The sequence below is a fragment of the Vicugna pacos genome, chromosome 5, assembly GCF_048564905.1.
Source record: "Vicugna pacos chromosome 5, VicPac4, whole genome shotgun sequence".
In the NCBI taxonomy this organism is placed as follows: Eukaryota; Metazoa; Chordata; class Mammalia; order Artiodactyla; family Camelidae; genus Vicugna; species Vicugna pacos.
The window spans coordinates 35,494,857-35,773,431 of NC_132991.1; the positions used below are offsets into that span (position 1 = coordinate 35,494,857).

General features: G+C 39.0%; 1 protein-coding gene and 2 long non-coding RNA genes across 15 annotated transcripts; 2 read left to right on the forward strand and 1 right to left on the reverse strand.

Annotated features, from left to right (window-relative positions):
- Positions 1-29,222: 29,222 nt before the first annotated feature.
- RBMS1 (RNA binding motif single stranded interacting protein 1) lies at positions 29,223-232,966 on the reverse strand. Of its 12 annotated transcripts, XM_072961056.1 has the most exons (16): positions 159,823-159,837; positions 158,293-158,364; positions 117,981-118,156; positions 71,525-71,583; positions 66,435-66,526; positions 57,868-58,025; positions 55,803-55,882; positions 40,384-40,499; positions 39,484-39,533; positions 39,265-39,358; positions 36,778-36,825; positions 35,864-35,914; positions 33,126-33,236; positions 32,142-32,222; positions 30,816-30,900; positions 29,223-30,035 (listed from the first exon to the last, which is right to left on the reverse strand). In XM_072961056.1, the coding sequence occupies exons 3-15, from the start codon at positions 118,130-118,132 to the stop codon at positions 30,823-30,825; spliced, it is 1,170 nt and encodes a 389-aa protein (XP_072817157.1). In that variant the 5' UTR covers positions 118,133-118,156; positions 158,293-158,364; positions 159,823-159,837; the 3' UTR covers positions 29,223-30,035; positions 30,816-30,822. The 12 variants fall into 12 exon arrangements, with proteins under 12 accessions (XP_072817157.1, XP_072817147.1, XP_072817146.1 ...); XM_072961046.1 differs by lacking the exons at positions 158,293-158,364; positions 159,823-159,837 and adding an exon at positions 232,451-232,966 and having other exon boundaries at positions 117,981-118,153; XM_072961045.1 differs by lacking the exons at positions 158,293-158,364; positions 159,823-159,837 and adding an exon at positions 232,451-232,966.
- On the forward strand, positions 77,833-100,005 carry LOC116280625 (uncharacterized). The gene is made up of 4 exons (XR_004190059.2): positions 77,833-77,966; positions 79,119-79,310; positions 94,800-94,914; positions 99,801-100,005. It is a non-coding gene; the product is annotated as an uncharacterized lncRNA (long non-coding RNA).
- LOC140696598 (uncharacterized) lies at positions 159,947-186,957 on the forward strand. Of its 2 annotated transcripts, XR_012073094.1 has the most exons (6): positions 159,947-160,108; positions 170,459-170,585; positions 183,138-183,284; positions 185,514-185,652; positions 185,856-185,920; positions 186,809-186,957. It is a non-coding gene; the product is annotated as an uncharacterized lncRNA (long non-coding RNA). The 2 variants fall into 2 exon arrangements; XR_012073095.1 differs by lacking the exon at positions 185,856-185,920.
- Positions 232,967-278,575: the final 45,609 nt, after the last annotated feature.

Below are 278,575 nucleotides of genomic sequence, written 5' to 3' on the forward strand. Positions count from 1 at the left end.
GTATGAGCTGTTCCTTTTTCTTTCTCAAGAGTCTAGATGAAGTACTGTTGTTTCCTTTGGCTGCCAAACGTTAATAATTAAAACAAACCGTATGATCAGAGTTAAATATTACTTCAGGTGTTTCTTTCTTTCCCAAAGGTTTCTGAAAGAAGCAGCTAGGGTGGGACTGGCCAAGAATGATGCTTCTTTCATGGGAGAGGGATTGGTTTGAGCCTCCAGGGATCACAGCTTTTCCATAGAGTGGGAGGTCTTTAGAGTTATTATGCAGCAGAAATTATGCAGGGAGAGAGGTACCCTTTGTGTAATAGGCACCCGAGGAGGAGGCAAATCTGCTGGGGACACAGGACTGGGGACAAAACAGGAGCCTTAGGCAGGGAGTTGCAGTGGAGTCCACGTCTTTGGATTGTAGCCATCTCTATGGATTGTTTCCAAGTCCCCTGGTCCCCTCCTCATTCATGTTTTCCCAACAATAGGGCCATAATAGATTCCTACGTTAGATTCTTTACATCAGAAATGCCTACTGAGTCCTGCTTGTGTCTGTAACTTGCCAGGGGTTAGGTGAATCCAGCAGGGGTTGCCGCCTAGACAGATGAGGGCCCTCTGAAGTGGGTGCATCCACCTTCTATGACCTACTGAATTTGTGCCTCTTCTTAGTTCAGTCCTTAGCTCCGAGGGGCTGACCTCAGAGGGAAACATGTCTGCATTCAGTTAACAAATCAGCGGGTGCTAGGTTGAGTGCTGGGTCATGAAACACATGTTCTAGGCTTGATTCTGCAGCTGCTAGTTGAGTGACTTTAGCCATCCATATCCCTGCACCACAGTTTCTAACTCTACTTTCCTAATAGTTAAAAAAATGTTTTTCTCATTTATTCCTTTGAATAACTCTGTCTCTTAATTTTAGAGACAAAAAAGGAAAGGCCCAGAGAAGTCACAGTACTTGCCTAAGATCTCACTGTTACTAAGAGGTAGAACCAAAAAAATTAAAAACAGAACTACCATATGATCCAGCAATCCCACTTCTGCATATTTATCCAAAGAAAGTGAAAATAGGACATTGAAGATATCTACACCCCCATGTTCACGGCAGCATTATTCACAACAGCCAAGATGTGGAAACAACCAAAGTGTCTATCGATGGATAAATGGACAAAGAAGATGTGCTGTAAACAATGGAGTATCATTCAGCCACTGGGAAGAAAGAAATCTTGCCATTGGCCACACCGTGAATGGATCTTGGGGGTATTATGCTAAGTGAAAAAAGCCAGACAGAGAAAGACAAATAAATACTGCAAGATATCTCTTATATATGGAATCTTAAAAAAAAAAAAGTCAAACTCATAGAAACAGAGAGTAGAAAGTGGCTGCCAAGGGCTTAGGGGGCGGTGGGCAGGGTTGGGGAGGAGGGAAGCAGGGAGAGACTAGTTTAAAAAAAAAGAAGAAGAAGGGTCACGCCCTGAACACTCCCTGCAAATCGAGTTTCTATTCTTAATGCCTTTCAGGTCAGAAAAAAAACACCCAACCTTTTTCCTCTTGGAGTTACAAATAAAACTGTTCTTATGAATATAAAGGGATTTACCAATCTAAAGTAAATTATTATTGAAGTGGCCTCTCAAATTTAGAGGATGCTCAGAGGTCAGATCTGAGAATCTGAACTAAGTCATATGGGGGTAAAAGTATGAATTGTTGTGTTTTTTAGATATTCTAAATTCAAATTCCAAGGCTGACATTTAGAGCATCCCTTCAAAGCCAAGTTTGGCAGAGCGCTGTTTCCAAATAGCAAAATTGACCTTCCCTTTTAGACGCATATTCTAAATTATTCTGAAGATTCCTTCTCCTAGACTGCTCTTGACAACCAACCTGAAGCAGCCTCCAGGACACTCTTGCTGATTTACGACCGCAATCTTGCTAAAAGGAATGGGGAAAAGCCAAGATGAGTTTCTGTTAGACAGAATTACTGGCATGAAATACTAACATCGCTACAACGTGGCATATAACTGACTGGCCAACTGCATGGCCACCTTCCCTTTCTTATTTCACTGAAATAGGTCATTTGTTACAAAACCGAGGGAGCCTTGTTCCTCAGCCCCCAGCCCGCGAAGGATGAAGGGACAAGGCTGCTTATAGTGCTTCGGGGTATGTGCCTGCATGTGGCTCCTGAAAGCCAACGCTGGGCCAGCGAGCCTGTTCTTCTTAAGCTCCCATGTCAGTGGTTTGCTTTTGATGAATGTCTGTGACTACTGTGTGCAGAGCCCTTCTGTTTCCTGCCTTTACTGAAGGAGTGAAGACTGGGTAGGATGCAAGCAGTAAGCTCCAGCTGTCCCCGTTTAAAATCCAATGATGAGATAGGAATTGGCCATTTGGGTTTGACTGAATATGATCTAAATGAGGAAGTGGGTATCTGGCTCCCATATTAATTCTTTCCCAGAAACTTGACTCAACCTGTCAAGTAGTCTATCAAATATTTATTGGCAGCACTCACCACCCATTCCTCCCTCCATTTGGTACAAAGGGTGAGGTACAGCAAGAGGTAAAACCTTACAAGTTATTAAAGACTTGGCTGGGAAGAGTGGAAAACTCAAATGAGAAAAGGGCCAGGGGCAACAGGAATAAACGAGTGAATGAATGAAGCTGTTTCATAATAGCATCTTAAGATACCTTTCTTTTTTTTTTACACACGTATATTTTCCTTGTATATTTAATACACAAGAATATTTTCCCCTATAAGACCCCCTGTTGGGCTATCTTCAGTTTTCACATTTTTGATAGTGACAAGGGTATCTTCCTCAACCCCTCTAAGTCTGCAATGGAATAGATGCCAGTCAAATGGCAGCCGACAGCAGGTTCAGGGTTGAGACAACTTGGAGGTTGTGTGAGGGCTGTGTCTGGTTAGAGTTTGTGGGTTATCACCAGGGACCAGCTGCTTTCTCAGTGCCCTGTTGCCTCACTGCTGAGTGAAAATGGGAGCCCAGAATAGATCTTCAGATTCTTCTAAAACACTCCTCTTCCCCATACACAACATGGAGCCTGCTGCCATTTCACTCCCTTGGATTTCTTTAGGCTGATCGTGTCCTTCCATCCCTCCCAAGTGGACGGGAGTCTCCTCGGTGAAGGCGGAGGGGTTTCCCTCTTTGCTCGCAGGAATAATCTGAGCTCTTTGCACTAAAGAAACTGTGAGATAATAAATGTTTGTTGTTTTAAGCCCCTCAGTTTGGGCATGATTTGCTGTGGAGAAGAGGTAACTAACACATCTTGATTCTGTGGTTGAACAGCATTCTTACCCAGCCAGCTTCATGTAGTCCACACAAGGAGGAAGCGTGTGCTTTCTACATATCTCAGAACCTCCAACTAGTACAAATTATAAGTATGACAGAGTCCTCAGAGGTACTTCTAGAAGCCTCCTTAAGATCAGCATTGTTTCTCTACACAGTATCCTTAGGTATGGTCCTTCAACCCGATCATAATCCACTTTGCTGTAAGAGAGAGACAACACCAGACATTGGTAGGAAGACTTGAATGGAGCCTTGATGGATTATAAGGATTCAGACAAGCCCAGAGGGATGGCAGGGGAGCATATTTGATGCAAATAGGCAGAGTCCTACATAAAGGCCTGAATCAAGGGACAATGGAGAGATGGCAGGATGGCAAGGTTTTTTGGGGGAAGGACCATATTTGTGTTGTTCACAGCTTCCATGCCAGATCTGGCAAATAAATGCTCACTGAGGTTTTTTAGTGAGATAATGGAAAAATAGAGAGTTTGTATAGATGAAGAGTCAGAAGAGTTTTGATATGGAGGCCAGCCAGATTGGAGAAGAACTTTGTGGTTGGATTATTTTTCTGGGAGTCAGTCTTTCACAACTGATGAGGGATCAACTCTGCCTGAGCTTTGAGCAAAATGTAAGTAGGGTTGATACTGGGCGTAATGAGGAAATGCAGGAAAGACTGAGAGTCATGAACTGTGGCTCCCAAATGTCACCACCACAGGCGTGATTAATTAAACCCTGGCAGCCTCTCCAAGAAATATGTCTTGGGAAAAACTGTGGAGTGGGGGGGAAGGGCTAACCTAGAAAGGCAAGGTAAAAACTAGCTGGTGATTGATCTTGAAGCCAAGGTTACCAGGTTAAACCTAAGATCCAAGCTGGGAGTTGCATTGATGAGCAGAGAGTGTGGAGCTGGAAGTGAGGAAGAGACCGCCTAGGGGCACACCACACCTGTCTCAATTCTAACAGCCTAACTTAGGTTCCTAAGACTTCCAGGACTGGGCTGTCCTCCTCAGTTGACAAACCCCAGCCGCACACATCCTTGCTTCTGCTTCTTTTTCTCTAACCTAATTCTCTGGCCCCCAAGACTTTTCTAAGTCATCTTTTGGCAGAAGCATCCATTTTCCTATAGTGCAGGTATGGGTCCTCAGACTACAACCCAACCTCAAACCTGGTAAGTCAAGAGTTCTGTTTAGTGAAGGGCATAGGTTAAGACAGGACTTGGATTCAGATACACTTTCTTGATGGCAAATGGCTGATTTGTTTATGAGATTTATATTTTCATTAATTAATACCACAAAATATATTTACTTCTTCAAATGCGGTATGGCTCTAAATGTTGGGAACACAAAAATCAATAATAAAAGTTTCCAACATTAAAAGCCTCATAGTTTAATTAGAGTCCAAAATGTGTGTGTGTGTGTGTGTATAAGCTGTGCGAGGAGCTTTGGGAAAGTGTCAGGGGAAGCTCCATCAAAAAAGTGCTGCTCAAACTGAATCTTGATGGAAGAAAAATAGAAAATCACCAGGCAGATAAGATCACTAGGGAGATCTGGAGACACAGAAGAGCATGGGGGGGGATTAGGGAACAGTAAATACTCAGCTTGGTCAAAGCATAGGGTATATTTACGTGATGTAAGGAGAGCTGAGAAGGTGGCAGGAGGGAATGATAAGAGATGAGCTGGAAAAGTAGGCAGGTGTCTCTGAATCTTGAATAATCTTGAATACTGGTCTAGGGAGTTTGAAATTCATCTTGCAGGTGATGAGGAAGTGTGGAAGAGTTTTAAACAGAAGAGTGATGCATTCTGATTTGTAATTTTGAAAGCTAACCAATGGTAGAACGTTGGTGAATTGGAGGCGAGGAGATTGGCTGGGAGGTTATTACAGAAGTTCAGGCAAACGGGGGTGAAATGAAATGACAGAAAACACAGAAGAGGAGAGGCCCGATCACAGAGCCTTAGGAATCTGGATGGCAGTGACTGGAGGCTGGTGGATGACTGCAGGGAATCAGGAGGCTAATAAGCCTGAGGTTTCCTGCTCAGGCACTTGGCTGAAGTAATTTAGTATCTAGTAGAGCTATATGTGTGGGTAAGCTTTGGGCTGCTAAGCAAAAGATCAGTGTTAATATTAAAATTTGACATCTCTATCGACCTGCTGTGGGGGGGTCTCAGAAGCGGCAGGATCTTGTGACGGAGAGGCGAGATCAGACTGTGGTTCAGAATGGTGAAGTCTAAGACCGGGCGCCGGCGGCATGAAGGACAGTCAAGGGCCTCCTTGTGGAAAGGCCAACTGGAAATAGCTCTCAGGGCTGGACCAGCCGAACTGGCAGGCCCCGTGCTTAGGCAAGGCATGGGTGCCATCCCTGTGAGCAGGGTGGGTCCCCAGATGACCCTGGCCTATAGTTAGCTCTCACAGTCTGCTGCGGCTGACTTCTCAAGTAGCAGCAAGAGCAGCTGACAGCTTTGGAAGTACACTTTCTTCTCTGTAAAGAAAAAGTCCTCCTGAGCAATCCATTTCCCCAGGAGCTACTCCTCCTGGTTTGACTATGGCTTCTGTGGTGGAAAACATGCCCATGGTTTCCATAAAGCCATTTTTAAAAAAATCAGTCATTTTTCTCTTGAGTCAAAATACCTTGAACCTCTTGGGTAACTTAGGAGAATTGAAAGTGTAAGTTCTACTCCTGGAAAATAGGTTGAAGTAATGCCTGCTTGTACGCTTCAGTTCATTACTGGATTTTTGCCTCCCCGTCCCCCCGCATATCGCAATAAAGGTAAATTAGAATATAAGGAGGCAAAGGCAGGGAAGGAATCCAACCCTAAGAGAAGAAGACAATGTTCCCTTTTGGGATCCGAAGTCGGAATACAAGACTTTAACTTTGAGACTCTCAGATTAAAACATTCTTGAAATCACTTAAAATTCCTGTCAAAACATCTGGTGGTAAATTTATGTTAATGTGTGGTAACTGGGGAAAGTATTGCAAGGCTGCAATAATGTTTTCTGTTTGTAAATTGAACTTTAGTTTCTGTATTTCATCCAGGAAACACTAGGGGGAGTAAGTCAGAGAGAGGAAAAAGTGAGAATGAACAGGAATGAAGAGCAGGAGGCTGAAGAGGGAGGCATTTCAACATTTCTCCAAGCACAGAATTAATTCAGGTAGACGCTGATCTTTATACTATCACCAAGTGACTTTATGTTCGAAACCCAGTCCAAAAAACTTTTAACTGTGATCTCCTGTCTCCTGAGTCTGTTCAGAATCCAAAACAGTAAGGAACAACCATTACTCTCTGACTAGAATCTGTATTTTGTCCATTTTATGCATTTTGAAAGCCACTATGATATAGCTCTATCTTTAATTTTAGAGGGTATATTATTTGGATGGATGACCTTTCACAGACATTGGATTTTTTTTACAGCACTGATACTTATGCTTCCAGTGCTCAGCGTGAATAGTAATGACACAGCAGTGAATAGTAAAGACACAGGCATTTGCCGACACCTTTAGGAATAAAATGTGCTCTTTGTAGTTATCCTAGATTGGAAGGTTTCCCCCTTTAATTTTCTCCGTGGTTCTCCTGAATTAGCTCTAAGATCTACAGTAAAATACCGTTTTACAATCCCAAAACACTGAATTTAACTGGCCCCATATAATGCACATGTCAGTGAGAATTGACATTTACTTTTCTTGTTTAAATTCCCAGCTCCTTAGTTCCTTGTGCCTCTTGTGGATGCCAAAAGAGCTAGCGAGGGCTAGAGTCAAATAACCTATTTTTTAAAAAAATGTTAAGAATTCATCACTCTCGTCAAAAACAGTTATCTTAAAAAGCTTCTTAAGAAACTAACCAATTGAATGCTAAAATATTTTAATGGATGATGAACTAATAATTCTATGAAATATTGTCCTTAAACCATAGCAGATTTTTGAAGACCAGCTGTTAAAAGCATATATGAATTCCAGTATCAGAAACATCACAATAAAACATGCTAATTAAGTCAATGAGGATCCACCCTTTTACAAACCCTGGGGTCAGCCTCACCTGGAAGTTAATACAAGAGAACAGAAATAACATTATGAACTTTCTAAGGCAGTATCAGCTGGAAATGATCAATTACACCGACAACGAAAACGCAGCTCTGAAATTTGGGTTTGCTTTTGTTAGTCATGCATTAAACTACTTACCTCTCAGGGCAGACCTTTAATTTCAGAAAGTGCTGAGATGCATTACTGCACCCGTTATCAAAAGTCTTTGGCAGAAATACCATTTATCCTTGTTGTGGTAATGAACAGATTTATAACATTCTGGTGTACCCTGAAAAGGCACATTCATTTGAATATTTCTTCCACAAACATAGTGGAATAGTTCATGAAGGAAGCCACATGGGTGTAGAACTCTATGGAAAGATATTGCTGGTGAATGACAGAACGTCTGGTTGATTTACACGCAACCCCAAGTGCTCGTATGAGAATAGGTCAGGTTTAGATTGACGAGCAAATGTGTAACCAGACTTCTGGCTGACAAATGGCGGAACTATGCCAGCGCGATCACTCCTCTGGAGAGAGACCAACAGTGAGGCGGGAGGATCAAGTTCATTCCATGGAAGACATTCAAATCTAATGGATGGCAGGGTGGCTGGGATATTAAGCACAATAGGTTTTAATACCTCAAAATAGTCCTGGGCAAATTTAGAGTTGAACTGATACCCAAACTCCTATCAAATTTTCCTGAATTATGTGTTTAAGCTGACATTCCTTTAGAAGAATCCTGGTAAGTGTTTTGAAGATACATCTATTTTATTGGCAGCCTTGGTGTAAAGTCACTAGAAAAATGGCTTGTTTGGGTAAACTCGAAAATGAAAATAAAAACTGACGAGATGAGTATCAAACATGGTACCAAGCACCAAATGGTCTAGATTGTGTTTGATTTATTCCAATTGGGCACAGAGGAGGACAGAGACAACCATACAGCTTTTGTGAGGAAGGATGAAGTGTTTGGACCACATCCTTCCCTCGCGGCTGAGCTGAATGTTCAGGGCTTTAGGTCTGCCTTCAAGGACAATGGTAGGACTGTAGCAACAGATACTGTTCAGGAGTTCCCGTGGTATGTCAGGTCCCTGCTCAGTGCTGGAGGTGCGTTATCTCATTTAATTCTGACCACCACACTGTGGGGCTGGATTTATGATTTTGCTTGAGAGATGAGCCTGACATTCAGAGAGACTTGTTCAAAGTCACACCCTAGTAAGTGACAGAGTTAAGATTTGAACTCGTCTGCTCCAAGGCACTTTCCACTGCACTACACTGCTTCTTGAAAGTCTGATGAATAGTCCTGGTGGTGGTTTGTCAGACTGCCAGCCCTGCAGAGTTTGAGAAGTACAGAAGCTAGAACAGCAGAGGGCCAGGAGTCTAGGGTGTGAATCCTGATTCTACCATTTCCTAACTGGCTGTGTGATCTCAGAAAAATCCCTAAGTTCTCTGAACTGTCTCCTCATCTATAAAAAATGTGTGTCTTGTGTGCAGTGGAGTATTAATACCATTCATTGCTAACTTTCTGTGATTCCATGAGCCTTCTGGAACTGAGGAGCATGCCTGTCCTTTTGCTATTTAGGTGAACCTAGATGTGAGGTAACACTTCTATTTGAAATTCAAGGATTGAGTTCATTTCTGCTCTAGAGGTATGATTCCTTCTCAGCAAAATTCATTTCCTGTGTGGGTTGCCCAATACAGGCTGTCTCCCATTTCCCGGGTGGACCACTTCATTGTGTGCTGAGCGTGGTTCCCAAGTGAGCCATAGAGAGGCCTGTAGGACGTGCTAGAAACACAAAATGGCACTTTATAATGTTATTACAAAAGAAAACCACTAAAGGTGGCTTTCAGCTGAAGGCAATAAATGGTACTTCCAGTGAGTTAGAGAACCAAATATTCATGTAGTTGCCTATTTTGGTTAGTTGGTTCTATTTCTGTAAATTAGTGAGGCTTTATTTATGGTATCCCCTCCTCGTGCATTACTCACTACAATATGCTGATGCGCCTTCTCCGCAAACGGCTGTCTACACTTAAAGCCTGCCTGTCCCGCCAACCACTTGTCAGGCTTGCACCCATTTTCCTGTTGATGGAAATGTACAGACTGGCTCCCCTGCCATGGGCAGTCATCGCCTGCTGCTCAATGCTCAGCATTCTTCAGGATCAAGTGACATGGGCCAGGCTGTATGTGGGGAATGATGGTGGAAAATTCCTTTGATGTCGTGCCTTGTGACACTCAATGACTAAATCCAAGCTTTTGCTATTTGACCAAATGCCAAATGTGCTAGTTCCTGAGTATTTGTGATCTGTAGCTGGATGAAAAAATAAGGATAAACCACCAGAAAAAAATATTTCAAAACTATTTTGCAGGGTGAACTAAGGTAAAGCCTTGATTAATTTGGAGTTAGTTGAACACAGTGTTCGAGTTAATTAGGAGCTAAGGTATAATACTTAAGAAAATTCAATGAATATACACAGCGTGTCATATATATATAAGGTATTAGGAAGGCAAAGAGAGGCAAACATTCATCTAGTGCTTTTATCTAAAGCACTTTCTGGAGTTTTTCTACCCATTATTGTTGGAAATTTTGTTCTATTTCCTTCCAGTCCTTTTTCATGCTTGTGTTTTCTTAGTACAAAGATGTGATCATACAGAATATGTATTTTGAATCCACTTTTATTTATTTGACACTATAAGATTTTAATCATCATCTAAGCATGTAATGATGTTCTTAAGCATTTCCTTATTTACTTAAAATTTAGGTTGTTTCCCATGACAAAAAATGCTATGAAGAAAAACTTTACAACATAGAAGTTTCCCTTTATAATTTTTTTTCATATTGCCAATGACAAATTCTCACATATGGAGTTATTGGATCCACGAAGACAATTTTACATATTCAGTGTTATCAATAAGCATTGTGCTTCTTTCCAAAGGAGCTCTACCGATTTATACCAGCACTACTACTGTTTAATTATATCTCTCCTTACTGTCTCCATAATTACTGGCCTTTTGTTTGTTTATTTACATTTTTTGCCTTTGTAACAGGCAAAATACTTTTGAATGAAAAAACAAATTTATCTATTGAGTTATTATTGAGTTATCTATTGAATTCTTACAATAACCTTGCAGAGTCAACAGTCTACAGATGAATAGATACTGGGAAAGATTAAGGGACTTGCCCAAGTCAGTACAACTATTATAAGAGCTGGAATTTGTTTCTTTTGAGGCCAGGCCTGTTGTGTGCTCCATTCTGCCCCTTAGATAGCCAGACGGGTCTAGGCTAATGAGCCCCCAAGTGAAGCTTGAAGAGGCTCGGTGATGGGTGTGTATAATGACAGAACTGATTAGCAGGACTGTTCAAATGGCTTTGTTCCCTTAAAAACCAAACATTTCCTCAAACAGACTGAATTTTTTATTAATTTACATGTGCTGGTTCACCCTCCCACGTGCACATTAAAGAGATTAAGCAACAAGAAGTTTTCTTAATGGCACCCAAGCCTTGGAGTATTTTAACTAAACTCAGACATACATGAGTAACCCCAGAGGAAGTTATTCATGCACATCTAAGGCAGAATGTGGCCTTTCGACTTTAGCCTATTAAACACAGGGAAAGGCATCATTAAAATTCCACTCTCAGCTCTCCAGCCAAGATGGGAATGGCCCTGGCCACAAAACATGAAGGACAAGGCTTCCACGAGACCCAGTAATCTACTGGCATCAGAGAGCAGGGCAGGCAAACCACAGGAAACCAAGGTCAGAACTCACCTTCATTCTTCAAAAAGCCGACTGGGTTAAAGTGTGTGCCTCACTCTGCAAGGTGAGAAGTCTGGCTTTGCCGGAGTGTGGTGTGTGGAGAAAACGACAAACGCCTCCAGGTAGGAGGGAGTTTGGAGGCCCCGGGTCTCCATTTGGAAGGTCATCTTGGAAAAAATATTTGGAACCATGTGGCCTTACTCTTCGCAGGAGTGACAAGAAGGGAATTCCAGTTGGAGTCGTGTAAAATGGGCGCGTCTGCCCGCTTCGGCTCCGCCGAGTGTGGCTGGGGGCAGAGCGCTTCGTGCGTCTCTTCAGCTGGAGGCTCTTGCGGTCTAGAAGGCCCCTGCGAGCTGAGCAGGAGGCTGAATAATGGGGTTTAGCAAAACTCAGGAATGAGCTCACCTCACCTGGACTCCAAAATCCCATTAATCTCTACTTAGACCTCCACTGAACAGACTTTAAAAACAAAACCACAGTGCGGCACCAGCATCGGTGTCACACACCCACGGCCCTGCACGTGGGTGGCAGAAAGAATGTCATGTTGACATCGCCCAACTCCTTTCGGATAATTGCAGATGAAGGATGGCTGCTTTGAGCATTCAGATAGTCTCTTCTAGAGGCTTCTCTAGGGAAACGAAACTGCTGCGGTGCATCCTTCAGTGCCGAGAAGGCGATTTGGATTCATCCGGCCTTTGAGAAGAAAAAGCTGGACACAGCAGGATGCTTTTGTAGGCCTGCAGAGAAATGAACAGCTCTCTGGGCCCCTAGTTCTGTATCCAGATTAAAAAAAAAAATTTGTTACGTTAGAAGCCCTTTATTCTATTCATTTTTTAAAATTGAAGCATAGTTGGTTTACAATGTTGTGTTAATTTCTGGTGTACAGCATAGCGATTGTTATACATATATATATTTTTTTTCTTACTCTTTGTCATTATAGGTTATTACAAGCTAGTGAATATAGTTCCCTGTGCTATACAGCAGGACCGTGTTGTTTAGCTATTTTGTATATAATAGTTTGTATCTGCAAATCCCTAACTCCTAATTTATCCCTCCTCCACAACCTTTCCCCTTTGGTAACCATAAGTTTGTTTTCTATGTCTGTGAGTCTGTTTCTGACTTGTAAATAAGTTCACTTGTGTCATTTTTTTTTTAAGATTCCACATATAAGTGATACCGTATCACAGAAAACTCCACTACAGATTTGAATTTTAATCAGTGAGGAATCCTGAAAAAACAGTAACAGAAAACAGCTGGGAAGCGGTGTTGATTTCAAAATCCCATAGTGAAATCTCCATTCCACCACTGTATTTTCATAGCCTTTTGCCTGAAAGGCCAGGCAGTAAATACCATTCCAGGCTCTGCCTGGAGCTGGGTTCCTGTTTTGCAGATGGCATGAGAGGGAAAGCCTGCTGAGCTGAGGGCCAGGGGCGTTTTCCTGTCTAGTTTAGCCCAAATGGCTCTTTTCTCTGACATGACCAGGGTGTTTTCTGCTTCTTCCGAACATTACACACTTTGAGAGCACCGATGTCCAAGGCTCCTACCCTGCGAGTCTCGGGAATGCTTGGAGATGAGGGTGGGGTTGGAGGAGAGGGCTGAACCTCCCTCCCAGGCCCGGTCAGGAGGCGGAGCTGGGGAGGAGCCCACCCTCATCCTGCCCACTGTTGCTTTTGGAAGGCTTTCCTGCGGGTTTTTACTGCTGGGTGGTCCCTCGGGTCTGCCACTACATTCCAAATATTTCCAAAACTTTTGGAGAGGTGGCGGTTCTACAACAGGAGTGGACTCCCTTGGCTCAGGCGGGAGGCTGCGAGCTAGAACTGAGTCAGTTCTAAGATTCTGGACACAGTGGATCTCCCTTCCTCCCATCCTTCCTCCGTACTGGGGACGGAACCCAGGACCTTGCGAGCATGCGCTCTCCCACTGAGCTATACCTGCCCCGCCACCCACCACCACCTCTGCCCCAGTGGATTTTTCTTTTGCAGCCTCTTGTGCTGAGTGGTCTCCAACTTTGTGGATGGCTCATCAGAATCAGTAAAAGATGTTAAGCAGATACTCCCAATACTGTTATTTATTTATAGAGACACACATACTATTGAACTAATATATTATTAGTTAAAAACACGCACAGAGAATACATTTTAAGAGGAGACAATATTGAGTTCTTTGTTTTCTCAATGGCACAAACCCCTTTTTGCTTTTACTAGGCTATAACGTTATATGCTTATTTTATATGTATGTCTTCCACTTGAAAAGCTTGCTATAATTACCACTTTGTAATATGATTCAAAAGTCTGATTCTAAGTGCAGTTTATTTTGATACCTGGCTTTAGTGATTATCGTGTCAAAAAACAATGCTGCAAAGATAATGGCAAGAAGTGCATTGTTGTCTGTAATGACTTCATTATGACATGTTTTTGGCCACATCCACCAGCAAGGCAAGGACTCTGCTGAAAGTTTATTAATAAATTTCCGTCTAGTATGATGTCAGCGTTTCCTGGGCTAGCCGGACGTGGTGTCTTGACTTACGCAGAGCTCACTGCTAGGTTGCATATTCCGAAAGCTTCTTGTCACCGTATGAAATTTCAGAAAATGTTTTTCGCACAGTAAGACGGCAGAAGGGTTCATCACACCTGATGAACTGTCCTGGTCTGTCTCTGCTGGGTAGGATTATATTTTAGGAACAACTCAGGCAAACTGTGAGGGAAACAAGTGGATCGGCCTAAGCTCCTGCCAGTAATACTGGTACACTCGAATGGGGTCATTGAAGAGAGTTTAATTAAGATAAGATAAGATAAAATAAGAGCAAAGGGAAACCAGCCGTGGTAGAGCAGCAATAGCAGGGAGCCCTTTCTTCCTTCCCCTAAGCCCGGAGGCTGGGCAGGGAGCAGTGACACAAGCCCGGGAGAGCTCTGGCTCCAGGCCAGGGAGCACTGTCAGCACCTGGGATTTGGGTAGAGGGACTTCCTTAGTTCGCCCAAAATGCCTAGCAAAGTACATGACTGGGTGCCTTACACAACGGAAATCTATTTTCTCACGATTCTGGCGGCGAGAAGTCCAAGATCAAGGTCCTGGCAGTGCTGGCTTCTTCTGAGGCCTCTCTCCTCGGTTCATGAGTGGCTGTCTTCTCCCCGTGTCTTCACACTTTCTTCCCTTTGTGCCTGTATCTGTGTCTAGATATCGTCTTTGTACAGGGACACCAGTTGTATTTGATTAGGGCCTCCCTGTTGACCTCATTTTAACTTAATTACTTCTTTAAAGGCCCTATTTCTAAATTCCGTTACATGCTGAGGTACTGGGGATCAGGCCCTCACATATGAATTTGGTGGGGGGCACAGTTCAACCCATGACAGGGACACTGCCAGCCCGGGGCCCACAGGGAGAGGCCTGGGCAATGAGCCTTGCCCAGTCTTCCTTCCAGCCCACTGGCTGCAGGTACCTCACAGTGGCCTGACCCAGACGGAAGCCTGAGGCAAGGGAGCCTGCTTGACGCTGCCCTGAGGTCAGTCTCGGGAGGCAGACAATTAAAAAGAGTCATCTGGAGAAGCAAACAGCTGATACCCAGCTCCCAGTGCTGAACTGAAAAACAGGGTTTTCATCACCCTCTACGGTTATAAGTAACTAAGAAAGAGGAGAAGCCAGATAAGCCAGGCTGTTTGGCTTTGTGAATGCCCAAAGAGTTGCTAGTTTCAGAGACTGCTGTTCCAAGGCTTGGCTTTGTAGGAACAGCTTAAAAATCTTCTTTTTCTCTGCTACTCAAACTTCCCCCTATTCCTTTTCCCACCTATGTCCCTTTCTCTCTGTTTTACTTTTCTCTTCTTTCTGTCCTCATCCCATGTCTCTTTTTACATCTCGCTTTTGGATTTTCCACTTCCACACCACTCTCGTTCTTCAGTTGTTTTCAAACCTCTATCATGCTCCATCTGGCGGTGAGAGGAAAGCGGACTTCGTGGGGCAGATTAATGGCACAACACAGAAGGCTCCCTTCCTTGGGAGAGCACTTACCCTGTAATGGCAGAATTATGCCTGTCTCACGACTTACGGTGACTTACGGTTCTATCTCCCTCTGGGCAGAGCAGGAGGACCAACTTCTGCATCACCCCAGACTCCCACACGGAGCAAGATGTGAGGGCCTGAGCAGGAAAGCAAAGCTGAGGTGTTCCACGGGCCAAGAGGGTGATGTCAGAGGTGGGAGGTTGGTCACATACAGGGGACTGAGTGAGCACACGTACCAAGGCTATTGGGAAGGAACCAGGTTCCTTGCTGCAAGAAAAGAGAATGACAGATAAGGGAAAAGAACCCTGTCTTGTTGGATTGGCCTTGGAGTATGGTGTGCAAACATGTTTTTCAGTATTTATAGATCACGTCGAAAATGCAGATGTGTGTGTGTGTCGCACACCCACACCCCTATCCATACACACTCCTTAACCCTATTCAGTGACAAGGCTTGGAAACAGTGACATGTCGGTAGCAAAGAGTACATCTGTAACCCAGCAGGACCCTATGGAGGCCTTCCCGGAACAGACCCCTTCCCCATATCCTCTGTTGTAGCTCCTTTCTGAAGTATTCAGATAATAATATCTCATGCATATTTCTCACATTTTTCAGAGGCTAAAGCCACCACCAAATGGAAGAAATTCACTATTTGATGATCTTAAGAACAGCCCCCGGACCTCTGGTACTTAAAGATTGATCACTATCAACCAATCAGAGAATTGTGCGCAGCTGATCCCAATCCTGGGCTGCCCCTCCCTCACCGAGCCTTTAAAAAGGCTCAGCTGAAACCTTTAAAGGAGTTCAGGGTTTCCGGGGCATGCGCCATCCTCTCTCCTTGCTTGGCCCAGCAGTAAATATTTCTTTGCTCCAAACTCAAGCGTTTTGGTATTTTTTAGGCCTCACTGTGTGTTAGGCACACAAACTTGCATTCAGTAACAATTTTGCTGAAGGCAGCCTAGGGGTCTGAGCCCGCGGCAGTTCAACCCTGGCCAGAGGCAGCAGCCCCTTCCCTGGGTCCCAGCAACCGCAAGAGCTCAGTTCATTCCAGGGAACTGGGAAAGACTCGCCCGGGCAGGCGCCGGCTGCCCCACGTACGAGGCTGTTTGGAACCAAGAAACTTCCAGCGCTACTGAGGGACCACGTTCCGAGTCACTGCGAGGTAAGTCGCTCCAGCTTGCACAGGCTGGGAATTCTCGTCTGACTCGTTCCCTTGTGGCTCACTGTGAGCCACTCTGGGTCCGTTTTCTCTCTCGAGCTGGGCGCATCCGTTTGGAGGCCTCCATCTGGGAATGGAAGTGAAATTCTTAGATTACACCTCCGCTGATTGTGCAACTGTAGTTTATTGTTTGTGTTTGTATGTGTATCATTTTACGGTGAGCCACTCTGGCTTGTGCAAGGTGGGAAAATTCTACCAGCTTCACCTGGGCTGGTTCTCTTCCAGGAAGTGAGGCATTCTGGGTGCACTGGGAGCCGCTCTGGGTCCATTCTGTTTCAGGAGCCAGGCTACTCTGGAAGCCTCCATGTGGGAGTGGGAGTGGAATTTTGGGGCTACACGTCATCTGATCTTTTTGTTTGTGGGACCATGTTTGCGGTTTGTATGTGTGTGCGCATCCGTCTTGCACTGGCTGGTTGTGACGTCTTTGGATAATGAGGCTCACGTGTGTCGACAGCAGCGCATTCTTCCCTGTTGCGTTGCCTTCGCCTGCGGCTTCTGGCCTCCACTCAGCTTCGCCTGTGGTGGGCCGTTGGTGGGGCTCTCCCCTTTTGGTCTGACGGGGCATTGGTTGGGAATCCCCTGTTTTGGGACTAGGGAACTGTGACCCTGAGAGTCCGTTTTGAATTGTTGTTTGCTTGCTATTTGATAAAATCGGCCATGAATAATTAAGTATGGGTGATCAAAGCTCTGTTCCATTTTATAGTTCCACTAGGGTTTATTTTGTAAAACTGAGAGATCTTCAGCTGTGCTTCCATAAATGAAAGAAAATGATATATTTTATTGTAACACTGGGCTCAGTAATTCCTGAGATCTGGGGAACAGTGGCCCCTAATGGCTCCACTATTGTATCAAAGTGGGCCTTCGGCAATTACTTCAGCTTTTATCTTGGGTATGTGTTTGTGTCTGGGTACATGAGTACAAATCCTGTTCTCTCTCCCTGGTTTTGCTGAAATGTGAATGTGAGCAAATAATATATATGTATAATTGTGCATATAATTGTAAATGAGCTCTACTTAATTGACTTAAGGGTTTACAAAGTAAATACTTCTAAGGATAAAAGATGCTAGACAGAACAAATTTAGGGTTCATGTGATCTGGGAAATAACTCAATATTGAATTGATATCTGATGTTAAAGCTAGCCTAAGTTTGTTAGTATAATCAATACAGACATGTCTTTTATTGTACCTTGATTAACTGAAAGCCAATAAGTTCATGTTGTTTCTGTCGCAGAGTTTGTCAGCAGGAATTAAAAAATAATTTGGTATGATGAAATTCTTATAAGTGAATTAAATGCAAATGAGTTAGGAGCTTTTGGGTGAACGCTTTAGAAATATGTTTTAGAAATGACTAAGAGTGGTCTCCCCAGATATTCGGTGGCTTAACATTTGAGAGTTTGCTAAATTAAGTTAAATAATGGGAGTTTACTAAATAGTTGGATAGCTAGGTCATTCTCAAACAAGACACTGAGACATTCACTAGAAATTAAGTTTTTTTTTTTTATCTTTTCCTCTTTTTATTCCCTTTTTGTCAATTGGTTATCAAGTCTTGTAGAAATTAAGACTTGAGAGTTGAGGATTCTAATTTAAAATATGTAATTGAAGTTACTAAAAATAATGGGGGAGGCATTTCAGCGTAGAGTAGGAAAGTAGGATGTATGTGTTGAGTTAAAGAAAAAAAGAGATGAGGAATGGAATTGCATTTTCTTAAGGGAAAAGAGTGATTTGGTCCTGGAGCTGGTTGTTTCTAGTCGGGCTGAGATTAGATTGGACTTGATAGGGTAAATGGATTTTGTTATTGAAAGTAGGCTGTGCAGGACTAAATCTGGTTCCTCTGTTAAGGGAACAGGTTTACTTAGAATGCTCTGATAACGGATTGTGTGAAACATGGTATTTTTGACAGACTTCCTGTTGAATTCTAATTGAAGTTCTTTTGATTTCAGCTAACTTTGGGATGCTTCAGAGGGTCCCTGAGACATCTCAGAGAAAAATATTAAGCTAATTAGGATTGGCTGGTATGTTGAAGTGCATGGGAAACATTGTCAAATGAGTGATAAGCCTCCTCAGCTTGTACAGTATGGATAAATGTTGGTATGGACATTCTAGAAATTACATGGAGTTTTTGAAATTTAGATATGCCCTGGTATGATGCTATCCGTCATGATTCTGGTTGTTATCTTGAGAAACTTTATGTTGCAGCAACTTGATTAAGCCTCTTGTCAGAAACATTGTAACTGGGTCTTTACCTTGACTTTTTCGGTCTTTTGTTATCCATAGAGAGTCAAACTGATGCTTTGCATAACTGCTTCATCTTCCAGACGACTTGTAAAGGGGACTTTTTGACAAGTACGGGTTCCTTTTAAATCATACTGCTGAATATACTGTATATATGTATTTACATGCAATATAATGTATTTGTGCAGTTGAACTAATAATTCTACATAATAAAACTGAAAAAGGAAAATAAATAACTCATACTGCTGAGCTGGGTGGGAAATTTAAGAAGTCAAATGAAAACTCTAATTTCATAAAACTATTAGTAAAAAGGGGTTGATTGCATAGGATTGAGTGAACTGGTGACTATGGTTAAAATTTTTTGGTTGTCTGAAGTATTACTGACTTTTAATCTATGTTTTCTAAATGAACTGTTTACCACGTGTTTGTCTCTCTATCAGTATTGCCCCCAATGTTTAGGAAAGAGAATTCTCTAATGGAATTGTCACAGAGTACAACTACTCATGATGTGTAACAATGCCTGCTGTAAGCCTGTTACTAAAAGCACATGTACGGTGCTTGTGTAACACCTGGGTGTAAGTGATAAAATGTATGGCCTGTAAAGTGCTTCCCCATTAACATACCTCTGAGCCCGTTCACGATGTCTGATTCGTTTTCCCCGCAACGTGGATAACCAGGCAAATATAAAGGAGGCCTAGCACCAGGGACATGATCTAAACCTGGGGCAGGAGCCACCACCCCAGCACAGAGGGACAGAGATTTTGATCATCAATGCTTTCTATTAAAAGACTTGTAATCCAAAGGGGAAATCTGCACCTACTGAGGTATGGGGAAGTCATTCTGGCTTATGCATGGTTTGACTTAAACTTTACTGACCAGTGATGCCTGTTTTAGGGCGTTTTGGACATGCATTATACATCTGCCTTGGCCTTGAGGAGGGGAATGCATTTGAAAGTCAAAATGGAGCAGCTGTGATTCAGACATCCAAGGTAAAGCTAGGTGGCCCTTGTGGCGGTGATTCCAGACATGTTCCCGCGTTGTTGAGAACGCTGACTTTCTGGGCTGCGTCATACTCGGGACGCTGCCAGCCATTCTCAAAGCCGCGTCTGCTGGCAGATGGCAGCTGCAACCTTATGACCTCAAGTTCTCCTCTTGTAACTATTTAATTTTTAGACAATAAAGTTGCTTTAGATCAGATGTTAGCAGAAAAAAGGAGATGTATGGTGACCAGTAGCTCTCGTTGTATACATGTTAATATCACATCAGAAGTTAAAAGCCCAAAAAGCAGATAGTTGGCCGCCTGGCTACAGGTCTCCCACAAAGTGCCAGGTCCAGACTGGTTTTCAGGCTTGTTCTCCTGAATTCCTCAGGGAAGGAGATCTTAACCATACAAGACTCAGATCCAGGACTTGGAACTCGGGAATATTTCCAACTCAGTGTCCATCTCCCAAATCGAGGTAGGACCATGCCCCATTTCAGCAGGAAGTGGTCAGCGTGGTCATTGCCCCATTCCCTAAAGGATTTGGGGAAGGATGAAACAGGGTTGGAGATTGAAACCCAGTTCCTCTGCTGAGTTTATGATTAACCTCTTCTTGTCCAGCACCTGTTCTCCTCAAGATTGAGGAGTATTCGAGAAAAGGGGGGAACTGTAACCCAGCAGGACCCAATGGGGCCTTCCCAGGACAGACCCCTCCCCCATATCCTCTGCTGTGGCTCCTCTCTGAAGCACCTAGATAATAGTATCTCACGCACATTTCCTGAGTTTTTCAAACGCGAAAAACCACCACCAAACGGAAGAAATTAACTACTTGATGATCATGAGCATGTAGCCCCCAGACATTCTGATGTTAAGGATTGAAAACAATTAACCACTGATCACCACCAACCAATTAGAGAACTGTGCACAGCTGATCGCATACCCTGAGATGTCCCGCCTTCAACTAGTTTTTAAAAGTGCTCAGATAAAATCCTTCAGGGAGTTTAGGGTTTTGGGGGCATGAACCATCCTCTCTCCTTGCTCAGCCAAGCAATAACACTTTCTCTGCTCCAGACTTAGACGTTTCGGTATTGTTTGGCCTCACTGGGCGTCGGGCATACACTTGCTTTCGGTAACACATCTGGTGCCCAAGTCTTACCTCCTGAAGACCATTCTCCACTAAAAGGAACCAGGACTCTTTGGAGAAATAGCTGAATCCAGGGCTGGAACAGAGAAGTGTAAGGTGAGCCTGGGACATCTGGTGATGCCTGCAAGCGAGGAAGTGCTTGAGGAGTAACAGGATCATGTCTAAAACCACAGAAGCTGGCTTGCAGAGGCTCCCAGCGGCCAAGGTAGGGACAGTCTGAGAATCAAAATAAGGATTGTAATTGTTTAGAACCCATTGAACAAAATAGGAAACCCTGAGCCCATACTCATATAAACAAGTAAATGAATAAATTCAGGTTTGAGGAAGTTGAGCATATTTACATGGTTCCAAAACTTATCTTCCCACAAAATACTTACTAACTGCAAAGTGGGAAAGAGTAATTTTGGGAGATGCCAGGCAGACACTAGCTTAATTAAGTGATCAAAAGGAACATCACTGATAATGAGACGAAATCACGCACCTCCCAATGGGATGCAGTGAGAACACAGCTCCACTTCAGTGATACTCCCGGCAAAGGTGTAGAACCACGTGGAAAAGTCAAACAAACCAATCTGAGGACCCTCTGCAAAATAACTAGCCTGGAATCTTCCACTGTGTCCCACTCACAAAAGTTAAGTAAAGACTGAGGTGATATTTCAGACTGTAGGAAACCAAAGGAACATGATGAAAAAATGCAGTGCATGATTTTGAACTGGATCTTTTTACTACAAAGGCATTGCTGGAGTAATTAGTGATGTATCAGCACTCCTTTCCCGATTTTGATAGTTACATTGTAGTCCTGTAGGAGAATTTCCTTGTTTGTAGAGGTCATGGAACATTGGATTGACAATCTGCTCTCAAATAAATCAGGATAAAATGTTTTTGTATTGCAACTTTTGTTTCAATTTTTTTTTTATTTTAAGAAATACATTTAATAGCACAACCACTTTGGGGGGAAAAGAGATGTTATAAACACAAGACTCCCATTGAGAAAACATGAAAAATTCTTTGTGTCTGGTGGACCATACAGGGCTGTGCCTCGACACCCCTGGGGTTCCCTATGCTCTCTCCTCAGCTCCCAAGGGTCACTTGATTGAAAAAAACAGAGAAGCATGATTAATTGTGAGAGTCTCTGGAAAGCCACAGCATCAGGTAATGGGAAGTCCTGTGATCCTATATCCCAGCTCCCAGGCCTTGGCGCAGGGGAGCGAGCACCTGCCCGGCCTGCCAGCCCGGCCGTGCCCCCGGCTGCTTCTAGAGAGTCCGAAGACCCAGGACAAGGGCCTTAGGCATCACTTGAAGTGCTCAGCGAGTGGCAGGACGACTTGGGGCTTGCTACTCTCTTCCCTTTGAGGGGCTGAATGTGGAAGTGAAAGGAAACCTAGAATGTCTGTGCTGTTGCGACACAGACTTGTGTTTCAGAATTGGAACCGTGGGCTTCGTGAGAGGGATGAAGGACATCTGAGAAGAGACTTAACTAAGAATGTCCATTATGAGTCTCTAGCCTCCCAGAATCACTTTTATGGAGTAGTGCTTTGACATGCTGTCCTTGGCTTTCCCTGAGGGGCCCTACCTGAAATCCCCTTGGGAAGGTGTGATTGTATCGGCAAAGAAATGTGGGAGACACTGCCGGGTGATTCCTGCAGGGGTCCCTATTTAAATTAGCAAATGCTATCTTTTTCCAGATCCTCTGGAAAAGTAAGTAAGAGCTCGCTTTGACAGTAAGAGCTATAGATGTGTGTACCTTTCTCCCTTTTCACCTTGGCTGCCAGAAAACTCAAAATCATTGAAGTTCAACTATAGGGATGGAGGAGGTTTTCTGGCTTGCAGAACTATGTCTGTGCTCTCCTTATCTCTCTTCATTGTTAACCTCTCCAGCTTTGATTTTTAAAATTTGTTTTATTGTGTTTCCTGAAGTTGCTTCAAACTTTTGTAAAATAAAGATTTATAAAACAGAAGAATCATTGGAAGAGTGAAATTAAGGGAATCAGAAAAATCTCTAAAACAGAGCTAAACATTAGGAAGAAAACCGTGCATGTAACAAGAACAGAAGTAGTTCCTTTAGTATTTCTTAAGAGAAAATAAGGGGCAAAGGAGCCAGGAATAGCATTCGTATTTTTCCTGCATATGTCAAAGCAATGTGTAACAAAGCGGATATGACGGGATTCTGGGCTAGACTTCTGTGAATACAGAGTAAGAGCTCTCAAGATATAGTGGTGGGGGTCAGAACACTGCACAGGTGTTTGCAAACCATAATCTCAGGCGTGCAGAACATCTGACCAAGGATAGGTAAAAAAAAAAAATGTCAAAATGACTTTATTAGGAATGTATCCTACACCCTGATTGGTTACAACAAAACAAAACAGGATGACACTTTCGTTGCACATTCCAATATTTTCAGAGCAGGAGTGACAAAAGAAGTCAAGTCTTTGGACATCTACTCCAGGTCTCACTCTGGTAAAGGCAGAGCTACCAAAGGCTTCCTTTGTCTGCCTGACAATTTCACTTGTCAGAAGGCAGAGGAACTAGTGAGGAAAACAGCTGCTTTGAAGTGAATTCTGATCAGTAAACTCACTGGTGGTGACACTTGTAGCTTTAACCATTCCTCACTTGTGAAAGTGGTAAGAATCTCAGGAGAGAGTGTTTATGTCATCTTGGCACCCATCACAGAACTCCCAAAGCTTTTTATTTAGATCACACTTTTGTTACTTCTCCAAATATTGTCATTTATATGCTGTCTCCTCACAAGAATGTCCCAAGAAGATGATGCAGGACAAGCAGATGTGGGGCGTGAGGAGGGCCGTGTCCCAGGCCTCGGCTGAGCCCCTGGGACGTGCCCCGCCAAGTGTGGGTACTTGGCTTCACACAGGAAAGAATTCAAGAGCGAGCCACAGTTGAGGAAAGGTAGATTTATTTAGGGATACATACTACACACAGTGAAGGCTGTTTCAAAAGGCAAGAGAAAGGCTGTGAGGTATTGGGGTTGGGTGCTCAGATTAGAGTAAAAGTAGGAACACACTCCATAGACAGAGCGTGGGCTGTCTCCAGAGAGGAGGGAGCAAGAAGGACCATATCGTGTTGTCTTTCTGTCTTCTGATGTAAGCACTTCTGGTGCAGTATCTTTTAAGTGTAAAAAATTAATCAAGTGTGCTCAATTGGAATATAATGAACATAGCAACTTGCATAATTTCACGATGATCTGACAACATTCTTTACGGTTTTTTTCTTGTTTATAAAATATTTTCATTGTAGACAACTAGAAAAATTTGGAAAAGTATAAATGAGAAAATACAAACTTTCCAAACTCCTTTCACCCACAGCTAAGCATTTTGAAGTACCTTCTCCTCCCCTTTTATACTCAAGTACTGCTTCATCATTAGGAGCACTCTGTAGCTACAGTTGTGTGCCTAATAGTTCCTGTTCACCTTCTATCTTGAGTATTTTTCATGCCATGAAAATGTCTTCATTTAAAAATGGCTGCATAATATTCCATTGCATGTCTTTATTATAATTAATCGTGTGACCAAAAAAAATGAAACGTAAGGATTTTAATTGGCTACAAGCTTTAAGAACTGAGAAGTCAAGAAGCAAACCATTTCACGTGCACTAGAAGGATGGGGCTGAGCCAGGGAGATCGGTGCAGCGCCGGGCTGCTCCTGGGGTTCTGGGTTTTATCCTGCGTCTCCTGTGGTGCATCTGGAGGATGAGCTGATAGTGCAGAGGAGAGTGGAGCCAGAGCTGATGAGGGACAGTTAAAGCTACAAGGAATTTTCAACCCAGAGACAATTTGTGGAACTATCAGCTTCCCACACACGAGGAATGACTGACTTGTCTCATTTTTTAAGAAAATTTTTGATAAATGGCCATACACTAAAAGACTTTTCTTGGTGTACAGTTCTATGAATTTTAGCACATATATAGATTTGTGTAACCACCACATTCAGGATATAGAAGTTCTGTCACTCCCCCAGACTCCCTCGCTCTATCCCTTTAGGGTCACATCCTCTGGTCCCCTTTAAATCACTGATACGGTGTCTGTCACTATGCTTTTGTCTTTTCAAAAATGGGAATGACTGACTTATTCTGTGGTCTCTCAATTGGCAGAACTAAAGCTGACAGGTAGAAATGACAAAGTTGCAAATTTGACTCCTTGAGCAAGTTTGAGAGCTTTCCAAAACGATATAGGATATGCAGAGAGGTGCGAAGTGCCCCGTCACTGGAGGTATTCAAGCAGAGGACATGGCTCCAAACCTGCAAGTCTCGTTTACGATCCATATCTTGTGTAAATGAGCAGTATAACCTAGTTCTAATCTCAGTGTCTCCAAGTCACATTAAAAAAAGAAAAAGGAACGATAGCATTAAAGTTTGTGTTTGATCCAAAGCCACCTGTTTTCAATTCTGAGCAGCCGAGAGAACTGCCAGCACTTTCTTGAGCTTCGAGTCACGAGGTCTGGCAAGGCTTTTGGCTTCCTCCCCTGCTCCTGGCTTCCTTGAGCTTTAAAAGTCACATACAAGTTACTCCCCAGTCTGAGCAACAATGCTCTTAGGAGGGAGCAGCCAGCATCCGGCAACGGGATTATCTGTGCGTTAGTTCTTACGATGAACCCCCAGTTCAAGAACCCTGTAATCCCCAGCGGTGTGCGCCTGGAAATAGGTGCTCAGTTTCCACCAGCAGCGCCCCTCCGAGGCCCTAACCTACACGCGCCCCGGCCTCGGCCCTGGAGCTCGCAGCTGCCGGTGAAGAGCGACAAAACCCTCCCTCTAGTGGCTCGAGGGAGAACACTCCCGGGCCCTGCCAAGACCCAGCTCGGTCGAAGACAGGAGACGCTCTGGAGCCATTCCGGCAGGCCCGAGATCCCATGGCCTGGCCGAGTTCATCCGCACGGACGGGCACCGGCACCGCCTCTCAGCCGTGCCGAGCCGGTGGGCAGCGCCCCGCAGCCCGCGCCTCTCCCGCCACGTGGCCTGGCTGCCCGCGGGGGCGCCCGCATTCTCGGCCAGACCACGACGGGAGGGGTGCTTATCTCATCACGATGCTATTTGAGGGAGGAAACTGCCCGGCTTTTCTTTAACCCCCAGGGGAGTTTTCCTCCCTCCTCACCCACTTGCCATCTTCGCAAGCTTTTTGTGCGTCGGGGAAGGGGTGGTGGTGACAGGCCTGTGACCTTTACCCCGAGGTCCCTGGATCTTTTCCTTTGTGGTCAGTCTGGTCTGAAAATTTGGGGGACTCCACTCAGGCTGGGAGGCACGCCTTTCTCCTAGTGAAGCATTTAGGAAATTTGAGGAGTGGAATTCAGGCTCCAGTGGATTCACCTCGCACCACTGCCCAAGGGTGAGGATGACAGGAAGAAAACGGGGCTCCACGTCCGCCCACCGCCCTCCCTCTGCCCTCCCTCACCCCAGCGGACAGACAGGGAAGCATGCAGGCCAGGGAGCAGCGGCCAGCCTCCTCCCTCCCTCCCTCCCTCCTTCCAAGGCAAGAATTTCACCCAGAGGCCAGGACCCAGCCCATCTCAGACAAAAGAGGAAGTTCTGGCTCTTACGCTGACTGACGAACCACAGCGGTTTGGCTAACTGGGGTTAATCCCAAAGGCGCTGCAGGTCCTGTGTGTGTCCTACTGGCTCAGTCCTGTTGCACAGATAGAAAGGGTGCTCTGAAAAGGTGTTTCTCAGTTTCCGTGTAAAGACAGCCACTGGATGTCCCGGGACTCATGACACAAGCTCTCTTAAAATATGAGAAGAAAAAGTTAACAAAACCTAAGGTGCTCAGTAGCCCAACAGTATATTCCTGCCCCTGGTGGTCAGTCATCTGAGAGAGCCTGGGGACAGCATGACACTGGGGCGGGACACGAGGCCACGCAGCTTATACTCTTAGCCGTCTGCATTCGTCTCCACGAGGCCACACTTCGCTCCTGTGCCAACACCTTCCTCTCTGAAGCACTGGTTATCATCAAAGGACCGGGGTTCCTTTTCTGAGTCAGTGTGCAGTGGGGCTTTCTCCACTCTGGCAAATTCAGTCCCCTAAGCCCCATGTGTCTAATTCATGTATCCTATGGCGCACGTTGCAGGGGAGGCAGACAGAAATGGAGGCTGTGGATGCTTTTCTTGCCCACTCGTTTCACAACAGCACCACAGGGCAGCAGAAAAAACCCTGTACAACTACGCTAAAACATCTCATTCACCTTGGGTAAAAGGAGTCAATTTCTCATTCTAAGAGCCTACCATAAAGCATGTCAGTGTGAGGGAGAGAGGTGTCATCTCTCCCCAGTGACTGCTGCACTCCCAGTCAATCCCAGCCTCCTACTGGGAACAGCCAAACAGTGTCACTAAAGGAGGCCCATGGTCATGAAGGCAGGGATAGGAGCATCTTGAAATCCTTACCCATGAGCTTGCTTACCAGAGATGGGACACTGCTTTTACTCTGTCCTCCTGGCTGGGCAATGATGGAGTGTGCCACAGTCAAAAGGCAACAGTCAGGGAGGAAGAAGGAGGGGGTGTCTGGCTCTTTAGTCTTTAAGAACAGACCAAAGGTGGACTCTGCTGAGAGGAAATGTGGGGAGCTGATAGTTGATGTCTCTGGTCCCTGTACAAGAATTGAAAAACTAAAAATGAAGGGGGTGGAAAGTTCCCCCCCCACCCAGTTCTTCCAAATGAAGTATATTCTTGAGTACACATTGCATCTGAAATAATTTTCAACTCACTTTTAAACTAATCCACTGAGCTGAAGGGAGGTCAGAAATGAAATGAAATTCTGATATACATTTAATCTAACCTAAAAGAAATTGACAGGAAAGATAAAATTTCAGATGTTTTTTATTCAAAGGTTCTCAAAAGAAATAAAACAGAAAAAGCTAACAATCTGATCAAATGTACAGTTCAAAAATGTCTTTTGGCGTTTAACAACAAGTCCTAGGAAAGAAAACTACAGAGTTATCTTGAACCGGACAAATAAGTTACCACTGGCAAGTTTGTGGCACTAGTAAAACAAAAATAAAAAATTAACTCTCTTGATCATATAGATATCTCTATGAAAATCTTTTTTTTCAATCTGTACAAAAGGTCTTTCTTCATAAATTAATTTTTTTTATAATTTAATGGCTGTCTACTATGTGATGTTTAACTGATTTTTTTTTTATGTACAGAGGTTATGTTTCCCAAATCTTACCCAGACGAGTATGGCACTTAGTTCAGACATTTCTAGCAGCAGATTTCCCCCTCCCCTCTAACTGAGCTATCAAATTTCTGTCTTAACTAATGCAAAAATATCAAGTAGTGAGAGACCCAGGTTTGTAATGTACTAGGTACAAGGAGGGTGCTGCGTTCGGTCTGGACTTTCACAAAGCAGTAATATTCCAGGGAGCATAGAACCAATAATACCACAACTTTAAAAAAGAAAACAAAAACAAAAACAAAAACACATTTCTCTTATGACTATGTAATTTTCACTAGAATCTACACTTCTCAGAGCAGCAAGGACTTTTGAAACTATGAAATGTCACCGACATCTATAATCAAATACAAGCATAAATTTTAAGAACTAAAAAATACTCGAAAGAAAGAACTGCTTCGCCCTAGCTCCTGAGCTAGGAAGGATTTGGTCTGTGGAAACAGGGAGGGCCAGCAACCTGTCCCAGCACAAAAGAAAATAGACTCTGAGGTAGATAACTGATCACACACAGTTGACCAGACAAGTACACAGTTTTGGAAGACAACTTAATTTACCATTGCTTTTCAAACGTATGCAATTGTCTTAATAAAAGAGCTTTAATAACAGTGAATTATCTTATAGGTACTAGAGTAGAAATAACTGTATTTATGAATCAGGAATTTCATAGTTTCAAAATTGGTTTTTCTTTACACTTAACACTTGTAGTGATGATGTAAAGTGTGGCACTGCTTGGATCCAAATCTTCCTTCATGCTTGTTTGTTTGTGTGTGTCCATACATCAATTAAAATTATAAAACCTAAATGCAAAGGTACAAAAAAGGCACATTCTCCTAACCGCAAACTGGTCCGGCAAAAATAAAGAGCACAGAAGATGTGATGCTGAGACAAGTTGGAGCTACTGGTTACTGGCTCTTCGGTCTTTGGTGAAGTTACCTTTAAAAGTGCCAAGTAATTTTTATTTCTCAGATTTACATAATAGAGAGAGCTAGTAGCCAATTGTTTTGCTTCTATTCATATCTCAGCTTATGTTTGAAGATAAATCCTTACTTTTAGCTTTTGCCATTTAGTTGCAATAGCAACATTTTTTTTCGGTTTGCCAGATCTCAGGCGTCATTCTCATTCTAAAGCACTATCATTAGTATAAAGGAAGGACAAAACATTCGGTGACTCCCCTCCCCCGCCCCCCACCCCCAGCCCCACGCTACCTACACTAAATCTAGAACATCAAGTTATTTTTTTTTCCTGAAAAAAGGCAAAAAAGACTTTACATTGCATCATACAGCAGATATCCTAAATCAGTCAAACTATCAGAGGAAACTGTTGGCGTACAGCCTTACAAACAATTTACCCTATTAAAAGTTCCCCAGTCAGAAAATGTGTTTCACACAAAACATTTTTCCCTTCTTGCATTTCACTACCTTACACATTATGTGAAAAATCATTAAAAACACCTACTACATATTTAAAAAAGCCAAAATTTCAGCAACTTTTATTGACTACCTTTTAAAAGCCCTATGCTGCTGTTTTACAAGGCATAATAGACCAGCCCATTTGGTCAAAGCATTCTACATCATTAGTTTGAACTAACTTTTACTGAAACAGCTACAGCATCAAAAGAGTTAAGGCAAATTGGAATTCATAGAAAAGGATAAGACACTTCACACTACGTTGAAAGGAAAACGGAGAGCTAAGAAGAGAGACACTGACGGCAACACGGAATTACGGCAACACTCGCATTGCAAGCACAGAACACCATGGGTGAAGTCGGACTATTGAAACTTCAGAAAGCCCATGTCATACAGCGGAAAAAACAAACGAAACACAAAATGAACAAAACGACAAAAATCCGGTCATGCACTTGGGTAAAGTCTTCATGGTCTTTGTGCAGACCCAGAAAATTGAAGTTTTCTTTCTTTTTTTTTTTTCTTTTTTCTTCTTTCTTTTTTTTTTTTTTGTTTTTGCATTGTAACATTTGATAAAAATCTTTTGTTTTTGTTTTTTGGGTTTTTTTTTTGTTTTTTTTGTTTTTTGTTTTTTGTTTTTTTTTTTACTAAAATAAACCTGTTCAGGGGAACAGCTACTAGATGAATTTAAGGGTTTTATGCACCTTATAGAACTTATAGCAAAAATAGTTTTAGTTGATTTCATTATAAATAACGTTTTCAAGAACCTGTGCAAAACTGTCAATAATTTCCTAAAGCACAATTGATCAGAAAAATCCATGATTGTTCAGCCTTCACACCCTTCTTCATGTAAGAACACCCTTCTGTACATCTGGAAGAGAAAAAGAAAAGACAAATGCTTTTGCAAGTTTGGTATAATATACCACAGAGCTTTGTCATCTCTTGTTTTGAAGATATGTGTGTTTTAGAAAGGCTGTGCTCATCGCTGACGGAAGACCAAAAATGCAAACTCTGGAACTGAGGGTCACTTTCTACACCCAGTCTACCTTTCAAATCTGGGACCTGCAGCATACTTCACCAGAGCAATCCAGAAACCCAGCTGTTCTAAGTTCCACACAGCTGTTTTCCTGCAACTGCAATATGCCTGGTCAAGTGACAAGTTTTGAGATCTGTGGTCTAAGTGAGAGCTGGGAAAGCAATCTCTCCATCTAAGGACGGTCACATTAGATTCACAGTCAAGACATCACTAATCTTGTAATGCTAGGTTATGCAAAATCTTACGCTATATTTCCTTCAGTTTGTGAGCATTAAAACAATATAAATATGGAATATACATATAAATGTACCATAGGACAAATTTGGTACCTGGTGTCATCTGATGTGTTACCAATTTTGGGGGGGGGGCAGGGTAGGGAAGGAGAGAGTAAATATACATTTGACTTCAATATAAGGCACTGTTCTTTTTGAACAGAATATTTGATCTACAAATCCACAAAATCACTGATTCTATTGTTTCAGTAACATTGGATCCCCTGGCCATGATTAAAGCAGTATGACCAAGCCTGAGTTGTTCTAAGTACCATTTTGATACAAGAAATCATAGACTTTCCTTGACTCGAGCCCTACAGTTACGGAGACCTTTCCCTCATACCTCACAGTTACTTATTGGGTTGAAAGGTATATGGAGAATGGTCATTAGACGTCTCTACAGCCACCTGCTGCTGACCACTCGCCTCCTACAACAAAGCAGAACACATGAGACATGTGAGCAATGAAATCCCCAGGTCTGAGTCCAACATCCTAAAACAAGCCCTCTTTAAAGGTGATTTTCTTAATGTCATATAGAGCTTTCAAGGTTAATTATTTCCCTAAGGAGTTAAAATGTCTGATAGACCCAAAAACCTCCCGCGACTTTTATGAGTTGTCTTTTCCTATCAACCTACAACTTATCAAACAAGTTTCTTATCCCCTGGGGCCAGATGTGACTTGGAATTCAGTATTTTCAGATTTTAGATTCTGAAATAATGCATATGCTGTATATCACAGAATATACCCAGGTGGTCTAGGTCTAATCAAACATGTGAACAGGTCTCTGCTGCAAGGTGTGAATGTGCGCAACAAGTGGGGTAAAGATCTTGTCTTGCATCAGTTCAGTTTGGGTTTTGCCACAGGTTGGTTTTTTGCTCAAGTAGTTATAATTTTTCTTTTCAGACTTGTTTCAGCATTGGAGATAAGGGATTGTGGATTCTGGTAACTGTGGGTGTCAATGACTGTGCAAATTTAAGTCATTTAGAAGCAAACAAAACCAAACAAACCCCACCTCCCCCCAAATCCAGCCACAGTCCTAAGGCTGTTTCTGGAATTGGAACCTATGGGATCTGCCTAGCAGGTTGGATCCACCGGGTTGATGAATTTCCTTGGAATTTCAAGAGTACTTTGCAGGAAAACACTGCTTCTTGCCCAACTTGAATTCAAATGTCAGCCTTCTTCAGTAGCAAGCGCTAAGAGTTATTTAGCTATACTGACAGCCTCTACAGAAACAGGTATGGTTTGTTCCTCATCTCTGTTACAGTTTTGAAAATCAGTTTTTTTAAGTATCTTATTTTTGTTTTTTTTTTGTAATTCTTATTATTGATATAATCTTTGGCACTAGGATTGCAAACTCCAGCTTTATCTTAATTTGCCTGTAAGGATCACTTTACAGGAGACAGGATAGAGACTTGAAGGGGAATGACATGTGCTACAAGCTTAGAAAATATTTCTGGGAACCTTGAGGGGTGTGGCCTGGATATTGCTACACTAATTTGTAAGCAGAGAATTACATTTCAAAGTTGGAAACAACTCTCGGTATATACTCCCCCTAAACTCAATTCTTCATGCAAATGTTTGATTTTTGATTGATTCTTGAGTTCTATCTATTTTACCCCCTTCTGAAACTACTCATTGCCAGAATGGCCACTGGATGGTCTGTACCAACCTCCACAGGAACCGTCGCCGTCTGCATGTGTGGGTACTGTGGCAAATAGGCCCCTTGCATAGCTGATGTGGCAGGCATGTACTGAAAAAAAGAACATGGGCAGGATGGGCAATGATAAGCCGTGGGTGAAGATCATTACAGTTTCTCATCCTCAATAATTCAGTATCATTAATGTGCTATTTTATTTTAGAAGATCTCTCCCTTAAAGGACCTCTTCATTTTCCAGCAGCTCCCTGACCCAGTGTCTAGAATTGTTTCCATAGGTGGAGACCCAAGAAATAAATGACTTATTAGATCTTTAACAGGCCACTGAAAAACAGGAAACAGACCCTTGCTTTCCCAATGTTGACAGTCATCTTTTCCCAAAGGGAGCAGAGGTTTCTAACTTGATCTCGCTGGCTGGATGTGGCCCTGGTTTAGCCTGGATGAGCTGCTGCTGCTGGCTGTGAATGTAAGTCAGGAAAACGCTGTGTTCTTCAATTAAAAGCCATTTTTAGCATCTTAACGCTACACGTATCAACTTTGGAAGTTAATTTGGCATCGGCTCGACCCAGTATCAAACCGAGTCCCCTGGACTTTGGGAAAACAGTATTAAGATTGTGATTCAGTGCCTCCGAAATACATACAAAAAATAGGTGAGGAAGAATCCCCTGCTTTTACTACCATGTATCACTTTCCTCTTTGGCTTCATGAGACCAGGTCTGGGTGTGAATGAATGACACCTGTTACTAGTGCTACAAGTGGTCCTGTGTGGATGTTAGAGTCAGATAAAGCAGAGAGGGACACCCAGGGGGCAGACTTTCAGCTCATCAATTAATCAAGGAATATCGGAGTGTTTACTGTGTGGGAGACAATGTGGGAGGTGCGAGGGTATCACATATAATCTTTGACACCACACAGCCTATAACTGACAAGGAGGACACAGGCTGCATGAATGTACCCTCCTCTGTTTGCCGAGACACATGATAGTAATTTGCCACCTACTGTTCCGGTGCTGCCTAGTGACAGATGACTCATCTGCTGGGCCAGAGGGCTGATCATAGATGCGGGCTGTAGTGACATGGTGTGCTCCATCGAGGGGGTTAATACGGCACCCTGGGGAGTCAGAGACAGAGCAAGTGAGACAAACTGAGGGAGGGAGTGAAGATACTGTAGCCACCTTCTACAAAGGAAATGCCTTAGTCTGCTGAGGAATATGAAGCAAAAATAACCTCTCCTCAACCTTGCAAATGATATCATAAATGATTTCTTAAAAATATTCTTCTAGATTGTGCTTCCCGAGACTTTTTAAAGAGCACTCACTTCACAGAAATCCCAGTGTTGAACACCTCTCCCTTCACCTTCACTTAACTGTAAACAAGCTAGGCCACAGGGGGCGCTGTGATAGGAAATGCAAACTATTTTTGATTGGCTAGGGTTACAGAATGCTTTCCTAATGTTTTTCTTTAACAGATGACAGTTGATGTTTTAGGCTGTCGCAAAACAATACACTATATTGAACGTTACAAATACAGTGTTTTGTTTAACAGTGTTAAAAAAGATAGTCATATGATTCAAGATCAGGCTGTTAGGGTCAAGAGCACATTCTTCACTCAGTGTTCCTCTGAACTCTTAACTACAATTTGGTACCAGGGGAGGGAAGCAGATTCAGATAAGATAAATAACCCGATTTCAAAGTCTTTCATTTCATTTGAAAACATGCTGGTCACTAAAAATAAAGTTAAACAGAGTTAAATACAGAGGAGGGGTGAAAAAAATCATCCATATAAACAGGCCTGTCTCTAATACAGCGCTGACAGCACCGTCAGGGGACCACTGCCCAGATTCTGGCCTCTGCATGTTTTTACAGAGCTGCAACCAGCACACACAATTTCATATCCTGGGCTTTGCTTTTAACTTAACATTCTATTACAAATATTTACCTAACTTATTGCCTAGCTGTCATTGTCATCATTTATAATGATGACATGATTGTACATTGATTGTATAAACCAAAATTTAATTAGTTCTGTTTCCAATTCTCCCATTTTCTCTAATTTATTGTATTATAATATCTTTATGGATTATAGCATTCCTCTTATTTTTGCAATCACCCAGTTGCCTGAGAATGCAATTATTCTGATATACCCTACAACTATCAATATTAGGTTTTGGTATCACTGTATCTGACTCATCCCTTAAGTACACTGTTATTTATTGGTAATCAGATACACATTTGAAGGCAGACTGGTGTGCAGGCACTTTAATTCTGGCTGCGTGCAGCCCAGATCTGGGTGGGGAAAGGGAAGGAGCCTTCTGCACACACCACTACTGTTCCAAAGTCATTAAACTGGGAGATGTACCACCTTTGTCTTTAAAATGTTGTCCCCCACACGACCCCCCCAAAGGGTATAGATTCATGTCCGAAATAGTTTCTCATTCATACATTTCACAAGACATTTTTTTGCCTTTTAAAAATTCTAATGTGCATCATCAAAAAGTGTGTGGTAACACGGAAATGATGGAGAAGCCCAGCATATGTGGAAAGAGTTTCCTGCTGCTTTTACTCAGTCCTCTGTAGGAGCTCCTGTACTCAGAAGCCCTCAAACGACAAGTGGGCTGCTTGCCAGCATTCCAAACCAGGGCGGCACAAAGGACCAGGGACGCAGACTGCCCTGGGCACTTGTGTATGTGTGACTTCGTGGGTATAAATATGCATGTATGTGTAAGTATGTGTGGCTGTACGTGCACATGTGCCTGTGTGTGCTGCAGCGTGTGTGTTTATACAGACACACAACACATATCGTCAGAGAGCTCTTCTCCTGTGTATGGACTACACGTTTTACCTGCTTCAAAGTCATCTCAGCAACTTCCTGTTCACAGCATGTCCCTAGACTGCTGTTTCACACACATGGTCTAACACTGCATCGTGTCCACTTTAGGAAGTTGTCCTGAGAGAAAGTCCTGTCTCATCTTATGGCCAAGAATAGTGTGGTTTTCCTAAGCAACTCATCTGTTTTTACGAGTACTGTGAACTATATTGCTTATCAGGATTCCCATTTTGCATCAGTTAGTAGAAAGCTTAGGGCCAAATTTGTGGCCACACCATGGCAAGCAAGTCGGTCACTCTGTGAGGCATTCTTAGCCTTTTTTATGATTTTGTTTTCCACCTTTATTTTTCAACTTTTTAAACCCATGTTTCAACTCAACAAACTGTATTTTACTTATCTTTGAAAAACACATGAAATATAATATCTAATGAGGTGAAATATATTAAAAAATCAATTAAAAAATATAAAGAAATGTTTATTATTTACTAAAGAAGCTGTTGCTACTTTAGTACTTACTTAGCCTCTCTCTGGAGATTGTAACACTGATGAAAAACTAGTTCAATTTTGAACACTTTATATTTGCATTAAACATAATATAAAAAAAGACAGCTATTTCATCCCAAGTACAGTTAAAATTTAGCAATGTTAAAACTTAAATGTAAGAAATCGTTCAATTGAATTTTAAAATTTTTAAGTTCTCACAGATTGCAAATTTAACTTAATGTCAACTACCAATTTAAGACAAGGGTGAGTGGAAATTTTATAATCAATTTGTACAGTCTTGTACTTTGTGCTTAGAATTTCCTAAATCCTACACCATCTTGAGGCAAATGGTTTTAACCCAGAGAATGGTTTTTAACATGTAACACAGTTCACTTGGAAACCACAAAGCCATTAAGATGACAAACTTACGGGGTGCTGTAGGATATATGGTTGAGGTTGCATCCAAGAAGGACTTTGCACCTGGAAAAGGAAGAATTTTGAAAGAAACATTGATTTCCACTGGAATGCTACCTATTTCTCTAGAACTCTTAATCATGTTAAAATCTACAGGAGGAAAACAAGGAATAATACTATCAATGATTAAAAAGATTAAGGCAGTTAGAGTTCTTGACAAACTGGCCATTCTGAATAGGTTGAAATGATTATGTAAAACCAAGTTCCATTTGTCCGCTCAAGAAGTATTTACTGAGTACCAAGCACCAAAGAGAAAAAGGCGAATAAGACATGGGCCCCACCCTCAAGAAATTTACTCTGTAAGCAAGGGAGATAAACAAGTGAAGTGTTACAATCAAGGCATGAACATAGGTGTTTTAGGGATACAGAGGAATGAGAATTAATTCCAGCACATCTTATCAGAAACTAATCCTTAAAGTATGTGCTTATTGTTTAAAAAGAATAACCAAATTCAATCCCTTTTTGTTACCCAGGACATTAAATTTCAGAAATCTTGCCTGGTGGTTGACAATTTCTAGTTAGTGTGAAACATTAAAATCTGAAATCCAGATTTAGGAAATTGAACCTCAGTAATCAGATGCTGACGTCTACGGTCAAAAGGGCATCTACCGCAGACCCTCTGGATTGAGAAGTGAGACATGAGAGTCGGGTTCTGTGGCAGGAAAGAAAGCGTGTGTAGTCTCAGCCACTCCAGAAGGAAAAAACAGTGGTCCATTTCTTGATGCCCAGAGCTTTCCTGAGACTATGTGATTTCAAAATAGGTTTCAGTCTCTAACTTTTCACAGTAAAACCCTCCTGTATCTTATCGCCTGCTGTTAACTTCAGAGGTGCTACAGAGAGGAGACGGGGAAGAAGGCGTTGTGATTTACCTTGATAGCAGAGCCCCGATACTTGTTTTCTCTGGTTTCCTTTGCCACCTAAGGCAGACCAAAGTTAAGTGCTTCTGCCTTGTTAACATTTCAGTTATCTGGACTGCAGCCTTTCCCCATTGGGATACTGGTGGTTTCTTTTAGATGCCAATTTCTCAAATCCAACTGTATAAGCATATGGTGGTTTAGTGGAGACAGGCCCACTCCAACCCGAGAGCAAGGCCTTCACTGAGTAAATCTCGGGGAGGCAAGCAGCTCCCCACAGACCCCAATTTGGGCCAAATGTGCTCATTTCTGGTATGCTTCAGTGGTTCTAATAATCTAATAGCGTACAGCATTACAGGGTTAGGGAGCCATGACATCTAATCCAATTTTCTTTCTTAAGCAGCTAATTAGCTGCTGTCAATTTCTATTCCTCAATTCTCCCTAACTATAAAATGGGAATAATAATCTATGTCCTATGATCTCTTTATTATTGATTCTTTACCCTCTTTTGTATCATCAATACCTTTGAAAATCTGATGAAGGATACAGATCTTTTTTCCCCCAACTAACTGCATACACACCAGAGACACTTTGCAAACAATTTAAGAGAATCACTGACCACTGAAAGCTCACTGGCTGACCCCACTGGGTCCCTGAACTTAAGGGCTTGAGAATCAGCCTTAGAGGTTATCGCACTGAGTGCTAGGCAAATGGAATGAAACTCCACATGTATCTTAGGGAAATGCGGAATGCCCAGAAGAAGAAATCAGGCCTTTGAAATGAAACGTTTTCCAGTTAGGTACATCTAATCTATTACCAACGCTGGTCTCCTAATTTTTTTTTTAATTCTATGAAATAATTCTGTGGCTAAAATGCTCATGACTTTTATAGTAAAGAGAGAAAAAAAGGTGATGGGGAGATGCAGTCATGGCTGTAAATATCTATAGCAGCATACGTTCAAATTAATATGCATACTCTTTCATTTGCGAGAATAAGCTTGCTTATTCCCTGTTTTTTCCAAGTGCAGATAGTTAAGAAGAAGATTAACTTTCAGTATCAGATATAGGAACGGTTAATTAAGAAAATGCACTAGAGGAGATCTCACTGATCTTATACAAGCAAGGAAAATGGAAATCCTAAGTTCAAAATCATTAGAGACAGTAAATAAGTGAATGCCATGCCCAGCAGATTGAAGCACCAGCATAAGTAACTGGACAACCCAGAGAGAGGAAAGGAAATGGGTGACCACTTGGGAAAAGAACCGAAGAGCTGAGGGAGGCTGAGTGCTACTTTAACACTTCGGCTTTAGTGCTTTTACTCACTTCTTTGTTATTCAAAGCTACTCTCATGCTTTTAGACAGAACCAGCTTTAGGATATTGCTTACACTGACTGATCTGTTATTTTTAGAAAGCAGAATGGATATACTCTTGTTAGCCAGTTAAACCTGGATGTAAACGATGAGGATAATCATAGCTAACATTTACTAGTGCTAATGATATGCCAAGTACCAAGCTGAGCTCTTTACATAGATAATCTCTTTTAGTTCTTAAGAGATAAGCCTATGAGAGAGAAACCATTATTATCCCCATTTTAAAGATGAGATAACTGAGGCTTAGAGAAGTAAACTAACATGGTCATTAGATGTTGTTGTCCCCACTACCCCAGAAATCAAGGCTACAACGTCTAGTTCAATTGTTTTAAAAACAAGAGTACACAAAAGTTTACTTTAGGCACACAGGATGGCAATAGTCAACAAAAGTCTACTCCCATGTCTGTAACTGAACTCTGTTGTATGTTCCTGTCTGGGCCAAGGCAGTAACCCAGGGAGAGGCACTCTGATGCAGGAGAAGAAATGCACGTGCACCACCGGGTTCATGGGGAAGAGGAGCTAACCCTGCAGTAACACCAGACCAATATTACAACTTGGTGCTTAATGAGATCTCCGTTCTAGGTTGGGAGTTGGAGGTAAAGCCTCTGCACAAAATAACCTGAACAGGGAGTCGCCTCCCCCTTTTTGGCCTCAAATCTCACTGCACTGCCCACCTGCTGTTACCTCACAGGGACAAGTCTTTATTTATTAGCACGTGTATTTGCTCTTTCGTCAGTTCCTGCTGGCAAATTAATGACGGCAAGGCCGCACACCTACTCTGTCTTGTACCTAATGGCAATTCTCTTTCGGTTTCAATTTCTGGGCAACATGTGTCCAACAGCAGGGCCTGTAGTAGAGGAAGCATTTGGGTTCATCCCAAATCTAAAATGTGATGATTTCAACGACTGATCACTGACAACTCTTTCCCCTTGTTTTACATTCTCCTAAACGTAAAACTAAATCATTGTGTCAAATAAAAAGCAGCTTCTTCGAAACTGGGTATCCAAGCTGCCTAACATTTGACTTAAATTTCATTACAAATGTTCAAAATTTTAAGACACATAAAAATGTAGCACTGATGCATGGTCAGCAAGTCGGCACAACACTCTTGATAAATCCTAAAGGTACAAACCTGGTAGGCGGATACAGGAGACGCAATATAGGGTGTAATAGAAGTTTGAGTGATCATTCGGTTTGTAGCAATACTGTATGGTGAAGGATAAAATCTAGAACAAACACAAAGCCTTTATTAAGTAATCCTTTAAGTAGAATAATTCATGGAACAAACATCTGATATTTTCCACCTTGACATTTTCCCGCAAGCCATTATGTATTTATCTTGATGACATACCCGTTCTGTATAGCAGCTGTGGTCGGGTCATAAGTCAGTGTCATTCCCGCCTATGGGAAAGAAAAAAAATTCATCTGCAAAGGCACAAATTACAAATTCCATTTCTCAGAGTCAGGGCAACAAAAAGTGACAGTTTCATAGTAGTTGATAAAATTGACAGTTTCTGTTAGACAAGCAGAATTATAAACTCAATACAAGAATTAAGCTCTAGCTCGCACTGTCCCATATGGGAGCTGTTAGTCACAGGCAGCTATTTAAAATTAAATGAAAGGTCGAGTCCCCCTACCCTACTAGCTACGTCTCAAGTGCCCAACAGCCATGTGTGGTTAGTGGTAATCACTGGAGGGTACAGATTCTGGAACATCTCTAGACATTCTTGAACCAGTATGTTACTTAAAACCAAAAGAACAATTCATTAAAAGCAAATATGGGAGAATGGAGGAGGGCCAACATTTTTATTAGGAAATTGAACTTTTCTTCCCCTAAAGAACATTTTTAAAAAGAATTAGGCAAAAAAAAAAAACCCTCAATGACACATATATTATTTATTTTAATAATATTTAAAATAAATTCTGAATAACTTTAAGTGTAAACCTAAGAAACCATGCCATTAAAAAGAAACCACTTGTGCAATTCTTACAGCAATTTAAAATGCTCTTTTACTTTATAAGGCAGGTGACTGGTGCATGGAGGTGTTTCCATTGTCTATCTGTCCATCCGGAGAGTCATCACTCTTAGCATCACATCCACTGGGGAGAGTTTCAGTGTGGTATCATCTGGATATAAAACTTGAATCCTGGCACCTATCCTAGCAGTGTGGTGGCCAAGTCAGGAGGCCGCTCATGTGACTCTAGCGTTGGTGACTCTACTCCCCAACTAAAGTTTCAGGAAAGGACTTACAAGTCTCACCTCTCCTTCTCTGTGCCATGGTCTTCCGTTAGGGATGTATTTGTTTGGGTTCTGTCTCTTCTTCTGTCCTCCATCCGCAAACTTACACAATAACGGTTCTGTAGGAGCTGAATAAATAGGTGAAAATAACATGAAACCAAAACTGTACGTGCGCATGAGTGATACAGCCTAATCGCCTTTCCTTTCTAACCGCAGCAGCGTTGGTGCTCTGAGGAATGGCTAGAACGTTTTAAGGAAAAAGTGTTCTCAGACCCGTATAAGACGATCCACTGGTGAAAAATGCAGTATAGAAAATACATTAGTTATTATTTTCCAACCAGAGCGTAACAAGGCACTTGAACAAGAGCTCTTCCGAGGAAGCAAAGGGACCTTTGGAGTCACTTCTGTTCTTCTTTAGGGGCAGATACTCTTCTTCGCATTCTGGGCCCTGGCCAACTCCACTTCTGTAAGCCTTCAGTGTAATCAGGAAGGTCTCACCCTCCTCCCCTTGCCTTAAAAATGCTCCCACAGCCCATTATAATTCCTCAGAGAGGCCCTCACTTTCTCCAGTAGGAAACAAGTTCCCCTTCATACTGCTCACATTGCAGTGCTGTTACTCAGAGCATTTATAACACCTTGCAAGTGCGGTGATCTGTTTGGTGTCTGTTTCCCTCCAGACTGCAAGCTTCACAGGGGCAGTGACAATGTTCTGTTCATCACTGTCCCTCCAGTGCCTCAGGGTCTGGCATTGCATAGGCACTTAGTATATATCTTGGCTGAATCAATGAATGAATACAAATAGGCCTTGTTTATTTTGAGGGGGGCTACAGCACTGAAGATGGCTGTTGTGAGAAAGCCGGAAACACCTGCCCAACGTATTGAAAAGTTTTTCTGGGCTTTGAATCATCCCACTCGATGCTGCTTTACTGTACATCCGCCTCATAAAATGATCCCAAGAAACTCACAAGGAAAAGCAAAAGATGCAGAGACCACCTTACGCGGATACATATTCATTAGTTAAAAAAAGAAAAAGGCGATGATACAGTAGGCCACTCATGACTTTTCCTTTACAAAATTTTTTTTTTCCACAATGGAAATAGCAGTGTATTCCTAAAAGTTGTGCATGTTTCTGTATGTTTCTAGTTAATGTAATGAAGACAATCACACCTTCCTGTCTGGCTCTCACAGTCCACCCTTTGAGCAGAACCATGATTACTACTTTCAAGTTCTGTTTCAAAGTTAAATAACCATGAAAAGAAAAATATTACTTGTGAAGAATTTACTCCTTTCTCCTTTGCCTCTTATTATCCTAATTCATCTCTTATTTTGTATCACTATTACCCACCCACTAATGACAGGGTCTCAGTGCTCCTCTGCCAAAAAAGCACAACACAACCAAAACCCAATGTAATTCCTCCTTGTGCGCCGTCGAGGCTGTTGTTTGGCAGTCCCTTCTCCCCTCGCGGCGGGGGAGCCTCTCCAGAGGGACAGGCTGGCAAGTGAGCTCACATCTCAATGGCAACTGTACTACTACGGGTGCCGGGAGGCGACAGCAAACCTGTCATGTGTCCGGTGAGACACCGTGGGCCCTGCCACTCACAAAAGGGTCCTGTGTTTCCCTCTGGCTCCAACACCTCCCTCCCCAGCCCACCTGTTTCCTGAGCAAGGAACTCCTGTTCTCCCATTTAAGGCAAACTGGGTGTGATGAAGACAGACAGGGGCCAAACCCTATATACCCCCCCCTTCTTTTTCCCTTACAGATTGCATCTTTTTATTTATTTATTTATTATTGAGTTATAGTCAGTTTACAATGTTGTGTCAATTTCTAGTGTGCAGCACAATTCTTCAGTCATACGTGAATATACATATATTCATTTTCATATTCTTTTTCTACTACAAGATCTTGTATATAGTTCCCTGTGCTATACAGTATAAACTTGTTTATCTAGTCTATATATACCTGTCAGTATCTACAAATCTCGAACTCCCAGTCTGTCCCTTCCCACCTCTCTCCTGCCCTGGCAACTACAAGTTTGTATTCTGTCTGTTAGTCTGTTTCTGTTTTATATTTAAGTTCATTTGTTCTCTCTCTTTTTTTTTTCTCTCCAGATTCCACATGAGTGATATTATATGTTATTTTTCTTTCTCTTTCTGGCTTACTTCACTTAGAATGACATTTCCAGGAACATCCATGTTGCTGCAAATGGCATTATGTTGTCATTTTAATGGCTGAATAGTATTCCACTGTATAAATATACCACCACGTCTTTATCCAGTCATCTGTCAATGGACATTTAGGTTGTTTCCACATCTTGGCTATTGTAAATAGTGCTGCTATGAACATTGGGGTGCAGCTGTCATCCTGAAGTAGGGTTCCTTCTGGATATATGCCCAGGAGTGGGTTTGCTGGGTCATATGGTAAGTCTACTGTTAGTCTTTTGAGGAATCACCATAGTGTTTTCCACAATGGCTGCACCAAACTACATTCCCACCAATAGTGTAGGAGGCTTCCCTCTTCCCCACACCCCCTCCAGCATTTATCATTTGTGGACTTTTGAATTCTGACTGGTGTGAGGTAATACCTCATTGTAGTTTTGATTTGCATTTCTCTGATAACTAGTGATATTGAACATTTTTTCATGTGCCTATTGATGATTTGTATGTCTCCATTGGAGAATTGCTTGTTTAGATCTTCTGCCCATTTTTGGATTGGGTTGTTTGGTTTTTTCTTATTAAGTCTTATGAGCTGTTTATATATCCTGGAGATCAAGCCTTTGTCAGTTCATCTTTTGCAAATATTTTCTCCCATTCTGTAAGTTGTTGGTTTGTTTTACTTATGGTTTCCTTTGCTGTGCAAAAGCTTATAAGTTTAATTAGGTCCCATTTGTTTATTTTTGCTTTTATTTCTATTTCTTGGGTAGACTGCCCTAGGAGAACATTGCTGAGATGTATGTGAGATAATGTTTTGCCTATGTTTTCTTCTAGGAGGTTTACTGTGTCTTGTCTTATGTTTAAGTCTTTAATCCATTGTGAGTTTATTTTTGCATGTGGTGTGAGGGAGTATTCTAGCTTCACTGATTACATGCTGCTGTCCAGTTTCCCCAGCACCATTTGCTGAAGAGACTGTCTTTATTCCATTGTATATTCTTGCCTCCTCTATGAAAGATTAATTGACCAAAAGTTTTTGGGTTCATTTCTGGGCTCTCTATTCTGTTCCATTGATCCACATGTCTGTTTTTGTCCCAATACCATGCTGTTGTGATTACTGTAGCTGTGTAGTATTGTCTGAAGTCTGGGAGGGTTATTCCTCCAGCCTCGTTCTTTTTCTTTAGTAATGCTTTGGCAATTCTGGGTCTTTTGTTATTCCATATAAATTTTATTATGATTTGTTTTAGTTCTGTGAAATATGTCCTGGGTAATTTGATAGGGATTGCATTAAGTCTGTAGATTGTCTTTTAACAATATTGATTCTTCCAATCCAGGAGCATGGGATATCTTTCCATTTTTTAAGTCTTCTTTAATTTCCTTTATCAATGTTTTATAGTTCTCCATGTATATAAGTCTTTCACTTCCTTGGTAAGATTTACTTCTAGGTATTTTATTGCTTTGGGTGCTATTTTAAAAGGGACTGTTTCTTTCTTTTCCTATTGATTCATCATTAGTGTAAAGAAATGCAACTGATTTTTGTACATTAATCTTGTATCCTGCTACCTTGCTGAATTCTTTTATTAGTTCTAGTGGTTTTTGTGTGGAACTTTTACAGTTTTCTATATATAGTATTGTCATCTGCATATAGTGACAATTTTGCCTCTTCTTTTCCAATTTGGATCCCTTTTCTTCTTCTTGCCTGATTGCTGTGGCTAGGACTTCCAAGATTATGTTAAGTAGGAGTGGTGAGAGTGGACAACCTTGTCTTCTCCCAGATTTTAGGAGGAAGGTTTTCAGGTTTTCACCATTGAGGTCTATGCTGGCTGTAGGTTTGTCATAAATAGCTTTTATTATGTTCAGATATGTTTCCTCTATACACACTTTGGTTAGAGTTTTTAACCATAAATGGATGCTGAATTTTATCAAATGCTTTTTCTGTATCTATTGAGATGATCATGTGGTCTTTGTCCTTTCTCTTGTTGATGTGGTATAATCACATTGATTGATTTGCATATGTTGAACCATCCTTGTGTCCCTGGGATGAACCCAACTTGATCATGGTATATGATCTTTTTATTTGCTGTTGGATTCTGTTTGCTAATATTTTGTTGAGGATTCTTACATCTATGTTCATCAGTGATACTGGTCTGTAATTTTCTTTTCTGGTAGTGTCTTTGTCTGGTTTTGGTATCAGATGATGGTGGCTTCATAGAATGAGTTTAGGAGTATTCCCTCCTTTTCAGTCTTCTGGAAGAGTTTGAGAAGGACCAGTAAGAGTTCTTCATATGTTTGGCAGAATTCCCCAGTGAAGCCATCTGGTCCTGGACTTTTATTTGTAGGGAAGTTTTTTATTGCTAATTGAATTTTATTTCTAGTGATGGTTTGTTCAAGATCGGTTTGATTCAATCTTGGTGGACTGTATGTTTCCAGAAACTTGTCCATTTCTTCTAGGCTATTCATTTTGTTTCCATATAGTTATTCATAGTATTCTCATATATTTTGTATTTCTGTGGTATTGGTTGTAATTTCTCCATTTTCCTCTCTTATTTTATTTGTGCTCTCTTTTCTCTTCTTCATGAGCTTGGCCAGAGGTCTGTCAATTTTGTTTACTCTTTCAAAAACCAGTTCTTGGTTTGATTTTTTTCCTATTTTTTAAAATCTCTATTTTACTTAGTTCCTCCCTGATCTTTATTATTTCCTTCCTTTTGCTGGCTTTTTGGGGTATTTTGCTCTTTTTCTAATTCTTTTAGCTGGTAGGTTAGATTGAGATTGTTCTTTTTTGAGGAAGGCCTGTATTGCTATAAACTTCCCTATTAGCACTGCCTTTGCTGCATCCCATAGATTCTGTGTGGTTGTGTTTTCATTGTCATTTGTCTCAAAGTATTTTTTAATTTCTTCTTTGATTTCAGCATTGACCCATTGGTTTTTTGTAACATGTGGTTTAATCCCCATGCTGTCATATTTTTCTCCTTTGTTTTTCTGTAGCTGACTTCTAGTTTCATGGCATTGTGGTCAGAAAAGATGCTTGAAATTATTTCTGTCTTCTTAAAATTGTTGAGACTTCTTTTGTGCCCAAGTACATGATCTATCCTAGAAAATGTTCCATGTGCACTTGAAAAGAACGTATATTCTACTTTTTGGGGATGTAATGTTCTGAAAATATCAACCAAATCTAGTTGTTTTATTGTATCATTTAATTTCTCTGTTGCCTTATTTATTTTCTGTCTGGGAGATCTGTCCAGTGATATTAATGGGGTGTGAAGGTCTCTGACAATGGCTGTATTCCCATCAATTTCTCCCTTTATATGTTAGTAATTGCTTTATGTACTTAGGTGCTCCTATATTGGGTTCATATATGTTAATGAGTAATATCCTCATATTGTGTTACTCCTTTAATCATTATAAAGTGTCCTTCTTTATCTTTCTTTATGGCCTTTGTCTTAAAGTCTATTTTGTCTGAAATCAGTATTGCTACTCCTGCTTTCTTGTCATTTCCATTTGTGTGGAATATCTTTTTCCATCCTGTCACTCTCAATCTATGTGTGTCCTTCTCCCTAAAGTGGGTATCTTATGTGCAGCACATTGATGGTTCTTGTTTCATTATCCAGTCTGCCACTCTGTGTCTTTTGATTGGAGCATTTAGTCCATTGACATTTACAGTAATCAATGATAGATGTGTGTTGACTGCCATTTTGAACTTAGTTTTGCAGTTGATTTGGTAATTCCTCTTTGTTCCTTTCTTTTTCCTTTTGTGGCTTGATACTTTTCCTTTGTATTATCTTGGATTTTTTTAGTTTTTGTGACTCTATTGTAAGTTTTGGCTCATGATTACCTTTTTTTGTATATATATTACCCATTACTATAACTGTTTGTTTTAAATAGGCAGTATAATATAAGCTCAAACCCATCCTATGAAGAACAAAAAATTTAAAAAAGAAAAAAACTCTGTATTTTCTTGCTCCCCTCTCCCACTCTTAATGATTTAGATGTCATCTTTTACAATTTTGTGTTTATTCTGTTGTAATTTGTGGTAGTTATCGCCTTTCCAATTATGGTTTTCTCCCTTCTGTAGCATCCTGCTTCTTTTCTAATTAGAATAGACCTTGCAATATGTCTTTTAGCATAGATTTAGTGTTGCTAAATTCTTTGTTTTCGCTTGTCCGTGAAGTTCTTTCTCCTTCCTTCTATTCTAAAGGACAGCCTTGCTGGATAAAGTATCCTAGGTTGCATCTTTTTTCATTCAGGACTTTGAATCTATCTGGCCTGTATTGTTTGTGTAGAGAAATCAGCTGAAAGCCTTATGGGGGTTCCCTTGTACTCTTTTTCTCTTGTTGCCTTTAGGATCATTTCTTTATCCTTAATCCTGGCCATCCTGATTATAATATGTCTTGGTGTGTGTCTGTTTGGGTTCTTCTTGTTTGGGACCCTCTATGCTTCCTGTACTGGGATATCTGATTCCTTCTTTAGGTTTGGGAAGTTTTCAGTCATGATTTCTTCAAATACCTTTTCAATCCCCTTTGCTCTTTCTTCTCCTTCTGGGACCCCTATTACGTGTAGGTTGGCATACTTTATATTATCCCATAGGTCCCTTATATTCAAACTCTACATTTCTAAATGATGTTCTGTCTTTTCTGAAAGACATATTTTTTGGAAATGTCTACCTTCAGCCACAGTCACAGAAGGTAAAGTAAATGGATGCAGTGAAGCAAGAAACTTCTCATCACTGATAATGCTTTTAATTCTACAGCCAGGCAATTCAGGGACAGATGGAAACCAGCGTCGAGAGAAGACAGCCTTCAAGGGGGGAGGAAGGAGAGTGTCTGCCTGCCGAGGCCAGGAATGCCTCACCCTTGACTTCTAAGGACAAACTGGGAACTTAAGAGATAAACAAGCTCTCTCTCTCCACAGATCTAGAATGGACCTGATGGCAACAAATGTTTTCCCCATGACACCTGAGGTTTTAGGATTTGCATCCTTATAACCTTTTAGAGCGAGAGACAGCATCAACTCTGTGGTGCTGGTACTTTGGGGAGCTGTTTTTATCTAGAGGCATTGTAAAGACTAGTTCCTAGATTGAAATTCAAATTTAAAAAAAGTTTACTTGGCACCCCGTGCAGTAATGCAAATGGACCATTTTCCTCCATTAAGCAGAGAAAGAAGCTGACCAGGTTGGACTCCTCCTGAAAGTTCCCTGGGTTGCCCAGGAGGTGGGCAGGCAGGAAAGGGAGCAGCTGGGCAGCTGTCCCTGGCGAGCGCCAAGGCTGCACATGTGCTGAGAGGCTAAGTGCACCTATCTGTGGGAAGGTGCTTCCAACACAGTTCCTTCATCTAGACTGAGCTCTGTCAAAGAAAAAGCAATTTCAGGCAACAATAAAGCCTGCTAAAAATGTATAATGATGAGGTAAACATCAAGTGAGTGATGGCATGTTTGCAAATATATCATTTAAAATGAAACAAATGCAACAGAATGTAGTTGAATCTTTCAAAAATGAATTACATTTGCTACATGATTTTGTGCTATCATTAAGATACTTCCCTTCCTCTAAAACCAAAAAGGTGAGTAGTTGAAACAGCTTGTCTACTGGCAGGTGTCCCATATCTTACAAAAACTAATCTCTTATTTTAAAGAATTATAACCAGTAGAAATGATACAGCTTTTAGACAGCTGTTGGTTCTCTGTTTCAGGCAAATAGGAATGCGCCAGAATTCTGTGTGAGGCAGTAGGAAATTCTAACAGATTCTTTCCTCTATTAAAATTTTCTCTGGTTTGTTTAACAGTTGAAGTTTTTACTGAATGCCTACTATGTGCAAGGTGTAGTATTAAAAGCTAGGGATACGGTGGGGGATAAAACAAGGTCTTACTTCATAGTTCTTGCAGTCTAATGGGGATGAGGGTGGCCCCAATCTTATAAAAACCCTTTCAGCCATTTATGGGACAGAGCACTATTTCCAGAGATTTTATTTAGTAAAAATGCCACCCAGAAGTGAAATTGTTCTGATACAGGAACAGCTGTACTTCTTTTACAGCTGCTGCTGAGACACAGCTTATGCCTAAACACTCTTGATAACCTATTTATTACAAAGATTATACCATGTGCTCCAGGAGAACAACTATGTGAAGATATCTTTTAAGACATTTAAGTTACTATTAAATTGAGCAAGAGTCGATTTCAGTTGGATTTTTGAATCAAAAAAACACACATCCAGATCTGTGTCATGACCCACTTATTTTTTAAGTGTGTGCAAGACTGTTACAAAATGAGTGGTCTTAATATGCTGTGGTTTATTCCAGGCAGGGGCAGGAACAGTCTCTAGTTTGTGTTTTGGAGCCTCGTACCTAGGTTCTAGGTTGAAGTATAGGGCTGCTGTGTGATGCCAGCTGCTTCTGCAGGACAGGTCCTTCAGGGGGCCTCCTGGATTGCTCTTTTTAAGAAGGAAGCTACTGAGGAGGCCTGACATGCAGGAAAGGAAGTGCCATGAACACCAGTACTATGGCTCTAATCAAGATAAGTCTGGGAATGTGAACTTAAAAAAACATTACTATGCAGCAGTCAACCTATATCCTCTATATGGTCAATTTTTTAGATTAGTAGCTCTTCATCTTACTGTACAAAATAAGAATATATATTAAATCACCAATTATTTGTTAGAACTCTCTGCAATTATTAAGTTGATATAAATGTTTCATAAATTACCCTATATCAGCTGATTTTGCCAAATATGCAGAGTATGTATGTCCAAAAGCTTAACTGCTAGGCTAGGACCTTCAGCAGGCAGCACTGCATGCAAGCACTGATCATCTTGTGGGGGAGATTTTAAGAGCCATGTAAGGTAACTGCATTATGAGATACTCCAACGTGCCCTCAACAGGGATGATGTACAAATGCTTCATCTGTGGCACTGACAATCCCTCCTAAGGGTCCGGGAGCCAGAGGGCGATGCCTCACTGCACAGCTCCACCAAGCTGTGTCCGTACCCATCTTCTGAAGCACAAACTCTGCAGCAATGCAGGCTCACAGGTCTTCCCTGGGTACCCACCCTGAGCATCACTTCTAGAACGCCTGCTTTGACTAAGCACTGGGGCTCATGATCAGACCTCCTGGACATCGTCCTCACTTATCCAACCCAACGGCTCAAAGGACCACGGGTTCTCTGTATTTGTGACAAAGCGGACATTTCCCTCACCGTGTTCTAACAGCTGGAGAAGCTGCTACATCCAGACTCCCATTTTTCTAGTTACACAGTATTTTATCCCAATCAACCACCTGTAAAACATAAACTGCCCTTGACAGAAGCTTTCTCTATCAGTTGTGGAAAACTAGCCACTCAGCAACTGTAATTAGCTTCCTTTCTTGATAATGTTGGCAACTTTCAAAATTCCTCAACTAACAACACGCAAGGAACTATCTGGGGCTTTTTTAAAAATTTCACCCTCAGGACCCAATAAACATCATCCCTTCTCCGTGTGCACGACATCATTTCCTGTTTCAGTCCCCTCTCTGTTTCTCACCAAACCCTGCTGTCCTCAAGCACAGGGCAGAGCTATGGCTTCTCTCCGCAGATGCCTGCCCTCCCCTACCGTAGGTCTGTCTCTCTTCCTTTCCTGACCCTTACAGACCGGGCCCATCTCCCGCCAGCTTTCCTTATCAGTAAAATAACAGTTACACAACATTCAAGTCAGGTTAAATAGAAAACAAAAAAGCAGTACTTCCCCATCAGTCCGACATAAATATTTTACTATTGTAAATTTACTACTTTTCTAAGTCTATATTTTTCATCTTTGCAATGATAGGGCCTTTTCTTCTACCAATTACATTGTGGACCTTTACCTTGTTACAGAATTAGTTTTTTTTTTTTAGTGGTTACATAATGTTCTATTTAAAAAGTGATTGTGTATAGTTTCTCTGTTATCATATCTAACAATGTATGAACATCTGTGTGTGTATCTTATGGCTTCAATCCATGGCCAATGCAATACTGGTGGTCAGGTTCCACTGTGGTTAGAACACTGGCTCTGGGTTAGCCTCCCTGAGTTTGAAATTTGGCTTTCCCATTTTCTAGTGAGTGACCCCAGGCATGTTTTTCAACGTCTCTAGCTTCATAAGAACTGTTACAATGAACGTATATAAAGTACCCAGAGCAGCTCGGCGTATTAGCTAGTGTCAGTACCACTATAACAATGGGAGGACCTCACATTTTTGAACTACGGCTCCTCCTCTTACCTTTGAATTAAGATAAATTCTTAGGACAGGAAATTCTGGTTCAGAAGTTATAAACATTGTTAGGGGCTGCCCTGTTTTCCATGGGATTTGATTCTACGAGATTTAACGACCTGGCTACGGTTGCTGCCTTGGCTTCACATAGATTAAAGAAATGTTTAAGTTGTAGTAAAGGATGGAGTTACTGGCAAATGCCTTTCAGAAAACTGTTTCATAGTAATACCTACATCTTCCACCCAAGATCTTTATGCTTTAATTAAATCTTACTCCACTAGTTACTGTTCCTCTTCAGCAGAACCTGACAGCGGGAGGTGTAACGCTGATGGGAGGGGCTGGGTGTGAGGGATGGTGGTTACAGCTGCCTGAGGGCAGCCCCAGCGTAAGCCTGGCAATGGCACCCAAAACATCTTCTGCTAAAACACCGGCCCCCTTCTAGTTGTGGTCCCTTGTCACTTGTTAAAAAGCAGACTTCCCCTCTTTGGTAGAGAATGAGTTTGAATTTTGGATCTGCAAGCCAGCCGTCACCCTGCTGGCCTCCCAGGCTGGTTCCAGCACTTTTACTTTCATGGCAATGATTTACTCGTAAGATTCCAGCTCATGGAGGGAACATCTCAACAACACGTGCATTCAGACTCTGCTCTCTTGTACATTCTGGGTGAGGAGACATGAACTGTAGGATCACACCGTCCTAAAGGGACCAAGAGCGTCACACATGTCTTCAAGGGTTTCTTGTGTCCTAGAGTTGCCAAAATTTTCTGTTTTTACAGAGTTAACAATGCTTAAGACAAACATTCAGGAAATGAAATGGGCCATAAGAACCCTTGAAAGGTCTCCAGCCTTTTTTTTTTTAAACTACATTCATAATTTTTCCTCTAAACATTATTACCTTTTCTGCCTCCTGGCACGGGACAAGGCCCTAATAACTTTACCTATAGACAGAGCAGAATGTGGGTAAAGAGCAGTTTCCAAGCCCTGCTGGGCACACACCCAATCTGAAAAGTCAAAGCGACACAGAAAGCAGATGTAAGACAAGCTGAGGTCTCTGGATGGAGCCGGCCAGCAGTCACACATGCACTCCACTGTAGCTGCTCCATGACACAGACGACGCTTTGGGTGATGGGGCAGAATGACGCCAGCACAATACTGGGAACCTAATTAGTGCTCACATATCCAGTGACCACTTTTCTCTTTAAAAAAACAAAAACCTCTCTGCCCTTAGCACACAAGACTTATTCAGGCGCCATTAATGTCATGGAGAGGTTCAGAAAGAGAAGTGATCGGACCGCCTCCTGCAGCACTGAACACACGTGCGGCCACCCTCTGTCCGGGGATGGGGGGTGTGTGCTGTGTGTCTCCCGCGGAGAAGGAAGGGCAAGCAGCCCTCGGGGAGTCCCTGCTAACACGCCGTGAGCGTTAGTCAGTCTTCGCAGAGACTGTGCTCACTTCCAGGAAGGTACTGGAAGAACATTTTTTGGGCAAATCCCTGAATTATGACCACGAGGGAGACTGTTTTTGCCTTGGGCACATCTCCGAATTTGGACATCATAACTAAAACTTCCCGTCTCTTATTTCGAACGTTCACCGTCTGGGAAACCATCACCCTATTTCTCCATAGTGGAGTTTTTATCAAAGCAGTTATGACGTGGTTATTTTAAACCTCTATGGAATTCACCGAGACTGTCTCACAAAGAAGTCATTGGTTCTTTTGCCCTTGTTGGGGGCCTTCCAAGCAAATCTGACTTACTGCCAACCAGATAGCACTCAAAACCAAGGTAAATCCAGATAATGGACAGTGATTCAACATTTCCAGGGGAAAATGCGACACTGAGTGGGGAAGAACAGAAGGAAAGCAATGACTGTTTTGCAACAGAAACTAACATACTCCTGAAGAATATGCCATAAGATAAAGCCTTTTGGAAAATATGGTAACATCAGACATAAAAGCACATGATCTTTAAAAAGTAATTTCAGAAAACAGATTGCATGAACAATTGTGATGTGGTACACTGGACTTTTATGGAACTAGAAACATGTACTACGTCCTGTACGCTGGCCCACACCACAGTGCAGTAAGCCTGGCATCGGGGAACCCAGCCACGTCACCTTGGTCTGAAGAGCGTGTGGATGGGTGGCATATGACAAGTGACAGCTCATGCACAGCTGACCTCCTTCTGCTTTGCCATCTAGAGATCTTCTTACGAGTGTCACGTGATGAGTTTACTGTTCACTTTGTTAATTTTCAGAAAGGGTCTTCTGGGGACTGTGTCTAAAGTGGGTTTCTTTTCTCTGCTTGGCTCCAATGTCACAGGCAAACTGCCAGTCGTGCAAGAATCTGAGTCCTCTGACACAAACCAGCCTGGATAATTCTGCCTCTGCCAGATAAACAACTTGCATCATTAAATAAACCATCCTCTGACTGTATTTATGAAATGTTATGTCTGCCTAGCAATGAGCCTACATTATTTAAACATTAAAGTGGAGGCTCATTCAATTTACCCTTGTCTAACAATATTTTTGTTTTTCATCTGGTTCTACTGGAAATAATCATATGCACCTCCACCGAGAAACCCATGTAACAGAGCAGCCATTCAAGTAATTGGAGGGGAGAGGGCAGCATCTAATAGACAGGTAGTCAAAGATAATTCCTGTATTATATGTAAAAAAAAAAAATCCAGAGAAGTTGAAAATGGCTTCAAATTCTGTTGTGGGCTCTCAAGTCCACTGGGGACTTGTTTTGGGGAAGGGTTGGGTTCACTGGAATACCATGCTTCCAAATCCTGAACTGTACATTTCAAACTCCTGCCTAAAAGCAGCACAACCTCACAGTCCAAAGGTATCCAAAAAGGCCCTCAAAATAGCCATGACTGTGGTGAGGAGCTCTATATGAAAATGTTCTTAGAAATCATTTGGTAACCTCCACTTGGTACAGGGCGATGCAAAGGCTTTCTGCACCTACCACAAAATTAAAAAATTAAACACCTCTCCTGCCACTAAAGAACTGCAGTCTAGTTAGAAACCAAAACTACTACACAGGAAAAGATCACCAAACATCAGAAAATGGCATCCAGTTCAGTTCTGGTTCAGAACAAAGAGAAGACCTGGCTGCACAGCTGCCCGCCCTGCAGTGATGCTCCCCATGGAGAAGGGGCCTGTCCACTGCTTATGCCCTGACACCTAGCACAACATGGAAGAAACCATTCTTTACTAGTTACAAAGGTACAGAGAGTCCTACAATCATCTCTGTGTGGTTTGGAAATCAAGGTCTTTTTTTTTTCCTGGAAAGGGTGTGACCAAGTCTTCAAACCTACTTCAAAGAAGACAGTTAAATGACACAACCGCCAAGTCCTTTGGAGAAAAAAGGAAACTGTCCAACTTCAGTTTGTGACACCCCGAGAGCTATTTCATTTAGGGAACTGGTAGATCTTAGACTGATAAAACATTAAAACAAACATATGCTGGGGTAGTTTTCCTTCTCAAGCTCTCCTCGTTGCATGTAGATGAGCTGAGAAAGTACAGAGGTCACAGTAGATGGATGAGCAGCCCTTTGGAGGGACTAATCCTCTGGGGTCCTGATACGCAGAGGATGGCACGGACGCAAGGAGAACCCAAGGTTCAGCTGTGCGAGTGCCAGACTCAGAAGGCCCTGCAGGGCAAGGCTGCCAGAAGGCTCCCACGCATGAAATTTCTCCCTTGTCTTCACTTAGCTGGAGGGTGAAAACATCCCCTTCTCATTTCTGTTTTTCAACTTAAGTGTTATTGATGGAGAAACAAAACTGACTTAAAAAACAAAAAAGGAAGCTCTTTCACAGGGCTGAGTTCCCTGGAAGAGTGTACTTCCAGGGGTTGTATTTTATGTTTCAAGCTCGTGCCGGTAGGCAGCTCAAGCTTACGTGCAGTCATGCAAATGTGATGCACCCTGCCAGGTTCCGGTGTTAAAGGATGAAGTCAGTCTGTGATATCACACATACTCACAGAGAGGTTCTCTATGAAGTGAGACTCACCTGGATACAGAAAATTAAAGTGAATCCCTAATCATAAACATCAGCCATCCAGTTAAAGATGGACCCTCGGAGCTACAGAAGAATAAAGACCGAACACTAGTTACACATGCACAAATGGAAATCTGGTTTGTGGGCAGCCACGAGGAGGCTGGCTGTGAGCAGTCAGTACGGGCTCGGTGAACGCTGAGTGCAATTTACACAAACCCAACAAATAGTGGTGCTTAGTTCAGTTCAAGTACTGAGCTGAGCATGAAAACAAAGAGAACAATTCTGCCTTCGAGGAGCTTAATTTTGTAGACTGACATGTGTAAACAGGTTAAATGCTGCTGTATAGCCGGGTGCTGTCAGGGCGCTGTGCAGAGAGTAACCCAATTGGAGCGGAGGAAGCTGTTGAAAGCAGGAGGCGAGCCTTGAACAGAATCTTGAGAGGGGAGGGGACAGCCAGGTTAAAGGGACTGCAGTGAAGTCATCTGCTTAGGATTAGGGGGTGGGGGTAGTTTATGGAGAGGCCAGAGCAGGCTGGTGAAACCTGAGAAGAATCACCGTTCAGTTCAGGGTGAGAAGCTGAGTGAGGACCAGGGATGCTGAGGGTCAGCCCAGTTTGAGGGGGAGTTAGAGTGAATGTGCTGTTGGAGTGAAAAGCTCTTGGGGGCGGTGTTCTTGGTGGAGACAAAGCAGGGCAGAGCAATGGGGGGGAAGTGGCTACAGCAGAGTGGACAGCAGGGCCACCGGAGCTGAGGTCCAGGCACCGTAAGTGGAGGGGGGGGGTGCCAGGGCCCTCATCGGATGTGACTGAGTGACAGCATATTTACAGAGAAAGGTGGGAAGATGTGTTAGAGGATGGCTTCTGCATCCCAGGAGGAGAGGCTTCTGCGTGCTTTACAGACAGCTCCTTTCCCCTGGGTCTGCTTCCACTCACATTAGTCAAGTCTTATTCCTAGATCCAAAGAAATAAAGAGCTAAATGAGGAGTTTTTTTGTTTTTGATATGAGTCACTACGTGCTAAAATTATACATACATTATAGAAAAAGACTACTAATAAAATTTTAGACAAACAACATACCAGAAACTCCAGGTGGTGTCTTAATGAATTTTCCATTAAAATGACCAATAACGGCTTCACACTTTTCTGTTGATTCCATCCTATTTATACATAAAAATAAAACATATAAACAGATACCTTAGTTTTCATTTTGTTCTGTGCACATGAATACATTCCTATTATAGGTTTACTGGATACAAATGAAATCTAACAATGTGAATAAGGAAAATTGTATTTATCCTATCTTTTATCTGACTATTGTTTGTATACTTCCCTAGTAAAATGAAAACTGATAACCACAGAATACATTCTGAATAACAAAATAAATTAATTATATAAAGTGTTTAATATCAAGATATAAATTGTGTAATTTTTCCTACTTGTTGAAAAATTGACAGCCAATACACAATAGCTTTGTTAGTCATGATTCTGAATTAAAAATAGAAATACTAGTTTAAAATAGTAGTGTATTTACCACTGCTAGAATATTGGTCATTTTAAAGATGGTCTTTCCTTTTACACATAAACAAAATGACAGACTTCAAAAGTCATAAGAATCGGCATCAATCAGAGGATATGTCTTATATGTTTTTCACATTAGCTTCAATTTTAAAATTAAATTAGTGAAGTCAATTATATACCTTCTTTGCCATCTTGGCTCTAGAGGAGTAATTAAAGGATGGAGCCGAACAACTATTTGACATCTGCAGGTGGCTAAGAACATCTGAGAAACATTTCAGGGGAATTAAGTTATTTTGACTTATTTTTCTTTAGTGGAAGAAACACTGAATAATCTACGCAAAACGCATTACACTCCTGGACTACTACCAAGAGTTGTACCTTGGTTTTAATGGGTGGTGATAGTTTTAAGAAGCAACAGAATTTAACTGGGTTGCATCTTCAGATACAGAAATCAAACTCCTTGATCTGCTGTCAAAAGAACACCCACAGAGGGACGATTTCAGGAGGCGCTGAGCCTTTTCATTGTTTCACTGGATCTTTTCAACCCATGAGGTGCACACTGGGGATGCTGGCCCTGGTGACTTTCTACCTGCAGAATATTTTAGTTTTATTATAAAATCCCCTGGCCTAACAGAAAGCACAATGGACTAAAATCCAAAAGAACCAAGTACTAGACCTTGCTTCATTGCTTGGCAGCCCCATGACAAGGGAAAAGTCCTTTCTTTTATTCAATTTTCGTGTATGTGAAAGACTGAACAATACTTGGCTTTGTTGATCTCACAGGCCCGTGGTAGATGTGATTGTCATCAAACAGGATAATGTATAGGAAAGTAAAATGTCAGCAATTTTCCCTTCGAAGTCAAAGTCAATACTTTAAAACGTGTACTCACGATTGGTCACTGCACAGTATTAATAGGTTATTAAATAACGTAAAAACAGTTTTAGTACTTCGGCTTTCAGATTAGAACTGTGTCAAAAACCAAAGCTTCTCCTATTTAAGGTTTTTCCTTTAAAAAGCAAATTTACCTCCACACTGAAGTGTCCTTTCTAGGGATGAAGGGATAAAAATGAGATGGAAGGAGTGAGGGGTACTTTATATATCTGCAACATTTTATTTCTTAAACAATCCGAAGCAAAATTGTAAAATGTTACATTTAGTGTAACAATCGGTGGTTTACAGAGGTGTCTTATCATTGGTGTACTTTTCTGCATGTCTGAAATAATTTCATTTAAAAATCTAATTCACTGACTATTGATAATGAACCAAAGTTACACCTAATGAGACAAAAATACCAATTTATTTATGAAATTTAGGAGCCTGAGATTGTCACTTTTAAGGAGTTTAGACATCCTGATCTAATTAATATTAAGGAAACATACTTGCAGAATTATTGCTAATGTGGTACTTCTTTGCCCTGAGCCATCAAATATTGTGTCCTCAGGTTCAAGAATCCTAATGAACTTCCAAAAGACTTGAGAAAATGCGAACTATGTTTTACACATAATTTAAGTTCATGGTACCTATAAACCCTGGCTTAAATTCTCTCTTCTTGCTCAACTGTTATTTTCCAGGAAACTTAGCAGAGATATTGTTGTTGACAAGAAGAAAGGGCAGTGTGCTTACCTAGCAAAGCCAACACCACGACTTGTCCCACTGGAATCACGTAGTATCCTTGTAGAAATAACTTGTCCAAATGGTTTTAGCATATTTTCAAGTTCTTGCTCATCCATGGACAGTGGCAAATTAGAAATATACAAGTTGGTAGGATCTTGTTCTTGTTGCTAAAACAGAACAGAGAATTGTCTGTTAATTTCCAATAGAAGGTGAGACAACTTACGTTAACACACCACCTCTTATGTAGCCAGTCTCTGCACTGAGGTCCTTTTAAAGTACTAGCAAGTGAGATCTTGGGAACTACAGAACACTCAAGTCACCTTGGACACTTGAAAACAGTGTCTGAGGCTTGGACAATCTGTGCAGGTCGGACATGATCCCACCAAACCACTCTTGGCAGGTCTGGAAGTGGAACGGCTGGCAGGCGCTGCTGAGCTGGAGAGGATGCCCTTGTGGGTGCACGACTCTCAGCTGTTTGCAGTGTTCTGCAAAATAACTAACCTCTCCTCCACTACTATTTTTAGGAGTCCATTTCAGGCACACTACTGCACAGTCAGCTATTACTGCTAATAATTCAATCCAGAAACACACAACGGATTCTGGACCAGGTCATCTGAAGTCCAGAGGGACTTTGCCCAAATCCTCTTCCTTTGCTCTATGGCAGTCCTTACTACTTTTGAGTTGTGATCATTGATGGGAAATAGAGAGCTACTACATGAACAAAAATCAAGAAAATACAAAGCCATACAAAATGATAAAGTTGAGGCAGAGCAAATTTTAGAAATTGGATAAAGTGACTCAAGTGTAGATGGGGGAAGGGAGTTTTGCTAAATCTTCACTACTCAAAGGGCAAGTTTAGTAGAAACAGACTCCCAGGCCCCACCCTAGACTTACAGAATCATAAGCTGCACTTTAACAAGATCTCCATCCAAGTGGTTCATGTGCATAGCATGTGAAAGTTCGAGAAACAACAACTAAATTATTTCCCACCCACCTTTCCATTGCTAAGGTAAAATCAGCTGAAACAAAAGACAGCATCTGGATTTTCTGAGAACCCGTAACTGCTATGTATATTTCCTAATAGTTTGGTATTAAACCAGGAAATAAGCTTATGTGACTACTGGAATATTTTCTGACCAAGTAAAAATTCACCTCAGCATTTGGGAGATTAGGAGGGTCTTAACTTTAAATTAGGCTTTCCTTAGATCTTACTAACCAACTGTATTTTTATACTGAACTATTATGCAAGTTTATAATTTTCTTTAATACGTACTGTTAGTAAAGTCATTAATTGATGTCTCAGCCTTAGGGAACAGAACAGCATACTCATTATATTTTAGATTTCCAAAATGCACAGCACTTTAAAGATCTATGTGAAGCACATGTACATCTGAATCTGCACAAAGTCTCTACTTTCAAATGTACCCTGGTATTAATTAAACTTGAAATAAAAACTTTCCTTTTAAATAATCTACGGGTAAAAGCGAGCAGTGATCTCTCATGCTATACTTACGTGGTAGGAGTTAAAACCACCATCTGGGGTCCTAGGGAATGGCAAATACCCTGGTTGTCCCAAGAATTAAAGTTATTCAAGACTGAGAAGTCGTGTGCAAAAACGACTGTCCCTGTGACTTCCTGGTGCTGACAGAAGACCGCAGCATGTAACCAGGCAGTCCCAAAGGTTTGGAGCAGAACCTTCCAGCCTGGGTGCCCCGGACTCTCAGGGGTGTGTCAGTGTGTGTGTGGGGGGGGGTGGGGGTTGTGGTGCAAGAAAAAAGTGAAAAAATTTTAAATGCTGAATAGTAAGCTGAAAACTTAACCATATTAACCCTTCACAGACTAAACAAAAATGGCAACTATCCTTGCTTTTAGCTGAAATTAGATAAAATCAGTGTGGTACCACTGATTATCTTATACTGAGAATACCCTCCTACTGACAATTACATAAAGTGTATCTTTAATGGATAAAATTATACAGTGATTTAATAGATGCATGACAATAATAGATAACATGTTTCAAAATAAAGGAAAAAACAAAATGATCTTAAGTATGAAAATTACTAAGGGGTCCTGCAGCCAAATACAGCCAAGTGCCATTTATAGTGCAGCTCGTGCGTCCCAGATGCTAATGCAGTCAAGACGACTCCAGCCTGTGTCCAGCAGTTTCCAGTTAAGTCGGGGAGATAAAAACACTTGTAACGAATGCTGTAACAGAGATGCGCACAAATCACAATGGGAGGACAGACAGGGGAGCTTATCTTATTAGGGAGCACTTTTCAGAGGGCATTGCACTGAGACTTGAGAAACAAGCAGAAGGCACAAGGCTGAAACCAGATTGTGAAAGGCTATCCAAGGAGTTTGATTTTATTTTGTCAGTCATCGCTGTTTCAACTTTTCCACTTAAGCAGTGCTACCAGCAAGGAGAATGACTATCTCCTGAAGACTGTGTGGGCAAAGGACAAGGCAGCCCTGCCAGACCTGCAAAATTCCTTGAAGTCCTATGCTTTACCTTAAAAAAAAGAAATCATGTGAATGTTGCAGTCTATTCCCTATTTGAGTTTGTTTCAATATAGAAACAATATTTCCGACCTAATACTTTCAAGTCATGCTGGTACTTCAGGGAGATAAGCCATGTTTATCCTGTGATTTCAGGTACTTTGGTGGGTGAGGAGGGAGTTGGAGGAAGGAGAGACTGCCGTCCAGGTACTGCAGCTAGAAAAACACACCCTGAAAAATGGGGAGCTTCTGGAGGCATGGAAACCAAGAGTGATGTGAGCAAACCTATCTTACTAGAAATAAGTCTGAATCATGCTTAGTCAGATTCAGAATAAAGCTGGGAACTCCCTAAAGAGTATTAAAACACTCTTTGGACAAAGATATGGCATAAAAATGTTATGTAAGAAACATATATCATAAATACTGTGAGCTTTCCTTTTAAGTTACAATTATTAAAATCTAAACTAATACTGAAGAATATTTTAAAATATTCATAGCATCTGTCATATGTGAAGCATTTTCAAAAGTGCTGACAAGGTAGGCACTAAGTACTTTGTAAATCTGTGTTTTAGTTGCTTCTATTGTTAAAATATTCATAAAATTACTCTTTAAAATCTCGATTCAACTTGAAAGTTGACCAATGAAGAAGAAAAAAATAATAAAAAGTGCTAAATCAGAATCCAGAAAGAAACTGATCTCTTAACCCACTCTGTGGTAAATAGTGAGATAAGGTAGACTAAATACAGGTATCTATTTCCTATGATTTTAATGCATTTGTATTCAATAGCAAGCTCAGTCATTTAGCTTTCTTCATGGGGAATGACCTCTAGGGCTAACGTTACTTATCTTTCTTTTTAAATGGTCAGCTTATCCTGCAAACATTACATACAACATTGCAAAAAAAAAAAAAAATCAAAAACGAAGTTGAGAAGCAACTCCAAGCTGGCAGCAATGGCTACAAAAATATCTAATCACTAAAGTGTCCCTGTATCCTAGTCACATACATTCATAGTAATCGAACACATAATACTCGTAGTAAGTGGGAGTGAGTTCTTGAATAAGGGTAATTTCACCTCTTTAAAATCAGTGACAACCATAACTCTGTTTTATTACATACAATGCTATGTCTGAAAAAACAATTACTCTGTAAATTATGGGTGGTCAAACATAAAAATGGGGCCAACGGGCCTCTTTATATCCCTAGGCATGGAAAGGGTTCAATGGCTTCTCTAACAAGTAGAAAACAAGATCCCACATTGGCCATGAGACAGATAAATGGCTACTAATGTTCACTTGAGTAGAAAAGCGGGGCTCGGAGGTCCCACGTGGTGTAAAGCACTCAGTCATCATCTGAAAGAAATTAACAAAAACCTCCCTGTGCGTGTGGAATGGTTCCTAAAATGCAAGAAAGGGACTTGGCAGGAAGACCAGACATCTGTTTTCTCTTGTACTGAATAGGTTCACCAACCAGCAGATAGCTGCTTACGGGCATGTGAATGCAAACTGCTTGAAGCATGGTAGACCTCTGTGTGGAAGGGCGATTACATTCCTGCTCCTTTGACTGCCTATTTACTGAAAAAAAACGGCAAGCATACCACTAGGAAAATCACAGATGACGGTGTGCTGACCCTCAGCAGGTCTTAAGAGGTCCTGCTCAAAGCTACAGAAGTCACTCTATTAACTGATACCACCAATGTTGATTTGAGTTTCATTTTTTAGCTTGTCATCTGAGGTTTTTTCCTACTTTTCATAAATTCTGAGTCTTTTATTTTGAAAAATGGACACATTTGAAACAAATGCCAAGTTTAACATAAGTAGAAATGACCTTGAGCCTTTTGGAAAACCTTCTGATAAGGATTACTTGATGTAACAAAGCCCAATAAATACAAATTTTAAATGTCCCATTCTTAATTCTTAATTTTAAATGTCCCAGATTAATTCTTAATCTGCCTGAGGTAGGAAGTTTTTCTCTTGTTTAATTGGCTTCTTTAATCAGCAACAAAACAAACATTTAATATCTACCATATGCCAGGTACCAAGCAAGACACTGAAATTAAAACATGAATGAGAAACAATCACTGTTGTCTAATGCTCTCCACTTGTAGTTTTTAAATTCAGTTCTGAGTATTTGTGGAGTCCTTTTCAATCCAGGTATGCAAAGTGTCAAACAGTATTATATTCTCCGTGACCCACCAGACTTCCCTAGTAGAATGCTCCTTAGTTTTTTTTCTGGTTTATATAAGCAAGCCTTTAATATGTGCCAATAAGAATTTTCCAAATTTTATAGCATCCAGATTAATTTACTAGAGAAAATTGGAGTGATGGGTCCTTTATCCCCTAAACATGGGAGCCAGACCTAAATTTATTTTAAAAATTGTCTCCTCTAAAAGTACAAGCCAGGTGCTCCTTTATTCAGACAGCATAAAGGGGCTAAGTCAACTCCAGATAAATTCCATGGTTCTATGGCATAGAACAATGGACCCTCTAGCATTTAAAATACCTTTTGTAACTTTAATGATATAATAAAGAAATCAGGTCAAGGAAACTCAGCCATTCTACAGAGACCTGAAGGAATTCATAATGTGCAGAATGCTGGCCCACTGCCAGCGTCTCTGAACCCGTGCACTGCTCCTTCCTGACAGATGACGGAGGAAGGGATCATATTTCCTGGCCAATTTACAGTCCCAGCCCGCCTAAGGAGGTCTTTGAACAGTGCTCATTATCAGTCCACGGGAAAGCTGGCATTCAAAGTGCACTGTTGACACGACATACCATGCCCATCTACACCCAGGCCTGTTCTAACTAAACGCACTATAAAGACTTCTTCAAACAGCACAGATTTAATACACCATGCACTTAATATCACTGGCACTGAAAAGATGCCTAGGTAAGTATGTGTTCGCAGGCTGCTCTAAATAAGGCCTCTGCATTATTTGAAGCAGGCTGTTAAAACAGCCTCTTTCTAACTTTGTTTCAGCAGAAACCACACATACACAGACAAATGGGTGTTGGGCACCCCCACATTCCAGAGTGAGAAACCAGACCACCTAAACAGACTCTGCGTAAGAGCTGGTTGAGAACTGGCTTGGGATGCTCAGTTGACCACCCACCTCCTGCCTGTCTATGAGAGACTGAGAGGCTGGGAACGAATACGCATGTGGAGAAAACCACTGATGTGTTCTGAGTCTCAACATGTGGGCTGCTTCCCCCATCACTGCCAGTCAAGCAAGAGCGGCTTCAACAGACCATTTGGGAGGCTTGATCTGTGTCCTGTGGAGCTTGATGGATACAATGAATCAATGTCTGACTCAAGCCTAAGGAATCTAAAAGGCAAAGGGCTGGCTGGAGAGGCCTTTAAGTGTGGCTCAAAGGTATCTGGTCTCCCACGGACGGCTGGCAAACAGATCAGATGTGGGTCATGCAAGGCAGAGCTGGCCCAGGATTGTGTTAGATCCTTCCAAGAAGGCTGTCTTGAAGGACAAGAAGGTCTCAGAAGAAAGGGGCTAAAAGCAGACCCTCAGATTCTCAGGAGCTGAGGCTAACAGCCTGAGGACATGTCTTCTCCAGCTTTAAGGAACCATAGGGGAAAGAGCAAAGCATTCTACAGGGGAAAGCGTCAGTTCTGCCTGACCAGAGAAATCAACACAGATTACATAACTGTCAGGTCAAGAAACTTTCCCATCCTTTACCAATGCTCCAGCCCTGGAAGGGTTAGAAAGCACAGCTAGCCAGCTGATGGAATAGTGGGAAAAACACAAGTTGGGGAAGCAGGAAAGAAACTATCCAAGCTCCCATCCCAAGACAGGCTTCCTACTCAGAGGAGACTTGAGTTGGGCGAGGGAAGGCACTTTAACACCATATGGCACTCAAAATTTTGTCAAATAAACAGGATTGGACATTTCAATTACAGGCATCACATACTTAGCATCGTATGTGATTGAAAAATCAAGACATTCAGCATCAGAATGTTAACCAGGAGCCTATTTCATCTTATTTTGAATAAGAAAAAAGGTGTAACGTACTATGATTAATCACAACCCCCAATTTCCTAAAATGTCACTAAATACACTTGTTATACATCTGTTATGTGTGTGTTTGTATACACATAATAGATCGTTATATTGGGATGTAAACTTTTAAAAAACATCCCTTTTTGGTCACTAAATTATCAACATGGTCATTAGAAGACAATTGCTTTGTAAGCTGTGATTTCTTTTAGTACCAGCAACATCCAAGATATATCCCTTTTGCTGACTCTCAGCAGAGTTTTCAAAACCTCTACATGATTCTGACATTTCACAAAGTGTATTAGGAATATAACTTAAGGCTTTCTCTTAAACATCCTGTTTAAAATATTGTACTAAGGTTGGTGTAAATATATATAAAAATGGCTGCAAATGTGCTGAAAGACAATTATGGTCCATGAAGTTTGGATATGAAAAAAAATCAAGGAGCGTTTTACTGAAAAAAAAAAAAAATCAACCAGAAAGACCTGAAATAAAAGAAGCAACTGAAGGGACTTTTCAAAATCATGAGAGTGGCCAGAAAAGTCATGGGACCTGCCCTGGATTTGATCCAGGAGAGGAAGAAACAGGGGCTTCACAGAGTAGAGGAAGGGGATCAGAGGGGAAAGCAGAACTCATTTCTGATTGTGCCTCAGAAGTCGCTGAGAAAATGTATAGTTACCCACTGTTTACAGAGGCATATTAAACCTTCTGTAAATCATCATACAACACAGCTATTGCATATTCACAATTAAATACGTTTAAGGCCTCATCATCACTGTCTTTCAACAATGCCACAGGAAATTGCTCTATTTTGTGGACAAGTAATCTAAAAATCATGGTTCTTAATATTTACAGTTTGTTTATTCTGACTTCTTAACTCTGGAGTTCAAAAAAACCTAAAGTAAGTTCAACTCAATCCAAAGGTTTAAAAATATTAAAAGCCAAGGATTACTTTAGAAAGGTGATCCCCTTCATTAATTCCTGAAATCCTTACTTATGTCGATTCTTTTAGTCAAGGTAAATCTCTTATCCCGGTAGCTGCTTACGTGTCCTTCCACAGCCTTATGGTCTTGGCAGGGAACTTATCTCCACCAGAGTCCTTTAACCTCCACAAATCTTCTCTCCTTATGGAAATGTGAGTGCTCCTCAGGGAATGGTCACATGCTACTGTTCAGAAGTAGCAGAGGACAGCACAAAATTACTTTCCTCTGTACTTCAAGAGATCAGATAATATAAAGTGATTGATCTTTTGAAAAGTACACACAAAATATCAAAGCGCCAAGTTTCAGACTTCAAAATATTTCCCATAGCAATTCAAGCACCACAAATGGAAAAAATATGTACATAATTCTGTGAGTATCTTAATAGGTGCACTGTAGGCACCAAGTATGATATGACCCAAGTTTACATTCAGACAATAAAGACTGGAGCACAGGTATCACTTCAATGACATTCTTCATCTGGAATGCTAAGAGTTCATTAGAACAAATCCTGAGTAAAGCCACTGTAGGACTACTAAAGAGTAGATTTATATTCCATTAATAACCAATCTAAAAATCTCTGACTTTTATACAGAAGACACAGCATCTGCAGCTTACCCAGCGTTAAAACGAATGTATTTGTATAGAGCATATGTATGTGATAAAGTCTGTTTGTTATTCTTTCAGAATATGACAGTCTATACACAATTACCTTCTGAAGTGTTTCTAAAATGTATCAATTCCTCAAGCATTGACATTTAAAATTTTTTAAAAACATAGTACAGATCGTCAGTCCACAAGTAGCTCATTACCTGAGGAAATCTGGTGCTATTTTTCCATTTATTTCTGAGGTTACATAACCTGCTATGTAAAATCATATAGTTATAAAATCCTTCTTCACACGTAAAGTTATGAGGAACATTCTTTGGCAAAACAGCTACTACTGCGGACATGATGGCCTGGGACAGGTGTCCACAGGTCACCATGGCTGTGGGATGGAGGGGAGAACTCAAATGGTGACAGGAAAAGCCACGTGTCTGGCGTCAGAACCAAAGTCAGAGACCAGAGCAGCGAGTGCCGGCTCTCAACTCACCTTTGCCATTTGAGCTTGAACGCCGTTCGCCTTCAGGGCAGACACAGCCTTCTGAGCTGCTGCAGGACTGTCAAAGTCGACAAAACCGTAACCTGAAATGCAAAACACACTTAGTGTTTAAGCCATTACTTTATGATTATGTAAAGAGGGAAAGGATGACTCCATCTGGTCTCTGATGCAGACAACAGAAATAAAAGCCCTGGCGTCCAGACAGCTCTCAAGCTTCTCAGCTGCAGACAGAGCAGCGTCCTCCTCCGGCTGCCCTTCCCTGTGTCTACCACGGGCCAGACAAATTTCCCTTCAGAGTTTTAAAAAAACTGTTTTTTTCCTTTTCTAGATCTTTTTCTCAGGTGTCCTGCGCTTACGGGGGTGGGAGGGAGGGAGGGAGGGAGGGGTCTAAGTTACTAACCAAGATTTAGGGGGAAAAACAAGGAAAAAAAATCAACTTTTGGGAAACAGCATTTTTAATAACTTGGTAAGAGATGGAACCATCCTACAAACACATGTTTATTCTGAAGATTACACTTTATTTTTCAAATAAATTAAGTATAGCCATTAGATACCCAAAGTATAAAATAATTAATTATTAGAACTTGGTGAAAATTATCATTACTTATTTACCTAAGATATGGCTCATAATCTCCCTTCAAAATAAAGGAAGGAGGGGAAATGGCTCCAGAAACCCAAGATAGTTGTTTCAGCAGTTCATGTCCTGAAGTCTAAAAGTAAAACAAATAAACAAATAACCTCCTGAGAGAGGCCCTCGTTCAAAACTTACTTACCCACTGCTTTTCAAACATTTTTAATAAGCTAGTCAGCTATTTACCCCGGTCACCACAAATCAAAAGCAGGAAATCAGGGGAAGAAGGGGTCGGGTTGAAGGTAAGACTGCTGCAAAATAATACGGATGGTATCTAGCAGTAAAAACTAACAGCAAAATGAAGGAGGAAAAATATAGAAAGAACAGGCCTCACGCAGCATGACAGCAACAGCTCCATGAATCTCAACCTCCCATAAGCATCACTGTATTAAAATAAGCAATCATTGATTTTTCACTGTGATAACTCTTAAGTTATTGAGAAAAGGTTAAATTATATTTAGCACATTGTTGAAAAGATCAGGGTACCAGGCAAAAACACCAACAGAGATTTCCTTGGGACTCAAACCTATCATAAAATTAATTTTAAATGAGTAAGGATATTTTGAAAAAGAAAAGCCCTGTTTGGAGGCTGCATAAAAGAGAGACCAGCCCTATCATTTATTTATAGATATGATAAAGCTACAGGAATTCAGACAGGAAGGAACTAGTGTCAAAATAGACAAATATACATATCAACAAGACCAAACAGAAACTTCGGAAGTAGTCCAAGGGTCAGTTGCAGTATTAGTACCAAAAATATTGCCTAGTAACAACATTAGTGGACTAGATTATTGATTACAGAAGAGTGTTGTAGGAGATTAGGGTTAAAGCTGAAACAGGAAGCAGTTTCCTTCTATGACTTGGACTTGGACTGGAATAGGACAACTTGATTTTGGTAGTGGAGAAAAAGCCAGACTGGAAAGAAAAAGAAGAGGCTGATCCAGGTAAAAGCAGAGAATGCTACTCAACAGCCAGGTTAGAAATCAGGTTAAACATAATTTGGAACTTTTTAGAAATTGGTTGTTAATGCTAACATGCAACTCACTATGAAGACACACACACAGGCACGCATATACTATCTCACTATGTATTTTAGTACCAAAGACAAATCAAGCAGGTCATAAATGAACATCCAACTTACACTGAAGAGATGTAACTTCTACTGATGACTATTTAAAACCCCTTCTTTAACTCCGCTGTTGTAAATAAATTACAATAAACAGAAGATCTCAAATTCGATGTTAATGTAGTTGATGTTTGTATCTATTCAGGTACTATTAGTATTATTTTATATTATTTTCTTATTAGGAAACATTCATATTGCTGCATTTTAGCTAACAGTTTTCATCCTCTTCTGGCTTTTTCCAATGCCTACCACGTAGCTGTTTCGTAACTATTTGCTGAAAACAATTATAACAGGTAAGCGTGCAACCGTGTGCTCTTTCATTTTCTCTATTCTATTACTTTCAAGAGTATATAAATGAGTTTCACAGGTTCCATGGCTTCATTATATAAATACATATACAGTTTTTTCTGAAGGTGGGACTCACTAAGTAACACAGCATTCTCTCACTGCATCCCCGAAGGATGCTTCTCAGGTCTCAGGATCAGGAACAGTCATGGACCTCCTGCTTCTTGGGTTTTCTTCCACACTGAGATTACTGAATCATGTAAATATGTATGTTTTCTATTTTTGCCTTGGCAACGAGGAAACACAGGGCCATTTCTCTAGTAAGTGGACGTGTCCTGCTCTTACCCCCTATTTCCCCTTTGATCTGACGGATCCTCACCCATATTACGCGCGCATAGGTTCTGGTCCTACATGCAACTCTGTAAGCATTAATGATTAATCTGTCAGTGTCGCAATCAAGCCTCTGTAAGCTTATTTATTTATTTATTTATTTGGTCTGAATTGTCGTACGTAACAGTGTTGGAAAACATTTAAATACCTTTTGTTAAAAACTGACAAAAATTTAAATGTAGAAGAGCAACTGAATAGTGAATTTTTAAATTTAACAACTACATTAACATGTTATTCAGAGCAATGTTTCCTTCAGCTTAATTTTGTCTTTTGGATAGAGGCTCCAAACCATGTTTTGTGACAAGAAATGTTCTATGACCTCTAATGTCTCTAACTTCCAGGTATAAAATTCTTTGATCTGTTCAATCTCAAAAAGTTAGTATAAAACACAAGCACTTTTCATTTACACTAATCTGTTAAGCGTTAACCTATATTCATACATCCACCTGCCTACCTTCTCAAGTCCTCTCTCATGTGGCTCACATGTAATCTGTCTTTATTATGAGGTGTGTTGTGTTATTTATTCTCATTTGTCCTAAAATTACTTTTTTTTTCAGGAGCGCTTTCATTCTCACTTTCAGAATTTTATAAACCCATTCTTGCTTACTTTCTCCCCTCACCCACTCACCCCCACACCAGGTATCTGTTGATATTTCCTCCTGAGGGGCCTGGGTGACCCCAAGAGCCTTACAAGGTTTTTTCCTTCTTTAATTTATTTATTTAATGATAGTACTACGAATTGAACCCAGGACCTCGTGCATGCTAAGCAGGTGCTCTACCACTGAGCTATACTCACTTCCTAGAAGGTTTCTATCATTGCCCCCCCAACACAAGGCCGTCTCTCCTGAGACTCAGTTCAGGAGAAAGTCTCCAGGAGACACGTATCCAAGAATTCTGAATTATTCCTCTCCTAATCTAGGGGTGCCACAAATCTCCCCACTTATCTTTGGACCCTTCCCAACTATCATGGGTTTGTATTATTACGATAAGACGTTAGGTTTGGCATTAGGATTTTTTTTTATCCATACCCTTTTCTAGATCATGCTGAGCATTTTGTGGAATTCTGGTTTCTAGACAATAGGGTCTCACTGGAGAAGAGTATGCAACAGTAGTTTTCAGTGTAGAGATGAGGGGGACTCAACAGGGAGGCCTCTGGGTCCATTCTCTCATTTAACTAGGGCAGCTCTGCTTTTTAACATGCTGATCTGCTGTGTGAGATTTCTTTTTGGGGGGGGAGGGGTGGGTGCAGTGAGGAGGAAGAAAGGTAGAGTGAAACTATAAAACCACTGTCTACTGTGATTTCTCTCTGTGTCTGAAACAAATGCTTGAGATCAGCTTCCTGTTTTATGCCTGCCAAGAGTCCATTTTTTGTTATCAAACCAAAAGATTTTTTTTTCTGTGTCCCTGCTCACCCAAATCATTTAAAAATATGTGAAACAAGACTAATCTGGTAACTAAGTAAACATTTCAGTGTACAATTGGACTCTCTCTAGTTTAATTCACTTAAAATATTGAGTACCACTCTCCATAAAGCATTGCTCTATTCCCTGTCCCAGGGCAAAACTGCCTTAATGTGCCATGTTGATTAAACATGGGCTTAGATATTTGCCACAATAGTGCCTTTAAATTCAGGAGCTTTGAAGAAGAGACAGAAATACAATGAATCACTTCAAGTCTAGATTAAAGGAAACTGCTGGCTTCTAAGGCGAGGCCCCACCATGCCATAGGGTTCATTTACGTTCTTTGCCTTTTTCAGACTGTGCTAAGCCTCAGCCGTCACCACTACTTGAAAAACTGGGGTCTAATTAATGAGGAGATTTGCCTTCTCTGCCTATTCCTGTCAACCTCATTTCAATTCATGGGGTCAGTAGTTAGACTCAAAGTCAGCTGACTCCATTCTTCCCTTTTCCTAGAAATCACATGCCTATTGTTAAGATGCTGGATCATTAAAAGTCAGAACCACGGCACATCAGTGCTGCTTTCTGTAGACGCCTCCTCATCCAGCTCGTGGAGCCGGATGAGCTCATCCTAATTACACGGAAAACTGAAGGTCAGTGCATCAAATTAATGCAGCAGCATATTTCAAAGGGGCGTATGACCTCCCCTCCCTGTTACAATTTGGTCAGTGAAAATGGTTCTCTCCTCCCTGCCGCCAATATTGTCAACAGGCATTCAAAAGAGAACAATTGGGAGTATTGAAACATGTAATTAAGTACTGCTTAAAACTACTCTATTCTAATTAATAGAGCCAATTTGCACAATATGTAATCTTTTCAGTTCTTTAGTACAGTCCAGTGGTCTTCAGTAAGCAGCTCTAATCTCCTCAGGCCCAGGAAAGAAAAGCTATTTTCTAACTCTACTCCCCCTTTAAAAGCAGGGGATAAATGCCAGCCAGTATTCTGCATGTTCACTCCACTGGCGTCAAATCTGGGACTCTGGCAAACTGCTAGCTGCTGCTGGGTTTCCAGCCAAAACTCAGCCAGGGACAGTCGTAAGCAATATGCTGACATTGTGCAAGACAGAAACTGGGTGACTTATAAGATTTGGTTTTTAATAAATGGAGGTAGTTTTGAAATCAAAGATCAGGTTTAAAATTCCACTGTTTCTCTAGAGCTATGATTGAGCAAATCATCAGCCAAGGAAACATACCTTTGCATTTGTTAGTTGTCTTATCCAAAATTGCCTTCGTGGAGACTATTTTCCCATATCTAAAAGGAAGAAAAAAAAGGGAAAAAAAAAGAAGTTATAATCGAGGAACCCTTATTAATGTCTAAGTACAGAGAACACACCCACTTATCAAACATCTGCATACTTTAAAGTACAAAATATTCTTTGCTAGGGTACATGAAATGAGAATTCTAAACACAAACTAAACAAATAAGGGGAATGGCTAGGCCTCTCATTTGAATCTTTGGATTACAGTTTGATAGGAAATCAGGTATTTAACTGATAATCTTGGGACCAAAAAAATGGAATGTGAGCTCTATTAAAAATATAGTTTGTCTTCTAGTAACACTACGTCTGTGGTAAAATACGAAGCCAGAGGCAAGACTACAGAATCGTTAACAAAACGTACTGTGATCCTAATCCTGGTGGAAGCTGCCCTAGCTACTCACTTTGCACCTGGAGGCAGCACTGCAGGGGTCTGGATTACTCCAGAAGGGTGCCTGTGCATATATCTTTAACACACTTGATGTGTTTAAATATTTTAAAATGTGATATTTAAAACAGGGCTTTTGTACTTAAGATTCTGATAACTGTTTATAAATACTTTTATTAACACCTTTTCTTTTTAAATGCTGTAATGCTATTGTACTCACTAATGTGTGCGTGCACATGTGTGCAGGAAACAGGCGATAAAGAATATAAAACAACGAACCAAGGATGATTAAGCGTTAATTTTGTGAAGCTTTGTATAAGAATGTGTTCAAATTCCTTAGCATACAATAGAAGTTGGGGTAAGAAGGAAAAACATTCAGAATATTAAAACTGAGTGCACTCACTGCTACTGAAAAGATAGGGGCAGAACAGTTTAAACATATGTATTAATCCTACATTCCTTCATAGTGACCAGACCATAATGTAAAGTACTGCTATCTATATCTGTCTTCTAAAAATTGAGAAAAATTTGAAAAATAATTTTTAAACATTTTTTATTGAGTTATAGTCATTTTACAACGTTGTGTCAAATTCCAGTGTAGAGCACAATTTTTCAGTTATACATGAACATATATTCATTGTCACATTTTTTTCACTGTGAGCTACAAGATCTTGTATATATTTCCCTGTGCTATATAGTATAATCTTGTTTATTTATTCTACATATGCCTGTCAGTATCTACAGATTTTGAAATCCCAGTCTATCCCTTCCTACCCTCCTCCCCCCCCTTGGCAACCACAAGTTTGTATTCTATGTCTATGAGTCTGTTTCTGTTTTGTATTTATTTTATTTTATTTTTTAGATTCCACATATGAGCAATCTCATATGGTATTTTTCTTTCTCTTTCTAGCTTACTTCACTTAGAACGACATTCTCCAGGGACATCCATGTTGCTGCAAATGGCATTATGTTGTCGTTTTTATGGCTGAATAGTATTCCATTGTATAAATATACCACATCTTCTTTATCCACTCATCTGTCGATAGACATTTATGCTGTTTCCATGTCTTGGCTATTGTAAATAGTGCTGCTATCAACACTGGGGTGCAGGTGTGTTTTTGAAGTAGGGTTCCTTCTGGATATATACCCAGGAGCAGGATTCCTGGGTCATACGGTAAGTCTATTCCTAGTCCTTTGAGGAATCTCCATAGTGTTTTCCACAGTGGCTGCACCAAACTGCATTCCCACCAGCAGTGTAGGAAGGTTCCCTTTTCTCCACAGCCTCTCCAGCATTTATCGTTTGTGGACTTTTGAACGATGGCCCTTCTGACTTGTGTGAGGTGATACCTCATTGTAGTTTTGATTTGCATTTCTCTGATAATTAGTGATATTGAGTATTTTTTTCATGTGCCTATTGATGATTTGTATGTCTCCATTGGAGAATTGCTTGTTTAGGTCTTCTGCCCATTTTTGGATTGGGATGTTTGTTTTTTTCTTATTAAGTCGTATGAGCTGCTTATATATTCTGGAGATCAAGCCTTTGTCAGTTTCGTTTGTGAAAATTTCCCCCCATTCTGTAGGCTGTCGTTTTGTTTTACTTAGGGTTTCCTTTGCTGTGCAGAAGCTTGTAAGTTTAATTAGGTCCCATTTGTTTATTCTTGTTTTTATTTCTATTGCTTGGGTAGACTGCCCTAGGAGAACATTTCTGAGATGTATGTCAGATAATGTTTTGCCTGTATTTTCTTCCAGGAGGTTTATTGTGTCTTCTCTTATGTTTAAGTCTTTGATCCATTTTGAGTTTATTTTTGTGTATGATATAAGGGGATGTTCTAGCTTCACTGATATACATGCTGCTGTCCAGTTTTCCCAACACCATTTGCTGAAGAGACTGTCTTTAATCCATTGTATATTCTTGCCTCCTCTGTCGAAGATTAGTTGACCAATGAAAAATAATTCTTAAAAAATTACTGGGTCTTTGGGAATTGCACATAACATACTTCACGCACCTGAGCCCTTTCCCTCATTTATACACGGCAAGTTCCAAAATTTTATTTTCCTATATACTGACTTTAAAAAATTTCACATTTTCTCTCATATTACTTCTTCTCATGATTGCTGCTGAGGACTAAAAAGAACCTTAAAAGTTTTAGGAAACGGAAGTATCTGCACAGCACTTTAAAACATTTTAAATGTTGCAGGTTTCTATTCTATGCATTGAACCAGCTGAAAGAGACTGATCTAGAAGAAACAAATGGCTTGGGCCACCTCTCTCCCTTGGTTAATTTTCACTCTGTGTAATCATGTAATCAAATGATTACTAACTGGGCATGAAAGTAAAGACAATTTAAGGTTCAAATGACAATTACATCCAAGAGGCATAATGCTGCACAAACACCTTCAATTCCCTGTAGAGTTTCTGAGTATTCGTAACAACCTTAACACAAGTCACTGAGCTTACAAAATAATAATGTAAAAAAAGTCTGCAAACCAGAAAAAAATAAGTGATTTAAAGACTACCTTTTAGCAACCATTTATCTACCTAGGTTATTTACATGCTTGATATTTCCCAGTGCTCTCACTTTTGCACAAGTTTTAGCTGAAAACGCTTTTAGATTGCATCCCTGCCTTAGTCCCTTCCAAAAGCAGAGAAGAAAATTGGTATGACTCCAAAGTAGGCTAAGGGGATTCAGAGTCACAGAGATTAAGAGACTTTGCTTGGGGTCGCAGAGTTCAGGGTCTTTTGTAAGCCACACAGAAGGAAGTAACTTTGGAGAAGGTCAGAGGCTGGCCTTCTACCCTTCTGGTTCTGCTCTCCACTTTAATAATGGGAAAGAAGACATGGAGAGATGCAGATGTGGGAGGCAGGAATGAGGAGAGGCTCTTGGTAGCACAGATAATCAATCCATGTAACACTCTTCCGGTTTGGTCTCTTTCATCTTTCCTCCTCACTTTTGACGTTACTCCTCACTTACACACCTATCCTCTAGGACCCTCTGCCAGGACCTCATTCCACCTTTCTGGGCACTCGTTCAGTGGTTTTTTGCCCATTCAGCTTCCCTGCTCCTTCCTTAACCAAGTACTTTTGTCACATTTAATAATCAGTCCTCAACCATTTCCTACAAAATTATTCCAATGCTATGGATTTAATTAATGCATCTTCTCTGATGATGCCAGTTTCTCCATCCTGGGTTTTTTTTTGTTTTGTTTTGTTTTGTTTTTTAAATCTCACCAAAACTTTAGTTTTTATCTTCCTCTTTTACTTAACTATCTTAGTGTTTTATTAAGATACCCAAATATCTAGTGAAATATTACCTATTTTCTAAGTCCTATCCCCAAAGAACCTCAAACACATCTTTCTCTGTCTCACAGTTCTTGCCTCCAGCCTCCGGTCCTTCCAACCCCATCTGCTGCATTAATCTGCCCTAAATATTACTTAAAATCTGGCTCTGTCATCTCTCCATTGCCCCTTCTATCCAGGCTTGAACTTAAAGAACCTGTTGGAACACTACCTTTTCCATGAAACCATCCCTAATCTCCTCAACCATTCAGTGGGCAATTTTATAAAAAAATCAGAAAGGGAATTACATTTACTCAGTTCCTACTTATGTTCTAGGCACTTTGTATATGATCTTATTTAACTAACTTCACAATTTTTATGAGGTAGGTGTTGTTATTCCCATTTTTGCAAATGGGAAAACAAAGGCTCATAGAAGTCTGAGCCTAAGATCTTGCCTAAAACACCAAAGCTAAAAAATAAAGTCCTCACTGTAATTTATCTGTGAAATAATTTTGAGAAGCAATGTTTCCTTTATATACTCAGAATATGAAACGAGAGGAACAAAATGAAAAACCTCTTCTATTAAGGTATTGGAACAGATTTATTTTTCAAGCCAAAGCAAGTTTTTTGTTTGTTTTAGACACAAGAAATAAACATGTGGCTCATGGCTGAAGAGGTGTGTGTAGGTTGGATGGGGGTGTGTGTGGGAGAAGAGACATTTGTCAAAGTGATCAGTTTTACTTTCTACTGTGGTTTTCACCATGATCTGTGGGTTCACACTGAAAGACCATGACTTCCCAGAAAGTCAGAACAGTTTTCACTGTCTGTGAGATGACTGCCCCCTGGCCTCCCTGAAATCCACAGGTCAGGAAGATGCTTTTCTGGAGTTACCTGAGGGGGCCTGAAGGGTTTTCCTCTCCTACGACATCTTCTTTTGTGAGCTGTCCACTCAGTTATGCCGCTCACGGCACAAGAGGCTCTCATTAAAACACAGACCCCTGACCTGGAAGGCAGAACACTTTAAACTACTCAGGCCCTGGCAAAGTTAGCTTCTCAGCGGCTGATGCAGCCACCACGTTGTGGGAATGGGGTGTTCTTCCGATGCCATGAGGAAGGAGCTCGAATATGGGGGGGGGGGGGCAGAGAATCTGTGCAATGGCACCTCGAGGAGGGAGAGGGGGCGACGGGCCAGAGTGGTCATGCTCCCCTGCTAGTTTTATCTGCAGTAAGGGATAAGGAGCGCGGTGGAGAGAAGTCATTACATATGATTAACATTTAGTCTAATTCTATTGTTGATCAGAAGTGCCTGCAAGAGTAACAGGCATCTGGGTAAAAATTCATAAAGCAACTAGGTTTTCACCTTCCCCTGGTTTCTATATGCAACTTGATTCATAGGGGAAAAAAATCATACAGTAACAGGGACTATGACGTATTGAGAGGAAACAGACCTCCTGACTGGCAAAATTCACGCTCTAAGAACACCAATGAGATGCATGCCCAAGAAAGCAAGCTGCAGAATTCGATGGGGAAAATGTGGATATGACGATTCTTTGGATTTTACCCAACTTCCAAGTAACAAGGCTCAGACCCCCAGCCCTGGCTACCCAGAATATAATATCCTTTGCCTGGAGTAGATAATCCACTCCAGCGGAAGCTCTGACTGTGGAAGGATAAGGAGTAATTAAGAGATGTGACTACAGAATAATCAGAATTTCAAAGGGTGAGGATAGCGAGTAAAAACTCACATTCAAACCTACTGGCCCAAGTGAACCTGGCTGATAAAACCTTTTGCTTAGACTCCACCACAGTTGCTTTTGTTTGCACCAAAGCTCTAGTCATTTCTCCCCCATTTCCATTTTCTTCTCTTCTTTCACCTGCTGTAATATGAAACTAAGTATATTTTAGTTTGTGCTTAGTAAAACAAAGCTTGATTTTCTCCTCTGCCCCCCATCACTTAGTCCCTCCTAAATTCTACCTTTTTGGTAGTTTACTATAGTTATAAAAGAAATGCATATTTGTTATAATTAGAAGACAGAAAAGTCAGTGGAAATATTAAAATCACCTCAAGTTCTGGATATGAATGTTAAACCACTGGATAAGAATGTTAAACAGATTGGTATGTATCTTTATAGACTCTGCCCATGTGTACACGTGTGTGCGTACATGGCACGCACATGTACACACACTCTCTCATCTACTAGAGAACTTACGGCTTTTGAACATTCCCCAGTTTCAAGTCAAGACTCTGGAGAACGGAGTCCATTCCCCTCACCACCAACAGATGGCGATAAGGTTGATGAGTTATTTTAATACTGGTGATTCCAGTTGTAAATTCACTTAAGGCACCAAGCAGTCATTGGTAGTGTTTGTGTTCATTTATTTTATGAACATTATGAAACCGAAGAAAAGCAGCTGAGCTTGTGGAAAACAACAGTAAGAAAAAGTGTACACTTACAATGTAAACAAAAACAGGTATTTTAAGTTTGAAAAAGGTATTGCTCAAGCATATAGGATGTTTGCTTTTGTTTAACAGCTGAACTGCCTCTGAGGAGCAAAGAGAAGCTTACGTATCCTATGAGAAATGCTATTCCCGTGTAAGTGACAATAATGAGCAAGGAGGCGGCACAGGGGACTGAACTGAGGGGAAAAAACCCTTACAACTTCTGACTGTGTGGCTATTGAGTCAACATCCACATTAGAAAGCTCATGCCCTGGTGAGTTAATTCAGGGGAATAACAAGGTAACAGCCTACATTTTTTATACCTATTTTATGCCAGGCACTGACTTAGGCCAATTATTTTAATCTTCACAACAACCTTGGAGTAGGTGAGGTTTTCTTCTCTGTGTAGATGTGAAACTGAGGAGCAGAGTGAGCAGGGGACCCACTGAAGGTTACCCAGCTGGTAAGCAGCAAAGAAGGGAGGCAGAAGTTTGCCCTGGCCAGCCATGTTTGACGCCTGGAAAAACTCTGGCCGCCGACCACAGAATGCTGCAGAGGTTGGGAGCAATTCCCAACTGTGAAAGTGCACAGCCCCAAACAAGTGATGAGGATGAGGGCAGGCTCTGTAACAACTAAAGCCTCTAAGACAGAGCTGATAGCACTCAAAGTTGCTACCTGACTTTCCGAGTAGACAACATTGTTCCATTTGGAGTAAGAGCCCCAAAGAACAAATGTATTGGGGAGGAGGAGGTATGTCTGGCTTTAAAGCTTAGGAGGAGTCACTCATGTTAACTCATGTAACTATTTGTTGGGAATGAGGGTGGGAATTAGGCGCCAGATCCCATTCACTACTGCAGACTCGTGGGAGAAGAGGGAAAAACCTTCGCATACTTACACTTCCACACAGACGATACTGTAGAGGCAGTGTTCCTACTTGCTTTTTTGCTGCTTTATCTTTTCAATGGCCTCCTAGAAAAAGGGGTTCTCCTAAAATTTGCTCTAGCTCTTCTAACAGTAGCTCAACAGGGGAAGGAAAAGAAAGTGTAAGTTACATTCATTTTGCTAATAGAAAAGTTTGTTGGACAATGAGGTCTAAAATTTGAAAGCAGAGGAGTCATTTATTTATGTTTGAATCTTCACTACCTGAAAAATTCAGCTGGTCCTGTTTTCTTTATTTACTTGGTACATGAAGTGGTGAGCACTTGAAGATGAGGTCCAAGACACGTGAAATTTTAAAATTATGCAATCAGTATCAGACAGATTTTTTTAAGACTTTATCATTTTGGCCTTGAAGATTTTCAGTGTTTCTATGAGACTTCTAAGCATACAAATATTAAAGGTATCGAAAGATATTCTATTTTAAAGTCTAGTCATTTTGGCTTAACTCTTACATTTGATAACTGCCCCTTCCATTTCGGTTGTACAGCTGGGTGTGCTTTGTGATTCCTGGTACGTGGGACAGAACAGGAAGCTACATCTGATGCGGCTAGCATCGGAGCCAGGGTCTGAAGGAGGAAAACATTTGGCAGGAGAAGCTGCTGAAGCCCAAAAGGTCAAAATCAAAACTGGAGCTGAAGGTGAACGGAACACAGGAAGGACAAGTACAGCTGAGAAGGAGGTCAGACCAAGAAATCAAGCCGCAGATATTTACAGCTTGTCTATAGCACGCCCTTTGCCACCTATGAAAAATACACAAGGTGCCATTCCTGCTAGCAAAGGGGACAGTGGGGGGGAGGCGCGGGAGGGATGTAAGAAATTTTTAATATTAAAAAATAACTAAGAATACTGAGATCCTCAATGATGAATGCCAAATAAAGGAGGGCATAAATATAGGATGAATCAAGTTTAGCAAGAAAAACTTTGGGGAAAACAGAAATTCAGGTAAGCCATAGAGGACAATAAACAGAAGAGTGTGTGTAACACAAGCTGTGTGGGGACTGACGGAAGCCAAGTCTGGAAAGGTCCTGTATGTAGGGCCTTGGGTTCTAGGAAAAGGGGTCAGGGAACAGAATATGGCTGGAGGTTTTGCAACTGTAGAATGATATGATGAAAGCAAGATTTTAGTAAGATTAATGAAAATCTTATGGCTAGGATTAGCAGAGAGAGATGCCACATTTTTGGTTTATTTTACTCCTTTTTTTGTTTTTTTCTTTTTGGCTCTTTGTACTTAAGCAATAACACTCAAATTCAAGAAGTTAAAATGGAGGGATGAGGAGAGCTAGGTGATACATGGAAAGGTTCTAAAGGACAAGAAAGTTTTAAGATAGAAGAATTCTTTTAACTAGACTCAGATGCTTTAAGTTAGCACCTGAGAAAAATAACCCATGTTATCTGTGCTATGGAAAGCCAATGGCTTGTGTCTGAATGCAGAGGAGAAAAGGAGTCAACCATGGTTCACTTTTCTCAACTATCCTGGAAAGGACAGTGAATTTCAGCCCCAGTCCCAGACCTGGAACTTGCAGATTAGAGATGATTTAGCAGAAGTGCACACCATCCTCAAGTGGTCCAACCCTTGGCTAGCCTGGCTGCTTTGCAACATGTGAGCTGTTGGAGAATAAACTACAGGAGCTTTGGGACAAAGCATCACAGTTTTGAAGAGAAAAAATATATATCTACATATCTAGTTTTTCATAACATTAAGATTTTAAGATAAATACATCTCTTCAGAATATAAATAAAATTGGTAAACTGCACCTAGATTTGGGATTAATATAACCTCTTTTGACTAAATGCAGAACCATTCCTGCTACTCTGCCTTTTCAAATTCCTTCTGGCACAGCTAATCTATTATAAATGCTACACAAAACTAACAATTGATGCTGTTTATTGCTTGTATGGTTTGAAGTAAATAATTCATATAGAATGAACATTAAAATACCTCCTTAGAAATGGTTAAGATGCATTTTATGAAAACCTTATACCTCTCTTCTAAATAAAAACCTCTTTTCTAAATAAAAAATACACTATAAAACATTTGATTCATTACAGATTTGCTGTTATAGCTCAGTATCCAGTCTATTATGATCTGCAATCAAAGTAACGTAGCTTTACACGATTTTATGGTTTTTTAAGAGCACACAGCAAAGGGTCACTGACACATCTTATGATAATATTTTTGCCACAAGTCACCATACCAGAGCACTTACGGATGCAGTCACAGATGGCCAGACCCAAACTGGTGCTCCCAAGTACTAATGTGTCAGAGGAAAAGAATACTTGCTGAAAATTTTGCAAGTAAAATATCTATCATAAAAACGAATCCCTTAAAGTCTCAAAACATTGATTACTGTGTGACTTTTAAAACAAAGGCAATTTGATTATAGAAAGCAGTCTTTTATTTCTGTTGAATTTATGAACTGGCAGTGATAGGGCACTTAAAAATTTTCTTCCTCTCCCACCAAAACCTGTAATGTATTTGCTTTGCTTTGACAATCTCACCTTCAAGTTGATGTGGTTACTTTGCTGTATCAGAAGGAACACAACATTATATTGGAAAGCACATGGAGAAGCCCAGAGAGAGACCTCTCCTCAAGTGCTCATTCAGCCAATGACCAGCTCTGCGACTCTGGTGTGGCTGTCTGGCCTCAGTGTCCCTGTCTCTGTAACACCTATGGCGTGACAGCATCGACCTAACAGCACTGTTGTTAAAGGGCTAGCACATAACAGATATCCAGTAACAAATAAATGTTATTAACCTTTTCTCCCACCCTGCTGGAATTATCTGAAATAATGGCACTTCTAACGCTTACCGTTTAAGAGCACTAAGCTAGATTACCCCTCTCATCTTCATAATGACGTTGTCTGAAGCTGCAAAATGTTGAGAAAATGCAGACCTTTCATTTTTATGTTTACTTTTCAGTACTGTTCTTTGCATAATGAAACCTCTCAATATATATTGGTTGAATGAATGAAACATAAGCATGTAATATAAATTCTTTCCCCTTAAAGTGTTTTGTGTGGGGAACTGAGGGAGGTTGGCAGTTGGAAGGAGAAGGGAGATACTATATCTTACCTTGGAAAATGAACATGGCCTTGTAGTTTATCCAATTTAAATTATAAAAACAAATAAAGGAACCGAGGTAATTAAGGAGTTTAACAGGGAATTAAAAAGTGCTACCAAAAAGAAAACTGTAAAAGGTTGTTGGGGGAAACAAATACAAAAAAAACAAGAAGAGTTTTGGTTCCTAGATTGCTTTGGAAGTGTCTCTAAATTTGCTGCTCCTTTTAAAAAGAAATCAAAACTAGAAATCTTTTACACACACACACCACCAGAGAACTGCGTCAGAGTCGGTAGAAATTGAATGCATTAAACTCTAACATTGAAAACCATAAATGCCTGCTTCATTCGAAACAAGAACAGCGTGACAGAGAGTAAAAGTAAACATGCTCTCTGAAGCCAAACAGAGTTATCTGAAACTATTAAGACAGAGTGTGCAAATTACCTAGAAATTTCTCTTGATTCAGACATGAGCTAAAAAAGGCAGGAGTCAAACTGGACATTTCCTAGACTGAACACTAATGTTGGCGTTGATCCAGAACACAGCACCAGTGTATTGATTTCCAAACCCCGTCAGGCTGTCCTTTTCTACAGTAATAAATCCTGACTGCCCCACGACCTTGAAAAGCCCGTCTGAAAGGGAAAATGATATCTATTTTACTCACTTCAGCTCTAAGAAATCTGGGGACATAATGTAAGTGTATCATTAGTGAAAAAACTCTTGGGCTGGGTAAGCAAGGAAATGCTGATGTAGCCTGCCAGCACCGTTGATGTTTCTAAACTTAGATATTTCGTTCAAGGGTCACTCGTGACAATGGTCATGTCTCTTAAGAGCGGATCTGATGGAAAATGATAAATAGGGCTCCCACACTGGTTTCCTACCGGTTTGTTTGCCTTCGAACAAGAATGTCCTTAGACACTGCAGATAAAGATCAGCAATCATTCCACAGAGTAGCACAGCTCAAAAAATTCATCATCTTAAAACTTATGAAAATCAGAGAGGAAGCATCTTTATGTGAAAGAATGGAACCAAAGAGAACCAAATGCTTGAGTTAACTTTAGTATCAGTTTCACAAAATTACCATATTTCAAATGAAGGCAGTACACCTCCCTTGTCTCAAGACAGCTTGGATTCACTGCATTTTCCAGAAGGTGCAAGTTAGGGGGCTGTGAATGGAGACTGGGGCTTAAAGTGCTTCTTACATTCATGACATACTCAGTAAGGACTTTCTAATCTTGTTTGTTCTGAGAAATCCTGCATAATGGGAGAGGTGCTGGTCGAATCCTTAAAAGAATAAAAAACTAGTTCCTAGAAAACAAAGGCAGGTAAGGCTAATGCTGATCTGAAGCGAAATTTCAGAACAGATGGTAAAGTAGAAGGTTAGAGAGACTGTTGAAAAGAACATGCCCCAGTGATGCCCTTCAGAGCCAGTTAGGCACACGAAATGTTGGCTCTTTCTACTCTGGAGGGTGGTGAGGAAGGCAGGGCTGCTCGGGAATGCTACGTGGTGTATTTTGATTTGAGCAAAACAAAAATCATTGCTTGCTCGTGGATCAGATGAGGGTATCTGGGAAGAGGAAGTCTGGTTTGGATAAACGGATAACTAGCTAAAGAAGTGACAGAGCTAGTCGGATGGTCAGGGTCACAGTCAGCATGGAGGAAGTGTCCAGTGATGTGCCACAAGGCTCTGTTCTTGGCCAGCACTTTTCAAGCACCTAAAAATGCCATAAATCAGGTCACTGATAGCGTACTTATTAAATATACACATATCCCAAAGCTGGGGAGGATGATGAATGTTAAGATGTCAGAATTAATACCTGGAAAGTATTTCAACAGGCTAGAATGAATTCTTGGCCAAAGCCAACACTATAATATTTAATAGGGAAAAATAAGTCTTACATATAAGTTCCAAGGGGGGGAAATCAACTGTATAAATTTAGCGAAAGCCTTGGCTTATTCACATGAAAATACCTGGGGTCTTGATTAGGAACAAATTCAAGTCTTCCAAATGAAACAGATTTAGACTGCACTGAGAAATACATGATCCGATCATGGAAAGAAATTATGTCTTTGAGCTGCTTTGTTCACCATTCCCTGAAACCCACCACTATGGGTTGAACTGTGTCCCCCTAAAACTATGTCCACAATCCTCAGCTCCAGTACCTCTGAATGTGATCTGATTTGGAACTAGGGTCTTTGCAGACATAATCAAATTAAGATAAGGCCCGCATCCAATGTGACAGGTGTCCTTATAAGAGGAAAATTTGGACACAGATAAGAGACCTGGGGAGAACACCACGTGATGACTGCGATGGAGATGGGGGATGCAGCCGTAAGCCAGGACACCAAGCAGCTGGCAAACCACCACGAGCTGGAAGAGGCAGCAAAGGATTCTCCCCTACAGCTTTCAGGAGGAACATGGTTCTGTGGACACCTTAATTTTGGATTTCCAGCCCCCACAACTGTGAAATACTAGCTTTGTTACTTTAAGCTACCCAGTTTGTGGTACTCTGTCCCAGCAACCCTAGGAAACTCACTGAGCCCAGGTGGCCTTCTATCCTATACAAGTCCCTGCGCCTGCCCTGCTCCATCTTAATTTCCTGACCTTCAAGATGTCACTTCACAGGGAAATTCAGTGTCATTCTGCAAGACTCAGTTTAATGGTCCTCTCCAGCAGCAGCAAGCCTTTTCTGACCTTCCCTGACCAAGCTACGTGCCGCCTCTGCACCTGCCCAGGGCTGTGTGTCCTCACTGCCTCTCGGTGCAGCCCTCACCTGCTGCCGCATCACCTCCCCATCTGCGTCCCCATTAAATGTGCGCCCCTGGACTGCTTTCCTCTTTGTCCATCAGGCCCCAGTACAGCACCTGGCAAACAATAAAGAGTCAAAATCCAGGAGAAAGGAGGGAATAAATGAATAACAATAGCCCACTTTCACTGAGTGCCTTCCACATTAAACACATTTGTTCTAAACATCTCCTTTTCCCTAGTCTGAGCTCTTTCAGAGAGGAGTGAGTACAGCAGACAAAGGTCTAGAAATCATGTCCTACGAGGAAGGAATGGCTGACAGCCTTGCAGATGCTTACCTGGAAAAGCAAAAAAAAACTATACAGCAGTCCTGTCTGAGAACAATCGCGGAGAGCTTGCCACCACTAGCAGTGTTCAAAGCAGGGCTGGGTGACCATGTTGGGGCAGGGACGCGGCTGCGGAGAAGGACTGCACAAACACTAACCCAGGGAGAGATGCTCGCCAGGTATAAACAGACAACAAAGTGCTGTGAATTGTTCAAACATTTAAACTTAACCTAAGTACTTCTCACACTGTTGATATGAAGTGGTGGTAGTAAATAAATAATGGTATTAAAAGAAAGAAACAGAAAAAGAAAGAAAAAAGCAAGCAAGCCCCTCTGGTATTTTTATGAACGTGATGAAAGATGGTGGTTATTTCATTCTGTCTCCTTTAAAAAAACAAGTAAGTCTATACTGGAGCCTTAACCCTAATAATTTTTGTTCAGTGTATTGGTTCTTAAAACTCCAGAATCTGGGGAACCACTAAACTATGGTGGGTTGGCAACTGGGAAGTTGGTATCTCTGCTTTGAAAAGAAGACTGGCCTGGATCATCAATCAGATTAATGTCAATAAGGATAATGGTTACATGGACAGAATCATTAGGTAAAAGAATAAAAGCAAAAATATCCTTTAAAAAAGCAATACCACACAGAATTCCATTTGTTTTAATTTCAAGTTATAAACTGGGATAAAAAGTAGCCCAATAAAATCCTGTAAAATCGTGTATGAATTGACTGTGCCCCCAACAAAAATACACATAAGAAAAAAATGAGAACAGGGAGGAGACTTCTGATTAGCTCCGCTCCCTCCAGGTCTCTTTAGGATTTGGCCGAAGTGGGCGTTGTCATCAGCAAGATGCTCCTTGCATTTCCTGTAACCATCCTGCTGAATGACCAGAACACAGCCCTGAGCTCCCCTGACTTCCTGCTTCCTTCAGGGCTTACTTAACCTTGTCTACTTAAACGGTCAAGGTAAAATGGGTCCTGAACAAAAATGCATCACTTTCTGGATCCTCAAAAGGGAGCTGAGATCCTAGCGATGCTAGGAAATCACTGAAGACATGGTGTTAAAGGAAGTAACCAGAGTTTCATCACACAACAGTTTTACATATATAAACACACACACATACACCAGAGTTCCTTCCAGGTAAGTGTACAGTTCTTTATACTTTCAAGAGTAAGTGTAGCTTCTCTGGCATTAAAATGAGATTCAAATATAAGGCAACCCAGGGGGAGGCGAACTCCCTCTTCCCAGACCCCATCCCAGGCACTGCTGGGGGGTGATGGGCGTGGGAAGGACGGGTAGGCTTTCTTTGAACTTGAGTTGAGAGTGAAAACAGGGAATGTGAGGAAGGTTAGGGATAGGACATGATTATCTCTCCTGTGCTTATCTGACAAATACAGACAATACATACAATCTCTATTAGGATCCTACTGATACAAATTTCCACTCTCTTGTAAGAAACATAGTACCTGTTTCAGAACACAGGTGAAATACGAAGTCCTAAGTAAACATTAAGTACCCTTTCCCACTACCTAACAGTCCAGAGCTTAGCTTATCAAAATATTTCTCTTTTACTTGGGTCTGCCCTCACCGGACCAGCGTCTGTTTCAAACTGTATCCAGAGGAAGGTGATAATTGCCCCCTTAACACCCAGGCCTACCCTGGACTCACTAATTGCTCCAAACCCTACCCCGTTTCCTCTTACACACACCCAAATGCGGAAAGAAAGCAGAGAATGGCCTGAAGCTGCAGCTCACTTCCTAGAACTGACTCCAGGCCCCTGCTGAGCTGGGCACCTCGTTTACAAAGGCAATGGGACGGAAACGCAGGGCCAGGGCAGTAGGGGGTGAGGGGTGGACAGGAATAAGCCCTTTTAGGTCCAGTAAATGAAAAATTAGATTTCCTTCTAGTGACTGGGCGGAAAATACAAGAGCTGCTCAATTAGACAAATCAGAGAAAACCTGCAATGGAAATTTCAGGAAATGATGACAAATCAGGATATTTACAACTGACAAATGAAGCCATGCAACTCTTGAGCATGAACCTTGAATGGTGAACCTTAAAGAAAACAGACAGAAAGTGCAATCATTTTAAACAGATGAAAACTTGAGGGGTACAGCACCCATTCTGGTACCATGTGTAATGAGATGCCCACATTTGTAAATCCATTGTGGCAGTGTTATTTTGAGGGCTCACTTCTATAAATGTTTTCATCCTTTTCAATGAGGAACCCTCCTTTACTACTCACAGAGCATTTATCTGGAGATTAACCTGGAGATTTCCATTTCTTTGACACACCATTTCGTAAGAAGGTTTTGCAGAAAAGGAAAGTAAGATGTAGTAACGTACTTTAGGTCCTCAACAAAATATTTGAGTAAACAGTGAGCTAATGAATAGGGAATCTGTATTTCTAAAGAGTGTATGACGAACACGTAGGCAGTTAAAGTAAGAGCCAGTAGAGAAGTTATGACAAGTGCTTGATTTCTAGGATAAACTTTTTAAAGAATTATCATATTTGGCATTTTCTAAGGGCTTTCACGCGAATGTCTCATCCAAGCTTCATGACAATCAGGCCAAGGAGATCAGTTGTGTCCTACAGAGGAAGGGAACTGAGACTGAGGGCAAAAGTGACTTATCTTTCTGCTGTGCTCCAGTGCAAAGGAATCAGAAAAGGGTCTTTGGTAGATGGTTGGTTACAAGAATGAATCTGAGTCAGGCTCCTCCCGCGGCTCGCTAAGTAGCCAGTTCCAGTGAAAACGTGTATTAAGGAAACTTGTTGGCTACAATGGGAAAAGGCCATTACTAAAGCCAAGTTTGGACCTGAGCCACGAGGAGTGTGCTGGGCCAAGGAAGCAATGCAGCACAAACTTCTTCTTTAAGGAAGCAAAAACATTTAAATCCAAAATCCATCCCTTTAGTCACCCTTCCAGGCTAAGTTTAAAGCACAAATTAAAAACTTATTCTAATAAAAGAAGAGACTCCAAATGAGAACATCACCTCTATGAACACTTATTTCTGTGATCATCTACAGGAACTACCTTCACTTATTCACTGAATGCTCAGTTATGTGCATTTATGCTATGAGTTGCACTACTATACGATTTCCATGGAAGGCATGGTATTATGTATGTTTTATATTCAGTGTAACATATGTATACTATTACATCAATACTGTAATACTTAAAGAAAAAAGTAGAAATGTGAGATGATGTAGGGGAAAACACAACTCCTAATTATAGTCTTTCACCCAATTGAAAAAGCTACAATGTATAGCTGAGACTTTATCTTGGAATGGGGAAAACAAAAATATTTATCTCGGGAAAAAAGAGCCAAAGCCCTTCAGCTGATCACGTAACAAAAAGCAAAGTAATGAGTATTAAATTCTATCCCAATCCACTAAGCAGGACGAAAAAGGAAGAAAAAGAAATGTCTAGAATCTAAAGAACATGATTTATACACATAAGCTCAGCAAGAGAAAGAAATGGTTTCTGGAGAAACGGCACATGACCTACGCATCACCCAAAAAGCGGCTGAAAGTACGCCTAAGACATTTGGTGGGGGGGATTTTTTTTTAGTGTAGGTATTTTATGTTACTAAACTAATCAACCAAGTGAAAAACAGCACAAAAGTATATGAGGCTTTGCAGTACCGTCAAGCTTTACTCAGAGTACCCAGGAGCAGGGAGAAAGAAGGCAGCACGAATGTCCAGAAGCATCCAATTCATCAAGTGGCTGAGCCTCTCTCATTGTTACAACCACGTAGCACACCTGAGACATGACAATTACAGGACAGCAGCCTCCTAGGGAACTGTTCAAATTGTTGCGTGTGAAAAATGGTAATGTGCCGCAGACAACAGCGACGATCAATTTCTTGACATAAACCGGTTCTACTCTTGCCAAATGAAAAGAAGGAAAGCTACAGTGTGTGTGTTCAGGGTTCCTTTTCATTTGTTCTCAAGTGGAGAAGGTAGAGGATGGATTTTTGTAAACTCCTGGCTAATTGGGCTTGCAATCCTGATGTAACTGTATCCCAGGTAGCCATGCCAATTAAAACCTTCCCAGTCAAGGAAGACTCTTTTCCCCAGGATCTTCATTATGCACTTGTATAGCTACACGTGCTGTTAACTGCTCTTGCTTTCCTTTCGTTTCTAGGGCAGACGTATGGGTTATTCATCCTGTCAGCTATTCCATGCCAGGTTCATTTATTTATTTCTTAGAGTCTTCATGGCTGGCAAAGAGGACAAGACAGTCATTAAAAACATAAGCTGCAATGGTCACCAAGTCTGATATTCTTCTGCAGGGACTAGAAATTAATTCAAACCCGACCCAAAGCAGGTTAGGATATGCTCTCACCTATCATTCTCTCCTGTTACTTTATACTGAGCAGCTCGTGTCAGAGTGTAAAATTTGGTTGTTTTTCCTTTTCTAATAGAGATAACACACTTCGTCTATCATACTGGCAAAGATGATAACCACAACAAAAAGAAAATCCCCAGGTTGAGAGAGAAATGGCCAAAGAGGCATACACCTCTGGTAAAAGCAAACTAGTCATACTTGGAGGGCAATGTGGAGCAAAAGCTAAAAATCATTTCTGCTCAGGAAATTATTAAGATGGTGTACAAAGATTCCATGACAAAGATTATACAGAATAACTGAATTATCTAAATACTAAGTAAACTACAGAATAGCCAAGGGATGGAAAAAAACACATAATCAATGATACTATATGTCCTTGATACAGAGACAGCCCATGCCTCTGGGACAGAGGGAACGAGATACTGTCTTTTGTGAGATACAGACTGAAGAAATCAGACACATCCTTCAACCTTCTTTACTCTTGAAATACCTAGACTGTCACTGTCCAACAGAAATACACGGGATGCAAACCACAGATATGACCCATACATGCACTTTTAACTTTTGTAGAAACCACAGTAAAAAGAAATACGAAATTAATTTTAATATTTTTTGACCTACATATCCAAAATATCATTGATTCAGCATAGAATCAATATACAAATAATGAAATGTTTAATATTTTTTCTCCTAAGCACCTGAAATCCCATGTATATCTTACACGTCCGCACATCTCAATCTGGACTAGCCACGTTTCCAGCACTCAGGAGGCACGTGGGCTGGTGGCCTTCGTGTTGTGTGTACAGATCTCAATGTTTATGGGCTGCTGGGTCTTTGGCAGTTTAACATGTCCCTTGCCATGGGACACAGGAGCCCAGCACCATGTAAATCATGGCTACTGCGATTGGCAACTACTATTTTAGATTGTTTATGGTAGTTGCTTTAGAATGGGGACAAATTACGGCAATCATCCAACTTCTGGAGTTATTTTTCTAACCTTGACTGTAAGGGAGGTAATAAGCATTCATCTTTTGGGGCTAATCTTTGAGAATATCTGAAGAGCAAGGTATACCTGGAAAGTCCTGACAGCACTGTCTTTTTGACTGACTTGGTTAAGATTTTACGGTTACTCTCATAGTATAAATTAAATCCTGTGGCACACACACCGCAGACCATTCTACAATTATTCCCTCATCTCCAACTGTCGAGGCTGTGAATGAGCTTTAATCATGTAGTCTGAGTGGAATGAATAGCATATAAGACAGGATCGCACGTCAGAATGGTACATTTGTCTGATGAGCCTCATTTCAAGAAAAAAATTTGGGGGGTACCACATATTTACTCCCTATCTAACAACAAGGAACTGATAAAATCTGAAGTCAGTCAGTCTTACTTTTCTCAAGTATCACATTTTATCACATTCGCTACCACATGAGGTTAGGGGAGCAACCAGGGAGCAGCTAGTCTTTAAGGTATTTTTCTTGTAAACTGAAAAAAGGTACCCTCCGTGGGAGGTATTTCCTATGCAGGTGACAATGTCTCCAATTGTACGGGGGTCCTGGGAAAAATTTCCCAGCTGGCACACTGCAGCACACGTGGGTAGCAAGCTCTGGGGAGAGCAATGAGCTCGATGGGTGGGTTGTATATTTCCTTCAGGCACGTCAGTGCCCAGAACAACTATCCTTATAAAATACTGCAAACTGGTGACAGCCTCCTCATGGACAGGTGAGGCAGAAAATAAGGAGCAGAAATCCAGATTTTCAAAAATTAAAACTGCTATTATACATATAACTTGGAAACTAAAGTTTCCAAGGTTAAGGCAGTTCTTAATATGAATGGATACATGGTAAATTTAATAAAAATGTTTTCCATAAATCTTTATATGGTACATAATAAGCAATTCTGAGAGAATCTATTTAATGATATAACTGGAACTGATTAATCACACACGTTTTCCTTCCTCCTCTGCTATAACTTGGCCATAACAGAATACAGAATACTCAATTTAAATTTTATGACTGTGCTATGAAAAATGTTACAGTACCTTCTACTGTCCATCTGAATAGGATCTAAATGAAAAAAATGTGCAATAGCTTCAAGCTAAACTCATCATCTCCCCAACCAAACCTGATGTTCCTTCTATGCTGGGAAAGCAGCCATGACATCCTGCTGTCTATCCATTAACTATCTGCCCACCCATGTATCTATTCACCTAGCTCTCTCTCCATCTATCCTTGTCTCTCCTAAGTTACATCTTGCTTAGGATAGGAACCATCCCTTATTCATTCACTTCTCCTATACATCTACCCACAATGCCTTTGGCACAGTGGGTCCTCAATAAACAGTGCTTGAACTAATTAATTTAAAATCAGGTAACTGTGAAAAGAAAAGAAAAGATGGTGGCCATAAGGCACAGACAACAGGGTGAGCACAAGGGAACATCCAATCACCACTCCACACTTAGAAGAGGAAAGGCGAGGGAAAGGAACCAAAGAAACCACATTTGTTCCATGCCCCATTTGTGCCAAGCCCTGGCGGAGGAACTTAGCATATGTTATCTCACTTAATGCCTCCACTTTATGACTGAGAACACTGAGGCCAGAAGGAAAGCAACCTGCCCAGGTTCATCCAGCTATTGCACAGGAAGCCAGGACTGAACTAGGCCTGCCTGTGCCCTCAACGCAAGGGCCTGTTAGAGAAAAGGCCACAAAGCCAGCTGTGCAGACTCTGGAGGAAAACCCCGTGCTACGTTACCCAAGTAGATAGCTATCCTTCCCCTGGTTCCTTTACCTGCCACACATCTCACTCTAGTCTACTTGAAGTAATAAGTCCACTTTCATTACGAATAGCATTACATTCTGAGCATAAATTCTACATCGATGACCAAGTTACTTTAATAATGTTCAATATAAAATTCCAGGAAAACAAATTATTTTGAGCCTTTGAAGTTTGTGGTAACAACGACTGTGTTAGCCACTGTTTTTCCTGTGTTTCTTATGTAGTTAGAAACAAACAGATGTCAAAGCTATGCTGGTGCTCTAAAATTATTTGTGGTGATTTAGAAGTTCTGGGAACCGCATCTGTAAATTAACTTTCCCCCCAGTGCCAGGAACTGAAACACAAGGGTGTTTTATTACATATTGTGGACTATCCTAAAATAAGTTTCTTAGTAAAGTGTCCAAAATAGCAAAATGAATATATGTATACGCCCAGTGTTTGCACACATCTTTACACATACCTTTGCATCTGTGTGTGATGCAACTAAAAAATGTGTGTATAATAGCCTTTGTGACTAAAGTAAACTGTAATAAAGTATAGTTTGTAAAAGTTAGACTAGTTCTTAGTTTATAGGTATTTTCTTATTACACAGGAATATATTTAAAGGTATTTATTTTATCCCTGGATTGGTGATGTCTGGTGCTCATCTGATGTTCACAACACTATTTAGGGTGCCAGGCAACCCCACTTCCTGTCCTTCAGAAGCCTGTATTGTTTACATTCTCATCTCTCAATCACTCTCTCCCTCCCCGCCCCCCTCACGTAAATCTGGTGCTCTGTTGTGCAGACCTTAATGAATCAGTTTAGGTTAACTGCATGTGCATATTCAAAGTATCAACCAATAAGCTGGCTGTGGAGACAGGTTCTTTAGTAGCGGAATTACTTTTGATTCTCAGTTTCTTCTCTAAATTTTGGTGTGCTTTTTCATTTCTTCATGAGCATATTATTTTTGAGAGAAAACACTAAAACATGCCATTTCCTTTGCTGTGGAATCCATTTTATTAATGGAGCAACACTATTCAAGGAATGTTAGCCAAAACAGTAAAATATCTGCAGGAGGCAGTCATCTGAAACCAGCTCCCATTCTGCTGAATCTCACTGACAGCTTTAAAAAGGGACACCTTTGGGCTATGTTGTTGTGAGAATGAGACTCTGGAAGACACTAGAAGTAAGAATTTCTCAAAATATTCTCCCGTGAGGCCCAACACTGGCTTTTGGTTCCTCCAGGAGTAATCAAGTAACAACAGAAACACACCAGCTGACCTCAGGGTACATAAGGGAAAAGGAAGAAAGAAAGGTCTCTAAGGAGACAATGACAGAAATGACATGAGGCATGAGAGTGGGAGGAATCAACTACTCTTGGAAAAGATCTGAAACAGGTGCAAATTCAGCAATAACTAAATGAAGATAACCAGAATTTTCTGATACAAGTTATAAAAATAGGTGAAGTGTTACTACTATTCAAGAAAAGAAAAGAAAAAAAAGCTACAACAGAGCTAAAGAAATTAGTAGTGTGTGTCCATCCTTTAATGAAGACAAAATTTCCAATTTGATCTTTTAGAAAACTGGGATATTCATAGCTAAGTTGGTAAATATACAGAATTTCTGTTTAAACTCTATTCTAAAACACACATAAGTGTGTTAGAGGAGTGGCTAAACTACCCAACTACTGTTACTGTCATACCCCAAATAATGATCCTTCATCCAACGGTTAAAAACACTTTCAGAGTATACTCTTATTCTCTTCTGCTGTTCACTTTTTTTTTTTTTGGTTACAAAATCGGAAGGCATTCTTATAAAACTGAAAAAGTTGTTAATTATCTTAAGAGTATAAAAATGTATGTATATGAGTGGCTGGATGGACAGCTAAAAATTTTTTTTTACCAAAATTCAGATCATGTTAATATGTAAGTAATTAAACTTTTTCATTTAATATATTGTGAAAATTTTGTGTATGTCATCAGATATTCTTCAAAAACAAGATCTGTAATGATTATACTGTGTTTTGATGGCTACACTATAAATTCATTATTTATGAGCATTTAGGTTGTTTCTGATTTTTTAATATTACAAATGGCACTGTGATAAATACCCTTTTACTAGTATCTTCAGCCCCATAAATGACCTTCCCTCTGCTCAGAACCAAGCCCCGAGTTCCAGTGCTCTGACACTGAAGCTGGTAACCTGGTATCACTGTCAAGAACAGAGTTTCCCTCTTGATACCCACAAAAGGGCAGGGAAACCCCAAGTTCATTATGAGATGGAAAGTGTTGAGGGTCGAGAAAGAAACCAGAAAAAAAACAAACCACAAACCATGAATCTAGTTACACTGCCACAAGAAGAGACATATTAGTTAGATAATACCTGAGAACATTTTTCCTGTACTCAAGGATACCTAGAAAAGATTCCCTAAATGCAGGGTGGGTAGGAAAGTTGAGCTGTACTGCCATCTGTTTTCTGTTTTAAATTAGACCAGTAAGATGCATTAAAATGTCCAAATAATTTTATCTCATCTCAATTTCTCTTCCATTCCAAATCTCATGATAAGTATCTGAGTGGACAGATGAATGTGAGCAAGATCTAAAATTCAACTTTATCTCCAATATAGTTTTATGTTTTCAGACATTTACAACTAAATTTAAATACTTAGCATGGTCCACTAATAATATCAAGAAAACTCAATGAAAAAACTTAACTGTCCAAAAGAGAAGCTTAGTAAACCTAGTGAGACCATTCTTAAATCATTTGCTTTATCTAGTAATAATAAGTTTCATTTCACAATCTTAATGTTTGATCTTGAACCTGATAAAATTGCTTCTGACAGCAAGTGACAGTAACATGTTGTGCAAAGGGTTAATTAAGATGCCCTGAGTTCTGAACAGCTGTTTTGTTATTGTCATTTACAGAAATCAGCCTTAAATATCTGACCATTTCTCCTTGAAGAAAATGACTTCTTTTAAGACTTGGAATAGTATCATGAAACTCTGGGAGATAAAATATTCTTCTGAAAGTGGTTAAAAGGTACAAATTTCCAGTTATGAGATAAATAAGTCCTGGGGATGTAATGTACAAATATATAATGGGGATGTAATGTACAAACATGGTGACTACAGTTAACAATATTATATATTTGAAAGTTCCTAAGAGAGTAGATCTTTCAAGTTCTCAGTCATAAGGAAAAAAATTTGTAACTATGTGTAGTGATGAATGTTTTTACTGTGGTAATCCTTTTGCAATATATACCTACATCAAATTGTCATCTTATGCCCTTAAAACTAACACAATGTTATATGTCATTTGTATCTCAATTTTTAAAAATCATCTGAGAGCTCCGTTACTATATATTTTTTAAACATCTAAATAGGCAGCCCTTATAGTTACTGAAAGACACAAAATACGTAATGCAAAGTTAAGAAAACCCAACCAAAGAGATTTTTAAACTCATTGCATTCATTTGTTAATAGTGTCAGTTGCCTATTTACTTCAGTGTTCACACAATAACATTTTCTCTTAAGATTGTTAAATCAGTATTAGAGCAGAAATAGAGCATATTCTCACAGGTCAAACATTCCTTCCACCTGGAAGCATCCATATCGTTTGCTCATACTAGAGTCCTTAAGAAGCAAAAGTATGAAGTTATGGGTATAGAAGGACACTTTTTTTTTTAAGGAAAAATTTAAACTTGTTATCATTCTATTACAATTCAAACTGAGACTCTTCAAATGATGTATGGAAAGATTATCTCCTAAGAACTGGAATAAGGGACCTAAGAAGCCATCATGGTGTGGAATACATGGAATACACTTCATGGAAACTTACTGAAGAACAAAACTATGATCCCAGGCGATTCTGTCATTACACATCATGTAAGGAAAAAGGCTATTATTGCCTGGGTTAAAAATGCTCACATCGATCAAATGCTATCACCAAGGAGGGACAAAGCATAGTTCTTACAGGGTTAGGAATTTCTCTTTTCATGGAATTTTAGGCAAGATAAACCCTGATTTCCAGTGAATAGTCTTAAAAGTCAAATCAAGATTTCACTACTGGTACCTTCAAAAATGGCTCTCTAGCATTTCAGAAGTTCTCTTTGAATGTCATACATTAAAAAGAAAAATGTAAAATCCACATTAAAATGACAAACTGACTTTAGTTAGCATTAGATCACATTTTATTGGCTTATTGTAGCCAAATCCTAGCAGTGGCTCTGTCCTAGGTCTACACATGGAAATGGAGCGAGTTCAGTGGGGCCTCCTGTTTCATTAGGAAGCCTATTGGATTACTGCTTCTAATTAAGGCTTCTGTTACTGGCTACCACACAGTAATTAATGTGCATTATTGCCATTATAGAAGTTCTGACCTCTGCTGTGTGTCACCTGGAGTAAAATTTAATTATCAACCAGAGAATATACAAGTAAGGATGACATAAAATGGCTTCTTATGAGGCATCTGTGATTGTAAAATACTATCTTACAGTTTTTGCTTTGACATTAGGAAAATAATTACAACTACGCCCCTCTCTAAAACCTAAAAATAGTTCATCCAGAAGGTGAGACGAACGTGTATCTGTTCTAATTTTCCCATGTGCTATTAATTCAGCAAATTCTTTATATATGTTTCAATGTTCAAGATGAGCTAGAAGACAATTGGGTTTACTGACTGAAATTAGACTGACACTTAAAACGGCATTATAGGACTCGCTGGGGGATGTTTCAAAACTCTGTATCAGTTTCCTATCCCATCCTTTGTTGGCCAAATGCTCCGAACAACTTGAAATTAAGGAAACAGTTGTTATGATTTGAATGCACCTTTCATTTTTTTTTTCAACGTGAAAGTTACATTTTTTAAAAAGTCAATGAAATCAGTAAAACTGACTTGTTTCTGGTAGTTTACTTACTAGTGATCTCACACAGTCCTCACAACAGCCAGTAAAGCAGGTGAAACAAGCAACTTGTAAGCAGCAACACTGGGTGGGGCAACAGATTACTAAGAAGGCAACAGTCTGTTCCTCTAAACTCACTCATTCACCTTAATTTTATACTCACTCACTTAATTTATACTCCTAACAATATATGGTGACACTGATGGGTACTAGGAAGATGTGACATGAGCTATTCAAAAGGAAAAGGTCAGATTTTAGTTTTTCTAGAGGCAAGTGCATGGGAATGGCAAAAAGTTTCACAGCTATGACATTTCACAATAGAGTGCCTACTGTGTGCTAGCACTCAGTCCAGATGCTAGACTAGAGGGGAAAGAAAAGAAAACCCAGTATTATAATAACACAGGTGAGTCCGTGTTTGGTGTAGTGGACTTAGCATTATCTCCGTGCCCTACATTTAGCACAGTGCCTGACACACAGCAGATGCTCAAATAAAACTTTATTAAAGTGAACCAACACACGAGGATTCCCTAGATTGGATAGGTGATGCATCATTGATCCCTACCTTACAAAATGATGACGATGATACTAATAGACACTTTCATTTGTGGGCGTCTGTGGATGAGATGGTCTGTCTATATGACAGCTAGGATATATCTACATCATTCCTAAAAATAACCTTAGAATGTTAGTTGTCTACCCTTGTATCACAAAAAAGGAGACTACGTTTCAAGCAAGTTCGTCCAAGATTTCAGAAGAACTGAACTTTCTCTTCCCATTGTAAAATTCACAAGGCTAAGTTGAGTAACCTATGGACATTCAGGTCCTACAAGCTAGTAAACAGAAACAAAAGACAGCAAGCAGCTCAGAAATGAGGGCTACACCAGACATTTTCACATCGGAGATGAACGGTTTATAGAGAGCAGATGAAAATACGGAGGAGGGAGGAAGAGTGAGTTATCAACATTTTAAGTCAGGAAGAGGAGCCCATATGGAGAAGCAGTCCTGTTTCAGGAAATGTGGAGACCTGAAACTGCTCATTCCTGAGGTAAGTTAGGAAACCTGGAGTAGGGGTTAGAAATTCACATTCCATATGACATCATTTCCATTTTAAAGGTGAAGAAACTGAAACTCAAATATTTAGTGCATTCCTAAGGGTTGACATATAACCAACTCTTGCTAGTTTCGGGTAGAACTAGGGCCTAAAATCAGGTCTTCTGCTTCTAAACTGACTCCAAATCATATGCTTTGTCTGTTACTTGTTCTTTGAGAAGACAGCCCAGATACACTATATCCTTAAAAATCCCCTTAGAAAATTAGAGAAGTTCCCCAAGGGTGGGCAGAAGGCAAACAAAACAGTTTGCCAGTGCTTATCCTGGTTAGAGTTTGCTCTAGTTGTTAAATATTTTGACTCTCACTCCAAAAGGTGGTGGGTGGTAGAAATAATCTTCCCTCACAATGCCATGTTTACAGCTTTAAAGATGGACATCACTTTAACAGTCCAGGCTATGTCAAGCACGGGGCCATAATTAGTATTCCAAGCAGGTAGTGTCTGTCAGAGTGAAGGACTGTGTTATGAACTTTACCTTGGATTTCCCAGAATCTAGCACAGTAAGCACTCTCAATAGATATTTGCTAAATTCCTTGATAAACAAACCTCTGCCAAATTTGGGAAGTCTTATCTAGTCTTTGGAGTCTTCTCAATTATGGAGTATCTCTCATGCCTGTCCATTCTGGAAAAGAAAACATTTAATAAGGGCTTCAGCTCTTGACCTCTTTTGGTGTGGGTCTTTACACTTCTTATCAGGGATTGGCTACAACATTATTCACCATCTGAATGTACTCTTTAACTCAGATAATACGCCAGCCCAGACGTGATGCTAAAAATATTTAACTCCCGATATGACAGAGGCACTGACCAATCGGAATGGGCAGCAACCAGTGGATCCTCCTGGTGCTGAATGCAAGCCCTGAGCTAGCCTGATCATCCTGCAGAATAGTGCTTTCCTAAGATGGATTTTGTTTGTCAAATACATAAAATGAGAATTAGACTGTATGCTTAAAATACAGACAGATCACAGAAAATATCCAGATCTCCTTCCTACTTCTAAATTTAACCCAAGTTGACCCGAGTTGCCATGTTGTGAAACTCGCTTGAGCTTCCATTCTTGGTCCCTTCGTCCTAAAGATATATTAACCGACACATGAATGGGGTTAGGGTGAAAGCAGCCAGCAAGCAAGAGATGTTACACATTAACTCTCTCAATGGTAAATGCTGAAAAAAAGTGAACCTTCCCTTGTTTTAAGCCATTCTTAAAAGTGAAGACTTCAAAGCCAAAACAATGCAATGGAAGGACCAAGGAACAGAAGTTAATGGTCATGTGTCCAATAACAAAATTCCCTGAACACTACAGAGTTCTGAACAAAATTTCTTAAAGCCACCTTCAAAAAAACACCAGAGAACTCATTTTTCATTTAGGTTCCTTAATCAATTTAAATTAAATGTAATTATTATACAGAAGTTTGTTTTTTTTTTTAAGCAAGCTTTGCAAGAGAATGGTTACAGAGGAAATTCATTGTTTCCTTTTCTAGAAGTACTATGAAAATGAGATCTTATCATCAGTGAAAAAATAAATGCAAGACCACTGTCAGAGAATGTCTGTGCTTTAACTTGAATCATGTAAGAAATGAGTATCAGAGAAAAAAAATGAATGTCTCTGAACTAGAGGAATAAAATCACTTTTAGTATTAATACCATGATGTCTTTTCCCGTTTAAGGCCCGGCAATTAACTGCTTAGCATACTAAAGCAATACTCTATTGCTTCTGTGGCTGTAATTAAATGGTTTAAAAACTCAATGAAAAACTCAGCATATTGCTCAAAAGGTATTTCCAATTACATAACCACCAAAACACAACGCTGCAAAACATGATTCTCAAACAATAATTTTCATATAATGGTTATAATACATGCTGTGCTTCTTTATTTCAACACCACTTTTAAACTTTATTTTAATCTCAATTTTTAGCATCCATGTGATATCTTGTGATAAAAGAGGACAGTGACAATAATGGACTTCGCTGATGCAAGAGACCAGGTTAGACTGTAGAATGGGACAATTATTTGGAACAGAATGGTGGTGAACACAAGACAGCAGGAGGACTAACCTGCTTCCTCCTTGGGGGCATCAAGTAATGGTATGAAGAATCAACCTTGAATACAATAGGTGAAACCACCACGAAGGTCTGTCCACTAATTTTGTACACAGAACACACAATTTTGAGAGTAACATTTTTATTGCTCTTTAACGCTGTATATGAGCACTTTCACATAAATTATCACGAGTCCCTGATCTGTTTGAATAGATTGTTTTATACTCCACAAAGTGCTTTCACATTCATTACCTTAATCTTAATTTAGGGTTTATTATTGAGAAAGGTTAAAATAAATGGTAACAAATTAGACACTGGCCACCGCAGAGGGAATAGTCAGGGGCAGTATTTCTGAGCTTTGACCATTTTAGAACAGAACAATGGCCTGCAGAGTCATTATTTCTAACTTTACTGCCTTAAACAAGTTTTCCTAATTGTGATCCAATTAAAGAATGCCATCGATTACACTCAAAATGTAATGTGAAAGGGAATCATTTTATAAATCTACCCCAAAATCAATATTAGGTATGTTTTTTCCTTCAAAATATGGTGTATATGCATTTGACACTCCAAATGTTCCCAGAAGACATTTTAAAAGGTGTCTCATTCAAAATATCTTCTTAGATAAGTAAAAAGATTTCTAGTTGACGTTTTTCATTATTTCACTCATGAAAGTAAAAATGACATTTATCCATCTATTTTCCATTCAAACATATAAGAAGCTTGTGTGCATGTATGTGTGTACATGTGTGGATATATAAACATATACACACAACATGTATGTATATGTACTGCTTGTCCTGTTCTAGAAAGGACTTACAGTAGATAATAAAAAATATACCTTGCAAGATAAAATAAAGGTAAAAATCAATGGCCAGGAGCATGGGACAAGGGGAAAATGAGGCAGGAGTGAAACTGCTTACTGACAGAGGTGAACTATTTCAAGTGCCCGACTTCTCATCGGTGGCTGAGCCTGCAGAGCTTGTCTAATGACTATCAACCAGCGCTGATCAAACACCGCGAATGACATGGAGATCAAGCACCTGACTGACAAGAAGTCTATCATAAGCAGCTCTTCAGCACAAGCATACTTCAATGGTAATTGGTCCTGATGATGAGTCTGAAATGCAAGTGTTAAGTGTAACCTGAATCATGATAAGAAAATCTATTTCTTTCATTGTATCCCTGTTGCTTTGAAAATTGACAATTCATAGAAAAAAATAAAACTCTATAATCAGAAAATTTAATTAATATAACTTATTTCCTGACTAAACTGGAAGACAGTCCAGTTATTGATCACTCAGAGATACAAGACCCTGGCTTATTAATGAGTTCAATGGAGGGATATTAAATACAAAACAAACAAAAAGCAAACAAAAAAACCCCCACACACATAAAAATGGAAACAAGCAAGATTCCAGGTCCTTAGAAAGACAAAGAGTGACCCTTGATTTCTCCCTTTCTTAGATCACAGAGCTGGAAGGAATCTGTTGAGGGTTTCAAATGGCTTTCATCTCACGTGCCAGCCCTGAAGAGCTGCTCGTGGTTGTGTTGTGCAGAGAAGGACTCTGAGGTCCGGCCAGGCCCAGCGGGAAAGGGTGTCCTCATCTATTTATTAGGAATTCTGCTGGGGAACAGAAGTGAGGCGGTGTGTTGCTGCTTGTTTACTCCTCATCTCAGTTCAATTTGCTGATGTTGCCAATGAGGAACTGGAGGCTTAAAGCTGTTGGCTATTTATTCACCATTTCTCTTTAGATTTGTGTGTAGCCTGCCTTATGATAAAAATTATTTGATGTGTTACAGAAACAGACATAATAACAATAAACAGATGTGAAAAACAGGATGAGAGATTAAAAAAAAATATACCTTGGGGGAGGATAAAGTTTGTTCTTGTGGCAAATTCTAAAGCCTTCATTTTCCAGCACTGGGTGATCCAGATGCACTGAGATTTTAGTTGCTCATCCCAGCGAGTGTGAGCAGGAGTGTTTGAGTGTGTGAACAACCAACAAGCAACTCAGGAATAAGTCCCAAGTCTGGCTCTCAAGAAAACAAGGCCTCTGCAATCAGAGATTTGGGTTCATACCTCAGCTTTCCTCGGTGCCACGTAAAGGAGCATTTTATTCATTCATTCGAAAATATTTACTGATATTTGCTCATAATTAATAAGTAAAAATAAGTGAACTAGACAGCATGTTGGAGAGTGGTATTATAACAGTTAGAACAAGGAAAGGGTCACTGAGATACAAAATGCCAAGGTGAAGTGGAGGCAGGTGACAGTTTTTAAAAAGGTGGCCATGGGAGGCTTGTTGGGAAGGTGACATCTGAGCAAAGTCTTGAAAAGGATGAAGGAGAGAGTCAGGGGGTCCCAGGGAGGAGCAATACAGTTATGTGTGGAGGGAAAACCAATGCAGGGCTGCAAGGCAGAAGCAGGCCTGGCAGGTTTTAGAAACACCACGGAGTCTACCATGGCTGGAGTCAAGCAGCGGAGGAGAACAGGAGATACGGTCAGAAAAATAATGGGGACGGGGCAGGTAAGAAAGGGTCTGTAGCCATCATAAGACCTATGAAGGACGAGGAAAATGCAAAAGACACTTGGGGTCAGCAAGCCAGGACCACTGAGTCCCTTGCCCCTGGAGACAGGGTCTACATGGATGTTTTGTGCAGATGTGGGCAACAGTCAGGTACACGGATCTTAGGAACCTGCCCAGAGATATTTATCTTTATGGCTCATATCAGTCCCTGACGTGAAAAGACATGCTTGGATTGTGACACATCCTGGCAACTGTGTCCGTGTGGCAGCAGTACTCCTGAGATGGGGTGCTGCGGAGGCTGAGAAAACAGCAGTGATCCGAGCAGAGAGGGCAGGGTGCCCGAGATCATTTATGGAGAATCACCTCCTTATTTCTCCTCAATATGGTATTCAAATGCTTCTTCCTCGGCGTTTGTTAGTGGTGGACCCACAGAGGAAACCTTGGTTTGGGAGAATCTTTAGAAAGAAAACCAGTGGATCTATATATAGACAGTCCCCAACTTAATAATGGTTCAACTTAGGATTTTGTGACTGGTACAGAAGGGGTGTGCCCTCAGCAGAAATTGTACTTCGAACTGTGATTTATGATCTTTTCCTGGCAAGCAGTGAGCGGTACGATCCTCTCTCGTGATGCTGGACCCGGCAGGGAGCCGCAGCGCCCAGTCAGCCTAGTGATCACAGAGGAAACAACCAGTACACTCACAACCATTCTGTCTTCCACTTCCAGAGAAGCGTTCAATACATTACATGAGATAATCAACACTTTATTACAAAACAGGCTTTGCGTTAAACGATTCTTGCCCGACTGTAGCCTGATGTAAGTGTTCTGAGCACATTTACGGTTGGCTGGGCTCAACTCTGATGTTCGGTAGGTTAGGTGTATTAAATGCATTTTTAACTTAGGATATTTTCAACTGACAACAGGTTTATCAGGACATAACCCCACTGTAAGTGGAGAAAGATTTATCCTAAGATTGTGGTATAAATGAATCCTATAAAGAAGTAAAACCAATCCTGAAAAACTCGTAACCGAGTTTATCATGACTAGCTAAATAAGCAAGGCCAGCAAAGACTGGTGCTGTCAGAACAGACATCCAAAAAGAGAGGACAGCAGGGGAGAGGGGAAGGGGAACTAACTGTGACACGATGGCCTACTTTCAAAAGAAGAATGTTCCTTCAAGACCAAGTCTGAGAATTTTTCAAAGACTATCAGGAACTTGTAGTAGACAGAGAATAAAGGAGATGCATAGCCCACAAGAGTTTTAGAAGCTAGAATCAAGTATTTCAAATTGTGATTTATTAAGCCACCAAAACACACCGGTGAAAAAAACCTCTACAGCTAAAACACATATACAAGCGAGCTGCCATTCCTTGTCTTCCAACATTAGAAAGACAGACAATTAATTCAAGGCCAAAGTGAACTCCACGTGAGAATGGGTATAAAGAAAGCACAATTTTAAAAAGCCATCCTTTTCCTAAAGATGTCAGTCAAGCTAGGAGTTGCTGGAAATCAGGATCTTGAGTATCTGCTGATTTGAATGTTTACTGACAGTCAGGGAACAGTTGAGCATCTACTTATATCTTTAAAGGGCCACGAAGAGATGTTCCTTTGCAATGGAAATGCCATTGGATATTCACAAATACCAGCATTCCCAAGACAGCCACTTTGATAAGAATGATCGCTGTACAGACAGACAAAAGAAGATGACCCAGCAAAGTTTCGTCTATGATTTTAAAAGGGGTAGTCAAATACAGAGCATGAGAAACACTTTATACTTCTTTCTATAAAAGCTTGAGACTGCTGGCAGAAATATAAGCAACACCACAAGATAGAAATAGATATGGAGTTTAAAGTGAAGGGAAAATAAACCCAGGAGTAGCGTTATTACACAGACATGCATACCAGAAAGTGAAGTCCCACAGAATTGTCAATGGTGGATGCAAATTTGGCCCAGAACTTCCTAGTGGTCAAAATAAGAAGGAAATACAGCAACTACGAAACTGGGTGTTCATCAGAGTGAAAGCAAGTTCAGGGCTCAGGAGAAGTCGCATTTGGCCCATGAGGTCAGAAGGAGCTTGCTCCTGTGGGTCTCCCTGAGGCCACAAGCTAGGCGCAACGCCAGGTCAGATGGCTGCTTGGGTGCCTGAGCGCCCCCGCGTCGTGTGGAATTCTACAAGGGCAAATGGCTCTGTGGTTACCATACTAGGCTCTCTGCTGACTTTGTAGCATCCAGGGATAAAATCCACACTCCCTGGAGCAGTGGTTATCAAGTTGGGCTCTAAAGAGAAGCTTTCGGAGTTCCCCCAATTTTCTCTTGGAATTTTAGTTCTTAGCCCTTGAACACAAAAACAAACAAACAGGAAATGTAGACAAATTTTAACACACTGGTAACACCTTCATATTAAGTCTCCTCAAGGGCAGGCGCTGGACCAATGTGTCTCCTGCCACCTCTTCTTGTACATTTGAACTTCTTAAAAATGAGTCACTGATTAGGAAAGTTGTAACTGCATTGGTATTCTGGAAATTCAAGCCTGTGCATGTCCATTCACATAAAACTGTACAAACAACCTACACACACACATCACGTTCAAACAAATGACAGGCCAGGAGCAGGCACAACTAGTTGGTGTACACCCTCACCGTGACCTAACAGCCAGCTATACGATAGTAAGCTGCCTACCACGCTGAGTCACAATTTCAGTAACATCAGGACTAGTACTGGCCGTAGATGTAGGTGCCTCTGGTCTGCCTTTGACATCTATCGTGAGGCACGCAAACAGCCCGTGTTATCAGGGCTCAATGTCAAGACAAGAAAACTTCTGGTTCTTTCTAGCTTTTGGATCAGATTAATTCAAGAAGACACTAAGAAAATAAAATGAGCTGTTAGAAAATTGCTACCTCCGCAACTATTTACAGAAGTGAGAAAGTATCTTCCCCTAATTCTGTACTACTGAAATGGAAGACAAAAATGACCTAGATTTTAGGTTACTGATACTGTTCTGTAACTCTCAGAAGTCCCAACTCAAATACTTGAGTTCACCAAAACTGCCTCACCCTTCTCCCTGATGAATTTATAAATGCTATACATTTGTATTTATAAAATATATACTAAAAAATACTAGTTTGAAATACCTGTATATGCAGTTCTGTTTAAGATTATTGGATGAAAGGACTTTTCTACTAAAAAATTTCTAACCCTCGCTGGCTGGGGTAGTTCTATTATAGATGTGGAGATACTGATTCCATCAACCTCGGAGACTGAGTGGGGCCTGTCACTTCCAGCACTGAGCAGCCTTGCCAACTGATGAATCTAATCTGATACCAACACAATCTACTAAAATCACCATCCTCTTCCACGTGCACCATGCAAGGCTGGAAGGCTCTGTGATAAACCAGGGAACTACAAATCCTTCAGGCAGTTTTTCAGAAGTCTGATTTCTTCCAACAGCTTTTGACAAAAGCTGCAGTGGAGAGGACAGAGTTAAGTTCTTTGGCAGGAAACTGAAGTGCAGATATTTCATACCCATGATTAAGAAGGGCAGAGTTGAGGACAGAGTTTCATTCACTCATGAAAAGGAAAGAGGCAAATCAAGATAGGCGGGTGTTTAGGGAGACAACGGGATGTAGTCCCAGGCCTGCCAGTTCCTAATTTTGACTCCAAGGAGGTCATTTAACCTTCTCTGAGCCTCAGCTTTCTCAATTATAACACAAAGGAATTAAGTCAGTAGATCTTAGTGGGGACTGAACATCAGAACCTCCTGGGAGCTTTAAAAAAATACACAATGATTGCAGTGACATTCATACATGCCAGGAAATGTTCTGAGCATGCTACGCACATTAACCCATTTAGTCCTGCAAGAACTCTGTGCTGTAGGTCCTGTCATCCTCCTGATTTTAAAGCTGCGGGAACGGGGGGCACAGAGAGGTTGCGAGATCTGCCCAGTCAAACGGCAGAGCCGGTTGGAAGGATCCAGAGCCTGGTCTTTAGGACAACTGCATGTTACACTGCCTCTCTCCATGTACATCTTCTGACTCAGAATCTACCAAGGTCCGGGCATGCAAATTTTAATTCTGGAGAACACTCCTTGTGCACAGCCACCTGAACTACAAGCAATGTAAAGTTCTGTGATTCAGCCTGGAGGTGAAAAAAGTGTCATCAACTTTTTAATTAAATAAATCCTCAAATTCTTTGGCCTCAAAAATCTCAGTCAAAATTAAATGGGCTTGGCTTTTAACAGCTAAATTAGTATAAGTGTCAAACAACAACAACAAAAGGTAAAGAATAAAGAGATTGCAGAAAAAAATTTAGCAAATAAAACCTTATCCAGCCAGCTAAGTACTTGGACTACACAGGGTTACTTAAGTAGATTAAGTAATGGAGCAAAATCTAAGCCTATAAATGGGCAGTAATAATATTACTTTCATAATTTTTGGCTTAGATCTGAGGGTGAAGATGAAACATTTTGGAAAAACCCTTGGAAAAGATGAGCACTCCCATCCAAATGGGCTAGTGGTCTATTTGTTTCCAGGATCACAAATAACTGCCTCTTTGTTTCATCTTTAGAGAAACAATGCTTATGCTACCAGAGGGTGGCCCTGGAAAGATGGAAATCTGAAACTATGCACATAAATGCTGACACTCCAAAAAATGCTGGTTTTTCATACAGATTCCCTCACTGGCATCTGACTAATAAGTCAGGAAGATGCTATGGCATAAAGAGAAAGTGAGGAAGACAAGCGATCCTGGTCCCATAAGCAAGGTTAGCCTATTTAGACAGGTTTAAGCCTGGTGTGGCCAGGTCGGTGAGTGCACAGACGGCCAAGAGAAGAAAGCGTCCATGTCCCCTGGCACAGCCATGAACTTGGTCAGGTTTATTTGTGTTATGAGTGTACTTCCTCTCTAATTCTAGATACCCCATTTAGGGAAACTCGTCCTCCTTTCCTCCCACTCAGTCCCATGGCTCTTACAAAATCTCTTCTCAAAAGTCTCCAGTCTGAAGCCAGATGATCCTATCAAGGCAGTTACACAGCACGTTATTAGACAAAAAGCAACTTTTAAAAAAGTTTAAGCCCCCAAAACTAAGCTATAAAAATTTACGAAAACAATGACATGTTGGAGACATGTTGACCATAAGAACTATACAAACTGAAAGCTCCTAATATACAGTATTCCAGCTGACAAATAAACAGGTTTAATTACTGGTCTCTCCTCTGTACTGAAGATTCATCGGTCTGGAGCTGACGTATTATTTCTTTCCATTTAATAGCCAAAAGCTTACAAACTCATAAAGCAAACAAGCACTCAATGTGAAGTTTCCCAAGAGTGGATGAGAATTTTCAGGCAAGAATAAAAGTAAGTTCTTCCTCCTGATCCTTGTATCTGTTAATGGTACCAAATTCCCAGTTTCCTAGACTCAAAATCTTATACTCATCTCAAATCATCTTCCTCCTTGGACCCAACATCTTTCACATGCCGTCAAGGGCAAATCCTTGAAGGTATCACCTACCTTTCCAGTGAAGTACAAGCCTTCTTCTGGCATTAAAATCCCCTGTGATATGCTCGTGGCGAAGACCAGACAAGGCAGGCAGCCAGGCTAGTACTGGCTTCAAACCTGGGCTTGAGCTTCTCACCCAGCCACGAAGACTCATTCGAATGCCAAGCTTTCCTTGATGTCCCCCGTCACATGCAATCACTCCCTATTTTGTAATCTTTGTAGCACTTTTCTACCTCTCACCTGACACATCACATTCTGGTCTACATTGTGTGTGAGGTTTATTTCCTATATAAGACAAGAATCTCCCTGAGGGCAGGAAATGTGCACAGTACCTAGCAAAATCAAAGGCATGATGCTTAATAAATAATGGAATTCACCACTTGCTTCTACTTGTTTAATTTCACCTCAGAAGAGGTTTGGCCTTATGTTTTACTCAGGTTTATACTTGCAGTAAAACGACAATGCTATGTCATGCCCACTATTTTCTAAAGCAATGTTGTTTGGATTTGTTAGTTGGTGATCCCTAAGAAGAATCTTTTTTTCTTTTTGTAAATGCACTAAGCCCCTCAGGCATCAAGCCAATGACAAATGACGTGCCTTCTCTGTGCAGTGTAATCTGGGGAAGCCGCACACTAGACACCTAACCAGGAGCTGAGTTGTGTATAACCACCACATTAAAAGGGATTACTTCGTTAGGTGTCAGGAAAGATGAGCTAGTTCCTCCTCCACCCTCTCGCCTTTACTTTGAGCTTTTGATTCTGGCTATTCAAGTGGACTTAAGGCAAGCTGATTTTTCTAACAAAAATCTTCTTAAATCTATCATGGCCGAGTGTTTCTTTTAGAATCCTGGAGAAATGAGTCTTCATATAGCTTGTGGTAAACGAGGAATGTGGACGCTAATGACGGGAGAATGAAGATAATGAACTGGCATTCAGAGTTTATTTGGGCAGGTAGAAAGCACAGTGCTTTGGAGTTTGCACTCTGGAGTCAGACTGTCCAAGCGCAAGTCCTGGCTCCACCATTATCAGCTGAATCATCCTGAGCAATGAGACAATGAAACCTCTCTCAACTCCATCTTTAAAAGATGGGAAACAATACTGCTCATAAAGTTGTTCTTAGGATTAAAAAATAAAACACATGGCATAGTTACTGGCACACAGTATCTGACAAAGGTCAGCTGCTGGCATTACTTAGGTGCCTACACATTACAGGAATTCTTCACATACATTTATTATAAAATGAAGTTGGGGAAAGATGAAGGGAGAGGTTGTAAACTTCCAACATTCACGCTAACCCAAGAAGGAAATTCTAAGTCAAACCACAACTGCCAAATGAAGACTTGAGGCTTTTATTCCTGATACTACCTTTACCTTCATATAAATAAAAAACACCCCCAAGCTGCTGCCACAGAAGTCTAAGGTTCACACAGAGGAACAGGGAATGGACATAAACTCCATCTGCTCTCACAGAGAAGGAGAGGATGCTCTTGGAAAAATTCCGTGGTTGTGGCTGTTATCTTCAGTGCTGGCTTCCCAACTAACTTCTGCTAAGGCTAATACTGAAATTGGTTTGTCAACAGCGTGTGCAGAATTTGGGCAATACAGGGGAGAAGGCTCTTAGTCATGTCTAGAAATAACAAAAAGAAATCCCAAAGAAAAAGATCAATTGACAATAAGGAAGGCTGGTGAAATCTCTAAATAGCCATGCTTACCAGCAGGTTTTACACTGAAGATGAATTAGAAAAGACATATAACTGAGACTTTTCTGCAAAAATATCAAATACATGCACACAGTAGGTACTTAGCAATAACTAACATTTGAGGTTTCAACTCCCTGTGATGATACGGAAATTCTCTGACCTACAGTAATTTTTAATTCCACTGCGGCATGTAACTGAATTGTGGGCGCTCTCAGACAGAGGGAAGTGAGTCATGTAGCCAGTGAAGAAGCATAGCCCATCACCCAGGGTCCATATTTCAAAAAGGTTTGCTCTAATTGTGTAGCAGTAACTCTCAAGAAGAGATCAAATACTGCGTTAATTTTTAAAAATTGCCCACTCCCTTAAAAAAATGCACAACTGATAGTTGTAATGATAAAAGTGAATAAAGAGCAAAGAGAGGTCTAAGAAAAGAGATGGTTCTCTACTGGAGAAAAGGTATTTGTGGGGAAATTTTTTTGATGCTGAAATTATTTCTTGTGAAATTCTGGGATTTCCCAAAGTCTTCAGACTGTTATCTTGGTTATGGCAAAGATCTACTGTACACAAAGTATTTCTTAAACAACCAGAATTCTTTCATACCAAGAAGGGAAATGAAGCAGTGGACATGAACAAGGGAATGATTCTATATGGCTTATCCAAAAGATGAACAGGGAGATTCAGTTAAATACACACTGTTGCTCCTAAAGTCTGAAATCTGCTTTGACTTCCATTAAAAAAAAAAGATGACAAATGTATTTTGCTCAGCGTCTAGTACACTGTTTTACTCTTCAACTATACAGCCTGTAACTGGAATATTGTTTGCAATGACAGAGTTAAATTACAACGAGTGACAACATTTTGACAAAATAGACTGGCACACCTTTTTAAAGGGATGAGACAAAGTCTAAAAACTTTAAATCTTAAATCATACTTTTCAGCAAAATGCCCGAGTTTCTTGGTTTAAGCCCTCACTGAGTTATTTATTATGTGTCATCTTATGCTAGCAATAATGAAAGAAGCCAAGTTCCAGAAACTATTGCTAGTAATGTTTTATGTACTGAGAAATTTCTAGATTGATGAAGAAAGAATTATTGAGAGGGAAAAAAATTAGCTGCTTTATAGAACAGAAACATTTGGAACTATTATTTACAATATAAAGAAAATCTGTACATGAGCAAGGAGCTATATAGCACACCACAAACAAAAATGGCATGCATTTTCTCTGATTGACTGTGGCAATTATCATCAAAACTCAATTTTGCTTTAGGGGAGAATTTTTCTTTAAAATATGCCAGTCAATAAAACTACACTTTTTAAAGACACACGCTTTACAAGAGAAGAACTATTTTTTCACTACTCTATGTTTCTGTTAACTTCTCTTTTTCTGGCTATCTTTCAAAGGAGTCTGAGGAATAAAAATCTGCAAGATACCATTTTCAGTACCTCTGTAAAATGCAATTTTAAAAAACCTAAAAATTCATATGGCTTTGGAATGAACACAGCTCAGAATGTCCAAATCTCAATTATCTGAGAGGAACTCGATACTGAAAAAAAAAATCTATCGGTCTTTCATTGTTGGTGTCTGTGAACTAAATGCACTATAGCCACCATCACCACCACCAAGACACTACTTCAACTTGCCTAGAAGACAACATTTGAAGGGTAAATTATGCCTCAAAGAGATATCAGCTTCTAACTTAACCCTCCATCAAGAGCTTTGGGTTTTGTAAGATTCACATGCCCGACTTTAGAGTGATAATGAATGTAGGAAATAAAATCTTCTGGTCTATGTCTTCATGACTCTATAGCTGTTTGACTACTCCAGCATAAATCCATGTGGCGTTTATGCATGAAAGAGAGACAGAGTGTGTGTTTCTTTTCTGAAATAAATGTACAGATAACTTGGGGTACATTCAGGCTTCTTGGACTGAGTCACTGGGGATACCTGAATGGCCTTGGGTTATCTGGCTCTAAATTTTCTCTTCAATTTCAAAGTGAGAATCAGATCGCTTTTGGGTGAAGTGACTTTTCCTACTTCATCACAGGATCAATTGTTTTGTTTTGAATTTCAGGTCCTCTCATTTCATGTAGTTTATATGAATTCCAAAGGACTCCCTATTTACCTGAGATTTCATAATACTGGCTCTCGCAGGACTACGGTTACTTTCAGAGTAAACACTGACGGTTTAACTTTGTATCAGGGTTAAAGACTGATTAATTAAGTATAAAAATTGTATTTAACATACTAGAATGCCTTCACTTTCAAATTTATCCTAAAAGTAGCCTCATCATTTTAAAATAAAAGGGATGCTCATTTTATTCCAGAGTACAGGAAAAACAACTTTCAGCACATAGATTGCTTACAAAATTTTAGAGCTGCAGAGAAAAACAGAAATATATAGAAAGGACTATTCCCTACCATTTCAAGGTGTCCATTTTCCTGATAGTTGCCCTGCTTTTCTTTTTTTTTTTACAATAGTCAGAACTTATTTTTTAAAAATCAGTGTTCAACAAATAAACTAGTGGTTTCAGAAAAGCATTTAGTTCAGCAGGCCCTGTTTGATGGTTGCACAAATGAATAAAAGCCTGACCACATTTGGGGAACACCAGAGAGGGTGGAATTTGGGGTCTGAGAGTCTGCCCCTTCCTGTGTGCTCGCTCTCAGTTAACGCAACTCACATTCTCCCTTCATTCAGAGCTAGCACCCCACAGTCGTTTTCATCATGCTGAAGTCCCAGTGCTCCTATCTCTGACACCCCTCAGCCGTCCCAGTGCCTCCCCCCTTCCATCTCCCGTCACTGCCCGGAGTCAAGGTCACGTCATCAGACTATGAGAGCCCCTTTTTCCAAGCCAACCTGCCTACTTTGGTCATAATTACCATTCCATAATTACCAATTATGAGAAAGAGAGAAAAAGAAAACACTGAATTATTCTTTTCTTCCACTCCAAGGGTCAATTTCTCCTCTTTACTAAAGAATAAACTCCAAACTTGTTAGCTTATTATTCAAAGTGCCAAGAATATGCTCCCAGCCTGCATCTCAGCCTCACCTTTCTCTGCAGCCACACTCTCCACTCAAGGCACCAGGAGCCCTCGCTACCAACAGCGGCTGACTGGCAGCTCCACCCCGCCGTACTCTGCACTTGCTTAAATGTCCAAGCACCCTCGTATCTCTTGGGCCCTTCTGGAGGCCTGGAGGACACTATGCTTTCCACCCTGCATGAAATCTTCTTGTCCTTTAAGGTCGAAATGTCACCTCCTCCCTGAAAGCTACCCTGATCCCATGGTATCAAGGTTAATGAAGCCTTCCTGTGACTCCTCCCTGAACACTGCACTGATTATAACATTTACTTTATTCTGTCTTAAATTAGGGTTGGTTGTTTACGTCTGCCTCTGTTGAACTGTCCTGCTTTTCTGCTTTGCCTTTTTAAGAGTTGCACTGTATTCAAAAGAATAAGAAAAACTTGCAGAGAACAGAAAACAAAGGGCTAGGAAGTGAAAAATATACTGGATATTTCAATCAGGGAAACATTGTATTTCAAAAATATTTCCTTTAAATTAGTAACAGGCTGTAATACTGTAAGCTAGATTTAATTTCACATTTATATAAAATCATGTTTTATTGTACTTTGAAATGAATTAGTTATCTACTGAATGAAAAGGGAAAAGAAAAAAAAAAAAACTGGTTGACCAAGGAAAGATTGGTTTGGGGATGAGAGAAAGGCTGTAGAAAGTAGAAGTAGAAATACCTCATTTTGTTTTAATATCAATAGACTTTTTCCTTTAAGTAGCTGATGCACTGAGTTATCTAGACCTTTTCATGTGATGTTAAGTCCACAGTAACCTCTAGCCTTGGCCAACAGAGACTCACACATTCACTCCCACTGCAAACAAGGAAGGACTATGGACCAAACCTTGTACTCAAATATTGTTTTTAAATAAAAAAAATCTGGACACAACAAAAGATTCTACACTATTATGACCGGGGATAAATCAGGGGTGGTGGCATGAGAATGAACCTAGTTTTCTGTGAGTGAAGTAGTCTCCACCCCAAAAAAAGCCCCAAGGAGAGAAGGCTGGTGGTTTGTGTTAATATAACCTATTCCCTGGTTTTCCTAGCTTTCAGGATCAGAATCTGGTATTTTCTCCTTAATTTAAAATGGAGGATTGCATATAATTCGAATTTATCTAGTAGTCAGGATTTTGTGGTGCAAAGGCTCAGGAACGAGGAGACTAATACATTTGCTGAATGACAACTGTGTCCCCGGCCGTGGACCTGCTCTTTTCCTTATGTTACTTGATTTCATCCTAATCACACCTCATGATATAAGCATTATCTGACCCATTTTACAGAGTATTGACTGAGAATTAGGACTTGCCTAGCACTGTGGTAGGTAACTCCAGGGTACCCCAAACTTGCCACCCTGACCACCATGATTTCGTACTGTAGGTGAGCAATGTGTGAAGATGATACGCTGTTAGCATCACATCCTGCCATAGACATGTTGCTAAATAACCTAATAGGCCCTTGGAGAACAGAACTAACTGTAAGGAAATAAGGTGCTGACTGTGAGGTGGGGACACATTAAAAATAGAGTTTCGTGAGATCCACGTGTGAAGGAGGCAGGGTGAACTGAGACTTGACCTTGAAGTATCAAGAAAGGGCAATAGAGAGGCACCTGAGGTGAGGCAGCAGCAGAAGCAAGTGGTTCTCACCTGTCACACCTCAGGAGAGAGGAGCCACCCAATTCTTATGGGAGAAAGAAGAAAGGCCAAAGAAGAAGCCACAGGACCTGGAGACTAACATAACGGGAACAGCCAACACTGCTCCAAAGCTTCAACTGGAGGAAAGCAAATCTGCAAAGATGAGTTTGTAGAGGAAGGAGACAGTGCTGAATGTGAGGTGCTAATATGATATTCAAGTGGAAAATCTGCAGAAAATTGGAAAGAGAAGAGAATACCCCAATGAGAGGATGGGGGCTACAGAGGAACAAGCCAAGAAAACTGATATCACAAGAGCAAGGAGCTGAGGAAGGGGGCGTGGACAACAGTGAAAACCAGCCAGGGGACTCGGGGACAGGAGACACCACACAGTTTCAGTTGAAAACTTGAAGGTGAGATGCTGAGGGTTAAAGTGGCAAGAAAACAGAAGCACTGAGAGCCCTCAGCTCACCTGTCTAGAAAATGTGCCTGAGAAGTCTGAGTGGTAACACAGTCAAAGCAAAGGTTTTTGTTTGGCTTGCTTTTTGGAGAAAGGAGAGAATGAAGATTAGCTAAAGGTTGAGGGGCAACAGATGAGTCCTTCCTCTGTCACCCAGATCATTCTGCTCCCCAAACTTGCTGGTTCCCTGCACCAATGTGTTCTTTTTGAGTAGATAACACTTCAGAAACAGGAAGCAGAGATGCAGCAGCCAGAGCAGTCAGTCAGGATCCCAACAAGACTTCCTATGTGTACACACACATCACAGTTTAGAAGTTAACTAGAGCTGGTCAGCTTCTGCCATTAAATGCTCTTAGAAAATTTGTCTACTTTTAATCTGTATCACCTGGCCACCATTACCACTGTCACATCCCTGCCTGGTCCTTGATGCTAGTCCCCTTCAACTCACCTAAACTGGCTGCCTCCAATCTAAGCCCCTTCTCCTTAACCACGCTGACCCACACTTCTCAGTGTCATGAGTCCCTCTCCGACTTGGGGTGAGGCTGCTTATAGACTGTCCTTTCTTGTCATGTTATAGCATCTGTATATCCTACTCCAAACATAATCTCTTTAAAGATATTTTTTGTCTTCCTCTCTGGTTTTCATAATCCTCATGTCATTCTTGCCTTCAGGTTTCATGTGTGGTTTGTACGGAGTTGAGTCACTATTACCAACATTCTCAGGTGTCTTTTTTCCATCCTTCTGTTTAGATAACCCTCTAAAATATCCAAGTCCCCTAGACACCCAAATTATTTTGTTTCAATTGTTACCCCTCCTACAATTCATTCCATCAGGTCGATTTGTAATTACAGTGCTAAATATTTATTTCTAAAATATTTTCTTTTTTAGAGCTATGAATTTATACCTACCTTTTCTGACAACCTTTGAAACTTTTCTAAACAATCTCTAATTATGTCCACTGGATTTTTTAAGCCCTAGGTTGAGTCACTTTCCCATAAGGTTCTTGTCACTTCCATGTCGCCAACTAGCTGTTCTTTATTGGAAACAATTAAGTCCAGAACAAGAATGCCCTTTTTTGCTCTCTCTACATTCTAAGACACAAAACTGTCAACAAGACAAATCTGGTACTTATTAGATGCTCTGGGTTAAATGGAATGAAGTTTTCAGCAGATACCGACATAGAATTCTCTATTATCATGTGTCTTATCTCTGTAATAATAAAGAAAACTATCGTCGGAGTTAAATACCAAACCGGGGGTTTTGCAAATGACAGGAGAGAGTGAGAGTGGCCAACAGTGACTGCTGCCATTGATACTAGAGAGTGATGTTTGCACACATTAAGAAAACCCACATACATCAAAGAGACCAACAACAAAGGAATGAGTTTTCTAAGAAAAATGATTAAATGTTCTTCTACTGCATTTGGAATATGATTTGATTCAGTTAAAAAAACCCTGCTGGTTTAATTTCTCAAATATATATTTACTGTATATAAAACATGCTATGACTGTATCATTTTATGGTTGTTGAACTCTATCCCCTTAATGTTAAAACTCATTTGACACGATTCAAAACTGGCTGAGGAACAATTTGTCTTTTGAGATTCCCTTCCCTTCCCTTACACCTCAAGAATGGGAGAGTTAGCTTCATTCCTTTGTTTCCTACGAAGTTATATTTTTAGCTTCTTAGACTTAATGGCGCTCTATCTACCTGTAATTATGCTGCAAACGCACAAGGAGACGCCAGTAAAGGCCGGCAGCAGACAAGATAGCAAACGGCCTATTTGTGGTCCTGAACAGCTGCAAACGGGCAGGGCACGCCTGGCAAAGTTCCTTCTGACGCTGGTCAGGCCTGACAAACCCCAAGAGCCGGACTGGCTTTCAAAGCAGTCCCCAGCACAGGACATTATTTCACTGACCTGGAAGCAAAGGGCTGCAGACATAGTTCAAGAGGGCTGATGAAAAGGGGAACATGGGAAAGGCACAGGGAAGGTGCTGAGGGCGACGGCCTTCAGAAAGCTCTCCAGAGCCCAAAGCACCACCAGCCCTGTCCCACCCTCCTCCCTAAAAACAACATAGAGCAAAACCACCACTACCTCCTGATGGAAGGCCAGACATTACTTTGAGCTCCAGTTTGGAAACACTGCCCCAAGTAAGCTTTGAAAATAATTTTTTTCATAAAGTTAGAAGCAGTAAGTTTATACTTCACCCAGGACAACAGAAATAAGATGCTGTTAATCAGATGTTTAGAAGTGGAAATATTTTTCGGGGAACAGCAAACATTCTTTAGTAGACATCCTTTTCCACAGTTACAGAAGATTCCATCTATAAGAGACTGTGATGTTCTCCGGATAAACAGAAGAGAAAGCACGTGTGTAGGCTTTTAGAGCTTAACGTGGTTAGAGTCTTTTAGTCTTCACACAATGATCCTTGCAATGCACAGTGCTTCTGGCTCCTGGGTTTCCCGGGTTTAAAGTAGCAAGCACTTTCTTACTTAGGGAGTTAATGTAATCACAGCAAAGTAGCATATTTATATTCTATTCGACAACACTAGCATACAATGCAGATTTACTTTGGAACACAGTTGTGCACATATGCACATTTCTTCACAGAACTCAGCAAGGATGGCAGTGAGGAGGCGAACAGGAACTTTGGGAGTAGGAATTCCCAGAGACGAGGGTGAACAACCTGGACCACAAAACTGTAATTCTGAGTGAAGACAGACCACAGCTGCTCTGCTGGAGTCAAAGTTTACACACATTTAGGATTAGGTTCGACGGTAACTACCTTTCTGACAAACAGTGATCACTAACCTTTCTCTTATGATGGGACAGACTGGCCCCAGAGGTGCTTCCACAAATACAGGCACTCCTCAAAAGGATGCAGACATGTTTTTAAGTAATTCATATTCTGCTTCTCACGTGCCATTGCAGTCAAATTCTACTGAGAAAACACTCCAGTTTATTTTGTCACGTAGGCATCCTGCTGATGCTAATGCTGATGGAAAAAGTGTCCAAGGACTTAAAACTGAGAAACCCCGTCACTGTGTCCATCATGAGGAGTCACAGATTTATCTTGTACTGAACCTCTCTTATAACACAATTTATATCACTCTGTAATACAATCAAGGAAACATTTAGCAGCTACAAACAATAAGAACAGCTTCTACTTACGGCTGACACAGCTTCACCAGGTCCTGGTCTGTGGTGTTGGGAGGCAGCCCTCGGATATAAAGGTTCGTTTTGCTTAGCTGATCCCATCCTGAGTTGCTACTGCTGCTACTGTTGTTATTACTGCTGGTGGTGCTGGGGCTGGGAGGGGCCATGGGGTGGGCTGGGACCAGAGACTGCTGGAAAACAAAGACAGCAGGGTTAGAACGCCAGAGGGAAGGTATTCAGCTCCATTCAGAGGCCCAGTGATCTCCCAAATCCAATGAAGTTAACCAAGATACAAATACAGATCATCTAAAGCTACTTTAATATATAAATTTTAATTTACACCTTAAAGAAGATCTGTTCATTCTATACAAATGCCCTCTCCTTCAACATGAAATTGATAATAGGATTTCACTCGGTAGAATATTTGCTATGTGCACCTTCAATAAGACATTTTTGTAAGATTTTAATCACATACATTAAGGAACACATCTGAGACTCAAAATTAACTTGCAGAAAGTTATGTGATAATATTATTTTAATATACAGTAATTTAGAAATCATTGGACTTTTGAAAAGGTTTTCAAATTCTGAAGAACACTTGATTGAAAGTTGCCAACAATTTTATTGAGATGATTCTTAGGGATTAAAAAAAAGAGATTATTCTTCAAGTGTTTAAGAAAGTCAGAGTTCAATCAAGATGCTCAAATAAGGAAGACATCGCCTCATTCTAAGACAGGCCCAAACGGCTTTATTGAGACATCAGGATACGATTCACAGGCAGGCTGCCTTTCGCTCTGGCTAACCTTGTGAAATTTAACCCCTGTGAGAATGGAGTAGTAGCTGGAAACCTTCCCAGGCCTCGCAGCAAGCAACGTAACTTTTGTAAAGCCTGCAACCCAGGGCTCGGTGTGGTTTCAGCCACCTAGGAAGAGTGTCTGAAAATGTACTCACACCAGATCATTGTTAACCAATCGAGAGAAACCACACTGCTTTGTCCCTCCACCACACACATGACTTCTGAGGAAGTTACATGGTTCAGTTTGAGATGGAAGTTAAGCACACCCCGAAGTGTCCTCACAGCAAATGCTCTGCAGTTTCACACCAAGACAGGAATTTTTTCACTTCACATCTTCTAAATAAAAAATAGACTAATCAAGGACATCACTTACATTGAAGATATAAAATCGGTCACTAGACATTCAACAAAAATTTCAAATCTTACAGCTTGATTTTTACTACCATAAACAAGAAAATTAGGTTTATCTAAGACATTATTACATTCCACTTTAGAAAGTTCCAAAAAGCAGACCGCTTACAAGAAATAGAACCTTGCTAATCTTATCAGCAATTGAAACTATTCAAGACAGATTATCTGGCTCTGCACCCAGCTTCTGCCATGAGCATCCTAATTCACAGCATCCCAACACACTGGGATCCTCATTTATCCAGACAGGTAAGCATTATTCATGTCCTATACTATGCAGATTCTTCTTCAGAAGGAGAGTTGCAAGAAGTGTTAACAATAGCCAGTGTATAAATGAAGGCTGAACTTGAACCAGGAATATCAGTCCTGCTTAATCCAAATAAAACCTGCCCGAGATCATATCCTATCAAATCTATTTAATTTATGCCCTTTATAAGCAGTTGAACTCACATTCTTTCCTCTCATCCCTGGTTTTTCTTTAAGGAAGAAAAACTGCTTTCCAGATATAAGCTAAGCCCTGTGCCTTGCTCTGCCACAGATGGCACCTCAGACCCCCAGCCGCGCCACACAGAGGTCTGTGCTCCTTCTCCAAAGTCACTCAACATAACTGCTGGTTGCTACCTGCAATTAGCCAGACGCCCCCTATTTCTCACTTTAATTAAGAGCAGAGGTGCTGGGAAGTAACACACACACACAGCTGACTCCTCATCCCGAGCCTCTGATTTATACAAATAACTGACAGCTGTAGACAAAACTAGGCAAGACTAAAGTTTTTCTCAAATCACCTCTGACTGACGTCCGAGAACCTGTCCTTGCACAAAGCATGCTGTTTTTCACAGTAGGACCTTGTATGTTCAGTGCCGCAATGTGGTCGCCTGGGATAAGAAACTGCAAGAGTCCAAAAGAAGCTGTGGATCAGGTCCATCCCCACTTCTCAGTGGGATTATATCAACTCAAAGCAAAGGAACCATCGGACATTTTAAAGACAACATCCCAAGTCGGCATCGGCTCTTACCTCTGCGTTTCTCTGGGGTGGGGAGTGGAGCGCCAGGCAGGGGACTCGTATCATTCCCTCATTAAAAGAAACATCTGGGGGATGATTTACTTGGAGATTATTTGGACACGAAGGAGTAGGTTGTTATTTATGTATTTATTTTTGGCAGAAGTAGAACCATGATTTACATCTTGGAATGTACATGGCTCATTTAATATATTTTGACAGGCCTCCTTATTTATTGCAGTAATATTTTCCCACTCTGAGAAGTAGGTGGGGAGCATATACAGCCTGTCCCTCCATTACTCCCCTCTAGCCTGCCCTCTGGGGGAAAGAAATCTCCTAGTACCCCGATCCCAGCTAGGAGAAGGGGGTTCCCGAATGTATCCCCAGGAGGATGAATGCTCTCTGGTGAGCCCTACACAGGGCAAGTTTAAATTCAAATGTATTCAAATACCAACTCTCAGAAATAACTGAAGAGTAAAGAGAAGAAGCCCTGAATCAGTCTAGGTTGTCAATTTTCTATTTTCTGGTGCAGAAAATTTTAGATCAAACATTAAGTTTCTAGAACTCACTGAAATTAAAAATTTAAATCCTGATAAAGACTGGATGTGTGTTCAAAGAAGGAAACTCAAACACAATAAAGGGGTTTACTCCTAAATATTCAGAATGGGTTAATAACACTGTGCCCTATGCTTTATATGCACGATCTTACTTAATCCAACGAGGTTCTCCCATTCTGCGGATCAGGAAACTGAGTCTCAGGAGGCCTTAAGTAATGTGCTACAGTCACACTTTTAGAAGGTGGCAGGGCTGGAATTTGAACCCAGCTCTGCTGGACAACAAAGGCAGAGCCCTCAATTTGTGCAACGGCACCCCAAAACACTGTCTATATCCTAAATGTGCCATTTGTTATTATTCAATTTTTCTGTGCCCATCATTCCTGCAACTTAAATTATTAACTTCAAGTTTCTCTGAAATATGACATAATACCACTGGTGGCTATGCTTTTTTAAGAAAGTCAAAGGTGACTTTAAGTTAATTTAATGAGCAAACAGTTGGCTTTTTTTAAATAACAAAACCTTTTAAAAGGTCGGCTTTAAAAATCCTACCTTATAAATCTTTTCATTAACAAAAGAATTCTGCAAATAATTTTTGAAGGCTACATATAGCATGTGACCACTGAACACCAAAGTCTGCATTTTAGGAAGGCTGGACTTAACCAGTGAAGAATTAAACCCTCACTCCCAGATTGAAACACAAACACTGAGAAGTCTTTAACTACAAAGTTAGAACTTGGATCAACTCAAAGCAATTAGACTTTGTCACTATGTACCTCAACAGCAAGAATGACAAACTTAAAAAAAATTAAAGCTGTCAAGTGGATAACATTTTACCAAATTCCATTTTCATTACTGACTGTCCATTTGTATTTTGCCTCTTAAAACCCCTAAGCTGCCCTAGAATTTGAAAAGACACTCCCACTATCCACTCCTTGGATGAAATGTTTTTTTTTTTTTTAACATGAATTCAACCTATTTATTGATGGAACTGAGTGGCTGAATGACTACAGCTAAATGCTGACCCATCTCACAAGAGCCTAGGAGTCTATCTGAGCCTTCCCTGGCCTAATCTCACGGCTTTGGGCCATGCAAACAAGATACCTATCAAGTCGTCTATCCAAGGGCAGAGAAAACAAGCTAATTCCGTTTTCAGGATAGCATTTATCTGGGCTGTTTAGAAAAATAACGTTGGTGGTGAATGAACGGGTGGCTATATTAGCAGACCCTCTCTACAGTCCGTGCAGGAGAGGATGTAGGCATTAGCAGGAAGAGTGCTTGTCAGCAATCAGGGAGGACTTCCTGTGTGGATAACGCTGAGGGAGGACTTCCTATGTTGATAACACTCAGGGAGGACTTCCTGGGTGGACAGCTCTGGTGTCTCCATCCCACCAGGAAAGCTCATCCTACACTAAAAGATAGGATGGTCGACAACAGGCACACAGCAACTACACACGTGGTGAATCTAATTCCCTCCCCCTCCCATCGCTCTCCACCCGAACGCACACTAAGTAGTCTCTTCTACATAAATGCAAGTCTAAAAGTCTTTTACAGCAAAGAGCAAAATTAACCATGTGTGAACTAAAATATATTAGTAATCATGTATATCGTTGCAGATTTCTGTTCAGCAAAGACAATCAAAAGACAAAGACTCGTTACTATCAATTCTATTGTCTTACTTCCTTCCTATTTCAATAGGCTAGAGAACAGTGCTCTGACCAATCTCACAGCTGAAACTGTCTTCCCCTATCCCTGAGCACTTCCCTAAGAATATTTTGAAGGGAAAGGAAACCTAGTATCTGCTTTTTAATTACCCTCAAGTCTTTTTAAGGCTATCACCCTTACAGTTTAATGTTGTAATTCATAATCCCCATCCTCATTCTGCTACACCTACACCACCACCATCAAACAGCACAGAGGTTTAACACATTGACTATTCCTCTTATCCGGAAGCAAAATAATCATTACAGTTGTGCCTGAGAGCAGACAGACGTCATGGACATTATCATCTCACCAGGAAACAGTACACTACATCCAGCCTGGTGGGAACCAAGCACTACGTAAAAGGCAGTATCTGCTACACTAATTCTACACACTGGCTCCTCTCCACAAGCTTTCAAGATGTAAAAAAACTTAACAACTTGAAGGAATTATGGAACGGGGTTGAGGAGGTGGGGGGAGCCCCCAGATGGGCCAATTTTACCATAGTCAGGCAATTTTTTGTTTTGTTTTGTTTCCTTTTGGACACCCCAGTGGCTCCAAAAAGGGCTAGAAATAATGGCTGAGGAAGATAAAGTTCCTGGCACAGGGAGCTGGGAAAGTACAGAGCTGAGAAGTGGGAGTGAATCAGTGAGAATGAGAAGCTGGCCAGGAAGCAGATGTTCTTCCGGGCAGGCGGGGGGGGGGGGGGGGGGGGGGGAGGCGGGAGGCAGGGGGCGGCGGTGAAAGGATGCACCTATATTAACGCAGAACAACAGCGCCCCTTCACACAAGCAGCTCTTACTCATCCCTCATGTGGGAAGGAGGACAAACAGGCAAACAGCAATTCATCCCATTTGATGCCAGGATATCAAAGCTTAAAATCACACAGCTAATTAGTTAATGAAACTGGTTCTCGTATCATCAGTGTCCCTTGTTTGGAAACAAACTTTGTAGCCTCTAAAACTACGAAAGGAGCAATAGATTATTCAGGTTTTTTTGTTTTTTTGTTTTTTTTTTTGCTGGATTATGTGTCAAAGCAGAGAGTTTCCATGTTGTTATATTAGCTATTCAAATAAAATCTAAAAAGAAAAATTTCCAAGACTACATAGTTAATATTCTTCAAGATACCTATCAAAGCTGATCCTTATATGTAAAGTTGCAATTGCTAAGAAATCTCTTTACCTAAATCTGTGAATAAAATATCGTTCTCTTAAGCTTCAAATAAAAAAAAATTAAATTTAAGACTTGCACTGAAATTTTAAAATGTACTATTCTGGTGGGTGATGTGGATATTAGAGGAAGCCAATACATGGGTGGGGGCTGGGAGCACGGGTATATCTGTATCTCCCTCTTAGCTTTGTTGTAAATCTAATATTAAAAAAAAAAGTATTAAAAAAGGTCTTTAAAAAACAAAATGATGATACCAGATGGAAGGTATTAAATATACGTTATTCACTAGCAAACTGGAAGGCCAAAAAAGTAAGGGGCTTAAGACAATGGGTTCAAAACTTCCCTACTAGAAAGCACAGTCATTAGGAAGGAAAAGCTTTGAACAGTGGGCTCCTGGCCTTCTCTGCCCTTAACTGCATCACATATAATGGTGGGGTATGGTACAGTTTCTGAAAATAGTAAGAGTTAAACCAAGGGAAGATCAAGGATGAAAGGGCCTGGGACAGAAAGGTTGAAGAAGGCTTCACAGAGGGGGTCGATGGCCGAGTGAGTTGAATATTAATGGCAAGTCACTAAGAATAAGAGGAAGGGAGAGAAAAGGAGCCAACAGAGACACAGGCAGGAAGGACTATTCTTCATGAAAGCCAGGGAGAAGACCAATCTCGGTTGGCTCAAAGGGTATACTAGGACAAGCTGATGCTGGGGGAGGAGGAGGACAGGGGGCGATACTAGAAAGGTGGTAGGACAACCTAGAAATCAATATAGATTATGGAGGTGAAGTCACACATGACTGTTCAGAGTCTCACAGCGAGAAAGGAAAAAGATGATAAATGAAGAGGATATCTTGTGGGGAACATAAAATTAAGGAAATTCTTCCACTTCCTCTTTATGAAAAGGTATTTCGACAAGAAAAATGACTGAATGAAAATTGCTGAGTATCTGGATTCAAATCATACAGCCCCTCACCTGGGAAATGAGCAGGTTAGTCTGGGTGATTTCTAGGCTCCCTTCCATTTCCAAATTCAAAGGCAGGAAAATGCTTCTTGCTGTCTCTGGCTAAGGCATATCGAGATAGAACCCAGCCAGGACCTGGGTACACTTCTCTGCCTGCCAACAGCCAGAGAACTGGAGCAAGAGGTTAAATTCCAGCAGACCCAGGAAGGAAGATTCACTAACACCACCACATGGTGCAGCTGAAGACAGCAGGAGTCGCACTGCGGTTCCACCTCCCACATCACTTAGGGCAAGCAGATTCCCCATTTAGCCACAGATGTTTATAAGAAAATATTATAAATACAGAAGCTCTTCTAAAATTACAACTAAAGCTTAAAGAAACAAATTTTAAAAATTAAAGACATAATATTCAGAGTTCCTATAACCAGAGTGGTCTTCAGGTGAAAATATCACAGCTTAAGTCACCTTAATAACGTCAACCTCTTGAGACTTTATGGTGGTTAATAACCCCGCATCTTTCTGTGTCAATGTGTAATCAGTCTAAAAAGTTGCATTTCACATTCAATTTAATCTTATATAAAAGGACCGTGCAGTAGCTTGAAAACCACCTTAAAAGAAAGTTCGTAATAACCAGCTACTACTGAAACATGGTAAACAAAAACTCCCGCCCAACTTCAGGTATGAAAATAAGTGCTGTTCTGGATTCTGAATGCAAGTGCATGGAGAATGTTTTTCTCCTCCTTCTGGGTCTCAAATGAGGAGTTTTCAAATTGATACCAGTTTTGCTCCCCAACACAGAGCCCTGCCTGTAAAAGAACAAGAACAATCTCTTCCTTTTTACTCAAAATAAATTGAAAAAAGGAAACTTCCTAAGGGAACTACAGTGTTACCTTTATCATGACAGCTCAGGACACCTCTGCAAAGCTCTGAATTTCCTGCCTCACCCCAATGAAGCTAGGATGCCCAGCATGGACAACTTCCTTCCAGCTGTTTTTAAAAGTCTATGTACAGTATGGTTTACATCTTCTAGCATTTCTTGTAAGTAAAGAATTATCGCTGAGACTGCAAAGTCCTCAGGGTGGAAATTACCTATTTAAAAATATACTTTCTTCACACTAAACAATACTTACTGAAAGTATGGGAAAGTGATTAACTAAACATTAGGTTAGAAAAAAAAATTATAAGCCAGCTTACCCCAAAAAACCCCAAATAAATTTATTCAAGTTAATTTTTCTTTTTTAAGATGCAAAGGGACATGAGAATAAGCTTGCAGATCATAGGTTTCACAAATTATCCCCCAGAGAAAAAAGCATTATCTGTACTTTCAGGAAACTGAACAAGTATTTGCAATCTTCCCATAATAACAACACACAAAAAATGAAATCTTATCTGACAGTGTTGTGATTTGTATACAGCCAAAGTAAAACATCAACAGGAAAAATCTGAGTTAATACAACTCAAAAAAATTAATGACTACACTTAGTTCTTTTTCATGGTAAAATTCAGCAGTTTACATCTGACGCAGTATGGACAATCAGCGTAGGGCAGCTCTTTACCACGGATCTCTGTAGGTATCTCTCCATAAATGTCTGTGAGTCGGTATACAGAAGGGGATAAGCAGATGGTTGTCTCTGAGAGACAAAGCACAGAATTTTTTTTCTTTTTTTCCTGAGATCCACCTAAAAAAAAAAATAACTTTTTGCCTGAGATCAAACCCTTGTATACACATATAGGCATAGACATGTAAAAATGAAACAAAAATTTTGTGAAACAGTTATTTTCTTTGACCATCCAAGATGCTCGTATCTTGTCTCATCTATTTCCTTAAATCAGAAATGCTGGTAGCGGCCTACTAACTGACTTGAAACCCCATTAGTATTGCCACTTGAGGTTACAAAGTGTAGTCTGCTGCATTTCTCAAACTGTGATGTGCCCAGGAATCACTCGCCTTGGTAAAATGTAGGTTTTGACTCAGCCATTTGGGGAGAGCCAAGATGCTGCAGTTTGAGCAACCTCTTGGGTGATGTCCATGCACAAAACAGGACTTAAGACAGTAAGTACTCTTGGCATGTGAGGACGAATTCTGGAAAGGTCCCTTTCCAGCTTTAAGAAGGAGCAAGCTGTATCTATTCACAGAATGAGATGCAAACCTTTGTTCATCTGATTTCCAGAGCTGAGAGAGACATCAGAGATCATGCAATCCAATAATTCTCAATTGGAAGTATAACAGGACCTTGAGAGATGGGCGGGGAGTGGGGGTAGGGGCAGTCTTTTTTATTTTTATCCAAGAAGGTTTGATTTTTAAAATGTTGATAAACACTGATCTAACCCAATCCCTTACTTTTCAGGAAACCTGAGGCCCAGAGAAGTCAAAGCATATGTCCAACATCATACAGATAATTCAAGGCAGAACTAGCTCTCCCTTCCTACCACGCTGTCAAAAATCACCAGGCCTCATTTGCCACAAAAATTGTAGCTAGGATGATGGTACATGCCAAGTTTTCTTAATGAGTCTTAATATGGAAAACTGATATGCTCATTCTGCTAAGGCATCACAGAAGAAGTATATATTTTGTATTGTACTGCCTCTTCCACCTCATATTGTAGATGGCTTACTTGGATGTCCATGTGTATGCCAGCATCCAGTTTCTGCTTACAAAAAAAAAAAAAGGGCAACACACCATTTATTAAAGTTTTAATTCAAAATTCCTAGATTATTATGAATGCTACCATTTCTACTTCTGTATTTATATTAAAATTCTGTGAATAACACAATCACTATCTGTACCATCTACAAGAAGATACACAAACAGATTAATTATAGCAGTTTGTTGCCTTTCTGTCAGAGAAGTACATTCAGGGTCAACTGGCAATTTAATAAGCTTAAATCAGACATCTCTGAAAGATCACCCGAATTGTCTGTCCACTATCTAGTCTCCCTATATATGTCACAAATTCATTTCCTTAAACCAAGTAACTTCATCCTTCAGTTTCCTTACAAAGAAAATAGAGATTAGCAAGATTGTCCTATTCATGTATACCAGTGTTTGATTTCTTCCTAACGCTTCACAATGACTATACTAATATTAATTCTCTAAGAGGAGCTAGTTTTCCTTCAGAAATCCAAAAAGTTATAAGAACACTGCTCCCAGTAGCTCACCAGTATACTTAAAGAACTGTTTTTTCTTTTGACCTGAGTAAGAATTTCTCCATTTTTCCCTTGCAGAGACAAACTTTCTTATGTGTCAGAGTTCTCTTATATATTTAAACTGAATATTTACTGCCACCAACAGTCCAGAGACTTTTGTCTCTCTTCTGGAGCCAGTCCAGGCACGAGTACTGTCTAATCACTCCAGGACTGACGGTATCACCGTGGGGTAGCTGGGTGCCTTGGGAGGTTACCAACCCAAATGCTGGCAAGCTTGGCTCCTCTTCATCTTTCCTGAAGTAGACAAACTGAAGTAGAACTTCAATCTTCGGTAAGTGGCATCTGGGAAATGGTGTCAATATTTATGTAAATGAGACACGACTTTTCTCCTTTTAGTCTTAAAATTATTTCACAATACTGTTTAAAGCAGGGAGTTGTTGCTCAAGAAGAAAAAGAGCGAGGCTCTTAATCTTCCTGAACACCCTTATATTTTCTTTTGCTAAAGTTAATCACAAAGCATCAGTTTCATTTGAAACTGATTGAAAACTGAAAATTTCACAGGGCGTTTCTTTTCCAAGAAATCTTGGACAGTATGAATCAAGCTCTAGCTCTCTGTAGAATAGAGACCCAGGACCTCTGTGAGTCCGGGGGATCGGATGTGGGGATCACACACCCCACAGTGCAGCACAGCACTTTGTCACTTCGTCGAGTCTGCCCACCTCTTTTTCCTCATTATGCTTAGTTTCACCATAAAATCACACAGAGTATCTTTTACCTCTGCTGCACATAATCAAACACACAATCTTTCATTCTCAATCATGATCCCAGATTGACCTAATTTACTAGGGACAGGTACCCAAGTTGAGTTTCATAAATCTCTGCCCTTCTAAACACACAAGTAGACGACACCATCTTTTCCTATCCATCAACAAAGAAACACAGTTATGAAGACAATTGTGCCTAAAAGGAAATAGCTTCAAGAGACTCCACACTCGATGGCCAGTGATGAGGGACCAGCTCTCGGCCCCCACTCAATCTAATCCAAAGCAGCCAATGAGCACTGCCAGCACAGGAAAGGGAAAAACAGGCCAGAGCTCAAATGCCGCTGTTAACCCCTGCTCCGACAGAGCAGATGGAAACAACAGTCCAGGTGTGGCTTGCAGCTACCTAAGGTCTCCTAGGATCTCTGAATTGTGTGAACATCAAGCAGCAGCACGGAAATTCAGAGGACCCGTGTGTTACCAAATCATTTTGCTGAAATGGAAAAAATGCAGGAAGGAGACACAAGTAGTTTAAAAATTTCTCTCTCTCCATACAGACAACATCACAAATCCTAAAATCCAAGTCTCTGGATGCTTCCTTTACATTGGGCTAGATTTAATTTCAGAACAGTATTCTCTGCCTAATTTAAAAATCAGGACATAGAACAAAGGAATGAACTAAGAAGAATGGCACTATAACAGCTCGCATGGAAAAAAATTTAGGAATGAATGGGCAAGCTGCCTTTTCTACACTCTGGCCAGAGAAGCCGGAGAAGGAGGTCCATACCTCGTGGCACCGAGGACGCCAGCCCAGCTGCTGCTCTGCTCTCCCCTGCAACCCAAGAGCTGCTTCCAGTTACGTAAGAATTGTTCAAATTAAAACATATTTTACTTTGAGGAGAACTTCCATTACCAAGCAAATCAGGAGGAGATACAAATTTAAAGAACAGTTTAATCCTGCCTGAACATATTTTCAAAAGGTAATATGTGAATTGTAAATACTGGGGCCAGAATTTATCCATTAAAATCTTGGACAGGTTATCTCACTCCGCTGTCCCTAGAAACACACATAGAAACTCTGCCTGTACTGGAGACTCTAACTTCATCTTCTTTCTTACTGCAAAATCCAGTCATACTTTGCAATAGTGGCTGATGTGCAAATGCTTGCTAGCAGTTATCCTTCTAGAAACAGACAAAATGCCAAGAGCAGTATTTTTCTCTTAATTGAGGGGGGTAGGCTTAGTCATTTGTTTACCCATTTTAGTGCGGGCTGTAATATTTTATCATTTTACTATCAAATTAATCTGGACAGTCTTTAAAGATAGCTAAATATGCAGAAACCAAAGGGAAAACACTGTTTTAAACCTAGACAACTTACTGCAAACATTTTTTGTTTTTTCTAGAGAACTGGGTGTTATTTAGACGCTAGCAGTATTGAGAATTTATTGTGCTTTTTTGGTACCAAGCTAAGTGCTTTCATTTAATCACAGTAAAAGAGGTATAATTTTCACCATTTTACAGCTAAGACAGAAGTTAAGAGATTTTCTTAACATCACCAAGGAGGTGGCAGTCTAGATGTGAAATAAAGTCTGACAACCTCTTCAAAAGTTAAGCAGAAGAAAAAGTAGGAGTAAGGGAGGGCTATCCCACTGAGTTTCACTGAACTGGAGGCCTTACTTGATATACAGTTGCTCTAACTAAAGGCTTTTAGGAAATAAAAATGATCTTTGCCGTAAATAGTTTGCCTATGTCATTGTTACTAAAAATCTTCCTAACATCAATCAATAAAACATAGGTTTTAGCAAAAAGTTTTTGGCTCAAGACACTAGTTGCAAAACAGTGGCACTTAGTGACATACCCTCCCTTACTCCAATCCCAAAAGTACAGAATGGCTCTGAAGGAGTATTGCTAGAAAACACTCAGGCAACCAGCTTTCCTTTAGGTCTTCTCCATGTATGATATTTTCATCTCAACAAAAGTTCAGCACTTTCTGATATGGTATTTCTACATGTGAACTAAAGAACAAATCTCCTCTGCTGGCCTGTAAGCCCCTTGAGGACATGTGACTGTATCTTGCCTGAGAATCCCACCCTGCGCAGCACAGAGCCTGGATCAAGAGGGTAAAAATAAAGACTGACAGGTTAGAAACCATGCAACTGTTGCAGGGCATTACATGTTGTATGTTGAACAGCTCTGGGGCAGAAAGAGGTGAGAAGGTGAGAGGAGTTAGTGAGAGCTAGATGGTGGAGAACCTAAGCATCTTGGAAAGGAGTTGCTTTGGTTTTTTGGAAAGGGGTTTGACATCTAGGGAGAAATGCATCAATCATACCTTTTTTGTAGCTGAAATAAGATCTTTATTTTCACTGAAATCTATTACATTTCCTCTCCAGTCCTGAAGCATCTCTGGAACAATTTCCCAACCGAATGACAGGTGGACTTTTAAAATTCCTAGTTCAGACTTCAAGAACACCAGGGACGCTAGACAAATTATGATTGATAGTGAGAATTATAATTCAGGGAAAAATATGAGTCCTAATAATCTTAATCTTATTGCCTCTGGATATATGAGATATGTGGGTATCTGCCTTTTCAAAACAGATTAATCAGAATTACTATAAACCTTCAAGAAGATGTAATCATGTTGGGATCCTCCTGCCTTTGGTAATGGCCACATCTGGTCAGGCAGTTGTTATTCATTCTTGCCAGGATTTGCTTTATTAGACTCTCAATTGAAAAATGACACCTTCACTCCAATCCTTCTAATTGATTTTTAACCTGAGAGAAGTGTAAGACAGAGAGTTATTTAGAGAACTAACTTCTAAATGGAGTCATCTGAGTAGTTCGATAAAATTCTCTCAGATGAATCACAAATCGCGCCCACCTCCCCCTCAACTCCAGTGTGTCTTAAAAAAAAAAAAAGAAAGAAACAGAAAAAGTTTCCTTGAAATGAACCTCATCTCTTTTAAAGTTAATTAAATGTAAGTCTTGCCAACCTAATACAATTTAAAAGTCATTAGTTTCTGTCAGGAAATTTAAAACTTAAATTTGTACAGTAACTGCAACATTATATATGTTGCTATACCAAAGTTAAAATATAAATGGAAAGTGGGAACTGACTGTATTAGTTTCCTAGAGCTGCTATAACAATAGAACACAAACCTAGTGGGTTCCAACAACAGCTATTTATTCTCTCACAGTTCAGGAGGTCAGAAGTCAAACATCAAGGTGTCAGCAGGGCAATGCTCTTTCTGAAAGCTGTGGAGACTCCTTCCTTGCCTCTTCTGGGTTTTGGTGGCCCCTGATGTTCCTTGCTTCGACGTAGCATAATTCCAGTCAGCCTCCACCTTCACATGGCCATCTTTCTGTTTCTCTGTGTCATATCCTCTTCTTATAAGGATACTGGTCACTGGAGTTAAGGCCCACCCCAATTCTACTTTGATTTTATCTCTTAGCCAACTACATCTTCAAAGATCTTATTTACACTTTAAGTCACATTCTGAAGTCTGGTTAGACATGAATTTGGGAGACATAATTCAACTCACTTCAGTGGCTTTCTCTAAAGGCCAGTTTTGACTCTCCTAACCTTACTTCTCCTAAACATACTTATGTAATCAAAACATGGATAGAGAATTATTTTACCTAAGTTATCATGCCAATTAATTCTTTAACCATAATATATCCAGAAAGAAACTTATGTGTCATCTTGTCCAGACTCATATCCAAAGTAAGATTTTTCTCTATGACACAGAACCTGGGGGTAAAGGTGGGGGATCATTACAGGAGAGCAGATATCCCAATTTATTATACCATTTCTAACTGCTTATAAATATGTAACAAGCCTAGTCTCCTCTTCTTTCATCCAAATTTAAATCTTTAATGATAACTATTATCCCACAATGGTATTCCTTTAAACCTCCCAAAAAATGACAATAACCAAACAACTTCTTTGGCCTAGATGAATTCCAAGGAGGCACTAAAACAATTAGGGTTGAGAGGATGGATTATGAAATCAGACTGCCTCAAGTTCAGATCCCACCACCACCACTACTCACTAAGACCTTAGGCAAATTATGCAACATCTCTGAATTTCATCTCTCCCTCTGTAAAGTGAGGATGATACTGTCTATTCCAGCTCAGAGTAGCTGTGAAGATTGCACAAGTTAATAACTGCAGAAAGCTCCCAGTAAAATGCCAAGCTTGGAAGAAGCACTTAATAACTGTCAGCTACAGTTGACTGCATCCTTCTCAGTGTCCCTCTCTCAACTTGGTACCCAGATGGCCAAAAGGGGTTGGCCCAGTGCAGACACCACCAGTCCTAAGCTTGGAACTGACTGATACTGGTAAGCAGCTTCTCAATCCCCACCCTCTACTCTGAAGCTCCTTTGCATGGTCGCAGTAAAGAAAAAGATGGAAAAAAAATGAAAATGAAAATGACCCTGTGGGTTTAAAAGTGGAAGATGCTGCAAAAGGAAGGGAAACGGGGAGCCAATTCCCCAGGAAAGGCTCCCTGGTAAGGCTGGTCTTGCCAACCTTTCATATTCCCTCGGCTTTTTTGGGTTAGTTTTACCACTTGCAACTAAAGATGCCTTTGGATTAGGGCCCCTCTTTTAAAATCCCCAACTTCCAGGGTCTGATACGGTAAAACAGTCATCACTTAAAGCAGCTGAGATGCGTTATCAGCAAGGGAACTTAAAGATGTGCATATGTTCCATCAGAGGTGCCTAATTTTTGTCATTCTCTACCCTCAGAGAGAGAGTACAAAAGGCCATCCAATTTACATTTTTCACTTTGATTATTAGAAGTGAGAAAGGTATTTTCTTCCTCTACCGAATGTACCACATGACACCCCTTTGCTCACCAGAGACTCAGAACTGCAGCGAGCACTCTCAGTTCTACGATTCCATTAGAAGGCCACGGGCTTTGGGGCTGACATGGGAATCGAGCTACTATTAACAACATTTCAATTGGCAAACCTAGGAATGAACTCACCGAATATAATACTTCTATGAAAAAATATTGTTCTGATTTTTAAACTTTCAACTTACAGACGAAGTTTTAGACAAGAATTTTTAACACCTACACAGTACGATGATTTCATTTCTTAATCTAAATACCTGAATTTTATTTAATATAGGTAAAACAACACTAATGGTCGAAGCAGCTAGATCAGGTGGCTAATAATACTCATCTATGGGCAAACCAACCACACAGGGCTTTTCACATTCATAGTTATATTCGATTTCCCTCAGTGTTTTTTTACTGAACTGCAAGATTTTATGATTATTTACTCCTATTAACCCTCCTTTTGTTAACTCATGTCTATCTTCCAGTGAGCTGCTATTTTTTTGCTAATTGTTATTCTATGTAGATCACCATTCTTCCCAGCTGGACATCATCTGAAGAATTGAGAAGCATATTTTCTAAGTGGTGTACAAGTTGCTGTTTTCACCAGATTTTATCGCAGGATATTTACTGTCTGGTTTATCAAATCCTAGGACTATTACCCACCTCTTGACTTTTCTGGCTGCCTTCCCCCTCTAAGCTAGAGATAGAGCTACGCATGATTGTCAATACAGAAGTTAAAAATGTCAAAATACTGCCAATAGCTGCAGTAAATGGGACTGGGGAGGTGGTAATGATGGGAAAACACTGAGGCAAGCGAGATTACAGTAACTGTTCTTTTTATCTTTAAGGTTCTTTCTGCCCTATTCCCTTAGAAGGGCTGAATAAAAATTGGGTAAATCTCTAAATTTTAGCAAGAGCTTTTAATTACTAAATGTTGTTTCCTAAAATTAATAGAAACTGACAAGTTCTGTGGACTGTGGCTAAGCAAGCAGAATAAATGTACTTGAATGTGCAAGGAGCTGGGTGCCACTGTCAGATACGATGGTCCTTCGCTTCTGTCTGATAATACACCTGTCCAGCTGGGGTGGGGGGGTGTTTCAGCAATGGTGTGAGCTTTGGAACCTTTCCTTCTCTTCTGCCCAAGGCAGTCTCACCCAGTCTGTGTGTACAGCAGAGACATGGAGAAAAAGAGCCAAAAGGAAAGGAAATGGAAACCCACTTTTATCATGTATATAACTATTTAGGCTCAGAAATCTCTCCTCCCTGCCATGTCCTCTCCCAACAAGTACACACAGCTAGCTGTGGATACATGTCCCCCATCCCCTCACACACACATACCTGAGGCGGTTACTGGGGGGAAAAAATTTCAGGGCAAAAATTCGACCAAGGGGAAAAAAAAAAAAGCTTTCTGTAGCCTGGATTTTAAAGAGTTTCATCTGGTCCCCAAGGCTCCTGCCCAGCCATGGCATCTTAGCTGGCTCAGCATATCTACAGACTGACCTCTGAAATTGTGGCCAGTTTCCTTCAGGAACTCAGAATGGCTCAAACACATTAGCCAGCTGGCCCAGTACTCTGGCCAACCAAGGTTCCAAGGGACATGTGCTGTTAGCTTTTCTGATGTCAGCCTTAAAAGATATATCCCAATTTTTCTTTGGATCCAATCTTGACTGTTACTCATACATGTGTCATTTTCTACTAGGCACCCATTTACCCTTCCTGCATCGCTCCTGGACTTAAAAGATCACAACTTTATGAGACAGTTCATTCTTCCCCACTGAAGAAGCCAATAGGCAGAGCTTTTTTGAGAAATATTTCACCTAGTGTCCTCAAACTTCAGTGAGCTTCTGAGTTACCCAGGGACTTAAAATGCTCCTGTAGCATTTGAGAAAATGAAGTAGCGTAAAGGGTAGAACTAAGATGGTGCATCTTTGAAATTCAGAACCCTGGTGGCCCTTCTGCTCTGGAAGGGTCACTCTCTGGTCTCTTAACAGCTGATCTGGGTCTTTGGGGCACTGGGAGCTCCACACCCACTCATGCCTAGCACTCTGGCTGTGACCATCCTACTGGCAAAGCAGTCGCCATCTCGTCCCTTGCTCCCCCCAGGGTCTATCTTTCAATTCTTCCAAATGCCACTTGATCCTTTGACTTGCTGGCAGGAAAAGGCGTCTCCTGGTTCTAAAACTGCACACTCTCTGGTCACACCCTCTAGATCCTCTTTTGCATCAGCTGATCCAAGCAATTTCTGATTTCCTGATTTAACACTTCTTACTAACCCTCCCTCGGATGTGAGAGGATTCTGTGGCTCCTCGCTAACAGACATACAGAGAGTTTAATGCCCCGCTGTAGGCTAACAACTCTATATACACTTCATCGGGCCCAAAGAAATATAAGCTTGGGGGATGCCCCCGGGAAGAGGCCTTCCACAGCACCTCTCCTGAAGGTAAGATCTTTCTGTTCCCATTTAGAGACAAGGAGTCACTTCCACACGTGTTCATTGCAAACTGTCTCAATCCTTACTTTAGTTTATGTGACTATTTGTAGAAAAACAAACTTCAGAAAGTGGTTGTTTTTGGAAACCCATTGACCTCATTTTGGGCAGAAATGTACGTTCCCTGAAGACAGCACTGCCAGTCACTGATAATTCTTGCCGAAATAATGACTGATAAGTATGCTTAGCTTCACACACTGAGGTAGTTCTGAAAAATTCTACATGAGCAAATCCATATTTTAAATGCAGTAAGGAAATAGGATTTTAAAAGAAAACCTGCAAATGAAATCAGCAAATATTGTGCCCCAAATATACATGTACAACATTATGCTACATACACACTATGCTGCAAAGAGTACAGCTTTCAAATGCTTAGAGATATTAAATATTCTGGTTGGTAATGATAAACACACCCAAACAAAAAGTTAAAGAACTCAGCAATTAAGCAATGATTATAAATTATGAGGAATTCTTTTATAAAGAGAAATAAGTTAGTTGTTCAAAAAAAAAACTGGTACCTTCAATGTGTGTCCTCAGTATTCCTCAAAAAAAAAAAAAAGGAAGAAGTGAAAGAATAATAAAAGTGAGGCACCTCTAACAGAACATATGAGCATCTTTAAATTTTTGTATAAGACTCAAGAAGCTCTGATGCTGCTTCACATTCTCACAGAACTATAGCTCTATAATGGCTTTCCAAAACAAACTTACAAATGGCAAGAATCTCCCTGTTCTAAAGGACTGACTTAATAACTACAGGAACTCATTGCCATTCCAAGTCCCCAGAGGTAACCTGATGCCTTAATGGGTAGCAGTGCAATTCATCTCTTTCTGAATATATAAGGGCATTATCGCTTCTCCACACCACCACACACACACACATCCTGGCTGAGATGTGGTCGATGGCAAACCATCACATCGAATTCTGCTCTAATGTAATGGCAGCAACTGCAGGAAAGGGAGATCAAACAGTTCATCTTCCTGGAAGAGGGAGACCTTCAACTTCAACTTCCAGAGGGAAGGAAGAAAAGAAAAGAGGAGAAGATAGAGTTCTATAGCCATTTGTGACAGCCTATCAGAAGTTTGGAGGGGAGGAAGGAAAAACAGACTTCAAGAAGTAAGGAAAGTACTTTCGGCTGGAATGACAGGTATGGACTTGTGCAAAGCAGGTCAGGGATGGGGCAGTTAGTTCCTCGAGGTCCATGAAGATTATGGCTGGAAACAGACGCATCTGTAGTCATTTACCTGTTTAAGCTACTTCTGTAAAGAAGTATCTTTTATGCAAGGTTAAAAACAACAACAAAGCATTTCCTTATGTTATGCACAACAGGGCCCACAGTGTAACACTTGTGTTATGAAAGCTAATGTGACCATGAGTGAGTCACAACGCATTTTAGTTTTATTTTGGGTCCACCAGGGTGCCCAACTGATGGGTTTCACCCAAGATGAATGAATGTCTGGTACCAGGTTGTTATGGATTGAACTGTGCTCCCCCCCTTCCCCACATACACTGAAGTCCTAATCCCCAGTATCTAAGAACGCAACCTTGTTTGGAGATAGGGTCTTTACAGAGATAATCAAGTTAAGATGAGGTCATTATGGTGGACTCTAGTATGAATGGTGTCCTTATAAAGGTGGAAAATTTGGACACAGGGAGAACAAAGACCAGAGTTAGAAGAGTGGCCTGAACAGATCCTCCCCTAACATCTTTGAAGGGAGCACAGCCCTGCCAACACCTGAATCTTGGACTTCTATCTTCCAGAACTGTGAGAAAATATATTTCTTCTGTTTATGAACTCAGTTTATGGAACTCTGTTATGGCAGCTCTAGCAAACTAAGACAAAAACATTTTTAAAGAAAAAAATTTAACTCTTTACTCCCAGGATGCTATTTCTATATTATCACGGCTCTCTGTCTCCCCAGTTAAGAATTATGGCCAAGCCTCAGGGACTCAAAATACCAAAATATGACCAAGGTAGTACTGATTACACAGACACCTGAAGGAAGCCTCCCCAAATAGAAACAATCAAAGTATCTAGTCGAGACTGACTCTTTAATCCAAAACCTTTTGATCAAAGCTAAGAACTGGACCTACATTCACTTGGTTTTATTCTCTGTCCACCGGATTCTGATGGTGCTAATAAGTAGAATTACTCTCTGGTTTGAGTGTCATCTTCTTTAAATTCCTTCTGTGCACCTTTTGGTAAAAGAGCCAATGAATAAAGGATTCCATGGACCAGGGGTCTGCAAAACATTGCCCAGAGGCCAAATCCTGCCTGCTACTTGCTTTCGTAAGTAAGGCTGACTGGAACACAGCCATGCCAGTTCACTGATGCATTATCTACGGCTGCATTCGAGCCAGAGGCAGTGCTAAGTAATCGTGACAGGGACCTCACGGCCTGCAAAGCCTAAAATATTTACTATCTGGGCCTTCACAGAAAACCACATGCCAACACTAGCTATAGTCTATGAAATGTATGAGCAATTTTTATGTAAACCTTTATTGTTTCCCTTCATTGTCAACAATCCCAGCTCCACAAGTACTAGTTTCCAACCCTGCTTCACACATTCGACTAGCAAACAGTGAAAAGAAGAGCCTCTTAAAAACAGAAACAGCATCTTTACTGCTTTAACTTCTCTTTACACTGTCTAGTTTTTCCACCTTTTAGAGAATTAAACCAAATTTGGCAATGAATTAATACCAAGAACGTGGAAGATATACTTCCGTTTCTTCTCTACTCTGTTTTATACCCTAATAAGCAGATTAATACAGTCAATTAACGTAGCGTGACGCTAATGTGGCAATCAACACAATGACAAAATTGATCAGTCAACTGAGAATCTTGTTTCTATCCTGGAATCATATCAAATGCACCTGAAAGTCAAACAGCTAAATTCAGGTCAATCAACTGGAGCATGAAAGCCACATGTTAGACATGTTCTTACCATGCACTTCTTAAATATCTGTATGCCTTATGCCCTGACTCATTTCTACTTTATATCATTATTCAAAGCCCTGCTCCATAGCCCCTGTTTCACTAAAGGTTGAGAATAAGATCATTAATTTGTTATTCCCTTCAGAGCCTAACACAGTGCTTGGCCCATAGTGATCTCTAAAATCCTAGTTGAATGAATGATAATCCAAGTTGGATTTGGTTGAAAAAGTCCAAACTGCACTAGTAGTCAGGGTATGTGGGTTCTAGTCCTGGTTCTGTTACAAATAAACTGCGTGATGTTGAAATATCCTCACCTTTAAAATGAGTACTTAGAAAAGCTTCTCTCTTAAGGTGGGTTCAGCACTAATATTCTATGGTTCTTTTATGATACACATGATATGATAGACATTATTTCCTATCACTTCTGCCAGAACACTAGCATCACATCACAGGATTCATTCAGGGTAAATTATCATGTTGTAGACACCAGAGAGAACCCGTGAGGGTCTCTTACAGGGACCCTCCCACTCTTCTTTAGATGAAACAACTAAGAACCTTTAAATACATAAAAAGAGAAATTCTCCAAGTGAACTACCAGTGCCTGAAATATCTTAATGAAAATAAAGGACAAGAAGCAGTTTATTCAGATTTTTAAAGCACACACAGCAGCATGTCCTAGACGGGCCTTCAGCACAGCAGGGCTGTCAAGTCTCAACTGTGGTTTCTTCTATACAGGAACTTAACCTAGAAACCACAGAGCAAATTTTGCATGCTGTAATAAATCAGGCGGGAAGGGGCTAACAATATGTAAATTTGTCTATCCACAGCCAATGAGGTGAAAAAGACAAAACAAATTTAGAGGCCAAAAGAATATTCATTAATAATTAGAACATGTGGACTTTCTAGATCACTGATATTTTAAACTAGATTGAATTCCCAAGCCAGTAATCTGGATTTCATAAATGCTTTAAGAAGCAATAAAATAGGTGAGAAAATTACCCTTAAAAGAGGAGAAATTAAAAACAAAACAGATGACAGCTGGCAGACTCTAATTTATTTTGTCTGAAACTAACATGCAACATACCATCCTTAAGGACTTACTTGTTCAGAGAATTAAAACACACACACACACACATACACAACCCGTCATATGAAAACACTAGTGCAAGGGTGTGCTGCAGTTGGAAAAGCCAAGACTCTGAAGGTAGGATGATGGGGCACTCAGGGTCAGAAGACCTAAGCTCTTCAAGCTGTTAGATTCTGAACAAATTGTTTAATTTCTCTGGATTTTAATTTCCTTAAGAGTAAATTAAAGTTGGTCTAGACCATCACTAAGGTTCCTTCCAACTTTAAAATGCAAAAGCTTCCTTTAAATAAGTGTTTCCTAAAGTGTTTCACAGGATACAGCTAGTAAACACTCTAGGTACTAGGATCAAGTAATTCTAGGAAACGATGAAATAGACAAGGTTGGACAAATGTCAGTACTGCAGGACTTCTCAGGCTTTTTAATGCTGATTTATACTGTTAACTCTCTGAGACAGTAATATTATATACTATGCAGTGTTTCCCAAGTTTCTCTGAACACTGAATAGTTTAATTCCCGGAACACTTTCAACATTTAATAGAACCCGAGTATCTTAGTGAACACAATTTGGGGAAAGCAGCTTTAAACCATAAACTTCATGAATTTAAAATCAGATGCTAAAGGGAACAAAATGCTCATGTCATAGTTGGAGGGCGCCCATTTCAGAAATCATAACACTCCTCTAGTGTTTACCTGTCACAAAGCACTTTATCTTACATTAACTCCTTGACGCTTCTTCACTCTAGGAAGTCAAGGACAAATGTAAGAATCATTTCTATGTATTAATGAGAACTGAGTTTCTCTTCTAGATCTTTCTCCTCACAAAGCATTTTCCCCTAAGGAAACAATGATTGCAATCTTCTACCACTATCACCATTTCATGGCCCATCTTCCAAGATCCTCTCATGTAAAATGACTTGTTAGGAGACACTCCAAGGAAGCAGGGAAGCAGACGGAGCACCTGTGCCAGATAACATCAAGTGCTGTCACATCTATGACTTCAGCAAATCATCTCAGTAACACTCATTAACTATTATACCTCATTTTGCCACTGAAGGCATCAAGACCCCAGAAGTTTAAGAAATGTGTCCACAGTTAATAGCTCCACATTCTTGTCTACCTTTCTTTAAAAGCAACTTAAGATGTTCTAAAATAGTTTGAAATAGTTTAATGGCATATTTTAAAACTTAACTTTGGCTGTGGTTCAGTTAAAAATATATATGTTAGTTTGGTGGGTGGTTCATGATTGAAATCTGTTTGAAATATGATTTGATTTACACAAATATTTAAACAGTGGTTACAGGGAGGTATAAATTATTCAAGAGCCACATCTTAATAATAATAAGCACCTGAGAAGTGCCGGCATGCCAGGCAGACATATGTATCATCTCACTGAAACCTCCCCAAAACTCTATGAGGTTAAGATCCTGGAACTACTACACCTTCAAGATCTTGACCATGGAAATTCCTTTCCAATCCCTCTCCTTCCCTCACCCCCAGAGACTTTTCTCTTTTATCTTATCAGAACCTGCAGGACCCTCCCTCCCTATTCTCCAACTTTATTATCTCTCTTGATTTCACCTGTCTCCCTAACCTTCCTAAGGATACTCTCAATTTTCATACCTAATCACTTACCAATGCCACACCCTACATAAACTCATTACCCAGGTTCTTTCTCCCTTTTCTTGCTGGAAAAGAGTCAAAATGATCTTGCAACTCAGACCACTGAATTCCCAGGGGCCCTCACAACAGCTTACTCATCCTTCTACTCATCATCTCTATCTGAATGCTCACCAAATTCCGAGAGCAATTATTCCAAATCTTTTGTCACACTCTTTAGACCTAGAATTCCATTCTTTTTAAAAATCGCTAACAGAAGACCTAGCCTCTTTACTAAAATGTAAGCTTTTAAAAGGTTGAGCTTCACTGGCCTCCTTACTCCTCCAAACATCTCTAGCAAGACCAACCTCCTCCTGATCTCACTGATGGGAAACTCACTCAGATCCTTTTCCTGTAAGACTAACCCTGCCTCAATCTTTCTTAAAAGAAAAACAAACAAAAAACAATGACCTATTTCCAACTATTCTGTTTTCTAGTACCCTGCTCTACCTACAACCAGTCAGATACTAAGATAATATTGCCTCAAGACTGTCTGAAGGGATTCCTTCCCTTAGACACCAGACTTTTCTAAAGACACACCCTCTTTACTCATGCACTCCTTAAACCTTTAGGAATGTGCTTTCTCCCACTTTTGCCCCTGCTCCCCTTCCCTGCCCCACCACACACAAGTGACTCTATTGAAACTTCTGTTTCAAAGGCATTCAAAGATCTCCCAATGGATATTTCCAATAGCCTTGCACTCCACCTTTGTCTTTCTTGACCTCTAGGCAACACATAAAAGGGCTGACCAACCCATCTAGAAACTGTTTTTCTTGGGCTTCTGTGATACTCTGGTTCTCCCAACATTTTGCCATTCCTTTCACCTCCTTTGCCAAAGGCTCTTCTTCCTCCATCCTACTATGGAATCCATGCTGCCGAGGTCTGTCCACCCTTCTGTACATCTTCTCTTCTGGAACTGCTTTCATCTATTCCCAATGCTCCACATGTTAAGTTTCAGGAGGTTTGGAGCTTCTTGCCCTGAGCTCCAGCTCTGTATTTCTTACTAGAAATTTCTGCCAGCAATTGGCAGGTGGGAAGGTGGTAATCTGTGAGTCACATGGCCAAATTAAAGTGGCCAAACCAAGCTTATGGCCTTTCCTCAGAAGCTAATTTACTGTGGTAAGATGAATTCTCTAACCTCTTTACCACCATACCTGCCATCTTCCATACTCCTGTTGAAGTCTTTAGTACAACCAGTGCACCTGTAATACTACAGACATTACAGATGACATGTACTATCAAGAAAGATCTGCTGTGTGAGTGCTCTACTCCAGAGAATGTGGAGATCCAGGCCAAACATGGAAATCCAAGCACCCACATGACAGCCTCTACACAGAGTTTAAGACAATCCCAGGGGAGCAGTAAAAACAAAACAAAACAACAATCATTTCCTGGATCCAAAGTGAGTTCTTAAAGTGGTTCACACTGGGTGCTACTAGGCTTTTAAGCTGGACAGTTCTTCCTTCTGAGACTGACATGGACACAGCATCCCTGGTGTCTGGGTTTTAGTGTAAGGTAGAATTTAGCATCCCTACCCCAATTTATTCTAACACCTGAAAAGTAGAAAATCCCTGTAGAAGAAAGGCTGGGTCCTTCCTTATGATTTCGCCCAGAGCAAGTAAGAATGCACAAAGTTTTCGTTTTCCCAATCATCTGAGACTAGAGACCTAGGATTTTCTTTCACCAACACCCTCGCCTCCCCATCCAGTCAGTCACCAGCCAAATCTTGTCAATTCTCTCTGTACAGTAACTTGAATCCACCCTACCTAATACGGTCATACTGCCCTGCTCCATTTTACAACTTTATTCCAACTGTGGTAACATCTTTAAATCCAGGCTCTCCTCTTATCCACTTTAGCAAGCCTGACCCTATCCCCACCTCTGCCCTCCAACCTCTACCCTGCAGTACAGCTCACCTGAATCACCCACTCTTCCCCTAAAAGAAAGCCCACATATTCTACCTTCAAATCTCTGCTGTAATATTCCTTTTGCCTTAAACGTCACCTCCATGATGCAACCTACGATCCCATCTCCCAGCTAGAAATCTTAGCATTATCTTTATGTCGTCCTCCACCCTCTCCTTCCACATGCAGTCATAAAATCTTTTGGAGGACACAGATCCCTTTGGCAAAGGGATGAAAGCTATAAACCTCTCCCCAGGAAACAGTGAATATATGCAACATTTTACATATAATTTTAGGGGCTTTATGTACTCCAATGTCTACAAAATTTGATCGTTTCTCCTGTCCACAATTTAACTGCCTTCTTTTGGGTCCTCACCATCTCATAGCTGTTTAAGAGCTAGCTAACCTAACTGGCTTCCCTGATCAGCCTCTCCCTACGGAGCAACAGTGTATCCTCTGCGCACCACTGGTTTACTTCCCACAGAATGAGGTCTGTTCCAAAAACTACTTATGCTACACACACAATAATTACTTAACTCAATGTCTCAGAGTCTCTGTTAAACTTTCAGTTAAACAAAAGAACATAACCACTCCCTCAAAGCCGGTGTTACATTTGACTTACAAAACTGAGAATATGGAGAACAAAAGTACAGATGTTTCTAGAATAGATGATTAGGTAGGGTTGGGTTGATCATAAATGGTCTTCCAAATGGGTGATTTTTTTAGGCAGGCTCCGAAGTGGAGAGACAAAGATCTTGTTTTAGAACAGAGCTGAAAGGAAATTCCAGGTGATGGGAATGACAGGAAGAAAAAAACAGGATATAAGAATTTGAGATAATACAAAACAACGAGGCTAGTATCTGCACGCAATCTACATGGCATCAGAACAATAAGACTAACAAATTTTGTCAAGTGGCACACCCACTAATAAAGTAGCTAACAAGGCAATATTGCCTTCCTTCTCTATTTTTCCCTCAGACCCCGCCACCTCTTCCTTCCTCCCTTCAGGCTCTCTCCTCTCCTTTCTCTCTGAAGTCTTGCAGCCTCTACAGAGCTCGCCGAAAACTCCCCTGATATACTGAAAATCCCCCTGGGTTACACAGTTACAACAGCTTCTAAAGTGAGGACATTATCTGTACTGTGTATTTCTTACAGAAACCTCCACTGTCCCAATACAAATTACAGCCGCCTGTAAGGAACCACCTCCCCCTCCACTGCCCTTACAAGAAACTACACTGAAAAGTGAATATGTGATGAAGACAGTCATGAGTATTCATAATAAAATAAATCCAAAGGATTGTGACAGAAGAAGAGCAGTCTCAGTTTTTCACATTTAATACAGAAATTATACGTGGGAGAATGTGTGTCCACAAAACAGCTGTATTTAAATGCAGTTGTAAGTCAAATGAAAACAGGGAAAACAGTGGTAATTCCTCAATATTTAGAATACTTTCCTGAAAAGTAATCTAGCATATGAAATTCCACATATATATAGCTACATTTCCCTCTCGCTGACTCAGATAAATTGGTGTCCTAAATATGTTTTTTTTTAAAGTACGGAAGTTCTGTTTAGCATGTATAGAATAGGAAAATACTAGTTCATAAATATAAAGACTATCTGTCAGAAATAGGTGATTTCCAAAAATGTGATATAGGAGTTTGCAATAAAAATGAGGACAAAAATTCGTAAATAGGAAAGGACCGCATCTCAAAGCCCAGGCACAGAAACAAGTAGCACCTACATGCTACTCTGAAATGCGCAATAACTTGAATTCCTTGGGTTTCCACCCCAATTTTTAATTAAAAATAATACAATTTTCTAGATTGTTTCTTGATCTTTTTCTTGATAACCAAAAGGCTATGTTCATATGGGGAACAAAAGGGACTAGGAGATTGAAAAATAAAGAGAAACATGTAAAAAATAAAGGAATCCTCATGTAAACAGAATCATGAAAAATAAGTCACTCGTGATTCTACCTGCCGACAAAGGAAAACACTTGTTAATACTGTGGCATATTTCCTTCCAGTCTCTTTTTTTTAAATGCATTTTTGAGGCTGTATTGTACGCATAACTAACAAGCACAATCTTCTCTAGTTTACATTACTTTGATTCGAAAGTTCACATGTTTCAATGAATGAAGTGGAGTCAAAATACATTCCTATTTACTACAGCACTACTCTGTTTAACACCAAGTGTTGTTGTGGCTGCTGCCATTTAATATGTGTTAAATTACAATAGCTACATTGATTCATTATTTTATTACAGAATTTAGTCTGCTCCGTTTAGGTTTTTCACCTCCACCCAACTCCAGGAAAAGCTTTCTTCCTTCTCACGCTATGTCTATCCTATTTTAAAATTTACCAAGCTTTTTAGAATGTATTAAGCAAAGCATTCTCTACAGATGCGAGTTTAAAAACAAACACCCACCAAACACCTACAGATGTCTAAGGAGGAAAAAAAAATGTTTATTTTTCTGAGTAAGGCAAAGATGACATCTTCGAAAACCAAATACACAAACAAGACAAAGGAAAGAATTCAGGAAATCATCATGCATACACTAATAACTGAACCTGTCTGTTTTCAAGAAAATTAAAAGGTAGCATTTTTCATTAATGAGAGTGATGAATGCTCTTTTTTCCCTTCTCCAGTCATCTATTTGCATAAAATAAAGAATAGAGGGTTGAAAGGCTTTCTTTCCCCAAAGAGAAGGCAAGCTCTGCTGACAAGACTAACAAGAGCTTAACACAGGTACAACTGTTGTAAAACATGGTGGGATGCTCTTTTCTACTTTTTGGGTCTTTTTTTTTTTTTTAAATGTGGTTGAAAGTCTCATTTTCCAGCTCCAGATCCTTACCCCTTCAGAGGCTGCCCCCACTTTCTAAACATAGTCTATTCTTAGAGGCTGTGTGAAGGTCTCCTAGGATCACACAGAGCCTCCCAGGACCACCCGCTGTGGCTTGCTCTTTGGGGACATTAATAATAATAACACCTTAGAAGGATGAACAACAACCCTGTGGAGTGGGCACTATTATCTTTACTTGACAGAAACTAAGGCTTTGCGAGGTTACGTGAAAGAGCAGGCAAGTGATGGAGCCAGAACTTAACCCAGGGTCTTTCAATTAGGTTAAGTGACAGTTAAAGAAGTTAACATGTGAAATCTGTATTACAAGGGCTCAGAGAATATGCTAAGAGGCAAGATTTTAAGTGGAAAACACGGGAATAATATGGATTGTAATTTATGATTTTTTAGTAACATGTTTTAAAAAGTGAGTTGGGTTCCCCAGAGATAGGGTTGTTGAACTTAGCAAATAAAAACACACAGTACCACGCAATATTTGGGATGTACTTACACTAAAACATTACTCGTTTATCTGAAATTCCAATTTTACTTGTCCTGTAGGTTATCTGACAACCCTAGAGCAAAGGCCTTTACGGAACAACAACAACAAAAAGAACACTAATAAATTACAGAGCTGCAATTCCCAGAGCTGAACTCTGGGATACTGTGTGTGCCACATGTCTTCGGGAGGCCAAGTAAAGGGAAGTGCAGTGGGGCTACAGCTGTTCTTGACTGAGCTTCCTTCTCTTTTTCCTGGTAGCAGACACAGCCTGTGGCTCCAGAGACCCAGCTTTCACCAACTAGGCCATTTAAATTCGCTGCCTCAAAATTCCTGACCCTCTTCTACTTTATGTGGATGTTGTGAAGATTAAATATAGCTGAGGCTGGGAGGGGATATCATATGTATCTTTATTTATTTATTGGCAGAGTGCTTTGGAAATGTATTCCCAGAAACTTGCACAAGACAGATTCCACCCCCCAACCCATCTCCAAGAAAAAGCTCAAAAAGTATTACCCAGTGTGTGGTGAGCCCAGCTGATGGCAGTCTCTAAAAGGAAGGAAAGAACAAAAACGAGAAACACGTTCAAAACCTGACGCGAACTATGGAAAATGTAATGAGAGGCCAAAAGGGATGCCCAGCGGAAAAACTGGATGATCACTGATGGCAAATTCTGTACTTTTCAAATGGCTCTGGGTCTGTATTTAAAAGTTACCTTGACTCATAAGCACTACTGAATAACAAACACACTGAGATAGCCTAACTCAAAAACAGGACGAGATCTTATTAGGCATACCAATTAAATTTTCTGCTAATTTCCCCTAAACCACCAATCTCTGTGGCTTGAGTATGTTTACCTTCCTTTAAAAAGCGACACACTGGAACTGCCTCAGACACTGTTCATTTAAACACTTCTTTGAACAACTTTAATCTTCAAATTTTAACAAAACCCAATCTACTACACATAAATTGCTGTGAACAGAAACTGCTTGAAGAGGATTAATCAACAGCTTTGTATGTCATCCTCTAACAAGGCCAAATACTGAATCACTGTTGAATTCTTCACGTGCAGCTACACCCAGTTAATCTTCAAGAAAGCAGCAAACTATGTAAATCTATTTAAACTGGGGAGATAAGTACTTCACTCATCAAAAGTTAGCAACATTTAACAAGTACAGCTATTAGCTAGCAAGATCATTTGTAAAGAAAAGAAACACACACACAAATGCTGTATTCACCCCACCTACCCCCAAAGACCCCACTGCAAACCACCACGATATATTACTTAGCAAAAAAGTACTTGCTACACGCCTCACTTTATAAAAACCAACGTATGACATAACTGAGTCAAGAAAGAAGCTCCAAAATGGAAGTAAGGAAACATGAAGGGAGTAGCTAATAAAAGAATTCAAAATAAAATGGAAATACTCATTTTTCTATATTTAAAGGCTTTTCAGCACAAAGCACTTTTCTTTTGAAACACACTGAAATATTTTTACAGCTACAAAAGTCCAAATAAATGGTTTTCGTTTTGGTGGTAGGGGTGTCTTCATACAGACTGGATTTGCTTAAGGAATACCTTGTATCTGGAAGCCACAGTCAACAAAAAGAGGACATGTATGTTTCTCCACTAAGATTTGAACCAACAATCTTTGTCTGGATACTGCCTCCAGGGTTATCACTCGACACAAAGCATCTCACTTTGACCTGAGCCGAGCAGGTATATTTCTAATGTGCTCACAGGCCTGTGATGCAGGAAAAGCCTGTTTATCCTAGATGATGCCAGAGATCAGTGTTCCCTGATGCCCTGGATACACTACGTGGGGCAGGAGGGGGACAAGCACCACCCACCTTTGCTTTAACTGAAACTGGCTGACTCCTCTACTTGTGAAATGCCAAGTTTTAAGAAGAAATTGTATAATCATTCCATAAAGCAATCCTCTGACATCAATGCTGCTTCCAAATATCACAAACCCACCATCCGTACCATCAGTATAACTCATCCTTCACCTCCAACCTCACAACCTCCAACTCCCTCCCCTACAAAAAGGTGGGAGGAATCCCTAAGCCTTAAACTGGACTTCTGAGACCAGAAGGGTGATGGGTGGTGATACCAAGGAGCTCTGTAAAAGCAGTCATTGAAATGTGCATGCAATAAACAAGCAGCTGTAGTTTGGTGGTTTTTAAGAGCTTGACTGCCAGGGTTCAAATCCTGGCTCTGCACTTGTGAGAGGGAGTACAGACTGGGCAAGTTACTTAATCTATGCCTCAGTTTTCTTAACTGTAAAATGGAGTTATTATCTGCTTCATAGGACTGTCAAGGTGACTAAATGAGTTAATCTACCTAAAGCACTTAGAACAGCTACTGGCAGGCAGTAAGGTACTCAGTGATGGTTTGCCACTACTAATTTATATGTAAAATACAAGTGTTATTCCGAGAAATTTTTTTCCAAAGGTGATTTTTAAGTATTCCTCACATTCAGTATTTCCCTCAGGCAAAAATGATCTGAAATCAGCTCTAAACAGCTGATTACATATTTCTAGATTAAAATATGTGGATTATACATCTAAAATTTACCTATTCTTTCATCAAAATGAACAAACTAATGTGAACTGAAAGGTGCAAGTTTAACATCACAAAATCTTAGAAAAAGCATTAATTAGATTTCCCGTTTAGACTAAGCCAGGATGAGATCACAAAGTCACTCATGGTAACCAGGTCCCCGCGCTGGAAGTGTGCTTTCCCAGTGAATGGCTAAACACTAACAAAAGAAACCTTTGACTCAAATACCACTGGTACCCAGGGTCTTGTGTCTGTATAATGCCTACACATTCATTTCTTTCTTCGCCTATAGAAAAAAGAAAGTCTGTTTGTTTTTCTGATTCAGTCAGCCCTTTTAGTCTCTGAATCTAAGGAGAGCCCAGTGAAAAGAAGAGCATCTTATCAGCGTGCTCCAGACCGGCAGGCTGTCCCCCTCCACACACAAAACCTCCAGCCCCTCACAGCAAAAGGCCTCACCCTCGGAGCTTTTCCCCCATTTCAGAGCTAACACCCTGCCGGGTTTTGACAACAAATAAATGAATACACAAGGCCCTTACATAATTAGCCATCTTTTCAGGTAGAGGGAGGTGGACGGGGGAGGAGGGTTCAGGAGAATATTTATTGTAAGTTGGCTTCGTTTATGAAGTTGGTATAAGTGTACTGGATCTGAGGGCATTTATTTTAAATGAGGCCACATGAAGAGAGTTTAGAGACGCCTGCTTCTGAACCGTCACAATTTTAGCATACACTCCAACCAAGTCACAAACAGATTTTCAAAAAATCTTAAAGGAAAAGGCTTTCTTCAGCCATGTAAAACTTCCACGGACTTAGATAGCAACGGCACAGATCTGGTGTGTTTACTGTCTTTTTAAGGGAAATCTAACAAGTAAAAGAACCAAAGACCAGAAAATGATACTTTGAGAAAATGAGCACTCCTTTCAGATATACTTATGCTAAGATACCCCACCAAAATGACTTTGAGAACAAAAAGGACTAAACATAATCGATAATCCTGTGAACGCCTTCAGGAAAGTCACCAGGCATCACTGTCATCTGTCATGATCTTAACAGAGTCATGGTCTGCATGGAAGGATACAGTTTGCTTGTATCATTATTGGGATAATAACTTAATTGATTTGTCTCAGCGGCTAAGGATGTAGACAAGAGATTTATTATGGAAGAAAAATATCTGCAATCGTGCTTTTGTTTTCTCAACAAGCATCTTGCCACTGACCTCTAAATCAGTTTAACCTTTTCGAAACGGACTTGAACATTTTTTACATAATTTAAAGGTAGGTTTTGTTACTGCTGCTGCTGAAAGGCTCTGTGAGATTTATCACAACATGGCTTCAGTAACCTTCTTTTAAAAACAAAGATGAAAAACAAAGCAAAAGGCCACGACTGTAAGATCCCAGCTCCACTCCTTTTCCCGGCAGGGGATTTTGATCTAACCACTAAAGTGCCTTTGGAGTTCAGTCTGTTAAAAAATGTATGAAACGGTATTAAAATAGGAAAAAGCATGTGTATGACTCAGGCTTATCCAAGTATCTCTGCAACTAGGATGTCACAGAATTTCCCTGTGCTACTGAAAACTGAAAATCTTGAGAAAGTGACAGTAGAAGTTCCTGTTTCTTTTTCTTTTTTTTAAATATATAAATGGGAGGGGGAGCGCGCGCGCGAACGCACACACACACACACACACACACACACACACACACAAATCGGTCTTCCGGGTTTCGTACGAATCAGGCAGGTTCTTTGAGGTTCCAAGTGAAGATTGTTGCAACCCAATGTTACGACTCATTATCGTACTCTTTCACACACAAAGGTTTCCGGAAAAAACCCAAACTTGTTGCAGAGCTGGGCGAAGCCCCCGGCCCGGCGCGCTCCAGCTCTCGCCGCCCCGCCGCCCCGCCGCCCCACCGCCCCAGCCTCCGCGTCCCGCCCGGCCCGGCCGACAGGGGCGAGGGCATCTCCCCGGCTAAGGTCACCGGCCCGAGCCGTCCCCGTGGGCCGCCTCCTGCGAAACAAGGTCACCGCCCAGCCCAGTCCCTCCGAGGAGGACAGCGGAGTCCGGCCGAGCGCGGCCGCCCTTTGTAAAGCGGGGCCGCCGGCCTCCGCGCGGCATCCCCGTCGCCGCCTCACCTGCTTGCGATAGGGCGTCCTGCAGCTGCTGCTGCCCCCGGGGTTGCCGCTGCTGCTGGGGAAGATCATCGCGGCGGGCGCGGGCGGCGGGCGCGGGCGCGGGGCAGCCTCGCCGCGAGGGGGAGGGCGCAGGGAGGGGGCCGGCCGGGGCCGCGGCCGCTCTGGGAACTCCCTCTCGCCGCGCGGCGGCGGCCGGCGGGGGCTGCAGCTCCGGGCTGACTTCTCCGCCCTCGACCTCCGGACTCGCCTAAAAGTGCGGCGCGGCAGCGGCGGGCGGGACTCGGACAGCTCGGGCGGCCGCCGCCCTGAGTGCCATGGACGGGAGTTCGCGCGCGGAGCTGGCGGCGCCGCGACTCTCCGGGCGGCAGCGGAGGAGCAGCGCCGCCGCGTCCCCACCTACCGCGGCCTCAACCACCGCCCCGAGAGCGCGCCGGCCGGGGGCGGGGAGGCGGCCGCGCACCGCCTCGCGCCGCGCCCAGGCCCACCCGCGCCTCCCCGCCCTCCTGCCCGGCGCCGCGCCCGCCGCCCTGCCGGCCGGCCGGCCCCCAGGCGCTCCCTCCCGGGCTCGGAGCCGGGGCGGGGGCCGCGCGGCCCGGGAGCCGCCGGCGCCCCCGCTCCGGTGCAATGGTTGGGTCTGGCTCCCCGCGTGCCGCACATTCCTTGGAGTAGCCACCCCCCTCCTCTTTTCCTTTTTTCCCGTCGGCTCTTGGCCTCAGCACCAGCAGCAGCAGCTTTGCACCCCTGCTCGAAGCCCCTTTTAAGGGCACCGCTTCGGAGAATCACTCTAACACCTGGGTAGGAAGCAAACTGGTCCCAGGTTTTCTCTCTTTCCTTTCATCCTCTCAAACTATCCCCCACCCCCACCCCCTCCACTCTCCCAGGAAAGGTGCGGGCAATCACTCCTACTTCAGGGAACAAACCAGCCTTTTGTCAAACCTCTGCAACCCCCCCGTTCCTCCGATTCACAAGCTACAATTTCAGCAGAGAAATCAAGTCTGCACTCCCCACCCCCTCCCCGCAAAAACGCACGGTAAAGTTCGTACTTCATTGCTATGCCGGAGTTAGCAAGCTTACCCTTAAGATGCCGGTATCAAAGAGCGAAAATTATTTAAAGCCATCGGTTTGGTAAGCCTTCCAGAAAACTGTTGTAATAAGAGTGTGATCCTTCTATATGTTAATTATCAGATGCGACACACAAATGTGTTCTATTGAAGGGACACAGAAACTGCAAAGAAAAAAAAGGGGGGGACAAAGGGAGGAGGTGGTTTCCTTTGTTTTCAGTTGAAATTATCTGTGGCGCTTCAAGATGCCCTTTTTCTGGATTACCTTCGCGTTCGTTAGTGTGTCAAGCCCAGAACCTGTGCGATGCAGAAGGCCTTCACGGCAAGTCCCACAGGCACAGCCGCGTTCTACGGATGGGCCACTGGGGCAGTTGGCCTATTCAGCTGTGAGTATTGCAGGGTTCTATGACCGCGGTAAGCGGTAAATATTAGTGTTCCTCCTTAGCCTCTGGCCTCTAACACCTTCCTGGAAAGGGCCATCTGCCATGATAATGAAAAATCCTAACTTGTCTAAGATGTGAAGGCACTCAACTTCTGGCTGCCAGCAGGAAAACACAGGGTCCCCTATGGAAACCGAGTCTTCTAGCAAAGCTATGACCATTCAAGGGCTTTTCCAGCAACGAGAAACTGAAAAATGTCCATCCTAGATAGCTTTCCTACTGCTGACCTCAGGAGCCACCTCCATAGTCCAAGGGGCTCCCAACATTCTCCAGCAAAAGTGATAAGAACTATCAAGTCTCACCTAATTAAAAACAACCACATATACAAGCTATTCCTATAATTCCTAATTCTTTCATTAAAAAAAAGCAGCAGCAGCAGCAAACTTGCCCTAGGCACAATACTAGGTACACAATGGGCAAGTAAGAACTTGTTAGATAAAATTCACAGAAACATATCTGTTCTTTAAAATGATTTAATAAAAACAACAACTAACATTCAGCTGTGTGTCAATATATATGCTAGAACTATTTCAGGCTACTCCATGCATTTCCAACTATTTTGGCTGCCCTTTTGCTGATAACCTTTTACCACAAGTTATCAACCACAAGTATAAAATACAAGGTTTTAGGTAGAACTATTCAAGCCATAGATGCCTTTTCCTGAGAACTTAATGCCCAAGACCCCAGCAGTTCAAACCTGTCATTTATGGAAAAAATTCCATGTACAACCTCAGTTGTCATGACTGGTCTCTTAGGAAACCACAATCTAAACCACAAAAGAACAGCATAGATTAATTTTTCTATGGCTCTGCTCTAAGGTCAGGATACTTTGGATACTGAGCTATTCCAGAGTGCAAAGACTTGATTTGATACCCTGTAACACTTTTACAGGGTAAGACAAGATTTTAAGTGATAATAAAATTTAACTTAGAATACAAAAACAATTCTAATTCTTGAAGCTAAAATATACTAAGAATACTAAAAATATTAAAAGGACTCTTTTTAAGAATACAAATGATATCTAAATATCAACAAAATAAAGTGTTCTATACGGTGAGTGACATAAAAAGAGAGAACACTAAGGTATACATTTTTAAAAACAATGTCTAGAGCCAGGGTTCAAAAGTTCCAGAGTTAGGTTAAGTAAAGCATTGTAGAGAAAGGAGAAGACAGATTTTTCTACCCTCTAGGACTATACAATGTAAAGAGGTCACTAAAACCCAAATGATTCCAACCTAAGAGAAAGAACAGAAATATAAAAACATGTATGTCTATATAATCAATTATGGATATTTACAAGTGCTTAGTTGTAAATGACTACAGGAATAAATCCCAGTGAGATTCATCTGGGAAAGTCTACTGACCTTGAAACACATGTTTTAAGACAAAGTAAGGAAGCATTCCAGAGAAACAGCAAGTTATCATGGTACAAATTAGGGCTTTGAAATCTGTCCTGTAGACGCTCATCCTCCTGAAAGGGAAACTGAGACTTTGCTGCCTGGGCGGTCTGATGACATCCTCTTGCCCCAGCTCAGCCGGTGGGTAAAGTTGTGGGAATCTGACCCAAGGGCAACCAATCCCCAGACAGGCCAGTGACCTATGACATGGCTGGGATTGAAAAAATGAGCAGAGCCAATTGGATTCTCACCCTTGGGAATTTGATTCAGGAAACTCCAAGAGCCGAACCAGTTAGGAAAGGGGCAGAAACTGCAAGAGTGCCAGGGGGTAGAGTTGAGGCCACAAAAAGCCAAAACCATATGCAAGCCAAGGTTATGAGGAAGCAGAAACTATGAGTAACAGGAAGCTGACTGGCAGCAAGCAGAGAGGCAAGCAGATGCCAGGAGCGGGTGAGCACTTGGCTGTGAGACGATGGAGTCGTTAGAGCAGCTTTGGCTCTTAAGACTTACAACGGCCCCTCCATGTGTACACTTCCCACTCCCACACCCCTTCTTCAACTAGCTTCCATGAACCTGGATGTCACAATCCAAAGAACAAAATTAAAACAGCCAAACAGACTTTGCTCCACATTTCAGCTTCCTACTTACTAGCCACATGGCTTTGGGCAAGCTAGTTAACCTCTCTGTCCTCACAGACTGTCTTAAGTTTATCTACGGTTCTCCCACAAAAGTGCCAAACCCAATAAATGCCAGCTGTTATTATTGTTTTTCCAGATTTCATAGTGGTGTTTTGCAGACTTAAGTGCACATATTGTGTAAATAACTGATGTTAGTAAGGCTGGCTGACCATCAAAGAGCAGGAAGAAGGGTGCAGTTGGAACTGACAGGGAAAAAATAGCAAATATAGGGAAGGGGAGGTTGCTTTTTCGAGAACTGTTTGTTGAATGGCTGAATGAATATGTTTTCTAAGGCTGTTTATACCACAGACTTAACTCTAAGAGGTACACAATTAAAAAGAAAAGTCTGGCAGGTCTGTTTCAATAGCCTAGGTGAATTCAAGTTTTTCTTCCACATTTGTTTTTATTCTGTTTCCTTTAAAGAAGTTGTGTGTTGGACCAGAGCCATTTCTGTATGAATAGGAAGACTGTGTGCCGTATCAGAGATCACACTGTAAGGCAGGAGTATACGACCAAGGATAATAAGGATGGAGCCATCAGTACACGCAGGAGCCTGCAGCCTTGTAGGGAAGATGAGACTTGTGACTCACAAGTGTCTGTATAACTGCAATTTGAGAATCTGCGTGTAGAAGACATTTGTCCCATAGCAACATTTTGAAAATGAGACTTTCATTTATAAATTTCCCATCTCATTTCACTTTCATAACAACCCTCTGAGGTTGGAAGGATTCTAAGGCTTCATTTACAGATGAGAGGAAAACAAGTTCAGTAAGACTGAGTGACCTAACTATGGAGCTAGTAAGTAGCAAGCGAACATGAAAACCTAGACCTAGCTAGGGTTAAAAGATTCTGTCCTGTGGTCCTTCAACACTATAATGCTGTGTCTCAAAGAAGCCTTATAAATAATGCTCCAATTCCCAGGTGAGTACTTGTTACCCCTACAGCACCAAGTTGCTGTACACGAATAATGCAAAGCATTAAGTGATAAGTGCCAGCCAAGTAGTCTAGACAATTATGTGCTATGCGAGTCCACAGCAGGGAGAGATCAATACAGGATATAACATGGGCGTGGGGAGCTCAGCTGTATCAATGTTTTGTTTGAGGGACATTCAGAAAAAAGCACTGTGCAGATGACGAGAAAAATAAAACGAGAGAGTTGCAGAGAGAGAGAAGGAGAGGGTGGTATGAGAGGGAATGTAGATTTTGGGTGATTGCTATTGAAATCATCGTTAATCAGTGAACTCCCTGAAGGAAGCAGAAAAGTCAAAAGGCTAGGGGACCCCCCCATCCCAACACATACAATACTGAGCACCACAGAAGAGAGAAGCCTTTGAACAAAATTACTACAAAGAAAGTATGGCAGGGAAGCCAAGCTATGAAAGAAGAAAAGAAATGGGGGCAGAGAAGATGTCCAATGAGATAAGAATAAAACACCTCTATCAACAAAAGAACAGACCTATAGTGGCTTCTATCCCTCCATCACTGCTAAAGCATTTCAAGCACTCTTTTTTTATTTGGGTCACACTGAAAACAGAAAGGAATTAAGAGGAAAAATTCATCCAACAGTACTTCAAATTACAATCTTTAAGAAACAAAATAAAACCACATTGGTCAGTGTAAGCAGTTCACACTAAAAAACTGTTTACATTTAAGAGTCTCTACGTTTAAAAGCTCACAAAACCTATAGCTCCCACCGAAACTGGAAAAAGAAAAAGAAAAAAATATGAGGTCAGCAGATTCTTTAAATTTCTGCTGTTTCCTGGTACAAAACAGAGTTGATAAAGTACCCTATTTCTAAAGGAGCAGCAATATTTTCTATTATTTACTATTTTGCTTTTTTTAAATTCTACGATTCTTATTCTAGACCTAAAGCCTCCCTAGACACATATAAAATCCCATGTATATAAAAATGAAACCTCTATAATAAAAGAAAACTATAGCTCTACAGCTATAATCCTAGAAGGTATATAGAGCAACATAAACATAGCCATACTCTGATGAGTCTTACCAGAAGCAATATGCTGATGATTCTTAAACTTATGTTTAAGGTGAACAAAACAGAAGAAATGGGCTTTGCCCTACTGCTGCTTCTCTGCATGGACTAATAATAGCTGCCATTTATTGAGTAACTACTGTATTCTAGGCACTTTCTCAGCATGTTCCTCTCCCTCCCCTCCACACACACACACACACACACACACAAACCATGAGAAAAGAATGATTAGTCCATTTTACTGAAGAGAAAACTGAGTCTGTGAGGGTTAATTAACCTTTCCAAGGCCACAGATTCAATACCTAATGGAGCTGAGGTTTGAACTTGGGTCTCTCTGACTAAGTCGCCTACCTCCAATGATACTCATGAAAATTACTATTATTGTGAGCTGTGGATCACGTCCACACCCCATAAGGGAAAACATAAGAACCCAGCCTGGGTGTGTATCTTGACTTCACCAATTACCATCTATGTGATCTTAGGTAAATCACTTTTTTAAAAAATGTGAAATTACATCGAATTTCCATTCAGCTGACTATGAAGGCAAACTTTCCAATATTAGAATACATAGTTAATAGTACAAATATATATTCTGACCCAACCTAGCTCCTAGATCTCATTTAACTTACGGTTGCTAAGCTGTAACTCCTCTCTTGAAACCATCAGTTCTATTTTCTAGGATAGCTGGTGGGAAGGAGTTGGGAAGGAGGCAGAAAGAACTATCTTCTAGAAGCTGTAATGGTGATTAGGTGAAAGGTATTTCCAGAATCCGGAATTGAAACTAAGAATATAATTCTCTCAAAAATATTGGGAGACCATATTAGAGATTAGCTTTCATTATGGGATTCATAGATGCTTATAGGTCGGTCAACTAACATCCTAATCACTAATTAGGATATTTCTCTCTATGGCAAAAATCCTCTAAATTCCAAACAAATAATTTACACTAAAAAAAACCTGGATATAAATGTTGGATATAATCTATTCATAAATTAGTTACAGCCCTGCACTTGCAGAATAGTTAATAAAATTCAAAGCTCACTCAAATTTCTGGCATAGTGGTTCTCTGTAAGTTATATTCTTTTCCTGTGGTTTTCTATAAAAATAGGCATATGAGTCCTCATTCTTTTCAAAATACAAAATTGTGGCAGGGCTATATGAATTAAAAATTCAAGATTTTGGTTTTATTTTGGTTTATACTATATTAAATTTGTATCTGTAGATCAAATTCTGTAACAAAATAAAGGAGAGTCAACTATTTGGGACACCAGGAAAAAAAAAGAAGCTCCATTTTTCATTTATTGTGGAGTACTGTTTTCCTAAATTACCTGGATGAATGCCTCAATCCTCTATGTCCTTTGACTGTGGAAATCTAGTATGGGAGCTGTTATTCTCCATTCCTATAGCAAGCATACAAGAAAATAAGTACTTGGGCATATTATTTCCAGACATAACTCTAATTTGAAAAGGTACACACACCCAAATGCTCACAGCAGCACTATTTATAATAGCCAAGACATGGAAACAACCTTAATGCCCATCGACACATGACTGGATAAAGATGTGATACACACACACACACACACACACACTAATATTACTCAGCCATAAAAAGGAATGAAATAATGCCATTTGCAGCAACATGGATGGACCTAGAGATTATCATATTAAGTGAAGTCAGACAGTGAAAGACAAATATCATATGATATCACTTATATGTGGAATCTAAAAAATGATAAAAATAAACCTATCTATAAAACAGAAATAGACACACAGACATAGAAAACAAACTTACGGGTATCAGTGGGGAAAGGTGGGGAGGGATAAATTCGGAGTTTGGGATTAACATATATAAAATAGATAACCAATAGGGCCTACTGTATAGCACAGGGAACTATATTCAATATTTTGTAATAACCCATAATGGAAAAGAACCTGAAAAACAATAGACATATATATACGTATAACTGAATCACTCTGCTGTACACCTGAAACTAACACAACTTTATAAATCAACTATACTTCAATTAAAAAAAAGAAAATAAGTGCTTATTTTCAGAATACTTTAAAATAATTCAATGAATTATGGTAATATTATAAATTATGAAAGATATTATTAACTGATTTTTGCAATTACATTTTATCTAAAGAGATGGAAGTAACCTCTTGCTACATGACTTGGGAAGAGACAGAAGGTACTTAGGAAATCAGTAGAATTTGTGGAAAACTAAAGCCAAAAAAATCGCTAAATCAAAAAAACCAAAATTCAAACCTGGAATAACTATCTCCTTTCCATGAGTAAAAACTAACAGTTTGAATGAGAACTTTGATAATACAGAGTGAACAACTAAATCTTGGACAAACAAAACCCTCATATAAGCCAAAAAGGACAAAAGGTACAAGACATTCCTAAATGTCTGGGAGACGTAACCAATGTCTATCCAAAACCAGAGATCCACAGCTCAAGTTAGGATTTAAAGTATTCAAAATACAGAAAAAAGCCAATAAAAGTTTCCTTTCTCTTTAGTTGCTAAGATTACTATTAATTTATTTCACATGAAGAGGAGGATAATAGAATAATTAATGACATCTTTTAAGTAAATGAGAATGCCGAAAGCTTTCTATTCTCCACCAAATTATAAATGTAAAGCTTCTAACAAGAAGATACAAATTAGAAGTGAATTTCTATTCAGAGAGTTATGTATGAAGGCAAACTTTTCAGCAATAGGATATTTAGTTAAGAGTACTTCAATGGACTGTTTAAAGAGTTATAAAAATTCCCCACTCTGAGTGTCTTTAAGAATGACTAGTTGTGGGTTATCTAATACACTTAACATTTAGGCAAAATGATGACAGACCTGAGGCAAACTGATACTCCCCAAGCGAAGAGAAGGCAAATGAGGAACTTCTGATGTTGTCATGACAATATGACTGATCATGACATCAGCAATTCCTAACTCCAAACTATAAAGAACACTCCCAGCATGCTGACAACATATTAAACAGATCCTCCCAGAACCACCCTCCCTTCACCTCCCAATCTAATATTTGATTTAGTGGCAAATGTGATGATGTTTCAACTAGGATTATTAAATGTTAAAATCCTGTTCAATTCTAAGTTGGAGGAAGCACCAGGAGGAAGAAGTAGGTAACTTCTGAAGACATATTTTAGACCTATAATATATATTGTATTGTATTATATTACATTATATTATGTTATAAAAATGTTACAATTTACAAAATGCTTTATTTTACATCTCATTAAAGTCTCAAGGAAGGAGTCAGGGCAGACACTTTCCATTTTTTTTTTTGAACAGGAGAGAGAACCTCAGGTAAGTTAACCAACTTGATTTAGGTCATGAACCAGAACCTCACGGTTGGAAAGAATTATTAAAAGCTAGTCCCTGTGCCTGGCATATAATAATCACTCAATAAGTATTTCAATAATAGAATGAATGCTACGTCTCTCCTTGGACACCATGACCAGTAAGAAATTCACCCCATCTACCCATATTTAGCCATTTCTGTTAGAAAGTTCTTTGTTAAATGGCCTCCAAATCTCAACCTATTCATTATATTCCTATTCCAGTCCAGAGTCTATGTCTTCTGTAGACTGCATACTGCTTTTCTCTGTATTCTACACTGCCCAGGCCAGTGAGGGTGGAGTCATCTTATTTTGAGCCTTAACAATTTTGTAGGATAGCTTAAACAGTCTGTAAATCTCTGATGAGTTATTTAATCTACTCTCCTACACGTAGTAGGTTTTCTTGGAGGCATGAATGTATGAGGAAAGGTAGCTTCTTTATACACAAAAACACACACACACAACAGAAATGATGATTTGCACCTTCTTTTCAAAAGGACGATTACACAAAATTAGGAAGAGCTGAATGTGGGCTCAGGCCTTATCACACCCATGTACCTAAGTGTGAAGTCTTGTATGTTGTCATCAATAAAACGTCCTGATTTCCCCATCAAAAACAAGAAATGTAGTGATTGAATTTTAAAGAATACGCTTTATAGATTATATTAAACATGGTAAATTTGCATCCTAGTCTTTAGGATCCTAAGAGGGATTGTAATGAATGTTGCATTTTGCATTTGTATATGACTTACTAAGGAAATAGGATTCCACAATCAAATAGTTTCTCTCTTGATCTCTACTATTACTGTCAGAATAAATCTTGTTTTACTCTTTGGGGAAAAGAGAAATGTCCTACAAATCTCTCTTAGATCAGTTTCCTATAAATGTTTGGATATAAATTGTACGTTGTGCAATCTAAGATGCCAATGATTATAATATGCTTGACAATTACTGATGCTAACATTTGAAAAAAATGGACAGCAGTAATTATAGGACGTCGTAAATTATAAGATGCATCCTGATTTCAGTGATGCTAAAATGTGAAAAAAGTTGAGTCTTAGAATTGGCACAGTATGGCACACAGGTGCGTGAACACAGTGCATGCAAGTGTACACACGTGTTTTTTATTCATAGCTTAGGGTCCAGAAATATATTTTTTCAAACACTCAGTTTCAACCTTCCTAAGAACACAGTACTAATAAGTGATTACAAGTAAATGACTCACACACTCAGTTTTTCCAAGATTTGACTGTGTCTTACTAGTGGGCAGTCTCCACGAGTCAGAATGAGAAACTTTACCCCTGTCTCACAAAGAAGCACACTGAGCTGTCGGCTTCCCTCCTCAGCCATCTCCTCACAATCAAATCAGGTTACATCCATAGTGTTTTGGATACACAGTGCATTTACATAGTAAGACAGGTGAAAGGGAGATGAACATAAATCTGTAGATATTTATCAGACTGCTCCACTCCACACTTCTTGTTATTACTGCTTTCAAGCTGTCAGTTATAAACATAATTTGAGAACATTCATCCTGGACTGTTGCTTCTTTATCCACTTTTAAGTCACACAAATGCATGCACACAGATACACACACTCAAAAGATCAGTCATTCAGTGCCGTGCTGGCACACAGCATCAATTCCAACCTATGAGTCTCACAGATTTTTGCAGGGCCCAGAGTGCCAATTCTCAGTCTTCCTAGGACTTTAGATCGGAAAAGTAACTTTTATGTAAATAATCTAAGTCAGGTAAAAAGACATATCTAAAATGGTTATCACAATCCTTAAAATAGATATGAAATTACAAAGTGAATCAAAAGCAATAGTAGCAGGTGAGATGACCTGGTTATAGAAAAAGATGTAAATGGTTCATACGCAGAGCAATGACTATTAGTACTGTTCGTAGTTGATGGTATCTGATATTTCATGGGAGCTGACTAGTCCCCTTGCATTTCCTCCTTCTTCCTTATGCAGCTTTCCTTGTAGTCATTTTATTGCTCACGTGAAGATAAAACCAATATAAAAAAGTGAAACCAACAGGTCAATTTATTAACTGACTCTAGATTGGCCAAACTGAAGACTGAAGATTATCTATGAATTTCATTTATCTATAATATTCCCTTTTTTTATAAGAGAAAATAAAAATTGATTTCATGCTGAAAATTATAGAAATTATTAATACATTAAACCACCCATATATCTTATCCCAAGCCCTTAACTCATGTGTGTCAGGGCCTGGTACACATTAGGCATTCAAATATTGGTTTAATGAATCAATAAACAATATCCTCAAAATGCATGCAAGTCCTACTCAAACTGATATTATTGTTAGCTAAAAGTAAGACAAGCTTATGATTTTGAGATATGCTAATTCAATGACAAATTATAAATTCCAGATTATTAGACAAACTTCTTCAGTATTAAAGAGTATCATTCCATCGTCTGCAATTCAGGATCTCTTGGCTGATTCGAAAATATATTCTATTTAGGGGCTCTTTTAAGAAGTTTCAGAATTCATTTAAGCCATTTACCATAGATATCATTAAGTACATTAAGCTACAAAATATTCCAAATCACTGTAGGATCTTTTCCCCATTTCTGTATGTCTGTATGTCTGCCCCCTTTATTTTTTAAAATCATAATTTAAATTTCTGATAATTACCAAAATTTTAAAAAGTAGATGTACAAACTCTTGTCATTGAAAATCATGTAGATTGTTTCATTCTATCACACAACATTTTAAAAAATTCTATCAGTAATTAAGAATGGGCAAATTGTTCGTAATTGTTGAAGTTGTTCTTTCTACTTTAGTACATGTTTGAATACTTTCACAATCAAAGTATTTTTCGATGACACGGTGTACTAAAAGCCTTGTGAGGTTGATTTTCAGAGGATTCCAGAAACCAAGGCAAATTGATTCTTGGTGCTCCAACATCTAGAAAGTTCACTTTTAAATAACTACTCTATCTGCCCATTTTACCCTTTTTTCCATGAAACTTTCCTAAAAAAAGAAAAAAAATTAAAAGTTGAGATGAGACTACAATCTGAATAGTACAAGGGTGACAGCAAATCCGTTAGAAAATGCACTATTTCTAAATCAGCAGCATCTCTATGCTCTTTACTGACTCTCTTTTCTTTTTCTGTATCTTATCCATTAGTTTCCTCAAACTAGAACTGCTGGAACCTCTTCGGTTTCTTCTCTAGCCAGTCCTTATTTATTCCAAACTGTTGTGTACATTGCTTCCAAAATAATTTGTTATGACCTCTTTGGCCATATCACTGTACTTCCCAAAACTCCCACATCAAGTGCAAATTTCTGAACATCACTCGTAAAGCACTCTACTTTCGAGCTCTGCTCCCCTTTTACCTCTCTTCCAGCTACTATTTGTGTTTTGGCTGCTCATGAACTCACTCTTTTTTGGCTCTGAGTTTTGCCAGGAAACAGCCTCTGTTTTTCCATCAGCCAAACCACATTCATCCCTCCCTCTGTTTACTCTGTTGAAATCACAGCTCATGGTCCACCCCCTCTGAGTTTTTCCTACTCTCATCTATTTTCCAAGACTTCTCGCTATAGTTTCTAAGGACTGTATTTATGCCTAAATCAGGTCAACTTAGTGCCTTTACACTGTAAACTCTTCAACTGATGAAACCATGGCCAAGATTTACCACGCACTCTCTACTATTTACTACATTGAAAGGCATCCTGTGAGAGCTCAGCAAGGACTTACTGACCTGGCTTCACCATAAATCAGTTGTTCTCAGCCTCTTTTCCAGTCCAGCACACCTGAGGAATACCACACACTCCCATCAGTCACTGTGGCTTCCTTCTACACTATTCTGGGTCAGAAATGATAAGGACACACATTCCCATCCTTATCTAAACACTACTGTTAGAAAAAAGGAAGCGGAGAGTAGTTACAGGAACCTAGAAAAAATAAACATTTAACTTCAGCTCTCTCTCTCTATATATATATATAGACAGAGATATCAAAGATGTATCTATATCTATAACTTACATATTATAGAATATAATGCTTTGCTATTAAAAAAAAGAATATTTATAATAAGGTACATACAAAATGACAGCCTCTTGACCTAAGAGGGCCTAAGACTGATTAAATGTTTTCTCAGGTAAGGACGTATTTTATTAAAACCCAAGATGGCACCAAAATGTGTTTGAGAATGACTAAAGCAGCTGGGAATTACTTTCTTCTCATGACACAACTTCCCCTGAAACTCTAGTTGTTGATTCTGTCTTCCCCACACCAAGAGGCATCTGCCTCATCCTTGTCCCTCTTCAATGAAAAACAGTACAGTCCTTGAAATGCGCTTGACCACATTATATCACCTACAAACTGCCACTGCCATTTAGAGTACAGAGCAGTGGACGAAGCATGAGCTTCCAATAAAAACTGCCATGTTTGAAAGACAGTTCTACCACTTAGTAATTTAGCAAACTTCACCTAAATCTGTTCAACTGTAAAAAGGGAAAGGACAACAGTAGCTCCCTTACAGAGTTTTGGGGATAAGCAAATAAGACACTTCTGTTTGTTAAATCACAAAAATCAGTTATCATCATTTATTCACCTTCAACAGAAAGATCATTGCCAATCATTTCACACATAGCTAAGAGATTCTTCTAGGGGATATCATTTCATCTAAAACCCCAACCTTACAGGTAGGTCCTTACACTCCACTTCAAGAAAACTTGCATATTTGCTTTACTTCAATGACTAATACCGTTGCATAGAATCAGGTTCTGAAATTCCCATGCTTCCATCTATTCTGCACTCTTTTATTAATAAAGATAATCGTATTAGACAACATTTTTGAGTGCATCACTTATGCCAGACATTATATTAGTATTTCATAGGCATTGTTCCATTGATCCCCATGTGGCCAGTACTCCCATTCCAGATATGGAAATGCAAGCCTCCCCTTCATTCTCTTTATCCGTCTGTTCCTCTCTTCCATCAGGTCACCACCATCACCAACATCACCAACAGCAACCCCCACCCCCACATTTCACTTACTTCCTAACTGATCTAAACCCCCAAATCAGGCAACCCAAGTTTGTTATTTCTAGTATCCAGTAACCACAGCCCTTTCATCCTGTCTTACAGATGAGCACATTTGACCATGAGACTTTTCTGTTCCTTCTCCTGTGTTGCTGACGACTGCAAATCATAATCATGTTCATTAGCTTCACAAAAAATTCACTTTAAGTTTTGGGCTCATTTTCCTCATTTCCAAGTGGCTCCCTATGCCATCCCCCATAGAATTAATTCCAAACCTTTAATTTTTTTCCCCTGAAATTCTAAGTCTCATTCTTCACTGCCAAATGATAACATAGAGATCATTTGACATTATTTATGTGAACTTCCCTCAGTTTTCTTCTCAAAAGTGTATTTTTTTTTCTTGGCCTCCTTCTCTACCTAGTAATAGAGATGTTCCTAGCTCTTTTCAAGGTGTAGGTTTCCATTTGAATCCTTGATTTCAAATGAATTTCTGTATTATCTATACTGGCTTGCTCCTTCCTTCTTTCCTTCCTTCCTTCCTTTCTCTTTCTTTTTCTTGGGTACTTAATTTTTTTTACTATAAAAGTAATACAGTAATATATTTTCCTTTTAGAAAGAATAGCAGAAGCAATGACTTTTCTCTCCTTTAAACCACCTCGCTCAAGTCTTCTCTATCCTAAAAGAAGGGAAATGCTTCTTAAGCTATTTTATTCTTTCTTTCGTTCATTGTCAAGGTTCTTAAAGACCACTCATAAGTGGATGTTTATACATCTTCTCTTTCTATTCTAGTTACAGACCACTGTAATCTGGCTTCTGACCCCACCACTCAACCACAAGTGCCTCTTGGCCCCCAACCAACATTGATTTAGTTCTGTATCTCACTTTCATGGAATTTTTCATAGATACCTACTCTCTTGGTTGTCCTCCTTTGCCCTCTCTTTTTTTTTTTTCTCTTGCTCTAGATTCTTTTCCATATATGAGTTCACACGTGGCTAGCACTTCAGTGATCACCCTGAACAAAGGAGTCCACATCTAGAGTCAATCTTGGCTTTTCTCTAGGGATCCAGACCCATGGTCCAAACTCCCTTGAGCTTCTGTTTCCCTGGTCAGCATTCACTGCTTCCCCTCAGCCCCCAGCTCTTACCGTCCCCTTACCCCCTCTCTCTGATGTCACCACTGAAATCTACATGTTCCCAACTATGGCCACTTGTACTGTATTTGGTTATATCCATCTATGCATTTCACTGGAATATGTAAGCTTGTTAAGAGCTAATGCCTTGTACACAGTTGCAACCCTATAAATAAAAGTTATTTTAAACTCATTGGTGTAGGGGTCCAAGAAGATGAAGTACTCTTGTTATAAAATTAAAGAGAAAATGTTCCTCATACTCATGGAGCATGTTTATTATCTATTTTGTTTTGTTTTCATGCAGAAAGTCCTCAGAATCTGAGAAGTACTTTTTCTCTAATGAGGGAAAATATTCTTGAATGCCTTTGGGAATGCTGATCGTTTCCAAAGTGCAGGAGGAATGAAAGCCCCATTAACTGGCGACTTTGGATATTCCTGCTCTAACAGCAAAGCTGAGCAGTTCAGTTCTAGACTGCTCTTCAAGTTCTTCTTCAACTCAATTTGTAGATGAAAACTCCTGAACGAAAGACATAATTATACATTTGGGTCTAATTATGTCTGCCTTCTACTCATAAACTGTTATATAAATGGCAGAATCTAGGAAATATTTTACCAAATGAACTTCAGAACCTCTCTTTCATATTAAAAAACAAAACAAAACAAAACAAAAACAGAACAAACAACAACAACCAAAAAAACAAGCAATTGGGAACCCTTTCATGGTGTTTATTTTTATACCCTGAGCAACCAAAAGCTAAAATATGAGCAGCTATTGGAAGACAGGAGACTTAAAAAACAAGCATAAAAGGGGATGGCTGCACTAAGATACTCAGGAATTGATCATCTCTTCACAGACAAATAATTAAGATTAAGATTTGAAGGCCAATAGAAAAGTAGCCTTCAGACCCGCATTAGGTACCTTAATCTAGTGGGACATGATCAAGAAAATGACTGCTTCACTTCTTGGCATCTGAGTTAAATCATCTCACTTCTGGTAGTACGTACAGCTGCTTAAATGGGGCAGCATGAAGTGGGAGATTTTAAAGGCACACCTACCTTTTAATGGGATAGTCCGTACTCTCAGGTTTAAACTCATACCCTTCTCCAGTGCCTGTGTAAACAAATTGTTTCTCACTACTATGGCAGTGAATTCTTTTTAATCCAAAGAGAGATGACCAGGTCTCTTAAAATTCTCAAAATACCTTTTCTCTTCCAGCTGCCTTTTAGTTATTTTACATCTTATTAGCTAAATGTTTGACTGAAAGAGAACAGTAATTCCCTGACAATATTCCTCCTCTATTCATTCAACCAATATTTACAGGGAGCCTACTTTGGTCAAATCGTTAGGTGCTGCTGCACAGAGAGGGAGGCCATGAGGTAGCAGAAGGGCCATGACTAAGCTGAAGTTGGGAGGAGGTAGAAACAATGAGACACAGGAATCATCACTTGTAACAGTGACTCATGGGGCAAGGATTTCCAACAACACTAAGACTCACAGAAGTGGAGGAGTGAGCAGCCAGCAGACAGCAAGAAGCAAAGTAGCTGGACTCAGAAACCAGCTAAACCAAGAGCAACTGGGAGACATAAATGATGGACATTCAAGAGGCAAAATTCAAAACTCCTGCTCTTGCACTTGTGCCTTGAACTGAGAACAGTCTTTCAATTGACCTCGACAAGGCTCACAGCCACTATGGTTCCTGCCTATCTTGAGGCCTGGTAAGGCAGCCTTCCTGGGTTCCTTTGAGGTCTGGTCTCACAATGGAAATTCTGATTCCCTTACATATTCTTAGAACAATCCCACCCCAGTAATTAACACAAACAGTAGTGAGTCTCTATTACTTGCAATCAAATGCATCTTGCCAAACAAATACTAACCCAGTTGTATGAGAAACTGCTTCTTGAAAGTTAGCATTTAGCAACAGCAAGTCATTTCAAGAGGGAAATAATCTGATGTCAGGCAATGTCACTTGCTTATTTAAGTTACTAAATTATTTCCATTTCTTTCAAATCATTTATTATTAACAAAATTGCCCTAATTACACCTACATGATCAGTCAGTACTATATTCATCTTTCTTATCATCCCAATTAAAGTGTTGCCACTTTCTGTATATGAAAAAAACCAAGCCTCTCACATACAATTTGAACTGTCTCAAATTCTTTAAAAGGAATGAGAAGATATAGGCTCCTCTCCCCACAAACAGAAACAAAAACAAAAAAACTCACATACAAATTAGACTTAAAATGTGTTTCATGTTTACCTATTTTAATGTCTCTAAAATAAAATAAACTATCATTTATTATATGAGATGATGTTTTTGTTGCAAATTCTTCTAAAAAGTATACATATGATATATTGTCTAAGTTTTAGAGATTCTATTTTGGTTTTAAGTGTATATGTTTTAAATCAAAGGAAGCTTTTTTTTTTTGCCTATTAGAAACCAACAGATTTTTGATAAGACAGTCTTAATGGTTGTATTATATTTTAGGAATGAGCACTTCCTGTCCAGATTTGTGCTGCTGCCTCATTGCTAGTGACTCTTAAACAACCTAGGGTCACACTGGCCTCTCTTTAATTAGTATCTTACTGGAGGGAGGGGAGCATGTCAAGAAGGAAAGAATGCATGAAGACATTATAAACAGAGGTCTTCAAGGCAACTTAGAGATTTGGTCAAGAAATGAAAAAAGCCTAGCTTCTACTTTGTTACCAAAGTAAAGCAGGAAATGGTTTTGATTCCTACAAATGGAGAAGGCTGGAATTTTTATGTATGTTTATTTGTTAATTCTGGCTTAATGTGTTAGACTTTATCTTTATTTCAATTTGATAGCCTTGACTGAAAACTATGCGTTCACTGTTTAGATAGCAAAAGAGTAATCCATAAAGAAAACAACTGATTCAGTAAAAAACTTTTCCATCTAAAGCCCAATTCCATTAAGGTTTAGCAATATCCAATGCATACTGATACAACATTTCTCTCTTTAAAATAAAGAAGTACAACATTTAGGAGAGTAAAACTCAGTAACAACTACCTAAAAGATGTTTTTAAAATAGATATTAAATAGGTAAAACTGTACTAATCTTATGAGACCAGGAACAAAAATTCTACTTAAATTAGGTTCACTACAGTAAATGAATGAATGAATGAAATGAAAATGAAAATGGATTTAAAAAAAAAATGCCTGAAACTCAAGACTGACACAACTTTAAAAGAAGAAGCCGAAATATATAGAAACATATGTAGGTATATATATCTATATATGTATATAAGTATGTGTAGATAGATAAAGATATAGATTCCATATAAATATATTTCCACAAGGGTTACTTTTTCAAAATACCAAGTAGTAAAATTCTTGAAAATTAAGACGGTTTTGTGTATAAATAAGCAATGCTTTTAGATTATTGAATCTTCAGTTAGAAGCACTGGCACTGATTAACGGTTTCTGTTGGGTACTATTTACAAGAAATCACCTCAGCAGGGTACCCACGTCCAGTTTCATAATCACATAGTACACCAGCCCCGCAGGATTACGTTCCGGGCAAGTTCGCATGTTAAGTTGAATTTCATTCTCTTCAGGAAGTGACTTTTACTCACGATTGAATACAGCTGTTAGTACAGACCACTGTTCCAAAAACACTTCTATGAGAACTGGAAGAAAACACCATTTTAAGAACTGCAAATTCACCTTCATTATTCCAAATTCATGCAACTAAATGGGTGGGAATTCTATGGTCTCTGTTTATTAGCTAAATTAGGTTTATATAAATATTCAAAAGAAAACAGGCAGGGTGGTTTTTAAAAGATGTCTGTAAGACTTCCCAAGCACTTTTGTAGCCTATATATTTTTAATGATCAGATGACCAGTTTGTTTACAACAGATTTAGTGCCTCGTTTTTTTGTTTCAAACATCAATGTTATCCTAACACTTAATTTTTTCTTAAATTTCACTCTCTCATACAACTTGGTTTTCTTGCTTTATAGTCACAGAAATAAAGTCTGGCAAATCAAGTGGGGCCTCAACAGAGGAAATGCTGCCAGCTAAAAACACCGGATGTAATCAAGACCACAAGAGACACATACTCGGTTATACACGTCGAACTGAAAAGAGGTACTGGAGGGAAACAAAGTAGAAATTTTCATTGGATGGTTTCTTTTCATAAAGTCTTACTAGTTCATGGTTTACTCCCAAACAAAAAAATATCCTGGGATTATTTTCATAATCCTAGGTTCTACTTTCTGGAAATTAAAAAGGAGGGGAAAAAAAAACCCTCTCTCTGGATTCTTCCCTACCATCCCTGGCATCCTGCTACCTTTGTGGGAAGGAAGAGAGGGATGCGGGCTGCAGCCTGCCAGACGAGACAAGGCAGCCTAGTAACTTGGATCAGCTTCGGCCAAGAGTTGAGAAAACAGCATTTTGTAAGAATGTCTTTTCTGACAGCATCACAGAAAATGTCCTTTCTTAAACAATCGGAATAAATCTGCCTGTAAGTGGACAGATAACAGACTAAATTAATGAGCACTATTAACTCTCTTTGGTGGTGGGGTGGGGATAGGAAAGCATCATTTACAAATTCCGCCGTAGCTGTTTTTCTATTCCCACCCTTTGACGTGATGCTTCCTTTTGTACAATGATGGTGATAGCTATGATGAATATTGTTTCTCCACTGGCTATGAAAAACCAAATTTAAACTTTTTTTTTTTTACAGAGGACAGCATCGGGCTTTGGCACCTCTATTTTTATTTTTATTTTTTTATTTTTGGTTTGGGTATTAGTGCTTTCCAAATGTCACATTTCAATAGCTACCTATTGATCTCTTTCTAAAGCTTTTTGCAATGACATACGTTTATCTGCCCCCAAAATAATTCTTCAGACAAAAACTAAAATTCCAATTTATTTTTCAGTCAAGGATCAAGCTGTTTTAGTCGTCAAAATATAATCATTTTCACTTAGGACCTTGATTGATGGGAACAGTTCACAGTTTTTATACTTTAAAAGTTAACAGGAAGTCTCCTTTCAATTTTTCTTTTCATGTAATTGATCACTACTGTTTCTTAGGAAGATGAATATTTCTCACATGAGATAAAAGGATCTACCCTAACTCACACGGGAGAAAACACACATCTCAGTAAGAACCAGTCGTTTTTGAAACACTGTTCTGCTATACGTGTCAGCCATCTTACTATTTCAAGCAAGCTCTCTGAAAAACAAAAAAAGAAAGAAAACCTGTTGCCACTAGAGGGAGTTCAAAATTTCCTCTGTATCAATAAAAGTGTAGAGTGCATTTAACTTCTGAAACAATAAAAAGTACAAATATAGTATATTTCTTTGTTATTCAAAAATAAAGCTAAATCAGGAATTAGGTTTTTAGGGAATACATTTTCCCCTTCAACTAGAGTAACCACTGTGAATATATTTGATGGTTATTATGCACAGGACACATATTAAAAATGACTTGAAATTTTTAATCTCTGGAAATAGTGTAGGTCAAGAGTTTGCTTCTAATTACTTATTCACTGAGAGTGGAATCTTTATAATCTATCAAGCTTTCTCTAATAATCATGGGTAGAATGTTCCCAAGATGCCTGCCACAATCCCTCCCAGTCTGCATATGCTTTCCCAGTGTGAGTTTGCCCTCCTTGGTCAAGATGTGGAACCTATTTTTCTGCCCATTGAATGTGGGATGGCCCTATGATAGACGAATCAAAAGTACTGCTGAGTAACTTGCTGGTTTAGGTCTTAAGAAGCCTTCGGCCAAAAAGCCATGTAAAGAAGTCTGGACTGGTCTGCCATCCAGGTCTCCAGCCCACATGGAGAGAGGTCCTGCAGAATGGTAAGCTAGGTGGAGGGGAACAGAGGCACTCCAGCCAAGAGCTGGACAACTGTGAGGGAAGCTGGGTGCACTTATCTTAGATATTCTATCCACAGCTGAGCGCCCAAATGCATGCCACTGCCAGAGTGACCCAAAGTCACATGAAGCCACCCAGCTGATCCCAACCAACCTACGGAATGGTGCAAAATAACAAATCAGTTTTAAATCTGAGGTGGTTTGTTTCTCAGTAATGGATAACTGAAATAATAATACCAGTAAATACATTTTTAAGGTGCTCTATAGTTTTTAAAAGCCCTTTCACATCCATAAGCCCCTGCAGCCCTACCATGCAGTAGGAAACTGGGTCAGAAGTTAAACACCCCATCCAAGAGTTGACTGGGCTTAAAAGTAAATAGAGTTTACATTTAAAAGAGAGATATGTTTCTCATTAGAAAGTACTGTATCTCTGTTTTTCTATTTTGTATCTAGTATAGAGTGATCATCAAACAATCAAGGCAATGACTACAAACTACTCTTCCCAGTGCTTCTTTTTAGTACAAACTAATTAATCTAAACAATTCTTTTTTCATTTCTACTAGTCCTAAGGATTCAAAAACCAAAAAATAACCTTTCTGGATCTGTGCCTCTTTATTTATGCACATCTCTGGTTTTGTTTTGATGTTTAAGAAACGTTAATCATTTAAAGGTTTTACGCACAAAGCACTGGCATCTTCATGCAATATAATAAACTCGATTTTTAAATTTGAGAACATCCTTTAAAAATTCTTGCCTTCCGTAGTGATCGTGTTGTAATGTATAGAAATACGGAATCACTATGTTGTGCACCTGGAACTAATGTAGTGCTGTAGGTCACTTATACCCCCTCTCACCCAAAGTTCTTGCCTTCCTTATTCTCATTGCATTCCCAAATTTTGCAGCTCTCCTATCTGTCTGAGTTTCAGTTCAACAAAATAATGATTGGGACCTTAGCCCCAAATCCTTTGCATTTTGATGCCTCCTCCCATCCTTTCCTCCTTCCAAGCTTTCAACGAGATTGCTTATGATTGATATGGACACACAGCTCCAGAAAGAAAGAAACTATTGGGATCCTTCCCTTTGATGGCTAAGTGTTCTGAGGGGGCAGGGGATGGTAGCAGAAGGTTTCAAAATTCAAGAATGGCCTAATTCACCTAGACAGTAGTCCAATAATAAATTGGGAGGAAGATGATTGCTAGAAAGCAGTTTTTCAGAATAAACTGAGTGGCCCATGTCCAAGATAGAATAATATTCAAATTTCGAAAGCCTTATATCCAGACTAGTAGTTCTTCAACCTACTGGTCAGTTTCTTTTCTGAGGAGGCATCCCATTATCTTTTGGTAGAGAGGTTCCAATGACCTGTATTAGTCATACCACTCCCTCTTTTCTCCCAACAGTCATGGTGCAAATGAGAACAATGAGTGCAAATCTAAGTTCCAGAAAGTAGAAGCTGGAGGCTTCTAAGATTTAACTGAATAAATAACTAGATTAAGCATCTTCTCCTTTATATTGTTCAATGGCAACTTCTTGATTTTAGGGTAGAGAACCCAATCCTTCACACATGGCTCACAAACCCTTGCAAGACTGATGCCCATCTACTCCTCTGGCACAACCTTGTACCATCTCTTCCTCACCCTCTAAGTTCCAGGTATTCTGGTCATTCAGCTCTTCATATCTGCAAGGCAACCTATCCAGCAACGTGCTTTACACATGCTGTTCCCTCTGCATGGAATGCTCTTCTCCTACCTCTGCCTGGTCAACTCCTGCTTATCCTTCAAATCTCAGCTTACACCACACATATCACTTCTACCAGAAAATCCTCCCTCTTATCCCCAAGAAGAGGCTAGGTCTTCCTGTCACATAGCCTTACACAGACACACTGTACATCTCCTTCTCTGGATCCTCAAGTTGCCATTTAAATTATTACTTAATGTCCATCCTCTGATGAGAGATCCTTGAGAGAAGAGGTCATTTCTATTTTGTTCATTGTTTTTTCACCAGTGTCATACGATGTAGAAGTACTATGTACTTCTCAATACTATGTATTGAATATGAATCTGTCATATTTAATGAACTTAAAAATATCTATGTATAAGCATATATTATGTTATTTTATGTTACCTATTATATTGTATTATAGGTGCTTCTGAAGGTACAAAGAAGAAATTGACTATTTCAATAAGAGACATGCACAAATGACCAAGCGGCAAAGCAGAACCTGATCAGTAATATAGTAGAGATCTAAACAATACACAGTAGGAGATCAGAGAGGAGATTGATTCAAATGGTGACTACAGAAAACTGAAGGGGCTTGAAAGAATGGGCAAGGTTTACACAAGTACATTCTTCTGGCCCACAAGAAACAGTAAAGTTCACAAGTGTTTGTCATCCCCTCACTTTTCTTTCTTCACTCTTCCTTTACACCTGGTGTCTTGAATTCCTTCTCAACTCTAGGAAATAAGAAATGGTGGTTTCATAGGACACCGGCAATGATTAACTCAAAGAAATGTCATGTGAATGATAAACTGTTAGATCTATGTGTAAAGACTGAGTTAACCCCTTGTAACAACCACCACCTACATCTGTGGAGGAATTCAGATTAGGAACTGCAAACCAAACCCAGACTTCTGCTAAATCCAGACATACAGAATGCAAGATGCTTGGGAGTGAGGAGAGAGTGTGCAAGCCACGCAAGTAGCCTGCATGTTTCCAAGGAGCCAAAGCTTTGGGCAAAGGTAGGCTTGCTGCAACACTGCAGGGAAATCTTTGTGACATGTCGATGTGTCATGACACAGTGATTGGAAAACAGTGATGACAAGCATTTCATTTAATGGCTTGGAATTCTGGACAGATATGCCACATAGCCTGCCCAACTACCTAGAACAAAGCCGACTGACACCTGCGCCATCACCCTCCTTGCCCAATCCTCAAGCAATTCACATCATGTAGGAAGTTCAATGAGATGAGCTATGAACTACTCTTCCCTCCTGAGGTTCGTGGCTCCTTGCTCACTGGCTGAATCTCCTGGGTGAGTACCTATTCTCACCTAGGAAAGGTAGGAAAATATGCTTAAAACAAGTCTGTTCACAGAACTCAAGCTTCCAGCAACAAACTTTATTTTTAGTGTCACAATGAAAATTACTGAAATTTAGTCCATGTAGCAAACATAAACATTAAGGTATAATTTTGTTGCCTGGCTTTCCATAAATTACATCAATGTTAAGGTGAAAAACAGGCTTCCTTTATTGAAGACCCATTTGGTAAGGATACTGCTGACACCATCGTGTCTGGTTCTGATCCAAAGAAATGTGGCTTGGCTTTGAAGACTGTTCTTTTACACTGTGTCTCCACAGAGCTATCTTAAAGCCTTTTTAACAACTGTTCATCATAAGTGAATTTTAATTCCCAAATTTCAACAAGAAGCACTATAATTTAAAAGGAGTCTGGAATATCTAGGAACATGCCTGTGCCACTGAGCTGTACCTCTGAAGCACAGGATTGTGCAATCCTCGTTTACTTTGGGTTATGTGATAAGGACTCAACTCCTAATCATTTTAATCGCATATTTTTTATGACCTCTTTGTTTAAAGTCAATATTTTAATTGGTGTATATCAAGATCCGAACATATCTTGGATTAGGAATTTTGTTTAAACTGAGAAAAGGGCACATATTACTTCCAATGACCTAGATATGAGCATAGTGGTCTAATTTTCACTGAGTAGAGAAGTTTGTAAGAAGATGAAAATTTTTAAAGTAATGAAACAAGCCAGAGAGAGAAAGAAAAATACCATATGGTATCACTTATATTTCAAACAAACAAACAAAAAAAGACACAAATGAACTTACTTATAAAACAGAAAGACTCACAGACGTAGAAAACAAACTTATGATACCAGAGGGAGAGGATATGGGAAGGAATAAATCGGGAGTTTGAGATTTGCAGCTACTAACTACTATATATAAAATAGGTAAATAACAAGGTCCTACTATATATATAGCACAGGGAACTATATTCAGTATCTTATACTAACCTACAATGAAAAAGAATATAAAAGGAATATATATATATAGATCTATATATCTATATCTATATCTATATATATCTATATCTATATCTATATCTATATATATATCTGAGTCACTATGCCGTACACGAGAAATTAATACATTATAAACTGAGTATACTTCAATTTGAAAAAAACTTTAAAAATAAAAGTAATGAAACAATACTCAGTAGGAAAGTGTAGTCACTAGCTCATGGGAAGTGTTTAGCTAGTACATGATTCTAGTCCATTTAAAAACTAAATATAGCCACCTCTACAACCACTGCTTTGGGCAATACATATAAATTAAATTCAAGGATATTTCTAAAATCTTACTCTAGTCAATAGTTTTAGCCCATCCAGTTACCAACTCTTTCACTGACACTACTACAACACAGACACATCAGACATGAGTTTGATCTGTTTTTCCCCATTGCTTACCTGAAACAAACAAGCTTGAAAGAGTGAGCCTTTGAGGGAAAGAGCAAGAAGAAAACACAGCAACAAATGAGTTAGAAAACAGTCTATAATAGTGCCCTCCACTGGAATCTTCTGTTAGGTGAAATTGTTCCACATGTGCTGTCCAATATGGTGGCTAGTGAGCTCTTGAAATATGGCTAAGTGTTGACTGAGGAAATTAATTTTTATTTTAATTAACCTAAATTGAAATCGAAACAGTCACACATAGTAAGTGGCTACAGTATTTGATAGCACAGGTCTATCATTTACTGAATCCCAGAAAAATGAATAAGGAAACTGTACAGGCCGACGTCAGCGATACCACGGATTGAGCTCCAGACCACCACAATAAAGTGAGTATTATAGTGCATATAAAAGTTATGTTTACACTAGACAGTAGCCTATTAAGTATACAATAGCATTCTGTCTAAAAAAATGTACATACCTTAATTTTTAAAAGCTTTATTGCTAAAAAATGCTAATCATCATCTGAACCTTCAAAGAGTCATAATCTTTTTGCTGGTGGAGGTCTTAATGGTTGCTGATCAGGGTGGTGGCTGCTGAAGATTGGGGTGGTTGTACTAATTTCTCAAAATAAGACAACAATGAAGTTTGCCACATCAATTGACTCTTCCTTTCACGAATGATTTCTCTGCAGCCTGCAATGCTGTTTGATAGCATTTTACCCAGAGTAGAACTTCTTTCAAAATGGAAGTCAATCCTTTCAAACTCTGCTGCTTTATCAACTAAGTTTATGTAAGAATCTAAATCCTTTGTTGTCATTTCAACAATCTTCACTGCACCTTCACAAGAAGTAGATTCCATCTCAACAAACCACTTTATTTGCTCATTCATAAGAAACAATTCCTCATCCATTAAAGTTTTATCATGAGATTGCAGCAAATCAGTCACATCTTCAGATTCGAATACTCCTCCTGGTTTTCTTGCTACTTCCACTACCTCTGCAGTTACTTCCCATTAAGGTCTTGAACCATACCACCCTCTCCCCACCAAGTCATCCATGAAGGTTGGAATCAACTTCTTCCAAAGTTCTGTTAATATTGATATTTTGACCTCTTCCCATTAATCACAAATTTTCTTAATGACATCTAGAATGCATTTCTTACCTAATAAGACATAAAAGTCAAAATTGCTCCTTAATCCATGGGATGCAGAATGGATGTTGTGTTAGTGTGCATGAAAACAATATGAATCTCATTGTACATTGCCATCAGAGCTCTTGGGGGACTAGGGACATTGTCAATGAGTAGTACTATTTTGAAAAGAGCTTTTTTTTTTTTTTGTCTGATCAGTAGGTCTCAACAGAGGACTTAAAACATTCAGTAGACCATGCTGTAAACAGATGTGCTGTCATGCAGGCTTTGTTGTTCCACTTACAGAGCACAGGCAGAGTAGACTGAGCATAATTCTTATTCTAGGCTTTTCAAAATGGTAAATGAGCACTGGCTTCAACTTCAAGTTACCAGTTGGATTAGCCCCTAACAAGAGGGTCAGCCTGTCCTTTGAGACTTTAACGCTAGGCATTGACTTCTCCTCTCTAGCTATGAAAGTCCTAGATGTCATCTTATTCCAATAGAAGACTGTGTTGTGTACATTGAAAATCTGTTCAGTGTAGCCACCTTCATTAATGGCCTTAGCTAGATCTTCTGGATAATTTACTGCAACATCTACATCAGCCCTTGCTCCTTCATTTTGCACTTTCACGATATGGAAATGGCTTATTTCCTTCAAGCTCATGAACCAACCTCTGCCAGCTTCAAAACCCTCCTTCAGCAGCTTCCTCACCTCCCTCGGCCTTCATAGAATTGAAGAGAGTTAGGGTCTGGCTCTGCATTAGTCTTTGGCTCAAGGGAATTTTGTGGCTGGTTTGATCTTCTATCCAGACCACTCAAACTTTCACTATATCAGCAATAAGGTTGTCTGCTTACTTATCATTCACGTGTTCACTGAAGTAGCACTTTTAATTTCCTTCCAGAACTTTTCCTTTGCATTCACAACTTGGATAACTGTTTGGCATAAGAGGCCTAGTTTTTGCCTGATCTTGGCTTCTGACATGCCTTCCTCACTAAGCTTAATCATTGCCAGTTTTTGATTTAATATGAGAGACATGTGACATTTTCTTTCACTTGAACATGTGGAGGTCATTGTAGGATGATTAACTGGCCTAATTTCAAAATTGTTTTATCTCAGGGAATAAGGAGGCCCAAGGAGAGGGAGAGAAACAGGGAAACAGCTGGTTGGTGGAGCAGTCAGAACACACACATGATTAATTTTGCCATCTTATTCGGACATGGTTCACGGTGCCCCAAAACAATTACAATAGTAACATGAAAGATTACACATCACAGATTACCATAACAAACATAAGAATAATGAAAAACTTTGAAATGTTGCAAAAATTACCAAAATGTGACACACAGACATGAAGTGAGCAAAATGCTGTTGGAAAATTGGCTTGTTCAATGCAGGGCTGCCACAAACCTTCAATTTGTAAAAAAAAAAAAAAAAAAAAAAAAAAACGATTTCTGCAAAGTGCCATAAAATCAAGTGCAAGAAAATGACATATGTCTATATACCATCAGTTAAGTGTGGCAACCATTTTATGGCCAGAAGAAATTTAGAATTATTTTTATCTGAAGATTCTCTGAGGATCTTTTTCAAATCCTTATTAAATTGATCATGGAAAGGATCTTTAATCATAAATAAGTAAAAGTACTGTAAAGAAAGGGCAGAAATGACAGAATGTCAGGACAGAAAGGACAAGCCCAACCCTGAGTCCTGTACTTAATGTTCTGCCATGTTATTCAGCTTTTACAAGGAATTAAACATTTAAAGGGACTGGTATCCTAGCCAGGGCAGTTCAGCTTGACTCAAACTTTCTACAAAACCAGGAGAGTCAAGCTGAACAGAACAGAAAGGGTCTTGCTAACTCCTCTGGAAATTACTGGGATTACCTTAAGCTATTTCTGTGCCTTAACTAGATACTACCTACGAATACTCTCAAATGGGACTTGAACCCCTTGGGGAATATATATATATATATATATATATATATATATATATATTTTTTAATTGAGTTCTTTCTCACTTTTTGGTGTCCCAACACTTCTTTTACCACCAGTGATTAGACCTCATGTATGGCCCTGAATGCTTTTATTCATTTAAATCTCACACTCTCTGAGGTAGAGGGAGCAGAAATTATTCTCTTCATTCCATAGTTTAAGAAAAGCCTTAAAATTAAGTGACTTTTCAAAGGCGACCAGAACATCAATCTCCTCATTCTTATTCCATGGCTCTTTCTCCAGAATACTTAATACACAGTAATCATGCATTATACCTTATTGTCTAATAAGCAGAATGCAATAAGAATGGTAGATTTTTATATTCACCCAGCCATCAACCAGTCTTTATGTCACGGGGATTTTTAGATTAGAATTCCAGCTATAGTTTTTCTTCTAAAAAAGGCACTTATTTTCAAGATCATCTGTGGCTGTGAGAAAATGGACATATACCACTCCTCCAGGAAGTAGGAGGGAAAACGAGAAGAGTTATATGGTCACTTGGAGTATGGGAAATCTAGAATTATTTTCAGATCTGGACTAATTTGATCTCCTTTGCCCAAATTTCTTAAGAATCAGGAATGCATTCATTACGGTATCCCAAGGTTTTAGTTACAGTGTGTAAATAAATATTCTATCACATAGTCAAGTTATTACTTAATAAGCATTGATAAATTGAGAGGCATGTGAGGTGGAAGAGTACTTTTGATCAACATTATTGGATTTATAAAGTCATTGTTATGAAACAGTCAATCAAGAAAGGGTTCATAGTCTTCACTGTAGCAGTCCACCTTACTGGAACAAATAAAATTGGCGATTTTTCTAAAATTGTCCCTTCTATTTAAGTTACTTAGGTAAATAACTGTGACAGATAATCTCCAAACAGCCACCATCAGTTCCTTTCATATCTGTACTCAAGTACCTCTCCACCCATCAAGAGGTGCAATCTCTCTTGCTTCTTGAATCTGGGCTGGTGTGTAACTTGCTTTGACCAACAGAATGTGGTGGAACTGATGCTGTTCTTGGCAGCCTCCACCTTTCCTCTTGGAAGCCAGCCACCATGTAAGTCCAACTATCTTGAGACTACTGTCCTATGAGAAAGGACAAGCTACCAATGCAGAGAACAAAGAGTAAGAGCAAAGCCAGAGGCACTAGCTACTAAAAGTAAAGCCTTCACAAACTTCAAGCCCATCTAAGCCACCAACCGAGTGAACAAATTCCCAGCTGAATACAGACCAGTGCCCCTCGTCAGCTGACAGTATTCACAGCAGCCACCTTTGTCCAAATTCCTGTGCCACAGAATCATGAGAAAAAATCAATTACTGTTGTTTTAAAATACGCAGTTTGGGGTTGACTTACGATGCTATCTATTCTACACTTTATGACCAAACTTGCTTCTTCTGCTTTTTATTCTGAATAAAAGCAATAACTTGGAACTGTTATGAATCATTTTCACCAAAGCTTAAATATGGCTGAATGCAAATATCTCTACCATGGAATTATTGCCATGGAAAAGGCTCACCCAAACAGAAAGCTCATCCTCGGGGTTTCTTGCCACATTGGTCTCACTCTTATTACCAACCACCAAATAAAACGAAAGTAAAATAAAAAGGGAGCTAACAGAGTAATGGGTTCCTGGAAAACTATAGCATACATTTTACACTGTTCCGAAAGAACGTGGTTAGCAAAAGAATCCTCAGCTGAAGGCCTTTAAACTGAAATTTGAAGGGTGATGAAGAAAAATAGCCAGATTAACTGACATCGTGCAGCCAGGCTGTCCATCTCTGAAGTACATCCTAGCCTCGCACCCCTGCCCCCACTCTCTTTCTTGCCTTTTCTTTTTCTACCATGAATATTTAATTCAATGATGGGATAAGAACTTTAAATCATTACAAAACGTAAGTAGATAAGTGCTAAGTTTGCACATTAATCTTGTTTGATTGTGGAGAAGACTGCTTCGTTTCCCTACAATGAAATAATGCTGGGAAAGTATTTTTAACAGACAAAATATGAATGATATGGAAAAAATACTGAATAGCTAGAGAAGTCTAAAATGTTAAAAGGGACACTCTCCAAGGTAAAACCTGCTATAGGGTTCCCAATCCACTTAGACTGAACCCTGAGTGATGTTAAAGGGGAAAAATACTGTACATAAAAATAGAACAGCACACTGGCAACTACGATCCTAAAGGCAAGCATCCCAGGCCTTCAGGGTCCCTTAGTGACACCTGATTTCAGTCCACCACTGCCACCTCCTTAGTTCTGTGTCTAGTCTGTGGCTCCCACCTGAGCCCTCTTACATGTACTCAGAGGGAGAGACAGGTGCAAGGCAGAGGCTGGTCTCATTTCTCTTGCAGTTGCTTCCAATTTAGCATGATTAGCAAGAATGGTATATAATCCACAATAAAGTGATACATAATCCATAAAGCAAAGTCTACCTAATGCCTCAGTCAATTTGAAAAATTGCTGGTTCTGTCAGAAATGCCAGCACTCCAATCCAGTACTCACTACACAGAATCTTTATCTTTCTATCAGTATATGCAGTTGTAACTGATGTTGAGATATGACCAATTCTGTGGCTGACAAAGGAATCTTGCAATATCTATAACCACATGAACAAAGGCAGTCCAGAAATACTATGCTTCCTTCTGGGTCAACCTCCCAAGTATTTGACGGAAATTGTCTCACAACATTTTTGCATCTTTAGGTAACATAGGAAATATTCAAACTGTGGGAGCTACAGGTATGAAGGAACAGTCCACATCACATATAATACACGTCTCTGTCACTTAGGAAAAATCAGAGGCACTGATTATTAAGGAACTTAAGACATGCTTCCCAGTTTTTCTAAAACAAAGTTCCAATTATAGCCATGTTAGATACTGCCCCATTTAAGGGATTAAGGATAAATTTCTCTCCAACAGTATTCAAGAGCCTGTCTCCAAATATGCAGGAGAATCACCCTGTTCACACCACTTTTACTCCTGTGATCACCTGAGATTTTTGACAGGACCTGGACAAGAAATAAGAAATGCCTTAGGGTCTTGGTGTTCTTACCACTGCAGGAAGGGAAGAAGTCACTTTGATGCTGATGCCCTCTCTGACTTCCCATCGGGTCTTTTTGGCTTTTCAGCAGCATTCAAAGCATTCAGAAGTCAAGAACACTCTTTGAGATCATTTTAAGGGACTCCGTAGGGGAATCAAGTTATATAAAATCCATTGTTTATGCAGATGAAAGGCAATCTTTGGAGGATCAATGCTTTCCGGTAACTGGGAACATAAAGGAATTCTTCTCCAACAAGAAGGCTGACCAGACAGATCCAGCCTCCTCCCTGAGATGGAACCCAACATTCCTGGCCTCAAGAAACCGGCTCTAAGGTACAATTCTGACACCTAAAACCAATCTGGCATCCCTGACTTTACGGTGCTTCCACCTCAGCTCCATGTTCGACATAGACTAACTGGTCTTCCATCAGTAAAATCCCAAGCCGAGGAACATCAGAAGTATCCCTGGAAGGATCCCATGCACCACCTTCCCCTCAAGGTGTAGCATGTGAGTCACCATCTTTACTGCGAGCCAAGCCCCCTTCCCCGCCCCTCCTCCTCCTCACCAAAATCTGTTCACTCTAAAATGGCCTCTTAAGCGATGTCCCTAAGGTCTGCAGCTAAGAAGCTGCACTTCCCATTTCCACTTCCTTAGTAGGTTCTTGACTCCAGGTCCTTCTCTCTAATGTTCCGTTGATGGATTCTGATATCACAGACACATTTGCACACTTTGGAGGCAGCCAGTTTCTTCTTCTTCTTCCAAGAAATCTCACATGTAATATTCCCTCACATTCTCTAGGCTCCCATCTTGAATTATTCACCAGTATGCAATCATTTTGACAGAGGATGGCAGATTATTCTTATTTTTTTAATAAAATTGAGATATAATCCACAGATCTTAAGTATTTAGTTCATGAGTTCTAACGACTGTATATACCACTCAATCACCACTCAAAACAAGACACAGGGCATTCCCATCCCAAAGAGCATTCTATCAGGCCCCGTTTCTGTCAACCTTCCTCTCTATCCACTATCTAAAGTCTATGACCGTAGATTAGTTTTACCTGTATTTGGATTTCATATAAGTGAAATATTAAAATAAGGCCTTTTTTGCAACAGGTTTCCTTCATTCAGCATGTTTTTGAGATTCTTCAGTGTTATTGCTTAAATCAGTAGTTTGTTCTCTTTTATTGCTGAGTAATGTTCCATTACAAAGGAATTAATTACAAAGGAATTTGTTTATCCACTCTCCATGGACATTTGGATTGTTTCTAGTGTTTGGCTTTATGAATAAGGCTGCTATAAACATTCTTATGCAATTCTTTTTGTAGAAATATTTTTATTTCTCATTGGTAAATACCTAGGAGTGGAACTGCTAGGTCATATGATGTCTGTTTAACATGATAAGAAGCTGTCCAGCAGTTCTCCGATGTGGTTAGACCAGATTATACTCCCACCCCAGACTGAGAATTCCAGGTGCTCCACATCCTCCCCATCATTTGGCATTGGTACTCTTTTATTCCAGCTATTCTAGTGGATGTTAAAAGGCATCCCACTGTGGCTATAATTTGCATTTCTCTGATGTCTAACAATGTTGATCATCTTTTTTGAGCTTACTGGCCATTCATAAATTTTAATTTGTACAGTGCTTATTCAAGCCTTTCATTGGGTTATCTGTTTCTTATAGATTTGTAAAAAAATTCTCTGTATTCTGGATTTGAGTCTATTGTCAGATATATGTGCTGTGAATATTTTCCCAGGTGGCATTTATCTATTCATTTTCTTTAAGGTATATTTTGGTATACCTTAATTTTGATGATGTTTAGCTAATCAATTTTTAAGTTTATGATGTGCTTCTTGTGTGATATCCAAGAAATCTTGGCCTACTCTGAGGACACAAAGACACCCTCCCATGTCTTCCAGAAGATTTATGGTTCTGAGTTTACATTTGGGTCTATGATCCAGTTCAAATGAATTCTATAGTATAGAGATAGGTGTCAAAGTTCTTTTTGTCCCCACAAATGGACAGTTTCTTGATACCGTATTTGCTCACAGTTTGGGAAATAGCTGCATCCCAGTACATATGAAAAATAATTTTTAATACCTTAATCTGTATGTAAGGTGTACACGCCCACACCATGCTGGTTTTATTTTCTACTGCATTCAGCATTCTAGCAGAAATGGCCATCCTAACCTGGAACGTGTTACAAAGACAGATCACTTAAACTGCACATCCTACAGCAACTAGAGATGGCACTACAGAAATATTTCACTTTTTTTTTTTAAAGCAGAAGCTCAGATATAAAAAGACTCTTAGGTTTCTAATTTTAGTGAAAGTCTTGTAATTTGACTCCTAAGTCCAACTGTTAGAATGAAACGTTTATAAGTGTAAAATACCCCTGACGTGTTCAGGTACTCAAAATGGGAGAGAGAGGGAAGCAACAGGCCCAACGCCTGCAACATGGACTCAGAAGGCAGGAAAAGAGAAGCGCTTGCTAGCACGAGGCTAAGAGAACTCATGGGCATTGTCTTTCTTGCTTTTTCTTCTTCCTTTTTTTAAAGTCTGCCTGCCAAATAGAGATGACTGATGCTGACAGAAAACATAGCTCCTCCTCTAGACTGAGAGCAAGCAAGGAAGGATTGGAGACATCTGATGGCATGTGTTGCAAGTCTTCAAAAATAATTTATCACTTGAGAATCAGTTAAGTGTACTTTCTCTACCCCTTTAATTCAATTCAAATTCCAGTCACTGTTCCATTTAACACAGGAAATAGAATACTGGCCAATGAATGAGGCAACCATACCTTAACCTAGAGAACTCGTGGTTAGTTGTCAACTATTTTCTACTTAGCTTTCCAAGACACTAACTAAATGAGGATGTCTTTGACCCCAAACTCCCTATAGGCAGAGTCCAAAGTCTACTGAATTTCTTACTATGGATGAAGTATCTTGATTACCAGAGCAGTAAGGTATACAACCATGTATTCTATTTTTCATTGTATGAGTAGGAAAGTGAGTGTGTGTGTGTGTGTGTGTGTGTAAAAAGATTAAGTGGTAAAATAGGAAAAGTAAAGAATTCTTTTTCTATCACTAGGCAAGTTACTCTGCCCTTGCTATTTGATAGAATGTGTACAATGTCATACTGAAATCCTTAGGTTATAGACAGAGAAGGTCCCGAATCTGTTTGGAGAGCAGACATTCTCTAGCACTAGCAGAGGGGACAGGATGGGGAGAAGGGGAGTGACCAGATCAACACTGAGGGGAATAACTTCTTTTTGAGAATTTTATAAAATGAAGTACACTCTAGTCTCTTATAGTTAAGTCTCTATCCAATTTCAGAGGGAAAATTTTTAGGGCATGCTCTGAATTTCCAGTGCCAGTAGTCATTTGAGATGGAAACGTGAATACTTGGAGAATATATATATAACATCACAAAAGTCTTAGTTTAGCTGAGGCATAAACACCTACTTAGAAAATTTAATAATAGTAACTAACATTTATTGAATGCTTAATATACGCCATGCACTAAGTACTTTGCATGTTTTAACTCATTTATTCAACATGATAAAGCCATGAAATCATACTAACCTTCTTCTCAGTTTATACAAAACTGAGAAACAGAGAGGGTAAGTAACTTCCCCCATGTCACATTCAAACTCAAGCAGTGTGACTCCAGAGCCCACCGCCTAGATGCTACGGACTGAACTATGTTTCCCCAAAATTCTTCTGTTGGAGCCCTAATTCCCAATGTGACTGTATTTGGAGATAGAACTTTTAGGAAGAAATTAAGGTTAACTGAGGTTATAAAGGTAGGATCCTAATCCTACAGGACTGGTGTCTTCTTTCTCCATGCCAAGTGAGCACTGAGGATTGACCAGGAGTGCACACTGCAAGAAGGCAGTTGTCTGCAAGTCAAGAAAAGAGAATCCAACCATGCGAGCATCCTGACCTCAGACTTGCAGACTCCAAGAACTGTGAGAAAATAAACTTCTGTTTTTTTAAGCTACCCAGTCTATGGTATTTTGTTACAGCCATCTATGTAGACTAAAACACTATGGAAATCATCGTCCCAGAAGTTAACAAATAAGGGGGAAAATCAAAAAGAATACAAGATTTAATTTTCGCTTCACCTATGATTTCTTCTCATACTAGTTAACTTGCCCCTCTTTCACAGGGTACTAAAAGCATGAGAAGCTGCAATCTTATTGGATTTTATCACAATAAATATTCATACATTTTTAAAATACATGCATCAATACAGGCAGGTTAAGACATGTTTGCTACATTGATCTTTGCAAAAGAAACATAAAAGCTTCTGATCAATATAAATGTAAAAGTTTTGGGTCAGATTTTTAGCATAACTAGATTTTCAGGCAATAGCTCTGGGAGTAAAATGGAATAAGAATGAAGACTGTTACACTGCTGTTACAGTGTTTCTGATTTATTAAAAATAATCACAGAGCATTACTAGTAATGCCAAATCTCTAGCATTCTGAGCTAGTGAAAGGAATTATCAGTGTCTAAAAGGTCTTTGTCAACTCTAACATCTATAAACATTTAAGTGGTATTGAGCAGATTCCATAATCTGATCTGCTTTTAACTGTGGAAATCAATGCAATTATTAAGAAGCTGTTTGAATAATTCATGTTGTAAGAGAGGGCCTTCAGAGTAGCTGTAATGTGTCTGCATCTTAATGGTATTTTAAATAAAGTTGTGTCGTGCTACAGCGCACATTTGGTAAGCAAGACCAATCAATCCCCACCCATCGGTTCAGAGTCAGCAAGGGAAGAAAGCCTGACAGTTTCAGGGGAACAGCTGAGCTATCTGGCTTTGATAAACAAGGGAGTTCAGGGAAAGTTTCTTCCCCCAGTATCTCAGAGGAAGATAGTATCTGCCTTTTCCTTCACCCCACTGCCTTGTTGTTAGGGGATGACATTCTACTACAGATACCATTCAGTGATATCATGGCAGGGTCACTTAGCCATGTGAAACAGACAGAGCGCCTCACAGGTATGTATGAAGTGCCAAATGGTTAGCTCTGGGTAAAGACATACACACAAGTACCGTTTTCTCGCTCTTTGGAAGTTTTTAAACCCTTGTATTATATATTTCCCTGACCTTGAAATCAGGGCAAATGTAAGTAAAGTTAGCCTTCAAAAAAATTTAATTTTCAGATCAATATCAAAGAACATGAAACTATTAGCAAAGACCTCAAAAGGTATCTCGTCCCCATCTCATCCAATGTTTGAACCACCTACATGGCAATACGTTCAAGCTGGGAAGCCAGTCTATTCCAGCCCTTTCTGCTTATAAAACTTGTTGCCATCTTTTCCTGGACTGAATGAATGCTCTTCCAGCAATTATAACTGAAAAGTCTTCCTTACGCTGAACCCAAGTCTGTCTCTCTATTCTTCTACCTACTTTCTTCAGTAGCTTTTGGGCCACTCAGTCACCCTCTTCCACCTGCTACTCATACTTAAAGGTAATGATTATGATCTTTCCAAGTTCCCCCTCCACGCTAAACCCTCCCAGTTCCTTTACTTTGCTTATGCTCTATCCATGTCCAGGCCCACATTAGCATCAATAGAGGGGTCAACAATCAAACTTTTGGAGACCTTGTATGTGGAAAAGCCCTCGAAGCATGACCATGACTAAAAATTCTCTATTATGAGAAATTGTTTCTTATTAAACCATTTACCAAAGCCGAGTGAGCTCCCCTTCTTTACTGCCTAAACACCACCATCACACACTCTATCCCTGAGAGGCTGCTTTTCCCTCAGGCCTAGGTAGTTCTCTTCCCTTAGCTAGGCCCATAAAGCTTCCCATGATGGGTCCTTGACTTTCCTTTCCAGTCCCATCCATAACCACTGCCCTCCACTTCCACTACCCTCTGGCCACACCAAACTATTTACTGTTTCCTAAAAATCTGAAGCTTTCTTCCTCCCCTATGCTATTCTCCAACTGGGACACTCTCTCTCCCAGCCATCAGTAATGCTTACTAAGGGGAGGTGTCCTGAGAGTAGACAGAGGGTACATCAATCAGTATAGATTAACTGCTATAAAAAATGACCTTCAAATGTTAGGGATTTAACACAACGAGAATTTATTTCTCATTATATTACAGTGCAGTATGATTTGGGAGGGGCATTGTTTACAGGTGGATAAAAAATGACCTTTAAATGTTAGGGATTTAACACAATGAGAACTTATTCCTCATTATATTATAGTCCAGTACAATTTGAGAGGGGCATTGTTTATAGGTGGGTGAGTGAACTGCACACAACCCTTCAAGGACCTAGACTCCTTTCTGATAACACGACCATCTTCTACACTTGGCCTCCAGGGTCATCTCAGAAAAGGAAGAAAGAGTGTGAGGATTTATGTCCAGGCCAAGATGTGGTATACATCACTTTTGCCCACACTCTACGTACCACAGTTCAGTTACAGGGTCCCACCGTCGCTGCAAAAGAAGCTGGGAGATGTAGCTGCTAGAGGAAAATGAAACAGGTTGCTGAATCCATTGCCCTGCCTCTAGATGACTCTATGCTGTTGTCCATAAAAGCCTGTGGTTACTGATCGCATCACACTGGATGGGGAAATTATGTAAGTTGCCTTGTTCATTCCCCCAATTAAACGGTAAGCTCCTTGAGGACAGTGGGGTGGCTTTCATCTTTACACTGTTAGCACAAAGGACAGAACATTCCTGCCACAAACAGCAGTTTATACTTGTGATTGAATGGGTTAATGAAGGAGTCTTGGCCCACTCTTTCTACTATTCCTCACTAGTTTGCTAAAATGGTATTTGAAGGCCCAAAGATCAACATACAGTGAAGCATGGCTCTTCTGAGCACTGGGGGTCAAGAGATGCTACAATGGCTTTGATAGTGGTTGGATGATGCCCTTTATAACCATGAAGAAGATTAAGCCGTCTCCTTTTCCCCTAGACTATGAGCTCTCCAAAACAAGGACAAGATCTTACTTATCTCTGAATCCTTAACACTCAGCACTCTTAGAAACTGTCTGCTGAGCGAATTAATGTAAAATATTGTTATAAACAGGGCAATCAGAACACAGCCCCTATCAACTTTAATTTCATGCCAAAAGTAACAAAACTTGATATCATGACCAGCCGTGAAATGTCAACAGTTAATTTTACTATGGCTTACTATCTTCATATCCTTTTTATAATACTGTCAATTCTTGTGTTTTCTTTGTAATACCCGCTGTAACACACTTTAGGGCTGAAAAAATTGTTTTAAAATGTTGTATTAACTTTTAAATAAAGTTAAATGGTGGAAATCACTAAACCACTTGAATTTGATAACCCCCACCCCAGCTTTTCACGAGGTCATTTCTTCCGTAGATATAGAAAGAAAGCCTTCTTCCTTTGAATTAATTCAGTACAAACTGAGATATCATCATTAGGAAACTAAAACAGCAGGAAAGGCTGTCTTCCTTTTCCAGTCTATAAATAAACAGGAAGACAAAGATAAAGACTGATGTAGTTCCCAAGCCAATATTTTGAAACTCAAGTTGACCTGCCTTAAATGCCTTACTATGACCAACTTTTGTTAAGGGGGAAGACAAAACAAGACAAAATAAAAACCAACTCTACTAAATGTCTAAAACTAGGCAAAAAAATTCATAATGAGTGCTTCTTTTTTTGACACTTCGTATTAACTCTTAAAGAAACAGTCAAGATCCTTTATTTATGTCAAAACTAATTTAAACATTTGCTCTGTGGATTTGGTTGTTGTGCTCACAATACCTAAGATTAATCTCCTGAAATGAGAGTATTCAACTTCCAGTACCTTCACAGTTCTTATCTCTTGATAAATAGAGTAAAAAAGCGGCAGGTCCAAAATCAATCCAAAAATATATTTACTTTAAAATGGACAGTGTGAACTCCATTATTTACTTTAAAATGGACAGTGCAACCTCCATTTGAGTTAAAATGTAAAAATCAATAATTTATCCTACTTTGTCCTGAAGAAACTTCGGTTTCCTTATTGGTGACTTTCAAATCTATTTAAATCCAATCCATTGGACAAAGTAGAAAGTGAAACTTCTAATGCAGCATTGTCTTGAAAAATCATCTTTCTATAAATCTTCACCTAATATATTATTATTTTTTAACTCTAAAGCGTAAAAGTTCAGTGAAAATCACATGCATAAAACCTGGATAAAAGCAAACTTGATGCCTTAAAGAAAACAGCACAGAGAATTTGTGTATCAACTTTGGCAAATGGCTCCATAGAAAATAGGGAACTGAGAAGGGACAGAAAAAAAAGATACATAGTTTGATCTAGAGGCATGTAAGCCCCAGGAAATTCCAAAGTCCTCATTATGTCAAGGTCCCAGGACTTCCATGGAGCCCAGCAGATAAATATCCCCTTTCCAGCACAAGTGCTTTTATCAGGTCAGCACATCACAGGCTTAGACTGACCTCACTACAAGAGCAGCAATCTTTAGCATCAAGTGGTTGGTTAACTGAGCAGACTACTATGTGCCCCGTAATCACAAAGCCAAGCATTGGTGGATACAGCCAGGAACAAGACAGACATTGAACGTGCCCTCATGGGGTGTACAGTCTAACAAGGAAGATCCACATTTATCAAATAATTACTAAGGTGATAAAAAGTCTCCCAGGAGCTACCAATCTGTCCATGGACATTTAGGTTGCTTCCATGTCTTGGTGTTATAAGATCATATTTAGGGGTTCCTAACTTGGTCGAGGGTGTGGACGGCTTCCATGAGGAAGCAATAACTAGTGATACTTATACCTGTTCAAGTCAGTTAATCTGGCAACGCCTTAGTATCTTCATTTGTAAAACAGGATGATAACAGTATCTGCCACACAGAACTCTTGTGAGGACAAAAGTAGATAACAAACGAAAGACTAACCACAGACCAGCATCTGGTAAGTGATCAGTATGTGTTTATACAATTACTGGTATTATGACACACATTATTACTCTCATTCGCCTGAAGGAGTAAAAAGTTAACCAGGTCAAAGGAGGACAGGGCAGCAAGAAAAGCTATTCCAGACAGGAGAAAATATATGCAAAAACCCTGAGACCTTAAAAGGTTGTGCCCCTCTAGATGGACAGAATTAGGACTTGCAAAAAAAATTAAAGAATAAAAGAAAAAGAAACAAACTAAGGCACGACTGTAGTGGAAGATCCTTCTGGATCCTTTCCAAAAGTACTCCCTTACCCTGACCATCCTAAGGGCATTTTCCCTGGACTCTGCTTTCCCTTCTGTAACCATATTATAATCTTCATTTTCTTTTACAAAAACTTTCTGTATTTTCTAAATTCTATTAAGCATGTATTAAATTCATAATTTTTTTAAAAAGAGATTTTTCAGAGAGATTTCATCATTATTTCCCTTCCCCTTAGAACCTAGCTTCTGCAAAGCCTGGTTATTATTTCTTGTCCTCTTCTGTTCCTTTCTATTCACTCAGCAACTCACTGCTGCCACTCCATCAAAACAGCTCTCCTGGAAAGCTCTTCAGAAAGAACACCAGCATTATGCTTCTAAAACACAGATCTGCTCTCTCTCACCCACCTGCTAAAAACACTGCATGGCCTCTTACGACCTACAGAATAATATCCAAATCTCTAGTGAAGTCACTCCAATGATCCAGGACCTACGCTGAATCTATCCTTCCAGTGTCATTTCCTGCCCCTCTACTCCAGGACTCAGCCTTCTCCACAACCATTCCCAGACACATGGAACTTCTCACAGCACGTACTTTGACGCCTTCTGCCATAGCCCATTTTAGTTTTTCTGCCAAGAACAGCCTTTCAACATTCTCCGTCTAGCAACATTCTACTACTTCTTCAAATTCAAGGAACTTCGATGTCATCTCCTTTATGAAAATTTCTTCCACCCTGTCCACCTCTCTTTAAAACATAAGCCCTTGGGAACTCTCCCCATATTGCCCTCCAAAGAATTAGATAAATGTTTATCTCTCTGCTTATACCATGAGCTCCATTAATGTAGAAGCTACATCTAATTTACCTTTGCGTGCAGAAGCACCCAGCTTGTAACTCAATAAACATTTGCATCACTGCTACTCAAATTGAAATAATATAATGGTTTCTTTGAGGACATCTCATGAGCGGTACAATGTAAAAGAAGCAGAGATGATGCATGCAAACCACTTCAATTATTTATCTTTCTCTCGCAATCTTACATATTTATCAATTCAGCACATAGTTATCCAATGCTCATGATTTGCCAGGTACTGTGCTAGGCACTATGTATACAGTTGTGAATAAAACAGATTTTTGTCTTCATGAGGCTTACAATCTACTTGTGAAATGAGTGCTAAAGAAACACACAAATAAATATACAATTATAGATTATGGTAAGTGCCATAAGGGAAAAAGAACAGGAGGCCATGAAAGATGGCAACTTTAAGGCACGAATTTAAATCAAGGAACCAGATAAGTCCTCTCTACGAAAGTAACTATGACAATGAGAAGTGAAGGCTGAGGAGGAATTATACAGTATCCAGTAGGACCTTGTGGTTTATTTATTCTGTACATAGTAGTTTGTTATCTGCCAGTCCCAAACTCCCAATTTATCCTTCCCTCCCCTCTTTCCCCCTGGTAACCATAAGTTTGTTTTCTATGTCTGTGAGTCTCTTTCTGTTTTGTAAATAAGTTCATTTGTGTCACTTTTTTGGATTCCACATATAAGTGATATCATGTATTTGTCTTTGTATGACTTACTTCACTTAGTATGATAATCTCTAGGTCCATCCATGTTGCTGCAAATGGCATTGTTCCATTCCTTTTTATGGCTTAAGTAGTATTCCATTGTGTATATACACCACATCTTCTTTATCCATTCAATATGTCCATGGACATTTAGGTTGCTTCCATGTCTTGGCTATTGTAAAGAGTGCTCCCATGAACATGGGGGTGCATATATCTTTTCAAATTAGAGTTCCCTCAAGATATGTGCCCAGGAATGGGATTGCTGGATCATATGGTAACTGTATTTTCAGTTTTTTAAGGAACGTCCATACTGTTCTCCATGGTGGCTGCACTAATTTACATTTCCAGCAACAGTGTAGGAGGGTTCCTTTTTCTCCATATCCTCTCCAGCATTTAATATTTGTAGACTGTTTGATGATGGACATTCTGACCAGTGTGAGGTGATACCTCATTGCAGTTTTGATTTGCACTTTTTGAATAATTAGTGATGTTGAACATCTTCTCATGTGTCTGTTGGCCATCTGAATGTCTTCTTTGGAGAAATGTCTATTTAGATATTCTGCTCATTTTTGATTGGTTTGTTTTTTTGATATTGAACTCTGTGAGCTGCTTGTATATTCTGGAAATTAATCCCTTGTTGGTTGTATCATTTGCGAATATTTTCTCCCATTTCATAGGTTGTCTTTTCATTATGTTTATAGTGAAACAGTATTCCAAAAGGGGGGAAGTATTCCTGGAAGGTCCTGAGGTAGGCAGGAGTGTGGAGCATTTGAGAAAGTGAAGGACAGCCAGTAAACCAGGAGCCTGGTGAAACAGGAGTATAGTGGGCAGCACCTCTAAGGTGTGCTGGTTCTGTCAAAGAGACTATACTCTCTTCTAAGAGCTCCCATAAGGCATTGAAGATTTTAGGCAGTGCTAGGATGGTTGGGTGGTGATGGATCCAATTCATCTTTTTAAAATATCACTCTGAAGTGAGGAACTAAAATTCCTTTCAGTGGAATTACTAGTGATATGGAAAAGCTCTCAGTTTATTTGATTTTCCAGTATATTTAAGATAATAGTTATTTGAACATCCGTCAGTCAAATATTATATTAATCAGTCAAATATTTGTCTCTGATCATCCTCAGAAGTTAAACCCAAGCCACCCCTGTAGCTTTTGTTTCTCTGAATAATATACTTTAGGTATACAAAGTTACAGTACAGATCCTAGTTCCTGGAATGCCACATTGTACGTGCCAATAACCATTTAATTAGAGCTATCATTCCAAAGTGTGTAAAACCTCCTGTCAAGATAAAGACTAGTATCTGATTTGATTGCAACTCAAATTTTTCATTATAACTTCAGTTGAAGACTTTAAGCTGCTGCTTTATGAATGGCACATACAAAACAGTAAAGGCTATTACTTTTGTTTGTTTAGAAATGTCACAATCCTTCTCTTTGTTGAGAACAAATTCACTCAAGTTACAATTATGTCACAAAGAGGAGATAAAGCACAGTATCATTTTTAAAATGTTCTTGCGACATTTGGTGAAACCAAAAGAAATATTACAACCAGAAAAAGGGAGAGGAAGGAAGAAGATAAATAAAACTGCAGAATGAACAAAAACTAACAGGAACACACACACTTCACTATATGGCTTTTGGCTGGCAAGCAGCAGTGTCGAATGAGCACTACTTAGAACCTGGGAAGGAAAACTGCGCATGCAGATGCCGGCGGGGACACCAAAGAAATATCCAACATCCAACCAAGAAAAGAAAGAAAGAGAGCAGAGGGAAAATTATAACCAGCACACACAATACAATATAAACTCCTTTCCCAAGCTTTTAATGAGCTGTGATTTATCTAATACCAAAACAAAGTTTGGAAAACCCATGAAAGAAAAGGAAATCCAGACCAAGCAAGCAAAGGAATAGACCACAAAGACTTCCAGCTTATGTAAAAGGACTGGGTCTTCATAGTTGGAGAAAAAGAATCTTGAAAAGGTAAAATAGTGGTTGTAACATTTATAGTAAGAACGCCAATCATAAAAGCTAACTTTTATTTAGCATGTACTTTGTGTTAGGTACCATGGTAAGTGCTTTCCAGGGTTTAACTGATTTTAAACCTCTCACCAACTCTATAGCAGGTAGTAATTTTATTTCCACTTGAAAGATGAGGAAACTGTTGCTAAGTCCAGTATCACAAAGCTAAAATGTGAATAAGAGGCATCTCAGTCTGAGTAGAGCTTTTGCAAATGAATTCCAGGTAAGTTTTGTTGTTCTTTTTCATCTAGATAATTAAGACTTAAATAAAATACAATATAGATTTTACATTAACTCTTTTAATGAAAAGTTTTCTAAGTCGTATTTTAGATTTTCTGTCTTTCTTAAACACAATATCCTGAGCATAATTGAAAGTTTTCTTAATAATTCACAATATATGGAGCATAACTGTTAACAGTAGCTATCATGTTCTGCCTTTATAGCAAACCTCAAGAGATGCTAAAAAATGTAGGACTGTTTGCTTCTGTACCAAATGCGAGCTGAATCTTTAAGTTCTTCCTGTTTTTTCTATCCTGACTGTCTTAGTCCCTCGTAGCCAAGTTACTGACTTTAACTTCTAGCTGCCATCAGGGTACGGAGCTCTAGCAGCAATCTGCCCCTCGTGCTCCCTCTCCACCAATCCAGCTGCTTCTTGCTTCTCTAACCTCCTCTCGAACCACGTGTCCTCCATGGGCTACGTAATCAACAGTAATAGAGATACTGAGCCAAACCAAGACAACTATACTTCCTTTCCGGCACCCCTCAGCTGGCCAGGTCCAAGGGACTTTGTGTAACTTAACAGAGGCTGAGAAGACTAACAGTCTTGTGAATTACCAGTAGTATCCTCATTTTACAGAGAGGTAAACTGAGGCTAAGAAATATTATATATTTATATTAGAGATATTAGGCTTTCACAGCTAAGAAGTATGAGAGCTTGGATCTAAACATGGTCTTTCTTACTCCTAAGCTTCACTGCCACAAATGGGGCAGGAGAGGAGGCACACAACATTTCTGGCAATACTAATGGCCTCAAGAAATGGCCACAATTTGCTTTATGCCTTTAATGTATGCTAAGTATTGAATATATCACAAATACACACTGAAATTATAACACAAGATTCAGAGCATAGACCAGAGATTGCTAACTAGGCAACATACAATATTTGATCAGCTAGCTGGGCAGTGCTGCATATGCATTAATCAGTGCCAGCTTGCATGTCACACTTTCACACATCACATGACTTTCTCAGTGATTTCCTGACACTTTTGGGTGCAACCACCACTTTCAAGGCAATTTATTGCATAAGAGTAAAGAAACTATGCAAAGAAATATAGGTTGCTCTAATGCATGTGAAATCTTTTAGAATAAAAATATTGTTAGCATCAGTTTTTCTATATCATCACACTAAAGCTTTACTGATCACTTTTTTTAGACGGTCCAAATGGCATTTATCTCTCCTGTTTAGACATAATTCTATTTCAGCCTGGTTGTCTGAATTCACTTATTTATTGAACCAATATTTACTAAGTAGATACCCTGCTACAGATACTCTGTGCTACATACAATGCTGGATGGCAGGATAGAGGTGCTTTTTTATAGCATATAACCCTGGATATTTACTTAGGTACAATGATTGTAACTGGATTAATATGTACCTTCATTTACTCACAATAATCATTAAAATTGTCTGTATTTAAAAAGTGGATCAAGCAACTTACCCCTGAAGTTGTTTCATACATGAAATTACACTAAAGAACGTTTTCTTCCTGATTTATAATGTTTAAAGCTACCATACTCTTTTTTTTTAATTGAAGTATAGTTGATTTACAATGTTGTGTTAGTTTCTGCGGTACAGCAAAGTGATTCAGTTTTATATACATACATATATATATATATATATATATATATATATATATATATATGCTTTTTCATATTCTTTTCCATTATGGTTTATTATAAGATATTGAATATAGTTCTCTGTGCTATACAGTAGGACATTGTTGTTTATCTATTTTATACATAGTAGTTTGTATCTGCTAATCCCAAACTCCTAATTCATCCCTCCCCCACCCCTTTTCCCCTTTGGTTACCACAAACTTATTTGCTTTCTAAGTCTGTGATTCTGTTTCTGAACTTATTTATTTAGTTCATTTGTATCAAATTTTAGATTCCACATATAATTGATATCATATGGTATTTGTCTTTCTCTGACTTTACTTAGTATGATAGTACTAGGCTCATCCACGTTGCTGCAAATTGCATTATTTCATTCCTTTTGATGGCCAAGTAATATTCCATTGTATAAATATACCACAACTTTATCTGTTCATCTGTCAATGGATATTTAGGTTGTTTATACATCTTGGCTATTATAAACAGTGCTGCTATAAAGTTACCAGAGTCTTTACACAGAGTGGAGAGGTCTTCATATGGCAACCACATCCCAAGAACTTCCTTAGAAATAAGGAAGTAGGAACAGTTGGCCACATCCTAGGGTCCTAGGTCTCAGAACACACAGATAGAAAGAAATCTCCAGAGAAATGTTTTAAGCACAAGGCCAATAATAGATACTACACGTACAGAGCTGTGGAGAAATGGCTTCTTGGATGGGGCAGCTCCTTCCTTCATTCACTTTAAATTCACACAGCCTTAAGTGTTGCCATGACTCTTTTCTTACCACCTTAGCAAAAATTGCACCAGCTTCAATAGTGGCTTAGAAATTCAGGCAGGACCTTTATGATACCACTTCAGAGATAAGACCTAATACCGACCATGTCTAATTGGTTTTGTGATGCAATTACATTTTGAGAATGTTGGCCTACAGTTGGTCTGTATTGTATGTTCCAAGCAATCCTGTTATTTGGATAGTTTCCATTCAAAGAGATTTGGGCTTTCTTGATTTCCTTTCTAACACTGGCATGTTTATTCCAATTTGCCATAAGTATCTACTCTTTCTTAGGGTTACAAAGTTGTTTCCCTTAGAAACAAACTGTAGTGGGCTTCCCAAATACATGACATTTAATTTCATCTTAGAAAAATACACAGGACACCACTCAAAGTGCTGCCGTTCTTCCTCCTTATAAGATTTACATTTAAAATACTTTCACTTGATCCTCCATGATCTTTGTAATAGCACAAATGCTTGGAAGATTAAATGCAAAAACTTTAAATCCATAATTCTTAATGGTGTATTTCAAATAACTGAAAATGATACATATACTGATCTTTAAAAATTTCAAACAGAAGTATGAATCAACAGAAGCATTACATTTTTGACCTATTTTAAAACATTTTCCTCTCTCTTCCACTCATTATTCATTATTAACTACTGATCAACTTTATTATTTCACATGCTACATGGTGAATCTTTTTTTATTCTGAATTTCCTTTATTATTTTTGAGATTAAGCATCTTTTCTATTTTATCAATATTTTAATTTCATTGAAGTATAGTTAGTTTACAATGTTGTGTTAATTTCTGGTATACAGCATAGTGATTCAATTATACATGCATATATTCCTTTTTATATTCTTTTCCATTAGAGGCCATTAGAAGGTATTGAATATAGTTCCCTGTGCTATATAGTAGGACCTTGTTGTTTATCTATTTTATTATATATGAAAATGCAAATCCTGAACTCCCAATTTATCCCTCATACCCTCCTCTTTCTCGCCTGGTAACCATAAGTTTGTTTCCTATATCTGTGAGTCTCCTTCTGTTTTGTAAATGAGTTCATTCATGTCACTTTTTTAGATTTCACATATAAGTGACATCATATGGTATTTTTCTTTCTCTTTCTGGCTTACTTCACTTAGAATGACCATCTCCAGGTCCATCCATGTTGCTGTGGCATTATTCTATTCTTTTTTATAGCTGAGTAGTATTTCATTGTATAAACATACAACTTCTTTATCTAGTCATTTGTCGATGGACATTTAGGTTGTTTCCATGTCTTGGCTATTGTAAATAGTGCTGCCATGAACATTGAGGTACAAGTGTCTTTTTGAATTACGGTTCCCTCTGTATATATGCCTAGGAGTGGGATTGTTGTTACATGGTTAATCTTATTCTCTCAAGTGATCAGGGGCATTTTATCACCAAAGTTCTCAATAAATAATTTATTCCACTTTTCCATTACTTTGAAAATAAAGTTTCAGAATAGTGCCTGACACTAATACTTGAAGCACAGCAACTGAATTACTAAATAGATGACATAAGGTCTAATGCACTTACCTTCTTTCTAAGAGACCAGTTCGTCAATATTGATTGAACCCAATGTGCACAAAAGCATTTATTAGGAGAAAGGAACTTCCTCTAAACACCACTTTACTTCAAGCCTAAGCTTGCTGAGCCATGGGAGAATTTATGGCTTTTCCTCCACCAGCATCATTAATTGGGAAGATTCCTTAATTATAATCTAACATACAATTAAATCCGTTAACCTTGCAGATGAGTTAAAAGAAACCTCTGGCCCAAAGGAGGCAGACTCTCCCTGAAGCAGGTGATGATCCTACCCTGCCCCCAACTGTTCCATCCTTAACCGGAAGCAAGGCAATCAAGGTGAATGTCCTGCTTCTGGTCATCAATTCTGGGATGCACTGGCTTTTCTGTGGGGATAGAAACTGAGGTCACTTAATGACTCTGAGCGGCACAAAACAAGTGGAGCCAGAGGGTAAGAAGGTGGTGACCAGATCTGGAGGCCATCATCACTCAGTATGTCACCATGGGATAAGGCTATCTACAACCAGGGCTTCACAGACAACTACTCCTTGATAAGGATGCTGCAGTTTAGAGAGGCTGAGTCTCAGTGAAGGTCACTGTCGAACCACTGGGGTTGGGCCACAGGTCACCAGGAGAAGGAGGTTTCGGAGCTGCTGCTGCAGCAGTGCTCACTCCCTGTTCTAAAAGGGGCCATCACTGCTTTTTAGTAGTTTTCTTTTTGGCTGTTTTGCTCCCCCTGAAGGCTGCCCTCAACTCAGCTTATTCTGTTACTAATATGACAACCACACTGAGGGGCTATGTGAGGTGGGGAGGAAGGAGGGACATTCTTTCTCTGGTCCCTAAGCTCCCTGAGGAATGACCATCCCCCACCTCCCCTTCTGGCGACCTTTCTGGAACTCTTCTAAAGACACATAGCATCCCCTGTTCCTTATTCCTCAGCCATTCTACTACAGCAAGAGTGGAATGAGCAAGGAAGTTTAATATTATCCCTCTTAGAAAATGTGCTTTTTTTGAACCAGGGACAATGCTCTGATAGAAGGCATAAAGTGCAAATGGTGGCATTACAAACATCAGAGGGAGGCAGGGTGGCTGGGGCCTTGTCTGCAGGTCTAGAACTTACTGCACTCCAATTCAAGAAAGCGGTAGGGCAGGGTGTGACTTCCTGTCCCTTTCCTTTTACTTTTGTAAAGTCAGCACAATGGTCACTGGAGGGCCAGAGCCTACACCTCCATCACCTCTGGAAGGAGAGCCCCCCGTGGCTGGTCTGGCTTTATGAGAGCTCTGGGGTGGGGGCAAGTGCACAGGACCGCGAAGATTGGGCAAGGCACTGCCCCCTCGCTCACATCCATCACTGCCACTCACTGCCATCCTCCCTGAGTTATAACCTCCGTTTTCACCGCTCTATACTCCATTAGGCCCACACAAGTATTTGCCTACAGCAAATGAGTCAGAAATTCTTCACAAATGCACATTTCCAGTAGAATATAACAGAAAGGGAATCCGAGAAAGGAGAGTTTAATTTCCCTTGGACCTGCTGCTTATTTTCTTTCAGGCATTAGCCATGTAGCTGTTTGCTTAGTTGTGAAAGAATCTCTCTGGTTTCTAGCCAGCTGAATGGAATCGCCATTGTCATCTTCTCGATTTAATAAATTCAATCAATATTCAGTTTTCTATGACAATAGAAGGCAAGGGGCAGAGCAGGTGACCCTGAACAACAGGTAACACCGGTTATTGTTACTGTTTAAGCTATTATTATTTTTTACATGCTCTGTCCCCTCCAATTTCCTTCCCAAGCTCAATGGGCCCCCAACTTGGATGTGCCCTAAACTCATATGGGGGAGGGTATTCAAGTAGCCTGAAAGCATCTTGTGTTGTGAGGAAAACTAATCTGTTCTATGCCACTCATCACAGATAACCGGCAAGTAGACACTAAAGAATCTGTCCTGAAGACTTACTGAGTTCAAGATGTGCTAAGTACTCTATAGGAATAATAAGCACGTGACTCCTCCCTCTGCTTTTACATAAGCCTTTTGCCCAGGTGTTTCAAGATAGCAGCCCTGAGGAAACCTTCTCTTGATTTATAATGTAACACATTACACTGGTCAGATTAGGGCAGGGAAGGAAGGGGCAAAGGAGGAAAGGCTGATTACCTGACGGCAAGGGCAGTAGTGGTACCCAGAAGGAAAACTGGACAACTGATTTTTGAGACTCTAGAACTGGGCAGGTAGAAATGATACTCTCAATGATAAAAATATTTGACAAGAGAAATAGAGAATTTGGGCAAAAGATTAAAATAAAACATGTTAGGCATGGTTATTTGCTAAAGTCAGATGGCCATTTCAGTTGAAGAGTGAGAACCTGAGATGAATGGAAGAGACTGGAGGTAAAGACCATCTAACAATTGCTATTTATGCACTAAAAGAAAAGGCATGACAAGGAAACAGGCTCTTCCTGCGGACCTGAGAAGAAAACAGAACCCACCATCAGGAGATGAGAGGAAAAAAGAAAAAAAAAAAAAACCTCATCCAAAAAAATTAGTCATAATGCTTTTTTTTTTCTTTCTGACAAACTCAGGGTTTATTGCTGCTAATAATAGTTTCCACATAAAAGAGATGATATCTTTTCTGGAAAAAAAGAGGTTCAAACAGAGGTTTGGAGTGGTCAGGATGATTAATCTAATAACTGTAAAAGCTGATTCTTACTTACTTAAGCTAGTTAATCCAGAACCTTTCATTAGATACCTACTTTCATTTTATAATATGCCTCTCAAAAAGCATCAGCTCAGGCTGCTACAAGACCAAGTATTTAGGGCTGGAAATGATTATTACGGGCTCTTTTCAGCCAGGATTGTCATCAGGGGGTTTAGTCACGGCCCTCCCTTTCAGAATGAAATGCATTTCAGCGTGGTTCAACAGAGACCCTCTACAGGGGGCAACCTAAGGGGTTTTTAACTCAATGTCTTTTATTTTATTCCATGGCTATTCCCTCTTTTCATTCACAAGCATTTTGTTTATTATGTTGTCTTTCCTTCTTCTCTAAGGTTATGAAAAAGAATTTGAATTTTGCAAAATTAAATAGCAGTTAAGCCATCTACCATGAACTTAAAAAAAAAAACCACTTAGCATATTTTACTAGCTAAATACTACAGCCTGTTTGAAAGAATATGGAGGAAGGGTACTGTCCTGCATACTGGTGTTAGGCTAAATTGAGACAGCCCTTTCAGAGAGCACACGACACACCAAGACCTCCCACTCCCCTTCCAGAAACAGACCTCAGAGAGGCTCCCGCCCATGCACACAGAGAGACCCACAGAGGGGTATTCACAGGACATTTCCAGAATGGGAAAAAGCCTACAACAATCTAAATACGCATCAGAAAGTGAGCAGAGAAACTACAGTATAAGACAGAAAACTACTGAGCAGTAAAATGAATAAAATTGACCTGTATGTAATCAACATGCACATTTCTCAAAAACATAACTTTTGAATGAACAAAACTGCAGAATGATACTGCGTCACACACAGTTTAATAACTATAAATGTAAATGTAGAAACACAAAATAATCCACTACTATATATTATTTTATTGGTAAACATAAATGTAGGAAAAGTACAAGGACACAAACATGAAGAACAGTCTCAAAATTCACGACAAGAGGTGCGTCGGAGGAAGGTGCAAACGCACTGTTTTATTTCTTGTATGAAAAAGAAAATAGGAGGTAGAGCATGTGCAGTAAATGTTAATAATGATTAATCCTTTAAGACTGTTCTATGGGTTCTTATGTTATTCTCTACAGCTTTCTGGATGGTGACTTTTTAAAATAGTGTATCTTTGAAGACCTTTTATTTAAAAGTCATACAGCTTCTCTAAAATCATCCAATTGCCCATCTACTCATGCATTCAACAAATATTTGTTGAATGTATCATTAATCCTGGGATAAGAAGAATAAGAAAAGATCCTTGCCCTTGTAAGGCCCACACGAACGGACTAATTCCTATTTAGGAATCCTGTCACATTCCGCAGTGTAGGTTTCTGTATACAGTAAGGAAGGATTTTCACTAGGTTTGAATTTGCCCAAGAGTCACTACAGTGTGCTTATTTGAAAAACAGCATACTGCTATAGTTCCACAAATGTGACTGTCAATATTTATCTTTAACTATCTTCTTGCCAAGAGTTTTTGAAAGGGAAGGGAAGCAAATGAGTTTTGAAGATGTTCCAAAGTTATGATCAAACAATCATAATGACAAAAAGTCAAATAAGTTAATCTTTCTTTGAAAGTTTTCCAAAGAGACAGATTAATTGGTCAACCTGCCACTACTAATGACAACAATATGTGATACAGTGAAACTTGAGTTTGGCCTAGTCACTACACAACAGCCCTTCCAATATCTTATGACTCAACTTTGTATAAATTCAAAACTCGAAGTCTTGTCTATCCTGTTTTTCCCTAAGGTAGCTGTGCAGTCTTTGCATAATGAATGTATGTCACCACCCATGCTGAAAACACCAGGCCTCAACATTGTGGGCTAACTCCAACATTATCGCTCCTGCCCAACTCAATCCTACATTTTTCATTCAAACTTTTTATTTGATAAAGATGAGAAAGGCACCAAAAAGCTGTCATGACCTGTCAGCCCTCAGGCCTGCAGTCAGGCTACCCTATTATTTACTTTCAAAGAGGGACCAGGACTAAGGGTGAGAAAAAGTCAGATACTAACCAGATCACAGCCAGTATCGGGAGTGAGGAATCCCAGCATGGAATCATTAAAGCAGGCTTAGCTCAGGAACCGAGTGTGAGGAGTGTGGGACAGAAGTCTCCCTTCTCTCTAATGCCTTCTCCCGGGACTGATCATCAATCATCAAAGTTCATGGTAGAACCCATCAGATTAGAAGTCTGGTTCAGATTATCTAGGTTTATTCCTGGGTCTGATCAAACAGTAGTGAACAAGGGGCCAGGAAAATAATTTAGGCCTTGGTATGGCTACAGATATGTGCACAAGTGCACACGCATACACACACACACACACACACACACACACTCCCCTGAATTTCAGTCTTTACCTGTAATTATGAATGTCATCTAGCTTCCATAAAGCCTCCCTGTCTGGGCAGTTCTCACACTTATCAGAAAAGCCTGTATTAGCTGAAAGTGTATTCGTGTATTATTATCATATGTTATATGTACCCTCAAAGTGCTTTAATTATAATCTTTCTGAAACTGATTGCTATCCCAAGTAAGTAAGATTATGTTTGTCAATCATACCTCTAAAAACAAAAGTTTCAAAAATCATTATTTTATGATGTTAAATTCACTCAACAAATTCACTCAACAAATGTACAGTAACTTCTACAGAGTCTCAGAATATAACTAAATACAAATACAGAATATTCTTTCCTTTCAATTGATGCTTTGCCAAATCCTAGTTAAAGAGGAAAAAGTCTAAATTAGACATCTATGTGAAAAATGAGACACCGAAGCTGATATCAGATTAATTGTAAGATTTTTAAATTTGAGAATTAGATTACTGAGGCCTCAGCTTTTGTTTTTATCTGAGGTAAAAGCATTCATTTCTCAAATGTTAGTTAACACAGTAACCAAAATCTCACATGTACACAACACACACACACAGACCAAAGCCCGAATGTCAAGCTTCAGGGCCTACATCCACGATATAGTCAGATGCAGCATCTGCTTTCATCAAATTCTATGTGTGTGAAATCTTTATTGTGAATAAATCACTTAAGTGAGCCTGAGAGAAGTTTAAAAAGAAAAATCCACATGAAACACTCCCCTCAAGTGAAACAATGAAGTAGAGTGAACATGGTTTGGCTTTGAAGTCTGACACATGTTTCAAATCCTGGCCCAACTCCTTACCTACCTATGGACTTGGGTGGGCACTTCACCCCTGTGAACCTCAGTCTTCTCTTACATAAAATGGGATAATATTAATTACCTGCCACAGGCTGTTGTCAGGATTCAATAATTTCACAGAGGACCTGACAATAGCAGGCAATAAATAAATGTTAATATTCTTTTCCTCCTGTCTCTTTTCCCAAAGAGGAAGAGACTCACCTGGGTCAGAAGCATTAAGAAAGTGTTGGCAACACTCATGAAGAGAGAAATCAACAGTCTGTGAACAAGTAGAGGTTATAATAGGGGAAGGCATCCTAGTCTGAGTACATGACAGCAAAAAGATGGGCAAGGACCAACTGCTATGAGAAATGCAAAAAGGATGCAGTTTGTACAGTAGAAGCTTAGCCATAAAGGAAAAGAAAGAGTATGCAGTGAGAGCTAATGAGAAGAGTCAGGGCTTTTGACTAAATACCCCTTGGATTCCGGATTGTATTGCTTAAGTGCCATCTCAAAGTGAACCTTAGACATAGCAAGGAACCATGATGAAATCACTACAGTGAAGCTGTTTTCCAAACCCCAAACAGGCATTAATTGTCATCCAGATTAGCTCATACCTTTAGATCCATGAGGGTATCATAACCATCATCTATACAAAATAGGCTTTCTGGCCTGACTGGCAGCTAGTCAGCAGAACCTCTGTCTGGGCTTTCTAACGCCATGGATCAGTTGCTGGATAACTGCAACCCGAACAAACACTGTATTTCATCAAATCTAAGATGTCATTAACAACAGGACATACCATTATTCTACGTACTGCTTAGAAGTAAAAAATGCTCCCAAATGAGGAACCTAACAAAAGAGCAAGGGGTCCTACTCTCTGGGGAAGGGCGAACAAGAAATACGCTGAAGGACGCAGAAAGAAAATGTGCGTGTCTCGAGCTTGTGGCTGGGTGAACGGAAGGAAAAAAATCTCCACCAAGAATCTGAACTACCAGCTCATACTGTATCCACACAAGCAGTGTGACCACAAGAAAACCTCCAGCAGAGATTTAATTTTAAGTGGTCCCAAATTGGTAGTGTCCTCAGGGGGCTATCACAAGTAAACACAAATTCACAAATCCCCTCCAAAAGAACTGGACTTTAATCCAGGCTGACGGCCCCTCAAACATGCAACCAACTATATGAGGCACTCACATTTCAGAGAAGGTAAATTATGGGCAGGGAACATGTGCAGTTGAAATTAAGGAAATGCAGTCACTGTTTCCTTAAAAAGAATAAGATGGTATTATATATGGATCTGGGTCACTCGACAAGTATGTATTAGTATGAATCCACTATATGCATAATAGAGGTTTCCAAGCAATTTGAAGGCATGACCCTTGCTTGCAAGAGGCGAACTAACAGTCTCTCTGGGAACATAGATTCGTGTTTCTATCTGATTTACTTTCGGAATGTTTTGCCAACACAGTTATAGTGCTGTCACAAAAGAGGAGTAAATGCACAGTACCTCACCCCCAATCTTGGGTCTGCTTTTTTTTATGGTCTAGCATTGGAATGGTGTCTTTAAACAGTCAACTTTAATGTAAGTAAGCTTATTTTCATTCCTCCAGTTTCAACAAAAGACACATAAGCTACTTTCTGATTACTCTGATTAGCTTTCATTCAAAATAACTGTATTGTGTATAGCATGTGGGATATGCAGTTTTGATCACTTGGTTAAAATGTATAGCATAAGTAAATATGATTAACTTATATCTTAAGCAGGAAAGTTAGAGGGAAATTTCACCCTTAAGGCTTTAGAAAAAAACTGTAACAAATCATTGAAGCAACTTTTATTCATCAATTCAACTTTGAAAAGTGAACACCTAATTTACTGGTCATAAGAAATCTGAACTCTTGTGTGAAAAGAGGTAGCAGGGTTAGCTTCCTAACAGCTCACTGAAACAATTATTTGTGAGCATTAGCTCTTCCCTTACCCATGACAGAATTAGTGTTGGGATTACTACACGTAGATATGTCAAACCCAGACCCAGGGGACCCTTACACAAAAAGTCTCTGTTTGATGCCACTTCGTGAGAAATGTTCTGTTACCATCACCTGAAGGAACACACATTTCTCCTCCTAAGACAGAAGCACTTGATTTCATGTCTTTGTACTCTTCGGACAATGCCCTCAGTCCCCACTTTGAGAACTTCAGCACTGTATGTTCAGAAAGTCATTTAAAGTAGACAAAATGATTGACCTGGTAACTGTTTACAAGCAAACATCAGGGAGAATCTCAGGGAATAAACTACAAATTAGAAATATACAGGTACACAGCCTCAAATTCCCCATGGTCTGACTCATGTTTACACATTAGATCTTTCTTTCATGGCAGTTTCAGTCTCTTTTTCAAATGTTCCTTCACTCTCAACCTTAACTCAAACCAGAGTCCTCTCTGTCTGCCTCCCTGGACATAAAGGAACCAGAAGTTCTTGCTGAGTCTGATTCTCATCCCCTGTGTCATTGCTGCCAGCACAGCCCTGACTCCAGGTTTCCTTGGACTCTGCACATCCAAGTCATATGGCCCCTGATGGCTACTCAGGGCTGCGCCCCCGAGAACTTCCAGCACTGTCTAAACTCACTTCTCTTGTAGACTCCGGCTCCTTTGTGGTTGGACCACGCTCCACCAGAATCACTATCCAAAGCTTTCTAATTGCCCACGTCGGTACCACCTTCCCCAGGGTATTTTTCTTCAGAGAGCCACTAATCTCAGCATTCATATCTGGACCTTCCGTTTTCTCTCAGGATCTTAGCAGTATCCCTACAACTAACTTGCACTCAAGCCACAGGATTATGCCAACGACTCGGAAATTATTCTTGGGAAGCATCAGGAGAGTTGTCACGAGATGTATAATTATAGGGGAGACACATTCTATAATGTAACTCCACAAATGAGTGAAAAAGAGATTTCAAAAAATAGAATAAAAATTTAGGAGACAAAAAATTGACCTCATAGTAGATAAAACAATGAAGGGGGCGGTGCTGCAAATTTCTGAAAGGAGGAATGAAAAAGAAGATTCTTGATAAACGATGCTCAGCCTGAACCGGCAGCATCCGAAGCCTAATGCAGACAACTCTGATTTTCACTGAGTGTGGAGCTCCAGAGCCAAGACGATAAAACTGCAGAGATATATTTTTAAATCCATGAGGCAGTTGTGCGGGTGTCGATGTAAAAGAAAAACAAATCCAAGCTGGTGCTCTGCTTGGAATAGCTCCACATCACACTCCCCAAATATTATTCTGTACACTCAACTTATTTTTACTTTCTAGCATATGTTAATTAACTATATTATAGACTTTTTCAATTGTCAGTATAAAACAGTGACACCATTCATTTCCCACAGTGCCCAGTACATAGGTGTTTTCTTGATTATATGGAAAAGAGACAGGATTTATAGATTAAATTTGTTCTATTTATCATGCACATCAATTTGTCGTTCTCTTCCCATTTTTTTCTACTGTTTATTCTAACATGAGATCCTTTCACGCATAACTATATATAGTATTTTAACAATAGTGACTTGCATACACATAAACTTCTTGGAACAGTACCTAGCACATAGTAAATAGTCAATAAATGTTAGCTGTAATCAATATCATCAGTATTTTTGTTATTTTTGTTAAAAAAATTTACCTTACAACAGTGAATTCTATCATAGCCCATACCTGCAGCTGTGCAGGATGGACTTACGTAGTACTTGAATCTTATAAAGTGGGATTCCAAATTTAAATAATGGATGAAAAAACACAGAATCACTTTGCCAGGATATCTTTTGCCTACATATCACAGGCACATTTGATTTTGTACTTAAGTATTTTTGTGGTTAATAGTGAAAAGAGCTGTTGAACACTAACTGAAAGAATATCTGAAAGAATACAGACAGTACCTCAGTGAGGGCTTTTCAAGAAATCTCTGATACAGTTCCCATAGAATCTACTTAAAAATATATAGGGAAAAAGCCTTATTATGCTTAGAGTTTCCCTCACCTCCAACCCACTCATCATGTTAATTAATCTCCCTGAAATGTCATTCCTCAGTTTAAAAGCTTTAATGGCTCCCCATCGCCCAAAGGATAAAGCAAGAACTTTCATTGCCTGGTCCTCCTACGTGGATGCCAGACTACCTGCACTGCTCTTCTAGTCCACCCCAAACACACTGAGGTTATTCTGCCACAAACACCACTTACCATTGTCATCTTTCTTTCAAGGCTGAGCAGAGGTGGTGCCCCATAGACAGAGCTTTTTTGACTTCTCTTCAACAGAAGGGAAGTCTGTTTCTCCACTTTCCCACTCTCCTCATACCATTCACAGTCCTCAACTCAGGTTGTTAATGGCTATTAAATAGATACTATTTTCCCAAGTTGTGCTATACTCTCTCTAAGAGTAGGGACAGGTCTTCTGAATTTGAGTCTTCTATATACCTATGTAAGAGTATTTGGGCAATGAACATGATAACAGAAGGAAATGTAACAAGAAACCAACATAAGAATCATGACATAATTCATTTAAAAGTCCCAAGAATGGTCTCTCTCAGACTCATGCCTGGCTTGACATTTTTATACAAAATTTGAAAGAAGTGGTACCCATTGAAACACCACACCTGCACATACCACCCTACCCTTTCACCACAAGACACACTGTGCTGATGAGGATGAGCCTCAGGAAAGTGGATCAAAAAGGTGATAGATGGATGACCTTCAACATCCATAAGTAAGACTAACACAGCCCACTAAACTACTAGTCCCAACTGTACAGTGTTTGGGAGTCATTTTGGACTACCTGAAAGGTAGCAGCTCAACACGAACCATAACCTAAAAGAGCAATCACCCCTGGGCATGAAGAGTTATTTAGCAGAAATAAAATTGAAAACCTAATGTTACAAAATTCAAGTGCAGCTAGGTCACTTTGCAAAATTGTAATTATTGCCTCTCCAAACAACTAAACTAAATGAACAACTAACACGACTCAAAGAAAAGATATAAAATTAGGATTCTTCATTCTGGAAAAATATTAACTTGAAAGAGATATCTTTAAAGTTTATAAAATCACAATCAAACTTTCTCCTCAAATAATGGAAAATAAGGAATAGAGGAAACATTTGAAACATGTATTTTCTTGGGGGAAAAAAGCCAACAGTACTTCACAAGTGTATGTGGATCACGTGGTCCTGTGTCCTTAAACTCATAAACAGGTCCAAGAGCTGTCTGGTCATACAGATGGCTGATCCACTGGTTATTTAATGGATGTTTGCGGGCATTTGGTTGACCTTGCCCAAGTAAGGTCAAAACCATGTTTGGGAAATTCTTAATCTAAATCAGTGTAACCTTTCATATATTCTGATTATAAGCAAAGGCTCACCATGTATTTTGAGAAGTAGGAAAAAAGGATTTATACAAGAGAAAGTAAAGGACAAAAAGTTGTCTCTAGTGAGGGCTCTAAATTACAAACTTCAGGTCAGGATTAGTGAGAGGCAAACATTTCATTTTTTATTGAAAAATCATATTTCGGATAACCTTTTCCTTTTCTGATGTGCTCTAACACTCAGTCATCCAAATATGCTGTAAACTTTTCACGTATTGCGTTGCCAGGCCTTTTTTGGAGGGGGGCATATAACAAGTCACCTTACTGTCAAGCAGTTCAAAACCCTCTAGAAACATGCTTAACAATTCCCAAATTGTAGACAACAGACTAGAAAACAGAAGCAAAAACAGCTGGAGTCACTGGCCCCAGTGACCTAACCTGAGCTCAGATCTTCCTCTTGGTATTGAGTCATGTGATTACAGCTATGCTTTATTCTGTTGTCAATGTAAACTAATTTTCAGAATTATAAAGCCGGACATCCCTAGGAAATCTACAGGAAAAAAATACTACAGGGAAAACTCAATATGTGTATGAAAAATATATGTTTATACTACTGAAGGACACAACTATAAATCAGTCTCTTAAACATTCTACTTTGCAAAAACAAGAAATTGCTTCAGTTTTTGTATCTTACTCTCGTAATGTCACTACCGCACTGAAGAATCAACCCTTCTGGTCTAGATGTGTTAAACTGACCTAATCTAACTTTAACAAAACATGACGTGGATTTAACAGTTAGCCTATATTTGGTTTCATTTTAATCTATGATATTCTGCTGTCTCTTTACATTTGTTGTTTTTAGTAAAATTCACTCTGTAATAAATTTAAACACTCTCCCTTGTTTATATAAGCTTACATAAAAGTCCAAAGACCTGAGTACTGAGGCTCAGTTGCAAACAAAATAAAAGTATGACACTCTTTGACAGTCAAAGAAATAATTCTTATTCAGTGACCCCTTTATTATTGCTATCTTCAGCTTCCATGGGGGTTTATGTGAATAAAATAAAGCAAAAGCCTGTATGCACTTAGACAGAATTACAGATGAATGTTCTCCATTCCTGTTTATGTTAAGAGTTCCAAGAATGACTATCATGTGAGGATAATGGCGGTCTTTTAGCTGTGCTGACATAAAAGGGCCGTTCCACTGTGTTGTTTAATTGTATATATTTCAATGCTAGGCAACTCTCCAAACCTTACTGTAAACATTGTATAAGGCCTATAAGTTAAGCAAAATAATGGAGTTCAGTCTCTTTACAGTTAACTCCAAGTGACAGTTGACTTCTCTTTAGGATTTGATATATTGTTTGCCATGATTAGGGCAGATTGCTTTGTCACATAAAACAACTTGACATTTGGAAACCCAGTCTAATGTTATGCTATAAGGGTGTCATTTTCCTCCCTGTGAAACTTACTTGGTGTGGTGTTTTGCTTCCCAGGTCTATAGAAAAAGGGAATCTATTACAGTTTGTTGTGTTAAGGTTCGAGACAGAGATGTATATAATCAATAGCTATATTGAACAGTTATTAAGTATACTGGTTATTGTGTTAGAGCAAAGGAGAGATTTTGTTAATTTGATGGAAATTATACTTTAAAAGTATTTCTGGTCAAAAATTCATGTTTTTGTACATTTAGAGTAGACACTAGTTTCTGTGCAATGATTAAGGAGGAAGGAAAGGCAGAGACCATAGAATAAAAGGTAGTACATTCCTACCCTTGAGTTTTTATAAGAATGAAGCTCATTTACTGTTCAAAGGACATTGTTTATACATTCCAGACTTCCATCTTATAATTGCTCCAGGATTTGTAAAAAGGAAATCTCAGCAGGGCAGCAAAATTTATTCAAAGCAATAGCAGCACATAATTGGTATAAAATACCAGAAACAGTCTGCTCTGAAAACTCTTTTCTCAGCAATACAGATTTCTACCCCTTCAACTCTCTTTCTATATTCAAATACAGTTTGACTTCTCTTCCATTATGTAAATCTTTCCTTCCCCCTCCCAAATAACACATTTTTAAAAGGTCCCATGAAGAATTTTCAATGCAAATTATGTGAGAAACTTTTTTGATGCCCATTTGGTTTTATTAGTGTTTACCTGGTTACTATGGCAACAGGTAAGTAGGCAGAACTCATGTTAAGAAAGAAAGCTGGTTTTATCTTTTATATTTTCACAAAATATTATGAGTTAATTATGCATTTTAATCACATGTAAAAGTGACTCAAATTTCACTGTTGTGTTGGTATCATCTCAAGAACTCAATTAAACGAACAAAAGAAAGCAAGCTTAAGTATGGATATTATTACACAAACTTGAGAAATACATTAAAGGAAGGTGAGTCACAAAGTGTGATATATCCCACACATTAAACCACACCTTTCTTCAGCACATACCATATCACTGGTCTACAGTGTTCATTGGGTTTCTAATGAAATTCCTTCAAAAATGAAATGGAAAGAAGCAAAATAACTGCATCTTCCCATTCAAAGTGCCATTTTCATTTCAAAAGTTACTTTGACAAGTTCTTGTTGTGTGCTGATGAACAAGCTTACAGTGGCTATACTAATTTAATACCGCTTTAAAATGGCATTTGATACAATTTTAGCAGATGTTTCTTTACTGACATGAACAAGAATTTGTGGATGATTCCATTATTCTTTTTAGAAGAAAAAAAACCTCCATCAAACTGGAAATATTACCTCTCAATATTAACTCCTAATTTATTTAAGCATTTAAAAAGTTGGTGAGTGGTGATAGCTGCACAACAATGTGAATGTACTTACTGCCATGGAATTATATGCTTAAAAATAGTTGAAATGGTAAATTTTATGTTATGTCTATGTTACCACAATAAATAAAAAAAATTCTTGAGTTTATACAGCAAGAGTCATTTTTAAAATCTGTCATAATGAATTTAGACCTTGTTTCTTTTAAAAGGCACAGTCACATATTTAATTCTTACAGCCTGTTAAAGACCAATCAAATAAAGCATAATGTGGAAAAGGTAGACAAAAGGAAGGCTTGAGAAGAATAAGAATAACAGAAAACAAGTATCCATAAACTTAATGCCCTGAAAAGTATTTCAGTTGCATTACAAGTAATATGTCATATCCATGAGGTAATAATCTGTTTCTCCTTATGGAGTAATTATGAACTTCAAGTGATTGTTCTTTTTTTCAGATTCTAGACTAAGATAAGGCAGATTTCTAAAAGGCAGGCTAAAAAGAAGAAAACAAGTTATAAAAAGGGCCAAGAGAACCCTCAGATTTTACCATAAAGCTAAATATATATATACATATTTTTACACACACATATATTATATATATATATATATATCCAATAAACCCAAGAAAATAAACAAAAATGAATAAGGACACTAAATATCAAAATCTTGAAGAGACGATATATATAACTTTAATATATCATCAGTCATATTTTCTTCCAGCTGGGTACATACTAGACTTCGTATCTTCATTCCGTAAATATTTTCTTTGTAGCCAACTGCCCAAGCATGGAAGCCATTCATATGGCACAGAATATCTACATCATAGACATGAATGTATTACTTTTTTCATTGAAGTACACTTTTTCAGAATAACTCCATCACAGGAATAAATGTATTATTTTTTAATTGAAGTAGACTTTTCAGTGATGAGAAATTTGGACACAAAGGTTTATTTTTAAATAGAACTCAGTCTAAATAAATATGACCTACATTTGTGAAGCACATACTACATAACATAAAAGGATTCTTGTGTCTTTTGCTTTGCTTTTATTAGCCAAAAAAGCCTTAGGACCGGCTCCATCTCGGGTGCTTTTGATTTCTCTTCCCTTTACATTCTGCTCACCAGTATTCGCAGGGTTCCTATATACAGAAGGAAGCAACCTGAAAATCTGTAAGTGCAAGATCCAATTTCTTACCTCAAAATAGATTTCACACAAAAATTAAATCAAGTAGCACATGCTTAACAATTTACTATAGATGCATTGCCCAATATGAGGGCCACTAGGCACCTATGGCTAAAATTTTAAATTCAGTCTCTGTCACACTAGTCAAATTTCAAGTGCTTAAGAGCCTCCATGGGGCCAATGGCCACTGCATCAGACAGTGCAGATATAAAATATTCCTATAGTTGCAGAAAGTTCTACTAGACAGAGCTGTGCTACAGGACTGCTTTAAAGAGCAAGCTTCCCAGATTTTCTTGAAATGAGGTGCTTTGGATTACTTTATAATGTCACTTCAAAGTATTTAATGTCAACACTAGTTTGTTTTCAGTATCTATCTATCGTATAAAGCAAGGTACAACTCTACTGGCAGCTAATTTTAGAAAGTTATCTGCTATTGATAGCAACAAGCCTCGCAAAATGCTTTCCACATAGTAGGCACTCTACTAACTACTGCTTATCTCATTCAAGCAATAATGCAGACTTCTAAGAAGGCAATAAGTAGCAGTGTTAATTGAAGGAAACCAAACCACTCATTAAAAAAAGTAGTAAGCAGCTGTTTATTTGGCAAATATTTACTGATCCCCATTCCCCGGTCTGCTTGTCCACTTTTATACCCTATTTTGTGCCCTGAGAGGCTGACCCATAAGACCTGGCATCAGGGGCTCCTCCTCCCTCCCACTTCCTGTGGATTCCAGCTGGAGGTGCTCACAGTAGACCGGTAACCGGGAGGCAAGTGCGGGAGGTCTGCTCAACCTGGGTCACCTCTGTCCTCAGTGGGAGGCCACTGCTCCTCCTAAGCAGCGCTTGTCACAGGGCTACCCTTCTAGGTTCTGGGAACTGCTCCCACCTCTAGCCCCTGAGACCCTGTGGAGTAAAAATACCCATCTTTTGCTGGCCTCAGAACATGTCATTATTCTTTTTTTGGTTTCCCTAAGTCCTGCCAACACATTTGTAAATATCCTTGTTTATTAAATGTCCCTTAAATACCAAGTTTAAGTATGCCATATGTTTCCTGTCAAAACCCTGACAACTATAATCACAAATCCTTCCAGACACAGTTCTAGGCCCTCAGAGACTTCCAGATAATCCTAAGAAATACAGTTCTTAGTAATGGAGCCTTTTTAAAAAATTTAATTGCTCTTCAATAATAATGCCCATCCATACATTATTCAAAAAATTACACTAATAGAGTAGAAATTTTCATTTTAATGGGTCTCTCATTTCTATGCACATTATATGTGTTATATTTAACTTGATAGCCACTGAACACTTCGTTTTTGTACTTCATAAACTGCTTATATGACAGTGACAAACTAGCTTAACAGCAGTGATGGCATTCTAGGCACAAATAAGGAGACTAATAGTAAAGTCAGAGATCGAGAAAATTATTTAGATAATTTAGACTAAATGTCGCTTTTCATCCTAATCATATGTGTATTTTAAGCAGAAGCATTTCATCCTTAAAGAATTCTGGCTATGCTTCATACTTCTCTTTATTATGTTAGTAAACAAAAGACATGGATTCAATCCAACAAACATTTATTTAACTACCTCCTAAGTGCAAAGCATTGTAATAGGCACAAAAATAAAGATATATTTCTTGTCTTAAGAAACTGATATTCTTATAAAGGAGACCACATACACACAAATAATTGTTAACAAACTGTTACTAAATACACATATAACTTTATGCTATGCTTTTTCTTTCCTGATATCCTCTGACTTTTTTCATCTTTTCCCCCAACATGTAAATGATATTAATGAAAATTTATTACATATTATAGTCTAAATGAAATTCCACTTAGTGAAAGTTAACATATAATAAGGAATGAGAAAAAATCAAATTAATAAACTTATATCCCCATATCTTAAACATCTTAAAAAATGAGATTTTACCAGCCACCCAATGCAGAATTTGATACATCTTCTTTAATATGCCTGTACATCCTTGAAAATGTGGGTAAACTTTGTTCAAAAGCTTCGTGATATGTTGAAAAAGTTGGATAAAAGCCACTAAAGACAGAAATTTTTAGTTTAGGAAGTAAACTAGGATCAAAAAAAAAATTCTCTGTGTTTCTAAGAATCACAATTACTGGAACCCTGACTTTCCTTTTAGACTTTAAGTCACTCTGATTGAATACGTATGTTTTTGACTTAGACAAATAATGCACATGACTTCTAAAGTGTCAAGCATGCCCATCTTTCCTGAACTAATTAAATAAGTAAAGGAAATTCAAATACAAAGCTATTGCTATGTTTTGGAAGAGATTCAGAACCATTGACACAAGAACATTACTAATAGCCAAATATGTTGGATCAACATGTTGTTTAAGATGAGGCACTCAATCCACCTGAGAGAACTTTCTAGCCTAAGTACTCAATTGCTCGGTAAAAGAGGCACCCTAAGAATTTTTTTAAAAGGCATGACTCTGCCTAATCTTTAAACTCACCACCCGACTGGAAGCCTCCCTGACAGCGTCACTTTTCAACTACTAATGGTCCACAAACAACTTGTTTTCCTTACAGATAATGCAGAGGCCCTAACAGGATGATCCTAAATCACTCACACGCCTTTCTGTCATTTCCTCGTGCATCCCACGGATTCTGGAGTTCACCAGTCATGATTACACAAACTTCTAGGAGGAAAACCAAAAGGTCTGAACCAATCAGCACTGAGGATTCTTGAAACAGTGAGAAAACAAAACAAAACAAACACAAAAGCTAGCTGCGGTTGTACCTTTTCTCAATCATGCATTCCTAAGACACTGGTTGTAAATCTAATACAATAAAATAAACTCATCCTTTCCAACTGACTTAAGAAATTATTTCACGAACTATTTTTCTTCATATCTAATTACTCTTTAATAGGCCCTGGCTCCTGATGGCTCAACTTTAAATTATACTTTCTGTCAGACTTAGAAATATGTAAATGAACTTATGAGGCGTTTTAACTGGAGAATGTGGGAAAATCATTCTCTCTTATTTGCTTAATATACCCCAGTTTCTCCTGTATTTGATTTCCCTAATGAGAGGCATATAGCCAGGCATGATCCTCTCAGCTAGTGTATTTAATGAGAATAGGATCCAAATGGCATGAGGGAAAAGCTGTGTCCAAGTAGCACAATGGGCTTGTTAATGCCTCCTACTGTGTGTTTTCTTTCTCTGAGGTTTTCCACATAATTGACTAAAATGGAGCTCTTGAAACCTGATCCTATATAAATGTAGAAGGCTGTCAACTATGTTCAAATATCTCGTGAAAAAAACAAGAGGTACTAGAGACTAAACGTGGAGTGCTTGGCATTAGGAAGAAAGTGGTTCCCATCAGAATGGTGAACGAGAGGATTGGCATCAACAAATAAAGGTGTTTAATCAAAGCCTCTCTGGGTTGTTTTGTTGTTGTTGTTTTGGTGACCAAACAGGTTGCAGCAGGTAGTGATAGTAGGATAGAGAAAGTTTAGCAAGAACGAAGTAGTCTGGAGTGTATCCTGCCAGTGTGGGAGAGCTCCAGGCGTGCTGAAAAAGTGAGAGGGTTTTGGCCCCAGACCCAGGGCTATAAAAACAAAGACCCTTAGGAATGTGGTAAAGGAAGAATCCAGAAACAGAACACGGCCATGAATAGGCCAGAAGCCATGGAGGATGAGTAGGGCTCAGCTCTGCGTGCAGCACTATCCAGCTAACCTGGAGGGTTAGAAACAGGAGAACAAAGCAGAATCAGGTCTGGACACTGTTCTGGCAAACTGGGAGAAGTGGCCAAGCTCATGGAAGGAAGCACAGAAGTCTAGCCCGCCCCACCTTCTGGGGTGACCTCTGACAGTGTGACCTACTGATTTCCAATTAGAAGCCAGCTGGTGACTCTGGCCCCATTCACACCCCAGTCCAACCTCTGATAAATTTTCTGGAATAACTGCTACAGCTGTGTGTGGCCTCCCTTCTTCCTTCCTTCCTTCCCTCCTTCAGGTCACTGCACTGACCAGGCATGTGAGATCTGGCCCTCCTACCACTCCCCCAACATCCCTCTGGAACTCTCCCTTCTGTCTCTTCACTTTGGACAGCCTTCCTCATCTGTAAAATGAGTGGCTCAGACCAGATCAACTTAAAGTTCCTTCCAGTTCTAACATTCTGTGATTCTTGGATGTTATAAATTCCCAGAATCATAAAATTTAGAGTTGAAAGGAACTTCAGAAGTCGTCTGTTCAACCTCCTACTCAACCTAAGCTAACCTAGCCAGAACTAATAAGCTTTGAAAGTTCTATGTAGTTGTTTTTGGCTGGCTGAGTACGGCAATAATCAAAGCTTAAAAATCTTAAATATAAAGCATGAAAAAAATATATATGAGATTTTTAGAACATCTAAGAAAAAATTTGAAGGAGCAGAAGCCCATGGAGCAGCATGTCCTATTGCTTAGAAGTTAGTATCTAAGCACAGCCATTCCCAGCCTTTGTTTTCACAATATCCAGGGCATATTAAAAAAAATCACAGGGGATGTCAGAAAATTCTCTAAACACAACTAATTTTTATTATGCTTATAAATATATAAGAAAGGGGGATAGGATGTCACATCATCAAATAAACAAAGCTTCAAAATGAGAACAAAGAATATAAAGGAGAAACAGTTATATTTTGAGATGCATTCAGGAAAAATCAAAAAGAATGTCACCTGTTCTTAAAAGGAAAGTCAGTTATGAGCTACTTTTCAAAATTAATTTTGATCTGATAATAAATATTTTCTCTCCTTCTTCAAAAGAGTTAAGTTTTTTTTTTACAGAGTCTATACCAACTAACATAGTATAGATTTTGAAGAAATCATTGGCTGTATTTCAGAAACATTTAAAAATGATAATTTTCCATTGTTTTATTATTAATTACTTAAAAGTGGTAAGTTCATAAATAAATAAGAAGTGATACACTTACAGTTTGGAAGATACCAGTTCTCCCAATATTGATGTATAGATCTAATGTCATTCCAATAAAAATTCTATTAGATTTCTTTTTTTATGGAAATGGATAAGCTGATTCTAAAATTTACTTTAAAAGGCAAAAGATCTAGACTAGTTAAGACTCTTCTAAAGAATATACAATCAATATATTGCTCTGGTAATTAAGATCATCTAATATTGACACAAGAATGCACATGGAACCAAACAAAAAGTCCAGAAAAAGAAATACATAAATGTGGGCACCTGATTTACAGCAAAGGTGACACTGAAATTCAAAGGGGAGAATGAAAATATCTTTTCAATAAATGGTGCTGGATCAATTATAGTCATATGGGGGTTGAGAGTCTTGACCCTATCCATACCAAACACAAAAATTAATTAGAAATAGATTGCAGACCTAAATGTGAAAGGTGAAATACAACTCCTGGGAGAAAATACAAGGAATATAGCTTCATGACCTTGAACTAAGCAAAGATTTCTTAAACAGACACAAAAAGCAGTGATCATAAATTATAAGTTGGACTTCATTAAAATTAAGAACTATTTATTAAAAGATAGTAAGCAGACAGTGAAAGGGAAAACTGAAAATTGGAAGGAGATACTCTCAAACATACATCTGATGAAGGATTTGTATCCAGACTTTATCTAAAAACCCATAAACCAATAAAAAGGACAACCCAGTACAAAAAGTGAGTAAACGGTTGAATCTTATGTTATGTGAATTATATTCAATAAAGCTGTTATGTTTAAAAAGTGAGCAAAAAACTTGAAAGATGTTTCACAAAGGAGGATATTCAATTGGAGCGCAACATCATCAATCTTATCAGGGAAATGCAAATTAAAATCATCAAGAGAAACCACCCACCAGAAGGGCTAAAATTAAAGACTGACAATACCAAGTGTTAGTGACATGCAGAGCAATTAGGTTTCTCATGCTTTGCCAGTAGGACTAGAAAACGGTAATGTCTACCAAAGGTGAAACTACACATATTCCATGACCTACCAGTTCGTCTCTTACAGGTAAATGTGTATGTTGACCAAATTATGTAAACAAGAATAAGCAATTTTATTCATAATAGCTCCAAATTGAAATAATCCAAATGCCCATTAATAGAACAAATGAATCGTGATATATTCTGTGATAGAATACTACATAGCATTAAAAAAAGACGGCTACACATAGCAACATGGATGAATCACACCAGAATAATAATGAACTAAGGCCAGACACAAAGGGATATATACTATAGGAATTAATTTTTAAGAAGTTCAAAAGTAGGCAAAACCAGCCTACGCAGACAGAAGTCAGACGAGTGGATACCTCTAGGGGATACAAACTGGGAAGGGACACGAGGGTATTTTCTGGGTGCTGGAGACTCACAGAGTAACCTGGGTGGCCAGTACATGAATATAACTATACAGATGTTTAAAAGGTGTTTGCTATAATGTATATATGTATATGGTCAATAAAAAGGTTAAATAAACAAACAAATAAAATTATCTCACTGTGCTCCATAATGGCATGAATTATGCCTTATTTACATATTTGCACCTTCCAGGGCTTAATACAATGTGGCTTAGTGTCTGTTGAATTGAGTTAAATTGCCCACCAGGTAGTTCCAACTATATGATTTTTGCTAGATGGTTTTAGCCCAACATGTCTACATGGTCAAGGGAAGAACTATAATTGTGTGTTTGTCTCCTGCAGACTCCTTTTAAATTCCCAGTGTGTTATGTTTAAAATATCTGGTGCTTGTTTTTCCCTAAAAAAGGGAGATAAGAGTATTTGCATATTGAAAAACAACCCCCTTTCCAGAGTTTAACAAGATTCAAATCAAAAAGGCAAAGGAAGGGGAAACAAAGAAAGGTGCTCCTGTGGCGCCCTAGAAAGCAGATGTTCATTAGGGCCCAGACACACAGATGACTATCACCATGTGCTTATCTGAACACGCTATCGTCAGAACACACAGTCAAATCAAATTTTAAAGGCTCAAAGGATGTGCACCGAAAAACATGCAGTACTGCTGAGACATGAATTTGAATTTTGTAAAAGAGACAGAGAGTAGAAAAGAACACCAGATATCACCCACTGTCCTTTGAAATCCTATTTCTATGTTAAGATATTATCTACTCTTTTAAAAGAGCAATCAAAATCAACATTTAAGATTTCTGCTACAAAAATTAAAATCTGAGAAACTATTACCAAGTAAGTAACCCCCATTTTTTTTGGTCTTCTGCAAATTAACAAAACACAATACTTTTGTGATTATTTTTAGATATAGTTCTGTAAAATACTCAAGAAACAAAAAAAAAAGTTACATACGACTTTAAATTTTAGTATGGATGAAGAAAAAACGTAAACAGCCTACCATTTCAGCGTGTCATACTGATGGTTCCAGTCTCATTAGGAGCACACATTTGCCATCAAAACACTTTTTATTATGCTAATTATGTTCTCTTTTGTTCAAAGTATTACATCATGTCTGCACGTTTATAACACTTATACATTACCAAATACAATTTTATTTAAATTTCCATGTAAAATTGGATAAGGAATCAGAAAGAAAATCGGATTCAAAGAGGCAACAGTAATTAGCAAATTCTTAATCATAATCTGTTGCATTAAGAAGAAACAAAGATTTTTTTTAGCCAAATTAAGTCAGACACACTTGGTCCCTGACTGGGGCAGATGTAGTGGGAGTGGCTTGTATGCAACAATCACCCTGGCAGATCCGCCAATAGCACACACACCTGTAGCTGTTCAGAAGTCCATCCAGAGTGGCACTGCTGCTGGGGTGCAGGAAGAAAAGGTGGAAGCAGGAATGGAGGAGAAGGAAGAAGGAGGGAGTAGGGGAAAAGGAGACCAGAAAGAGGAAACACACTTTGAGACTGCCCAAACCCATGGACTTCATCCCTGCCCTTCCCACTCTGCAGGCCCTTTTGGGCCTTATCGAGCTTTTTACCCCAGAGTCAAGCCACAATCCAGAAACAGAATACCAAGGGATCCATGGTATGAGTTATCCTCTTAAGCAATAACTGATTCCATTTTTGCCCTCCTTTCTGAATAGAATTCTTTTCTTTTTTTAACAAGAGTTTGAAAGATTTATTGTACATTAAATGTAATACAGAATAATGTTCCCTGAGATTGGGGAATGATACAATTTTACATGAACGCATACACTTAGAGACAAAAATAACAGAATTTAGATCTCAAGGTGGCCTTATTGTCCATCTAGTATGATCCCTTCATTTTATTTATTTTTTTCAGGGTAGAATTCTTAACCTGTGCGCCACAGGCTGAGTCTCAGTAAAAATTTGAGGCTAATGGGAACGTGTCACCATCAGAGTCTCAAGGTTTGGGGTTTCCCTAAGAGTTAGGAACCATTGATGGACCAGGACTAGGTGAAAATAAGAGAAATGATGGCACTGGATAATGTTTTCTTTGTCTTTCTGTGTCCTTCTTGTTACCATCCTCAAGAACTGTTTGCTTGATTCAGTGCTAGAGAAGAGGAGGAAAGCTGTGAGGCTGCAATAATCGAAACAGTGATGAGTTAGGGATGAGAAGCCCTAGTTCTTAGAAAACTTTCAACTGCTTTATTAAAAAACAAATGGGGGGCTAGGGGGAAGGGAACAAGAGATTACCTGTGAGGCCAGCACAGAAAAAAACCCCTGGTGAGTGGGAAGCTAGCCTCAGGGGTAAGGAGTAAGGAGGGCTCCCAAGGCCTTACCCCAGCGGGAGGCTCCCAAGCCCATAGCTTCCAGCTTTGCAAATCCCTGACCCACATTATGCCACAAGACACACCTCCCAACTCTTCTTGAAACACAGGCTCCAGTCCTAGAAACGCAAAGCCCTGTGGAGGGAGTATGGGGAGCTCTTGTCTTCCCACTGCCCCTCAAGTGAGTTAGGAAAGCCTTCTCACTCCCCTAAAGGGGGCAAAGATGGGCTCCTGGAATTCCAACTCTGAATATTCACCCACCTCCTCCAAGAAGCGTTGTATGGTATGGTGATTTGGTTCTATGGTAGGGTCAGTACAGAACAATTATATGTGAATTATAAAGTGAGTTACTTTCCTAGGCTCTTATGGGTTGGCTGGGGACCCTATCATTAAATACAATAATTTATATATGAAATATACTAGATGAGTTTGAAGTTCTGAATAACTGATAAGTGAACTTTTTGAAACAAAATTTGTTTGGAAACGTAATTCACTTGTAAGATAAGATATACCCAATCACAGAACAAATCACAAAGAGCTTTAAAATATATCATTTGCCCAGCTATAGAATTTCTGCCATAGAAGTTTCTCTGGTGGCCAGTTCGTTCTGTTATTGTTGTTGTTATTAATACAAGTATGCAAATAATCATGTGGAATAAAAGTGACTGAGATTAAGAACTTTTTTTTTAAAGGCTTCCATTTTCAAAATAATGAAATTAATCAAAGCTGCACTTTGTAGGAGGCAGAGAGGACCTTGGGAGTATTTCAGGTAATTATCTGAAAATAAAAACTGGTAAATTTTTCTTTTTATAAATGTCTGCATTTGTCAAAAGCATGTTTGGTGATGAATTCAAATTACTGTTGAGAAGACAAAGGTGAAGTTGTGTTATTACAAATTTCTGACAGAATTTACTTTTCCTTATAACCAAATATTTTATCTGAGACTTTATTTCATAAACTAGGATATTTCATTGTTATTGTACAAGTAAGGAAGGGTTTAAAAGGTTCTCCAGCACAAATATACTCCCAATTACAACTCTCAAAAGCATCATGTTTAGAAAGTGTTAAATAGGGAAATAGTATAGTGTCATTTGAGGAGCTTAAGTATAATAGAAGTATAAGTTTATAATCTAAAATTCAGTTTTGGTGAATTTGATTTCCCCCCAAGAAACTCAAGTTAAGAAAAAGCACAATATTCCAGTATGTATCCATCTAATTCCACCCATTCTAATTAGTCAATTTTTCAACTTACTTAAAAACAAAACCACTAGCATGTAAAATGGACCCACATACTTGCAGAGCTGGGAATATGATGCATTTTTCCTTCATGATCAGTAAAAATTATTTAGGATATCTATGAAATGATCCAGCTTTGTTGCATATAAACTTTCCCTGAAATCACTCTTTTTTTCTGGACCCAGCAGCCCAACAGCACACACTGTTCAATGGGCAGCCACAGGGACGAGTTCTGTGTCCCACACTGAGGCCAGAGGATAGTATGACTCCTAAAGGACTTAGTTCCATTGCAGAGATAAATAACAGCTTATTTTAAAAGAATTAAGGCTAGATAATGACCAAATAAAGAGAAGAGAATGCTATAATCATGAACGATCAGGAATAATAAAAAAAAAAATCTGTGATTTTCTGAAGAAATGCCGGCTCACAATACATATATTATCACCATATAGATTGCAGGCACACAACGATGTAATTAGCAGCATAACAAAAATCCAACAAGGCTAATAATTTAGGAAAACTAAATATCCCTTCAAATGGTTTAAACAATAAAAGTAACATTTCTATATAACCATTATGTTATCATTTAAGGGCTATATTCTCAGCCTGTCACAACCCAAATAGTTGGCTTAATAGTGCATTTATAAGAATAAAACTGGAAAATAATAATGTAAAATAAGGTAACTGAATATGAAACTTTGAGGAGTTAACATAAAGTACAAAAAAGCAATATTCTTTAAAATTCTAAGTACTCATAAGAGGATTAAACAGCAAAAAATATACAAAACAATGGTGTTATCAATTAAAGAAATTTTCATCCATTAATCCAAAGTCCAATTCTTTCTAAAATTCCCAGGTTTATTGTAAGTTTTATTAGCACTTTACTTTCTCTCACAATACACATAGCACTGTTTTCAATCCCACATATAGATCTGAATGCCTTCCTGTCACTCAGATCCTTGGTTGATATGCTGCCTTCCTGGATGTACTATTTGTAAATATCCTTTGCTTATTTCTTGAATTGTGTCCATTCTCTCTTCCCTGGCAGCTGGAGAGCAGGGACCAGATATTACACTCCTTAACCTTTCCCAAAGTCAAGTGTGGAGAATGGTGCAGTGGGGTCGCTCAGGAAATATGATCAATTAGTTAGTACTTTAGCCCCACACGAGCCTCAGCAATTTCCCACAAACTACTAGCTTAAAACTTAACCTAATTCCAGAATACAGATGGTACAGTCATTGTAGGAAATCATCCACCAGACGTTGATACTGTGTGTTTACAGTTATAAGCAAGTTAACTGTTTATATTAGCATCTAATCTCTCTTTTAGAATCCAGATTTTCATATTTATCATCCAGAAGACTGTTCTCCATCTTCTAAAATGGTAAATGCATCCATTTAAGAATGAGCTAAAAGAGAGTGCATGGAGAACGACAATGTTCAGTTTTAGACTCAACATTTTCTACTCTAGGAGGTCCAGATGTTGATTTTTGCCCTCTTTTTTTTTTCTCTCTCTCACCATCTTTGACGCACTTATTTTCCAATGCTCGTTTGAAAAATTTAAACATTCATACTAATTATGTTAATAAAACTAGATGCATTAAGCAAAATAAGGAATTTGATTGTGAGATACACGTTTAACTTGGTTTAGTGGTCACCATTCTCTACACTTTTCACCACATATCTACCTGATTAAAAAATTATTCAGTTTGTGATCAGATTTGTGTGTATGTTCAAATTTGCATGTATGTTCGACACACGTGATTCTAAGATGACATTTTGCTGTGTAGCATCTGACCAGACTCCCAGTGATAAATATCTATATTCTCCGAGTGTTTCTCCTAAGGCATAGCCGAGTTCCACCAGGTTTCACTATTTACTTGTTAAAATGATACAGCAGAGAAATCAGAACATTTACATTCACTCTACATAAAATCCCCAAGCCCAATATCCAAGTTTGAATATATGGCTTAATTTTATACCAAATATTATGGCACTGCATTTAAATCACTGATATATCATTACTACATTTTCTTTAGCATAAGCTATGTTACACTTAACAGCAATTTGCTATGTTCCTGCTTATTCCTATAATATCCCCAATGAATAGGATAAAAAGCTAAATGGCTGAATGTCACGTTTAGGGTTATACAACACTAAGTTACTGAGAGATAATTATAATTCTGAACACCTCCATGCTAGTTTATATTTTAGTTATTATTCGTTAAATAAATATGTTTTTACCAACTCTGAAATACACTGAAAGGGGGGATTTTCCGAAAATTAAGCAGGAAAAAGTTTGAATTGTGTTGGTAGGGGCCAGTAATAGGAGGCAAAGACAGGCTGAGTCACCAATCCATCACATGTAACACTTCCCCCTTCTATATAACACTATGAGTTTTTTTTCCTGGAACCAGAAAGATTGAACAAAAAGGCACTTTTGATTCCGTTAATTAAGCACTGACCAACTGATATGCGCTCCATCTTAGGGCTCTTACTTCATAAAACGTTAGAAAGCTTTCATTATAGGAACAAAATAAATCAAAATACAAATCAAACTATATTGAAACTCTGTTAGAAAATTAGGCTGGGTTATTATATTTGTAGATTTTGGTCTATAATTTTTTTCTGGTCTAAAAATATTCTGCATGTACTTATTCTGAGTAACAGTCACTAACAAGCATTTAATTAGCATATATGGTTCTGCAAATCAAGGACCTAGGGTGGGTTGATATCCTTTGAAGAGAGATGTACTGTGGGAACGGGAGACCATGCTTGGGGAAAATAAACTTTAGAAAACTGAGCATCCACTAAAACATAAACTAGCAAAGAAATTTCTCATCTCTAAAAAGAGTGAACGATAGTTAAGTGTCCATATCACTTTTACTTCCATTCTAGATCTTCCTCACATGATTTTTATTGGTTAAGCAGATCTAGAGGCAAAAAGGAATTTTCTTTTCTGGCAACTCCCTCCTTAGTAAAAAGAAAAGGCAAAAAGATCCTTCTGTCTTTAGCTAAAAGACCTATAACTTAAAATTTCAGTACTCAATAAGTAAGCCAGGGTAATTTTAAAGTTCTTAAAAACCATTAATCAAAATACAAAGTCTGAGCAATATGTCAGTAAAGTTAAAGAAAATTCATAACACAGAAATTGCCCATATTTAAATTTAAATTTAAATTTAATGTAAGATTGCCAAACATGTAAGGTATATCTAGTTATACTGATAGTAAGCGGTTGAAAACGTTCCTGCTTCTCTTCATTTATCTATTCCTGTTCCTTTCTAGTAGCTTAAAATTCGGCTCCTAACATATATAAAGTTAAATATGTTAATGGAATTTCCATTAAATATATATATCCCATTATATAATATATGTGTGTGTGTATATGTGTATATATATATATATATAAAATGGAAATTCAAATGAAATAGTTATCTGAGGAGAAGGGTGCTACAATATTTCATTATAGTGCATCTCCATTTTAACATTTCCATGACCTCGAGTCTTCTGACACCACTTCCAGATAGCCAAAATATCCTACTCACCCAAAGAAATAAGCTGTATTCACCATGTGAAATGTTGCATTACTGTATTGATACAATTAAGCAAACTTTATTTATCTCACAAATATAGTTATTTCTTAAAACACAAAGCACCCCAAGTCTTAATATCATGCCAGTGTACCTCCAATCCACCTTAATACACTCAGTATCCAAGTATTAAACCGTGACCCTTAATTCCTGGAGAAACAGACTGATACAATAGTCATCTGGCTATAACTAAGTAAATGTAAGGAATTCAACAAAATGTTAATGCACCCAAAAATTCAATTCAGAAAAACTGCTTTTTTTCTGGTAGCCTTTATTAATAGAATAACAAATTATATCATTCATTATTTTTCAGATTTTGAAGCTAGGTTCAGGTATGTTTGTTGGCATATACCCAAACAAAAATGGCTTTAAAATAAACCTGTTTTAGAAACAAACATTTCTTTAGTATAGAACACTTTTTGGTATAGAAAACAATATAACTATGAACAAAGATCACAAATGTGTCAAATTGCTTCTAGTTGGTACAAAATATTAGCTAACCATGTAAAGAACATTTTGTACTTCTCTTTCTTCAAAAGAACTAGAATAAGTATTTCAATTCCCATAAATATTTGCACACATGCATTGGCAGTAACGTATGTCACGGTATCTTTGAAACAAACAGAAATCAAAGGTTGCCTTAACAATAAATATAAAATTTTAAGTTAAATATGTTAGTTATCAGAATCTTTTCTGTGTAGCTGAGACTTGTAACAGTATGGCATAAGTCATTTAATAATTCAGGAAATCCTTTAGAACAATATGTGCTTATATTTACAAAGCTATACCAACCTACATCTTAGAGTGAATGTGTCAGGTGATAAAGAGAACCCTGCTGTGCTAAGACCATCCTTACAGAGAAATACAAAAACCTCCACAAGCGTGTAAAATCAGGTTACTTGAAATCTATGTTACTCTACAATAAAGCATTATGAAAATTTCGCAGTCTCCTTCATTTCTACCCATGTCCTGCCCTTCCATAACATCCTCGATTTTACTTTATGTTTACTGCAACTGTGTTACTTTTTCTAATAATTTTCTTTCTATCAAAGCACAAAGCATACCAATATGGTCATATGGTGCAATACAGCTCCATAGATTTTTCTTGTTGTTGTTGACTGTTAATGAAATGTAGAAGTAACTAATCTATTTTTACAGAGAAAAATGAGTAGATTTTTCAAAACAGACTCTGATTGCATGATTAACACAAGAAGAATGATTTGACATATGTTAACTTTTTAAAGTATGGTAACAAAACTCATTTTCAAGTGCCATTTTCATTGGTATCTATTTCTTCTGATGAAAAGAAATCTCATCCCTTTATTCCTTCTCAATCACATCCATCTCTTGATCACAAGTTTAAGTCAAATGTCACTTTGTAAACGACTGTGACTTTCCTCACTTTTTGATATAGCTTCCAAACAGAAGTTTCAAAATAACTCTGACTAGCAAACACATCATTGTACTTTAAACAGTGATGTTTTCTACCCCATATTTCAGGAAGGTTAAAACATACACACAGCCAGGGATCATCACTGTAGACAACAGATTCTAAGTCAGTTTATTAACTCTTTAGGTAAATTAGGTAACACTTGTTTTTAAACTAAGTACAAATCTAACGAAGTCTCTGTTTCTTTAATGACTCACAATACCGTGTTAGATTAGCTAGATTAGATAAGGGAGAAAAAAAGGGCTATGTGTTCTGAACTATACTTTCCCAAAATCTGCATCTAGGGTCTTTACGTTTTAGGAGATGCCTCTTTCTGAGATAATCAAGATACTTTACAATAGGGAATTTAAATTTAATTATCAAACTTTAATACCATGTTATATAGGTCAAGTGAGTATGTGTGTCTTTCTCTGGAAACAAAGAGATTCAGAGTAATAGGATTTCAGATTTCATAGTAGAAACAGCAAGGTATGTTTTGAGAATGTCATTTACCATAACAGAAATCAATATTAAATGCTTTATGCAGGAAGCACACTTTCAGAAAATGGGCCCTAAAGCTTTCTGGGATCCGACCCTAATTACTAGAGCAGGCTCTTGCCGTTTGTCTCTCTCTTCAATTATTTACGGGGCAAAAAGAGCCAAATGGCACTGCATTAGCTATATTAAATGCTATGTACTTGGTTTCTAACTTACTAATGGTACATAAAAATTACTAAGGTGAATGTGCCTGTAGAAACACAGCCTTTTTTCTTCTTCACCTGACCGTGTGTTATTTATTATTCATACAGTTAAGTGTTGAATAGGCTGTCCTTTAGGTACCCAATGCTGCATAATTTAAACAAGTGCATTAAACATATATGTTATCTAAAAGGTAGTGAACTGATTACACCTCAACATTTCTTTGAACAACTTACATTTGCATTGTAGCTCACCAAAAACCGGGTACCTCCCTCCAGACCCTGAAAACAAATACAGCCGAGACCACACAGAAATGAATAATGAGTGTCTTTGCTGCTACCATCTTGCTGTTTTCTGCCAACTCAAAGTAAAATGAAAATGGGGAGGGGGTTAAAATAAGGCCCTTGAGGACTAAGAAATTTCTGTTCTCTATGCTGACAAGTGTCCTTTTTACATGGACAAATACAGAGCTATGATGTAGGTAAGTAACATGGACCACACACACTGTAAGAAGGAAAAGCTTATCAAGATTACATCAGAGATTCTTTGCACCAGGCCAGAAATGCCCTCTGCCAAGAGCAGGGCATGACTACAGCCTCCCAAAGAAAGTTCACACACTGCATCCATACTAGAGTCTTTTTGTGATCCAGAAGGGCACCTGGAGTCCTGATAGGAGATGCTAATGGCTAAAGAAGGATGGTGCATCCAACTTTCGCCCTCCCAAACTGTGGAAGAAGCTTCTAAAGCAGTGAAACTCTCACTCTTCAAGGACTCAATTTTTTTTTAATGAGTGCGGGAGACATCAAATTCTTATTGTAAAAATAAGATAAGCCCACTAACAACGTACCCAGGGTCCCTAGAAAGCCAGCTGCAATTTGTATAACTACATGTCATCCGCTGTGTTACCTAAGAATGTGCCAAGGCCACTTTTGAGAAAGCACCATTGGAAATCAATCTGTGGTAAACATATAAGGTAGTATTTTTCTACACTAAATACAAAGTCACTTCTTTCTCTGCACTGACATCTGCCCATTGTCCCTTCTCTGCAAAAGCTTACAGGGAGGAATTAAAAGGGACATCAATGAACGCTAAGTGAACTTTGGCCACTTTTCTACCCAAAACACCAGCGTAAAAGTAGAAATCAGTAACCAGGTGAAGTGCCACACCGCACAAAGATCAAGGCGAGGGGCGGGCGTGCAGGGCTGGAGGCGGGGAGGAAAAGTCCCGTCCCCCCCCCCCCCCCGAGCCCCAGTCATCGCGCGCGCGGGAGGCTGAGGGGCGTCCCCGGGGGGCGGGAGGCCCCGCGCCACCCCGAGGAAAGCCAAGAGTTACTGCTCGCCAGGCGAGGCCCAGGAGAAGGGGTCGCACAGCCGCGCCGCAAGCAGGTCCTGCCAAGGGCCCCAGGCATCCGCGGCCGAGCAACCCAAGCTCGGCGAGGGGCAGCGGCTGGGCCCGCGACCCTCCCCGCCTCCCGGGCCAGGAAGGGGCTGGCGGCTCTTTCCTGTCTAGTCTCTCCCCCCGCGGCTTTCTGTAACCCGATACCCGCACTCCGCTCCGCGGGCAGCGGCCGCCCCGCGCCGCCCGGCTTCGCCCAGGCCGGCGCTATAGTTAGCAACCTTCCATCAACTCCGCCGGGGGCGCCGGGGGCTCGCGACGTGCCCCTCCCGGCAGAGCCGCGCGGCCCCGGAGCCCCCTCCCCGGCGTCCCTTTACCTTCGCTTGAAGATACTGAGGGTAGTAGTAGGTGGCGTACTGAGGGTACATCTGCTGTTTCCACACTTTGCCCATGAAGCTGGAAGGGAGCCTGCCGTGCAGGGTCGCGGGCACTTTGGGGTTTCCAAGTCTCGATCTCTCCTGCCTCTCCCTTTCCGGCGGCGGCGGCGGCGGCGGCGGCGGCGGCTGCCGCTGCTCCACCTCCCAGCCCGTACCAGACGTCCTCCTCCTCCTCCTCCTCCTCCTCCCAGGCAGAGAGAAAGACACTGCAGAGCGCAGAGGGCACCCCGGACAGGGCGCTCCCAAGGAGTTGCCTCGCGGAGCCCAACTGCTCCGGGGCTGCCAAGGGCTGGCGCGCTGGCCACGGTCTGCTCCTGCGAGCAGGGTGAGCGGGGCTGGGAGGTGATCAATACAAGTGGAAAGTGGTGCTGTGACGGCGAAGGTGGCGTCGGCGACGAATGCGCTCGGTGCCAGGCGGCATCTGGGGTGGGTGCGCCCGACTGGGAGAGGGGAGAGGGGCTGGCTTGCGGAGGCCGTGGGGGAAGGGCGGGCAGGGGCGGGGCTTGGGCGCCAGCAGAGCCGGGACCGGCTGGAGGTGAGGGCTGAGTTTTAACCACTCCTCACCTCTCAGGCTCGCGGTTGGACCGGCAGAAACCCTGGGAGCCTGGATTGCTTTGTGTTGGGGTTGGAGGGCCAGGGTGGCTTGGGGGTACCTGGCTTAAGAACTACAGAGTGGGCACCTCATTTGCTTTCATGAGTTTTTATCTCCTTAAGGGGGAGGGGAGCTAAAGACGGGGTAGGAAATCTGATTAATCTCTCACTTCCCCCCATACAGTGTTTTTGTTTTTGTTTTTGTTTTTCCCAAAAGAGAAGGAAAATGATTTAGTACCCAACCAACCACAAAGCTGGAGTCGGGACACCTGGGTTCTGATCCTCCCCACCGCCACCTCCCTGGCCTCAACGCTGATTTTCTAGGTGACCTTGGGAGGGTTACTGTCCTTCAATTTGGTTTTCTCAGATGTGAGAGGTGAAATCATGCGGCACAAGAGGAGGCAAAGCTCGCGCGCAAACACACACACACACACATACACACACACACACACACACACACACACACACACACACACACACCACCCCTCATAACAAATAGACGGATTCTTCTAAGGGGGAGATGTCGCAAAGAAGCAGAATGTTATTATTAGAGGACACAATATAGACATCAGCTTTTCTCTGCCTCTTTCTAATGCTGCCAGACAGTCTGTCAACTCCCACTCAGGAGCAAGGAAACTCCCTGAGTTTGGAATATTTTAAGGCCATTTTGAAAGTCACGCTGGCATACTGTTGCAGTGTACTTCAATGACATATTAAAATCAATCTCTCTCTTTCTGCCTCTTTCCATCTCCTAATTGTCACGGCTCCAGACAGCCCCAGACAGCACTGGTTCAGTTCACTACATAACTGGATATAATTTAATGGAGTTAATTGGTCCCTGAAGCTACCTGGAGAAGACTTTTATATTCTAGCTCAACAAGAGATAATACCGAAATGTATAAATAGGATAAGTAAGAAAGCACCTTCAAATTGGAGTTTCTGCACACCTAATAAAATGTAATAAAAAATTAATTTGTTGTTAAATAGACCTTGATCAATTTGTTTTGTCATTTGGTTTTCTGAGAGTCTGTTTTCACAATAGCACAAAGGTAAGTCAAACTGAAATGGAATGCATGATTTTGTTAAACAGTTACATTTTTATCTGATTACATTTCAGAAGGTTTAGTAAGATACTTTAAAATAATGAAATAGGTTTCCAAAATGACACCTTTATCATCTTTATATGATTTAGATGAGCTATACATTTTTAAAAAAACAAATGTAAGTTCATGTGAAAATATTTTAGATATGCCAGGAGGCATATCATATTCTATTGAAAAGAATGAACAATTAACTCATGAGAAATCCTAAAGGGAAACTAGTATTTACTGAGCTTCTGCTGTATGGTAGGTACTGAGGTTAATAACAATCTGAAGGTTTGAGTGGTTCATTGTCTAACTAGGGGAGCTTAAAACAGTTCTTTATAGTGTTACAATGTGGGACCTTTAAATATAATTGATAAGAGAACTGACAAACACTAACATGCAGTAAGAACCTGGGAGGACTAGAAACGATGGTTTAAAGGAGTGACTAAAGGAAGACAATGAGTTAAGAATGCTCTCAGAGTTCTAGAAATGAGTAGATAAAAGAAATTACCAAACTCAGACTCTTCTACTTTTTTTTTCTGGATGATGAAAATTCAGCCTGTTTTACAGAGCCCAGAAGCACACCCACAATTATGTAGACACTTGATTTATGACTGCGTTCGTATTGCAGTGCAGTGGAGAAAGAATGAGCTTTTCAATAAATGATTCTGGGTCAATTGGCTATCCATATGGAAAAAATGAAATTGGAGCTCTGCTTCACAAAAGGGGAAGAAAAAAGTTCAAGTGAATTAAAGACCTAGATGTAAAAAAAAAACAAAAAACTATAAAGCTGCTAGAAGACAATGTAGGAAATATCTTTATAGCCTTGAGGTAGGGAAGGATTTCTTTAATAAGGTGGGCAAGAGTGCAAGATTGATCAATTTGACTATATTAAAATTCGGAACACTGATTCATCAAAGGATTCTATAAAGAAAGTGAAAAAGCAAGCCACAAAATAGTTATTTATAATCCAAATAACTACAAAAGTCTCATATACAGAATATATAGAGAACTCCTTAAAATTAAATTTAAAAAGAAAAACAACTTGTTAAAATATATAAGTAAAAGAATGAATGTGTGTATTTCACAGAGGAAGAAACACAGATGTCCCTATAACCTATGAAAAGATGCTCATACTAATTAGTAATAAAGGAAATGCAAATTAAAATAATAATAAGATACAATTTCACACTCACCAGACTGGCAAATTTTAAGAACTCTGAAAATATTAAGAGTAGGTGAAAATGTAGAAAAGGGGAAGATCTCAAAAACACTTCTTACTGGAGGAAATGTATATTGGTACATCCATCACTTTAGAAAACAGTTTGGCATTACCCCATTTTATTCACATGTATGCAGTGATGCAGTAATTCTACCTGTAGTTACATACTTCAAAGAATTCCTTCTATCTGTGCACCAAAAAAAATATACAGGAATGTTCATGATATACTGAAAATAACTCAAAAGTCTACTAACTGTAGAATGGTAAGAAGACTGGTATATGTCTACAATGGAACACTTTGCAGCGGTGAAATGGAATAAACCATAGTTAAAAGCATCAATATGGATCATTTCAAAATTGACGTTGCAAGAAGCAAGTAACATAAAGCATGACTCCATTTATATGACGTTGAAAACAGAAAAAAACAACTAAACAGTATGTGTAAGAATAGGTATATGAGTAACACATTGTAAATCAACTATCCTTCAATTTGAAAAAAAAGAATAGGTTCATGAGCAGTTTTTTAAAAAAAATTATAAAGAAAAACAAGGGGGTTATAACAAAATTCAGAATGGTGGTGGCTTATCTCTGAGGGAGAAGAAGGGTAAGATGTTCAGGGAGGGACAGAAGGGGACTTGTAGAGATGGTGATGTTCCATGTTTTGCACTCGTTTCTGGATACGTAAAAATATGTTTCAATACTTTTCTTTAAGTGGTTTATAAACTCTTTTGTATGTTTGCTGTATTTTATACTAACACATTTTTAAAACGAAGCTCAGCTTTTAATTTTATTCATAATCATTTTTAAACATATACCAAAGCAGAAAGAATAATGCCCCCTCTGTTCCTAACATCCAGCTCCAACATCTATCAACATTTTGTAATTCTTGTTTCTCTCTCTTTTTCTTCCTCTCTCCCTCTCTCTCTCTCTTTCACAGACACATAGACACACACATTCTTTAATTTTTCTGGAGTGTTTTAAAGCAAATCCCAAACATTGTTATCATTTCATTTATAGCTATTTCAACATCTACTTCTAATAAATAAGAACTTATAAAAATTCAGTATCATGATCACCACTAACAAAACTGACAACAGTTTGTTAAGATCAACTAATACTCAGTTCTTGTTTATTTATCTCTGATTATCTAAAAATTGCTTTTTGTGGTTCATTTGTTTAAATCAGGATTAAACAATTTCCACATATTAAATTTGATTGATATATCGCTTAGCCTCTTTTAATATATAAAAGTTCACCCTCCACTAACTTTAAACTGATGTTTATTTATTAAAGAAATCGAGTCATTTGACCTATAGAATTTCTCACATGGCTGATTGCAACCTTATGGTGTCATTTAAAGTTGATGGTTAGTTCCAGAGGTTTAATTACATGCAGGTTCACTTTTTTTGGCAAAGACCATTTCATAGATGGTGCTGAACACACATGGGTGATGTGATGATCTCACGTTGCATCAATGGAGACATAATATTTGTTAAGATTGATCAGTTCGGGTATTAGTTTGACTTATCCATTCGAAAGTTCCATGATTTTAATAATCATTCATAAGTGTTATCTCAATCCATTATTTCATTAGGGGTTACAAAATTGTGATTTTTATAATTTTATCATTCCTTCTACACTTATTAGTTGGAAGTTGTCTATGGAGAATTTTTCTCTCTTCAGTTCTTTGGTTAACTTGAAATATAGCACAGGAAAAGCAGGATAAAAGTTAGCCTGTTTACTAATTTTCAGAATAATAAGTTGATGCTATAGAAAACTCCAAAGCTTACCAGTTTTCAATAACAACAGGTTGTGGATTTTTATTTGTTTGCTTCAGTCCATCACAATCATTATTCTTGTTGCGGCTGAAATTGTCCCATCTTTGGGCAATGGGAAACCCTTTGAACTGACTCCTGTGGGTTTTTTGGGGTTTTTTTAAACCACACTCCAATAGTCGTTGATAGATGTTTTACTTTCTAGCATGATAAGAATGTCCCAGGTCCTTGTACAGTATATGCCCAAACCTGGATCAGCTACTTCTCTAAGAAACCCACATCAGCTTGCTTTTAAATTTTTTAAAAATAATAAATTCTTTAAAATGTGTTTTTCATTCTTATTATGTTTGTGGGGAGGAGCTCATGAAATATTCTTAATGAAATTTGTGCTAAGATGATCCTTAGGAGCACATGAGTTATTGAGTGATTTTCCCCAAAAGAAGTTCCACATTTATAACTTCACTAACATTTAAGAAGCGTCCTCTATGTGCAGGATATTAGGGATAGAGTTGATTTGGTGTTTGCTTGAATGGAGCTTACAGTCTAGTGAAAGAGAGATAAAACAATGATAAACTGTAATAAACTCTATGAAGAAAGCAACAGGCTACCATTAGGAAAGCAATTTGTGGGAGTTGGGTTAGGAATTTTAGTAGTCAGGGAAAACCATTTGGAGGAGACATGATGAGTGAGAAAGGGTCAGCCTTAAGAACCCTGAATGAGGGGAAATGTGGGCGGTTGTGTCCCTGCAGAAGCAGCATCAAGTTAAAGACTCTGAGGCACAAACTGTCCCTTCCAAGATCTCCAATCTGATTTCACTTACAACCAAAGGTTAACTTTTTTTTCTGTTATAGTTTATCAGAAGTGGACCAAACAAACTAGCATTGATGAATGCCTTCGTTCTAATGCCATGTGCCTGAGTGTATTGAAATACTGAATGGAAATGAAGGATAAAATTAGTAATTTTGCTACAAAAAACCCCTGTGCTAGAGCATCAGTGAATTGGAAACGGGAATTAGATGCTTGAGAAAGACTTCCAAGTGCAGAACTTGGAGAATTTGCTTCCTCACTAGGTAACTAGGTGATGTCGGTAATACATTTACTGAACACTTAAAATAGAAAGCCCACATAGTTTTTGCAAGGTGAATGTGTGACTGACATATACGTTAGAGTTCTTAGAGAGTTAAACAAATAAAAGTGTAGATAAAAGGGAACCAGTGGTTATAATGTACAGTGGAGTTTTGTTATGAATAGAGAATTGTTTTACAGTCTTCAGGGAAGATTCTATATAAATCTTCTAGCCTGATGTTTCTCAAGTATTTATCCTCAGACATTATTTTATGGAGCCCTGTCTTAAAAAGTAAAATCTTATAAACTTTATAAGTAACAATATGCTTTAAATTTTTTCCACCAAACTGAGGCACATATTTTTAAAGATCTCAGAATATGTCCCTTATCCTCCCCCAGAATTTGAGGAGCACTATTTAGATCACACTATTTATCACAGTTCAAAAGTCCCTTCCTGACTAGACCTTCCCATTTTTCCAGATTCATTTCCCTCTGCTACATTACCTTGTGGCTTGTAGTTTTTCCTCCCCTCCATGCCTGCTCCTTCTAAACCTCACCGAATTGTTGTACAGCTCTAATCAGCTTGGCTTTTTCTGTTCCATCTCCCTGGAGCATGTTTTACCTTTTTTCGCCTGGTCTACTCTTAGCCTTTCTTAAGACTCAGCTCCATCAAGTGTTCCCTCAACCACCATGTTTGATTGAATGCCTCTCCCATGGCACCCAGTCTGAACCTCTCTCCAAACACCAATTATCCAATTAATGTGCAAATTCATTGGAGGCATCCTCCAAAACTCATGATAAGAAATGGTTTTTAAATGCTCAAACATCCCTTCCAATTTAGAAATTCAGTGATTTTGTGATTTGTAAGAGTGACTGTCTGACATCCACCCACACATTCCCTCCTTGTCCCAGTGTGTTTTAGACCAATAAAAGGAACACAGATATTTCAATCAGTAGGTACCAAACTTTAGAAAAACATTCCTCCAAGAAGTGAAATAGACAAGATGTATACATGAATTAAAAATTCTATTTGATATATTTGTTAAGAAGGCTAAAATTGAGCACAGCTGAAGAACTCAGTTACAGTGAATATTTTAAAAACATTGATGATGGTAGACTACTAGTCCTAAATTTAGCAGGTAATGCATGGAGTTGGATGCTGCTATCTAAGAATGTGGTGGAACCAAGGACTCAGTTGACCACCAAGGATGTACATTCCCCCAATCAGCTCTGCTGGGGATGAGTGGTTTATAAACAAGGTTTCACCTCTTTATCACCATAGCCCAGATAATCATCTCCACAAAAAGATGAATGAAATAATTTATAAGTAATTAATTCATCCAATAAGCATTTAGTGAGCACTATCAGTATGCAATGGTCTATTTGCTGATGGCCTCTAGAGGCAAGTCAAGACACAGACCCTGCCCTCAAAGAACCACGGTTTTCTGATTTGCACTCATTAGCTGATCCTATGAATGTGTCTATAAACAAGTTACTGATAAGTATTATCATAAACTTTGATGACACCAAAACACAAAATAATTAAAAATTTTCAAAAGTTAAGGGAGTAAGGCAGCTGAATGGAAAGGGGAAAAAATTCTTTCACTTTTCAGTCTGATTTCTCTCCTAATAGGCCAGCAGTCCTTGAGCTCTTCTCGTTAGAAATTTGGGTTTTGTGGAGGCCAGTATTTCCTAAAGGCAGATTTTAATTTTTGTACCTTGCTTTCCAGGTTTTTAAAATGCTTTTGACAAAAATCATTTAATGACATGATTTTTTAAAATGTTTTACGAGGACTGACAAAATCATGTTATTAAGCATGTGTCAACTGAGGATTATTTCTTTCAACTATAATTTCACTTTCTAAAATAGCCTGATCCTTGCAGCAATATGTTTAGATGCCCATGTAAGGTAGGCTATGATTTCATGATTTCATAGTCAGAAGAGGTCAAGAAAAGGTGCTTGTGCTCCTAACATTTTAAGGCTCCCTTTTAATGAAAAGATGTTTCCAGTGTGTTAACCAATAAGAGAACTTCTAAAGAGCTATCAGAAGAGATAGAAGAGAATTTTTGCCTTTATCTATTTCTTTCTTTCTTTCTTTTAAAAAAAATCATTAAGGAAAACTGTTTAATAGTTTTAATTCTTAGATGTTAGAGATTTTTAAAAAAGCATTTTAAAATGAGATGGTACAATGTCTTAAAAGCTGAAATTTAACCCGTGTGCATATATACTATATATGTATATGCATGTGTGTATACAAACATATCTTCATTCTTAACACAGTGCTGAAATAAAAAGATATAATGTGTGTTTCAAGATCACATAGAAATATTCAATAAAATAGAAGCCTAAGACTATAAATTCTACCAATTTTTATCTACCAGGGTGTGGGTTCTGTGGTAGTATAGGTGATCTGCCAACTCAAAGTGAAAGGCATTGGTAATTTTATTTACTCAATGATGCTATGGAATTAGAAAGCTGGGGAAGAAAGAAAGAACACATAGAGGAAGTATCATCTTTAGCTTCCTTAGGACTTGTAAATTTTCCAAATCTAAATTATAATTGATCAAATTCGAAAAAATGCATGTTCATAGCACCACTATTTACAATAGCCAAGACATGGTAACAACCTAAATGTCCACTGACATGGATAAAGAAGCATGGTATATTTATAAGATGGAATACAACTCAGCCATAAAGAAGAATAGAATAATGCCATTTGCTGCAACAAGGATGGACCTGGAGATGATCATACTAAGTGAGATAAGCCAGAAGGAGAAAGTACCATATGATATCACTTATATGTGGAATCTAAAAAAATGACACAAATGAACTTATTTACAAAACAGAAACAGACTCACAGACATAGGAAACAAACTTATGGTTACCAGAGCATAAAGGGGGTGGGAAGGGATAAATTGGGAGTTTGAGATTTGCAGATACTCACTACTATATATTAATAGACAAATACATTTCTTCTGTATGGCATAGGGAACTATATTCAATGTCTCATAGTAAGCTATCTATAGTAAAAAAGAATATGAAAATGAATATATGTATGTACATGTATGACTGAAACATTGTGCTGTACATCAGAAATTGACACAATATTGTAAACTGGCTATCCTTCAATAACAAAAAGAAAATAAAGAAATTATAGTTGAATTCTCAGCAATATTTTGTTTTTGTTCCTAAGACTTCCTGTAGTCTTATCTGGATTGCATCACCATCATTGCCATCACAATTATTTTGAAATTATTTTAACATCGTAATTACATTTTAGTTTACAAACCCTCTCACATAAGTTATCTCATTTGATCCTCACTGTAATCCTTCCAGATAAATGTTGTTAAAGGTTGTTAAAAGTCTGACTCCAGGGTCAGACTGCCCAGATTTAAAGCTGGCTGTTCCACTCCCTTGTTGGGAAAGTGTAAAGTGAGGTCTTTGAGAGAATTAAGTGAGTTAATAATACACATAAAGCATTTAGAATAGTGCCTGGCACAGAGTAAGCACTACAAAAGTATTAATTACTGTTAGTTGTTTTATATATTAAAAAACCCAAAGCTCAGAGATATTCAATAATTGGCCTAAGAAAAGTAGTTCTTTATGCTAAGTAAAAAATCTAGGGCAAAACCACAGGACTCCTGATAGACCTATTTTTTAAAATATTGTTCCGTTACTACCTTCTTAGATTGAGTTTCCTTTAAGATTCCTTTCCACCTTTTCTTCTTTCTCTCTTTCATCCTTTTCTTTCTCTCATCTTTTCCTTCCTCTTCATCCTCTCCTTTCTCTCCTCTCCCTCTTCCTTCTCCTAGCCCCACCATTGCCCTCACTGCCTCTTCCACCACTGCTGTCACTCACATCATCTCTAGAAACACTAGTGTGATGAACTAAGTTGCCAGCAAACTTGAAAGGAACTTACGTTGATAAATTTCTTTTTACTGGGATGATGGAGAAGGAAGGAAGGAAGGAAAGAGGGAGGGAGGGAAGAAAGGAAGGAAGGGGTGATTTATATATTATAGCATGAAGGGTTACATTTTAGTTGACCTCATACTATGCTGTATGTTTCACTTGTAGTTATGATTGCTACTTATTTATAAAAGCAATGTCTGAGATGAAAAATGTACTTGAAAAGATAACATCAACTTAGACACAGCAGAAGAAAAGATGCGTGAACTTAAACAGATAGCAATAAAAGGCTATCCAAAATGAAAAATAAATGTAGAACACTTAACAGTGCTAATGCTATGAATAAAAATCAGTAATTTTTATAAAATTATTATCTGGAAAAATATGGAGATGCTTATATAAAAATTACAATAGTCTGTGAATTAGGGTTCGTGAATGTGGTTTGTTTGCTGCTGTTGTTGCTTTAATTTTCAATGTTTATTCATTCTATTGTTTAGCACATGCCTATTGGGTAGCCTGCACTAAAGGCATATTGAATATAGTTCCTGTCCTTGAGTGGTTCTTAGTCCAGTAGAGAAAATAGACATGTAAACATATAATTGCTACAGAGTGTGGTGAGCTAGATAAGGAGAAAGCACTTTATTTGGACTGAAGATGTCCAATGCAGCTTAAGAAGAGACATTTTTAGCTACAGTCTGTGGGAAAAAAGGAATTCACCAAGTAAATAGGGATGTAACTGGAATAGATTAGGAGCAGAGTTGAAGGAGAATTGGAGAATTCTAGACAAAAGGTTAATATCTGCAAAAGTGTATGTACATGGGTGGAGAAATACAAATCTTTCATTATGACTTACAATTCCAAGTACATGCGGAGGTGAGTGGGGATTGAAACTGGAAAGTCTAAGTGGGGGCCAGATCATGACAACTTTATTAGAATACTATTGTGCAATAAGTGAAATTTTCCAACATTTTCTGCATAGGCAACGCGAACTTGTAAACCACTTGGGCTTTATTCTTTAGGCACAAGGGAGTTTTAAGGGGTTTTATATCATCTGAGTTTCAATCTGAGTTACAAGGTCAGATTGACTATTAGAAAGAACACATTGTCATCAATATGGTAGGCAGATTCAATGGCAACAGGGGAGACTAGAATCAGAAACTCAAGTTATTCCAGGGACGAGAAGACAATGGCTTAAACTAGAGTCGGGATATATAAGAGCAATGGGAGCTGTGCATTCTAGGTTCAGGCAATAAGGGAGTGTGATATTAGTGTAAAACATTCCTCCCTGAAAAAAAAAATCTTTTGTTGGCCTAAGTTCCAAATAATTGCCATGGTCACTGTTGAGTTTTCATATTTATATTAATTATCTATTGCTGCTTAACAAATTATCCCAAATTTAGCAACCAAAACAACATATAATTATATTTCACATGATTTCTGAGGGGCAGGAATTTGGGAGTGACTTAGCTGGATGATTCTAGCTCAGGGTCTCCCATAAGATTTAGCTGTCAACTGGGACAGTAAGCACCTAAAGGTCTGAGTCAGGAGGATCCACTTCCAAATTCACTGATGTGGCTGTTGGCTGGCATCCTCAGTTCCTCCCAATGTGAGCCTTTCTATAGGACTGCTCATGACATAACAGCTGAATATATGTATGCACTATATATATATATGTACACACACACACACATACACACACATACATATATATATATATAGAGAGAGAGAGAGAGAGAGAGAGAGAAACTCAACCAAGACAGAAACAGAAGCTGCAGTGTCTATGATAACCCAATCTCAGAAGTGACACACTATCAACTCTACCATATTCTATTAGTTACAATGTGACAAGGGACTAACTACACAAGAATCTGTGTACCAGGAATGGGGACAATAGGCGGCATCTTGGAGTCTGACTACCACAGTCACCTATGTAGAAAGCTCAAAGGAACATATTCTTTTTACTTACTCTGCTTACTTACTCATATAATAAACATTGCATGCTACATGGTAGTTCATTCAGAAAATTACCCATCAAGCAATTATTCCCCATTCCTCTCTCCTTCCAGCCTCTGGCAATCAATAATCTGCTTTTCATTTCTGTGGATTTGCCAATTCTAGGTATTTTATATAAATAGAGTCCTGCAACACGTAACCGTTTGGTCTGGTTTCTTTTACTAAGGATGTTTTTGCGGTTCATCCACATTGTAGCAGGTGTGAGTATTTCATTCCTTTTTATGGCTGAATAATTTCCCATTGTATGTGCATACCACCATTTGTTTATCCATTCATCTGTTGATGAGTATTTGGGTTCTTTCCATCTTTTGGCTATTGTGAATAATGTTGTTATGAACATTTATGTAAAGGTATTTGTATAGGGGAAAAAGGGAATGATTTTCAGGTGCCAGTGAACACGTGAGTGAAAGTGTCCAGAAGATATTTGTATTTGTGGGTCTGAAGTTGAAAGGAAAGGTCAGAGATGGAGATAGACTTTGTTTCAGTAGTTATATATGGGTTATGGTCAAAACCAAGAGAGGGGATAAGATCACCTCAGGAGAGCATGTACAGAAAAAAGAGCAGCAGACTGAAGGTAGGAGTTAAGTCAAAATATCTATGGCATACGAGACTTGGCTAAAACCTCCCCAAGACATGCTCTGATCTAACACTTTGAATGTAAACATCAGACTAGCTCACATTAGACAGAGCTTCTCATTTGTCATTGACCAATAGACTTTGTAGGATCACATAACTCCCTTCAATAACTTATTCAACAGTTAAGTTACTTTTATTATCAAGAAATCCCTTCTTTCTAGGTGCTCAAATTGCAATCTATGACATTAAGAAATCACATCCTGCCCTGTGGAAGATGCATAATGTTTAGCTAGTGCTCTGTGATATAAATAACTTCTTAGGCATCTTTTCTATGTACTAAATAACTTCAGACTTTTCATCTTTCTGATTACTTTCTGAGTGTTTTCTGATATTTAGGTGTATTTTCTGGGTCTCCCCCAATTTACTACATCATGATTCAATTGGATAGTCGAGTAAAGCACTGTCTTAGGCTCAATAAAGTGCATACTCTGCCAAGCTCTTACAGTCCACCCTTCTTTTAAGATAATATCATGTTCTATGATTATAAAAAGGAATAAGACAAATCCACCATTGATTTATTAGTATCTTTAACTTGTGTTCCACTGTAATCTCAAACCCCTTTACTGATGGTAGGTCTAGATTATTTCTCCTGTTATATTGGCAGAGAATATTTTAATGTCAGAGTACTTGTTAATTAATGTTGCCTTCATACTTTTCTATCAAACTTCTTTGTCTACCTATATCTCTATATATCTCTAATTTATAAAGAACACTTTCAATTTTCTTCTTGTATTTTTTTAAATGTTAATAATCTTGTCATATTTGCTATCATACCAGAATTGGGAATTTTCTCATTTCCATTTTGTCACTGATAAATAATATTGAACTACATTGGGGACCTAAAATTCACCCTGTGTGGTAGTTTTCTATTAGATTGACAGTAAACTGTTCACCTGCACTTTTGGGGGATGTTACTTTCCATCAAATTATGCTCCTAGGATTGTATGAACCTTTTTATGTTTGCCACCTTTCCACTTTAATGGGTATTAGAGCATTAGCAAGACTGTAAATTTGTCTGGTAGACTAAATTCCAGTTCATACAACCTCAATTGTTTCCTTTTCCTGCTTGTACAATGCAGAATACAGTGACTGTAAGCCATCCAATCATTGTCAGAACTTTCTATGTTTGGTATATATTGTGATTGACACAGCAACAATAATGAAATGCGAGTAATCCTGCACTGTCAAGATGCTTTAGATGGATTTCCTTGTGTTTGGGAGATGTCTGGCTTAGCGGGTAGGAGGAAACCTAGCATTCAGAAGAACTGCACCTGACTCTGATGTCTAGAAGGAAGTAGGTTAGACTCCTGGGTAATGTGATCACAGGATAGTGATGTTTACTGCAATGGAATCTTTAGGATATTCCATCTCTTTGAAAGATGGGTCTTTTATGTACTCAAAGGGTGGAGTTAACACTCCTTAATGAATGCTGTGCAGGAGACTAGTTTGCTTAGTGGGTTATTGGCACTGGTGGGGAATGGGCAAAGTGTGGAACCTCTGCCCATCAGGATCCAGCCTGAAAACCAGCCATTTTCTATGGTTTTCTGAAGGTCAGGCTTACATTTGACTTGCATGGCTCTTTTACACTTCATAGCTCCTGCATAATGTCAGCCACTTACTTGTTTTTTCTCACTAAATTTTCTCAATCACTCTGCTTTGTAGGTTACTATCTTTACCTTTACAGATGAGAAGACAGGCTATGTGTGGTTACATCTCATCCAAGGCTTCAGAGTGGAGGAATCAGGATTTGAATTGAGTTCATACTCAATGCATCATGTCTCATTATTTCACTTTAAGCAAAGAGCTAATGGAACATATGAACGTTTAGTTGATTAATTTTATAATTAATTTTGAAGTTAATAGGCATATTTATGTAAATTTTATCAACCCTTACCTTATAAAAGTTTCTTCTGATCTTAATTCAGATATAATTATAATTTTTACATAGTTGTTATCTTTAGCAAATGCACTATTTCAAGTTCTACCTTTCTCATATAACTTTTCATCTACATTTTCCCAAGTTGAACAATTTTTATAATTATAATTTTAGTAGCTATACAACAATATACTCAATAAATACTGAATCATTTTTAAAAAAATTCTTAATGTAGTAGTGAAAATTAAAACAGTATCATACAAGCACACCTCACTTTAAGAAAACCAGAATTATACACAAACAAAAAAAGCAAAACAGAGAGTGAATATTTTCTTAAGGAAAGGATTCAATATAGAATTCCCTTAAATAGTATGCTCCCCGGCAGCCCCAGGGGATTCAGCTTCCTAAAATAAGAGTTACACACTTTTGTGAAGGTCGGCTTAAGGCTGGATAATTTCTGAGCTCCTCTCTAGCACACCATGACTAATGCATTGATTGGGTAAAACGAGGCTACTCATATATTCCAGGGTTTTTCAGTTACAGAAACCTACAGGAATGAAGGATGTGTTTACTTCACAGGCTCTGGTGGTTCAGTAAAAACTTGGAAGAGTTTTTCCTCTCATTTACTCCCACAGTGCCCAGTCTAAGCGCTTCTAGAATCGTAGCGTCCTCAGGATGTCAGGGACAGTGTGCGGTCGTCTATTCTAGTCCATCCTCCTGCCTCCCCCAGTCAGGACCACACCCAAACCAGCCCAGACAGATGAGAGTTTGTCCTATTTTTAACAAGACCCAGGGACTGGGAGCATTCTTCATTTCTCAACAACCCCATTTCAAATCCAATCCACACTTTTATGCAATTAACAGAGAACCTCCATGCACTTCTTACAAATTTATGTCTAATATAAGAGATATTTTCCATGAATTATAAAATAAGGAAATAATAAATACGGATCAAGTGGAAAACAAGATGTACTTTAGATTGTCTGTGACTTTAAACATACTAGTATAATGTCATATTACGTTATAATGTTAGGGTATGCAATAGCAAATATGATTTCCTAAAATCCCAAATTCTGTAAGTGTAAATACATGTCTTAAAAGTCTTAAGACACTTAACTGAGAATATATGACTAAGAGAGAAAATGATATACCTTTCACTCACCACCCCTCAAAAGATTTCATTCTTGCTCAGTGAGGTTAGATTATATTTAAGCAGCATTATATTTGAACAAGGTTACATGTAAGATACACAATAATGAAAACTACCATCTTCCACACACAAACTACGGTTTTATTTTTGTTCAATAAGGTTAGGTTGCTCTGGGGCGGGGGGTAGGGGGAATCGCTATTTACCATTCTGCTGGTGTTTTGCTAAGTGCCTCCTGTCAACTTTTATTTAGTTCTCATACATATCAGACAGCTAAAATTTTTGAAGAGACATAAAGGACAAAAATTAGTCAAGTGACCACTTCATAGGGATCATTCCTTCTTTTGTTTTCTACCCAGCCTCCTCCCAAAAATCAAATGCTCATTTGAGGTTGCAGGGGAATCTTTCTTAGTAGGTGAGGACATGCTTACCTAAAGCATCCTGAATGACTGCTGTAATTTTGGCTAATTTATTTTATAAATTTTTCTACAAAAATGGATCGATTGTCTTCCTCTGATAGCAATATTCGGACAGGACTGGTTTCCTGATTCTATTTTTCTTAGGAAACTTCTATTTTGAAGAAGGGAAGCAATAATAGTGAATACTACTCTTTCATCTGCCCTGCTTTTGTCTGTATTCTTTCTTTCTCTTTTGGCACTGAGGCTGACATGTAGTCACAAGTGCTTGATAACAATTCTCTATCAGATCCAGCCGTTCTGCACATGATTAATTTTGTTATGGTCAAAACAGAGCGTGTTTTCTGGGTTCCTCTGGCAGTCACTGTATAAAGCTATTCCTGCCATTAAATCATCTTAGTTTGTGTGTAAAGAATAGTATGTCTTGGTTGCAACAATTGCTTTCTTCCATTTGTGCTACAACATTTCCTGGGCTTTCTAGGATCATATCTTCATACTTTTGAAAAATAGTTAATATCATTTTGACAGGCTGTCTTGGTCTTTTTCCATGAATTATAAAATCCCCATGATAAAGATACGATTTTATTTTTCATGTTAGAAATTTTGAGGCAAGTTACATTAGTAAACAAGAGAAAAAGAAGATAACAGTCTGAATCAGATAACAACATTAAAAAACAAGGCGGAAAACAAGATATCTTTCTCATCAGACACTGGTAAAAATTTACAAAGTCCTCCAGTGCAATGAAATTTTGTATTTTACCAGCACTCAGCAGGTCTATGACCAACAAATATTACTGAGTGGTTATTACATCTACAGATTCAGACAATTTAGCCAAAGATATATTTGCTGATCATTTTAAACTACAGTGCAGTCTCTTTATATTGCATATGCAGACGGCTTGGTAGGTGGGAGTTAGGAGGCAGATTTGAACCCTTGCTCTCTCATTTAATTGTGTGACTCTGAGCAAGTTACTTCACCTCTGTGTTGCCTCAGTTATCTCATAAAATGGGGGAAGATAAAATCATTATGCTGTACAAGTTAAACTTATACAGTGCTGTATGTCAATTATATCTCAGTAAAACTGGAAATTTACTGAGGAAGATAATTTTAACTATTCTTAAGTTCTGAGTATTAAATGAATATAAATAAATATAAATATTACAGTATTATTTATGTCATAGCTATATATCACTGAGAAGGTACTTGATAAATAATGAATAATAATATGTTAGCTATTATTACTGATTTTAAAATGTAAGATCTCATTGCTGACGTTACTGATCTCGGACAATGGCAAAATTTGAAATGTTTGGAAATGACTGCCCAGAGAATAGGAATTCTTCCTAGAAATTCTAGACAGCTCAGAAACTCCTAGAAGATGTGCAAACATGAAAAAAATAAAAGAACTTACCCTTTACTGAGCAGAGTTACCACTATTTTGTGATCAACTAAATCACTTAACTGTCATGAGGAGTCACAGAGGCAACTCTGACTTTCTTGAGCTGTCCAGGGCTGGCCTGACCTGATCTAGTCAGAAGTCAGGATGGACAGGAATCCGTGTTCCAAACTCACTTTAGTCTAAGAGGACCTGAAAGCTGCCGTTATTTTATACTTGTCATACTCTCTACTCGCTGTGGGTGCTGTCTCCAAATTTCACCTGTGTTCTCTACATTTGGATAACTACTTGTCAAGCCTCAAACTTCTTCAGGTGGCATTGGAACAGTCAGTAAAAATCACCAGATCTCTTGTAAATTCTCCCAATTGTTCATGTCATACATAAGAATTGCTTCATTTTAAAAGAACTGTTAATTCTTATTTTGTGGTTGGCTTTATTTCTTTGATAACTATGTAAGTTTAAAAAGATAAAGCTCTAAACATTCTTAGAAACAGTGAACAGTATCTATATGTAAATTTAAAAATATATATGCAGTTAAAAAAAAGATCTATCAAGCCGTAAAAGACATAGAAGAAACTTAAAAGACATATTACTAAATGAAAGAAGTCAGTCTGAAAAGGCTACAAACTGTACGATTCCAACCAAATGACATTCTGGAAAAGGCACAGCTACAGACATAATAAAAAGATCGTGGTTTCCAGGGGTTTGGGGAGAGGGAGGGAGGGAGGAATGAATATATGGAGCACAAGGGATTTTTAGGGCAATGAAATTATTCCATATGATACTATAGTGGTGGCTACATGTCATTATGCATTTGTCAAAACCCTAGAATGTACAACATCAAGAGTGAACCCTAATGTAAACTATGGACTTTAGTTGATAATAATGTGCCCATGTTGGTTCATCGATTGTACCAAATATGCCACACTGATGAGGGATGCTGAGGGCAGGGGAATATACATGTGTGGGTGGGGAGGGCTATGTGCAAACTCTGTATTTTCTGCTCAATTCTGTTGTGAACCTGAAACTGCTCTAAAATAATAAATTCTATTTAAAAAAAAGAACTGTGAGCAGATTAGAATACTTTCTCATTTCTAATGTTCATTAGTTTATTAGACAAATATATATTTAACACTAGCTATGCATTAAGCGCTTGATATATAAGGATAAACCACAGTCCTTGTCCATGGGTGATTTACACTCTGGTAGTTTAGTGTTGATCTCTTATATAGTTGGTCCTCTTATTGTTTAGTGTACTCATGAAAATTTATTTGTAATTCCAGAACCAACAGCTGTGGTGCTTTTGTGGTCATCTGTGGACATGCATAGAACAACAAAAAATTTGCGTCCTCTATCATGCACATTTCTAGTTGAAGTTGGGTGAGGCGATTCTCTGCCTTCTTGTTTCAGCTCTCAAACTGCAAATGGTGTGCTTTTGCAGTTTATTTGTTGCCATGTTTTTTGTGCTTTTTTCTTTTTTGATGATTTCACTGTTTAAAATGGCCTCAAATGTTGTGCTAAAGTACTGTCTAGTGTTCCTTAAACCCTGGACTGTGATGTTCCTTATGGAGAAATTATGCTTTATGTAGGCATGAGTTGTAGTGCTTTGGCTGTGAGTTCAATGTTAATGAATCAACAACATGGTACATTCAGAAAAAGAAAGAAGAAATTCACCAATCTGTACATGAGGCTGCTCCACAAAGTGTGACAGTAACATCTATAGTCCATGATGAAGCTATGCAAAAGATCAAAATGTAACTGTATTTGTGGATTCATGAGATAATGAATCATTGTGAGGCTGAAAAACCAAAGAAATTTGCAGTCACGTCACCCAGGGTCAGGAAAATGTTCATCTTGGCTAGTGTTTTATTATAAAGAAATATGTCAATAAATATATATCTTTATACAAAGAAAAATTTATGTGTGTGTGTGTGTGTGTGTGTCTTTAAACAGAAATACACATAAAACAAGATTATGTATTGTGTTCTGACCAGAAGCTCAAAGGAACCTAACCCTGTATTTCCCCTAGAAGCAATGGCTCAGTATTCATTATTTAGGTGTTTCCATTGACTTTATGAAACATAACTCTGGTGAATAACAAGAATTGACTGCATAGTCTTTGATTGTCTACAGCAGTGGTTCTAAACCAGGGCAATTTTGTACCCCTTGGGTCATGTAGGAATGTGTGGAGGCATTTTGATGCTCATGATTGGATGGGAGGCGGTGGATGGGAGGGGGTGCTACTGGCATCTAGTAGGTAAAGGCCAAAGATGCTGTTAAACTTCCTATAATGCACAGAACAGCCTTCTACAGCAAAGAATTATCCTGTCAAAAATGTCAACAGTGCCAAAGCTGAGAAACACTGCTCTATGCTGAGAGTCTGCAAACTTGCTCTGCAAGGACTGGATGGTTAGTATTTTCATCTTTGTGGGCCACGTGGTCTCCATTACAACTACTCAATTCTGCCAGTTGAGCTACTGACAATATACCAGCTGACAATTGGTGCATCTGTTTTCCGATAAACTTTATTTATAAAAAGCATGCTGGATTTTGGCCTGGGCTATAGTTTGTGAACCCCTCTATAGCAGTAATTCTCAATCTTGGATACTCATCAGAAAAACCTCAAAGCTTTTAAATAGTGGTATCACCTGGACTCCCCTCCCCCAAATTCTGGATTTGGTTGGTCTCGGAGAGGCCCCAATGTTGGTGTTAGTTAAAATCTCACAGATAAGAATGAACAGCCGACATTGAGAGCCATTGCTCTGAGATAGTTGCTGTTTGTGTATTTGAAAGTTGACCCAGCACAGTAGACCTTTATCAGCAATCAGCAGACCCTTCTCTTGCAATCTGGCTTTTGTCCCAGGTGCTCTCCTGAAAGTCCACAAATTAATGGCCTTTTATTAGTGCTCATTCCTTGGAACCTCTGAGGTTCAGATTTAGAAACACTTCATGTTTTCAGGAAACTCCTCACTCTCCTGATTCTCCTACTGTGTTTCAAATGACTTTTCTGCCTCTTCTTCAACCTTTTGCACATTAAATATAGATGCTCCCCAAAAGCTGTCCTAGGGTTCTTTTCTGATTAACTTTCCCGGGCCTGTGTCATGACTTTACCTCTCTATAAGCAACGTTCACATAACTATCTTCTGGCTTGATCTCTCCTTCAGCAGTTGTTTTAGTAGGCCACCTGGTGACTCTATTCTTGGTTTGATTATGGTTTTGGAAATTAGATATGAAAATTCTTAGTCATAAAACTAAGTTACAGTCTCTTCTTCCAGATATCAGCTGCCACTGCATAGGACATTTTACAGAACACTGTCAAAACTAACTTACCATGGATTATCTTATCTTGTGTCTTACAGGAGAAACAATTCCACAGTAAGGTCATTTGGGAACTTCATAATGTATCTTATACATCTAGGTCTACCTCATACTGAATAGAAAGTTACCAGTATATAAAAAGTTGAATACTATTTAACAAGAATAAGTACTACAAATACCAATTTGGCTTTTATTTCACCAGAGCACTTCCGTAGTTCAGAGTTAAAATAATCAGGACACTCACTCATTGCCAGATACATCCAGCAGATCTTGGCAGGAGGTAGGTGACACACACAAACTGGGCAGGAGTTTTAAGAAGTCTTTTTTACAAAGATATGGGTAGGTGTCTTTGTTTCTTAGGGCTACTGTAACAAATTACCACAATCTGGGTGGCTTAAAACAACAGATGGTTATTCTCTCACCATTCTGGAGGTCAGAAGTCCAAAATGAAGGTGTTAGCAGGACTGTACTCCCTACAGGGGCTCTAGGGGAGAATCCTTCTTTGCCTCTTTCAGCTTCTGGTGGCTGTTGACATTCCTTGACTTCTTTGACTTGTGGCCACATCTCTCCAATATCTGCCTCCTTTTTTACATTGCCTTCTCTTCTTCTCTTCACATCATCTTCTTCTCTTCTGTCCATGTCAAATTTCTCTTTGCCTTCCTTTTGAAAGGACACTTGTCATTGGATTTAGAACCCACCCAAACAGTCAGGGATGATCTCCTAATCTCAATATTCTCAATTTGATTACACCAGCAAAGATAATTTTTCCAAATAAGGAATTAAGATGTGAACATATATTTTTAGGGGTCACCATTCAACCCATTAGAGCAGGATTGGGGGAAATCAACAAGGGACAGTGAAGCCCTACAGGGTTCATATGTACTAGAGCTGCAGGAGACAGGGGAGGAAGCACTCAGTAGAATCTAGAATCAGTAGCTGTAACTGTAGCGTGGAGAAGGAGGTACCTGACAGCAGTGTGCTTTTTGAAAGAGAATTTCACTTGACGTGAAGAAAGCTGGAGGAATGAATACCAACTTTATTCCCTTCCCACCCTCCTACTGGTACCTCTCCAGGGGCGAATCAAAATGGATGCCAGAGAAAAAGATACCCAATGATGCAGTCTATAAAAGAGAAGGGTGGAGGATGGATCTGGATGGGCAAACAGAAGACTCTTTTATATCAGGACATTACCATTCCTGAGGAGGAGTGGAAATAATTTTCAAGTTAGATGTTTAAATGAGGTTGCACACACAGGTGCAGGAGTATATTTACCTTCTATGTGTAAACAACAAATGAGAACATATTTCATCTTCTTCTGTAATTTCAGACCATTACACACTGGTACTGGGATATATTAATTACCTACCTCTGTGTTTTGGGAAAAGAACTATCAGCAGAGTACAAACCACCACGGTCCTTTCCATATAGGGATAATCCCATTATTGTAAGCATCATCATTATTATTATAATTCTATTTCCCTTGTTTATATTCCTTTTCTTTCTCAAAAGGAAAATCTAGGTGGCTCATGAAGAAGAAGAAATGTATTATAAGGATGATGAAATTAAAAGGAGACAGTCAAGACCATGGAAAGCAGGAGAAGGCAAATATGTCACCCTCAAGGGCTAATAGAGTTGCTGTGATTGAGCAGTGAATTTGGTTCCACCTTCCTGGTAGCCGTCATTATGATAACATTGTTATGTCCACATCTCACTCTAACAGGGCTTTGCTTATCTAGTCATGAGAAACTGCAACACATGATTCCATAAAGTCTGTCTTTCTCTCCCATTCATGTAACAGTCACTTTTTATGATTGAAATCTACCAGATAATCTACAGAGCTAATCACCTGTTGTGGAAATAAAATACTGTGAAATGGGGAAAACACCGTAAAAGAATATAGAAGGACCAAAAGAAGAGAAATAATGGAGAGAAGAAGAAACATTTTAAGGTCAATGTAGCCCTTCTAATTGCTGATTATTTTCAAATCTTATCACCCTTTCTTTTACATTTTTTATTTGTTTTATTAAGATATAATTTAAAATATAATTCATTTAAATTTTAAATATTTCACCTTTTGTTTTATTATATTTTATTATAATATATAATAATATACACTTATTATAAACTCACCAACTTTATATGAATTTTCCATGATTTTTGATAAGTGCTGATAGCTGTCAAACTACTACCACAATCATAATATACTGCATTTTCATCATTGACCCAAATTCCCTTTACACTCAATCTCCTCCTCTCATTGCTGGCCTCTAGCAACAACTGATCTGCTTCTTATCAATATAGCTGTAGTTTTCCTAGAATTTCATGTATCTGTGGTCTTTTGTCCCTGGCTTCTTTCACTTAGCATATCATAGTTCACTCCTATTTACTGTTGAGTAGTTATCCGTTTTTTAAAATACTCCACAATTTATTTTTCTATTCACCAGTTGAACAGATATTTGAATTGTTTCCAGTTTTTGGCAATTATGAGTACAGCTGTCATGAACATACATGCACAAGTCTTTATGAATGTGCATTTTAATATTCCGTGGGTAAGTATCTCACAGAAGGATAAGGAGGTTGCATGGTAGATAAATGTTTAACTTTGAAAAAAACAGCCAAACTGTTTTGAAAGTGGCTGTATCATTTTACATCCCCACTGGCAATGTATACTATTATTTCACATCTTTGTCAACACTTAGTATCGTCAGTTTTCTTGGTTTTGGCTGTTTAAGTGTGTGTGTGTGTGTATGTGTGTGTAGTATATTTTTAATTTGCAGTTGCCTAATGAGGCTAAGCATCTTTTGTATTATTCATTTACCACTCTTTGGCAAAGTGTCTGTCAAATCTTTTGTTCATTTAAATAATTGGGATTTTTTTGGTCTTATTACTGAGTTCTAAGAGGCCCTTTTTCTTTTAAAATAAGTTCTGATTTAAACAATCCTCTAGTGAATGTGTTTTGCAAATATTTTTTCTCAGTTATGAAAAAGAACTATTACTTATACGATAGAACTGCTATAAGAATTAAATTAGAGTAGATAACATGCAAAGGCTCTGATACCTAATAGCCACTTAGTAAATATGAGTTCTTTTCCCTTGCCCTTTCTCTATACCAGTTGTTTCAAATCCTCTAGAAAAGTTGAGAATGATGCAAGAAAGAAAAATGTCTTCCAGTGAGGAGCGAATGTTTTCAGGACATTAGTTGGGTCATAGGGAAATTACAAAGGATAGAACAGCGAGTGATAAGAATTAAACAAGGGCAAAGATTACTCTTTCAGAAACTTGGGAGATGAAGGAAGAAGAGAGAAAACAGTAGCATAAGTAAAAGGCAGGATTTTACAGTAGTTAGCACAGAGTCTGCAGCCAGGTTGCTGGGACATGAAGCTCAGCTCTGCCCCGTACAAATTATGTGAAGGGGGCAATTTATTTAACCTGTGGAAGATCAGATAAGAGAGGAGGGCAAGCACTCAAGGGAAGTTACAAGGCATGAGTCTCGGGGTGGGGGGGCTCAAATTTGTATTTGCTAAAGGATAACAGGAGCAAAGACCACAAAGAATTCTGGGGGATACATCGTGTGATGTTAAATCATCTTCCCAGAAAGTGAAAAATCAAGGGCAGACTTGGCAGGTAAAGAAAGTGAAGATGGTGGGGAACAGTAGTTGTTGAGATTCAAATATTAATTCTTCAAAAAGTCATTAACAGATTGCCAAAATCAAGAAGGCTCCAGGTGAGCTTGGAGACCATGAGTTAGACATGGGTTCCATCAGCAGTTTTTTTGTGACCTTCTCTAACAACATTTACCAACCTAAAAGCAGGAAAGGGAGAAAACAGAACACAACCTACTGAGGGAAGATAATGGTTGATAAAATAGCAAATATTTGAGGGATTCCAGATGAACAAATGCTGAAATGGTCAACCATTTTATAGATCTGTCTATACTATGTGATAGTTTTCAGCTAAAGAACAAGGTGTTCAAGAGCATGTTTTACTTCTGTAAGTAGCAAAAAGAAAGGATAATTTTTTAAGTGACAAGTTTTAAATGGCTTCCTGGGTGGACCAGACAAAGTAAGATGGAAAGAAAAGCTGAAAATGTGGTGGCTCAGGTATTTCAGATTCAATAATAATCAAATGCAGATGGAGTTGAACAGATGGATGGGGAGATACCAAATGAGAGGTTATTGTGTCATGGGGAATTTATATTGGAGATTTTTGAAGTAGAGAACTTTCAAGATTGGGTACACAGTCTCATAAGCATTAGAGTTAGAGTGGAGATAAGAGACATAGAAAATTAGTTGATTAAGGGGGTCAATATTAGGAAGGGTAATGTTGGGGGTATTATATGAAGATGCTTACATATAGTGAGGAAGGCTGAAGTTCCCATGAAGCAGGGAAGAGTGCCTTAGAGATCAGCAGATTATTGCAGAGATTACTCCCAACTACATTATTTTGCCAATCAATCCTCAAAAGCGGTAGATTTGTATCCAAGTGAATACTTGCTTGGTCTTGTCTTGTAACTAATGCTAAGTGAGTTTTTACATTATCTTTCACAACTGATATCATCTGGATATTCACAGCACACCCACACCATGCTCCAGAAAATATGAAGCTATCAAAGCCCAGTTCTCAGCAGCTTCCTCCTCACTCTCGGATGTAACATGCACGCTGGGTTAACTCCAATGAGCTGCCTTTGCCTGGGACAGAAGAGGAGGGCTGGAGAGAGTGGAAAACAAAGTATTCTTCCCTGCTGCTCCCTGTGGGGTCACCCTAAGGGGACAGAAGAGTGGGAGGGAGTACTTACCCATATTTCAGTGCTGGTTAAAAAACATATCTTGGTTTTTGACTCGAGGTGCTAATTAATGTATTTTACACATTTGTTCTCTGAGCCCCAGGGTTCTTAACTACAAGTACACATGCATGTAAAAGACCATTTAAGATAAGTTACTGAAAATCTCTAAGGGATTCTATTCCCCTTTCTCTTCCACTTGTAGTGTGTTCGGTAAAGTTGTATTTGAAGGAGCCTACAGGAAGAGCCACAATTTTCATAACTCAGCTAAAGCTTGTGATCTATAATTTACTATATTGAAAAAAATTAAACTTGCCAACATCTACCTCAAAAGATCTTAAAATTTATTTAAACAGGGTCAACTTCTTTTTCTATGAAAATAGGCAGAATATTGCCATTTAATATCCCCATTCCAAGCAATCTCCAGCATATACACAAATAACTGAGGGGTTGAAGTGCCTGTATTGATAATTCAAATTTCAAAAAAGGATTCTGAGAAAATGTTTTACTGCTTACGTGGTCCAGACTGACTGTCTCCATTAAATACATTCATTGGATAATTGCTTAACTTTCCACTTTCCTTTTCTGGTGGAGTCACATATAATATGTCCAAAATGGCTAGAAGGAATCATGGGATTTATGCATATAAATACAGCATTGCTTTTTCAAAATGGACAGAATATGTTCAAGAACTATTTATATTCTGGGTAAGCTCTGAATTATATATTTTACACGCACAGAAAATAATTCATTATGAGCCTATCTCCTGTTGTATGCCAAACTAAATGACCCTTTGATACTGACGTCATGCCCATTCATATTAGTAGGAGTTATAGATACCAAGAGGACCAATAGCTAATGCCAAGAATGCACGGAATGGTTTCCATGGAGCATAATGGCATAATTGTCTAATGGAACAAAACTGAAAAGAACTGGAGGACGGGAAAAGGGTGTGGTGTCTGCAAAAATGAAAAACTTTATTCATGGATTCAAATTTATGCTTAAAATGAATTGGATGTGATATATTATTCTCAGTTTTCAGGCAAAAGCTAGAAACTGGTTAAATAGTGATGGAACTATCAGAGTAATCTGGCATATTCTGTTGGAACTTTATTTAGTCCACCTTAAATATACTAATTATCACCTGTTCTATCTTTCTTCCCTAAAAGATAACAGAATATCCTTTTTTTCAAACCAAAGCTTTTGTGAAGTTTCCTTCTATATCTTTTTAGAATTTCATGCCACCAATCCTCATACTGCCTTGTAAATGTGCCATTTCCTCCCACACATCTGGAAGGTCCATTATCGTAAAGAACCCAACCTAAGAGACAGTTGGGAAAAAATTCCTGTCCCAGGGCTAAGCCAAAACATTTCTTTTGTCTTCTCATCAGACTGCTGGTTATATTTTCATTCTGTTCTATAACCATAATTAAACCCTCCTTTGATTTCCTTTCTGAACACTGAAGACCAATAAGCAGCTTTAACATTATCTTAAGTATGTAAATACTGGTCACTTACAGGTGTCCAGATGGTACATTTCATGATTTTGGTGCCATTCCAAGGGCAATTTCTTATGTTAAATTCAAATAAAGGTGTCTTTCTTATGCCACCAATTACTTGAAATCATTCCACCATTTAGTTTGCTTCATAATGTCTAGTTCAGACTGTTTTCTTTTAGTGTATTCCCCACTGTATATCTAAATAGTTGTTTTTTGGGGGGGGGGTATTATTTGGAATCAGTTTCATTCTCCTTAAGGCTCCTGACTTTCTGGTTTAATCTGACTAGTTTCTTCATTTGTGGACCAATACTTTCCTACTTAACCTCCTCTCTGAACAATTACTTTAAAGCTCCCTCTTGGGATCCTTTTATCTTAATAGTACTAAAATATGGACTGATGGCTTTCTAGATTTGAAGTCATTCTATAGACTTCTTTTATTGTGTTCCTGGATTGGATCTTCCCTTTGTTTATTTTGCTTGTTTTGCTGTAGTATGTTTTCAAGCTACTGCCTATAAAAAAAAGATGGATGAGATGCAAATATTCTGAGAATTTACAAGTTTAAAAAGTCTTTTATTCTGTTCTCACCTCTATTGAGAGCTTGGCTGAGTGTTCAGCTTGAGGCTGCAAAATTTTTTCTTAGAATTTTTATAATATGAATGAAGGAATTTGATGAAAAACCCACAGCTAACATCTACAATCATGAAAGACTGAAAACTTTCTCTCTAAGACCAGGAATAAAACAAGGTTACCTACTTTAGCCACTTCTATTCAACTTTGTACTGGAAGTTTTAGCTAGAGCAATTAGGCAAGAAGATGAAAAAAAAAAAAAGGCCATCCAAATGGCAAAGAAGTGAAATTATCTATTCACAAGTGACATGATTTTATATTAAAAAATTCCTAAAGAATTCTTCAAAACTATTAGCTCTAGTAAATATATTCAGCAAAATTGCAAGATACAAGATCAACTCAAAAAATTCAGTTGTATATCTATATACTAGCAATGAACAATCCAAAAAAGAATTTAGGAATATAATTTCATTTATAATAGTATCCATAAGAATAAAACACTTAGAAATAAATTTAACCAAGGAGGTGAAAGACTTGTACACTGAAAACTATAAAATATTGTTAAAAGAAATTAAAGAAGACCTAAATAAATGGAGACATAACATGTTCATGGATTGGAAGACTTAATAGTGTTAAAGTGGCAATCCTATCCAAAGTAATCAGCAGATTCAATGCAATGCCGATTAAAATTCCAATAGCAATTTTTTGCTGAAATGGAAAACGCCAACCCTCAAATTCACATGGAATTGCAAGCAGTCCTAAATAGCCAAAACAATATTGAAAAAGAAGAACAAAATTGGAGGACTCACATTTCCTGATTTAAAAACTTACTACTAAACTACAGCAATCAAAACAGTGTGATATTGGTATAGGAATAGACATATAAATCAGTGGAATAGAATTGTGAGTCTAGGAATAAACCCATGGGTCTGTGGTCAGTTGATACTGAAAAAGGTGCCAAGGTCATTCAATAAGAAAGAATACTTTCTTCAACAAATGGTGCTGGGACAGCTGGATATTCACATCCAAAAGAATAAATTTGGACCCTTACCTCATTCCATATACAAAAATTAATTCAAAATTGATTAAAGACCTAAACATAAGACCTAAAACTATAAAACTCTTAGAGGAAAATGTGGGAGTAAATATTCACAACCCTGTATTTTGCAATGGTTTTCTTAAATATGATACCAAAAGCATAAGTAACAAAGGAAAAAATAGATAAATTGGATTCCACTGAAATTAAAAACTTTTATGTCTCAAACTCCATCAAGAGAGTAAAAAGACAACCCACAGAACTGGCAAAAATATTTGCAAACCATTTATCGGATGAAGATCTAGTATCCAGAATATAAGGAGAACTCTTATATCAACAACAAAAAGACAAACCCAATTTTCAAATGGACAAAGGAGTGGAGCCTAAAGAACATGCTATTAAAAAACCAACAGATTAATGAAAAAATCAAAGAGGAAATCAATAATACCTCAAGACAAATAAAAATAAAAACACAACTTTCCAAAATCTGTGGGATATAGCTAAAGCAATTCTAAGAAGAAAGTTTATAGGGACTCAAGCCTACCTCAGAAAACAAGAAAAGTCTCAAATGAACAACCTAGTCTACCATCTAAAGGAATTAGAAAAAGAACAGCAAACAAAGCCCAAAGCCAGCAGAAGGAAAGAAAGAAAGATCAGAATGGAAATAAATAAAATAGAGGAAAAAAAAGGAAGGAAAGAAAAGAAAAGATCAATGAAAGGAAGAGCTGATTTTTTAAAAAGATAAGCAAAATTGATAAGCCTTTAGCCATGCTCATTAAGAAAAAAAGAGACCCAAATAAACAAAATAAGAAATGGAAGGAAAAATTACAACCAATAATACAGAGATACAAAAAATCATGAGCAATACTATGAACAGTATACGCCAACAAATTGGACAACCTAGTTGAAATGGATAAATTCCTAGAAATATACGATCTTCCAAAACTGAATCAGGAAGAAATAGATAATCTGAACAGACCAACCACTAGTACTGAAATTGAATCTATCAGAAAATAGAAGTCCTGGACTGGACAGCATCACAGGAGAATTCTACCAAACAAATTAAGAAGAGCTAATATCTATACTTCTCAAAGGATTCCAAAAAAAAAAAAAAAAAAAACTAAAGAGGGAACACTCCCAAATTCATTCTATGAGGCCACCATACCCTGATACCAAAACCAGATGAAGACATTACAAAAGAAAAAAAAAGAAACAAACAAAAAAATTATAGGCCACTATCTCTGATGAACACAGAAGCAAAAATTCTCAACAAAATATTAGCAAACTCAATTCAACAATATGTAAAAAGAATCATACATTATGACCAAATGGGATTTATTCCAGAGATGCAAGGATGGCTCAAAATCCACAAATCAAGCAAAGTGATGCATCACTTTAACAAAACGAAGGATAAAAATCACATGATCATCTCAATAGATGCAGAAAAAGTATTTGATAAAATTCAACACCCATTAATGATTAAAAACTCTCCTCAAAATTGGTACAGAGGGAACATATCTCAACGTAATAAAGGCCATTTATGACAAACCCACAGCTATATCATACTCAACAGGGAAAAACTGAAAGCTTTCCTTCCAAAATCAAGAACAAGACAGGGATGCATGCTCTCACTTCTATTTAACATAGTATTAGAAGTCCTAGCCACAGCAATCAGAGAAGAAAGAAAGAAAGAAAGAAAGAAAGAAAGAAAGAAAGAAAGAAAGAAAGAAAGAAAGAAAGAAAGAAAGAAAGAAATGAATATAAGACATCCAAATTGGAAGGAAAGAAGTAAAACTGTCTGTCACATTTTGCAGATGACATGATGCTATATATAGAAAACTCTAAAGTCTCCACCGAAAACTACTAGAACTAATAAATGAATTCAGTAAAGTTGCAGGAGACGATACATAGAAATCTGTTGCATCTCTATACACTAATAATGAACTATCAGAAAGAGAAAGAAAGAAAACAATCCCATTTAAAATGGCATCAAAAAATAATCTAGGAATAAACTTAACCAAGGAGGCAAAAAAAACTACAAAACACTGATGAAAGAAACTGATGATGAAAAGAAATCGAAAAATATCCCATTTTCATGGAATGGAAGAATTAGTATTATTAAAATATGCACACCACCCAAAGTAATCAATAGATAATCAGCTCAATTTCTTTAGATGAAGAACCTTCAAATTACTTTGCTTTTCAGTAAATGCTTGACTACAAGCTTTATGTAGGGGGGAAGAGTGTGAGATGAGTTAATTGTTAAGCATATTCATCTAGAAATGATCCCCCAATTTTTAGCCACTGTCTTCATCCCCCAGTCTTCATCCTATTTTGCTGAACCTCTCCTGGGTTCATTCTCTTTCACTGGCTACACTTCCTTCTGCATGTGTTATGGAGTGGGGTTTCCTCTTCTCCTTCCACAAATACAATCATCATTTGGTATCTGCAGAGGGAGTGGTTCCAGGCACCCCCATCCATGGATACTAAAAATCCAAGGATGCTTATATAAAATGGCATAGTTATTTACATACAATCTACATGCACATCCTCCCATATACTTTAAATCATCTCTAAATTATTTATAATAGCGAGTACAATGAAAATACTATGTAGTTGTAAATACAATGTAAATGATATGAAATGAAATGATATGGAAATAATTGCTGGTACACAGTGAATTCAAGTTTTGCTTTTTGGAAATTTCTGGAATTTTTTTGCTTGTGTGTGAATATTTTTGATTCTTGATCGGGTGCATCTGCAAATGTGAAACCCAAGGATATGAAGGACTGACTAAACATACTTTTCCATCATCTTTTCATCTTCCAGAAATTTGTAAGAATCTCTTGTCTACGAAAATCTCCCTCTACTTTTCCTCTTTCTTCTTATGGGATTATACTCATTTATTTATTTTTTTAAAAATTCTTCATTCTTATTTTAGTGTGACCTCAGGAGGATGAGGAGTAAAATACATGTTCTCAGTCACCATTTTGAAACAAAAGCCCTAATTTTTTTTAATGGTTTTGCAGCCTAAATTCCAGGTTAACCCCTAAATTAAAAATTTTCCAATGAATTTCACCAACAACTTACTGTTCCATTAGTCCACGATAGTGGTGTTATTTAAATTCTCATTTAAAAAAAACCTAATTTCGTCATTGTTTACCAAAAAAATCTAGTTTATTGTGGAGAAGTTGGAAAGTAAGAAAAATCATTAAAAAAGTAAAAGTTAGTCATAATTCCATCACACCAAGTAAGGTAATTATTGTTAACTTTTAGTTTTTTCTTTTCTTTAAAATCACCATACTCCCTTCTCCACTTCTGTTGCTACCGATTTTACAGATTCTGCAATGCTAAAGCCCAGTGTACAAGCTGACAAAGATAGAATCCACCCATAGCAGCTGGGGAGAGGACAGGAACACCTGTTTTAATAATTTTTATCTCTTCACATTTTATATTATTTTACAGATAGTAATATGATTATTGTATGATTATACAGTGATAATTGTCTTTCTAGTCAAATGTTAGTGAATTTTCTTATTTTCCTAGGACAATTTTTCCATAAATTGAGACAAAGGAGAAAAATACTTTAAAAGGCTCTCCATACTTATTGCCAAACTATCCTCTGGACTGTCTGTACCAGTTTAAGCATAACCAGCAATATTTGATAATATGCCTTGTTCCTCATTTTTCTCAACATTGGCTTTTATTATTTTAACAATTTTTTTGTAAGTTGATAGGTAATAAGTGTGATCTCACTGTTTTAATTTACATTAAAAATTACTTGCAAAGTTATTTTTTCCCATAAATTTATTGGACATCTGTATTCTTTTTTTTCCCCTAGCAAATGGCTCATTTTTGTGGGGAGTGTTCATTCTTTTTCTTGCTGATTTTTTCAACCTTTCCTCAAATTTTTATTAAGAATCTAATACACGTCAGGCACTGTTCTAGATGTTAGGGATTCAGGAGTAAACGGTATAATTCTTGCCACCAAGAAGCTTGTATTTTAATGGGGGACAGATAGAAAATAAATCAAATACATGAATAAAATATGTAGTAGTTCAGATGGTGATAAGTGTTGTGGAGAAAAATGAGGCAGGCTAGGGTAAGTATGTTTGCAGTAGGGTCCTCTGACATCCTACCAAGAAGGGGACATTTGAGCAGACATCTGAAGGAGGTAAGAGAGTGAGTCATGCTTTTATCTGAGGTAAGAATTTTCCAGGCATAGAAACTAGTAAGTGCAAAGACCCTAAGGTGGAAGTGTGCCTGTCATATGTGGGGACCTGCAGGAGGCCAGGGTGGCTGGAACTGAGCAAGTAATGAGAGTGTTAGAAAAAATCAGAGACATTGGGGGTATGTGTGTGGGGGGGGGTATGGATTTTGTAAGACCATTGTAAGATCTTTGGCTTTTACTCTGAGAAAATGGCAAGTTATTGGACAGACATGAGCAGAGGAATGACATGCTATAACTTATGTTTTACAAAATCTCTCTGGTAGGTGTGTGAGAAATGTGCTATATAGAGCAAGGACAAACAGAGAGACCAATTTAGAAAATTTTTTAATAATCTAAGAGATGATGGAGGCTGAGATCAGGGTGGTTATTGTAGAAGAAGTGAGAATTGGTCAGAATATGCTTATATTCATGCATCTATATTCAGGAATGACAGTTATCTATATATCCACCTACCTGCCTACTTGTCCACCCATTCATTTATCTGTCCATCCATCCATCCATCCATCCATCCATCCATCCATCCATCCATCCATCCATCTATTCCTTTTGTAAGGTTTAGATTTCAGAATTTGGATTTGGAAAATGTCCATATTTTTCTATGCTCCAAAACAGTTCAGATGGCACGAAAATTGTATGTTTCTTGAGGTTCAAAAAAACTTGCTCATGTGACTCTCTGGACCTGATGCTTTTCTTATGGATAAAACTTTGATAGTTTTTATATATCTTCCAGACCTTAGTGGTCTGCTAAGCTCGTTTATCTGTTCCTGAATCAATATTGGTCCTTTAGCATTTTTGTAGAAAGGAATTCATTTCTTTGAGATTTATTGCTTTGAGTTTTATACAGTGTTATAATTTTAAAAACCTCTCTGTATGTTTGTGGTTATAGCATATTATTATTATTATTATTATTATTATTACTATTATTATTAATATATTTTTGTTTTGTCTGTCTTTTGATTTATTGGACTAAATAGCAGGTTGTCTATTTTATTATATCTTTTTTGCCAAAGAATAAACAGCTCTTACATTTCTTTGTCTATTTACCATTTGTCTGCTTTTCAGGTCATTTGTTTTATTTTCTTTTAAAATTATTTCCTTCTCCCTGCTTTCTTTTTATTTGTTTGTTGCTCTTTCCTGATATCTTGAATTAAATACTTAGTTCATTTTCTTCTTGTGTTCTGAATTTGCCTCAGATAAATGCTTTAACTATGTCCCAATGATATTGATTAGTCATGTTCTCATGAATGCTCTTTTTTTTAATACTTTATACTTTCAGATTTTCAAACTGAACAGCTGTTTATTACTGGTTTCTCTTTTCATTTCAGAATGTTTGTTTTTCAGTTTACATTTTTGAAATTAATTTCTGGTTATAAAAATTTATGCTCAGAGAACATGTCTTATATGATGTCTATTTTGTTGGAATTCACTGAGGTTTTGTTTATGGCTTAATGCATGAACATGTTTATAAAGTTTCCATTGGCTTTAAAACAGAAAATGTATTCTCTGTTGAGTATTGAGTTAACTTTGTAGTTATTAAATCAACTTTATTAATTATATTATTCAGCACTTTGATTTCATAATTTTTCCTTGATTAAGGTGTCAAGAAGACAGATATTTAAGTTATCCACATTTACTGTACTGTTTATTTACCCTTTTTACTTTATGTTCCATTTGAAACATAGTTTAATGACTGTTAATATCTTTGTTGATTGTGCTTTTCATTAAAATAAAATGTTCTCTTGTTATTATCTAATTATCCCATTTAATGTATTTTTTCTTGAATTCTTCTTTGAATGATATTACTACTATAATCACTACTTTCTTTTTGTTTGAATTTTCCTGATATAGTTTCACATATATATAAGACCCATCATTTGGCTGTACTATATAACTCTGGTTTTATTAAAAGTCACTTGAGATAAGTCAATATTAATAATTTTATTTTTCTTTAAAAATCATGCTTCATTATATACACAATCCATTTTATATTTTCAGAATTATTTTTATAAAATTTACATAAATTCACACATGATTTCAAAATATAGATTTGAAATAGAGAATAAGTAATAAAAAACTTATTAGTTTAAAAAATTATGTCATAAAATAAATTTTTAATAATGAAAAGTTATAAAAGCTGCCTTCAATTTATTTTTTGTGTGGATTTGAGAAAGATGTTCTATCTCAACAACTTTTGATAAACAAAATAAAAATTAAAAATGATAGATAAGAACTATGGATGATAATGTTAGGGGGGGTGTATGTCCAGAGTTAATTATTAGGTGATATAGCAAATTTTAAAGAGAGCAAGATTCTCCATTATTTTTGTGCTGATCATTCTGTTTGTCTTCTGACACTTTCTTACTCAGATCCATTTTCTTCCCTTCTCTGTCTGACTGTACCCTAGGAGGCTGACACCTCATACTGCTTTACCTAGTCTCCCTTGTTGACAGGCTTCTGGTAGAGCTCAGTCAATGGGAAGCATAGACAGGAGATTGGGGAACAAGAGGACAAAAGGTTGGAGCATTTCTTCCTACACATTGGGCAGCTCCTTCCTGCTTGGCTTCGGCTCTTGCTGGGCTCCAGTAATACTATTTCCTTTCCTTCTCCCTTCAGGCCTAGTGTGCTAGGTCTCTGGGTGCCTTAACATTTCTTTTTGGTCCCTTGAACTCTCCCTACACCTCTGTAAATTGTCTCTTCGGTAAAGTCTCTTCAGGTGAATCCTTTATGTGGAATTCTGTTTTCTTCTGGGATCCTAACTGATCCAGCACAACAAAAGCCTAGGTTCTTTTTTTATAAGCAATAGGAAACAACACAGCCTTTCTTAAAGAAGAAGAAAAGGAATGAGGAGGAGGAGGGTTGGAAGGATAGCGGAATGCAGAGAATTAATGGAAAAATTGAGAACAAGGCTTAGAGTGGGAAAGAGCAAGGCAGAGTCTGAGAGCTAAGGAACAGAAGCCATGATGAAGAACATACTGCGGGAATGGTCTGGCTCATACTCTTTGGCTCTTGAGATAATCTTCAACTCTCTCAAAATAATTTTATTCCTGACTTAGCATTCAAAGTCCAGGGAAAGGCAAGTCACGTGCCAATCTCCTGGCTGTGATGGGAAAAGCAATAGGGGATCTTGTTTATTTAGCTTCTGAAATATGAGGTGTCCATAGGAAAATTAGGACGATAGGAAGGAGAGGTGGATGCCAAACAGAGATGACCAATGTCCATTGTAGATACTGTCTTTAATAGCCTTTTAAAGTTCAACACACACTATTATATAAATTCTCGTTATAATACATTATAGACTAAATGGGTGGTGAGGTTAAGTGACTTCTCTTAATTATGCAATTATTTGCTCATTCATTTATTGATCTCTCCTGTGTGTGTCTGCAATTGAACAAGAGACATTGGTTAAGTAATCCAGGATGTGTTCCTCAGATTTCATTTTTGTCAACCCAGTATATTAATGTTCAAGTAAAGCAAGTATACATGTGGCAATAATTTCTGAATTTTATGAATCAAATTCACATCTAAATATACTATCATCAGCCTTTCCCAAGAAATAATACTGTCAGAAGTTGCTGATAACCCTCACAAATGAATTTGTTCTCGGTTATCAGATCCCTAAGCCCATATTGAAAATCAATGTTAATTCAAGAATTCTCAGCTCAGAATACAGCTTGTTCTGAGCTCTAGGAATTGTGCAGGAGAAGGAAAAAGGAGTGATTTGTGATCCGAGGAATAGGCTTTGACAGCCCAAACCTAAAACACATTCAAAAATTTCCACAGGGGTTTTAAAGGTGACCTTGCTGAGGAAGGAAAGGCAATCTTCACCTGAGGAAGACACAGTGCGACACACTGCCTAGAAAGATACACAGACTAAATTCAGGATGAAAAGAATTTTGGATTTTACCAGATGAGTGCTTTGGGCTTTGGGAAATAGTTTAAAATGCTGGCATCTCAGCAATAAATATTGGAGAATCTGGAGACTAGATATCAGATAATGGCACCTGCCAATAAACTTTCAAGAGCAATGAGAAGATTGAGCTATTGTAACAGGAAGCACTGGCTCCTGCTGCCCTGTCGTTGAAATGATGCTCCAATGGCTTCCTTGAAAGCTGGTCCTGGAGCTGGTCCACAAGGTGTAACTATGAGATTCTTAAGCTTCTGTGCTTAGGGACAAATAAAGGTCATCTAACTTATAGTTCAGCTAGAAGTCTCTGTCCTGAGTTAAGTATGAGGAAATAGGAGGACTTTTGCTTCAATTCACAAACTTTTTCCTTAAAAGGAAGGACTGGTAGAAATCATTCCACTTCTCCATTGTTTAATGGGAATAGAAATAAAATGCTGGATCTCTACATCTACTGAAAGAAAACTTAAAGTTTACATTCCAAGCAGAACACACAGGCTCTAAACTATGAAGTCATAGTAAACTGTGTTGCATACTTCTTTAATATAACTTTAACAATACTACTTTCTAGTCATTATTATCTTCATTAGCCTAGCAGGATTATGGGACAAAATGGGACACGATGCTGCTGGGATGAGTTAGATATTTTTAAAAGTCTTATTTCATTTTCAGAACGAAAATGTTTTTGAAAGAAAGAAAGAGATTGAACAGATGAAGAGAGACTGGTCATGGGGATACTTCTAACTTCAAAAAATCAAAATCCACTCTCTCTCTCTCAAAATGGATGTGAGTTTCAAGGATCATTTCTTATTCAAAGACTCAACATATTTTAGGCCTATTAGAAATTTTTTAAATGATCAAAAATGAATGTCTGTTTGGGACATTCCATGTATATCACATTGTTTTAAGCCACTAACTTACCAGATGTGACCCTTGCCCTAAAGGGACTCACAATTATAAAATAGATTACAGCTAACCCAACCTCAAAGGTGAGGACAAAGAGTTCTGAGGTTGGGGTCCTGGCCATACCAGCAATTCATCTGAACCTTGTTGAAGTTAACTGTTTTGTATCTCTTCTTCTGCATTCTTTACGTATGAGTTAATAGTATCTGTTCTCCTTATCTAAGGGGTTCCTGTATGGAGAACACTAGATAAGGCTATAAACGTTCCTAAAAATTCTAAGGCGTTATTTTTATCTATATTAGGCTCAAAAAGATGGCGAAGGGGTGTGCATTTCCTTTTAAACAGCTCTAAGAAGCATCACTAACATTTGTACAACCCTGAAAATCTCTTTTCAGCCCTAAACTGCAGAACTGTGTTTTTTTAGCTACAACTTGGGCTGCAGTTTCAGAGGAAGATGTAAGTTATATCTTCTCTAACCAGAAGCAATATGCTGATATTTTGAAGAACTTTTTTACTGACACTCACAGAAATATGGAAAAAAGTAAAGTGCAAGAGGAAGAGGAATATTATACTTTTAAAGTCCCCAAATATGAAAACTTTGGGCTTAGAGCATTTTGAGGTAATTGACAAAGTACCAGGATTAACCTACTTTATTAAAACATTGGAACATGAAGTATAGAATAAAATTTTTTAGTGATACAATGACACCTGGATAATATATTTGAAATTTATATAAGATATTGTTGACTTGTAGAAAAGGAAATGTTGACAGTTGAATAGATAAATTAAAGGCAGAAGATACTGGTTTCAATTCTAGGTTCACTCATGATAAGATGAAACCTTAACACATATAAAAAACTTGATTCTTGGTTCCCACAAGAGTTGAAGATGTTTCATACCACTGACTCTAATCTTACTGCACACCAGTGTGTCTATGAAGTTTTGCTTCTATGATCAACTCAATTTCCAAATATTTCACATTTAAACTTCTCAAATGAAGATTGTTGGGGTTCATCAGTCTGTTCAGTATTCAGTGCTTCTCTAGGTCTTAAAACAGATCACTTCAGAGGTCACAGGTTAGCCAACTGCTGATCCAATTAGCCATGGCTGTGGTGGTGAGGTCAAATGATGCAAAGCACACCCGGAGGATTCTAATGCACACAGTTGATGTGGCAAGTGCAGGAAACACTAGCTGGGGAGTGGGGAACTGGGACAGAGAGGGGAAGGCAGCCAAGAAAGAGTGCATTATCAAGCAGTGTGGGTGACTGGAGTTTAATCCCACAGGGAAATCTGGGAAAATGGCATGGAACACATGTCCCAGTGTTATCCCAATGAAGTGTTACCTCAGTTATTGGTTGAAGGCTGCTGGGAGGGAAGGAGAGGAGGGGTGTTCATTTTCCCATGCTCCAATGTTTGCGCCCTTAGGTCAGGCGATGCCGTTGAAACTGGCAGTTGAAAGTGCTGCAGCTCAGTGAAGTGGTTAGGCCCGAGGGAGCTGAGTAGGCCACCACACCATTTACTGCACCCGGTACCTAGATGTGACAAATCGCTCAGAGCCACTGTCCCCTGGAAAGACTTTTTATGTGCAGGCTTCATGGTTTGTCCAATACTATTTTCATTAGAGCAGAAATTCAATTTAAATTTTAAATTAAATTTAAATTTCAAATTAAAGTTAATACAGGTGGTACTAGACTTCTGTACTTGATTTTTTGGGAACAGTCCTTATATATACATGTTTAAATGCCTAAAACCTTTTTAAATACTGTGTTAAGATTTTTGAACATTATCTGATAAATATTAAGCTTTTCTGTGGGTGTGCGGGGCACTAATCAATAGTTTAGTTTTGGCAGCTTTGACAGTTTTGTCAATTTTGTCAGTTGAATTGGGCAATTAGTTGACTATTTTATTTTGATTTTTGCTCCAATTTTAATGAAACACAGAAGTCCTAATATTAATGATGGGGACTCTCATATGTTTAATAAAATAGAGACAGAGATGGAAACCATATAGCATGTCCCCCAAATGGAAATCTTTGATCATACTTGAACTTAAACTTTATTTAAAATTTTAGAACAACAAGAACAAAGCACAAGGTTATGATTCAAGGTGAGGTGAAATTAGGATTTTGATAGTTTTTGATTTCTGAGAATCAGCATTCTTTAAAAAAAATCTATTGTTTGATGTCCATTCTCAACTTTTGTGTGTGTTGTTTCTGGAATGCACAGAAACAGAAATTGGAGACTGCATAGTAAAACTGCTTTATGAAAAACAGAAATAATTGAAAATATTGTCTTACTGAAGGTAAGATTGAGCCCTGGTAGAGATGGAGTGTCTGACCAAGAGACCATGCACTTGGATCCGCCCCTGAAGATGTGAGTTCTGTCAATCCCACCAAATTATAAGGTCAGGCAGGCCCCGTAGCCATGCAACATGAGACGGCAGTGAACCATCTGGGGTTGAGCACAAGCAGGACCAGAGCGCACAAGCAAGCTGTGTGAGCAAAAGGCCAGACCCCATGTCTGGAGAAGTGCCTTAGCTGACATTTATGGCCATATAAGAATTTACTACAATCAACTGATGGGAGAGGAAATAACCTAAACTTAACTTATGGGTGGAAATGCCCGATTTGTGGGTACAAACCCAGAACTCAGGAGTGACCTTGAAAGACTGTTGTGCAGCTAATCCTTCCAGTAAGCCAGCTGCTTATAGGTGATGCCGGATATGATACAAACAGCAGATTCTCTAGCTTTAGAAGACTGGCAGATTCTCTGCTGTGAAGGGGACTCCTGGTCTGTGTAGAATCCTATGCTGGTGGACCAAACACTGTTAGCTCTCAGATGGTGTTTCTGGCTAGGGTCCTGCAGGCAGGAAAGGCAAACTGGTTCCTGGAATATGTGTTGCGGTAAGACAAATCTCTGGCCCTTCCAGCATGGTAGGACCATGTAGTCAATGACTGACATCAGCTGACCAAGCCATTTTGTCTACTTGGTTGGCTAGTGTCTCTTCTCTGGTGGGTGCTGACATGTGATAGATCTCCACACTTTGTGCTCATTCCCATGTCTCTCCACATGCTTCTACCTTAAACCTCATTGTACTTAACTTTCCAATTTTTTGTTTTCCAGATCTCTGACCATTTGACCATTTTATGGCCTTTGGCCAAAAAGCAAGGCTATTTGCCACTGTCTCCAATCATATATATTCTAACCTTGGGCCACTCCTTTTTCAACCCAAAGTGGATGTAACCAGGTGCTAGGAGCTTTTATATATATTTACATTCCTATGTTTTCATTTTCTTTGTGAGTAAATGTCTAGAAGTTGAATTGCTGGGTTATATGGAAAGTGTATGTTTAGCTCTATAAAAAGCTGCCAAAGTGTTTGCAAAGTGGCTGTAGCACTCTGCATTCCCATCAGCAAAGTATGGGAATTACATGTTAGCACTTAGTATTTTCAGTCTTTACTTTTAGTCATTTTAATTTGGGTATGTCATAGCATCTTACTAATTTGCCTTTCCCTTGGAACTAATGATATTGACTATTCATGTACTTGATGGTCATTCATATATTTGCTTTTGTGACACATTTATTCAAATCTTCTGCTAATTAAAAAAATGGGTTACTTTTAAAATTATTATTGAGAAATATAAGTTTTTAAAGTCTGTTATATATTTACTTAATCTCAAATCCCTACATGGTGCTCCTTCCCCCCAATTTTATAGGTAATGTTCCTGAGGTAATTTTTTTTAATTGAACTATAGTTGGTTTACAATGTTGTGTTAATTTCTGCTGTACAGCATAGTAATTCATATATATATATATTCCTTTTCATATTCTTTTTCAATATAGGCTATTACAAGATATTGAATATAGTTCCCTGTGCTATACAATAGGACCTTGTTGCTTCTCTATTTTATATATAGTAGTTAGTAGCTGCAAATCTCAAACTCCTGATTTATTCCTTCTTACTCCCTCTCCTGGCTGGTAACCATAAGTTTGTTTTCTATGTCTGTGAGTCTTTCTGATTTGTAAATAAGTTCATTTGTGTCATTTTTTAGATTCCACATATAAGTGATATCTTATGGTATTTTTTTTTCTCTTTCTGGCTTACTTAGTATGACAACTTCCGGATCCATCCATGTTGCTGCAAATGGCATTATATTTTTCTTTTTTATGGCTGAGTAGTATTCCATCACACACGCACGCGCGCGCACACGCACACACACACACACACACTTTCTCTCTCTCTCTCTCTCTCACATATACACACTATATTGTTAAAATGGCCATACTACCCAAAACAATCTACAGATTTAATGCAATCCCTATCAAATTACTCAGGATATTTTTCATGGAACTACAACAAATAATCCTAAAATTATATGGAATCTCAAAAGACCCAGAATTGCCAAAGGAATGTTTAAGGAAAAGAACAAAGCTGGAAGAATAATCGTCCCAGAGTTCAGACAACACTACAGAGGTACAGTAATCAAAACAGCAAGCTGCTGACACAAAAACAGACATATGGATCAACAGAACAGAACAGAGAGCCCAGAAATAAGCCCATACACCTATGGTCAATTAATCTAATGAGGCAAGAATAGACAATGAAAGAATGACAGCCTCTTCAGCAAATAGTGTTGGGAAAACTGGACAGCCACATGTAAACCAATGAAGTTAGAACACTCCCTCACACCACAGACAAAAATAAACCCAAAATGGCTTTAAGACTTAAACATAAGATAAGACACTATAAACCTCCTAGAATTAAACATAGGCAAAACATTCTGTGACATAAATCTTAGCAATTTCTCCTAGGACTGTCTACCAAGGCAATAGAAATAAAAGCAAAAATAAACAAATGGGACCTAATTAAACTTACAAGTTTCTGCACAGCAAAGGAAACCATAAACAAAATGAAAAGACAACCTATGGAACTGGAGAAAATATTTGCAAATGATGCCACTGACAAGGACTTAATTTCCAGAATATACAAACAGCTCATACAACTCCATAACAAAAAAATAGCTCAATCCAAAAATGATCAGAAGACCTAAACAACATTTCTCCCCTGAAGACATACACTAGTCAATAGGCACATGAAAAAATGCTCAATGTTGCTAATTATTAGAGGAATGCAAATCAAAACTACAAGGAGGTATCACCTCACACCAGTCAGAATGGCCATCATTCAAAAGTCCACAAACAATAAATGCTGGAGAGGCTGTGGAGAAAAGGGAACCCTCCTACACTGTTGGTGGGAATGTAGTTTGGTGCAGCCATTATGGAAAACAGTATGGAGATTCTCCAAAAAAATAAGAATAGACTTACCATATGATCCAGCAATCCCATTCCTGGGCATATACCCAGAAAAGATAAAAAACTTTAATTGAAAAAGATATATGCACTCCAGTGTTCTTAGCAGCACTATTTGCAATAGCCAAGACATGGAAGCAACCTAAATGTCCATTGACGGATGACCAAATAAAGGAGAATTAAGATTTCTTGATATATTTTAAATTCAAAAAATATTTTCTCCCAGTCTGTGACTTGCCTTTTTATTTCTTAATGGTATCTCTTGAAGAGCAAATGTTTTAATTTTAATGGAGTTCAGTTTATCAAGTTTTCCTTTTATGTTTTATGATTTTTGTGTCTTAGCCAAGAAATCTTTGCCTTCCACAAGATTGCAAGGATTTTCTTTTATGTTTTCATCTAAAATTTTTTATAATTTTAGCTTTTATTTTTAGGTCTATGGTCCACTTAGAGATTTTTTTTTGTGTGTATATATAGTCTGAAGGAAATATTACAACTGAATTTGTCTACATGGATATCCAGTTGTTCTAGCTCAACTTTTTAAGACTCTGCTTTTCACATTGAGTAACCTTGGCATCTTTGACAAAAATCAATTTACCATATAGGTGTGTTTCTATTTCTAGACTCTCTGTTCTGTTCTATTTATTTATAACTTTATATGCCAATATCACACTGTCTTTTGTTTTATAGTAAGTCTTAATTACTTTAGCTTTACAATAAGTCTTGAGATCAGATATACAAGCTCTTCAACTTTGTTCTACTTCAAAATTGTTCTATTCTAGATTTTGCAATTTCTACACAGAACACTTGCTGGTATTTTCATTGGCATTGCTTTGAATCTATAGATCAATATGAGTAGAAATGACATCCTAACCATATTTAGTCTTCCAATATAGAAACATAGTATAGCTCTCCATTTATTTATATATCTTTAATTTCTTTTTGCATTTTTCAGTGTACAGATCTTACACATTTTTATTATGTGTATTTCTCCATGTTTTATGTTTTCAGATGATATTATAAATGGAAGCATTCCTTTAATTTCATTTTTTAATTGCTTATTTGTTATGTATTGAAATACATTCAAATATTATATATTTGCTTTGCATTTAGCAACCTTCCTAAATTCACTTATTAGTTCTAGTAGCTCCTTTGTAGAATTTTTAGGATTATGTCATTTTATTTCTTCTCTTTCAATCTCTACCTATCGATTATCTATCTATCTATCTATCTACCTATCTATCATCTATTTATCTACTTGGGTTTTTGGGGGTTTTTTTTTGCCTTATGGCACTGGCTAGGACCTCCAGGATAATGCTGAAAAGAAGTAGTTTGAGCAAAGATCCTTTTTTGATTCCTGATCATAAAGGAAAAGCAATCAGCATTTTACTATTAAATATGTTGCTATCTGATGCTCTTATAGATATTCTTTATCAGATTAAGGAAGTCCTCTTTTATTTAAAAATTTTAAAATTGAGATAGAATTCATATACCATAGCATCCACAGGTACACCATTACCACAATCTAAGTTTAGAACATGTTCATTACCCCCAAAGAAACCCTGTACCCATTAGTAGTCCCTGCCCATTCTTCCATTTCCCCATCCCTCCCAATGGCAACCACTAATCTACTTTCTGTCTCTATAAATTTGCCTGTTCTGGACATTTCATCTAAAAGGAATCATGCAATATGTGTGGTCTTTTGTGATTGATTTCTTTCATTTAGCATAATGTTTTCAAGGTTCATCTAAGCTGTAGCATGTAATAGTACTTCACTCCTTTTTATTGCTGAATAGAATAATAATAATAATAATAATAATAATAATAATAATAATAATAATAATAATAGTAATAACAACAACAACAATATTCCCTTATGGTACATTTTATCTATTCACTCATTAGTGGGTTGTTTCCATTTTTTGGCTATCATTAACATACATGTACAAGTTTTTATGTGGACATGTTTTCATATGTTCTCTTGGGTATATACCTAGGAGTAGAATCGTTAGTCATATGGTAAACCTACTTTAAACATTTCAAAAACTGTGAGACTGTTTTCCAAAGAGGCTGAAACATTTTAAATTTCTATTAGCAATGTGTGAGGGTTAAAATTTCTCCATATTCTGGCCAACTCTTGTTATTATCTGTTTTTTTTATTATAGCCATTCTAGTGGGTACGAAATGTTATTTCATTGTAGTTTTGATTTGCATTTCCCTGATGACATTTGTAGTGTGATATTCTAAAGACAAATAGAACTGCAAAGAAAATTTAAATTTAACTCAGTAGTTTTACTGTTAATAGTAATATTATTATTATAATTTTGAAACTATTTTATATATAATAGGGTAAAGCAAATAAGACAATTTGTTAACATTTTGAGGAAGCAAGATTTTTACTGTAAACAATAGGAGGTAGAAATAGAAAATTAAAGCAGTTAAAGGGAAAAAAAGCTCTGATATTTAAATCTGAATTGAACATATCAATATAAATTTTATATTAAATTTTATCCACTGAAAGCTTCTAGAATCAATGACATTCCAGGAGTAACAGTTATACTTAACATTTTCATCTTGGTTTCTAAATACTTTGGAAATAAAAAAATTATTTCCTTGGAGAAAAAACTGATTAAAAGAATGGAATAAGCATGGGATGTCTTGTAGTCATAGAAGACGAGAAGAAACACTCAGTAACAAATGGGATTGTGACAAAAGTATATGAGTCAGATTGAAGAGGCTCCCATTGGCCAAATTTGGGACAATTTTAGCATTAAAAAGAGTATTTACTGTAACTGATTATAAATCCATAGTGAGAAAGAGCACGTGTCTCATTTGTCACATTGAAGGTGACTATTACATCACATTCTCACTCTGAAAACTCTGTAATTAAAGCAAAAGAATTATATTTATCACTTTTTTAGAAGACGATAAGCTAAGCTCTTCTTTACAGAGGAGTGTCAGCTAATAAACACATAAGGAATGAGAGAATTAGGATTATTGCTAATTGCTAAGGGAAAAGAAAACTGCTTTTACAATAAAGGAATCTGGTTGTCAACTAAATCAACTTACCATAATTGCTGTCATTTCCAGCAGGAGGATCCATTCCAGGATAATGTGTTGCCCAGCGGTCATGTCTTTCTAGTCTGGCTCAACCTGGAACACTTCCTCTGTCTATCCTTGAGTTCCATGCCTTTGACATTTTTGGAGATTACAGGGCATTTATTTTTTAGAACGTGCCTCAATTTGAGTTTATCCGTTTTTTTTTTTAAATAGGACCAGATTATGCATCTTTGTGGGAACATCACAGAAGAGACACAGTGCTCTCTTGGCGTGCTCTCAGGTGTTACACAAAGTCCGTTTGTACCATTACTCATGATCTTAACTTTGAGTAGTT

Excerpts from the sequence above, each read along its gene's own strand:
- RBMS1 (XM_072961045.1), bottom strand. The coding sequence starts at position 232,525 with ATGGGCAAAGTGTGGAAACAGCAGATGTACCCTCAGTACGCCACCTAC. Across the intron at positions 71,584-117,980 it reads CTGGTGAAGCTGTGTCAGCC|ATATGGGAAAATAGTCTCCA; the intron begins GTAAGTAGAAGC and ends TCTTCCTTTTAG. Across the intron at positions 32,223-33,125 it reads CACTAGGCAGCACCGGAACA|TACATGCCTGCCACATCAGC; the intron begins GTAGGTGGCAAA and ends TCTTTTTTTCAG.